The sequence below is a fragment of the Antennarius striatus genome, chromosome 2 (assembly GCF_040054535.1).
Source record: "Antennarius striatus isolate MH-2024 chromosome 2, ASM4005453v1, whole genome shotgun sequence".
NCBI lineage: Eukaryota > Metazoa > Chordata > Actinopteri > Lophiiformes > Antennariidae > Antennarius > Antennarius striatus.
Genome location: NC_090777.1, coordinates 26545739 through 26832082, shown reverse-complemented (window position 1 = coordinate 26832082; position 286344 = coordinate 26545739). Strand labels below are relative to the sequence as shown.

At 40.2% G+C, this 286344-nt stretch overlaps 19 protein-coding genes and 1 long non-coding RNA gene across 42 annotated transcripts in view; 8 read left to right on the top strand and 12 right to left on the bottom strand.

Moving 5' to 3' along the window:
* The window catches only part of LOC137613590 (tetraspanin-2-like), an 11113-nt gene extending 8304 nt beyond the window's left edge, over window positions 1-2809 (bottom strand). Inside the window, exon 1 of the mRNA XM_068342936.1 lies at window positions 2622-2809. Within this exon, the coding sequence (XP_068199037.1) occupies window positions 2622-2690 (69 nt within the window). The 5' untranslated portion in view covers window positions 2691-2809. The remainder of the gene's footprint in view (window positions 1-2621) is intronic.
* A 5661-nt stretch (window positions 2810-8470) lies between these two features.
* On the bottom strand, window positions 8471-25682 carry ngfa (nerve growth factor a (beta polypeptide)). Its single transcript, XM_068338487.1, has 3 exons — window positions 25502-25682; window positions 11073-11172; window positions 8471-9784 (listed from the first exon to the last, which is right to left on the bottom strand). Exon 3 carries the CDS (start codon window positions 9771-9773, stop codon window positions 8910-8912), a length of 864 nt encoding a protein of 287 aa, XP_068194588.1. The 5' UTR covers window positions 9774-9784; window positions 11073-11172; window positions 25502-25682; the 3' UTR covers window positions 8471-8909.
* Window positions 25683-71347: 45665 nt separating this feature from the next.
* On the top strand, window positions 71348-77464 carry LOC137588121 (potassium voltage-gated channel subfamily A member 3). 2 transcript variants are annotated; one of them, XM_068304970.1, is made up of 3 exons: window positions 71348-74564; window positions 76352-76435; window positions 76566-77464. In XM_068304970.1, the coding sequence occupies exon 1, from the start codon at window positions 71553-71555 to the stop codon at window positions 73116-73118; it is 1566 nt and encodes a 521-aa protein (XP_068161071.1). In that variant the 5' UTR covers window positions 71348-71552; the 3' UTR covers window positions 73119-74564; window positions 76352-76435; window positions 76566-77464. The 2 variants fall into 2 exon arrangements, with proteins under 2 accessions (XP_068161071.1, XP_068161062.1); XM_068304961.1 differs by having other exon boundaries at window positions 76563-77464.
* A 9288-nt stretch (window positions 77465-86752) lies between these two features.
* On the top strand, window positions 86753-88258 carry kcna2b (potassium voltage-gated channel, shaker-related subfamily, member 2b). The gene has a single exon (XM_068336006.1). The coding sequence runs from the start codon at window positions 86753-86755 to the stop codon at window positions 88256-88258; it is 1506 nt and encodes a 501-aa protein (XP_068192107.1).
* Window positions 88259-106487: 18229 nt separating this feature from the next.
* Window positions 106488-108339, top strand: kcna10a (potassium voltage-gated channel, shaker-related subfamily, member 10a). Its single transcript, XM_068334727.1, has one exon. The coding sequence runs from the start codon at window positions 106617-106619 to the stop codon at window positions 108327-108329; it is 1713 nt and encodes a 570-aa protein (XP_068190828.1). The 5' UTR covers window positions 106488-106616; the 3' UTR covers window positions 108330-108339.
* A 10421-nt stretch (window positions 108340-118760) lies between these two features.
* pnpla1 (patatin-like phospholipase domain containing 1) lies at window positions 118761-122219 on the bottom strand. The gene is made up of 9 exons (XM_068306163.1): window positions 121652-122219; window positions 121339-121571; window positions 121149-121214; window positions 120856-121068; window positions 120667-120727; window positions 120372-120566; window positions 119946-120063; window positions 119344-119466; window positions 118761-119218 (listed from the first exon to the last, which is right to left on the bottom strand). The coding sequence occupies exons 1-9, from the start codon at window positions 121863-121865 to the stop codon at window positions 119152-119154; spliced, it is 1290 nt and encodes a 429-aa protein (XP_068162264.1). The 5' UTR covers window positions 121866-122219; the 3' UTR covers window positions 118761-119151.
* A 219-nt stretch (window positions 122220-122438) lies between these two features.
* etv7 (ETS variant transcription factor 7) lies at window positions 122439-127264 on the bottom strand. Of its 4 annotated transcripts, none has more exons than XM_068306189.1 (9): window positions 127069-127264; window positions 126679-126787; window positions 125676-125840; window positions 125424-125591; window positions 124700-124828; window positions 124453-124569; window positions 123829-123971; window positions 123600-123700; window positions 122439-123472 (listed from the first exon to the last, which is right to left on the bottom strand). In XM_068306189.1, exons 1-9 carry the CDS (start codon window positions 127099-127101, stop codon window positions 123304-123306), a joined length of 1134 nt encoding a protein of 377 aa, XP_068162290.1. In that variant the 5' UTR covers window positions 127102-127264; the 3' UTR covers window positions 122439-123303. The 4 variants fall into 4 exon arrangements, with proteins under 4 accessions (XP_068162290.1, XP_068162299.1, XP_068162274.1 ...); XM_068306173.1 differs by having other exon boundaries at window positions 122489-123472; window positions 126679-126826; XM_068306181.1 differs by having other exon boundaries at window positions 122490-123472; window positions 124453-124566; window positions 126679-126826.
* A 3195-nt stretch (window positions 127265-130459) lies between these two features.
* On the top strand, window positions 130460-132971 carry LOC137612551 (uncharacterized methyltransferase YdaC-like). Of its 2 annotated transcripts, none has more exons than XM_068341133.1 (4): window positions 130460-130750; window positions 131926-132182; window positions 132433-132628; window positions 132711-132971. In XM_068341133.1, exons 2-4 carry the CDS (start codon window positions 131928-131930, stop codon window positions 132896-132898), a joined length of 639 nt encoding a protein of 212 aa, XP_068197234.1. In that variant the 5' UTR covers window positions 130460-130750; window positions 131926-131927; the 3' UTR covers window positions 132899-132971. The 2 variants fall into 2 exon arrangements, with proteins under 2 accessions (XP_068197234.1, XP_068197243.1); XM_068341142.1 differs by having other exon boundaries at window positions 130464-130750; window positions 132433-132613.
* Window positions 132972-140852: 7881 nt separating this feature from the next.
* LOC137613849 (uncharacterized methyltransferase YdaC-like) lies at window positions 140853-143860 on the top strand. Of its 3 annotated transcripts, none has more exons than XM_068343323.1 (5): window positions 140853-140878; window positions 140968-141025; window positions 142371-142627; window positions 142909-143089; window positions 143273-143860. In XM_068343323.1, the coding sequence occupies exons 3-5, from the start codon at window positions 142373-142375 to the stop codon at window positions 143467-143469; spliced, it is 633 nt and encodes a 210-aa protein (XP_068199424.1). In that variant the 5' UTR covers window positions 140853-140878; window positions 140968-141025; window positions 142371-142372; the 3' UTR covers window positions 143470-143860. The 3 variants fall into 3 exon arrangements, with proteins under 3 accessions (XP_068199424.1, XP_068199408.1, XP_068199416.1); XM_068343307.1 differs by lacking the exon at window positions 140853-140878 and adding an exon at window positions 141518-141563 and having other exon boundaries at window positions 140885-141025; XM_068343315.1 differs by lacking the exon at window positions 140853-140878 and having other exon boundaries at window positions 140885-141025.
* Window positions 143861-145423: 1563 nt separating this feature from the next.
* On the top strand, window positions 145424-199935 carry LOC137603724 (ETS homologous factor). 4 transcript variants are annotated; one of them, XM_068327459.1, is made up of 5 exons: window positions 145424-145547; window positions 197575-197608; window positions 198301-198508; window positions 198601-198719; window positions 198946-199935. In XM_068327459.1, exons 1-5 carry the CDS (start codon window positions 145432-145434, stop codon window positions 199507-199509), a joined length of 1041 nt encoding a protein of 346 aa, XP_068183560.1. In that variant the 5' UTR covers window positions 145424-145431; the 3' UTR covers window positions 199510-199935. The 4 variants fall into 4 exon arrangements, with proteins under 4 accessions (XP_068183560.1, XP_068183569.1, XP_068183577.1 ...); XM_068327468.1 differs by lacking the exon at window positions 145424-145547 and adding an exon at window positions 196659-197399; XM_068327476.1 differs by lacking the exon at window positions 145424-145547 and having other exon boundaries at window positions 196659-197608; window positions 198946-199102; window positions 199202-199935.
* Window positions 145581-182188, bottom strand: LOC137603711 (leucine-rich repeat-containing G-protein coupled receptor 6). Of its 2 annotated transcripts, none has more exons than XM_068327429.1 (18): window positions 181674-182188; window positions 168323-168394; window positions 161513-161584; window positions 159448-159519; window positions 156238-156453; window positions 156001-156072; window positions 153211-153279; window positions 152511-152582; window positions 152271-152342; window positions 151789-151857; window positions 151306-151377; window positions 150957-151022; window positions 150805-150876; window positions 150390-150461; window positions 149972-150097; window positions 149004-149158; window positions 148512-148592; window positions 145581-148380 (listed from the first exon to the last, which is right to left on the bottom strand). In XM_068327429.1, the coding sequence occupies exons 1-18, from the start codon at window positions 181892-181894 to the stop codon at window positions 147125-147127; spliced, it is 2907 nt and encodes a 968-aa protein (XP_068183530.1). In that variant the 5' UTR covers window positions 181895-182188; the 3' UTR covers window positions 145581-147124. The 2 variants fall into 2 exon arrangements, with proteins under 2 accessions (XP_068183530.1, XP_068183539.1); XM_068327438.1 differs by lacking the exon at window positions 181674-182188 and adding an exon at window positions 179533-179639.
* A 1007-nt stretch (window positions 199936-200942) lies between the features above and the next one.
* Window positions 200943-211139, bottom strand: LOC137603744 (uncharacterized). Of its 6 annotated transcripts, none has more exons than XR_011037319.1 (4): window positions 210968-211139; window positions 208733-208929; window positions 208328-208416; window positions 200943-203108 (listed from the first exon to the last, which is right to left on the bottom strand). It is a non-coding gene; the product is annotated as an uncharacterized lncRNA (long non-coding RNA). The 6 variants fall into 6 exon arrangements; XR_011037318.1 differs by lacking the exon at window positions 210968-211139 and adding an exon at window positions 210318-210483; XR_011037320.1 differs by lacking the exon at window positions 210968-211139 and adding an exon at window positions 209134-209281.
* Window positions 211140-215689: 4550 nt separating this feature from the next.
* On the top strand, window positions 215690-231078 carry tead3a (TEA domain family member 3 a). Its single transcript, XM_068324391.1, has 15 exons — window positions 215690-215806; window positions 218522-218685; window positions 222846-223087; window positions 225214-225278; window positions 225836-225898; window positions 225984-226046; window positions 227180-227191; window positions 227587-227697; window positions 227802-227845; window positions 227918-227979; window positions 228066-228199; window positions 228300-228470; window positions 228879-229019; window positions 229129-229281; window positions 229372-231078. The coding sequence occupies exons 1-15, from the start codon at window positions 215690-215692 to the stop codon at window positions 229483-229485; spliced, it is 1656 nt and encodes a 551-aa protein (XP_068180492.1). The 3' UTR covers window positions 229486-231078.
* Window positions 231079-233912: 2834 nt separating this feature from the next.
* On the top strand, window positions 233913-246448 carry LOC137605698 (plakophilin-1). 2 transcript variants are annotated; one of them, XM_068330408.1, is made up of 15 exons: window positions 233913-234224; window positions 236729-236844; window positions 238969-239160; window positions 239314-239507; window positions 239754-239895; window positions 240031-240238; window positions 240335-240503; window positions 241287-241404; window positions 242235-242402; window positions 242505-242681; window positions 242901-243054; window positions 243140-243326; window positions 243992-244076; window positions 244621-244724; window positions 244837-246448. In XM_068330408.1, the coding sequence occupies exons 1-14, from the start codon at window positions 234044-234046 to the stop codon at window positions 244693-244695; spliced, it is 2166 nt and encodes a 721-aa protein (XP_068186509.1). In that variant the 5' UTR covers window positions 233913-234043; the 3' UTR covers window positions 244696-244724; window positions 244837-246448. The 2 variants fall into 2 exon arrangements, with proteins under 2 accessions (XP_068186509.1, XP_068186501.1); XM_068330400.1 differs by having other exon boundaries at window positions 244621-246448.
* A 690-nt stretch (window positions 246449-247138) lies between these two features.
* Window positions 247139-261720, bottom strand: tnnt2a (troponin T type 2a (cardiac)). 3 transcript variants are annotated; one of them, XM_068339780.1, is made up of 15 exons: window positions 261668-261720; window positions 261042-261083; window positions 254305-254324; window positions 254055-254102; window positions 252950-253015; window positions 250992-251021; window positions 250372-250396; window positions 249796-249859; window positions 249455-249571; window positions 249282-249359; window positions 249080-249190; window positions 248875-248984; window positions 248674-248764; window positions 248555-248595; window positions 247139-247389 (listed from the first exon to the last, which is right to left on the bottom strand). In XM_068339780.1, the coding sequence occupies exons 1-15, from the start codon at window positions 261703-261705 to the stop codon at window positions 247356-247358; spliced, it is 915 nt and encodes a 304-aa protein (XP_068195881.1). In that variant the 5' UTR covers window positions 261706-261720; the 3' UTR covers window positions 247139-247355. The 3 variants fall into 3 exon arrangements, with proteins under 3 accessions (XP_068195881.1, XP_068195885.1, XP_068195896.1); XM_068339784.1 differs by lacking the exons at window positions 261042-261083; window positions 261668-261720 and adding exons at window positions 254794-254863; window positions 254976-255095 and having other exon boundaries at window positions 254055-254105; window positions 254305-254322; XM_068339795.1 differs by lacking the exons at window positions 261042-261083; window positions 261668-261720 and adding exons at window positions 254794-254863; window positions 254976-255094 and having other exon boundaries at window positions 254305-254322.
* On the bottom strand, window positions 255451-260522 carry lad1 (ladinin). Its single transcript, XM_068335848.1, has 13 exons — window positions 260449-260522; window positions 260037-260328; window positions 258732-258805; window positions 257832-257997; window positions 257475-257558; window positions 257316-257359; window positions 257201-257240; window positions 257050-257093; window positions 256859-256925; window positions 256619-256756; window positions 256433-256522; window positions 256005-256111; window positions 255451-255855 (listed from the first exon to the last, which is right to left on the bottom strand). The coding sequence occupies exons 1-12, from the start codon at window positions 260520-260522 to the stop codon at window positions 256031-256033; spliced, it is 1194 nt and encodes a 397-aa protein (XP_068191949.1). The 3' UTR covers window positions 255451-255855; window positions 256005-256030.
* Window positions 261721-264138: 2418 nt separating the features above from the next.
* On the bottom strand, window positions 264139-268150 carry tnni1a (troponin I type 1a (skeletal, slow)). 4 transcript variants are annotated; one of them, XM_068327871.1, is made up of 7 exons: window positions 268035-268150; window positions 266469-266623; window positions 266313-266354; window positions 265928-266059; window positions 265591-265680; window positions 265324-265500; window positions 264139-264650 (listed from the first exon to the last, which is right to left on the bottom strand). In XM_068327871.1, exons 2-7 carry the CDS (start codon window positions 266553-266555, stop codon window positions 264546-264548), a joined length of 633 nt encoding a protein of 210 aa, XP_068183972.1. In that variant the 5' UTR covers window positions 266556-266623; window positions 268035-268150; the 3' UTR covers window positions 264139-264545. The 4 variants fall into 4 exon arrangements, with proteins under 4 accessions (XP_068183972.1, XP_068183965.1, XP_068183982.1 ...); XM_068327864.1 differs by having other exon boundaries at window positions 266469-268085; XM_068327881.1 differs by having other exon boundaries at window positions 266313-266475; window positions 266592-268081.
* A 3067-nt stretch (window positions 268151-271217) lies between these two features.
* On the bottom strand, window positions 271218-273709 carry phlda3 (pleckstrin homology-like domain, family A, member 3). The gene is made up of 2 exons (XM_068327912.1): window positions 273036-273709; window positions 271218-272013 (listed from the first exon to the last, which is right to left on the bottom strand). Exon 1 carries the CDS (start codon window positions 273458-273460, stop codon window positions 273041-273043), a length of 420 nt encoding a protein of 139 aa, XP_068184013.1. The 5' UTR covers window positions 273461-273709; the 3' UTR covers window positions 271218-272013; window positions 273036-273040.
* Window positions 273710-275286: 1577 nt separating this feature from the next.
* LOC137603990 (cysteine and glycine-rich protein 1-like) lies at window positions 275287-280416 on the bottom strand. The gene is made up of 6 exons (XM_068327901.1): window positions 280136-280416; window positions 277955-278061; window positions 277275-277443; window positions 277057-277186; window positions 276869-276965; window positions 275287-275644 (listed from the first exon to the last, which is right to left on the bottom strand). The coding sequence occupies exons 2-6, from the start codon at window positions 278058-278060 to the stop codon at window positions 275568-275570; spliced, it is 579 nt and encodes a 192-aa protein (XP_068184002.1). The 5' UTR covers window position 278061; window positions 280136-280416; the 3' UTR covers window positions 275287-275567.
* Window positions 280417-283746: 3330 nt separating this feature from the next.
* Window positions 283747-285555, bottom strand: LOC137601899 (uncharacterized). The gene is made up of 5 exons (XM_068324379.1): window positions 285406-285555; window positions 285143-285265; window positions 284437-284577; window positions 284064-284199; window positions 283747-283964 (listed from the first exon to the last, which is right to left on the bottom strand). The coding sequence occupies exons 1-5, from the start codon at window positions 285553-285555 to the stop codon at window positions 283747-283749; spliced, it is 768 nt and encodes a 255-aa protein (XP_068180480.1).
* Between the last annotated feature and the right edge of the window lie 789 nt (window positions 285556-286344).

The window sequence follows — 286344 nt, the reverse complement described above, 5'->3', positions numbered from 1 at the left end:
CCTCACTACTTCATGTTACGGAGACGTGAAGTCAGACCAGGTTATAAACACAGCCACGCTGGAAGCACTGATAGATGGGTGTGTGTGTGTGTGTTGTCAAACGAGGGTGGTTATAAGTGAGTGTGTGACCCGCTTCATCAATCAGTGCCAGCAAGGCCTGCAGCTCCGGTCTGTTTGACATTAATCAGTGTTCCAGTCAGTTTAAGAGGAGCCTGCTTTGCTCATTGGGTGGGACTGCAAGAGAAACATTTTCTGCCCCTCCTCCACCCACTTTCATCACACTCTTGTCATCATCTCTCGCTCCACCATCAACAGATAAAGTTGTAGATCACTGTTCTTTAGCTGAACGACTATAGACAACGGTTAAAAGAGTGTAGGAACAGATCAGAACATCAAGGAGCATCACTGTAGGTGGGTTTGGGTTCTTTATGAAGAGCAATGCCTTTCCCAACAGGACACATCCACTAAATCCACCCCATCATCACGCTGATCTATTTTCTGTCTTTATCTGGGTCAAATGCACGCCAACTGTCCTGTATACTGCCACGTGAGCATGTAAACACGTGCGTGAATATCCCGCTTCAATCTCCAAATGATCTCTCCTTTCCAGAGAATAAAAGAGGAATGAAGACTCATTTTTCTGTTTTCCTCTATCAGGTTTTCACCTGTTTGACCGCAACTCGTCTGTCATCTCTCTCATCTCCATGCCTGCCTCTTCATTGTGTCCACATTCAAATCTATGGAAAATGAGATTTCAGCAACAGCCACACCCATACTGGAGGGGTGTGTTTATGTGTGTGTGTGTGTGTATGTGTGTGTGTGTGTGTGTGTGGAGGAGGAGAGAGAAAAGCTGAATGGTGGGGTTGTCAGGTTTGGAGGTCCAGCAGGGTTTGCCGCTCAGCCAGGCAAAAGCAACAGACTGAAGTTACGCTATTGTCCTACTGTCACAATGGATCCATTCACGCCGCCTGATCCACTCCACAGATGCTTGTTGGAAAATCTCTTTCTCTCAGACACACACACACACACACACACACACACACACACACACACACACACACACACACACACACACACACACACACACAAATAAAGGAAAGTCCCCTCCGAGGAGTGAGAATAGTGCCACACAGAAGCCAAAGTGCACCTTAAAACACACACACACACACACACACACACACACACACACACACACACACACACACACACACACACACACCTGACATGTGAGCTACATTTAAGTGACTCCACACATTTCCCTCAGAGCCCCTGCGGTGAGGGCGCAGTTGGAGGATGTTGGGCCTCGGGGTTTGCGCACGTTTATCAATCAGCTCTGCGCCGTTCGGTAGTGACGCCGGCGCAGGGTGCCAGCTGCTGAGTTTGTTTTCCATGCTGTCTCTCAATCTCTTTCCTTCTGTCTTTTCATTCAGTCTTCCCTTCAAAACGTACGATTCCCCAGGAAAAGGGGCGGGTTTTCCTTCTGTGGAAATTCTGATTTGAGGCCCGGTGAGCCAAAACTAAAAAACCTCTGGCAGTCACCCTTTCGGCGCCACACAGGGTGACCCACGCCGGACGATCCTAAATAAAGCCCACAGGCGGCAGGACGGATGGATTAAGTGTAAAATATCTCCGCATAGTTGCTAAAATAACACGTGGTTGTTAAAGCACCTGTGCTGTGCAGCTCTATAGAGCTGGGAAAGACTGCGCAATAATAAGAAATGAGAGACTTCGCTGCGCATTGAAATAAAATAAAAAAAAATCTCAATAAAAAAAGACACCTCACCTATTTTTCTACAGAAATCTGACTTGTTTGGAGCCAAGTTTGGATCACAGTTCCAATCACAGGTGATGACAGATGGCTTTGCGCAGGCGCAGTACGCAACCACTTAGGCGGTCATTTCGTATTAGATCACCGCCAACCAGTCGGGCACAGACGTAAGATAAAAACTCAATTTACAACGTTTAAAAAGGTCAAGAGGGAAAAGTGAGTGTAGTAACTCTTGTCCCTCATTAATGGAGGGTTTGATTCCAATTCCGAAGAGTAATACTCTTCTGATTAGGAGGTGCGCGTTTGAGCGCAGGACTTGACCGTTTGGACACTGGATGGAATTTATAACATAATATTTTCATATAGTTTGCTGACACGTCTTTTCATAGATGGAACTGTGGTTTAAAATACACGAGTAACACCTTATAAATGTATTTGTTGCTTCGACTTACAGTTTCCAGACCCCCATAAGCCACTTAAATTGTGCGTTTGGATGATGTTCTTCATTGCTGACAGCTGTTTCACACTGTCGTGGTGAGCGTCAGGTGCCGCAGATGTTTAGTGAGCTGTTAGTGCCATCAGGGGATTTAATTGTTTCATTAAATGAAAGAAAATAAATAAATAAATAAAGCAGCTTTTTATCTCCATCTTTTGAAACACGTTGCTATGCAACAGTGAAATAAATCAGTGGGATATTTTTTCAGGATGCTTAAACTAAGCATGGTTTTGCAAATTGAACCTAAAATCTCCGGACGCGCTGCAGAGTTCCAGTCAATCTGCCTCCATCCGTGTGCGCTGCTGCACTTGCTCCGCGTCACTGGCGCATCGCATCAGAAGCAAAACATCTACTCACCCAGAATATCAAGTTGAACACGAACAAAAGATACTTCACGCATTTCATTCCTCCTTCCACCTTCCCCATTTTCGGCTGGATGCGTCTGCGTTTTGCCTTCAACCGCGAAAAATTGTCTGACTGTTGTGTTGGATCCGCTCGCTGTGACAACAGGCGACCCCGGTCATAACATTAATAACACTGGGGCATCAAGAAGCAGCGTCTCTCCCTCTCTCACAGACGCGCACGCACGCACGCACACACACACACACACACACACACACACACACACACGATCCGCTTAAACTCTTTCCAGACCGCCCCTTTCAATAATACAGGGGGGGGGGGTATAGGGGGGACTGAGACTATACGACAAATGTTGGAACGCTCAAAGAATGAATTATCAACGATAGAACGCTGGAAAAACAAGCAAATAATGTGCAGTGGCTGTAAATGTCTCTAATATTTATTAAAATAAGCAGAGACCCACAAATAACCTGCAAAACGTACGTCGTACTTTCTCGCCTGCCACTATAATAGAGAATGAACCTTTTGTAGCCGATGAGAATTTTTTTTTTTTATTATTAGGGCCCAAGCACTCTCTTCAGAAACCCTGTAGAAATTTTCTGTTTATAATAATCACGATTTTGTGGGCTTTAGTATGCCTGATATACTGGCACATACTAGAAATGGTGAATTTGCATATTTCACAGTACAGGCAAAGGACGTTCCAACATGACTCCACAGTGCCCTCTAGAATATTTCAAAGAAGCCTCACATGTAACATGTCACACCTAAAAATAAGACATTTGGTAGATGTACGGATCCTAGCAAAATCTGCAATCTACAAGATCTTATCCTCCACCGTTACAGGATAGCAGAACATTTTTATATAGTGTGTCTTTTATTTTTTCAATAAACAAGTCTCATAGAAAAGTCACCTAAACAACTTGAAATGTGTTCTGCATGATTTCCTTATCTGAAGCTATTAAAAGTGATTAGTTGTTAAGCGCAATGTCACAACACATTACAACACTGCCGGCAGCTTGAATTACAACCACAAGTTTTGCACACCATAGCCTCTGTTTGCATAAAAGTAATGATATTGTATATCATTTGGGTTATATGTAGTTGAGCTGTTCATTATAACATCTTGATGTGGGCTGAAATAATCTGTCAGGTTCATCATGAGATCAAGATTTCATCACGCTAGTTAAATATTGGAACCATCCTTTATGGTGATGTAAATAATACAGAAGCTTACTATTAAGACAACTGGGTAAAACAGAAATTGCTAACTTCAAAACTTCCATATTTAAATTACCTTATTGTAGGATTTATTCAATTTCATTTTACAAGTTATGTTGCTGAGGTGTGGAGGCTCTTTGTAACTGCAACAGCACCACAATTTCTCCTGTGCAGTTAAACCAGATGCTGGAGCTGCAATATGCTGGAAACCTCTTATGGAACATTATTTCCAATATTATAACACTATTCTATTCATCCATTTAATAGTAAATGAAAGAATAGAAGTGTTAGACATCTTAGAAGAACTTGGTACTCTATGAATTAGTCAATAACAATTTAACAGTTAACTGATAAGTTAGATACTGTAGTTGTCACAGGGAGCTAAAATATGTTCTTTTCCTTCTGGCACTAAATTTATTCCCGTAGCCAAAGAGCACTATCTGAAACAAATTTATCTTCAGCTGTTGTCCTCATTCAACCTCATGGATTTCATCACATCACAAACAAATGAACAAACATTCAAACTAAAAATCACCAAATTCAACTTTTTTTTCCCACTCTAGGTTGGATATGGGTTAGTTTTTATACTCCATTTGGGGGAACCAATTTTACAACATAAAATCTCTTTTTACTCCCATCACAGTTTACAATCAACTGTTGTGAAAAGCATCAGCTAAGTGTGAATAGGACACAAACTAAACCTGCTGTTAATGAAATGGAAAGAGTGGCCCCTCTGCTGCTAGATTTCTTCAGTCAGTGTCATCAGTGACAGAGCATGAAAAGTACTAGCACAACCACGTTCAGCATAAATATTTTCCACACAGCCATGGAGAACAAGGGGGGCGTTCAAATCATTTTTTATCGCTAGCACTGGTTAGAAAATGTCCTTATAGAGGAGCAACATGGACCACAGAGCAGAACACTGGTGGGAAGGAGGAATCAGGCAGGAATGCCATAACGGAGAGTAAAGACAAGGAGAATAAATATTAGAATTAGATTTATTATTTTGACAAATAACAACCAAAATGCAGATGTTTTCAGCCGGTCACACGTCTGTCTCAAAACCCTTAAATAGGCAACGTTCCTACAGACGTATTGTGGGAATTTTTTGAACACTTAGTGAAAACAAACACAGTTTAGTTATTATTACATCCAAAGCAGAGCTAAAAGAGGAAAGGCTGATAAGACCGCTGTGTAACCCCCCCTCGCGCTTATTGGTTCTCCTGGACCTCTTTGTGACTGCCTCTGTGTAGTTCCCAACATGAGTTACAGGCCATAACCTTGATAAAACCGATAACAAATAGCTGACTAAATCATTTTACACTTCAGCGAGATGCTTAACAGATCCGTTTGTAAGGTTAAAAAGTAAACTTTTACATGCTGTTATAAACGATGATTTTTTTCCCCTCCTCTTTTAAAAGCTTGGATAGTTTCTTGTGTTGTTTGAATCTGTTACAACCACGTTTGGGTCAGGGCCTGGACCTCTTCCCCAGCTCTGAGGTCACCAGGCTGTTGGCTGTGAGGATCAGTCATGGGTCAGCATTATTCATCTATGATTCAAGCAGGTGAAATAATGTTTATGCAACTGATATAATTAAGATGTGATCATAACAGGAATTACTTTAGTTTTGATTCGTTGTTACAACAACAAACTGTCAAGAGATTTGAACGGTGAGACATCTAGCTGTTACAGCACAGCGCCATCTACTGGTCAATATCCAAACTTTTTGTTACAAGCATTTTTGGAAAAATCTAGCAAAGAAGTCAACTGAGTTGGGGTGATTCATTAGTGTACTAGGAGGTTAACTATGCACTTATAAATGCAAAGTTTCAGAGGTGGTCAAGGATGAGTTCTTGACTTTTAAAAAAGTTTTAATGGAGTTCATTCACAATTCTTGGAAAGGTTGACCATGAGGAGTGGAACAGGTGATTAGATTTGGAGATTCATCTGGCAAATTCAGATTTTCTTTTTCCTTAAACAAGAAGCTTATAGTTATATATATATACACGTTAACTGTCCATGGTCCAATCTGTCCCAGATTTCTTCTGGATTAGAGTCCTGACCCAAAAATAACTATAAATCAAAATTCAGCTATAGATATAGCTCCATCTAGTGGCATCAGGAAATGATGCTTTTGGGTTGCTAAACCGGCCGGCCTATGCACCTAGTGTACTAGTGTACACCTAGTACACTAACTCTTCTGTCCAGTCTAATCTATAGCAGATTGCACATAATGTGTAGGAGTCCTGCCTTGAAGACATTCACACCTTCATAGTGCAGCGTAGTGGCAAAAGGAAAAGTAATGCTGTATTCATACTTTGATGTACTCATATGAGCACATCGACCATTTTGACCTCTACCTGGGTCGGAGAAAACAGTTAGAGAAGCCACGAGATTTTGATGAAGCTTCAAGGTGAAAATTGTTTGTTGTCACCAGCAGTCAGTGACTAATTTAGTGCTGAGAGGCCAGAAATCTTCAGAAATTCAGCAGGAGTAACAACACATTCATCTGAAGAGGTGGACATTTGGGGTCTTTAGGGGGTACCAGGTAATTGGACTTTGAGACTCATCTGGAGGATGATCAAGGATGAAGTACATGGAGTCATCGCCACAGGATTTGTAAATTACTTGACAGATGCATTTGCTTCCAGATGCCTTCCTCAGTTACTTGTTTCTTTTTTATATACAGACTTTTACCTTGTAGAAGTTCATTTCTGTGGTAAAACAATCAACAGAAGTGCTTTGAGAAACCCCAGTGTCTCTTTGCAGCTCATGCCAATGGAAAAGGTAATCTGAGGTCACCTTTTTGAAAAACCTTTGATCAGACTCTGATGAGGTTTCCTGGCAACATGTGCGGCGCTGAAAAGACGTCTGTACTGTGTCTCTCTGAAGTGGCATCATTCGTGAAGGTGAGAGGACAGGCTGGCACCCAGTGAAGGTGATGATGAGGAGAGAAGAGCAGAATTTAACTTCAAATTAAAATAGAAATGAGGGAGAGAGGGAGAGAGAGAGAGAGAGAGAGAGAGAGAGAGAGAGAGAGAGAGAGAGAGACTGCTCTGTTTTGACATTCCTCACCTATTCATTTGGAGGTGTAGTTTTGAAGATAACCACTAGGTGGTACTATGTGTCTGTACATGCTGCAGGGGACTTCCATCAGGCCAAAAAACTTTGAAACTTAAAGCTGCTGCTCAAAGGCACACAGCTGGCAGTCCTCTGGGGAGATCACTTGGTGAAAGCCTCTGAAAAAAGTTATCTGCTATGCAGAACCTGTCAGCAACTGCCAGTAGGAATCATTGATTCGAAGCACCTAATGATTTTAGGAACATCCCTGACAAAGAATCAGAAGATATCCTTGCACAGCCTTTGGGAATATAGACCACAAAATCTGACATCAAATCAAATGATGAGGACGAATCAGTGCAGCACCAGCTTTGTAGACAAAACTTTCGGATCTGTGCATGTTTCATATATATTGTTTAAAAAATTACATAGAATAAGTGGCTATTTTTTTCTGTCTAAATCTCTGGTAAAATACTACATGTTTTACATATTCTATTTATCCTCGTAATTATAATATTTAATATTTATAGTTTTTAATTTCTTCTAGATGGCCAATCGATCATTTTATTTAATGTGTCGGATAGGTGAGATCATGGTTGATTTTCTATTCCATAACTAAAAGGCTCATTGAAGTGGATTTTTCCATGTCCCATTTCCCAATACTACAAGAATTTTCCCCTGCATACAGGTTCACACAGTTCCCCACAGCTGTGTTTACGCTGGTTTTTCCAAAGTGACAGAAATTCTCCAGTTCTACCAGGAACACTACGGCTAATCCATCTTTCTCTGTATATAAAATATGAAGCTGGACTCTCCTGCTTACATGGTGTGACCAACATTCCTTCACACTGGGATGAGCCAGGACAGCTAAAGTAAATTAAGGGATGACCACTGGTCATAGAGAGGAAGTCATGGCACTGATGGAAATTAAATGTCTGGTCTAGTTATTTTAGGCTGGACTATTATAGGAACCGCTTGTGATTGTGACCTTTTATTGCACTAGAGGAAGAACAAAAGTGAATATTAGAAGGGAAACAGAATTATGTGTAGCACAAATGAGTTTTCCTTTATTTCCTACCCGACTAATCATTTCATGAAATTGCTCCATCATTTTTTTTTCCAAACCTAGCATTTATTGATTTCTTTGGCCATTTGGGGATTGATAATACAATCGTATCTTTTCACCTGATGCTGGAGATTTCTTTGTGACTCTGCTGCCCCGTGGTTCTTAACATCCATCCAGCCATTAATTCTTCTTGGAGATGAGATGACTGTAATTGTCTAGTTGTGAACTTGGACTAGTGACTGGTTAGTGGTGGAAATGTCAAACAATGTGGGTCTATAGAGCAGCGAGATTAGAAGCAGAGCATCAAAAGGGAGGGGGAAATGGAGCTCCGTGATGTTTCTCTGCTGGTTTGTCACATGAGCTGAAACTTTTCATCCTTCATGTAGTCATTTAATTAATTACTGATATAAAATATTGATGAGAGTAGCCTTTAAGCAAAAAATGTGCACAGTAACATTATCCTAAACTGACACGAGAAACCAGGCAAGTACTGAGGTGTTTAATAAATAACAGCATCAACAACACAACAACAACAACAACAACAACAACAACAACAACAACAACAACGTCAACAACATTAAAAGCTTGGATTCATTTTATATACATACACATACTGTATATATTTTCATATTTGACTGTATAAACCATAAATATGACATGCAGTCCTCATAACTTAAAATAACCAGGACTTCTCAGACTGAGGTAGGGTCAGGGACCAAGGGGTTGGATAGATAAAGCTGTATGTTTGTAGGTGTGTGCGTGTGTGTGTGTGTGTGTTTGTGTGTGTGTGTGTTTGTATGCATGTGTGTATCATGAGGTGGAGAAGAAGATTACAGTATTGGCAATTAAGCTGCAGTGGCTGTTTGGTAGAAATGTGTGTGCATGGTTCATAGTTTAGTGGTCAGGATTTTGTCCTCCCCAGTCAGTGCCCCAATTATCTTGGCCAAGTCTTCCGGCTGAGAACGCACACACACGCGGCGTTGATGCGAATGAAGCGCCAGGCTATCCGTTCCTTGAAGATGGTCAGGGCGCTTACGAATATGTGTGTGTTGGTGCAGTAGGAGTTCCAGTGGCGACTGTCAATGCCGAGACAGCCCGAGTTGCCTGATTTGGAGCCCTGTTTGCCTCCCCGTCCTCCTGGTCTTCCCCCATTCCCAGTCCCGGAGCTTCTGTGTGTCGGGGATCGACACGTGGTCTCATAGAAGAACTGCTTCTTCACCACGTTGTTGATTGTGACGTTGGGCAGCACTGTCACCTCGTTCCCTGCTATATCTGTGGCTTGTGTCAAGTTGCCCACCCAGGTATTTATGCTGTCACATACCGAGTACTCTCCTCGGTGCATGGTGTGTGATCCCGCTCTGCGCCTTACCCTCACCCCCCTCATCCCTTCAATGTCATAGCCCTCACTTTCCAGGGCTTCGTGTGATGGGGGCACCTCGCTGAAGACCACACGAGGTGAGGAGCGGTAGCGTCTCTTGGAGAAGAGCTTTGGGTCCACTACTGGGATGGAGGGGTCTGAAGGAGGGTGTTCTGGGATGGGGCTCCTATCATGGGGATGTGAAGCTGCCCGATGGGGCCTCTTGGTCCTGTGGTGGCTGGCCCTACGTTGCTCCTGTGTGGGGTGATGTTCAGAAAGGTGGTCCCCCACCGTCTGCTGCTGTCCTGCTCTGTGATTGGCTGCTGCCTGCTGTCCTACTTTGTGTTTGGCTGCCCTGGCGCTCCAGGCCAATCCACCTCCCATGTTCAGTACAGCCTGGACGCCGATCAGGAGGAGCAGGACCAGTGATGACGACCTCATGGGCACACGTCCTGGGACAAGATTGGACAAAGTTACGCTTGGGTCTCAGCTACTGCTGTGTGTTTAGTCATGATCATGCAGGCGTACAGTGCCATCATTGTAACCTTGCGCTTCATTATTGTTTGTGCTACTGATGGCGCTGATGACATTATTTTCCACTAAAGCTCTAGTAGCCTTCTATTTTGTGATATTGTGCATTGCTGATTTAGGATTAAATGTTCAAGTCTCTGTCCTTGGGGGTTTTGGCAGTGTCTCAGTAGAATCCTCTTTACCTTGGATTATCTCAGATATACTTTTCAACAAAATCTAACTATTTAATCGGCTATATATGCAACTGACATATTTGTTGACAGCTGCATTTATAGCAGATTTGTAGATCTACTGGTTCTGAGTTTTGGTGTTATTGATATAAACACAACTGGGTGAATTCACATTTTCATCCTGAAGGTACCGTTGTTTTGATCAGGTGACCTGTGAATGGTAACTCTATGAATGGATGTCTCTCTTATTAAGTTCTGCTATTCGATATTTAATCTATATACAGTAGGTCACTATGTCAAACTAAAACAGACAAAGAAAGACATTTAGAAACCTTATGGAGGAGTTCCAAGGGCTTATGATACACTTTTCATGACAAGCAGAAAAGAATGTAACTTGTAGGATGGCTTTAGTTTGATGTTTGTGTAATTCAATTCATTTTTTTCTGCTTGTATTCATGTTATGTGACGAACTATACGCATTATGTTCATTCACAAATATAATTCTCATGGTGTTACAGAGGTTTAATGCATTTATGATTTGATTGTTCAAGCAGTAAACACCTATTGTGTCTGCAAACCTGTCTGTGTTGTTATTGAAGGTTCATTCATGTATTTGTGTCACGTTGTGTCATCTACAAAAAAAACTCTATATATTTAATATATTTTAATATATGCATTGACCAACCCTATAAATGCAGTAATAATTAGTTTCTTTAAGTAATAATGATAACATAATAATAATAATAATAATAATAATAATAATAATAATAATAATAATAATAATAATAATAATAATAATAATAATAATAATAATAATAATAATAATAATAATGATTAGTAGCAGCCCTTGTATATGTACCACATCAAGGAGGTAGTTGTAAATCTGCATGGTCCAACAGATCTAACTGAGCAGTACTTCTTATTAAAAGCTTTTGCTGGGAAAGTTTATTCCCCCACACGTATGATTATCTGAACATTGATAGTTGTGGAACTTGAATGGGTTTAATTTTGTCTGTAACTGGTGTGTGTGTTACAATACCTGTGGAATGTGTCCTGTTGAAGTGGGAGCCCTTGTGGACTAGACTCCAGTGCAGGCCAGGCCCCTCATGCCTGCCATCTGGACCCCCTGAACCACAGCTCTGGAACACACACACACACACACACACACACACACACACACACACACACACACACACACACACACACACACACACACACACACACACACACACACACACACACACACACACACACACACACCATAGACTTTAACAAGTGGATTCACAATTCAACTTGAACGAACATGCCTACCGTTATCTTCTCTGACTACAGCGTGTGAGCTGTTGCTTTACAATGTCAATGTATAAACGTGGAATGTTTCAACATTACATGTGGGATTGGACGTCATTACTGATGTCAAAAATACAAAAATACATTTTGTTGTAATAAACCAAATAGCAATCATACCATATATCACATATAAAATGAAATCATTTTAAGTCAAATATGATTTCGCATGCTTCTGCCGATGTCAATAATACAGACATTTTTTATATAGACCATATATTGGCCTATTGCATATTCTAGTTTTAGTGCAAGAGGTGCAAGAATGTAAGAAAGAGTAGATAAGATGATTTTGAGGGCTCTAAAGTCTCTCATCTCGTCCATCGACCACCACTGCTGCTCTCACAGATATACACAATTTACCATTATCTGATCTTATCTCATGCAAAATAAACACACACTCACCATGTTTAACTCTTAAGCTTAGACTTGCCATGCAATGGAATGCATGGCATTTCACACCTCATTGGATGCGACATATATATCAGCCGTAAAGCACTCCAACACGCATTACGAAAAGGGGATGTGATCAAGTGGGCACAAACAAGTGTTTTTCTTAGAAACAAATGCCGTGCATGTTCACATAGGAATGCATGCGGACTTTTTTTTTTTTTACGAGTTTGCATGCTTGAGTGTTGTGAAGTGTGGAGAAACACACGCCCTCCCAAACAAAACACGCAGAAGGCCACTGAGGTGAGCTGAAACTGGCATGTAAGTATTTTTAATTGTTCCACAATGTTCTGAAGAATAAATCTTGCTGGTATGTGCAGAAAGATTTAGTAATGTGGCAATTATTTGGCTGTAAATGTTTAAATTCACATTGCTGTAAGGGTTAAAACACTGATTTTATCCTTCATTAAAATGAAGCATCGTTTCTGTTTCATTTAATATTTTACAACACATAATAACTCTGCATGGATGATTTTCTTTTAACCCTTCCTGATGTGAACCATAATCACCAGAAGAGGTCAGTGTTGCCTGCATTGCCACCATCAACCAGAATTCAGACAACTTGAAGCAGCTGAGAAATATCAAAATATCACTGACCCTGTCCCAATTAGAAACAGCATCTCAGCTGCACTCCATAAGTTAAGCTTCTTAAGTCATTATTCAGGTATTTTCCCACAAGTTAATGAAATTTGTGTTCCTTGCAAACGGTTTTCAATACTTGTTTGTCTGCAAGGCAACACTATGGTGCGACAGTATGAATGGGTATACATCAAAAACTCTTTGTAACCCACCGCAGTTAGAAGAGTTTAATTACTAATTGCAGTATTTGAAATTCAACTCTTCATTATGTTCTTTCCTTTTGATGTGCGCATCAAAGAGTTCTTTCCATGTAATAAGTACTTTAAAATATAAAACTTGTGTATGTACATATGTGTGTATGTATTGTCAGTTTTGATCTGATCAGAACTCTCCGGTTCTCAGAGTGTTAACTCCAGAAACGGCACAAGACAATGATGTCAGATTTCAGAAAATAACAAGTTTTATTGAACAGACAGAATGAAAGAAATCATTAAATCTTCAGAGGGTTCATTCATTCATTGGCATTAGATTCAGCTACCAAGAGGAAGTCCAATCACTGGCTGTTTTTTTTAAACCTTAGTGTTTGAGGGACAGGATATTCAGTGTTAAACCCATGAGAATATAAGTAAGTTTAAGTGATCAGACTCCAATATACTAATTTAAGAGTAAAGGAGCCTCTAAAGCATATTTATAATGTATATTAAATTAATACATGATTGATTTGGCATATACTGTATCTGATCAAAACATCACAATTTTTCAACTAGGCAGATAATATGATTGATTATGTCTTAACAATGTATATGCTTCATCAGATTTGATCTGCTGAATACTTCATCCACTACCACGGGGTCAGGGTCTTTTGAGAAAGTGATCTACTAATGAGTTCTTGTGGCCTCAAATAACATAATCATATACAAGAATTAAAAACACTCTCACACAAATAGAGCCGATCCACAAGAAGTAATGATCTGATTGATCCCGGCTCACGGGCAGCAATCTATTTACATGTCCAGGGGTGAGTTTGGGAGGATCCTAATGTTAAAAATATGTGGCTTGTGTGTAATGCCAGTGGAGACAGCATAAACACTGCACCGAAGGGGGTGGAGGGGTCACAGCAGTTTAGAGGGCACCTCTGACTTACAGGATTACTTAAGCAATAGATCAGAATCTGTGGTGATCCCTTCGACTCACTCACACAAATAATGCATGAATTGCAACAAATTCAGGCACATTCACCACCGCACACATTTACACGTTAATGATGCTTTAAGAGAGGAAGGAGAGAGGCCATCCATATAATTTAGATAAAACAGGAAGTCTCTTATTGCTCTCAAGGCAACCTGACACTAACCGCCTTTGTCTTTCACTGGACAGTGAGCTGCTTTCCTCTTTAGTGTCCAGCCAAAAAAAAAATGCAAGTATACAAATACAGATGGGAAAATAAGAGAGCTAGTAAAAGAGTCCCACGTGTCGGAAAAATAACGGAATTCTAAAACTGTTTGAACCAAAACCAGAGAAATGGTTCTTGCTTCCAGAAACGCAACATACTGTTTTAATACACTGTTACAAACAAAGTGGTTAAAGCAATATCCTTTTATGTTTCATGCCTGTACAGTTAACACAAGGAGGATGTTTATGAAAACAGCCTCATGTGACTTACAGTAATAAGGAGGTTCCCTTTCCGACAATAATGGGCTGGTTTCTTTTATTCAGCTTTGCCAAATTGTGACTCAAAAAGTTATTTCAGTCTGGTTGATCGTGATTTTCAAATGGCACGAGTGTTCGAGACATCAAACGGCGCTACTTACTTAATCAGGTTGCCAAAGTTTGATAAAATGACGTGGAAAAAAAAAAAAAAGACATACGTCACACAGCTGCTAGGCGGCAACCTGGAAAAGCAATCATTAGGCATATGAGAGCAAAACACTTCAGACAGAGACTAATTACTTAGCCCAAGGCAGCAGAGACCAGCCACACATCTACTGGTTCTGATTTGTAGTGTTACTGAGCAACTCACTTTAATTTATTTTAGCAGTTGCCAAGATGCTGCATTGATCAGACGCTGGTTCCTACAAGCTGCCAAATTGTTGCATGTGGTTACAGTATGGAGTGTTGACTGTGATACATTGACAACAAGGGCAGGTGGTGCCAAAACATGAGCCGTTTCGGAGAGAATTTCCTGCCATCAGTCCCAAAGTTAGTTTACATTTACAAGAGGTTTCTTCCTATCCGTGTGATGGATCAGTCATTACATAAAAAGGCCTTGTTAAAAGATGTGCAGGAGCATCGTGTCAATGGTTCTCTCAAACAAACACACACCTCTCTCCTGGAGTGATGACAGCAGCATTGGTTTATGAGGGGGTGAGAAAGAGAGGCTGACAGCAGCAGAGATGGAGAGAAGGAGATAGAAAAGAGACAGAGAGAGGGTGATGCGGATAATAACAGACGAAAGTAAACAGTTTTTTCCGTATCTCTCACCAGTTCGGTGTAGTTCAGTTCCTCCGTCTGTCATCCGCTGGAAATAATTATTAAGAAGAATGACTACCAGGTCAGCGTGTTCTCTTTTCTGTGTTACAGCCATCCAAATAAATGATGAATTTATTCTCATGAAAGAAATTTGCTCGTTTTAATAAATGATGAGAACGCAACGTCTCATAAAGAAGCATCGGAGCATGAAATGATTCTTAGATTTAGAGTTTTATGTGAAATAAATTCAAATGAAGATCTGCAACAGATTTTGCATGTGTCTTTTTTTTTTTTTTTTTTTTGCACGAGGCCTCTTCTCGTTATAAATCGATGCTCGCAACTGCAATGCATCTACTTCTTTTTGAAGTTCCCACTTTTCATTTGCAGTTTTACTTGAAGCCTATCATCTATGGGAAGATAATCTGCTTGTCACAGTTTAGATAGGCTGCCACGTGAAACTAATATAAAAGCCAAGATGCTGCCATGAATCAAGTTTTTGTCACGTAAAGTGATGTCATGCAGCGTCTGTTAAAAGCAAAATGAAGTTACATTCTCCAAACATTCTTGAGAGGTTGTCAGTGAGCTGGCTATTCCTGGAAACACTTTAAAAAGGGCTGGTATATAGGATACACAACACAGGTTTATGTAAAATAAACCTTCAAGGAAAAGTTCTGTCATTAGCCAAAAAATCTGTTCAAACTGTTAAAAAAAAGTGCAATATCTGTAACTGTTTAATCTCAAATTACACAACACCGTCGTATTTTTGCAAGAACATCATCAATCAGGGAAATGAAATTGGATTTTACATAAAGTAAACCATTTAAAGAGCTGGTGTAAATTGTATTTTGTGTTTTGTTTTTAAAAAAAAGTCTTTTTTTTAAAAAAAAAAGATCATTTTAAAGTTAAAAAAAAGTTTTATTTTTAAAAAAATTTGTAATTTGCCATTGTGAAAATGTTTCTTAGGAAAACTGTAAATGCATCTGTAGTTTGAACATAAAAATCCGCCCTGAGCCGTGCAGAAAAAAAGGCAGAGAAATGTCAAATGGTTGGAGATTTGTAATTCAAGAAACAGATATGAAGATTAGCTTCTGCCCTGTGCTTTCCCTTCAACTTCGTGTTTAAAAGACATTTGCTGTGAGAACCAAGGCACCTGCCGCATATCAGGGATACTTCTGACAGTAAACTCAACCGCTGTGGCCTCAGGACACAGGAAGACAGAAGTCTCCCTGTGTCCTGAGGCAACAGCGGACGAACTCAAACTTGACTGCCTGCCGCACACAACCTGTTAAAGCGCTTGACTCCTCAGCGTAATGACAAATGATGTGAGGTAAGTAAAACCAACAAACATTTACTGTGTTGTACAAACAAGAAGAAAAAAATAACACGTGCACTTCAGTTTGTATTAGCCTGATGGGTTTACTGGGTGCTGTAATAAAATATACCAGGCTTTACATGCCGGTAAATGTAATCCCAACTTACAAATGCAGTTCTCTAAAAGCAAGATTTCAATAGCTTGACTTTTTCTTCAACCTAGCTGGTTGAACCTGGCACATGTTTCACTCACAATAAAAAAAATGTCCCAGTTCGGTAATAAACCGGCAAAAAAAAGACTTGTGAAATCTATCTGTGGCCTCAGGTTTTTTTTTACGAGCACCCATTTTAGACAAATTTACCTGTAATAAACCCACAAATGAACATGGGGCCATGCTGTGAGTGAGGATATCAACAGGGGTGTATTTGACATTCATTTTCTTGTTTTGATTATCATGTGTATATTTATATGCTCAAATGGCGCCAGTAGGATTTAACGTACATATATACCAACATTTTTCACAGGTGTTTCCTTTCATGAGCCGCACTTAAATAAACGTTTTCGAATCTGTTCGGAGTATCTTGAGAATATCACGGAAGGAGGGAGCCAAGGTGTGGAAACTAAAAGGAACAGACTTTGGCATTGAACCAGCTTTTATCCTGCTGTTTCGTGACTTTCCCTGGTCCTCTTTCAATCCATCTGTCTGTCTGTCATTTATTCAGGTTCTCCCTTTTCTGGTTCTGCAATCTGACCCAAAGTTAGCCTTTTTCTCTCACAGTCAAAAAGCCAGAGGTGACTAAGAGCGATAACAGATTTCAAATAAGCGCAAGTTTGTGTGTGTGTGTGTGTGTGTGTGTGTGTGTGTGTGTGTGTGTGTGTGTGTGTGTGTGTGTGTGTGTGTGTCCGTGCAGGTGCAGAGGTGGATCTTCAGTTTATTGTGTTTGGGGAGAATTACACAACCATTTTCTTACAGTATGTCCCAGTTTGACCATCTTGAACCACGAACCTTTTTGTTTCTTTCTTGGTGTGTTGTGGGCTATAAATAGTTGGCAACTGCTTCAGAAACTGCTTTCAGATACTGATTTCTCTATGGACATGTCAAAAATATGCACAATAGAATTTCACTTCCCACCACAAAGAATTAGTTCTGAGACACTGAGAACAGGTGGATGTGTATCTGCTTATAGCTAAACCTTCACTCATAACTGTTCTAAATGTTCAAGAAATGTTAATGTTTAGTCAACATACAGTAAACTCATAATGGCCTCCAAGGCTTAACGGCACCCCAAGACTGACAAAGGTCCAATTCTCATCTGTGATAATGAAACGCAGCTCCAAAAAAACCACAACTTTTGGCAGACACATATCACTCAGGCCTGAGGCAGATCATTTTATCAGCTGAAATGCACATGTCTTCAGGTCTGTTTAGGGCTCAGTGTGGTTAAACCTTCAAGTCAGGCTTTTGGCACAGAATTTGTCCCAGAGTTCTGTTAGTATTTGCAATGGCAAGCCTGAGACAAAGCAGAGACGCGACTACAATGTAACCACAGCCTCTCCCCCTTTATCACACATAGTCCCACAGTAAGCAGGAAAATGATTCATCCTAATAGAAAGATTGAATCCTTGTGGTGTTTACAAAGGAATCCCTAGTAAACAAGCTTTTTAGATGATGGTGAAATTCAGTAATTATATCTGGATAAAAGAGACGAGTAAGAAATAGAAACCATAAAGTGAAGCAATGCTGCTTCACTTACGAGAATAAACTTTCAACAGATATACAGTACAGTACTTCATTGTTAAATGTGCTTGCATGCAGGTATCTTTGATGGATTCATGTCACAAAATGTGTTATTCATGAATGCATTTAAAGATGCATAAACATTAAAATGTAAAGACAATATTGAATTTTGTCTAAAATACATAAAGGTGCAGTGAACCTCGCCACCAAGCTGCAACTTTAACTTTGCTACTGGTGCACTACATTGTTACAGAAACACAAATAATATGCTTGAAACAAATCCCAAACTGTCTACTGCACCCTGAAATTGCAAGAAAATGTCTTTGTCTTGGATCCATGAGGCAAATTTCTCACTTGACAGCTATAGAAATACATGTAATTAGATGACAGACCACCTTTTTCTTCAGGCAGCAGACAATCGCGGTTGGGTCAAAGTTCAGCAAATTCGAACTTTTGCAAACACATGTGAAAACACTTTGTGAAAACATTTTGCTTTCACTGTTTAGTCACAAGGTTCAGGAAAACAAGTCTTGGCTGCTGTCTTGGACCACAGCAGATCTCCTGGCGTGAGGCTCCTTTGGCAGTGAAGCAAAACTGAAGCCAGAGTACTTGGCTATGTCAGTGAATGGTCTTGTCTTTTTTAACCCTCCCCACAACTGGATCCATCCTCAGTCAACCCACCCTCTCCCTGATCTGGACCAGCAGACATAGGAGGCCAGTCCTCCTGGCCTTGAAGACAAGATGAATACAATGATTTACGTGTCCAGAGTCTTCGTTTTATGACCTTGACATTAAAGAATCTTCTTGTGACAAGTGGTTAAACTTCTGGCATGGTCATTGTAATAACTCCCACTTCCTAGTGAGAATTTGAGATCCCACAGTGGAAGGGGAAGCAAGAATGCCTGTCTGGACTGGGACAAAGATGTAGACTGAGGATAGAGAGGAAGAAATCAGAGGCGTCTAGGGATGAGGCGAGGCAACAAGTACTTTCACAAATAAAGGAGGATGTGATAGAAAAAAAGGCAGAGGTCAAAGGGGAGCAGAGAGGAAGACAAAGATGAGATAAGGAACAGAGGAAGAGATAAATTAAGGTTTAGGGATGGGCATATAAAGCAAAAGCACCAATTGACAATCATTCTGCACCAATGTAGAGACACACAGAAACTTTTGCGCTTCGTTTGTGCTTCATTCATTATAGAATGAATCCACATGGATAGAAAAAGGAAGAAAAATGTGAATTGAAATAGTGAATAAAGTCTATTCCATCGTTGGAAATGCTTTTACCTCCACTTCTGCTGCTTTGTATTCACCAGGTACATTATCAAAAAACTCAAAAACTTTTGAAACCTCACAACCCCAACGCGGTCATATCAATGCCAACTAACTACTTAAGAAACTGGCACATAGATGATAGACTGTTTGCTGAGGGATGCATTTATTATGTAGAGAAAGAATACGGTCCTTATAAAAGCTAGGCATTGCTTACTGAGCTGCAGATGGACCTTCTTTTTGCTGGTGCTTTGCTTTCTTGGCATGATGATTCATAGCCGTGGTGGACTTGCAATGAGATTTTTCTGGCATAGTTGGTACATAATTTATTTAAAGCAGTTCCACACCAGACTTTTTAAATGCTAGCATGCATTCTGCTTGTGGTTGGTACCTTTACAGTAGTTAATAACAGCCTTTGGGTGTCTTATCGCCATCTTCTGTGTTAATGATCTCAGTTGTTCATTCACTAAAGATCACAATGACTCCTTCGGGTTATCATTTAGAGATTGATTTGATCCATCTTACAGCCTGATATCTGTGCTTTGAATGCTTCTTTCGCAGCTTGTACCTAAGATAAAATGGAACATGCAGATTTACATGAGACACTGACTGCATACTGTTGTAGACAAAGTAGTAGAAGACAGCGAATGAGTCACCCAGGTAAATTTGGTACTGGCCTGAAAGTAAAATGTGGGCGTGAATAGACAGTTTGTGCACATTTGCTCACTTGAAGAAAGGAGTATATCAGGAGCAACACGATGACATCCTGCTGTTAAATGGCCTTCAGGAGGTACAATGGATAACTCAGAGCTTTTTTTGCAGTCATCCTAAATCCTAAAGTAGTTATGTGATTTATTCTAAGTCATCCTAGCAGCGTGGGCTAATGCATAGCAGCGTTGTTCAGTTAAGAAAAGGAGATCTCAACAACTATTTGTTGGGTTGTCATAAAAGTTTGTTTAGGTATCATAGAATGCTCTTCCTGTCTATTCTCAATGTAATGATAAAAAAACAGTCAAGGACAATCCACATTGTTTTGCTGTTATATAGACGACCTTGTCCGGACTGCGCCATATCCTCTGCAGAGTGTAAAACGTTGATGTCGTCACTTCCAGGAGTTTCACCCCTCTCACTAAATACTTGACCTGGCCATTTTCTATTCTGTGTGGTCTCCACATCGTCCTGTCATCTCCCTCTCCCTCTGCTTGAGTCTCTGAGCTTCTCTCAGCCCCCCCACCCCCACCCCCATGAGTTGATGTCAACCACCTGTCTTTGTGGGACCTCCCAGGCCCATCCTCTGTCTGTTAGCAGCATGCCATGTTCTAGCGTGTGAGCAAAGCTATGGTTGGAGAGCGGCTACTTTCCATCCATGTGTTTGTATGTCCACATGGCTGCAGCTGGGTTCCTACATGAATTAAAATTTATTGTGGACACAAATATGAATCAAGCAGAGAGAAATGTCTTCCTATGGCCACAAAAACTCCTAGTGAGTCCTCAAGTTTTAAATACTGACAGACGTCCTTGTGCAATACTTCATGCCTCCAGTTTTTACATATCCCACCTGGCTAAAGCCGCTCTGTTGTGACGAGTCAACGGCTCATCCTCACACATACTGCACATTCCCAAATCGGCATAATCCGAATAAGTGTGTAACGAGTAGCTTCTCCTTTATCCTTAGGGCTGAGGCATGTGTGAGTGTTTCATGAGTATCCAACACAAACTCACACACACACACGTATGTAAACACACATACACTTTCTCAGAGACATGGACAAACCGCATTCCTCGATTGCAGTGGGGTTATAACTGTGTCTCTGCTGTACTTTCTCTTGCTGACGTGAACTTCATCTCTCAAATTTGTAACATAGTTTTAGATTAGATTAGATAGACCTTTATTAATCCCACAGTGGGGAAATTTGCAACATATTTCTGACAAAACATTTGATGGCATTTATTTTTTATTTCATCTCTTCATTTAAGGCGTTGGGGTTACTTTGAACACTTGATAAGATCAAGATAGATGTTAACAACTCTCAGATTGTCATGTTCAGACTGGCTAATGAAAAATCAACCAACTGGGAATAAAAGGCAACAAAGTGAGAGTGAGACAGTGTCATGATGTCCACTTCAGGGCACGTTTGCTCAGAAGGTGGATTGTGGTGTAAAACTTCAAAACGCCAAACGTACCGTTAGTCGCAAAGATCACAGTGATCTCAACACTGGAATTAAGAATATAGAAAATGCAATAAGACAGATTTATCAGCTACTTTGTGTTCGGGCTGTGCATGAAAGAGTGGGCCGTAGCTAAAAGTCGTAGAGGCATTCAATGTGAAATCAAAAGGCATGTCTGTACATTGAGCTGTTTTGAGCATATACAGTGCAAACATGGAGCGTGAAACACGTAGACACAAGCAAACGTAACACATTTAAATGGAGCACCTGTCGAAATCCAATCTTCAGCAGTCAAACACGAAGACCGACTTGCATTAACAGTTCTGAGTTCAGTTATCAATGGAAGGAAAGGTCAAAATATAGGAGTGTACAGCTCTTCAATTTGTACTGCGCCAAAAATCTGAAAACCAGGGCCTCACGGGGAGAAAGGTGCTGGAACAGAAGAAATCTCCTCGTGTCTGACAATAATTTGGTCCAAAATCCAGTAAGTTACAGATGTCAAACAACATTAGCCGTGATTTGAGGTTTTTTCCCAAATATTGTGAGAAGCTGCATCTAAAGGGGACATCAGTGTTTCCATATTTTCTACTCTCTGCTTTCTGCTCCTGTTCCACACGGTTCAGTATCCTGACCTGCAGTGACCTCTTGGAACACAGACGTCACCTCGAAGCTGACCTCTGACCTCCTACTTCTCCCATTGATTTCAGAGAGAATACTTCAGTTGGTATACTCAATGCAGGATGTTCTTAGCACATTCTGAGCATTGATGTGAACCAGACTACAGCTCTGGTGAATCAAAGCGTTTTCATTGGTGCAGGTTTATATTTTCAAACGTGAATTATTATCCTCTCATTTTTCTCAAACAGACAGGCTTTATTTTAGATGTTCAAACATCCGCTATTTCCCACAGAGCCAGAGAATTTGTTTCTGTCAATCAATGATATGTTTTGTTCTTGTAACGTGACGTGTTATATCATGAGTGTTGAGGTTAGGCTAGCACTGGCATGGATATTTGGTGTACTAGCAAAACACGCAGAAACATGCAACATGTGTGTAATCTATAGAGTGACAGAAGATAAAGTAAAATTATATATTTTTTCTTCCTTTTCTTTGTTGGATTTATTTTTAAATCGCAATAAACTGTATTCTCAAATTTAATTTCCACATAATGTCATTGTTCCAACTATTTTTTTTTTTTAATCACACCACATAGTTCCAGTTGTTAATGGTCACCATATAATCAATATAATCAGAAATTTGATTTTCTAACAACAAAAAAAGCCTTTTGTTACTTTTTAATGTACTTTATACAAATTAAACAACCTTTGCGATGCACTTGACAGGAATATGCTCAGGACAGGGAAGCTTAATATTTTTTAACAAATTGATGTGTTTGTGTTTGTTTCATGACAGTGGGTGTTGGCTTTAGGCCCCCGGGGTTCAATATCAATGGTTAAAGCGCGACCAGGTGTGCTTCTGCAGCCTCTCCCCTGCCCAGGTGTCCTATACAACACCACAGTCTAGACAGCACACGCTTTTCCATCCTCTCCCTTTATGGGGAAGAACTTCTTCCTGTCATAATTTTAGTCAATACAATTTCCTAGATTTGCATACCATAGCTATCTGTCACGTCTCCACAGTGAGAAGCAGAACAGAAATAACAGTCGAATGTTTGCTTTAGACATTTGACTTAATTATGGATAACAATTTTGGAACAGATGCATTTTAAAGATGTATGTTTTTAAAATTCTGTATACAGTATATACATTTAATAGACCATTTTCTGATCCTATTTCTAAAATTCAGAAGACCCACTGATGCCAAACTGACTCATCAAATACCAATTTATTTAAACTTAATTTTATCTTAAAATTAAGCTAAAATAAGCTCAAATTTTACTTGTGGCACCAATAATATGTGTCTGACAACAACAAAACACCAATTGGAATACAATCATCAATGACAACAAAAACTAAATAAAAAGACAAACTATTTTCAACAGAAGTTTAAAAGTTGGAAAAATTGGAGAACAATTGGAGTAAGAATTTAGTTTAATATTTGGTTCATAGATTGTGCGCTACCTTCTTTCTTTCTTTCTCTCTCTCTCTCTCTCTCTCTCTCTCTCTCTCACACGCACACACACACACACACACACACACACACACACACACACACACACACACACACATATACACACACACAGGTGCTAACATAGGGAAAGCTGTAATTCAGCTTCAAAGGGAAACCTGAGAGGGTCATGAATAATCACAGACATCTTTGTCTTGGGGAGGGAGAGGGGGGTCAGCAGCAATGTCCATCCACCATCTGCACACATAAATATGCTAGTTTGTATGATTTTAACTTCACTCCTGACATGTGTCTGGATGATTTTGGTGGAAATATGATGCAAATAGTTAGACTCACAGGTAGTTGGCTGAAGGGTTTAATGCCCTTTGAATAGTTGTTCTTGCAAACTGCAGCCAAATGAACACCCCATGCCTCCAGTTCCACTACAGTGGATGCCAAAAACCCCCAACCCCTCTAAAATCTTACACGTTGTAAATGTTTTAAAGCGGCATTACTCTGCATTGAAACTAATCCACCTTGGTGAGCAGAACATTTAGCCTGTAAAATTATGTAAGCAGGTGCACATTGTCTTTGCTGACTTATGATTGATAATCAATAAATGATGAATATCACACCTACTGGTGTATATAGCATTTAGGCTTATGTAGTCTTCTCTGTTATGTGCCTATCAGCATCAGCATCAGGGACAACACAGTGATAAATGTGCTTTTGCAAGATGAAATCATATTAAATCTACCTCTACCCCTTACGTTGTTTTTTTCTTCTTCTTTCTGCATACCTGACCCATTGGATGACATAGTTCAACTTTTGAAATGCCACGTCCTTTGCATATCTTGCATTTCAATTCCAGGTGAACTTAAGAACAGTGTTCTCTAAATCATCAGAACACCAGCATCTGTTGAGATGTCAAGAAAGATATATGTAGCAGGAGCTCCGCAGCTTTCTCTTTCCACTTCCTCTGCAGACCAACAGAGGGGTGATGAAAATACAGTTTAGCTCACCTCCAGCACACATTTCACAGAAAAAAAATGAAGATGGAAGACAAGTTGGAAATGTCATTTTACAAATAGCAGAGTCACTTTCTTCTGAGAGGACATCAACGGTGAATGTTTAGTGATATTTTCTACGTTGACCAAGTTGCAGCGCCTATAGGAAACTGTTGGAACATGTGGCCCATAATGTTTGTGTACATAAATATTAGTCTGCTGTGACATTCTTCCCCTGTCAAAGCCCGAAAGGAATTCCCTGACAGGAGTGGCAGGCTGGAGGTCTGTGTTCAGCACACACCCTTGCACACACACACACGCACATGCACACACGCAAAAAAGAAAATATACTGTACATCTGAAATTATTTTATCGGTCGGTTGTGCACCCGTAGACACACCAGGCCCCACCCAGATGCAAGGACAACCTCAGCAGCATATTTCACGTTGGACATTGGAGCTCATCAGAATCTACAAGTCCTTTAAGGGTTGTGTAACATGAGAAGAGAGAAAGACAGATAGAAAAAAGGAGAGAGGGAGCGGGAAAGAGTGAGAGAGAGAGAAAGAGAGAGAAGGTAACTTGATGTTCCAGGAGTTTTCTTAACGGTGAACTTGTTCCCAATGAATTTTTGAAGAACGCCCCTTCATAATTGCTCACCTCAATTTTCTCTCTGCCTTTCTACACCTTCTTCCATTTACTCTATTCAGTCATATCAGCCTAAAAAAAAATGACTTAATTTTACTGAAAATGTTGAAAGATCTGACATGAGATGAATTGTACATTCAGTCATGTAACGTGTATTCACTGTGGACCTCCTGCATGTGTTGGTCAGATGGAAGTTTTCTCCCTCCAACAGAGGGATAACTGGAAGCTACTGAGCTCAATCTCAATTTAGTGGCTCCACTTTCACTTAATAACAGGTATGAAGAAATCTTGTAAACTCAGAGAACGGCTCTTCTTTCTTCCGTTACTCCTTTCTTTGACCTCTGTCCACACAAACTCTCCAACATTAACACCATGTTTAATTAGAGTTTTTATTAAAAAAAAAACAAGTTAGGACTCACCACTCTGTTAACGCTCCTGCCCCCTCTTCTCCCAGTGAGTGACAACTTGCAGATGAACCCTCCTATATTCCACTTCACTCTCTCCAGGTCAGTGGCAGAATTATCCCCAAAGTCCAAATCCTGCTCCTGCTTTTAAAGCTGTGAATCCAGGTCTTGGGCCATTCACTTTTGTGTGTCTCCCACCCACACTCTTTTGGAAAATGGATTGTTCTAAAAGTTTAGTGTGCTGAGTCCCAAAGCTACCCCCCCCCCTCCCTACTGTGTGTGGCTCTCTGCAGGTCCTAGTGCCTACCCCTCCATGTACGTTCTACGGAAAGAAAAGCACAGCTGCTCATAATTTACACCTAACTGCTGTTATTTACTTTTTCCTTACAATCACTCTTTGCTTCTGTTACAAGGATAATGGAAAATAACCTTAAGCATATAGGTGAGTCAACTTCCGTTCATGCTTGTCTTGACGTCATAGCGAGGGAGGCCAGGCTTTGTCCGCGTCGTCCCTCACCTGAGTCATTGCAAAGATTGGCATGAAGAACCTTGGACACTTCTGCATCATGGATGGAAGAAAGGGTGATTGTGTTGGCAAGCTCAGTTGACCATTTCAAAAATGTGGTACACTGTAAAATGTGATTTAAAAAAAAGAAAGAAAGCTCTTTTTCACTGTTAACCCTGAGGTGACCATTCAATGTAATTCATCCGCGTTACAAGAAAGACAGTTGATGGTCTGCTGCAATCAGAACCCCCCCCCCCTGCTTCTTGTCATTGCAAAAGTAGAAAAAGTGGGCAATAGAATTAAACCAAGCGACGATGATACCCCCTCATCCTGTGTGGAGATCAGCCACACCCTGCATTCAGCTGGGCCTCCAGGCTCCAGTATCACAACAGTCTCTTGCTGACATTTCTCTCTTGTTTATGCATCTTCATTTTCCTTGTCTTTGCCTCTTTCCTGCTCAGTCGTTTCTGGTTCTTTGAGTTTCTGTCTTTCACAGCTTTCTCTCTGACCTGAACCGTATCGTTGTCAGAGCCCCTGGCGCTCGGCAGACAGACATCCCACCCTTCTTCTCCGACAGGCAGAGGGATGGCGAAAAAAAGAAAAGATAAAATGGGAGAAAGGAAGGATTGTGTGACGGTGTCATCCTTTTTCTCGTCCTCCTGGGAAAAAGGAAATTCCTTTTTCCTTAGAGTTGATTGTCTTTGGTGTTAATGTGAAAAGTTAACTGGGTGCAAATGAGCCTTGGAAGAAATAACATAGATGAAAACTTGAGAGGGGTTTCTAACTCCTCAAGAATTTTGACCCCCCCAATGACGGGTTCAAACCCAAGTGGGCATTTCCCTAAAGCTGACATGGCTCTTTTTTAGGTTCTCTCTCTCTCTCTCTCTCTCTCTCTCTCTCCCTGTGTGTGTGTGCATGTGTGTGTGTGACTGTCAAAACTGCCTTGGTCCTTGTTATCACGGCGAAGACTGAAAGGGGAAACCCCTAGTCAGTGAACTATGAACCTGCACCCCACTCTGGGATTGGTTAAGGGTGAGAAATGCTGAGGGGGGATGAGCACTCCGGGGTTGGGAGGTTGTAAAAGGTCAAGAATGCATCAATATCCTCATATTTCAGGCATTTTTGACAGTTGAACTGCTGAGGAGAATCGGTGGACATGAGTTTGACCTTGTTTTAGATGATGTTTTAGATTATTTGTAATTTATTGACTGATTCAAAAAAACTGCGTTTGATCAAGTTCAAATCTAATTAATTTTATAATGAATGTGGGTTAATATTCTTTGGTGTCATAGTATGAACGCTGATTCACTAATTACGCTCTTTCAGCTCAAATGCAAATAAAAAGGAAAACTTCAAACAAACAGTAGGTGATTAGTATAAATAAGTACAAACATTTAGATGCCTGAGAATTCCATTGTCATGTCAGAAGTGTAAAGCTTGCATAGGGTATCGATTGCAAATGTACGTATATGGGTTTATTTGCCACCGGACATGTTTACGCGGGGATTCAACTGGCATGGTAGTCACTAGAATGCATGCATTCACCAGGGACCAACAGTCTCTGTTAATACACTTCAATATAATTTATTAACCTGGTCTAGTTTATGTAAAGGAAATCACTCTTAGTTTCTTGAGTAGTTCTTTAGTAGTTTAATATTAATACCAGTAGTTTCTTTCATAATAAATGAAAATGCTGAGAAAAGATGAGTGTCATCTTTATCCAGATCATATCCCTAAGTTGATGATGTTTTCATGTGCCCCACACTCCCATTCAATGTAATATGAAATAGCACATGTATGATTTAAAAAAAAAAAATCTTACATGAAGAATGTAAGCAGAATTTAGAATAGAAGCATTTTTTGATGTTTTTTTTTTTTTTTTTTTAAAAAAGAAGCTTCAAACCGCAATGTTAAAGGAAGAAAAAGGAAATGGATCCATCCCTTAATCCAAATCCAGTCCAGTTTTGTGTTATTGCTGAAAAACCAACAGACTAACCAACAGACCAATTAATGGATGCAGGTATAAACATTGGCAGAGGGAAGACATTTAACACACCCTTTTAATGAATAATGAAAATCAGAGTTTGTGGTTTCGTAGGAGTTGTGGTTTGGTAAACTACTCTGAATCATTACAACAGTGCATGTCTTTACATTTGTGTGTTTGTGTGTCGCTATGAGTCTCAAAGGTAATTTGGATGACTAACACTCCACTCCTAATGTGTGGTCCGGCTTAATGAATTTCTTAATAATTTTCTTTTTGTTTTTTTTTTAACTTGTGACACTAGGATACAGAGAATTCCTATCAAGATCAATTCAGCACAATATCTTTATCATGTGCAAGAGAGGGTCCATTCCTGGTATTTTTGATTTGCAGTTTACAATACGTGTTTCCAAGTACCAAAACAACAGATTAATCCTTAGCTACGTTTGATATACAGTATATCTCAGTTAAATCTATGGAAAGTAGTTGGACAGGTTTCTCACTGGCACAGATATGAGATGACAAGCCTGCTAAAACATACAGACAAAATCATGTTGAAGCACACATCCCCATTCATTTCAATCATACCAAGACGGACACCGTGTCTCCGTCAACCAGAGCGTTGCTTCTGTGTTTATTAAGATCCTCATTCATCTAGTTGACAAGAGATCAAATGAAAGCAACTTCACAAAGAAGTCCAGCCAAAAAGATGAGAACCTGAACCTGACTACAGCTCAAATACGTTAAATTTTAATTCAAAGGGAAAAATTACATTTTCAGTCACTGTAGAGATGGATTATTAAGCCAAACTATATTAGCAAAAAGTTAAAATAAAAAAAGCCATATTTTAGCAGATTATACAGACAAAAATCCTCTTATCGTATTAACTTTAAAATATTTCAGAAATACTTTAGTTTTTTTCTTTTTTTGTGCATTTAATTGTTAACTCTACTTTTAGTTTGTCACCAGAAATGGACTCAGGTGAAACGAACGCACCAATTTCACCTGGTAAATCATTCAGTGTAAAGTTCCTATATGTAAGCTGATGATGGTGAAGTGTGTGATAGACGCAAGATGCAATTTCTTAAGACAGAAATTGTGTATGTGTGTTTCAATTTGAATGAACCACTGCTTTTAATGCAATGCATCGGCCATCTTTAGCCCAATGGGAATGTACAGAAGCTTGTCGCACACATAATAGTCCTAGAAAGCTTCTAATGGCTTCTTTCATCAAAAAATGAACCGTACCAGAGCACTAGTAGACAATCATTAATATGGCTTATGAATGGCTGAATCAGTCAAATTAATCTATAGATGCACATTATTTGTCAATGATAAATGTCTAATCTTCTTTCCTACCATTCAAAGTAAAAATTACCTCTGACGGTAGCCGTTGTCTCTGCTTTCTCAATACTTTCTCAACACAATACAGGCTTTTGAAGATCACACACTAAGCAGCCTGCATTACGCATCTTTCCTTTGGCTGGACTCGGTCGTCTAATTGATGACAAATCTCTGCTCTAACGTTTCCCATAGCGTTTATTCTTTCCTTTTCTTAGTGGTGTGTAAAAACCTACGTCAATGGATTCATCATCCATTGAGGTTTTCTGGTCCAGTAGTCCATATATCACGTGGTAAGGTGGCTGAGTGGCTTAATTTCACCTGCACCTTTGTTGACTGTGTGTGCCTGTGGTTGTATGCATGCATGCATCTCTTCCTGCGAGGTGACTGAATGGCTGTGTCTCTGCGCATTGTTGAGTTACAGGGCTCGTCCTCCTACACCCTCATCATGGCCTTGTGCTGACGCATCCCAGAAGCCTCTTCACTCATTGACTCTTCTGTCCCCTTCCTCCCACGGCCTTGCATTGCAGAATCCGGCTATTGTCCCATCAGGCGGTGTAAACAGGCTAGCAAACAGCAAGACCCACACTCATACATACGATGCAGCGCGCACAGTATAGAACATAATAAACCATACCTGAACCTATAGAAGAAGAAAAAACAAACATGTGATGCTTGGATAACGTCAAAGACCTTTTTCACAAACAGGATTTTTTTTTTTTTTTACAGTATTTCCTGCAATTTGCTCTGCAGCCCAAATCTCCTCTCTGTGGAAATCGTGCATTTCATTAAAAGCCAAAGTCCCTGTGTGTATTTGTGTGTGCCTTTGTCTGTTACTGTAGTTCTGTGTGCTCAATAAGCAAGTGTATTAACCTTTAGCCTCTCTCACCATTGTTTATATAACATGTCCCACAACTACTGAACCCCATTCCCAGAGACTTTGGCAAAATGCTGAACCTACCCACATCTTGTGTCAATTTCACATCTGGGTTAGTGCCAAGTTAAGGGATGAGAGTGAGCCTTAAGACACTGTACTGTTGTGCATCCCACAGCTGGACTCAGTCAGTCATTTTATTTCCTTAACATTTTAATATATCTTGTTTTATGTTAGATATTTTAATATATTCCCTCATCTTTATTGCAACCCTTCTGTGGTTATTTCTCTTAAATGAGCCACTTTGTCTTTTTAATGTTCTTTTTTCGTTGGAATTAAAGAAGAGAAAGGACATTTATAAATCATTTCTTATTTCCTATAGTATTATAGGGATTTTGTTGCTATAGCTTCATGATTAACGCTGTCTCAACTCCAGAGCAATGTTTTTTAGCTGTTGGACATTTCTCAGACACAGAGGGCATTGTGTCTCGTAATGAAGCTCTGGCCTCAGGGTCCGTTGCTTCACAGCTCAAAACTCATGGATACGTCGGCTTTTATCTCTGCCTCAAAACACATTGTGAAAGTAATCACAGCAGGAGTCAGTAATGGCTTTCATAAAGTCACATAAATCTAGGAGCAAACCCAGGATGCATGGAGCTGTACATAGTAGAAAATTACTTGGCTCGCATCCTAACCAACATATCAAAATCAATTTTATGATCCATTTTCCAGGAGCAATCATACAGTCATGCCCACGCAAGCACAGAGACATTGAACCTTAATCACAAGTTCTGACAATATCTAATTTCCATCATCTTTTCCCCACAAGCTTCCCAGTTCTCTGATTATTTTCCAGAAATGTTTTCCCCCCTTTGTACAAAAATTCCACAGACATGAGCCACTGTCTAAAGCCACTACTTTTCTCCAAAAATGTGAAACTTTTGTGACTCACGTCCTACATCAGATCATGTCAGAACATGTCCACTGATACCTCCGCACAATGTCACACTGATAATTATTTCCTCTCAATTTGTTGAAGAATTTTTCCTGTTCACTTTCAGTATTATTAAGTTGACTTAGTCATGAAGGAATCATAAAGTATTAGTAGTTACCTACTCCTTTGGAATGTTGACAAATGTCTAAAATGATAAACTACAGATAATTATGTCACAATTTATCTCATTTCCACACTGATCAGTTCAGCTCAGATAACATTTTAGTAAAGGAATTTGAGGCTAAATAGCTTTCAAATTTCTCAGGAGCTGATTGAGACCAAAAGAGAAAACTTAAAAACCAATGTTTAACTAAACACTGAAGAACTGGATAGACATATTATTTCAAATGATTGTTAATGTTGCTTTAATTTAATTGACGTCTAACTGCCCAACTGATTGATATCACATTTCCCCCATAATTATATCTCATTACGTAACCAAAAACAAACGATAAAATTGTTAAATCGATCACCACCAAGTTACCACCACTAAATTGACACAATTTGGTCATTTCTTGGTTCCTCTTGAACAAAGCACAATGGCTGCTTGAATTCTTTTTCTCGTTTTGCTTTCCAGGTGGCTGCATGGCTCTTTACAATTAAATGATGCATGAAAACAGTTGAACATTCAGGAATTACTGACAATAATACGTTTTAATGTGTCTAAAAATGTAAGAATATAAACCATCCACTTCCCTGTAGATGAAACCGTAATGTGTCGCCAGCTCACCGCGGCGCCACATCAAGGGGAGGACAAACCTGGAACTTTCTTGCCGTGAAGTGACAGCACTACCCACTGCACCACCGTGCCCCCAATATATAAAATAAAATTAAACAAACTGAAGAGACCAAAATGATTCAGGTTCGTATAAAGCATGTGAAATTTCAGTGAACTCATTCCAGAGTTTTCTGAGATGTAGTAAAACGCGACTGAAGAGATAACGTTTTAAGGAGATAACAGTCCCTCTTGCTTCCCCCATTAAACTTCATTTCTCTATTAAAACCGCAACAGGTGGCAAACATCTCGAGAGCACACTGCTCTGCATGTAAATATGCAGTCATCCCTCAATAAAAGCAGCAAAGCAAACTTATTTAAAAGTAAAAGATGATGCGTCTCTGCCACAAGATGATGAGGAAAAATTTATGGTGATGAAAAGAAACAACAAAAGATTAGCTGAATTTTCATTATTGTTAAGATTTTATTAACCTGTGACTTGAGCTTGATAACTTGTCAGGAACATTTCCTGTTACAAACATGGCATGGCAACCTGAGAAAAATACATATAGTATTACACTCTGACGCAAAAGTATCATTCATCATTTCCTTAACCTCAATTTGTAAAGCTTCCTGGGCATATAATTATGCTGTCAAATATAATGACAGTAGTGTCAAAACAGGAATCGTTTTTGATCAAACACTTTTAATCTCCACGCATCTATGATATTGCTGCACCCTTTTTATCGAGATATACTGAGAGTTTAAATAGGTTAAAGGTTTATGGTATAGAGGTATAGAGGAGGGTAGACAAAATTTTTTAGAAAAGAACATGGTGGAAAAGGTAAAGAGATGGGGTGAATTAAAAGAGACAAATGAAAGAGGAATCAAGGAGGACATGGCTTTACTCCTTAAAAACACAAACACACACTTAAGAACAGGTTTACATTGGGTCACTGTGGACACATCAGACATACGTACATACATACATTCACAGATACAAACAGAGCTTTACCCTCTCTACATTTAAGAGCATGCTTAAAACTCCAATCACTTTTGCTAAAACAGATAGGACTGGCTTCGATCACCCACTAGATGTGTAGCCCCCGTGTTTTATGGGGGATTGTCCATAAAATACGGAGCCTGTCTTTCCTCCTCTTCCTTTCCTTCTCCACACTGTCATGTGCCATTAGTGAATGTTACTCATGTGGATTCTTCCCCGCTGTGTTTGCTTTTCCTTCTCCCAGGGTCTATAATCATGATTGCACCTACTGCTAAGGTCCCAGTTCAGCTAGATAGGTAGATAGGTAGATATATACTTTATTAATCCCGGAGGAAATTGTACATATCCACTGCTCAGGCATTACATACTAAATAAATACTGGATAAACACCAAGAGAAAAAGAAACACTGACACCACAGGACATACCACAAGACATACACTACCCCCCGCTCCTCCTGAGAGAGTCATTGTACCCCCTGATGGCACGGGGCGCGAAGGAGGACCTCAGACCTCTCTGTGGAGGTGCTGTGGGACAGCAGTCTGCTGCTGAAAGTGCTTCTCTGCTGGGAGAAGGTGGTATGCGGGGGGGGGGGGTGTTGTTCATAATAGCCTTAACTTTAGACATGGTCCTGCTCTCCAGAAGCGTATCCACAGAGTCCAGGCTCAGCCCGACCACTGAGCCCGCTCTGCGGATGAGTCTGTTCAGACGGTCCATATCTCTTTTCCTGCCCCCCCCCCCACCCTGACACACAATACTACACATTATTATTCTAAATAATAGCATCATGTCAGTCACTTTTTAAAAAAATTCTTTTTATTTTAGATGTTACTTTTTTTTGCAATAAGTATATTATCATACCTGTAATGACTCAATAATAATCCTCACTGTAGTTGCCAAATGTTTCCTTATGGGAATGTTTGTGATTAAAAAAAAAGTAGTTAGATATGGAATAATATAAATAGTTAAACTGCTGACAGACTAACTTGCAAGACAGGAAACAGCCTTAACAACTATCTGTTTACACTCAATGTATAAAGTAATTTTATGACAACATTATGACACCATGGAGATCCCAGGGTGTTTCCATCTCTGACTAATTTGAATCATTTTACAGGCAGGTGAAAGCTGTGTGAGAACCCTGAGGGTGATTACTCTCCTTGGCTGGAATGCCAATAAGAGACACTGAGATTGGTATTCCTGTTAGAGAGACAAAGCTCAATTACCACCCCCGCAGACCTGCAGGCATGACCCCCACATGTCTAACTAGAATTTAAAACACTCCCAGTCTGTTGCACATGCGTTGTAACCTATCCTCTCCAATATCAGCTGCCCAGCAGGTACCGGTCCGGCCTCACTTTGCTGTGACTGGTGAAGAGTAGGGAGGTCCTCTCTAGACAGAGATGGCACCATAGGACTGGAACACGAGACAAGACCCTATTCCACCTTAAAAAAAAAAAAAAAAAAGAGGTCAGCAGGTCCCTTGAGAACCAGTTGTCAATCATAATTACAACCTGGGATTTAGAGCTCACACATCAAAATCATACATCAGTGTGAGACACTGGAGGCACCTGTTGTTATTGCTGCAAGCAGAGCAAAAAAAACCCCAATCTCCCATTACACCTTTAGGACATTAATACAGAACCTTGAGGTGCAAGACAGGAGCCACATTCTGCTTTGATCAGGCTGGAAGAGAGTGAGACAAAGAGGTGTGTGTGGTAAAGGGGGGCACAGAAAGAGAAAAGACAGACACACAGAGATGCACAGTAATGTCACCGTTAGAAGTTATATTGATATTAATATTGTAAATATCAGTATATATTAAAAATGTATTGCACTAAGCATGATACTAATGCTATTACTGCTACTATTAGGGTTAATACTATATAGGCCCAACAACAATTCTTTTTAACTCTTGGAATTAAAAAGTCTCAAGAGGGAAAATAAATTACGAGGACAAATAAAACATAAAATCATACAGATGGAAAGGGAGATGAGGAGAGAAATGTCTCCTCATCTCAGTGCTTCCAGCAGCACAACTAAGGCCAATCCTGTGCCAACAAGGGACCAAGACTGAGGCGGTCATGGGGGATCATGCAACCCCTTCCAGGGAGTGTTTTAGTTGTAGTCTGATTATTTATTCCTCTCAGAGTTAGCAAACATTTGTTGAAATGCACGCTAATGAGTAAAATTATTAGGAGGGCCATCCACTGAATCAGTGCAGCATATCTATTGGACACAGCTGATTAGACAACATGAGTACTGCAGGTATAGAAAAAGACAATAAGATGCAGGAAAATGATCTCTATCAAGGAGCAATTTTGAGATACAATTAAATTGTTAATGCATTAATTCATTATATTTATTCATTTTCTTAGCCACGTATCCTCTTAGGAGGTCAGAGCCTATCCAAGCAGACTTTGGGGTATGCCCAGGACAAGTCACCAACCAATCGCATATTCATGCACTTTAGCATCACCAATTCAATTATATATGTTTTTGAAGCCAAAGAACCCAGAAAGAAACTACGCAGACACAGGGAGAACACATAAAATCCTCATAGAAAGATATCTGTGAAGATTGATGAAATGGTTCTTTTGTTTAAAGTATTTGGAAAATTCATACATGGTTGATCTTCACCGGAATCCCTTTACACAACACAGGCCCCTTGTTGGCTGTACCACAGCAAGGAAAGTAAGGAGTATGATTTATGAAAATATCAAACATGTATGAAGAGAGTGGTTGCATCATACTCAAAAAGTCAAGCCACTTTTTCAGCAATTAACCTTTCTTTTTCCCCAGCAGTTGTTGTACAGAGGTGGAGAGGAAATTCCTGTTTTTGATAGCTGATGAGAGGAGTTTGTCTCACAATGAAGACTTTACTAAAGGTTCTACCTACAGTGAGGATGTATGAACATGACTTGGAGAAAAGTACCCAATACCGAATGGGCAAAGGTAAGTTTAGTGACCTCAGAGGTAAGTGTAGTTGAGCTCATAGGCTTCTATGCAGAATAAATGTGGCTATTTATACACAGATGTTTGTTTTTTTGAGTATCACCTTTGATACAAAAATTTTGAGGTTGAACTCAACACCATATTGTTGTCGACATTGATGCAAGAAAGACACCAAATAAGGTTTGGTAAATTGAGTGATGATCCAGGGACGGGCGACATGTGGATCCAGGAAGGCTTTTGTCAGTCACACAAACATATCGAAAATAAGGAGTTTGTTTGAGTCAAAGGTTTTATGAGCTTTTAGGGCTCGTTCCTTTGTCCTGAGCTGTTCTTTGGTACGCTTCCGCAAAAAAGGATTTGTCTAAGTCTGGGAACATATTAAACGGGAAATACCATCATAACCCAAAGTGTGTCATAGAAATCAGATCACCAGTCCAGTCTAGAGGTAGCAAGGAAACAAATTGAGAGTGAATAGTAAGCATGGATGAATAATTAACACACACACACCAACACACATTTTCATACACAATTAAGAGGGACACATACCAGATCTTCCACGTCAAATCTTCAAGACCATTTTTGTCATTGTTTAGATATAACCACAGCAGAGTTTACGGGAAAGGCCCCAGAGATAGTGAATTACTGATATAAACAGTGGCATTGGTAATATTAACAGTTTCCTCTGGACACTCTGGTCAGATGGACTTGTTGCCGCTGCTGCTTTAAAGACACATACTTAAGATGTCTCTTGTAAGTTTAAAAATAAACAAAAGGACCATACCTTTATATGTGAAATATTATATTGTATATATTCAAACACACATACATATATACACACATATATATTTTTCTATTGAATAATCTACAGAAATAAAATTAACATTCTTCATCCAGTCTTTAAGGATTCATGCAAAGATAATTTTGGATTTTACGTTAGGATAATGACAACCGTTTGCTCATTCACATACATAAAAGTACACGAATGAGTTTTTTGTTTTTTTTCCCACAGGGCTTAACGTGTCAGTTGTAAGAAGTGTTTTCAAAATTAAATATTGTGGTGGGCAGGCCTTTCTTTAAGTTTTTTTTTTTTTTTGTCAAACTGTTGTCATGGTGATAATAGTATACCTTCCTTCCTAGTATGTCTATGTTAGACTGGTTTGCACTTTGCCGACAAGTTTGACATTTACGATTCTAAATGTTTTTACATTTTGTATTGAAAATTATGCTTAAAAATACTCCAAGCAAGTAAGTTAAATGTGATGGTAAAAAGACATGAACAGCATTTTTGACATGAAGAATACTGAAGAAGAAACTGGAGATAAACTGGAGGCACATGCAGGAAGCAAAAGGAATCTTCTGGCACCAAGAAAAACCTGAGGCTGGATTAAATAGGCCGTTGATTACAACTACCTGCAAGTGTGACTCGTTACCCCTCCTGATGAGAAGACGAGGAGAGAAAGGATCAGGAAAAGAAATGCCCGAAACAGGATCATAAAAATTAAATTATACAACACACTGAATATTCATGACTTTGCCAGTATGGAAAAAATAAACATTTCCATCTGCAATGTAGAAAATAGGCTTTTTTTTTTTTTACACTTGTCTGAGTGTGTCAATGTGTAATTTCAGTTAAAAGTGGATTAAAGGCTTCTCTTGCAAAACCGCTGGTGGAGCCTCTTAAGCTCCTTTTTGCTTTCTGATTTTTCACGCAATGTGGTTTACAGTACATAATCTGACAGACAGCAAGGATGGTACTGGCCTACATGGCTTAGTTACGGCCATTAAAACAAAACCCAAGACAAAAACTATGCCACATAGTAGCTTCTTTCTGCTCTTCTAAAATAGCATCTGTAAAAGCCATTGACGCTTCATGATGAAGGATGGACTGCACAGGAAGGGAGAGCAGGGAAAACTATAGACTGAGAGGCGTATGAGCAACAAGGCCTTGGGTGACAAGGTCTTCTGCAAACAGATAAAAACTCGAAACATTATATAAAGTAACAAAATGTCGAGTCAATGAAAGGAATATGAAGAAACGTCACTGACATGTCAGAGACATCTAGGTATGGTGGACAAAAATATGTACAATTTCTGCTCGCCTTGGCCTGTCCTGCTTTGTTATATGACTTTAAACCTCTCCAAGTGAAAGATAATAACCCTTGAGTTTCACTGGGGGGGGATGTAAAGTATACCAGGTGTTTTGCAAGGTCACCGTCCATTGCAGATATGAAATTCTTTTTTTTTTTTTAACAGCCTTAGATGAGTGGAAAGTACATTACCAATTGTTTTACACACAAACAAAGTTTATGACTTGGGATTTGATGGGAACCTGTCAGTCTTCACATGGCAGAAAGTACAGACTTATTCTTTCAAGGATGATGTTTATGACGCTCTGCAGCATTTTTATTCAAATGTTAAGTGATGTCATTCGTTTCGTTGCGTTCATGGTGGGCATGGATGAACAGAGACAGTGAGTCATTCTTTTGAAAGCTCACAGGTAAAAAAAAAAAAAAAAAAAGCCTGAATCTTCTGATTTGGGTGTTCCTGTGCTGCCTGCCAGACCAGCTCCGTAAACTCCCAAGTTTAACATCGGCATTGCAGCTATGTGTGGACGTGTTATCCTTGTTAGAGCACAGAGGGCAGCTAGGGGCTAAGCACACTTCTTTGGCTGGCCTTAGTGCTGAATGTCAGTTTGAAGGCAGCGGCATTGCTGATCTACTCCACCTGTGATCTGCTCTTTTGGAAACTTTGGACCCAGCTGCACAGTAAGGAACTGATGTGGAGGTTTTGGCGTTTCAGCACAATGGATTTGAACACTGTACACTGTGAACAATTTCAGTTTGGCCTGTTTACACTATGTCTGATCATCTTAACACTTCTTTGTTGGATTTCTTTGTGGTGATGTCACTACATTAACAGATCTCCTTAATTACTGTGGTGTGCACCATATAATAAATTGAAAAAGACTGTCAAGAGAATTAAAATAAGATTTAGTAATCTAGATTAATCATTAAAAAGCCAGCTGTTTTCAAGTGAGAGTTTTTTTTTTTTTTTTGTGAACATAAAAATCTTTAAATGCTATCCTTTCAGTAAAATGTTTGAATGTCCTTCATTACTGTCCAACATTCTGTTCGAAATCACGTTGAATAAGTCATTCATTTATTTTCCAAAAAATCCTTCTCTTTGTTTGCACGCTTGGCATGCTCACGCTAAGATACTCTCACTTCAGTTATGGAGGCCCAAAGTTCAGGAAACCATCCCTATGAGAGGAAATTGATGTCATCTTGTCGACTGAGAGAGCTCCACGTGTACACAAATCCAGTCGATAAGAAGCAAAGCATTCTAAATGTTAATAAAAACTGATTGGACTTGGCATCTCATTTGACATTAGGATTGCTGTCAACAGATGTTTTCTTCTAACACATCTGTCTGGTTTTCTCCGCAGCTTTTTGATGTACTTCTATTGGGCGTGAGAGGCGGGGTCACAGAGTGATGTGGATACTATAAACTGAACATTACTAAGGGTGGGAATGGGGAGGGGGTACAAACTGCAGTGGCAGTAAATAAAAAGACAAATGAAAAAATGCAAAATGATGCTTGAGAAAATTTATCTGCAATTACCCTGTTGGGACAAAAGTTTGCTCTAGAAACTACTGACCTTCTCACATGGTTGATTTTTTTTTTCATCATAAAAGTTACAAGATGCTCACTCCATCAAATCCAAACATCTGCAGAATGGAATGAATTGTGCATGTTTGTTGGTGTGTGTCTGTGTGTGTGTGTGTGTGTGTGTGTTTGTCTTGGTAGTTAGAGCTTTGCAGAAACACTGCAGTCATGTGAAACACCTCTAATCAACGCATGTCAACCAGTACTAGAAGGTTGCCTTCTCAGCCTTTTAACTAGGACAAGATGTAATCGTTTCACCCTCCATTCGACACAGCACTCCATCACTTCATTCAAGATGGAGATTGTTTCATAATCATTTCATTATGCACCCCTAAGAGATTTCATCATCCAGTGTCCATGCAGCAAAGGCAGCGCTGGTAACGTGCTACAATGAACGTTGTGCAGTAAGCATTTCCAGCCTGCATTTATGACCAGACTTAACTTTCACAGTAATTGCTGCTGTGTTTTTCCACTCACACTTTGGCCTTAGAAAACAGTTTTATTAGATGAAGACCGAGTCTTGATTCTTGATGCTTGATTCTCTTTGATTTAAGCTTTACTTTGTGGATATATTTCTTAGAGTTCATAGAAAGAGTCTGGAAGCTCAGCTAACTTTTCAAGTTTTTTTTTTTTTTTTTACTGTCTTCTCTTTAATGAAGTATTCCTCTGCTGGGCCACTTCAGATGGAGCGTACGTTTAAAGGAGGCAACTTTTAACATACACATTTAAATCTGTGCACGTCATGTACTGGGGCTCCTGGGGGTCTGCTGAACCGAGGTCTCCTGGTGTTTACTATTGTCTGAGAGGGCCTCAGAGCCATAAAGATGTCTATTTCATCTCATTCATGAACCTATAACTATTCCAGTGGGACCACACAAAACTCCTTCTCAATCAGGCTGTGAACACACTCTGTCCAAATTAACTACCCTTCCCCATCTACTAACAGTGTTTTACAGTCTTAACACTTAGCCAAACAAATCTCTACAATGAGAGAAAAGTTGCACCATAATATTGATGCTTAGTCATTAATCTCGCCTTCATAATTTGTGCATGCAGATGGAATTTTTTTGTGATGCTTCAGACGTCATAGGCCAGACTGTAACTCCACTGTTTAGTCAGCTTGAGTTCAGCCTGAGTTTGAGCTTCATCGCTGTGGACGTCCGCTGTTTGAGGCCTGCGCTCAGGAGCAAAGACGATCAAGATAAGAATGCATCATGTATGTAATACTAAACCGAAACCGCTCTGCCTTTGGAACTAAAGTCAGTTTCTTACCAACTTCCTTTGCTTTCATCTTCCCTAATCTCAACAAACATGTGGCAACAAATGTTTGTAAAATGACATCACCATAACCACACACATGTAAAACATGTCTCCGTCTGAACATATGCGTGTAGACCCATGTGCATGTGTGTGTACAGCATGTCTGCGTGTGGAAGAGAAGGATGATAGAGGAATGATCAATAGTGAGGAGAGGTTCATGTATTTATATGACATCATTGGCACAAGTTGAGTGGTGCATAAAAGAGACGTGGTAAAAACCAGAAGCCTTTCTTGACCTACTTTAGCAGATGACCCACAAAACTCAGTATCAGCACAGGAAAAATAGGAAGACTTCATGTGTGGGTCAAGCACAAACCGTCATCAACCAAAATCTGGAGTCGGCTTAAGCACAAACAAAGAAAAGAATGACGTTTCCCATTTGTGGTGTCCCATTTGTGAATTTTGATACCATATCCCAATAACTCATGAAAAAGACACATCTGGTCTCTTAATTAAGTGGATGGACACATTTTAAACATTTAAAACATAACGGCGTGGATTTAAAAACTTCATTTTTAGGGGAACAATTTTTTTAATTTTCCACAAGGAAGAAAAGAATGAATGAAGATGAGCTCATATCAACCTGACAAAACAGTGTCTGAATGACAAATGTCCTGTTTGCATTACGTCCTGCAACTTGTTGATAATCTCACATGTTCTCCGCTGCCACATCGAGGGTCTGCACAGCGTCTGCCACATGCGGAGGAGGATAGAGAATAAAGCCCTGGATTTCACACATTTATATCTTTGCTAAGAGATTTCTACTGCGGCAACATCCTCACATGTAACCAGTGGGCCAGCTCTGTTTTACATCTTGACAGAGCTGAAAGAGAGAAGAAATTAAGAGCAAGAATGGGAGTTGAGCGATGCAAAGAGAGAAATGCTATAGGAAAGAATGACATGGCACAGAAACAAGGCAGCGATTAAAACCAGCTGACAATCCCACTGATGGATTTGGCCGCATGAGAGGTGGTACCGAACCTCCGTTTGGCAGAGCGGAGTATGTAGGTTCAGGATAAAACACAGGGACTGACAGCTATTTTAAGCCAACGACTTCCAGCTACTTCTGAAACTGTGCGTAGAGCTGAAGGCAAGTGGGCAAACAAAAAAAAACCCCCAAGTGATGGGTCTTTGCTGTCAGACTGTTTTAAAAAGCACGAGACAGCACTTATGGAGTACAAAACCTACGCCGATGTAGCTCATGTTCCCCGTGAGGTTTCCTCTGTGAATCTCACTTCTTAATGCAGTTTGTAAGGGCGTGATTCAATCTCACTGTGGCACACTTTTTCTTTTTTAAACAAATCTGTAATGGAGCTCACCTCCACGGGGACCTGGTCTGAGAACTGCAGGTGCATCTTCGCTCTCCCTGATGAACACCTTAAGCTGACAGACAATCCTGAACATTACCATGTATACCTGCGCCATCATCAGATCATCCCCAAAATCTGGCCGATTTTTTTTTTTTGCGTTATTTGTATGATACAGTATGTGTAAAGGCCTCGCACATTCGCGCATTGACTCTTGTGACTTCACCTCATTGTGGATTTTTGGTAGGCAGTCACGTGATACCGTACGCGCATTCTATTGGCTGACAGAATCCGAAAGTGCGCGCAGTTCTGAGTGTCGGACTTAGGTGAGACACAAAAGTGCTTTAAACAGTCTATCAGAGTGTGGGAAAAGCTAATACAGATAGAAGGTGGTTCAATATCAGTATGGGGAAAGTCTTTAACATTTAAATTAACGTAAATAATAAGATAAATAGTTTGTTGATTGATCACGGAATTTGTGTAGTTCCTGGAACGTATTAAGCGCAAAGAACGAGGGCGCACTGTATTTCCATTTCATCATAATCCTGTTCACAAACGTCTTAACAAACACACAAAAACCTCCTTGGTGGAGGTAATAATTAGAGTTAATTGTCTACAGACATACCTAAAGAGACAATAGGGATATAAACTACACAACTAATCATAGAGTTGCTTCATAGAGAGAATGTTGAGACACAGGAAGTGTTAAAACATTCCACACACTGAGAAAAAAACGGCGCAGACTCCACTGGTGCTTGCCCTACTGTACAAGCCCCGTATTAGAGAGCAGCTAAAAGAAAACATGTTCCCCATGATTGCCTCTGTTTTTACTTGTCTTGGACAAGTTCCAGCTTCTACCTGAGATTGACACATTGCAGCATAGAGGGTAAGCCTCAGTAATGGGCCAGAGGTGGAAGGAAATTGCCGGCATTGTTGAGATCAACCTCCTCCACTGTCTTCTCCTGTCGTTGCCAACCAGCTGGTTTTTGGGTCCAACATGTTTGGACCCCCCAAAAAAATACTAAAAAAACCCCAACTTTTCCAGTCTCACCGTGTGTTTGAGGACAGCTGAAAGTGATTACCTGGGATCAGTAGTGTGTGATGGCAAAAGACACCATCGCCTGTGACATTAGTGTTATTTCCTGAGTTAAAAGTCTGATTTAACATGTTAGTTTTAAACAGCATGGTGTCCATTAACCGTTGCCCCATTTCTCACAGGGGAACAATTTTGTTGTTTGAAATGTGTGATCTACCATATATTAAGCCATATAATTTATTCCTGATCACAACTATTTCTTTTATAATACTTCAAAGCAGTGGAAGTGGAGCCATTACTTTGAAACAACTTGAAAGTGTCTCCACAGGAATTCTCTACATGTTTAAGTAGGCATGACACATTTAACCACATCCATCATGGTGGGGTGCCTGGTGAATTTCAGAAGTGGATTTGACAAACAGATTAATATATTATTGATTGTGGCTAAATCAGACTTTTGTGAAGTCGAATCTTCTGCCTTTTTCTTTTTTTGTTTTTTTTTACGAATCCCTTCATGAGTCTTCCTCACCACACTTTAAAAGATACAATGATTTTAACCCCTGGCTTTGACTGACTGAGACCAGGTGGTCTCCATCAGGGAGGGACTGTATGTGTGTGAGCTTGCTCACATATGGATATGACTCACAAGGAATAAACCTGAAAGAATAATCACATGGAAAAGCAGAAACTTTCACTATACTCACCCTGACAGACGCAGATGTGATTTGGGTGACACTGGGAGGTATATGAAGATTTTCATCTGTGAAAATGAGATCTAGGCTCTGCTTCACAGGTGTCCCTGGCCAAGGTTTTATAGCTGTATCTCTCACTCACACATGAATGGAGGCTTATTGGTGTTGACTGTGACTGACACAGCAATGGAAAATCACCACTATGGTGTTCTCAGAGGTTAAACAAAGCCTAATAAGTGCAGTCATGTCTCGATTGGGTCATGCGCTGTTGCCTTATAACCAGATGCTGGTAATTAATACACATTAGAGCGGACAGAGAATTACTGACGTTAAGAAAGAAGAAAAAGTGTATCTTTGCATTTTAAGTGGCTGAGAGGTGTTTTGTATATGTCTCCTTTATCGTGAGTTACGTAAAGTCCAGTCCAAAATGAAACCGGAGGTCTTCAGTTGCGATTTAGCTATAGTAATGGTCGTATCTGTATCAGAATTTGAGACTGTTGTAAATGTGGAATTCATGTCTGAGTTGACTCGTGATGTCATCACTGCACAGTTTATAGAGAGAAGTGGATTACAAATAGTCATAACAAGTCTTTTCGGTGGAACTGAGTTGCTTGAGAGACCACTTGACTTTGAATTATTCCTGTCACTTTGAGAAACACAGTGCGAGAAATACACTTTTAACTTTAAACTTTTACATGTAAAGTATTTTTTTTTGTTTTGTTTTTTTTTTTGTTGGAAAAGGTATAAACAGAATTCTTAGTAAGCAGCAAAAATGTTTTATACTGTCACCTGTCTAGTTTTGGGGCAGTAAAAGAATAAAAAGATGTAACAGTAACTAAAGCAAAAGAAGCTGAACTGGAGGGAAGGAAATTATTCAGGGAGCAAGAGCAAAACAAGACGAGTGAGTTCACAGGTTGAAGGCAAAATGGTGATAAAAAAGATTAGAACCGAAACACACCCGAGAGAGGTATATCCAAAGACAAACATCTATCAGAGTCAATTTTGAATTGGATGGTGTGATAAACAAAGATCACAGCTAATGTAGCCCAGAGATTCATTTCTGAGTAGCGTTTTGGCGAGAGGACGCCGCTTTCAGACCAAATGACTTCCTCCCTCTCTCAAAGCGGCTGACTGGAGTGTTCCTGCTCAGATTATGCCTGTCAACATGTCGGTGAAGAATGCGCTTATAAAACACATTTATGGCTGGGTTACATCTTGGAATACTTTTATTTATGTATTTGAAAGAAGAGCGAATCAAATAAAAAGGAAAAAAAAATTTCAAGTTATCTGCAAATATTTAGTCTGTTGTGTACTCAGGCACTATAATTCAGACATCATTAACTGGAGAAATCCCATCTTATGTATGTCATATTTAATTTAATTTGCCATTCTGGTAATATAAATGTATGTAAATGTATATTTTAGACAAATCCATCTATAGAAAACTCCTTTTTGGCCTCATCTAAACCAATCATCCCTTGTTAAGTCATTGTCAGATGCCTGCTGCAAACTGTGTGTGACTGATGACAGACTCTAATAGGTGGTAATTGTCATGTTTCAGCCTTTATTTTTAATGATGTCAGGGTTATTACAACAGGGCCATCTAAGCCTGTGGTTTTAAGTTCCATCTGTGTCTTCTTGTTCAGATGAGTGTGACCAGGAGCAGTGACATCTGCTGAATAAAATATCATCCACATATGGATGTACAGACCATTGCTTTGGTATGTTGATACACACATAGAAAAAGCCTCCTAAAAGCATGCAAAGTTCATCCATCTGATCTTTTAATAGACAATCAATCATTGTTCTTTTACGCTCTTTAACACATGGGTACTTCATGACACACACACACACACACACACACACACACACACACACACACACACACACACACACACACACACACACACACACACACACACACACACAAAACCACTTTGACACATACTAAATTAAACATTGGATCCTAGTAAACCAATCCTACCCACATGTGCGGAGCACAGCATGGGCAGCATGCTACATTGTGCTGCTGTATGACATTCTACAGGCTTGAGTTTCAATTCGGAGCCCATAATACAGGTCAGAGCAGAGAGGGGTAGTTACCGCTTTCCCAGCTAATCTAAATCACATGCATTTTTGTCACTCTTGATTTGTCTCCCGGCAACATAACGTTTTATCCAGAAAATCTATTTGACACAAAGAGCATGATAACATGAGGACAATCATGTCTTTTGATAGACCAGGTGATGTGCTGAAGTTGCACAAGAACTTGGAGTGCAGACCCCATCCCATCTGGACAAACGTGGCTGGATTTGGAGGGAGACAATGAGTGCTTGCAAAGCTAAAGTCAATATAAATATTTTCCATAATGATAAATTATTACTTTTGGCAAAGCAACCCTGAGTCTCTTGTTGCTTTGTGTGATCCGATACCTTTAACTGGATAAATAAACTGTTTACAAGGTGCGATTATGCAGTGCCATAAAATCCAAAAAAAGAAACACATATGTTTTTCCTCATTACAGATCATACTTTTATTTATACTCAGTCCAAATGGTTTAAGGCTGCTGTAATGACTGTACATGCTGTCATGTTCTTACCATGAGGATTTCAGGTGTGGTGATGTGGTACTAAAATGCTTAAGACCCAGCAGGGGTATTTTAATGCTAACGCATTTGCGTTTTTTTGCCACAATAATACTTTATTTAGCTCACCATGCACAACTACATGAAATGCTTCAATATATAATTCTAAAGTTGAGATAACGCTTCATCACAATCTAAATGGCACGGGTGCTGATGTATTTATCTGAAATAGAAATGTAGTAATTGGATGGTGGAAGTTTGAGTTAATCTGTGTTTCATATATTTTTAAAAAAAATCTTAAAAAAGTGTGTGTGCTCATGCCAATCTCTGTTCATGTGAAAGAAAGCCTACTGTACAATGAAGGAAGGTGTTAGCCACTGGTGACTGAATCCATGTGGTCCAGGTCTCAAATAATGAGATGCTGTGTGTTAAGTTAATTCACCTCATAAATGCTACCCTCTATAGGTTACCTGCTTGTTTAATGATGTGTCTTTTCATGTGCAAATCAACGTGTAAAATAGCTTTCTGTCCCAAACATCAATGCTGACAAAATTAAAAATTTATTTTAAAGTCCTTTTTAACAGGCAAAGTAAATGTCCAGCTCGACAGCTGTGTGCAGATTACAGGCACAGCCCAGACACAGGTGAGTGTTTGGCGTCTCTGAGTGTTGCAACCGACTCCAGGGACACCTTTGGGTCTGACCCTACGTGATTTACCTTTTACACAAACTCACTAACACACACACACACACACACGCACACACACACACACACACACACACACACATACATGCCCACAAACACATACACACACACATGGATCTCGTTCCTGTTTGCCTTCATAGATTTTTTATGGATGCGTGACTGATTTAGGAGTCCAGAAATCATTGTACGGCAGTTTCCCAGGATACCATTACAAGGCGAAATTCGAAAGTCACAAAAACAAAACAAAAAAACTTAAATATGGTTGTATCCGCACAGCAAGCAATGTCTTCTGATGTCTGAGTTTCTTTCATGTGTACTTAAAAATTGCTAGTTTCTCTCTATATAAAATTCTTTAGGGCTCTTTTTGATCCTCACAGAACTTACTTCAGTCCTTAAAAGGCCACTTAGGTCATAGTTTATTATTAAGTGAGCAATTTGTCAGTGGAGTGGCTTTCACCGGTGCACAAAGTGATCAGGTACACCCATGGCTTTATAAGGCAGGGAAAAACACGTGCATGTCTTGTTTGTCTTTGGAGTTAGTTGGAAGAAGAGAAAATTTTAATGGAGCCTATGACCTAAACATTTCGTGTAAATAGGAAACTTTTTCAAAGTCTTTTTGTTAGTTTTACAGCTGTCCCAGTGTTTTTATCTTGTGCAAATCAAACGCACATATGTATGTGAAATCAATATAAGAAACCAAACAGTTCACCCTCGTATGCAGTAAAGACTATGCTTTACTGAACTGTGTATTTTCTGTAATTGCATGTTTGTTTGTGTTTAATCATCTGTTTAGACGTCTAACAGGTGAAGCCAGTTATTTAGATAACTGCCTCGTGTCAATAGTCATGTCCAAAGTCACCCTTCTGCATGCATAAATCCTGAGTGTATAACAGCCTTATTCACTGAAAGGAATTCCACCTGCTTGGAAGGAAATTGGAAATGTTGTTAAACTGTAAAAATTCCTACCTTTGCTCCACAGAACTTCAGGCCCCTAGCGTCTGTGTTTATAACACGTCAAACCTGACCTTCCCTTGACTTAAGAATTTCGTTGAAAATGCTTGCAAATACTTGCAATGAGAAATTGTCGAGAGAGAGAGCTGCATTGAAAATGAATATATATTCACTCGTGACGAGCTGAGATGAGATCTTGAATAGTTCCCAGCTTAAATCGTGTGCCTCTTTGATGAGAAGCTGCTTAAAGATGTTCAGCATCAGATTTGTGTTTTTTCTTCAAAGAAAAAAAAATTAACAAAGGTGTTAAAATGGTTCGATAAACTAAAAACTGCAGGTAATGGTGTTTTGATTTGTTCAAACTCATTTCATTATTGTTATGATCTGTTACGCTTGTTTACATTCTAGATACAAATTAAAGTTTAAGAATTGAAATCTGAGAAAAAAAGTACACATACTGTATGTCTGGTTGATGCATATTACAAAGAGAGGCAAATGAGAACAGTACAAACAGGAATCACCCTTTAAATGATTAAAACTGTTCTAAAACCGCAATCATTTAGGATCAATAAGTAGTAAGTAATAGGTAGTAAGACACTGATAGTGCAAGTGTGTGTTCAGGGCCTATAAGATTAAAATGACATTTTTCAAAAAAGTGACTGGACACAAATGGAGGAATTTCATTTGTGTTCTGCTTTTACATGGTAATCTAAAAGCAAATCTTTTACATTACCATGTAAAAGATTTGCTTCATCAAAAGAAAGACAAATGTTGGATTAATCCATGTTTCAGTCACACAGCAGCAGTAAATCTCACATTCATGACAGGAGTCATAGCTGACAGTGTAATGAATCGATCCTCGTATGATGATACTCACCTCACACAAAGCTTTTGTTGGTATTCGTGGTCAGGATTGGTTCTAAACGCACATAGATTGTCACGCACCGAAAGCAATGAATAAATCTAAAGCTTGATCATGGGTGTGCATAATGATTCTACACAAATCTTTGCATCCCTGATAAAAGGGGTTTCACACATGAAAAGACCTTCAGCTCAACCCCGAGTCACCTGCTCATCTTTACCCGCGTTCTGAAACAGGATCCTCAGGAGGGAGAGACTAAAACAGAGAGGGGCAGAAAGAGGGGACCAGGAATCTGTCTGTACCCAGTACAAACATTGTACTCCCTGGCCACTGTCCTTCCACCTGCCCTATCCCCTTCTACCCCACCCGCCTCACCTAGGGTGGGGATCAGGTGTTCCCCTTTGAAATTTAGGATGGGATCAAACAGAATGCAGGCTTTCTATAGGGCAGCCCCACTTCCCAAAGGACCTTTAATGGAGCGGCAGCATGGGACCGAAGTGTGTGTGTGTGAAGAGGAGAAAGAGAGTGAGACATATTTACAGTTCTGGTGTGTGAATTGAGAATTTGTGAGTGCTAACAGGCTGTTAGAGCGGCATGGCAGCGAACCTTCTTTTTAGCTGCATTTTTGTAGCACAGACAAACTTGTAGACACACATCTGCAGTGTGTTAGTTAATAATTGATTACACAGTTTAGAGCAATTCTAGGAATGCATTCGGGAAGGAAATAGAAAAAGGAAATATGTAGCTTGGGAATATATAAATAAAATAATATTTTCAAGTCATTTTGCACAGAAAACTGGCAACATATTCGTTCCCTCTGATCGAACTGTTGCCTCCATCGCAGCCCACAAAAGCTTCTGCCTAGCCAGTTGGCAAAACAGCTCAACCCAAATCAGGAGAGCTTTGTATAGTCTTATATAAATGGAACCTGAGGGGAATACGGGTGGTATGGACAGTCGCCAAAGAGCCAAACAGAGATTGAAATACATGTCATGTCAGTTCTTGTCTTTCAGTTGCCCCCAGTAATTGTTTTCAGATTGATGTTTTGGACCTTTTTTTAAACATATTTCTGCTGTACTAATGTTTCTCCTAGTCTTGGTTGTAATTTAAGTATTGTTATGAGCTTATTTATAGTGTTGCATTACAGAGTAAACCATAGCTGTGGGAAAACGAAAGGACACAGATGGATAATATGTTGTTTGTGTTCTATGTCAATGATATTGTCCTATGTGGGAATCGGTGTGGAAAAATCTGTGTATTCAGATGGTGTATGCTAGACTACCATTTATAGGTTGGTAATCTGTTTTTGGTGTTATTATGTGTATACATGTGTGTATGACTTTTGAGGATCTTTATTTGTGTCCTCATGAGGACTCTCATCATGTTTGGGTGGGGGGTAGGGGTGCTGAGTTCAGCAGACGCTGATGGTTACTGGCTGAACAGTTGATCTAGTTTGCCGGATGAGGTGGCTCAGGCTGGATTGTCGGAGAAGAATGTTAAAATAAAAATAAGTGATTGATTACAAGCACAAGGGAAAAGAAGATAAACTCAGGCATCCATTATACTGATCAGCAAAGAGAATGACGAGAATACACTCATGTGGAAGAATCTGGCTCTTAATGGATGAGAAACTGAGGTTCTTAAGCTGCAACTGAAGAGTTTATTGTAATCTGAAATTACGTCCAGCACACACAGATGAAATAGCTGGGACTCAATTTAGGGATCGCATCATTCTCATGTCTCATAAACCAGAAAGGACGCACTGATTACCGTTAAATAAGATGGTCTGGTCTGCAGAGATTTTTATCAACACGGCTTGTCCTTGTATTTTCATGCTGCTGCATTTCTTGTGGATTAGTTGATGAGTTAAATTTGTTTTAGTTAAAGCTGCGTCGAAGAAGTTATTAGAGGGGGAAACAAGTGGTGTAGTATTAGTAATAGTGTCTAGGCTGGGTGTAGTAAAGCAGTAGTCATAATGGTAATAATCATAAAATGTGTGGAAACATTGCTGTTAGAGACAGAAATAGAAATGGATCCAGGAACCATAATTGTTTCACTGTGTGTGTGTGTGTGTGTGTGTGTGTGTGTGTGTGTGTGTGTGTGTGTGTGTGCGTGCGTGTGTGTGTGTGTGTGTGTGTGTGTGTGTGTGTGTGTGTGTGTGTGTGTGTGTGTGTGTGTGTGTGTGTGTGTGTGTGTGTGTGTGTGATATCTAACCTTCACTGCTGCTGACTTTGGCTCTGCAGCCGTGGAAAAGATGGCTGCATTCAAAGAAGACATTGAAACGGAACGGTTTCGTTGCACCACTATGATGCGTTTGGTTGTCAGATAAAGTCTTAGAATAACCCTGAGCTGAGCTCAGCTACTGACAGACAGGAGGGAGGAAACACAAGACAGATTTGCTAAAAAAGGAAATATTCATCAACAGAAATTAACTTGAAGTCAAGAAACTATGACGATTGTCATGGTTAATTGTACATTATCCAGAGTCTGACTAATAATGACTAACAACAAAGCTGATGACGAATAAGCCACAGATTTACTAATCATCAGTGAATTTATTTTAAAACATTGTGGAAGAGCAATAAATCTAGAAGAGGTCACGTCCTTTCAGTAGATTTGGGGACATTCAATATCAAGTTATCACCAAATTAATTTGGAGTTTACCTCTAGGGATCAAGACCTTTTTTCAAGACATCAGTCTTGATTTTTAAAACATACAGTCCTACTTCAATTAGTTTTCACAAGAAACATAAAACTTTTGTTTCTAGATCTCACAATAAAAAGTTAGCGTTCTCTTGTGGGGAATGGATTCCTATGTATATTGCACACTCACACACATCCATTTCATGTCTTAGAGGTGTCATAGAAAGTGTCATGGCAAGATGCCAGCAAGATAAAAGGTGTTGCCTTCTGAACTTCTCTAACTTGCCCGGGTCAAAAACATTTCGTGCGTTCTCGTTTTTTATTTTACAAAATGCAAAAATGCAAAAAAATTAAAAAAACAAAACAAATAAAAAACAAATAGATTTTCTAGCATTGAAAAATTATTGCCTGTGAACAAGGTAGAAAAATAATTCTTGTGTTAGGACTCTGAGTCAAAGCGAACTGCCTTGCTGATGCTTTATGTTCATCTGGTCAGTAGGAGCAGCTGATATATTTGTAAAAACCTGTCGGGTAAACTGTGAGGATTGAAACGACTTGCACAGACACACACTCATGAGCTTTAATGCTGCGCTGGACTGCTTCGGGATTGCAAGTCGCAGACAAGTTCTCACATTTCCCAAATGCTTACATTCCTCTTGCTAGCTCCTTCTGCCTCGGCCTCGGTGTCAGTCTCCTGAGTTTACACAGTCAGAAAAGCAGCCCGGGGATGACGAGGTGACATCTGAGGATTTACAGCTCTGATGGATACACACAGACATAAATCGGCTGGTATTTTTGTCCCTGAACAAAAGCTTGTAAAGCAGTGAAGGTAAACCTCTGTAGGACCTACACCTTGAGGGAAAAGGTGATTTTAAAGTCTTCAAAGAGTCACCAGAGAACGAATCCTGTCACATGGCCGGACTGATTTCACTAAAGTATAGATTAAGCAGTCATACTGTTGAATCCTCTGTAATATCCCACCCAGTTGGGCTGACTTGCCTGCAGACCTGTTTCAAAAAGATGACAGCTCTCAAATTCACTGTGTACACATACACAAAGTACACATGTATTACACAGTAATCCCTCTTCACCTAGTTATTACCATGTTGTTGTTTTATTTTTTTTCTGATGTGGCCTCTCATCCTGTCACATTTGACAAAATATACTGTTTGCATCACAGGGGTTAACGATTAAAGTGGAACAGGAAGTTCAAGCTCTGTCATCCGTTAAGAAATTAAAAAAAAAAAAACAGTAGAAAAAAAATAGTTTGTGTGTTTAGTAGTGTATCCGTGTGTGTGTGTGTGTATCAGACTGAAATTGATTCTCAACTGTTCATGTATTCCCTGCTACCCTGGCATGCTTACTTTTGCCAGAGGGAGTTAGAGGAAGTTATCTGCTTGGTCCCACTTGTGTTTCTTGCATGTTTTTTGTTTTAATCTCAAAAAGTTTTTCATGGATTTTAATGAAATTTTGTGTAAAAGGTGGTGGTTGGAGAAGGGATCAAGCAATTATCCTAATCCTACTCTGATGAATGATCTTCTTTGCGTGGATGGCACGTTATGGTGATGATATTTTGTGACCTAGTCAAAGTTCTTTTAATGAGACACTATTTCAGAGAGTCATCATCATTGCGAGTCCATGAGAGACGGAGTAGGGTGAGTCATGATGTCACCATACTTGATATTCGTATGCATCCTCTGAGTGAACTCAAGTTGTGTTGCTCATGTCATACCCTGTACTATAATAAAAAAGACAATCAGATTATATTATTTTCAAAAGAATAAATTGAAAGTTTACATATTGATCCCTTCTCACATCTTTGAAAGACTGAAATGTTTTATGGTCAGGTAGCTACATTTATGGGCTCTTAAATCTGTACTTTCCACTGACCTTTCGCTTCCTTTCAGATGCTAACATTATGGATTATTTTTCAATCACCTAAATGTCAGTTATTTTTAGCTGCTCTTTGGCGGTATAGTTTTACGCACAATACATAAGTATGATGACTTTTTAAAGTATGATGCACATCGCTTTAGATTGAAATACTCAAAGGCCTCAAATGAGACCCGGCTGTAGGAATAGCAGTTTGCACACACATTGATGCGTGATTAAGATAGCGTCTTTGACTGAACATCTTTTGTAGTATTTATACTGTTACTCCCTTAGATGTCTTTCACCCCCTTCTCGGGTCCATGCATATATTATAGTTTGACTTTGTGCTTGACTGTAAGGGAGAACATGTCAGTCATAACGATGATGCTGCTGATAATCGTGCTCTGTTACATTTTCAGAGCTTGGAAGGAAACAGTTGCATCGTTTGCTTCCCCCAGGTGGTCAACAATTATACTACAGAGAAAAGTACAGATAAAAATAAGGAGAAAAAATAGGAAAGGTGCCAATATCATTTGACAAAAATATTCCACTTGCTCACACTTCAAAGAATGAAATCATCAAGCCATCGCTATCTTGTCGGGTCTGGTCCCTGTGTGGTAGTTTGAGACTGAACTGCTCGCTGCTATCGGTTCGTCTATCTCCTGTGATATCCACCGCCCCTCCTCTAGGCTCGCCGGCTCTCTTAGGCCCTGCCATGGTGCACTTGTAATGGGCAGATCTGGAAACCTAAACCCTCATTACTGCTCTCATTACTCAGTGCTGCACAATGGGGACCTGTTTCTGAGCTTTCCCCTTCCCCAGATCAAACGCACACACATTTTCACAGACACACACAAATACTCAAATGCACCTCATGCCCTCGTCCGTCTCTCTCTTTATTCCTGCAGGCTCTTGCCCTCTCATGTCTGAGGCCTTGGTGATCAGGTGTCTAAAGTTCTTTGTCTGCTCTTTTGTACCGCACTATAAAGGCTGGCTTTTCTCTACATCCCAACGCTGTATCTCTTCTCTTTTAAAAAAGACTCCCTGAACTCTCCGTATATCTCCTTTCTTTGTTATTTTCTTCCCTCCTTTTTTTAAAACCATCACATTTTCGGGTCATGTTGTTATATGTTGAGTATGTGCAGCCTTTTCCATTTTTCCAATCATTTCAGTTCCCTCTCCGCACCACTAAGTGGCAGCAGTGGCTATTTTTAGCATTCACAGTGGAAAGTGAGATGAGCTGCTGGGAACAAACTCGTTTTGAGTGCCTATCTGAACCCTTGTGACCCAAGATCAAGCCTCTCAAAATCAAGCATCAAAGGTCTCTTTAGTTTGACTTTGTTTGTTTCAGTGTTGTGCTGTATTTTATCCGCAGCTTTAAAAATTTGTTGGGAGTCACAAGTAGTTTAAAGCTGCAGTAACTGCAGATGATTTACTGGAGTCTCTGATTCTATGTCGCAGGTTAAATCCTTTCAGATGGTGACACTTTTTTTTTCTCCTTTCAATTTACAATCAGTCAAATTTCTTGCAATAATAAACTTCATCTGTACAGCAAGTTGCCATTATGGATGGAGCGTGTGTTTACTGTATTTGTATATGTCTATCTTCATGGGGGTTACTAATGCACCCATGTCAAAATGGAGTGGGATCACATTTATTTTTACATCGGGCTCTGGGCAAGCCACCTATATGTTCAGCTGTTTGTCCTATCGTATCTTACTTTTCTTTTCTTAATGACATTGTTCTCTTTGGCGATAGTTGAGCAAGAATCTGGTATTATGTGAAACAAAAGGAAAACAACAGGGTTGACTAAACACTTTCCCTGGAGTGTCCTCAAAAAAGTGCAAGTGCAGTTATTAACAGTAATAAACAGGTTGCTGTGGTTGTTCAGATTAACGTGTGCGATTAGGGATCTTCTAATTTTAAGCACTATATCCTTTGGCCTCAAGGTAAGTGACTAAAGGTGGAAATCATGGTTCAGGAAATAATGGAACAGCTTCCAGACTGCTGCCATGAAGGCGAAATGCACTTTGGTCAATATGCGATGTTACCCGAGGCAATAATAAAAAGTATGAGAAAAGGTGTATAATATCATAACAAACCCATCCAGTGACTGACAGAGTGAGATGTTTGCAGAATCTGTTAATACGTCAGTTGGAGGAAGGTAAGGGATTCAGTTTTATGATGACCAGATATTTCTCCTTTTTTCTTTCAATTGGTGGATGTGTTGTAAAATAGACAAGTTCTCAATGTCAGCTTCCCAGGCTGTCAAATCTAAAGGATTTGACAGCCTCTTGTAATGCAACTTATCCTATCGAGAATCAGTTACATATACTGACTACCCACAGATACTGATGGTAAGTGTGTCAAGCTAAAAAAGTTTAAAAAATACATCAAGATAATTTTTCGTCATGAATCCTTTCTTAGATTTGGACATTTATGTGATTGGGAAACATTGCTGGAGACTCGATTGCATCACGACATCCACATCAAGCAGATCATTATTTTCCGTTTTTCCCTTCATCCAATTATTTAGTAAAAAAAACCAAAACCGTTTTTTAAGAATTGCACTTATTGATTCAAAAAATGTCTGTTTGTCGCTCAGATTTACTTCTGCATGTTCAAATGTGAGTAAAAGGTGAGCTGCAAAGACTTATTTGACTGTAGAGTCCTCAAACGGAGAGACTCCATCTATTCCCCTCAGACGTTATTCCACCTTAAGCATGATGAAAGGACAGCTTTGCAGTGCTTTACCACCTTCAACACCCACACACCAGCATGCATATGTAAAAACACTCCATTTCAATCGCAGTCTACATACAAGAATGCAAACGCATATGCAAAAAAACAACAACAACACAGACCCAACATGAGGAGAGAAGATACAGTATGTGATCCATCAGGATCCCACATAGGGTCACAAAGGTTTGTTCATAATCCTGGTGGAAAAGTGTGTAGGAATGCGTGCATTAGCTTATAGAGACTGGTGTGCTGCAGTAAACTCTATAAAAAGTAGTGGACTTATACAAGAGTTATTGCTTTGTTATGCTATTCAAATTCAGGCTACATGTCAAATCGGAAGATTTTTGAATAAAAAAAATAAATTGCAATTGAAAAATACAGAAATAATTTCAACATCTACATGAATGAAGACAATTTGAGTAATTTGTTTCTATAGAATTACTATCCATCTGCATGTTTTTCAACCTCTTCTCATGGTGGAGCAAAAAAAAGTGTGACATCTTATAAAACTTGGTGAACTTGGAATTTAAATTTACCTCCCTGATTTAAAAGTTGTCTACGTGTGTGCCTGTCTTGCACGTGTAAATAATTATGTGGCACATTTCTTTTCGTGCCACAGGCTTCTAATTATCAACTTCTCTCCATCACTGCGTCGCTTTGCTTGCATGAAACGATGATATAAAGACTAAATATATCCGTGAGCTCAATGCATTTAGGTTACTAATTGCATCCCTGTAACTAAAGTTTTGCCAGGAAGTGTTGTGTTTCAAGCTTTGAATGGCAGGAAGCTGACTTGCATGTGAAGGAAGGAGACAGAAGAGGAAATGGAAAGAACAGGATAGAGAATCTGATTAGATTAATTGAAAAGACATCAACTACTTTTTGCAGTCTTTTCCTCTTTAACACACACACACACTCACACACACACACACACACACACTCACACACACACACACACACACACACACACACACACACACACACACACACACACACACACACACACACACACATACACAAACAAACACACACATGCCTGTCGCATGAATGGCTATGTTGTGCGTCATTGTTCTTTATAGTGTTTGCACTATATAAGATCTACATTCCTATTCCAACTCTACACTCTACAACTTACAGTCTTTTATTTTTATTTATTCATTTTAATTTCCATTGTGTTCTGGCAGAGCATTAGTGTACCACAATAGTGGACAAATCTGGAGTGTGAACCAGCAGTGGAGAGGTATCAGTTCACTTCCTGAGCACTGCCGAGGTGCCCTCGAGCAAGACACCATCCCCTTTGTAAGTTGCTAACTGGATGCAACAAGATGTAACTGCCGGCCGCCGAGTCTGATATTTTGTTATAAGTTGTTTGACATGAACCACAACCCATTACTTTAATCTTTCCCGCGACTGAGGCCCATAACAGTCGCATTTGAGTCACACCGCTCCTTAGTCGCTCTCTCCACACCTATGTCAGTCTCTTTTTCTTGCTCTCTCTCCCTGTTCTAATCAGTGCCTGTGGTGAATAATTCACTCAGTGCGGTGGGACTGAAGCTCTTTGATTGGCAGCTTTATTGTCCTGTCTGCTACATTATTAACATGCCTCTACTGGGTAATGATGCCATTGTAAAGGCCATTACAGGCCAAAGGCGAGTCAGCAGTTTAATGGAATGACCCTGCGGTTGCACATCCTACATCACTTTCTTCTATCCGTCCATCTTTCTTTCCTAATTTCATTTTGGTTTGCTCCCCGAAGATTTTGACTTCCTATGGGGGACACAGGGCTGAGAAAAAGAGTTTCATTTGGTGTGTCTGAAATCTGAAATGGATGTCAAGTCTAGTTACAGGGCCCTTGCCTTTGCCAAGATTATTTTCTTGATTACAAATAGGAAAATAGAAATAAAATTTATTATATAATCAAACTTGTAGCAACAATGTACAGCTTTGCATCACATTTTTAATTTCATTTTCAAACACATTTTTTTCCCATTCTATGTTTCAACAGGTCTTTGATTCAATCTCCACCATATTGCTATCACCACCTGCACAGCAGCAGTTGACAGACAAATGTGTTGCGTAAGGGCATTCTGCTGACATGGTGAAATTTTTTACTATTTTTTTCCTCTATTTGACAGAAAAAAATATTCCAGATTCATTTCTATAATACGTTTGTGTTGATCCCCCGGGGTATCAAACTCATTTTCATCGAGGGCAACATCAGCATAACGGTTGTAATCAAAGGGCCAGATGTAACTTATAAATGTAACCAAATATAACTCAATGTAATGCAAAATAAATATAACTGCACCTTAATGTTAAATAACTCTGAATTTATTACTTTTTCTTGTAACGAACATTACAGTTACACAGAAAAAATATGTTTGCTTGTTGCTCTGTTATAACAAAAATTATTTTAATATGTCAGGTTATTAAACCCACAGAACTCCATCAATCAAGGATCAAACTCTCAAACTCAATAAAGAAAAATAACTTCAAACACGAGTTATGACATTGACTTTGTTCAAAACATTTTTGTCAGAGTTAAAATGGGCTTAATTATTGCATTGTGGGAAATGTAGTTTTGGCCAAAGCACGCTTTTGACCTGCTTATTTTTGGACAGTCTTACCTTTTATGCCCTCGCGGCCAACATAAAATGATGTGGCGGGCTACATTTAGGCCCCCGGGCCTTTTAGTTTGACACATATGCCCGAGGGGATCAATACATTGATCATCGATACATCGATCAATAAACGATTTTGATATCTACCATCTGAAGCACCTAAGTCGACAAAAATTACCTCAGAATTTTCTTTATCTAAGAAAAGAACTAAAACATAAAAATAAGAACTTGATAAAAAAAAATAAGAATGATGATAATTCATCTAAAAATGTTTTACTTGCATGAAAGAACACATCCCTAGTCCTGTGTAAATCTAATGTGCCTCACCTGAGCTTCTTTTTCCCACATGACTCTTTTCCAATGTAAGGCTGCGATCAGCCATGGAACCCTTTAGCCATGGTGTGATTATGTAAATGGCATCAGGCAACATATAACAGTGAGCATTACAACCCTGAGACCTCTTTTCTACTGAGTACATCTGAAATTACTTCCCCAAGAACAACCATCTTTCCAGCAACTCCATTTCCTCGATGCTGAAGATTGCTTCTTTCAGTATTTCGCACATGGGTCTTCCCTTAGGATAAACACTCACACACGTGAATACACAAAATTAAATGTCTTCAAACATATATGTATGCCATGATGCAGGATGGGCCGGGATGGGGAAAACAATTGATGATTCTGAGTGAATGGAAAGATGGAGGGATAATGGAGAGGTGTAATGAAGGGCAAAATGACGCTCTGTGCAATGCAGACCGAGGAAATCATAGCTGCAATATAAATGAGTCTTCACTGTGTCGGTGCCATCCTGTTCAATGGGTGTGTGGGTGACTGTGCCATTCTGTGAATTTATGTTTTTTTTGTTTTTTTTTACTGAAATTCAATTCACACTCCCTTCAATCCCCCAGATGCCCGGGGAAGTCATCTGTCAAAGTCGGTACCTGGGGAGCTCTGCGGTGAGTGGCAGTGTGTGTCTGCAGCATGTGTGTCTGCAGCATGTGTGTATGTGTGTGTTTGTGAGTCTGTGTGGGCCAGTTTTTGTTTGCTCTGATTCCTCCAGTTGCTCTAATTCTCCAGTCTCAGTGCTATTAGCCTTTTGCCCTATTCTGAAGTTAAAGCTTGAGAAAAAAGCTAGCTTTAATCTAACTTAATCAGTTCTTCTCTTCTCTTCTCTTCTCTTCTCTTCTCTTCTCTTCTCTTCTCTTCTCTTCTCTTCTCTTCTCTTCTCTTCTCTTCTCTTCTCTTCTTCTCTTCTGAATATAAATAGCACAGGGTCCCAGGACAGCTATTCTTGGTCTACAAGAGGTGATTGAAAAGCACAGATGTACTGACTTTATAATCCCTCAATGATGTCGCTCTGTGTCAGTGAATTAGTGTTACAGAAAGTTCCCAGAGGTTTTTAAAAAAAAAACTTTTTATTAAAGTTATGACGAGGTAATACGCTTATTAAAACAGTCGTCATTTCTAGACTATGAGAGAGAGATAATCATATAAATGAGAGGGGTTATGCAGTAACCCCTCTCAGTTTTGTTTAGTTTTTAATATTTATATTTACAGAATGACAGGTTGTAAATTCTCTGCTGTTTCTCTTTTTTTGTTTTATTTTACTAAACTTTCAGCACATTCCGAGACATTACACACATTTCGCAACTGTGATACACTTATGTTGCAAACACTGGCAGAAAAAAATGCAAAGACAACTCCAACACAGGTGTCATCTTTTACATACTCAAAATAAGCCTGTTTCTAATGATCTAATAAAACATATTGAGCAGATATTGTCAGTTCAGAGTCCACAGTTTGCAAATGTGCATTACAGGACACACACTTTATTAACTATACCCTGGATGCTGTGTCCTGAATTGTTTCTCTGAATTGAATACTCTGTGGTGAATGTATTTTTAGTTGCTGTGTGTACATCGTTTGGTTTTGAACACACGATAACTGTTTCTGAGGTGATGTAGTTCGAGTTTTTGCGTTTAAGGTTTAGAGAAAATGGGTGAAAGTTTCAAGAAATGTGTTGTGTTGGAAAACAGCTTCCAAAAGTTCCCCCTTTAAACAATCCAAAAGGATACAGTTTCCCCCAATATTCCCTTTTTACTGTAATTAATGCCAGACCTTCCTGTCTTTTTTATTTCCACTGCCTTACTGCAGGCAGTGGAAATAAAAAGACACTTTGGAAAGTTTGCTGGATGGATGTGTTTCTCTTTTCCTGTGCTTCAGCATAGTTTCGAGAAAATACTGGCATGTATGGCAACAAACCGTAGTTTTAATACACATTCATTTTTTGTTAAAGAAGACTTTGTTCTATCACGTTATCAAGAGCTAAATCGTATTTTATGGTCAAAATACAGCAATTTACAGCAGGTCAGAATTTTCACTAATAAACACGTGTGTGTCTGTGTTGTTTGTTCAAATTCACTGAATGAATTTTACATCATTATAATCCACTTCACTGTAGAAGGAGTGCTTTTTATTCTCCCATACATGAGTACGTGAATCAGGTACATAGAAAATATGTTCTCTGTTCAGAAGGACAGAGAGTTCTGAATGCCAAAGCTGAATAATTTATGAAGGTAACACCTTTCAGAGAGGTCCAAGATGACAGATGAAGACCGATATAAAGAAGGTTCTCCTGGTGAACCATTGAGTGGCGGTTAAATCAAGACTTTCAAAAGATTAATGGATAACATTCACGGACACCCTATATATTGCAGATATATGAACGTGTGCATGTTTAAGCATAAATTCTGCACTAATTTCTTGGCTTCAAGGGGACAGCTGACATCTTCAATGGCTTCTGAATCATTCCTGACATGCATGTTAAAGGAAAACTGCTAAAAGGCTCTCATTGATGGCTCTCATTGATGAAGACCTGCGAAGTTGCACCTTTTCATAACCATTATATACAGTATGGTATATATATACACACCATATTTATATATATATATATATATATATATATATATATATATATATATATATATATATATATATATATATATATATATAATCTTTATTATATTTATTATCATTAATTATTTGAGCCCCTTGTCAACATGTGGTGAAAACAAAAATACCAAATATATATTATCTGCTATAAGCATCTCATACTGAAATACAATAACCACAATTCCATAAATGGGATAAAAAATACTCTAAATACATCATCTTTTCACTTTATCCTAGATATATGGACCCGTCATGCTGCGGCTAAGAAGAGTTTATGAGGTTATGTAACACTTTTGTGAATTACTATTTATGTGCAGCAATAATTCAGGAAACTGGAGATTATTGAAGTAACAGCTGTGTACAGTTTTCATAGAAGGTTTCCTCAAGGAAGCAGTAAAACAGATGTGTGCGACCTCTGATCTTTTGTGGTTATACTGACTCAAACAGTGAGCAGCTGGACTAGCTGGAAAAATCATCATCTTAAATCCTGTTAAGTCATTTTTCTATTGATAACAAGAAACTTTCCACCCAGCAAGGGTCTGGCAGCAGGAGGGAATTCATGGCCCCAATGGAAATAATTCTCAATTGGATTGAAATGCAACACATGCAAAATAACAAAAGGTTAGATTCAGAGGTCCCAAAGACAAATATAGCTAGTGTGTAGCAAGAGCCACGAAAGAGCATTCAAAGAAAATAATGTTGAATGCTAGCAGATAAGGGCGTAGAGTAGATGTGAAACAGACCAATGAGCTTACTAAAAATTGTAATGATAGCGAAAAGGATGTCAATGATTTAATGCCAAATTCATGAAGCCAATTTAAACTTAACTGTGATAATATTAATCAATAAACAGGAAAAGCCTGAAGTAAAATTTCAGGTTTTCTTTACAAAAACAGGCCTGTCAACTGATTTCAATGACAACAAGTCACGGGGGACAAAAAGCTGATTGTCGTATGTCCTGTATTATGTTAATGAAAGTCAAATGTCAGTAAATAAAGCTGCTGAATCTGCAGTCGTATCGACCTGCATGACCTTGTGCTCAATAATTTGTTAATGAGTTGCTTGTCCTTCACACACATTCACATGTTCCTTTCTTGAGGACACACAGCAAGTATGTAAAGTCAGGAAATGATCAAACAGAGGACACAAAAGTAATATATACCAATGTCAAAGGAGAGGAAGAGAATGATGGGAGGAAGGGCAAAAATCTAAAAGAGGAAAGTAATTGTTGGCAAAGACAGATTGAGCAGCCATGGAGGCCAGAGGCCTCTGAGAGTCGTGTCATTTCTAATGATGACTTATTGCCTCTGCTTCGGTCAAGGAAGCCATTGAACAGGTATTGAGCCTCCTGTTGTACCACCACTCACAGTTCATGAGCCCAAACGCCTTCCCTCATCATCTATGTGTGGAACACAGCAGGAAATACCCGCCAAGGAGAGAGATGAATATCATCCTGATGGGTGGGTTACAGTGGAAAATGGTTCCGTTAAGTTCTCCAGCATTCATTTGTACCACAACTAGTGTTTATTCATATTGCGCAGTATTGAAAATCAGTCCTAAATAACCGTGCTACATAATAACGCCACTGTTATCTTGTCCAAGAATATGACGTTTTAGTCAATGTTTGTGTTTGTGGTTATAAACTAAACAATATTCTCTATGGAATTTAGTTGACATTTTATTTTGGAGGACTAGGGTCAACAGTAGGTTATTTTGTTGATAAAGATTAATTATTTTGTTCTTTGTCTCAAGAGTCTTGCATCTGGATCCAAGTCCTAGTTTGGTTGTGACACATTCCTGCTTTGTGTTTAGCTCTGGTGATCCCATGACATTATGTTTTTTGTGGTTTTTCAAGGACAAATCACAGCGGCTTAACAACTCAAACATTTACCAATAGACTTCCACACAGACCAACAATGATGTTCATTTGAATTACAAACAAACTTACTGATCACATTCCACATCACATCACTTTTAATTTTTGGTCTTGACTCAACAATTTTTAATAAAATCTGCACATTTGTCTTTGTTGGGTCTACAGCTGTATACATATTAAGTATATTCTGCTTGAAGGAATAAAATACTAAAATGGAAAAAAATAGCACTGGGACAGTGGTACAGTGGGTAGCACTGTTGCCTCACAGCAAGAATGTTCCAGGTTTGACTCCTATATGTGTGGGCATTTTATATGGGTTCTCTATAGGTTCTCAGGCTTCCTCCAAATTTCACTGAAATCTGTTCTTTTAGCAGAAATAATCATATTATTGATGAATAACAGATAATTCTAAAGGCGTATTCCTCTTAAAATTTAATACAATCGTAATCATCCGTCTGCTTATTTATGATACAAAGAAAAATTAAATATAGTGTTTGTAGTTCCTGCTGATGAACATATTGTGGGATCATGGGAGTTGTTGTCTGACATGACTTACAGCAGAAGCCTTCACAGTTGTGATGTTTTGAATTAAACTGGTGACTTTTGTTCTTTGTTATCTGTATGTGGTTTGAATAATGAAGGAAAGCATAAATTAGATACATAACTCCAGGAAATATGTTACAAAGTGTGTGTTTTTTTTCAATGTATTAAACATTTTATTATTTTTTTCCAAGCAATGTTATCTCGGTTGTGCCAGTCATGGATTGATGCTGTAGCTGAAAGAAGACATGTACTCTAATGATGAACACAGTAGGCCTCTGTGGATGCACTAGAGCATGCAAGTATTTGGTTGTGTGTTCCAGCAACCATCTGGACCAACTGGGGTCACAGTGGTTATCCCGGACAGAGCCTCAGTGCAGAGAGGAACATATCAAACGGAGGTAAACTGTAAACACAGATGGGAGCAAATCAAGCTTCAGTTTTTCAAAGTAGTTCGCACAATCAAGCACTTGGAATTAAAGTTAAAAAAAAAATTGCTCAGTTGACATTTGAAATATATTTAGTTTTCTTGATGGATAAGGTATGCATGGGGGTGAATGCAGGTGAGAGCCATGGAAAAAAAGTCAACATATGAGAGGAGAAGGGATGCAAGGGGATTCTCTCAATTTTGCTATTTCTTCCTCCCAAGTTCTTTACTGCCAGACCTGTCTCAGTGGAAAAACACACACACACACACACACACACACACACACACACACACACACACACACACACACACACACACACACACACACACACACACACACACACACACACACACACACACACACACACACACACACACACTCTCTTTCTCTCTGGTTTATGTTCTACAGACTTGTGAAGTGCAATGCAATTATCCAGCAGCTGCTCTCATGGTTGCAAGTTTAATTCAGAGTGACTCTCTAGTCTGAAAAAGATTTGGTTTTGTAAGTAGGACAGAACACAAAGACAAATATTCTAATTAACAGATCATTACCAGACTTTATAATTCATCAAAGTCCTGTGTCGTCTCCAGAGCTTGAACTATTCTCCTACAAAGATGTTTTTTTTTCTTTTCTTTTTCTGTTTCTGTCCTCATTCTGTGTCTGAATGGAACTGATGGTTGATGTGGAGAGCAGGGAAGCTTTGTCTTCCTCTACTGCAGCTGACATGCCCTGATGGGACGGTATCTATTATGCATTCACGTCGCCTGCCACTACATTGTCATACTTGTGACACTGCAGTCACGCTTAACCCATGAAAATGCAGATAACGTCCAAGCTGTAAAATCAGCTTTAAGATGGTTAAAAATATAGTTTATGTAAAAAAAAATCATGGATTGATTGTGCAAATGATGTTTTTCTCTGTGTGTGTGTGTGTGTATGTGAGTGTGTTTGTCCATATGCACGCTTCACCTGTACTTCCAGTGTTTGTTTATCTCTTTGGCGACACATTGCAAACAGAAATGATCAGACTCAAACAGTGACACAGACAGCCAGCTGAGCTCGAGCCACATTCCTCCCTCTCCGCTCACCCTTTCTTTCCCAGCACCTCCGTCTGTTGCTGGAGTTACAGCAGGATGTCTTGCAGATTGTGGTCAGCCAGGCTTTGTTCTTCACATGGCCTTGTCCTCTCCTTCTCATCCTCTTCTCTGCCTTCCACCTCTGAGCCTCTGTCATGTGCAGCTGTACCCCAGCCTTGACAGTATAGTTATGCTAATACAAGCGAATTAATTATCTCTTACCCACAGGTGAATGCCCATATGGACACCCTCTTCATTTGTGAGTATTCGGTTTACAGCACCCCTGTGTGCTTTTACTGTTTATGTGCATGTGGACAGGAAGAGGATCTTCTCTGGACGAGGATATGACACTAGCTGAGTAACAGGAAGACATTGCTAATAAAAAGTGGAGTTCTCTGGATCTAATTTGTCAGAATCAGGTGGATTTAATTAGTATTCTGGAGGGATTGAAGACAAGGTATTACAGCCATCATTGCTTCTCACAATCACAAAAAAAAAATTAACAAGGCTATGCAAATTATTTTTAATATGCAATGGGTTTTTTTCATGTCTCTCGTGGAAAAGAAAACTACTGCAGACTTAACAAAAAGACTTTGAAAGTAGCAAATTTAGATGTTCTATGTTATGCCTGCATGGCATGACTCACTTGCCATATAAATTAGACTCTTTCCTTCTACAAACGTTAATACTCCTGTCATTCCCCAAGGCCTTTCCCAAGGAATACAACCCAAAAAAAGCACTTTAACATTACTCCACTGTTAAAAATGACATGCGATCCGCTGACATTCAGTGCCAGGGAAGTTTTGACACCATCCTCTCCCTTCCTCCAGCGTTCTGACATCAATATATTCACAAATCATTATCTTTTTACCCACCAATGGTCAGCTTTTCTTTTTTCTTTATTTTCAAAAACAAATTAAATCATAGCAGGAGTTTTTTTTAATGCTAATGACTCAACGGACTTTTCACAGTCAGCCATCACTTTGCTCCAAAACATCTGATATTTTACTTCTCATGAATATTCAAAAAATAGTGTTTGAAAGCTGCACCATTAGCCTTAGCATTAGCATCAGTTTGTCCAACCTGCAAATAAACTACACTTTGTTTTTAACAATATTCAGCTTTATATGCAGTCAACAACAGGTTTTACACAAATGTTAGACATGTTTTGAACTTAAGAACAAAATAAAACTATACTTTACACACGCACGCACGCACACACACACACACACACACAACAGCTTATTCTAAGAGCAAGTAAAGAAAACAGCCATTCAAATGAATCTTCCATTACATCAGTGATGTCAGTATTATGGGTGGGTGATGGTGAAGGAACTGTAATATTTCCTATGGAAATGGCCTGAAACATGACTAATGCACATGTAGCAGACTTGTGAGGTCAGAGAGTACAACCACACAGAAATGCCGACTTTCCATCCTCAGTTTTGTTTTCGAAGTAATTAACCACCATTTTTCCAGGAAGTACCGTATGCGAACAGATGCTGCTGTACATCCTCACAGAAGATCCAAACCAACCCATTTTCTCAAGTGTAACCAGATGTCCATGACTTGAGCCAGCTGAGCTGTTCTTTCAAATTGACCCCCACACATGCCCTCTGGGTTCTGAATGCCTTTCAGTCAGCCACATTCCATTTTGTGGAATTCAAGTGCAACGTGCAAGGTAGCCTAATTTTGTAGGTTAACAAGGGAGTTGGGGTGGTGCTATATATAACGTGCAGAAAGGAAACCACATTAAAAGGCCCTTTGGCTGTTCCTGAGCTCGTTCCCTGTGGACCGACTGGCCCTTTTAATACAAATTCTATGTGGCCTCATTAATAAAACAGAGTAACACTCACCAATCATTCACAATATGCCTGTAGGTATTTTACTATTGAAAACTAATATTTTTTTTTATTTTCCATGTGAAACATACAGTGGAGCACAATGGCAAAGACAACCTTGTTGTTTGGGGCTGTAGGGGCCCTGCTCTAATTTTTTTTAATTGAGCAGATGTCAGTTCCTGTGTTCTGTCTCTTAACAAGGGATTTAATTCATTTATTTAACTGTTACTACTACATGCTTGAGAAAAAAAATGAATCGCTCCATTGATATACCAGACAAAACAAACTGCTGCCATGGTGACCCAGTCTCTCTATTAGGTCAACTGTCCCAAGATGATTTGACCCCCTCACCATGAAAATCTACTCCTACCATTTAGAATCACATCGGTGTCATTGTTACAGCAGATAATTATTCAATAAGAACAACATGTATGTATATAAAAGTGTTTTTCTTCAGAAACCTGTTCTGTAAATTTTGAAGCTCCATCACATTTGACACCTAACTGAAGCAAACACACCTTTGCCTATAGTGGGATTTTAATTCTGAGTCTGTAGCATTCTTATTTTTTATTTCCCAATGGCCACTGTCTATAAGATTCTGGTTCAACAGACTGCTTTGCTTTGATCCAAATCAAATTTTCATGTGTAGTAGAAATTAATCTGACATTTTAGAAGCAAAAGTCTGATGTCTCTGTCCCTAAGTGGTAAAGATTCAGTTATAACATTTTTTTTTTGATGGTGATCTGAATCTATATCCTAATCTAAGGGATCCCTCTGGGGTAATACCTTATCTCTAAATTAAAAATAAACCAAAAATCAATATATTTACCTCATTACAGAGGGTAATAATATTAGTGTCATACTGACTACCAGCCTCAGTACAACTGACTCTGTAATGGTATTGATTATCATGTCTCCCCAGCAGGCAAGTATGACGTTTCACACAGTAGTCAGTACCATGACAGGGAATGGTAAATTAATTAAGTAGCATTTGAGGTGTATTTCAACCACTGAACAGGACTCATCTGGGATTGTTAAGGCACTGGATTTATCAAATTTTCAAATACAAAAAGTCCCTGTCCACATAGACATTATGATACACCTGGAATATTTATTGATTTTTAACAAAATCCCGAGATGTTATTCTGCATCACATTTTATCTAAGACGACACATCCTGGCTCCCGTCTGGTTCCCAGCGTGTCAAATGATGCTAATAGATTACCTTCCTGCACATTTAATCCAGAGCCAGAAGGTGCCCTTCAGCATCTGTGTCAGGTGCCGCGAGCTTGACGCTTACTCTGATGTACAGGAACTCCATGTATGTCAGTCAAGACAGTCAGAGCCACCGTCGAACTATACAGAAAAACAAATTACACAGAAGAGTCGTAGCAGTTTGTGTGTCACACAATGCAATTTAACCTAACAGACGCGGGTTTACGTCTGGTGTGAAATGTCACTAATCTTTTCCTAAACCTTTCCTAATTGCCGCGCCTTAATAAACCAAATAGGTTTCATATTAATTACAAATTAGAAACACTTCCTGCAACGAAGGTTTTGTGTCTCCCACATGACCTCTATAAGGGACCGTTGTGTGTCTGTATGAGAATCCCGTGGGTATTAAACACAACGCTCTGTTTGATGACCCAGGATGAGAAGGTGTTACTAATTGCTTTCATTTCTCACCTCGGCAACTGAAGCCTGTCCGTTCTGCCTAATTCTGCCAAGAAGACCTCCGGCTCACTGGAGACATTAACGGTGGTGATGGAGAGATGTTTCTGGAGGGAGCAACATTATTTTACAGTGATAACAATAAGCCATTGAAAATGTAAACACAATTAGCTATGAAGTGTCAAAGCAGGATATTGAAAATGAGAAGTCCCTAATAGACCAAAAACAACAAGCAGATTGGAAAACAGTATAATAGTTATCCTTTATTACCTGGAATCTTGGATAACAAGCTAAAATTATCAGTTGGGTGTGTCTGTGTGTCCTTTATAATAAGTGATTATTTTATATGGGATTAAATAAATGGAAAATAAATTCAGTGTCTTTACCGCAGAATGTGCGCAAACATTTAAGTGTGTGTGTGCACATCAGGTTGAGTGCTGCTTCTGCTGCACGTTTCCCACGTTGATGGGCAACTTCTTAGATTAGTCCAGTCATTTGATGCTCATTTAATTTAATCTGGAGGAAGCAGATGCTCATGAGCAGCAGAAAGTCATCCCTCACAATTAGCCCAGCGTCTCCATCTGCCCTTTGGTATTGTGTCCTTATCACTTGTCAACATGTCTTCAGTGTAAAAAAACAAAAAAAAAACTCATGTAAAAATAGACTTAAAATATCATCAGTAAAGGCTTTATATGAGATAAAAGAAATTACCTGAAACTGTTCGTGGTATTTTTTTTAGTATTTGTGATGCCAGATTTCACCTTCTTGCTTCAACGGTTTGTTCTACATCACTATTAAAGACTGCTTGTCTGTCCATAGGCAATTAGAAAAGCCTTCAATAGAATAAATGGTAGAAACCACAAGCTGTTTCCCCCAAATAATTCAGTTTTTATCCTCAGTAACGACACAGAAATGGTTCTTATAGTGCACACACAGGCACCTCTGACCTCTAGGTCTTTCCACCACCTGGTTTACTTACTAGATTGTGCCTTTTCTCCTCCCACTCATGTTGATTTAAACAACTCAATAGTTTTGTCTACATTAAACTTTTGAACTATTTCTTTATGAATGAAAAAAAAAAAGCCACAACTGTTGGTAACATTGACAAGTTCTGTATTTCAGCACCTCGGACAGCAGCCACCAGGAGTGTGACTTCAGAAAAACAACATCAGATTCATCAATCTGTCAGATGCCTACCATTCCAGAGTCTGTTGCTTTTACACCGGGATAATAAACACTCATAATTGTGAAGTGGGTGATAATTACTGAAAGAGGTTGGAGTTGATTATTCCTAACTGGTCAGGTCTCAGGTTGAAGGATTTGTCCCCTTCTGAGCCTGTGTGATAACATTTAATCAGATCTGTCAATTTGTGATTTGGGTTTGTTGCCAAATCGCAAATTGACCGCGTTAACCTTTAAGCAATAACTGACTGATGTGATTGTGGTCGAGTTGTGTGTCTGTCTTTTCAAATCATGAGTACCAGGATTCTTTACATCTTGATTCTAAATATTCTGGTATTCATATCCATATTGTTTATTGGAGCAACACGTCGCGTTCTTCTCCTTCGACTCTTTTGACCTCTCTCGTCTCCTTATCATCTCTCTCTCTCTCTCTCTTTTATTTGCACCTGTTTGCGCGTATCGCCACCCCGAATTTCAGACGGTATTTCCAGTCATTCCAGGTATTGTTATCTTGTGCGTGACCGGGAAACAAATGTCACACTAGTTCCTTTGGAGGATCCGTTTAATTTTATCACGACACACGTCCCAATTCGTGTCTTGGATGAACAAAGGATGCAAGAAAAGGTGGTGCGTAATGCTGCTGCTGCTGCGTCCTTGGGACTTATTTGGAATAAGAATCGGATTCGTCTGATATATTTATGACCAACTTATATGAAAATGTACCATCAATGGGTGATGACCTTGTTTTTAAAAGTGGACTGATCGTACACGCCTGGTACTTAACCGTGCGCGTCTGCGTGCCTGTTTGGAAAAACTGGGGGAGAAGGAAGGAGCTGGACACGCCCAGACTGATGGTGTTGAATGACGCCCGTCTGTTGCTTCTTGTGTAGATCGGTGCGTTCTGCGATTGGCGGACGTCAGGAAAAAGGTACCCAGCCTTTTGCACGCCGTGGGCGGGCGGAGGGCCCGATTATAAACCATATTTTCGGCGGTGGGCAGGAACAGCAACAGAGTGAAAGTGAAGCGAACGGAGAGAGAGAGTGTGGGAGAGACAGTGGAGGAGACGGCGGCTGTGGATGACCGGGGTTCGCAGAGGGGGCGAGGCGGCAGCCCCTGCGCGCACCGTCCACCGCGCATGGACGACCATCTCAGCCTCCTCCATTCACCGCTGCCGAGTTTCAACAAAACCCGGGGCGACAATTTGGTGAATCACGGATACACAGAGACGGACGCCGACGTGATGACGGTCGTGGCGTGTGACAACATGCTGGAAGAGTCGGCGGCTCTTCCGGGCCACCACTCTCTGGACCGATATGAACCGGACCACGAATGCTGCGAAAGGGTCGTCATCAACATCTCAGGGTTGCGCTTTGAGACGCAGCTCAACACCCTGTCCCACTTCCCAGACACGCTACTGGGGGACCCTAAGAAGAGGATGAGGTACTTCGATCCGCTCAGGAACGAATACTTTTTCGATCGGAACCGACCCAGCTTTGACGCCATCCTGTATTACTACCAGTCTGGAGGACGCATCAGACGACCCGTTAATGTACCCATTGACATCTTTTCGGAGGAGATCCGGTTCTATGAACTGGGTGAGGAGGCTATGGAGAAGTTCAGGGAGGATGAGGGTTTCATCAAGGAGGAGGAGCGGCCGTTGCCAGAGAACGAATTCCAAAGACAGGTGTGGCTGCTGTTTGAGTATCCAGAGAGTTCTGGTCCTGCGCGGGGCATAGCGATAGTGTCAGTCCTGGTTATTCTCATCTCCATTGTCATCTTCTGCTTAGAGACACTGCCAGAATTCAGGGACGACAACAGGGACCCGATCACCATTGCGCCTTTGATAAATGGCACGCTCCCCTTTTTCATCAGTCCTTTCTCAGACCCGTTCTTTGTGGTGGAGACGTTGTGCATCATCTGGTTCTCTTTCGAGCTTCTGGTGCGCTTCTTCGCGTGTCCCAGTAAAGCCACGTTCTCCAAGAACATCATGAACATTATTGACATTGTGGCCATCATCCCTTACTTCATCACCTTGGGCACGGAGCTGGCGGAGAGGCAGGGAAACGGACAGGCCATGTCATTAGCCATTCTGCGCGTAATTCGGCTCGTCCGAGTTTTTCGCATCTTCAAACTCTCGCGTCATTCAAAGGGGCTTCAAATTTTAGGGCAGACTCTGAAGGCCAGTATGCGTGAACTGGGCCTGCTTATCTTCTTCCTCTTCATTGGTGTCATCCTTTTCTCCAGCGCGGTCTTCTTTGCTGAAGCAGATGACCCAGATTCGGGTTTTAACAGCATTCCGGACGCCTTTTGGTGGGCTGTTGTCACGATGACCACCGTAGGCTACGGTGACATGCACCCCGTGACAATCGGGGGAAAGATTGTGGGGTCACTGTGCGCCATCGCCGGTGTGCTCACCATTGCCCTGCCTGTACCCGTCATCGTTTCCAATTTCAACTATTTCTATCACAGAGAGACGGAGGGCGAGGAGCAGGCTCAGTACCTCCACGTGGGCAGCTGTCAGCCGCTGGCGGAAACAGACGAGCTGAGGAAGACGCGTTCATCTTCGTCACTGAGCAAGAGCGAGTATATGGTGATAGAAGAGCACACTGCTTTCAAACAGCAGCCTAACTTTCCCACCACCCCGCAAAACAACTCTCAAAATTGTGTGAATATAAACAAAAAGATTTTCACCGACGTGTAGCCAAATTTTAAGAGTCGTGGCCCCACGGAACACGGGAGGAGGCGGTGCGTCAACGCGCAGCTGGATCTGTCGTGGCGCACCAGTGCGTGGAAGCACCGGTAGATCAAATGAGAGTAAAAAAAAAAGAAAAGGAAAGAAAAGAAAAGAAAAGAAAAGAAAAGAAAAGAAAAGAAAAACATCCCAAAAAAACATACGAATCCAGAGAGAGGAGAACAAAAGAGCGAACCCTGTCTGTTCAGAGACGCTTCTTTGTGCTCCGTTCAAAGAAATCAGGATTTCTCAAGTCACCGATCTGAATCCATATTTTTGTAAGGTTCCACCTGCGCCTGGAAAGAAAGAGCTCCTTGAAGTATCAGGCCTAATATTCTTCTCCGAGTGAAGGAATTGACCTGTTGTGCTTTGTGCAATAACCGACGACGTGTCATCACAACAGGTAGTAACCGAAGCTGTAGCCAAACTGTGCGAGAGCAGCGCAAACGTCTGCTCCGAAGGACACTCACTTTCTATTGACATCCGTTTTTGAGTCGTGATTCGTCAGTCATAGCCTGTGTATGATAATCAGAATCATTTAGATATGTGTCTGTGTTTCAACAACATGTGATGTCTGAAAAACACAGTTCTGCAAATATTATTCAATTTGATCGTTTCGTGCTATGCCTTCAATGTGCGTTAACGTCTGGTCCAAATGTTTCCTGTCTTTTTAAAAATAATCCCGTATAATTCCTTGATATGAACGGTTCTGGTTGGCTATTTTCATTTATAAACGGTACTATATAAACGTAGCCACCGACTGTTACAGTTTTATTCTCGCTTCTAGACACGTGAGTGTAAGAAAACACATTGCTTTCACACACACACACACACACACACACACACACACACACACACACACACACACACACACACACACACACACACACGCACGCACGCACGCACGCACGCACGCACGCACGCACGCAGCTATCAAGATGGAGCGTGCTTCGCTTTGAATGCCTCAAATATAGCCCGCTGTGATGCAGTCACCATGGTGACGGTCGTTTCCTCGGTAACCCCGGTCATCGTTGCCATGGCATCTTTGTTTCTGCAGTAACCCTCCCAGACAGAAGGCCTGGAAGCTGAGATTGTCATCTAAAGAGCTTTACTCAAGTCTGTACTGAAAATGTTTTGTGTGTGTGCGTAAAATATTATCCCAAACATGCCAAGCGCCGTGCCCACTAACTGTCACCTTAGCACAAAATTAAATTTTGGAGTAAGAAAGCGTGCTTCCAAGTTAACACCGTGAACTGCAAATGAACCCGAAGCAACTCTGAGAGAAAATTAGCCAGGAGATGTTGAACGAAACGGAACGCGAGAGGAATTCTGAATGTACCGGGAGCTCATTGTCTGCCTGGGGTGCGCTACCGCGGATGGTCTGCAGAGGTCGCTGCTGTCCCACTGATAAAACTGGTAAGTTCTGCGCTCTGCTATGATACCGACTCTTTGTGCATCATGTATTTACCTTCAGACACGAGAAAAATGTTGTTTTTGTTGTCGTTGGTGGTGGTTTTTCTTTCATTTTCTGTCTTTTTTTGCTCTTTACAATTTTTTAAAATTAGTCTTTCCAGTAGAGTATTATTTCCAGGATAATTTTACCTTCTTTGAATGAAATTCCCACTCACAGATGCAATTTGGAACAAGTAAGTGCAATGCTTGCATTGGTATCATAGTAAATATAACGTACATAAAAGACCCAAAGCTCTTTTTTAATTAATGCATTTCTTGCAGCCTCACGGTGTGTGTGTGTGTGTGTGTGTGTGTGTGTGTGTGTGTGTATGTGCGTGTGTGCAGTGCGTGTGCAGTGGGTAGATGTTACTGCAGTACGTCCAGGTTGTCCGTAACCTTCAGCTGACTTTGTTCGTGAAATAAATAGTGGCATCAATAACACCCACCCACCCAGCTCTTCTCAGGCCTGCCCCCTGGTGGCCACCCACGCGTACTCATAGAAAAAGGGATCCGTGCGTTGTGACCGCGTAATTTATTCATTGCTATGGAAGAGAAACACATTTCAAATATCTAAAATTGTTTTTTGATTTTGTTGACTTAATTATTTATTTATTTTACTATTGCACCCAGTGAGACCTACATTCTGCAAATAAACAGTAAATGATTATTTGCAATAGTTTTCTACCTGACCTTTTCCCTCAGTGTTTTTGTCTGCTACACCTGCAGATTTATGTTCAGTGCCCCCCCTCGCTGTGATTACTGTGATACTGTTACTGAGACATAGATGCATTATGATGGCCCCATGAGGGTTTTTTTTTTAAACATCAGGATGAAGAATCTGGCGAACAGCCTTGTTCTGAATCCATTCAGCGTGGGTGGGTGGGTGGGTGTAGTTGTACATTAATTGTATGTATTCCTCTCCAGCCATGGTTGAGTGATAATTAGGGCTGTCTCATTAGCTGGTTTACCCTAAAGCTAAAATGGAAGGTCCTATTGAATGACCTCTTCATCGATTATTTCTTTTTCTATTGACCTCTGACCTTGATTTTATGTTTTGTAAGGGAAATCCCTCATATGTCTTTGGTGAAATGCCCTGCTCATTGCTCAGGACACATAAAAGCTCTTGGGAGAGAAACACTGATCTATTGATCAGTAAGCAAGATATATTATGGTGGAGATGAGAGCTACTTGGTAGCGACATAGCGACTATAGATTGGCCAGTGTGGAAGCTTTTATTGTGGGCATGAGTAGGGTGGATTTTCTTATAGATACAAACATAAGCGACACACTTCTTTTCATTCTTACTGTCTCCACCTTTTCTAATGCACTTTTTCACATTTCATCTGATTTTGCCTTGTGCTGTCATCACAGGCTGTAAACACCCTTTTTATTTGTGTACCTCTTTCTTTCAGGCCACCACAGCAATGTCATTTAGTTGATGCTCTCGTAAGGGTAAATTGTTGTAAGTAGGCCATTGAACTAACATCTATTTCCCCCAATCAAAAAGCTTAATGGGAAATAAAACCTGTGTAGTACAGGACATAGTTTTTTATTCAAATGTTGCTGGCTTCTCTCCTCTCCCTCTGAACTGACAGTGTTTACAGTTTGATTTTTGCATGAGTGGTAATGAGACAGCAGGGAGAAGAAAAGCAGTCTTGCGTTGTTAATAAGACCACTGAGCTGTGTGATGGGCCTGGCTCAAACAATTTTGCTTTTACTCATCCTCATCTTCTTCTTTATTACTCTTTCAGGGTGAAAGTGCTCCAGTTTTGTTTTGTTTTTGCACAGACCTCCTGGAACCCCTGATGAACCCATTTGAACTGCATTCCATAGAGGTAAATAGAGTAAATATGATATGATTGAACTCAGTTAACGTACACTGATAATGTCTTATAAAGGCATTCTTGTTTTAAAGCTGTATGCAGTATCCATTAACCTAATGTAATCTTTCTTTCTTTTCAGCAGTGTAATGACTCTGGTCTTCCTGTTGGACCTGATGGGCCAAAGTTCTTGAAATGGATTTATTTCTCATCTCCTACCCTTCTCTCCTGACTCGTGTCATCAGACCTTGGTTTTCTCACAAGCGGTGCCCAGCAGGTCTCCGCCAGCATGGATTACACCCCCGCCCCCCCAGTCCAAAAGGCAACAAAATGCAATTTTAAAAGAACGGGAAGAAAAGCAGATATATAAAAAATTCAGGTACTGTTTTGTAGCTACCATTTAACAGCCGCTTCTGCTCTGAAGTCAACACATCATGAGTGGAACCCACACAACATGAAAACTGAATCAGTCGGTGACAGATTGCATTTGGACCGGTTCATTGGACTCCAGCATTTCTCCGCAAAAATGGACACATTCATAAAACACAGAACAATTTTGGAAAGTATATTTCCCGTCTGGACTTTATAAGGACATACATCTTCATTCTGTATTCATATTTCCATGTAATGATATTCATTACAGACATTAACTGATAATAAATCCGCTTGGAGTCCAAAGTGGCAAAGACTGAGATCAACTATGATTTGCTGATCTAAAACTGTGATATAAATCAAAGACTGTTAGCCATATGCCTTTTTTTTTAGCTTTGTGTGCTCTGTATTTGCAAATATGTGAAACACACAACATACAATGTTTATATATGTATGTATGGATGCTGGTTACAGCAATTTCCCTTGACCTGGAGAAGAATTAAAAGGCATACAATTACACACAAACACACACATGTATACACATGCCTGAGTTTGGCTCTCTGTGCACTGATGTTCAATAACAGTGGGACGGATTCCTGTTGGGGGGGCGGAGGCTGTGTATACCAGTATTTGTTCTGTGTTATTATATGATGTCTTAAACATGACCCACATAATGAGATAATGAGTTGTAATGTCATTATTTGAGAATGGCTACATACTGCTTTCTGCATTAATGTTCATTATTAGGTCTCAGAGAATATATTGGTTTGGTTCCCAGCTTTATTTACTGTGTGTGTGTATGTGTGTGTGTGTGTGTGTGTGTGTGTGTGTGTGCGTGCGTGCGTGCGTGCGTGTGTGTGTGGTGCATCAGACACACGTCAAACAGAATATATCCTCTATGGGTAGATGTTTTTCTGGACGGTTAATCCATTTCTGTCATTCACTCCAATATGCTCTATAATGAACTTAAATTTTTATTTTATTATTACGTTTTAATAGGAAAGGTGTGACAGAGCAAATTGATCCAATTTGACTGTAGGAATCTCAATCAATTTTACTGCTTTCACATAAAAAACATATCATTAGAACTCCGATTAAAAATAGTAACATATTTAATGATTTAATCATTCATTATTGTTCCATTTTTCTAAAATGCTGGTGATGGAAATTTTTCTTATGCAGTGTCTCACATGGTGACTACTTCAGAAGTAAATAACAGTGTTAAACTAACAGGGCTGCAGAGCTACGTACAGAAACACACACTGGTGAAGCTGAAGGATGCTTTGTTGTGCTGAACTGATCCACCACAGGATGGACAAGTCAGTCCTCTGTGAAAGTGTACTGGAATTAATTCAAATATAAAGACATTCTGTCTGGCAGATTTATAAACCATAAAATTAAAATCATCCTCAACTTGTATTTCCCAATTCAAGGGAAAAAAACATCAGGTTTCCATACATTTTAGTTCTGTATGACCTGCATGGGCCTCAAAGAGAAATTAGCTGTGAACTATAAGCCCGCTGGAAACGTTCTTATCATCACTCTGTGGAGGAGGTAAATATTAACATTCTACCAGAGGTTAGCAGCCACCACATTGTCAACCTTTGTATGATCGAGTGTGCTTTATTGCTTCTGCCGAGCCCACCGGCTCGCTAATAACTCCGCCATCTCCCTCGGCTATTGTGTGTCCACAAGTATCTAACCGGCTGTCTGTGAAGGTATATTGGTAATGTAGTGGTAGTTCAAGACTAAATGTTTATCATTACAACTCGATCGTGGACAAATCCTCCCTTAAGTGTTTTGTCTTTATGGCTCTTTGCAGACCGATTTTCTTTGTCCTTTGCCAGCTTTGCTGCTAATCGCATTCTGAAAGATGCAACTGAGGATCACAAAAATAGCAAATGCGTTCCGTTAATTTGCATTAGCAAAATTGCGCCTATGATGTCATCAAAACCAGACCTACATAGCAACAAGGGAGGGTTGTTAGAGGAAAGAAAGGCCTCGTAGGACGGATTTAGCCTGCGCTGAGGTGCTCCCCCACTTACGCAGTCTGTATTAACACCAACTGTTGCAGTGTTTATGTCAACATGGCTTCCAAGATGGATGGATGGTTTAGCAGCATGTTAGTTTGTATTCCTCTGTTTCCTTTGGGTTAAGCTGGAGGGGTTGCATAAGAATATGCATGTGTGTGCGTCTATATGTGTGTGTGTTTTTCTGGCAGTGAATCTGTGTATTGTCCCACAGACAGATGAGTTGTCTACAACAAGAGGACAAGAGGAATTAAAACATTTCTCAATCATAAGCTAACAGCACAGAACAAGGCTCGCCGCATTTAGACCTGGAGAACAGAAGGTCTTCAGATGAAATGTCACAGATGGTTAAAGCTTTTCCGATTGAACCTGAAATAATCCGCCTCACCTTTCTCTCCTCACTCTGCTTTGATTATTGAACAAAACTCATCGCTGCCTTCAAGAGGACAGTTAGAGATTATCCGACCAAACCTGCCCATTACGCTCACTACAGACCCGCGCTTAGACATCTGCTCATCAATCAACGGGAAAATCTGTGCCATTAGCTGCAAAAAAACGGCCAAGGGCAAGACTGAAAGGAGAATTTCAATTGGCTGGACTTTGGGAAGTGCTTTTTCAATTCATGCTTTCTTCGCTATAATCAATGAACCCTCCAAGTCCACCAACATTTGTAGAGCTGTAGAAACAGGACCGTGTGTTTCTTTCCTTTTAGCTGTGGTTTTTTTTGCCCTCCTGTTGGCGGTTGACCTTGAGTGTTTGCTGTTACAGGATTGGTTTCTTTTAAATGACTCGGGATGGGGGGGCTCTCCTGTTGTCGCGGTCACTGGTTGTTCCTCTTCACTGCCCTCATCCCATTTCCTGGCCTTTGTTTGCAGAATGCCAATGACACAAATCCATTGCCCCTGATTTGCGCGCAGTGAAACCACTTGAGCTCATTGACAGTTATCTTTGTGAATTAACATCTCTCTGAATGTACCAGACTTTATGATCCAGCAGCCTTTCTACGGTAAAGCTAATGTATGTCCGTGTCAAGTGCAAATGGTTGCATGGAAATCTTTCCTCCAATATAGTCCAGTCTGACTAATTTTCACCCCTCAGGTGCCTGGAATTAATAAAACTCTCAGCACATCATTGGTGAAGGAGGAGTTGCATCACGCCTTCATCTCAGAGGACTCACATTTTCTTCCTTCTGCTGCAGTCATCAATCAGTTCATAATTTTTTTGCTTCACTCAGGTTGCCTCTGATGCCAGTTGCACAGCTGTTATAAATAGACTCTGAAAGTTTTAGTAGCCGACTGGAATTCAAATCAGGAACTCTCTCCCGGAGAGATGGAAGACCCTCATCCATCAAAGGATGACAGTGGACATGATGATGTCACACACACACACACACACCGGATGACGCACTTCATTGCAGTTTTCTCTGAAGCTCAAGTTCAAAAGTCGTCTCAGTCACCAAATTCCACTGTGGATGTCCCAATAGGTACTGGCCCCAGACCAAAGGGGAAAGAAGGTTAATAAGAACCATAAACTCCACAACACTTCATGTAAATCCCAAGTCAATTCACACACGTCAGTGCAAATCATCTCAAAATCATGATAAAACCTCACAAAACAATTTCTACTAGATACAGAGCACCATCTACTGATATAAAAGTGTATCACCTTGATGTTAAAACTGTAAATTATTAATCTTCTTGTGTGTCTGAATAAAAATTTAACATATAAAATTCACAAACTATAACAACCCATATGAAGATTAATGTCAATAACAGCTAGCCTCCTGATGGTGTTACAGCATCTTTAGGAAGATGGAATCACTAAATCACTCTAAGCCCCTAATAAATTATTCTTTTATTCGATTTGTGGACAAAAGTTGTGAACACAACAATAACAGATTATCATGTGTTAAAGGGATTTGATGAACATTTCCTCAGTTACTCGCCCAGCAGTGAAGCATTTATCATTCATTCGGATAAGTACCTCTGCTCAGTCTAACGTTTATTCTTTATTTAGCTGTATTATTGGTCTCTATAAACTTCTTAGGGACTTTTCAGGCTCTTTAAGGTACAAACGTTCCACTATGCTCACCAGCTAGTCATTATCTGAGTCAGTGTTCTGTTTGGTGCTGAGCTGGGAGAGAACACTGGGTTTTAAGAGTTTGTTGCTAAAAACAGCTGCACGCCGAGCTGAGAACAACATTATGAAAGAGGTGAACTGAAATCACTGAATTGCGAAGCAGACAGCTCAACAATAAGGTCTTCTTCACGATAAAGTCAGCGGGGACAACAGATTATTCTCTGTAGGTTTAACATTATCACCGTGTGCGTCGTGTTTGATATAAAATTATATCTGTCATAGGTGTTTTAAAAAGTTCTTAAAAATTAAAGACAGCAGATTAACACAGCAAAATTAAAACTCCTAAAACATCCAATACAGCTGCATTGATTTTGACAGATATCTCTACATTAGAGACTGGTTGCTGAGGAGGATGACGCTGTTGCTAATGCCTCTGTGAAAATCCTATTATTTCTGGATGCTGATTGGCTGGTCATTTCCAGCTGTCATCTATAGGCACAGAGACAGAGTGGGACTACCTATCTGGACACATGTATTATAGACAAACAGACTAAGTCAGACACACACTGTGAGATTCTGATGTTAAAAAATAAATAAATGCATTTAAAAAAAAAAAAATTAAGATACTGTTAGGAAAAAATTGCTGTCTGTTATTTTACTCTTTAGCGTCAAAACAAACAGGCAGACATTGGAGAGGTTGAGAGAATAAAATAGAGAATGAGAGAGCGAGAGAGAGAGAGAGAGCACTCTACTGGATGACTCATCACTGTCATTGTGACCTTATATCCTTTGCATTCCTATCGTTAAAACCCTGCCCTTCATTTTCATTTTCTACACACCTCTAACTGCATTTCCCGCTGACTGCATTAGTCTCCCCCATCTATTAATCTTTCTACTCTCCCATTTGCAAAGGGGAGATTTCCTTCTTGTCACCGCACATTCAGTCGATGTTTTCCTCTCTGCTGTATGAGGGAGATTTCTACAACGCTGCCAATCATCATTGTAAGGATAAATCTGCCAATAATAGACATACTCAGAAGTGCATACCGAGTCATGCTGTTTGGATATCACACTCCGAAAGGTTCCTGTCTGCGCTAAACCACAGATCCAGAGTTAGGTAATTGATCTGTCCTTGTTTTTTTGAAAGGCTGAAAATGCCAGAAAGTGAAACCACATCCAGAATCAATAGGATAGTACTCTACTCTGAAGTTAAGGCCGTAGCTCGTCGTATAAGTGGGGGTCATCGTCGTGCTTTGCTCTCGACATGTAGAAGGAGAACGTCCAAGGTCAATTTTCAAATATAGAGAGAGCCCATAGGCAGACACGCAGTGAAAGAGAGAGAGAGAGAAAAGGAGGAAAAAAAGAAAGATGGATGGTCTAAATGAAAAAGCTAAAATGATAATTATGTTCTTGGCTGGTTGTCAAGGAGGAGGATACCTATTGTGGGATGCTATTTTCAGGCCTGACATGATTAATTAGGAATAGAAGGTGGATTTCCAAGCATGTAAAGTGATTGTTTTTTTTGTTTTTTTAGGAATATAAATGTAACAAAAGACAAAACAGACAAGTTGTATGACAAATACATCAGACAAGCTCACTACAGTTAAATACCCTGAACCACATATGTGTGCATTTATGTTTCTGAATTTAGTTCCGTTTCCTAATTTTCCATAAAGTTCTTTGTCTTGTAGCTATAAAGAAGGAGTTTGTGTGAGTTTGTTCTGATCTTTTGTGTACGTACATGCGTCTAAAGCAACTTATTCCATTTTTGTATGCATGTGTGTGTGTTGTGGAGTTTGTGAGTGATCACCTGCTGCAGCACTAGCAGAGGTCACCCAGGACGGAGCTCCTCCCATGCAGTCTACTGTCGTACGTTAGATCAACACCCTCTCCTCTCCTTCACTCTTGCTCCCTCTCCTCCTCCCTCTCTCACTTCCATATTTTCTGCTGCATAGAAAAGGGTGGAGATTTTAGATTTGCAGGTTTGCTGACTCACATTCTGATACACAAATACACTGATGACTTCACAATATGTCTCAACTAAACTACCAGTGGGAGTATATGAGATCAAATTAATTTAATGCGTTTTAATGGAGTCTGTCCTCAGGATGGATTTCTGCTGGCCCACTCTCTAGTATTGCCTGCCAGGTCGCCATAGTGACCCAGTCGGCTAAAAGAGTCACAAATGACAGTGTGGATAATATAAGTACAAAAATGTATTTTGTGAAGAAAGGCTCCATACGTGGCTACAGAAGTCGTGTGGGGACACCACTTTGAAGACATTTCTTAAGTTTCTCCGCGAGGTTCTATCTGGTCTGCTAAGCTGAACACAAAACAGAATCGATGGAGTCATTAAGAGACTTGGCTCAACCTCAAGGTGAGAGGGAACCCGAGGAGCTAAAATGGTTGGTAGAGGAAAAAAAAAATTGTTTTACACTGTGTACAGAAGGTGAGTTATAAAGAGTTATAAGGAGTAATTTATTATTATATAGTTAGTTACTGTCTTATTTATACCACCTAAAACCAGGGGGAATGGGTTAAACAAAAATCTTATAATCAGGGTCACAACACTGACCTATAACATGACCTATATTCTCTGTATGCTAAATTATTCAAAGTAGAATAAAAAAGACGTCCCCTTTCATCCTATTTAAACAATCTGGTGTCAAGTCAAGTTTATATTGTCCTTTTTATGAATAATTCAACAAATTATGGTGATGCACAAGTTCAGATGAGCAAAACTGGATGATTGATGACTGCAGTGAATGTAACGGTGCTACTGGATGTCGGTGGCTGGACTCTCTACATTTACATCTACAGAAGACAGGGATTATTGAGTTTGTGGCTATCAAATACTCTGTCTAAGAAAAATGTTGACAAGCCCTCCCCGAGGCCTTTAACCAGAGTGCTAAATTGGCCATGTGGAGTGACAAACTACTGCGGTCCCTGTGGTCCCACTGTGTCATTATAATCGATATGTTTGAAGTTGAACCTGTACATGGTCACCAGAGAATAGCAGAGTGAATAAAACACATGTGGTATCCCTCAAGGTTTCGCTGGGGAATTGCGGAGTCTCTTGTTCTGCCATGTGCAATTTGCACTCTCTCCCCGGAGACAAAGCTGGGGGTTTCACCTGGCCTAGTTTTAAGCAGAGGAGTAAAGAATGAATTGAACTGCATGGCTTTCATTCAGTGCAAGTGAACGTGTGCCTCCGTATGCTTGACAATTCTTAGTATTTACTGTATAGAACGCAGGTCTTTCATCATTCGTAGCAACTTTGTGTTGCACGCTCTGACTTTTCAACAGGTGACATACAGTAGGTATACCTATTACTTTATGCTTGTGCATGCAAATGAAACAAAATACAAAGACAGACATACAAGCAGATGAGTCCATGCTTTCATAGCACTCAAGTCATAATGTATCTGAAATGATAATATAACATGACAGCAAGTTACAAAGCAGGTAATTGTTTCTTGACCCGCAGCGGTCACAGACCTTCCCGATAATTGTATCTCATATAATCAATTCACTGCCTTCATTACAGGTCAGAAGAGGATTTCCCGGGCCGGCTATTTCTTGTTTTCTCGTCTTGTCTTCTATTTTTTCCCGATCAAAGTAGATTAGTACTACATAATTTGTGTGTGTGTGTGTGGGGGGGGGGGGCATGTAATTTGTCCATCACGAACAGGAACATTTTGAAAAGAAAAATCGCCTTGCTCATCATGTGGTGCGTTTGTAGATATTTACATATTGTTTTTATTCTCTGTTTTCTCTTGAGATTCACGTTTGTTTGAAAATTGTTTCCACCCTGTGGTGGGCGATGCTTTCCCTTTAATGTGGAGCAGCGAGGAGCAGGAGTGTCGGGGAAGAGGGGTGGCGGGGGGGGGGCGCGCAAAGGGATGGGGCGAGGCGCGCATTAAGCTCTTTTAGTATGCGCTGCGATGCCCTGCTGCAGCCCACGCGTCTCAACTATAGTGAATTATGGTGAAATATGAGAGACATGGGAAGAACAGTTTGTCGTGATGAGATGGCAGAGCTTCTGGACAGATTAGTTAAATAAGCGAAGAATGGATAAATATGAAGGAATGGACTGATGACGACCTCAAGGCATCTTTTTAAGAGGAGACAAACTGGATAAAAATAAATGCGTCTGAGCACCAAAAAGAATCAGGGTGAATTACTGCATGTGCCATTATCTGAAATGATGCTGTAAGTCTGGACAGATAATGCTATGCTGCTTTTGTTTTAGTGCATGGAGTCGAATGTGGCTGCCCATGACAGGGAGAAGGCTGCAAATGGCTTAAGCATGTCTTGCACCTGCCACTCCAAACTAACTCAGTCGCGCTTGCCAAAAAAAAAAAAAAAAACCCCCAAACAAACTACAACGTTGTGATGTAATATGTGAATATGTCAGTGCATGAACTTGGCTGCTTTTGTCTCACATTTATCTAGAAAGAAAGAAAAAAAAAATCACCATCAGATGTGCGTTATAGCACGGAACAGTCTGAGAACATAAGCCTCCATTTGTTACTATCGTGAATCACTGGTGGATTCATGTGGATATTCCTCCAATCAGAGGGAAAAAAAGATGGTGGTAATTTAGATGGAGGTGCATTTGAAAAGAAAACATTTTAACAAATCAACACCCCACCCCTTCCCCCAAATTAAAAATAAATAAATTTTAACGTCATATAAAAGTGTTTAGGGCTCATACAGGTGATTTTGCTGCAGATAGAATCTGTCACAGCATGTGTGCAAACGAGAAACACCAAAATCAACCCCCCCTTTCCTGAAGTGTCCGCAGAAAGCAGGCTGGTCGGGTGCCGTCGTCGTTGACGTTGCAGGCGGCGTATAGCGGAGACGCAACGCCGGTGCCAAACCTTCACCGAATTGAATTAACGATGTATCACTTTATTCTTACCACCATAATAATACCCCCCCACCCAGCAACTAGCTGCATCGCAACGTGCGTGTGCGGGTCATCGAGGCGAGGGAGGTAACCCCTGCATCCCTGCACCCTGCACCCCCCCCCACCCCACACACACACACACACCAAGCGCACTCCCACCGCTGCGCCGCTGCAGAGTCGGATCTGTGGGAGAAATATGGCCAAGCAGAGAGGATCTGGTTCTGAGTGCTGAATTTTGACCGGATCATCTGCAGGGCCCGTTACATAGTACCACAGGTATTGTAGCCTTTAAAATAAGATTAGATGATGATGCGTTTTAATCTGAAGCGTTGTTGTTACCCAAGATTATCCGGTTTTATACATGCACGTGATTAACTACGCGCGTAATCGTTGACTTTTATTAAGTTTTCCCAATTTTTTAAGAGGGAATATTGGTGGCATCACACATGAAGAGAGATGAAATTCATCTCTGAGACTGCATGGAGCACTCAGGGTATAATCAGATTTCTCGGTTGTAATAGCGCCCTGTGAGAGCTGATACAGTATTACTGACTAGCATATTGATCCTGGGATGTATGAGAGGGAACTCATAACTTAATAGTTATAGACGCAATGGAGCCTATTCCCTGAAATGGTTTTCACATTTTTAACAGCCCAGGTCCTCCCTGTTTGCATTTCTATGAATTACTGGAAAGAAAAATAAATAACCTAACTGTTGATCATTGAGGTTACTGAATGCACGATTGGCTTAATAAACATGTTATTACTAAAGTTTTAATTTGAACTTTTGTTCTGTCCTGTTTTCTCTCCTGTTCTGTTGCTTTTCACAGACAGGTCTGCCTTCACCCGAACACCACAAGATTGAGGCGTCAGTATCTTTATCGTGGTCCAAAGTGGCCCCACCCTGTCTGAATCCTGCACTTCTCACCTTCCTCCAGCATGACGGTTGCTACCAGCGACCCTGCGGATGAAGCTGCTGCACATCCGGGCCAGCCTCATGACCAATACGACCCAGAGCCGGACCACGAATGCTGCGAGAGGGTCGTCATCAACATCTCAGGTTTGCGATTTGAGACGCAACTCAAAACCCTCTCCCAGTTTCCAGAGACGCTATTGGGGGACCCAAAGAAAAGAATGAGATACTTTGACCCTCTCCGGAACGAGTACTTTTTTGACCGGAACCGACCCAGTTTTGATGCTATCCTGTACTATTACCAATCAGGAGGGAGGCTGCGCCGGCCTGTTAATGTGACCCTTGACATTTTTTCAGAGGAGATCCGGTTTTATGAATTGGGTGAGGAGGCTATGGAAATCTTCAGGGAGGATGAAGGTTTCATAAAGGAAGAGGAGCGTCCTCTGCCAGAAAACGAGTTTCAGAGACAGGTGTGGCTGCTGTTTGAATATCCAGAGAGCTCGGGTCCTGCTCGCATCATTGCCATCATCTCTGTCATGGTGATTCTCATCTCCATTGTCAGCTTCTGCCTAGAGACACTGCCAGTTTTCCGAAATGAAGAAGAGGAAAGGTACAACTATCCATTCCAGTCCATGTCTAACGTCACCTATATCTCCGACGGTACAACGTATTTTACAGATCCTTTCTTCATTGTGGAGACCCTCTGCATCATATGGTTCTCTTTCGAGTTCCTAGTTAGGTTCTTTGCGTGTCCAAGTAAAGCTGGATTTTTTGGCAACATCATGAACATCATTGATATTGTGGCCATCATCCCCTACTTCATCACCCTGGGAACGGAGCTAGCGGAGAGGCCAGAGGACAGCCAAGCAGGTCAGCAGGCCATGTCGTTGGCGATTCTCCGTGTCATCCGGCTGGTTAGGGTGTTTCGTATCTTCAAACTGTCACGCCACTCGAAGGGGCTGCAGATCTTGGGACAGACTTTGAAGGCCAGCATGCGTGAACTGGGCCTTCTCATCTTCTTCCTGTTTATTGGCGTCATCCTCTTCTCCAGCGCCGTCTATTTCGCCGAGGCAGATGAACCGCAATCCCAGTTCAGCAGCATTCCTGAGGCCTTTTGGTGGGCAGTGGTTTCCATGACCACCGTGGGCTATGGAGACATGGTCCCAACAACCATCGGGGGAAAGATTGTGGGGTCTCTCTGCGCGATTGCTGGCGTGTTGACGATTGCGCTGCCTGTGCCTGTCATTGTGTCAAACTTCAACTACTTCTACCACAGGGAGACCGAAGGCGAGGAACAGGCACAGTATCTGAACATCCCAAGTGTGCCTAAAGCGAGCTCAGCTGATGATCTAAAGAAGAGTGGCGCACGGAGCGGCAGCGGGTCCACTCTGAGTAAGTCCGACTATGTGGAGATTCAGGAGGCAGTAAACCACAGCACTGAGGACTTTAGACCAGAGGGGATGAAAACAGGAAACTGCACCCTGGCCAACACTAACTATGTGAACATCACTAAGATGCGTACAGACGTATAATGTGAGCTAAAGTAGATGGTTAACCTCAGCTGGGGTCTACAAGGAATGTACAACTGGGAGGATGAAGCTATGACGTCCCGTACTGATCGGCTTATGGCTCCCGGTTTAGGAGTCCAGAGCAGACAAGTCAGATTGAAAAAGGTTACTAGAGAGGACTCCAAGTTCTCAAGCATCCTCTGGCTCACGTATGAGAACTGTCTTATATAGGACTTTTGCATGGAGTTAGTCCTAGGTGACAATAGCTGTGCTATTCGCTAACAGTAGTCAAAATAGTAGCCTAACCAGTAATAATCAATATTAGTAGTATAAAGGGATCAATAGTTTCTACCTTCTTGCTCAAACTGCCTTCAGGAGAAGATGCACAGCAACAATAATTTAGGTCAGGTCAATATTTACTTTTAAACGTAAGCTAACATTTTAACTTGTGATTAAAAACACGCCATACGATCAGCACCCATGAGCAGCTTCAAAAAAAAAAAAAGCTGCTCCGACTGCCAAGTTCCTGACTCCAATGAAAAATTATCACCAAAATCACAGCTGTTATGTCAAGGGAAAGTTGAACTGAGCAATGCGGAGCAAGTGATACTAGTGTGCTTTTGGCCAAATGGTCATTTGTTGATTTCTCTGTTGGAGAAGAAGCCTGAGTGCGCTCACATTCCCACCAGGACCTCGTCTGACGGGGTCTACTACACAAGCTGGTGGCGTCTGTGGAGGATAACAGACAGATGACAGTATTGTGCTGTGGTTCTAGAGCACAATAATACACCGACTTCTTTTTCCTGCCATTTATTCTTGATGAAGTTCAAGTGAATTTGTAGTTTACTTTGGCCTTGACTGTGTTCTTTACTTTGGGCCAAACTCGGGAAGCAGTTGGATTGAGTCTCTCTAAACAAAGTGGATGTCTATTTAATCTTTTCATGTGTGTTTATTTGATTGTTGCATTTTTTTGTAATGACGTGATGTTCTTCTCACCCACATTTTTATGGTGAAAATACCAAATGTAAAAAGAAAGTGAATATTTTCTTTGTTGGGTTCCAAGTGAGTGCCTATTTCTCCATCTTCGTCACCTTTAAGTGTCTCTTTAGTGAGCAGCTGGGTCAGAAAGTCCAGTTCAACACCACTGTGCAGAAAAATGTGGCTATTTTTGACTTCATAGCATTCCATGTTTCCAAAAATAGAGAAAATAAGGTTAAGGAGAAAACTAGTCTCAGATTTTAGTTGTTTTATGTCAAGATTGAAATACAGCACAGATCAAATTTCATGGCAGCAAAAAAAAAAAGTACCAATTTAAGACGTGTATTATTCAGTCTTGTTGGTTAAGAGGAGAGAAAAAATGTCATCATTTTAAACTGTTGTAAGCGTGGTTATAATATCCATAAAACCCCATTAGCATTGCAGATGAAATTGATTGCTCTTAACTGATGAAAGTGATATATCATTTTAAATTGTCATGCTTTTCTTTCATATATAATTCCCTTCTTAAGCAATACGTCAAGACTATGAAAGCTTGTCTGCCTCTGGAGCGAGCACAACGAGACAAGAAAAATATATCATTTCATTGTGTCTTATTGTTTCTCTAGTTGAGATATCAGGTGACTGGCGACTGTCCTACCTTATTTTTTGGATACAAGTTGTATTCAATTAACTCAGTATAGTATTTATTGTCAAATTTTGGCACTTGTGCAGTTTTAAGCAATCATTTCAGTGGTGCATTCTGCTCTCGTATTGCAAAAATAAGTTACATGTCCATCAGAGTTATCAAACAGATGCTATTCCACTATTGTAGTGCTGCATGTCTGCTGAAGTACTCATCATAGCATGAATTAGTAAGACTAATCCAAAAATACTGAAGCAATGTATTCCTATATCTGCAGAGGCACTGGAGTTATGTGCAATATGTTTTGTGAAATTCAAATGTCCTTTATGACTGTATATATCATTGCTTGCATATGCATCTTCTTTTCATTACTGTGTGAAAATGAAATACATTTGGATTGTAATCAATGTGAACTATTTACCCCAGAGGGGTACACTGAAAACTGAAAATTAAAATTAAGATAGCTAAATAATCTCAAGGTAAAATGTAAACTCATGTTCCTCTTACTTAAGCTTTACGGTCTTTGCAGTCTGTTGCAGTGACAACTCTGTAAGAACAAAACAACAGCTCATATCTGCTACTGGTCAAGTAGATGCACAAAGATTCAAACAGGCAGTCACTCAGAATTTTAGCTCAGCCAAGTGTATCATAATATTCCAGGGAGGGTTTCTGAGTGCCCTTATCTTGGACATACAGGTCGATCATGTGTAATGTTGTCCATGCATGTATGTTAGTGCGAGATGGAATGAAAGAGAAAACGAGTGAGAGAAATAGAAAGCTTTCAGTGAGTGTAGTTTTTGTGAGACAATGCAACAGACATCGTTTGAGACACTGCTCTTTTGGAATCTATGTTTGTGGTTCTCTGCATATTGTATTCCACTCTAGCATTCTGTTTACTGCCTTTTGTATATACAGAAAATAGATGTAATATATTAAACAAAGACAACTGAAAGTACTGTCTTGCTTCTGAGATAAGCCGCGGTATCAGCCGGGGCCAGTTTCTGGGAAATATCGGACTGATAATCAAAGTAAGATAAAAAATAGCTCACGACCCTGTTTGCTTTGTATTCTGTTGGGGTTTTTTTTCTGTTGTGTACTTGTATTTTTCTACACTGCACTTGTGTACTGCAACACCTATGTGACTTTAAGCGTCGTCTGTACTGCCACCTTTTTCTGCTCTCGAGACCAAGCACACAACTGAACCGAGACTTTGTCATGATGGATCTGTCTTTGACAAACCGACAGGAAATATCAGGATGATCTCACATAAGGAACACACATCTTTTGCTGTGTTCCACAACAAAGGATAAGAGGACACCTGACGTACACACATGCTGGACAGTATAACACCCACTGCCTGTTTAGACACACACCTATATGGACACAACTCCTGTGGCTCTGTCTCAATTCATAGCCACAGTATGAATGGACATAAACCCACTGTGGTTGGTGAATGCACATAGCCATGTAGAAAATGTATGTACAATGTAAGAGTGCTTTCAATGATGTCTTAAAATGCCTAAAGCTTCTGCCATGTATAGATTCCTGTGTAGCATGGAATCAAAGTGTATGCTCGCTCAGTTAATCCAAGAAACTAAATTTGTGTAGTAGGTGAACCGTCTCTGATGTTCGACGCGCTGCAGGGAACAAGGATGGAAATTTGTTAAGAAATGAAAATGGAAATATAATTTCTATGAGAACTTAAACTTATTTGTGTCATGAGACACTGTATAATTGAACCGTTGTTTGTTTTTTTTCACTATGTTTTTCTAAATGAATGATGTTAGTGGCTCACTTTTGAGCCTCACACAGTGCAGGCCTTGGTCAAATAGATTCTGTATGTATGTCTCAATACATATTTACTCCAAGATAACCCCTTTCCAACTCTCCTTTTTTTTCTTCCACATAATTGTCATTCTTAAATGTGCTGGTTGAGATTATGTTTGACGGTATTTCGGTCGTGAAAGAACTCGACAATCTGTGAAAAGACTTTTTTTGTTCTACCTTGTAAAGAAAAAGACTGAAGCAAGAAGCAAATTGTCCACTGGTGCACATGAAAGAAATGTGGATCTGAATGTGTGCTGGGTTCTACAAAACAGACTAATAGAGAATACAAAGAGAGATACTATCACCATTCCAGAGAATTGTAAAATATAAAACTATAATAAACGATGATGGTCTTGGCAATAACATCAATATAACTTAATGATAACCTCAAGCTACTGTGGTGTCTTCATTATGCAATGAAAAGGGTTAATTTTCATGAAAATTAAGGCAAAAATCAATATTGCCACGTGTGATTGCTGCATTTTCATGGCAACCAAAATCATCTGTTTTCATCACTTGCTGTTTTTCACAACTAAAGCTAAGAAAAAAGTGCAGGTACATAAATGTTTCTTACAAGACTGAAGTTGTTGGAAGCACCAGGGAATAGTCACTCACGTCCATTACCAAAGGTATATTTGACTATTGACCCTCCTCTCCTTGTGCCAGACTTCTCTTCCCCTCCATAAGTGAAGCTGATGCTCTCTGTGGTCTACTGCAAAGCAAAGTGGTCTATTTATAAAAAATTAAAAAAAACAGCCAGAGAGAAAGTGAAGCAGGGAGAATGAAGAAGAGGAAGAAAGCAAGATGCTCTTGACTGCTGATCCAACTGCCAAGGACAAACATTTGCTTTATTGGTACCTTTTCATGATTTTAACTTTCTCCAGGAGAATGAAATGTTTGTCTCTCCTCTCTTTGTTTGTCTCCTCTCATCGCTGCTGCTTCAGTTTCTCATTACATTCCCTCACTATTGTTTGCACCTCTTCTCTTTCATTTCCCACCTGTTTTCTCTTGTTCATCTCTCTCCATCTCCACCTCTGCAGCAGCTCTAAGTACTAAACTATTACAGAGTGATTCTCCTGTCAAGACTACTAACTGAAGTATGGTGCTCTCTCGTCTAACCCTCTCTTTTGGCTGAGTTCTGTAAAGCAAGTCAACATTCCAGGTGACCTGAGGATAATTGTAGACTAATTGTTGGCTAAGCTACATGTCAGCTAACACACATTTCTGCTCCATCTCAATTAGAAAGGTCAATGAGGTTGCTCTTTATTCTTGCCCTGACATATTTATTTGTGTTGTAAACAACGTTCATAAAATTATCTAAAGTGACCAGAAGAAAAATACCTTTTGATCCAATGACAAAAATGCACACGTTGCACGCTGTATGAAGCAATATCGACCAATGACTGCCTCACTTGCTCTGAATATTGAGCCGCTGCACTATGAGCTGATTTGTAACCTAATACCCTCCCCAGTTAATGGCCTGTCAACCTGAACTTTCTTTATTACATACAATTTTCTTTAAGGGAACACACACACACACGTGTGTGTGTGCGTGTGTGTGTGTCTTTTTATTTGTATGACTGGAAAACCCCTATATTACCCCCCTCCATCCCACATATAGCAGGTTTCCATCCTCTTAAGTGCAATACCTCGTTCTTTCTTTAGGCTGTTAAAATGTCTCAAGGTGGTGTATACTGATCGATTTGCATTCGAAAAGTAATGTTATTGTTGGCTAAATACCATGTGTTTGTTCGTGTGTGTGTGTGTGTGTGTGTGTGTGTGTGTGTGTGTCTGTGTGTGTGTAGGAGGGGAACCCCTCCACATTACCCTCCTCCATCTCACATAAAGCTGGTTTCCAACCTCTAAGTTCTCCCTTTAGGCTGTTAAACTGTATATTGATTAATTGGTATTAGAAAAGTAATATTGTCAAAATACCATACACTGTATATGTGTGTGTGTGTGTGCGTGTGTGTGTGTGTGTGTGCGTGTGCACATTCACATGTACAGCCTCTTCAAGGGGAAGAGGACGAAGTGTGAGATAAAGAAACCCGTCACTGGGGAGCTTCAGCCTGTCAATGCCTTTAATGAGCTGAATTGATTTACGCTCGTGCCCTACATGCTGCAGACTGTATGTACCCCCCCCCACACCCACACCCAACATACTTTTATTTACAGCCAGCACAGTAATTCAAGAGATTGCATTATTGTGTCTGTAAAATGGATTTACAATCTGAACGAACTGCTCACTGTGAGCTGTGATTAACAACACAAAATTCTCAAATTAAATACTTTCTCAATACTTGCAAAATATCCTGTCCTGTCCTGTCCTGAGTCCTGTCCAAAACAATATATTTATATATATAGAATTTTTGCATTAACTCTTTTCTTTAATCTCAGTACAATTTAATTTCCTTTAGACCATTAAATAAATAAGGACACCATACAGTAATGCTAATGTGATGCAAAGGAAATAGATTATCATGTATATTTTTACCCATGTTATTTCTTTAGGTTCCATATGTCTGTTGTTCTCAGAGAAACAAAATGAAGCATGTGAAGAATGAAGAAGGCACAGAGTAAAACGTTGAGATGCGTCACAAATCAACACATCACAAACAATGACCTTTTGTGAAAAGACTCCCAACAACTATGTGATAAAATACTGTCATTTGGTCAAGAAATTTGTCTTCTGCTTCTTTCAAAAATGCTGCATAGCAAGAGGAAACCAGCAGACGTACATAAATATTCTTGAGATGACCTCTGCACGCAAAACTCCTTTAGACAGTTGAAGGAGGAAATAACACTAACAACTCAGCTGAAGGAGGGGGGGGGGGGCACAGAGCCTTACTGCTTTAATTGACTGAAGAGATGAAGCCAAGCCTTTTACAAACGGTCCAATTTCATTTTATTTGTAAGATATAAACTTAGATACACTTCAGGGATCATTTGTCAGGAGTGTGTAGCCTCTATTTGATTGGACAGATGATGGGAGATTTATTTTAAGACTGACTTTGCCCAGTGACACACAGATGAGTAAATCAAATGACACAAACAAAATCATTAAAAAAAAAAAGATTCCATTCTTGTCATCCTGTCTGCCCACTAATGCTGACGACCAGGCATACAAAAGTCTTGTGTGTAAACTCAACTCAGACCCTTCACTGGTCAACACAATGAATACTTTTGATTAAAAAAAAACAAAACTTCTATAAATAACATTTGGTAAATGCAATTACCAAACTATAACCCTTTAAAAATAAAAAAAATATTTATCTTACATGAAATATAACTTAATAATCTTTAAAAGGTTAAAGAAAATCCTGTAATGTCTTGAAAATAAGGAAATAATTTGTTAAGGGTGGGGTTATGACTCACATGCAGAACACCAGAGAAGAAGTTTGTATTCATAGTTTTAATTAAAAATAAAGAAAATCGAGGACAGCAAGGAACAGACCAACAAGCAAAAATCTGGGAAACACACAAAATCTCAAAAAGTCAGCAAAAACCTGAAGATTGAAAACAATCCCTCAGTGAACTGAGGTGTGGGTCGAGTTTAAGTAGGTGGAGCCTGATTACAGAATGGGAAGCAGGTGGCTGTAGAGACACAGGTGACCGGGATGAGTGGATTGAGTGGGAGCGAACCCAGGATACAGAAGGCAGGAGGGAAAACTGGAACTGGGACCATGACGTCATCACTGAAATAAAAAACAGAAAAAAAAGAAAGATAATAATTTATTCGTTTAGCAGTATCAGCTCTACTATTGTTTTCTGAATTACAAAAAGGTACACCAGCAGTTCTGTGGGAGACAGTCGGGCTGTCCAAAACCGTTAACATCCAGGATGTGAAAACTCCCATGTGCCAAAATGGCAGAGAGAGAACGTACGCTTTACTAAGTATAATAATAGTCACCGTAGTGATGAAACAGGCAAATGATACTGACTTCCTCTCTTTACCTCTACCCAGTCATTACTCACAGACATGATATGGGGGGGCTGGAAATATCCCATCCTCATCTATAATTCATAAACTCAAAACTGCTCTACAATCCCTCTTGGTCTTCTTATTCCTGTTCTGTATTAGAAATGGTAGTAGAAGCCTAGTGGATGAGAAACACACACACACACACACACACACACACACACACACACACACACACACACACACACACACACACACACACACACACATAGAGAGAGAGAAAGAGACATACACAAATCATCACTTTGTTTTGTTCGTAATACCTTTTAGTGTATTGATCAAGTGTGCATCAGAAGTGGACGACATAATGGGGTGGTGATTGGAGAGCATTAGCAGTCTGTGCTTTGCTTTAGTAAGTGTATCTCTAACTCAACTGTTCATTTGCTCTCCCTCCATCCGTGTGGTCCCCTATGTTCGAACATCCAACATTTGAATGCAACATTTTTCTCATACATAATTAGTATTATAGCATCCTGTAATGTGTTACAAACCTGTAAGAACATGTGGAAAGTGTGTCTGGACAGCTTTGAAGCAGGGAGGAGGAGGCTGCCACCAGATTTGGATGAACTCGTGAAGAAAGATAAAGACATTAGTGCCAGATTAAAGAAAAATATACTGAACAAAGAGGCTATTCTTGACAAAAAACAAACATCATTGATAAGAAAGCACCAGTGAAAATTAATTATACGATCTTGTCATTTTCTTTAACTCTCAATAGCTGCCATTACCCTTGTTCTGTTTGGCATATTTTTGTCATCTATTGGTAAAATAGACAATTGAGCGAAAGCTGGCTGTAACAGCTTTGATGGATAGGATCAACAAAAAGTGTGCATGAGAGAGAGATGGCATCAGGTCTTAGAAACTGAAGTGAAGTCCGACCTGCTAGCTCCGCAGCGCGTTCGTTAAGATGATCAGGGCATACAGATGACTCTTGAGACGATGGTTGGAAGTTCATGGTACTTACCGAGCTCCGGGTCGTTCTCCAATACTACAGAACAATGGTGAATGCGGTACGAGAAGGACAAATTCTTATCTCAAGACAGTGGTATCTATACTGTTAAAGACAGGCATGATGTCACATGACTCTTTTACAGGAATACAATTAAATTCAAAGGGACAGTCTGAGAAACAAATACAGTGAAACAGACAAATGGTGAATGCATGATAACCTCAGGGTCCATAAACTACATCTTGAAAGGCTGGGAAACTGAGGTTATTTAGCAAGTGTTGATTGTATCCTGTGAGCAGACCTCATTTACAGTTAAACAGAAGAACCAAGTGTGTGTGTGTGTGTGGGGGGGGGTAAATCCTGTGGAAGGATTTCACCAAATGTTCTTCTAACCCTAAAGGTTAGGAGGTCTTGGAATGTTATCAGTATTTCATATGCAATAAACCAGAACAACAACCCTGGAGAACAAAACTAAGGGTGAGAAGATGACCAAAGGATTTAAATGCTATTCCCATCTAAAGACCTGAACAATGAAATTAAAATTTCCTGCAAAACCTAGACTGGGCTTCCAAGAAGAAAACTGACATTTATAAATTAGAAAGTTGGAATTATCCAGACTCGTGTGGTGTGGAATGCTAATCACGAGATGTGTGTTGTGGAGTTCATTTGGTCTATGAATAGAATTCTCTGAAAAACATTTTAGATGCTATACTGACAACAAAGTGCAGTGCCATCAGAAACCTGCAGAGGGCAGCAAACTCACTGTTCAACTACTGGGACTCCACTCGTTTCACTCAAAGTCAATCAATGGAGTCAGACCCCACAGCCTCATTCCCAGTCTTAAACTGTTGGGGTCATCTCTGTGCCAGAGATATCCACATAAACGGCACGATGGGAGAGTATTATGACAGCAAGCAATGCAGGGAATCTGATTTTGTCAGGAGGAATTTATCTCTTTGACCTCTGGAGCCCTCATGAATGGCAGCATAGGTTCTCACGTATTTAAAATACACGAAGAGCCTCCGAGGCAGCTATGTAAGTAAAATGGCTTTACAGAATTTAGGGCTAGATCTAAGAATAGGTTTACAATCATAAATCAACACTTACAAGCTCATATGTACAATGGAAAATTTGCAAGTTGCACATATCTGACACTGACACAGATCTTGTGAAAGGAATTTAACTGAGGAGCAACGGACTGATTAAACTGCAATGTAGAATGTATTTTTGTGCAAAAAGGGAGTGGACACACGCACACACTGGTCCTCTAGAGATAAACTGCTTTGCTTATTGGAAAAACGGGGATATTCAAACGACAAATTGGCAAAATTAAACTTAATCGTGCCTTCGTTACGTCATCCTCACATCTGGTCCCAGAGAGAGACCGACCGGACCCCGTCCACCGTGTCTGCTGTTTGCGCTTCTGTCATGAGTGACAAGGCGCGTCTTGTGATCGGTGGATCACGATCACTCGGTCGAGAGCGTCAAACTTTGTCCAACAACGCCGGGAAGTTTTTTTTTTGTTTTTTTTTTTTTAGGATGGTGACGCTACTGAAGGTAAGCGGCTTTTATAAGCCCGTTGCTCGAAGGGCCACGGGTTCCTGTGCCATAGTTCACTGCGCGTTTCTCCAAACCCGTTGCTGCGCGTCGTTGCGCGTTACGCGACACGAGAAGCGTCCCGTGTGTCGCCTGAACGACAGAGAAATAAATCACTGCTCGCCTTACCTCCGTGAGAAGACTTGATCTCATTGTACGTTAGAGAAAATAAAGTTAGGATTCAGAAAAATAGGGGTAGACGTTGATAAAGATTTGTCTCCAGCTGGAATTACTTCCTATAAAAATATTTATTGTAACTCAAAATCAATTAACCGCAGTTAACTGGCTTCTGCTGGACTGTATTTTTTATTGAGCTTCTTTCAGTGTTTTTGAATTACAGTGTTTCACAAGAAATACATTTACAGTTGCTCACTTGTAAAGTCAGAACACGACACTGGTCTGGTTTATGGTATGGATCCTGTATTTAATGAAAAATGAATCATGCTACTGTCATGCAGCTCTGGATAAATGTAGCTAACCTTGACTTTGTAGGGGGGACTTTTTTTTTTTTTTAACCTTCCCATAAGCTCTATACTCTTTTCAGGCATTTTCACAATACTTTTTTTTCCTCATTGTCTTTTGAGTGTAAATTTACCTTCATATCTTACAGACATCATAGTGTCAACTTGAGTTTTCTCCTGTACATGACAGAAACTCTTATTTATAAATAGTTCAGAATAATTTGACCACAGTCAGACTTTTTAAACTATTTTCTTCACCTAACTCAGTTTTACTCAGTTATATAGACATTATATCCTCTTTGTCTGAAGATTGGGCTCTGTTAATGTAAATTGTAATTCCTTTATTGTGAATTAATGTGGCAGCTCTGTAACTCTCTCTCTCTTTCTTCCTCTTACCACCCACTTTCTGTATGTGTGTGTGTGTGTGTGTGTGTGTGTGTGTGTGTGTGTGTGCGTGCGTGCGTGCATGTGCGTGTGTGTGTGTGTGTGTGTGTGTGTGTGTGTGTGTGTGTGTGACAGAGAGAGAAAGAAAGAGGGGGGGGGGAGAGCAGATGGTCATATTTTGCTTGCGTGGATTTGTTGGAGAAAAGGCTCCTAAGGGCCACAGTCATTTTCCCGTAAATTTTGACAGACATGATCCTCACTGCAGAGGAGGATAGAGGAAGAGTGTATTTCTTTTTCTGCTTTTGAAGTAGAATCAGATTAAAATATTCAACTCCTTGGCTTTGTGATCAACTAAGCTTTTCACAATGTTGATAGTTAATTATACTTGTTACTAAACACGTGACCTTACTTTAGGTGTCATGACCTTTACAGGCTGATTACGTACAATGACAAAACTGCTTGAAGGCACTTGCAGACTTGCAGAGTATACTTCTATTCCACAAATGATTTCTCATAAAAGCAGCATCTGGAAAGATTTCTGCATATATGTCAGTAATGGAGGATGTCCAAAGCAAGAAGAGTTTTCTTAACTGTAACTCCAAAACACCAGCAGCATTCAACCTTTGTCCACAGGTCACCAGAGTGACCCTTGAACAGTTAAATGTGAAGCAGCTAATGACTTTTGTTCATTAGCTGGAGATGTTAACCCTCGAACCCAAGAGGCTTCTTCAGTTATAGCCGACTGTCAAGAAGCACATAGAGTTAACTCTCCTGAGGTCATTATGGGGGTTGCTAGGAAAGTTGTTAGCTGTTACCATGAACTTGGATCAACTCTGAGGGGTGCTAATGATTTGAATCGTGCTATTGTTGGCATAATAATTTTAGGACAGCTTCAAGGCTAAACCCAGTTGGATTGTTTAGTGCTGAAAGTACTCGGTGCATAGAAAAGTAATTAACAGCCATAGGGATTACAAATCTGCTGATTTGTGTAATTGAATAGATGATAGTCAGCTTGTGTCATGATCTTTTTCTTGTCAGGATTAGGCAAACCATGTTCTTTTCAGATCCTCATCAGCAGAAGTGTTCGATTGACATTCCAAGGGGTCCAGTCAATCATTAACCATCATCCCTGTCAGATACCTGCAGACTCAAGAAATTAGTTAGTTTAGTTTGTTACATTTTTATGAACCCAAACAATTTTTCAGTCCACTATGCTGGGCGTCATTGCTATTATCAGTGGAGTGATGAAGTGCTAAAGCTGTGAAAGGTGTGTTCTGAAAAGCAGAAAGTAGCAGTACTGTGCAATCGAAGTGACACAACAGCTATACATTATTTATGATTTGCCCATCTATGAAGGGACTTTAAAGTTTTCTATCACGGAGTTCTCACTCAAGACTCTTTGTTGTGCTGTTGAATGTTCATTTAATTCAGCACGATCGCCTTCGTGATGGCATTTCATATTTTCCGTGTTCTCTTGCAGTCTGCGTTTGGACCGCTACTGGTTGACCCCTGCCTCTACAGGAAGTCTTTGCTTAATCGGATAGTGAATTTAACTATACTTGTGCTTATGCTGCTTTGTGTGTATGTGTGTTCTTGTCAAAAAGCCAAGGGAGGATTGTGGTCCCAGCTGCTGTGTGCTGAGACTTGGTCTAGAGCCTGCAGACACCAATGTCAGTATCAGAAGATTAATTCTTACGAATGCCTCTTGGAAGCTGCACATAGGCCTATAGAACCATGGATTTTTACGTTTGATATATTTCAGAAAATCTAAGATTGGCTGTGAATAATAATAAAAATGCAGTTTGTCAGAAAAATTTATTGATTGATTGATCGATTGATTGATTGAGATGTGATACCAGGTATTAGTCCACTTGTATCTTCACCAGTTTTTCCCTAACTGTGCTGCGTCCCCTGTCAAGGTGCAGCGGGTCGGATGCAGGCAGTCGAGGATGCCAACTTTTGGTCTGTAGGCAAACTGTAACGGGTCCCGGGGATGCTGCGATGTGAGCGCTGCCAGAAACCAAGGGTTCACCAGGCCTTCACAAGCAGGAGGGTTTTATGACTTACTTTTTTAAGTTTAGAGAAGTTTGTTATCATACATGACAAAAGAAAGAATTACTTCCTCGTATTTAAAAAAAAAAGAGAGATCAGATTTCAAAATTATGAAATTATTTAGATTTTGAAATGAGTAACAATAATAATTATTATTGCAGCTCTAATGTTTCCTCTCAAAACAAGAGTTTGATGCTTTTCCCATGTTAACCAAGTGATTTTAAGTTTGTGAAGAACAACTTGAAAAACATTTCAACTTCCTGTCGAGGAGTTTTTTTTAAGAATGGGACAATAGTGCCACACTGTTTGTCCAGTCTCCACATTGTCATACTTCAAAAACATAACTCAAGCTGTATTAAATTTCCCTGTGTGTGTCTGTGTCTGTTTGAGTGGGTGTGTCCCTGTCTGTGTTTATGTGCATGTATCTGTAACGGCTCGCTCGTATCTATGTTGATCTGACAGAAGAGATCCTTTGGCTTATAGCACTGAGCTGCCCAGCCTGTATTAATCTGCTTAATAGGGCGAAAACTCACATCCAAAAATACCAGCTCTAACAAACACACAGCCCTCACATGGCCAGAGATCCCACACTACATCACAAGAGCATAACAGTATTCAAGGTCAATCAAACTCTCCTGTAAACTAAAGTGAGAATGGTCTTATCATTCTTCACATACTATGAAAACATGTTGGTGACATCTGGGAGTCCACAGGACAGATACAGCATCTACTGTATACTTAATTGCAGATATTTGACTCGTGACACAATTATTCTAAATCGTAACTGTTATTCATAAGTTCAGTAGTCTGAGTTGCATTACTGAGGACAAATACACAAAAACACAAATACAAATACACAAACAAGACAGAAGAACAAAAATGAACAAAACCAAGAAAAAAGTTCTAGCCCATGTAAGAGTTAAACATATTGGAGACAACTCCTGTAATAGGAAGTAGTTTTCTACTTAACCAATACTTAATTAACTCAGATGGAAAACATAAAATGTGTTTTTTGTGTGCATAGTTGTGTATTTGCACATATCTTTCCATTTAAATGTGAAAATTGATGAGCCCTCATACCTTACTAAAATACATGTAAGTCTCACTTTACCATTTCTTTAATAACTAGTTCAATTGGTTTCATATCGAGACACTGCAAATGACAGTGATAATGGTGTTACAGTGATATATCATGTAGTTATCCAATTTTTAATCAGAACAGAATATATAATTAAGAAGCTTTTTTTTCTCAACAATGTTTATATCCTTATTGTACATTTTGGATATATTATATGTAAGCATTTACTGCTGACCGGCATGGAGGAGCGGATTGGCTTGTGGATGGACTAAATCTGCCTGAACATCTGCCCATGTTTACACACATGTGCTTAAGTCAAAGGTTAGCTTAAAATGTACAGTATCTCAGCAAAGCATGTAATACCACAATTCTGATGCACTTTTCCATATTGTCCAACACAGTTTTTTTCGTAATCAAATGTATGCAGTCTGTATTTATGTGTATTAACATGCAAGACATATGTCATGACTGTCTCCCACTGTGACACCCCATGTATTAATAGCATTGCAGGAATAATCTGAGCCCCAGGGACTTGCCTGGGCCCCATATGACAGGAGTCAAAGTCACACTGCCTGCTTTGAAACATTTTGCCCTCACTACCTCGAGAACAACTGCTCAGTTCTTTTTCCCTGCGTACTCTTTTACATATATGCATACATCACAGTTCAAATTTATGGAATTGTAATACATATGATATGACATGATGTTTGCAGTCATCTCTGTTCATTATTAAATGAATTTGCATCCCCAAGATTAAGATCAAGTTCATCTATCTGCTGTCTGGTTTATTAAAACATTGTCCAAGATTTCATGTGTGTACCCTGTGGACTTTTGTGGCACCAAAGTAGATTTGGCGACAAAGTGGATTTTGAAGAGAAAAACCACATTTATTATAACATTTGTCCATCTTTCAGAGCTGGCCAACCAGGTGTCTGACACAAACAGAAACATTTCATTGACCAATCAGAGTTTTGGTGTGGATTCTTGCTTGTCCACTGGATAAGCACATGTATAAGAATATGAGGTCAAATGTTAGCATTGATATTGCCATTTATTTACCGCCACATGTTCCAAAACTGAAAAAAAGAAACAAAAAAGAAACAATTTACAAGTTGACAGTGTTATTTCAATAGAAGTGTAGCACTTAATTTCTAAAATTATCAATTCAACTTTGTGTTAGAGAAAAATTTGACCTGTCTCATTACGATTTTATTGAAAATGTAAATCCTTCCAGAATTCACAAGACACAAGTCAAATTGAAGGCTGTCAATCCTAAGAGATTCAATCAATCTTGCAAGTGTGCAAATATTTTTTATTAGAAATAGCACAAATCATTTTCGAGGCGATGACAAGTAGTCATAGTAGTAGTCATTCACACATGCTTTAGGAATTGTGAGAGTAACAAGGAAGCTCCACTGCATGCATGTGTCTATAAATACGTTTTACGATGTGAGGACAAGGAGGAATGGTTGTCACTCTGTGGAATTCAATGTAAGATAATCTCAGACATGGAAAAAAAAACTAACTTTGGGGCCACTTAAAAGATTCCATTCCCATTTTTTTTTGTGCTCCTGTAATGGAACACATTACACCGCATATCATTAAAAATGCATGTTTTTCAAGTTGATCACTTGAGAGAAGGCTGGAGCATAGTTCAAGAATGCCGATCAGTTGAAAGTGAAGTTGGAAACAGCGTGACAGTGAAACAGTGACGGAAGAAGGGACCTGTGCCCATCTGACTCTGTCATCATTGGTTCTGTCCTGCCAGGCTGAACATGTTAATGGTTGTTAAACATCACTTATTAATGTGGATACTGTGATACTCAGATATGGATACAGCCTGTGTGTAAGCGTGGCTAGATCTGAGGATCTAATCGCGCTGTTCCAGTCTAGAGGACCTTGAGTACATCACACATCACACCACTTGATTGATTGTTCACAGTATAAAAAACACACACACACACACACACACACACACACACGCACATACACATGCACGCACGCACACACACACACACACGCACACCTTTGTATCAATTACACATTCACATTTCTTTTATGTTTTATTGAAACATAGTGGAATAGTCCTCTCAAAAATTTGATCATCGAAGTTTGTAAGTAGGTCTTCTGTAAATCCAGATAGATTAGTAGATACATGATTTGGATGAGGATTTAATTAAATTAATCAAGACTGCTGGGCTTTTCCAGAGTTGTCTTCTACTGTTATTTCCCTACTACCTTTCTGTCTTGCTTTTCTGTAGCACACACTTGCGTACTGTGGCCTTTGTCCCAGCTCTGGTTTCTACTCGAGCGTAAGGTTACCCTGTCGTCTGTGATAGATTAAGTCATTCTGGTGCCAATTGAGGAGAGAGGTAGCAGAAAGCTGCAGCACTCACAGACCTTGTGGAGGAAGCCCCTTTCCCCCGTTCTCCTTAATTTACTACATGATATTACACACACATGGTCTAAAGGTCTCCTTCTAAGGCAGGTAAGATGTGTCTTGGGTTTTTTTCTTTTTTTTTTATTCTGGCAATGAGCATATGAGCAATTTATACTGAATGTCCAGTCATATTTTCCAGAGCAGGTTTTGTCCTGCAGTTTTTGAACATCTATTCTTCAACCTAAGTCTAAATTTTACATGTCTTGAAACAAATTTTCCTTCTTCTTAATTGAAACATATATAATTTTGAATGGATCTTGCAACCAAATATACGTAAAATAAATAGTTGAGTCACTTTGATAAACTTTTGGTACTTTTTTTATCTTCTGGAAATTCTAGCCAATCATCCATCCATCCGTCCATTACTTTTATTGATTGACATTGAAGAATTGGCAGGTCTTTATGTTGCATAAAACAAAGTTAAATATTAATTCTGAGTTATTGGAAACCATTAGGAGCTAAATCGAGTAGCAATGTCATGGCTAATTTCCAGTTATTGGCAAACTGTCTTGCCAGTGTCAGCTGGTCTGCAGACAGTTTTTTTGCGTCATAAGAAGATCGTGGTTGCTCAAAAGTCCTTCTGGTCATGTAATGTGAGACAAGAGCAGAGTTTCATTTAGTTTATAAATTTAGTATGGCTTTCATAAAGTTCCTCTGCTTGCAGCTTCTTCTCATTGACATCCTGACTGTTTTTGAAGCACATTTTACCACTCACCGTTACCTGTGTTCTCTGGTTTTCTTATTATAGCTGACCAACAGCTCTCAGTCTCATTCTCTCTTATTTCCTTTTCCTTTTCTTTGGATTGTGTCCTCATACCACCTCTTCCTTCTGCCCACACCCATCTCTCCAACAACAATTTCCATGTAACTCAACCTATCTCTGAGCAGAATTGCTTGCTTTGGTTTTCGTAAGTGACTCATTTTTGGACTCTTGAATTAAACATCTGTAACCATGACGCAGCGGGCCTCGCTGTTGCCTCACAGCAAGACGGTTCTTGGTTTGATTCCATCTTGGGCCTTTCTGTGGGTTCGCTATGTTCTCGTCATGCCGCATGAGTGTAGGTAACAGTCTCTGATCTTCAAGAAAATGATTGAAGGAGTGATGGAACACGCATACACACACATTAACATTCAGACAAATGCTGTCAGGCAAGTGTTTGCATACCGCACAGAGCTGTGTTAAATGTATGGTGTTGAAATATCACACATGTTCATGCGAAATCACTGAGAAGGCAAGCAAGTTTTTAAAGACAAATAGGTGGCACACTATAATTCAAATGTGGGTCTTGGTGTCTGGGTGAGGCTAGGCCAATGCTCTCACTGTACAGACAGTTAATTATGCAGTAATGTATGCACAGCCCCTGTTACCCTGCACTTTCCTCTCATTATACAAGCACTGCACCTATTTAGCGTGTGCTTTGATTCCCTTTCCTCTAAGCAGCAAGAAAAAGAAATAGTCTGTGTGCACATGAATGCCAGTGTTAAAATAAGATATGTTTTATATGTACAGCAGTTCTGTAGCTGGATATTCTGATTTAATTTGACTGGAAAAAAATATGTGAATACCTCTCCATCCACTTTCATCCATCATTTCTGTATTTCCATCTTCCATCCATTTGTCTCTCGCTGTTGGTTTCCAGAGAGATGGATATCTAAGAAACACGTGATAAAATGAAGATTTTGTCTGAAGTCAATCCTCTGTCACCTGAGGACAACTAACACAAAATAACCATGTAATCAGACTGACTGAGAAACTCTCTTTCTCTCTCTCTCTCTCTCTCTCTCTCTCTCTGTCTCTCTCTTTCTCTCCATCTCCAGGTGTTGGCGGGAATAAAGAAAAGAGATTTTTAATTCGACCAGCCACTGTAAGTGCTGTGGAAAACCAAATGTGGCGGTTCTTCTGAGGGTTCTTCTACATCGAAATTTTTCACCTGCGTGGGCGTGTAGTTGTCTTATCCTGGGGTGCCAAAGCTTTGTCCTGGCTGAACTGCAGCCATGGATGTGGCTCTGGTAGACTTTGAGAGCCTGGATGACCTCAATGGCAGCCAGGAGAATGAGGCGGATGAGACCACAGCTCTTAGGGTGGATATGCCCTCAGAGCACAGCAACACAGGCAACAGCCACCTTCTTCAGGGTAATGAGCCATCCTCCACACATTCTCATCATGTACCCTCTGGCATGTGGGAACCCACCCCCCATCCCCAGAGACTAGGAGTACCTCAGTCACCACATATGCCAACTCCAAGCAGGCAGGGGCGCAAAAGTTGCACCAGTATGATCTCCAACTGGAAAATGCTGCTAAACTGTGAAAGCACTAAAGAAAGTGAAACAATTTTTGACCGTCTTGCTAAGGAGTGCTGCGAGGATCTATTTGTAGATAAGCGAGGGCTTGATGACGGATATCAGAAAGTCATCATCAACATCGCTGGTCTTCGTTTTGAGACACTGCTAAAAACTTTGGACCAGTTTCCTGACACACTTCTAGGAGATCCTTCAAAAAGGATGGATTATTTTGATCCAATGAGGAATGAATACTTTTTTGACCGGAACCGACCCAGTTTTGATGGAATCTTGTATTACTATCAGTCAGGGGGAAAGATCAGACGTCCTGCTAATGTTCCGTTGGATGTGTTTGCTGATGAAATTGTGTTCTATGAGCTTGGAAATGAAGCTATGGAGCAGTTCAGAGAAGATGAAGGATTCATAAAGGACACTGAGATCCCTTTACCTGATAAGGATGTGTACAAGCAGTTCTGGCTACTGTTCGAGTATCCAGAGAGCTCCAATGCAGCTCGAGGTGTGGCGCTGGTGTCTGTTTTTGTTATTGTCATATCCATCATTATTTTTTGCATGGAAACATTGCCGGAATTCAGAGATGACCTGGACCCGGTGGTGCCCACAGGAGAAGAGCCTTTCAATAGATCGGGAATGTACATGTCTGCGACTTCATTTGGTGTACAGCCCACAACTTTCACAGATCCCTTCTTCATCATTGAAACTGCCTGCATTGTATGGTTCTCCTTTGAGCTGTGTGTGAGATTTCTGGTCTGTCCGAGCAAAAGAGATTTTTTTCACAACCTCATGAACATGATAGACATTATATCCATTATTCCATATTTTGTTACTGTAGTTACTGAACTAATTACAACACCAGAGGAGAACTCAGGACAGAACATGTCGTTAGCCATTCTACGCATCATCCGTCTCGTCAGGGTGTTTCGGATATTCAAACTCTCCCGTCACTCCAAGGGACTGCAGATCCTGGGACAAACTTTGAAGGCTAGCATGCGTGAGCTTGGCTTGCTCATTTTTTTCCTTTTCATTGGAGTCATCCTTTTTTCCAGTGCAATCTATTTTGCTGAAGTAGACGATCCTAACACACAGTTTGTCAGTATACCCGATGGCTTCTGGTGGGCTGTGGTTACCATGACCACTGTTGGATACGGGGACATGTGTCCCATTACAATGGGAGGTAAAGTAGTGGGCACCTTGTGTGCCATTGCAGGTGTATTGACAATTGCTTTGCCCGTACCCGTTATTGTGTCCAATTTCAACTACTTCTATCACAGAGAAACAGAAGCAGAGGACAAGTGGCCCTTGGCAGATATTGCTGGGAAAATCAAAAATGGTGAACCAGATACTAAAACAGGTAGCAAGACCTCACTCAATAAAGCCAATGGTACCTGGCAGAGTGACAAACAGAGATAACTAGTGGAGGATATGATTTAATAGGACAGACATTTCCTAGAAGTAAAAAAAAAAAAAGTGATATAAAAAAAGAGAACAAAAATGAACTGGTGTGATTTCCCTCAAGAAATTGTGTAATGAGATCAATAATTACACATTTGTACTTCATGAACAATATGTGTGCAAATAAACACCTGGAGTTTTCTCTAATATGAAAATAAAATTCAAAAAACAGCATTAATTTATTAGATGTTATAATGATTGTGGTCAGGACAATATATAAACGTGTTTCAGTGGATGCAGGACACTGTTTTTAATCTACAGCTAGAACATAATGATTAGGCACATGCTCAAAAAAGCACAGACAGATTTAAACCACCTAAAATAAAAGACACATTATTGTACACATCACAGCTTAAAATGTTTGGGTATATCAGTGGAATTTGGTGCAGAACTACTTCTTACTCTAACTCAGTTTATGTTTTTCTGATTTACTGGTGAAGAAAATGTGAGCAGCCAGTCATGTTAGTGTATGTCTGACTACATGTTTTACATCGTGTGTTTTACATCCACATTATGGGAACCTACCTTCCTTTTTGAGGACATAACGCTGGTCCCCATAATAAAAAATCTTTTTTTTTTTTGGAGTGAATGTTTGGTTTAAGATAAATTTAAGGTGCTGCACATGAGTAAAAAGGGATATTAAAAAAACAGAAAAAATAGAAAAATCAAAGACAAAAAATAATTGTCCTGTAAGTGTTGTGGATGAGTAGCTTATATGCGATTTGTAGGATATAGCCTATCTGTAATAATTGATTTAGAAATATATCATGATTCTGAATAACTTTCAGATTCATGTGTTCTCTTTGATAAGTAGTGTGAGTAAGAATCTCCACTATTGCTAACTTTACTGTCTTTACACAATGTATTATAACAGGGTGCCTTATATTATGTAATGTGTTACATTTGCCATACATAATCTTAGATCAATATCTGTGTTTATCATCTTTTCAGTATTTTGAATGAATGTTTTGGCATTCGTCCCAGAATATGACGTAGAGAGTGGATACCAACATTTTTCATCATTAATGAAAATCTCACAAATCAGTGGCACCATGATTAAAGAAATTAAGGACAAATATAATTGCTATGCAAAGGAAACTACAAGGACAAAGGACATTATAGGCCAATGATCCATCTTATTTAAAAAGAATGATCGTAAATAATGAATCAATGTACTATTCCTGAAGTACATTTCATGAATACCTCTCCCAACATTTTAACATGTTTTTATGTAATAACAGAACAGGGTTAAGTGACTGGTATTAATCAGGATCTTAGAATAGTACCTTACAGTATCTTTGTACAGCTGCAGACTTGTGTAATTGCTGAAACTCTGGTTGAGGATATGATCCATTATTATAAATATTTGTTTGTGTTTGACAATCACCTTCATTATGATTATGACTATAGACTAATGTAATTTTTAAGTTCCTCGTCTGCACTTGTTGGCATTGGATGCAAAATGTTTCGTACACCACTGAGATCAATATACTCTTTGTATACAATTTACTGCAACGTCTGCAATACATTTTTAAAATAAATTTTAAATAATACCTCCTCGTGCTTAATGTGTATTAATATAAACATGTTATGCGTCCATGTTATCCTTTTTTTGTGAAAGAATGATATGGAAATATAGTGTCAAGGGGTTCTACAGCTTCTTCCAACCTCCAAAAACATGCAACTTAGGAGACCTGGTCATTTGGTATTTGTTTGTCTTTCATGGATGGATGGATGGATGGATGGATGAAAGGATGCATGGATGAATGGATGGATGGATGGATGGACGGATGGATGGATGGATGATATGGATGTTTTCCTTTTCAATGAAGTTCCTTCTTACTTTCAGTAATTTAAATAATTAAATATGTTCTTTTTTTAAATATGTAAAATATCAATTTATGGAAAAAATGTGTTTGACAAATTTGTCAGAAGCTTGCTTGTGGTGTATTTTGCACATTCAATATTTTAGACTCCCTCGATCAAGGAGAATTTATTTTTATTCGACAGCTCAACCGAGATGTTTTCCATCTGCTGTTGTACAGATGCAGTTCCTCCAGGATAACTTGATGATAGGAACTCTGAATTATGAATGCTTGTATAACCCAGATTATTACTAGACAGCTAAAATGAAGGTTATTCAAGGACAAAGAGTGAAAACAGAGCTGCCAATGAAAAGAGAGAAAGGAGGGATGAATGACACTCCTGGGAGAACATGAGAGCAGAATTCATACATTACCTGGTCGCCGGTAATGGACTATCAGCCACATTAGATCGGTTACAAGTGAGTCAGAAATAGCTGACAGTTCAAATATACTCCTGGAGCCCTATAAATAGGCATGTATGTGCGCGCGCACACACACACACACACACGCGCGAAAAATTTGAAGAATATGGTAAAGAAGACTCATAACAAAAAAATCAATTCTGTCCTCTCCTGAAAGTACCATAGTGAAATTTAATGTTCTCTTGTGTTCTTTCCTGAGTGTATTTGATATAAAAATCTATAATCTCAATAGGAAAAACTGTGGTGTCACCAAAACCTCCCCAAACTCAAGTTTTAACATGTGTGGCTGACCCACTGGTAATGTCACCCCCACCGGTGCTCTTTGGTTATGACTAGCCAGTCGGTTTGCTGATGTGCTATATTTAAAACAATACTGTACATGTTAAAGTGAAAGATTTTAGATTCTCAGGTACTGCAAAAAGAAAGTAATGTCTTTTTTAAAATGTTCTAAATTTGCATGTGGCAAAAAAAAACAACAACGACCCAACAACACAAAACCTGCTTTATCAAATCAGCTTCACATATTAATTGATTTACATCCAGTCATCTGTTTCAGTCATTTGAAATGTATTCTTCTGTTCAATACTATTAGTACTTTTCATTCTTTAAAAAAAAAAAAAAAAAAGATTTAACTCCAGGGGTACTGCGGGGGGCGGCGGTGGGTGGGTGGGGGGGGGGGCTGGATTTCATCCCAACTGACATTAGATGAGAGGTGGGTCACGCCCTGGACAAGTCAGAAGTTTATCATAGGACTACATAAAAGGTAGATGACCGTTTGCATTTGTGCCTATGGCGGGTTAGAGGGGTTGGGTTTCAAAGCTTGGGATAATAGCTGATTTTTTTTTTTACTAGAAACACTATTAAGCCACAGATTCAGATATGTTTAGGATATCTCCTTTTGAAATATTAAGTCAATCACTGGGGACAAAAACAGCTTTTCATACTATTCATGATGTGTCTTTCTTGTGCTGATTTTACCTTGAGTATGTGTGCGTGTGTGTGTGTGTGTGTGTGTGTGTGTGTGTGTGTGAGAGAGAGAGAGAGAGAGAGAGAGAGAGAGAGAGAGAGAGAGAGACAGAGAGAAAGAGAGAGAGAGTCTGTGTCTCCTTTTCGCGCGTCACTGTTGGGTTTTAACCATAGCCATTCAAGCCGACTGTTTCCCCGGCAAGGTTGGGTAGGTCACAAAAATTGTATTCCATTACAGCCACTAGATACCTCATCAAAATTGTAATCGGTAATTAAATCCAGGGGATTACCCCCATTAAGAGATTCCTCCAGATTACTCAGATTACTTTGTGTTGTGGTTGTATAAACATGTTATAACGTTTGTGTGTGTGTGTGTGTGTGTGTGTGTGTGTGTGTGTGTGTGTGTGTGTGTGTGTGTGTGTGTGTGTGTGTGTGTGTGTGTGTGTGTGTGTGTGTGTTGTGTGTGCGTGTGTGTGTTTGTGTGTTACATTTTCAGACCACCTTGACTGCTTCAATCTGGATTACTTATGGTTTTCTTTAATAGTCTTTCCACTTTTATCGTATGTGTAATATCTTTTGAAATGACAATCACACAAATATTTCATGTTTGGTGGGATCACATTTAAAAATAACATTTAAAAATAAAGACTTTCATGGATTTCTCAAATTTTCCCTGTCAATACAGAGCGATTTCCAATAATAGTAATAATGATATATGTAATGTAGTTATTTCTCAAAATATTTTTATTCTATAATTAACAATATAGTAATATGCAACAGGGCTGGTCTTGTTTGGGTTTTTTTTTACATGTTAAAAATGATATAAATCATATCAAAGAAAAATGTCTGTCAACTATCATGCAAATAATTCATACATATCAAAATACAGAGACCAACAAACACATACTAGGAATATGAGTGAGGAGTTGAGGGAATTCAAGGTTGTTTTTTTTGCCTAAATGCTCATGAGGTTGTTTGTGTATCTGACAGGAGGAGTGTTAACTTAATGTCTGAAGATAATAAACTGTTTAAGATGCCAAAAGTACAGTCAGACACAAACTGACACATAAACACACAAAAACCCATCTGAACTGGAAGGATTTCCATGTTCATCTGTTATGTCTACCTTTCTGATTTACTTTTTATTGACCTTTCTCACTTTTATTACACCAGTTCAAATTAACTAAATTACAGTGGGGACTTTTTCAAAAGGTGGACATGCTGTGTGTGATCTCAGGGCTTAAAATGCACAATGGAAGATCACCGTCAAGTGCTAAAAGATGCATGAGAGCGCTCAGTCATTAACGAGATGCTTTGATGGAAAGTTCCACATCGAAGTGAGAGATATGGGGAGGGAGGAAGAGGGCACAAGGTATAGGATAGAGTAGACGGTGTGTGGCGCAAGGGAAAGAGTCAACCCAGGTTATTTGTGTCCAAACTGGGGTTTTCCTCCTGAAGGGCCTATGCTGTGTCCATGGCTGTGCACGTGTTCCTGCCTGTGTGTGTGCATGTGTGTGTGTGTATGTATGTGTGTGTGTGCGTGTGTGTACTACACACACAGCCCTGCGTCATTACAATGTAATGCAGTGAAACAGAAAACATGAACTTTGGGATCACTGGATTTCCAATTTAAAGTCTATCTAACTGAAATAGAAGTATTTACAGATGATGTCATTTTTATATTCCAGACTAGACGCAATTTATGTCAAATTTAGTTCATGTTCACTGATATGTTCATTGAATTTCCATAGATTGAATGAACTATTTCACAGGTTTTGATACATCTTGGCAAAAGGAATGAGTATATCTCAAGATTTATTGAACTTTTTTCATGATTAAGGCTTTTTGTTCAATTGCATAAAACAATGCACACAAACTACGTGGTAGACGACCATTACAGGGGTCAATGGTTGAAGCATGCACTTTGAAATATCAATAAATTTAAGAGGTGATCCTGTTGAAAATCACACTGAGTGAAATAGTTTTTTCAACGCTTAAACTAACACTGATGTCAACCTGAATTCAGGCTGAGCTGCTTTATTGGAGTTAAGATAACTTAATTGTCAGTGATGTGTGTTAGTTTCTCCAGTGATACCAATTCCAACTTTAGTAGATGCAAATAAGGGCAATGTTTTATTGACAGTAGTATATTGATTTCATAGATTATTATTGTAAGATTTTTCAACATGCATAAAATAAAATAATTGGATTAGTTATTAAATGAAAAAATGAAATGGGTGCATTTTTACATAAACTTAGTGTACTGATACAAATCATATGACCTTAAATTAATGAATTGCTTTGTATCTTTAAAGGGATGGAAAAAATTGAATGAAAAAGTGATGAGAAACAAACAAATACACAAAAATCCACTCTCATTCATTAAAACAGGCAGAGTCCACTGCTCTGGTGTGAAACTTGTCAACATCTGCTTAGGTCTGCTGATTGGACGACTAGGATTAATGAAAATGATCCCATGCAGATCCAAAAGATTAGGTATGTTCCACACAAACAAACGCAGCCTGACAGTCACATTGGTATCATCTGTGTTGTAATGTTTTTAGAAGAATCAAAATTCACGAGAATCTCACATTTACAGCTCAAGATAATCAGAATGCAGTCTGCATTCTGCGTGCTCATGCTGTATGTATGGCACTATTAGTTTCCATGACTACATGAGCCAATTATTTCTTGTTAGAACAGGTATGTTTATTTCACCAAACATACATTGTTGGAGATCACAGGAATACTGACTTCAGATTATCTCAAATCCAATTTGGAGAGAAACTGAAATCCAATTTGATGCCAACATGACATCACATGACTTAAGAAACCTCTAATTATTGTCGTTATTCCACTACAGGTGCACCTTTCAGTCCTATAATGTTGGTGCACTGTTTTGTAAAAATCACAATGGATTGGTGTTGTGCTGCTGTTGTTTTGTTGCCATTGCTTAAACAAAGTATAGCAGTATGCTATATATTTTTCTTGCTAAAAGATGCATGAGAGTGCATATGTTTCGTTCTAGCTTTGGATTTCAGCCCTTCTACATTTCTCTCATTCACGTCAACAATACGACTGCTCTGTGGTGTTTTTTTGTACTTTTTGTTTGAAGGTATTTATGTCGCCTCACATTGTAAACAAGTAACCAAATTACTAAAGCTTACAGATTGCATTTTTTATTGTATTTATTTATTTATTTATTACAACTAAAAAAGTAATGGTTGGAAAAGCTTAGAGAGAAGGAGAGGGAAAGAGCAGGAGACATTTTTCCAATTTTGCCATTTTTTAAAATTTATAATCATTTAATATGGATTATAGAGTAATGCCAATGAAACTTATACATTTATTTGAAAGTCAGGTATATAACAATAATAGCTAATGTGACATGAAAAACATTCTATGGTTGTATTTCTTATCCTTAACAGCATATTTGTTTATATCTGAGTGGTTCAATGGACAGTCCTGCATGTCAAGCAGTGAAGGTCGCATTCTCTTTTCATCATCTCAAAGGTCATGATAATTTCTTTAAAGTGACCCATCGACAAAAAAAAATCAGTCTTCTCTATCTTTCTTTCCTTTGCTGTCTCACACACGAAACAACCCACACCTTTTTTTCATTGTCTAAATTAAAAATAATTAATTGTGACTCCCACAAAAAAATATTGATGTCCTATCACAGCAGTGGAATATGTTTTGTTCTCCCTGTTTGCGGTAGACTAAGGAAAAGGTCATGTACCTGAGGGGTATCCTCACCAAAATGTCATGTCCATCATTTCCTCAAATCAAATTTTTATGACCTTGGATAGAAGAGAGAAAATTATCTTTATTCTTTTTTTAATACGAATTTGCTCTTTGTTCATATTATGCTCAATGAAAGAGCCCCTACAGCATCTCAGTTGCACAGATACCACACTGTGACTTTACAAAGCCAGGTGGTTGCCAACGGACTGGTTGGATCAGTGGCTGGTTTAGGACAGCAGCAGATGTGTGTGTTATCCGTATGATCCATCCACATCCATTATATAAGAGAATCTGTTCACAGGTATTGAGCCATCTGTATGAAAAGGGCATGAAGCACAGAGATCAAATGGTATCCTCCACAACAGGGAACAGACCATGCCTGTGTCTCTGCCTCAGAAACACATGAATTTGGGGGTCAGCTAACAAACTAATCACACTACAAGTCTTATTGGACAAAGACAGATTACGTTTATTTTTTAATCGCAGATATGTTGGAGATATGTTGGTCTATTGGTAAAGAGAATTTAGCACAATCTTCACCATTTTTCACATTGAATATAAGATTATGTCACCTGCATATATTAGAATCTTTATTATAAGTAATTTTCTCAAAAGATGTTTCAAAGTTTCATATAATTTCTTCATCCAAAATGAATTGCGGTAAGTGGAAAATTGGTACAGTGTGCAAAAACCCAAATGCATGACTAGTTTTGAATAAGGTGTAATTCATTGAAAGAATTGAAATAAAAAGATATGTTATTTTGCTTGTTTGATAACAGGCTACATGAGCTTAATGGGTTCCACTCAATGTACCAATTTGTATTTCATGAAATAGCATCTGATATGTCCAAATAGCATTTAATTTCTTCCTGATAGACCTGACAGACTTCAGCACATAAGCAACCATGCCACCTTCTGGCATGTATAAATATAAAAATAAATATAAAATGGATCAAATAATGTATCAAAAATCTAGTTTGACAGATATTTGACTCCCCATCAAAATTGAGCAAACATTTATTTATTTATTTATTTATTTATTTATTTATTTATTTATTTATTATTTCAGTGGTCTGTACCTTTGTAGCAGAAACAGAACTTGTGTCTATATATCAGCGATGGGAGTTGATTCCTTAATTCATTCATTATGTTTTACCACTTATCCATTCTGAGTCTAACAAACAGCTGCAGCCATTTATTGCTGGGTCACATAGATAAATAACAATTCTTCACATAGGAAAGTTCCAGATTCCCGGGTGGATTTGACCAGAGTAATTGAGAGGCAAAAGCTCTATCTACTTTGTCACAATACTGCCTAAGGCTGGAGTTAGTCCATTATTCACAGTCCTCCATTCAACTTTTGAAGACTTCCCTCTCTGGTTTTTTCCATTAGGGGTCGCCACAGTGGACTTTTCCATCTGGTAAAGGTTTTACCTAATCTTTAACCCTCCCTATTTATCAAGGCTTGGGACAGTTACTAAATATAGACTGGCTTTTTCCCCAAAAAAATATTGAGTACTAAATGCCAAATCACTACTCAGTCTTTTTTGTCACTGTAAGTATGCAAGTCACAGGTCCTCAGATGTGTCAGATTCATGGAATTTTGTAAAGGACCACTTATGGATTTCACAAGAGGTTTATAGTGGACAACTTTGTATGGAACCTGCAGCCTTTAGAGTTTAGAGATTGAAAAGCCATTCTTCATTAAATAAGTCACCGGTTTGCAGCCATTCAGGAAAGTGCCTTCAAGGACACATTCACAATATTGAGCAAACTATTCACAGAAAATGTGAATTCAAAGCTGAAATTAGTAGTTGACACTGCAAAACGGTACTTATTTTTTTGTACTTTTTTTTTTCTTCTCAGAGCTTTTGTCTGTTTCCTTATCCAATACTGTGTTAAAGTCTAGATAGAAAATCAAAGTGAATGAGAATGACTTGTGGTTTAGAACATGTTTACTTTCTTCAAATAATTTGGCTGAGCAATGAAAGTTGAGCAGATAAAGCACAAACTAAGTTTTTTTCTCTTACTCTCCTTTAGTTTTATTTAATGCAGTTCCTGGACCAGAGAAGCAAGTTCAGTGGAGAATTTTAAATCCAGGTTGAAATTCCACTTTTATTAATTAATTCTGTTGTATCTTAGCATATCACATTTTCAAACACCATTATGTCATTCACTTTTTAATGTCCTTGTTCTGTTGTAGCTTATATCTTTTTTTGCATTAATTTTAATATTTGGCTTTATAGCTTTTGCAGTCGCATGTATTATTTTGTTCATTGTCCATGAATCTAAAATTTATTTGGACAATTATGCATTGTGAATTTGCACTTGAAATAAAATCGGTTATGACATCATTAGATTTACATCTTTACATTTAAAAAAAATTAATTTCATTTTTGAACTGAAATGTTTAATTGTGAATCATAAACCAGATGTGTTAACCAAACTTCACTTCATCTGTATGTTAGAGATTCTTGACCTGCCTGCTTGTCTGCCGTGCTTTTGGGTTGTCCACCAGTGTTCTTTGAGCCATTACACACATCAATGAAACCGGTCATGAGGAAGTGAAATCCTAGACTCAAAAGAAACAAGCAGTGAAAGAATACACTGTTGGAATGCAAAATCACAGGACAAGTTGTTTGGTGTGTGGAAATGACATTAGAAACACTCCAGTTAAGTCTCCTAGAGCTACTTGTCTGACAACAAACGTGTTAATCGGGGATGCTGCTCTCATTTTTCTGATTAGTGACCAGCGTGAGATTTCTTTTTCACGCAAAGTCAGCTGATGAATCGCTGATATACAAAGTTAGAAGTCGGTTTATTCCAATCCTTGGAAGAATATAGCTTCTATTCCCAAGAAATACTTTCCTTCAACAAAGTTTGTCTTCTTTACTCTTATGACATAGGTACAATATCCATGAAAGGTGCTCAGAGGTCGAGCTATAGAGTTCACACATAAGATTATATTCTTTCATGTCAGTGGGAATGAATTTCAGTCTCCATCTGTGATTGGTTGCACCACACTCGCATTATTCTCTTCTCCCTGTCCTTGAGACCTACACTATAATATAATAAATGAAGTCCAAATTCCAGCCAATTGTTGGTCAGACAAATGATAAGACTTCTAAAGGTTTCTAAAGGAGCAAGCACATTCTTCACAAGCCATTCTTTTCCTTTAATATAAAAGCAATTTTTCCTTCATCCGTAGTGATAATATTTCAAGCAACCCTCAGGCCCCCCAAAAACAGAGTGCAATAACTTGCAAACAAATCGTATTGTCATGAAAGTGATTTTACCAAAGTGTTCCCAATTAATGAAGTGGATGACGTAAAACACAAATTCTTTTTTGTGTTCTTTCCAGCTGAATAAATAACCAAAAGGATTATCTGATGATTAAATTTTTATTATCATCATGATTTTCACAGCATTTTTACTTATTTATGAAATTATAACCAGCAAACATCCAAAATGAAGGTCATTTGAAGAAAAACAAGACTCAAAATGTGTTGTTGCACAGATAATACTTTATATATTTTATATTTCTGTTCAGTGAACTATAACACCTGTCTTACATATACTGCCATTTTTTTGGTTTCTAAAATTTAGGATGGAATGATGAATTGTCTGCGACCTGAGACAGCGGATGACGCGGATGAATGAATGCATGAATGAATGAATGAATGAATGAATGAATGATGAATTATTTGCGAACACATTTGACATCTTCTGAACAGGCAAAGGAGGAACTTTAGGGATAGATGTTTCCTCTGTCCTTCCTGGAGCTCAGTGGTCAGTGTTGTACTGTACTTGCAATTTCACCCACTCAAAGAACAGAATAACAGCCAGTAACCTACAACAGAAAGATGAGTAACAAATAACATCACCCCAAACAGGAATTAGGTAAGATAGCAGTAACTCTGAAGGCACCAAAAAACAATTTCCAGAGGGATACTTCAACAAGTGATGTACTCATACTGATTCTGGATGTTCTTCTTGATGGTGTCAGCCATCATGTTGAAAAAGAACAATGTGAGATGTCTTATGCTATACCAAACCCAGAATCCTGTCTGAGGTGACTGCCTGAACCACGACTCTAGTCTGGAAGAAAGGGAGAAAGGACTGAGTGTAATAGTGACTGTGCAACAAATTAATTAACAATGCAACACTTCTCGTGCCGCAGTTACACATGTATTCACAATGTTCAAATACTTTGTGATAAGCAAACTCCTCATTCCTGGAGACCATAAAGGGATAAGGATGACCAGCGTCTGATCCATGTCTCCCTGATGTCTGGTGGAGATATTTTATGCCTGTGTTTCGGCTGTATCAAGATTCGTTTTTGGTCACTTGCCTAATGAGGACGTTAAATGTTTTCTAGCTCTCACCTAAAACAATTTCTCAAAGTTTTTATAAAGTTTATATCCCTCAACTACTTTTTTTTTTAACTCAACTTAAAGATTATTTCTTCCCGTTGCATTTTGCGATTATGAAGAGAAGTAGAACACATAAACATGGCACCTTCAATAGTTGCTACAGTTTTGCCTGATCATGCACTATGTGTTTAGAGTATTTCTTACCTGTTTCTTGTTTGAAGTACAGGGTAAAACACTGACATGAGAGACAGAAGCAGGTGGGATAAGGTTCTTGTACGGAGTCCAAACTTACTCAGGTAAGTTACTATATTAAACAGCAGCACTGAAAACAAATGATAAAATATGAGTGTAATTTTTCCGAAGATGAAGTGTAGTGTAGGTGAATGAGTGATCGTAAAAGCTTTTCTCTGATTGCTTTGGCAGCTCTTTATTTGTCATCTACATACATAACATGACTAACGTCTGCCAGATTCCAAGTCAAATCATTTAAAAAAAATAAAATAAATATATATATATATATATATATATATATATATATATATGTATATACACACACACACACACACAAACACACATATATATGAAGAAATCAGTAAGTGCAAAACACTCTTGGGTGTGTATGAACTTTACCATTCTTCAGCAGCTCATGGTGGAGAGGACGTTCTTCAATTGGTTTAGCATCAGTTGATTCAACTTCATTAGATCCATCTATCTTCATCTCCTCTCCATTCTCTTTCTCTGTGGAAGCCCTGGGATTTACACAAGTGTGGTGGTCATAGTTCAGCACGTCTTGGGACATTCTGTATGTCAAACATGGAATAAGATCTAAACACAGAAGGACATGTGAAAGAAAAATGAAGAGCGCAGGTCATATTGGGTTGCATCTTTAGGTAAATTTTTATTCTCTATGATACACTTGACCTACCGTTGTCCTGAAGGAACTTAAAGCCATCTTTGTAGCCGTTATCATATGCTTCAGCCAGACTCTAAAGGGAGAACAATAATTTTTAAAGCCATGTGTGACATGGATTCGGTTGCAGTTATTTCTATAAAAACATTAAATGTATAGACTAGTATGTAATTTCTGTCGTGGGCTCTCTAAATCAAAACCAACCTCTGCAGTCATGGGATAGAGGGCATTGAAGATCCTCAAGCAGTTGGCCATGTTACCCTTCAAGATGACTCCATTCACAGCCATGTCCAACATGCAGGGTTTGTCTGTAGGACAGACGTCTACATCTCCAGAGAACGGACTCACCATCAAAGTGCGATTGCAGGGTACGGGTGGAACTGGCTGCATGGTACGAAAACCCCCGTCTACATAAAACTGAAAATCAAAATCCATTCATTATGATAGAAACCAAATAGGGATGTCAATAGCTGGTGAAATGATGATCAAATACTCACTTCTCCTTTGAAGGATGGAGGCACCAAACCACAGTATCCAGGTACAAAGCAGCTACACAGCAAAGCCTAAAGACAATATGTGAATAAAGCTGAAGATAATAGATCCTGTTATTGCTAATGAAGTGTTAAAACTGTCCTTTTTTTTGGGCGATTTTTAATATTTAAGTTGTTCTTCTGTAGAAACACTCACTTGTAAAACATCATCTTTGGACTGGAAGTCAGACAGGATAAAGAGCTTCCCATCAGTTAGTCGGGTCACCGCCACAGCAAGACGCCCATTGGCCATTTTGTGGGCATCAGGGGGAAGATGTTTTCGTAAAATGAACTCCAACCAGTGGAAAACATTGATTGAGGGGTTAAGTGGTCCAAGAATAACACCTTTCAGCTGTTTGGCAAACTGTAGCATCTCATCCCGAACAGTCACTGAGAATGAGGAGACTTTATCTTAGGAACAACATTTTTTTTGCAACAATGAAAGACATGGGGGGGTGGGGGTCACTCACTGAAGCTGATTTCACAGACGACGGCTGCCGCTACCAGTGAACCAGCAGATGCTCCCAATACGAACGGTGCAGCGCTGAGTATCCAGGGTACATGGTTCAAGAAGCAGTGGGCAACCCCTAGCTGGTAGGTGGCCATGAATCCAGATCCAGAGAAGGAGATGGAAGGAGGACTTTTACGATAATGACAACTGGAACTGGAATCTCCTGCAGTCATTTTCTAACTTTGAAAAATAGAAAGTAATTATTAAATATTATTTAAGTATTAAGTATTATTAAACCGGCTGTAAAAGAGAGAGTACAGCAGGGACAACTGCTCCTGCCTTTAACCCCGGCTGAAAGGAATTATGCAGTGAAGAGTAGTCAACAGTTCAATAATCAGTATTTTTAAACCACTGCCAATTGGGCACACAGCATTATCCATGGTCTGACGTAAAACTTCACATCCTCAATGACTTCTCAGAACCTCACGTCTTTACATGACTTTGTGTTGTTCTTTCAATTCACACTGGCTTCTTTGTAATCTAAATTAATTCTCCCTAGCAAAGCAGAACTAATGAATTGATATGCACACACACACACACACACGCACACACACTCACACACACGCAGTTACATCAAAATGTTTGACATTTAACTTTATGATTCTAATGCAGTTTTCTGTAAAGAAAACTGCTGTTTACAACAAAGGGACAAAAAAGCAATCCTGACTTACCCAACCTTGATAAAATAATTTAAAAAAAAATCATCATTCTGTGCAATGATCTCATTCAGATTTTTACAAGCAAGTTACCATAATACCACAGCAACCCCTACAGGCTGTATGTTGGCTCTGACGTTGGAGATCACTTCTTCTTTCTACATTTTATGAGCTTTTTCATTGGATGATATGGAGATTTTTCTACCAGTCTAGTGTGGTTCTGGTTTTTACAGTAAGTAATTTATTTACTCTATGAAAGGATTTACACAGCGTGATCAATAAATCCCAAAATGATTCACACCAACATTATTTATTGAGCAAATTTAGGAGGTGTCGTTTATGATAAACCGAAACATTACTGTACATTTTTAACCATCTACTACCTACAGTGTTTACAGATTCTCCCTGTCCATATATCTGCTTGTTTGCTTTGACTTTCATACTGCCATTTTTTGCTGCAGTCTAATTGGCTGGTTGAATATTGATGTATTTCCTTTCGCAGTTTTCAGTCCTTTAATATTCATGTTTGTTCCAAAATCAGACTTAACATTGATTGACAGTAAAGTAAAAGGTAATATCACAGTATGAACTATGCTAAAAACACATATAAAATCATCTTTCTTTCTTTTTTTTCTCCTCATATCATGGGTGAATTCTGATGCTAACCACTAAATCAAAGAACATTTTATTTTTCAAAACAAAAAAAATCTATGCATCGACTATTAACACAAGACCACTGTTCCATGGAAAGAGGAATACATCCTTAAAATAAACTGGCATGATATGACATGTGATCCTGCCGGTCAGATTTATTCATTTATTTATTTATAATTTACTTTTTAGAAGGAATAAAAATAAATATCCACTGAATACAGTACAATCATCTGTCACAATTTTTGTTATTGCATAATAAATATTAAACATTAAATATATAATGTTTAATACATAATTTTTCCTATGGCGGAACATCTGGAGAGCTGTGATCAGGGGAAATTTCAAACTGCTTCACACCAAATTCTTGTGAAGGAATAATATCTGGAGAGTTCCTGTCCCAAGGAGTATGTTCTGGGGATTCAGTGGGGTCAGCAACCTGTTTCCTGACATCTTGAGGGAGTTTCAGAAACCTGAATAAGAAGTAGAACAAGAAGAATCAACCTTTATTAGGGGAGGCAGAGAGGAGGCAACAACAATAAGCATGTGTTTCAGCGGGGAAAGAGCAGGAGATGAATGGCGACTGAGAGGAAGACAGACCTGAAGTGGAGTTTCTGTCCCGGCTCCTTTTTAATGATATTCAGCTTGTAGTAGTGCCGCAACGCACGGGACATTTTCTCATAGGTCATGTTGTCTCGGTTCTTTAAAAACAACCAAAAACATAAATACCCAGTGGTCTGCGGGGCACCTTTGACTCTGGTCTCGTCTACAAAGTTTTCATCCACGCTTGACTTGATTTGGGTTGAACCACACAGACCTGCGTTCTCACCTTGTGGTTTCCCCAGAGACGTGCCAGTCCATTGGGGTCGACCACCTTGAACACCAGGCTGTCCCGGTCTTCCCATCGGATGTATTCTTGATAACGGTCATCACACAACAGCTGATACACATAGTCCCAAAGCAGTCTGCACTCTGGTCATGATTAAATCCACAAGAACATGCATGTCGCTAAAGTCTTCACAAACATGAACAAGGACTTTGTTATTATCATTTTCAAACATACCACCATCACATAGCTTTTTTTTCTTTTTCTCATAAGTGCCTTTGAATTTGGTCTGTTCTGTTTTTCTCTTTGTTCATCAGAAGTAAAAATATATGTAAGAACTACCCAAAAGGTTTATTTTTTACTCGCTTGTTCAGAATAAAACCTCTGCTGCACATTCAGGGAAAATCAAATACATCCAAAAAAATTGAGCGTCTAAATGTACAACTTTGGATTATTATGGTCTACCGTAAGAATCCATGCCTGAGTATCCCGCCCCCTGGTGGTTGGAAACGTCTTTATTTTTCCATTTTGAAAATGCGTTTCCAATTTTTAGAATTGTCCATCTTTCTTGGACAACTTAAGAAAATACTATATTTCAACTTTAGAAAAAACAACCTTATAGACTACCTGGGATTCTGCCGTTTGCTTTACACAGTGGGCTGCTTGGCTTCTCACGGCTGGATAGGTTGAGTGGCTCCTGTGTTTGTGGAGGACACCGTTTGGGAGGCTTTACGGTGGAAGCTGCTGGCACACCCAAGAGAGAAAACGAAGTTAAGACACAGACTGCAACAGAGAGGGACGGATAATGAGACATCATGATAAATGATGACATTTGGAGGGATCTAATTCTGATACTGCTGACTGTTGTACCCACCGGAGTGTGACAGTGGAGCAAGGCTTGTAGGAAACATCAAGGGCTGATTTGTGAGAGGTGCTGAGGGTACCGGCTGATTTATCACAGAAGTTTCAACTGCTGGCACTGCAGTTGTGACTGTAAGGGAAACTAGAGCGAAGAAATATGAGGAACTGTGAAACAAAAAGTCTAAACTGAAAGCAAAAGTGATTTTATAGCAGTTGGAACATTTCCACAAAAGAGTAACACCAAGTACAAAACCAAAGCCCTCCTTCAGCGTAAGCGCTTGTATGCAGTGTATCAAACAATGTCAGTGATTTGGACTCTGGAGCTGTATTATAATCGGTTTCCACATAACCATGGCGCACCCACAGCTCCCAGGAAAGTACATTTTTTATGGTAGGTTAAAAAAATATTGTGGGTTACAAGTAGAAAGTAAAGTAATGTACTCATGTACAGTTTTGTTGTGCCTCTACTTGAGTTTTCCAGATAGTGAAATTATTTTCGGCAAATAAAATGCTTTTTGTTTCTCAACATTTTTCCAAAGAGGTCAGCTGCTATTAACAAGGCAAATACACAGTCTGCATATTTGCCTTATTATTTTTGTTTTGCTACATCCCTACATCCTCTATATATCTCTATATTGTTTTCTGAGTTCCCTGAGCGCTACTGACACCCTGTATGTATCAGGATGAAACTAACCGTAACCGATTTAAAGTATAACTGTATCCTATACGTCGCTGACCTTTGTGATCACTGCCTGTAGGAAGCTGGAGCTCTTGATCGCTGTGAGGGGATCTCTCGTGTATCTGGTTGTGGGAACCTGGCAGGGGGGGAGATATATTTGGGGCATTGCAAACAAAACTTCTTCTTTGCTGTTTTACACACTGCAGGATTTCATAGAGAACATCTCCTGTGGAAAGCAGAGAATACGTATGAAAACACAAATGGAAAAAACTCATTAGCTGACGCTGGTTCTGAATAGAGAATAATTTACCGGAGCTGGGGCAGCGACGTCTGAAGTCTTCCTTTGTGAGCAGGCAAAGGGCTCGGCCGTTCATCTCGAAGCGTCTCTTTTCTGGGCAGCGCAGTGAGTACTCCCTCTGGGCCCATCGGAGCCAGTGGGTGACGTCTTCCTTATCCCACAGAGACGGGTTTATTCCTACAGAACACATTAGTTAGAAAGACTTTATTACAGGACATCCAAATATTTTTAAATCAATCCACTAGACTTGTCCAAAGTTCCTTAAAGACGTTTCACCTCTCATTCAGGAGGCTTCTTCAGTTCTTGTGGCATTAATCTCCCCAACTATATATTTGAATAAGCTCACTTGAAAAAGTCTCACGCTGTCACACTGTCACTAACTCCACCCACTACCTGTCAATCAAGTGCCCAACCAATCACGGCGCATCTGCCAGAAGGAATTACGTGACCCATATGGCGTAAGGCATCTGCTACGTTACGAGAAGAAAAAACTACACATGGACTTCCCAGTTAACATCATTTTAGAGTGTCATAACTGTTCTAACAATTTTCATGTTTTTGCGCAGAAAGTCCAAACAGAAGGAACGACACAGAAAACGGAAACAAAATCTGAGTGAAACATAAACTGAAATAGGAAAGGATTGTGTCACAAAAAGAGAAGCATTATTTACCCAGGGCCAATGAGTGCCAAGCACAAAAGGAAAATTGCCAAGAAAGGTGGGGTACACAAAAAGTGTGCTATACATTCAGTGGGTTAAAGCCTATAAGCATTTTACCATTTTAATTTACTATCTACCTTGCTCCATAGACAAGGTAGCTATTTATTCTTTTAATGTTAGGTATGAAGTTTGCTATTATTATTTTATTGTGGAATTTCAATGGGTTCATGCGAGCACATATATACGTGTGTGTGTATAATTGTGGGTAAAATTATTTCATTACAGTATATTCTACAGGAAAGAATATACTGTATATTATAAAGATAAAGAAACAACATAAATGGAGTTTGACTCACGCAATCGTCCAGGTAGATGCCATAAGTCCTCCAGAGAGGAGGGTCTGACCAAAGGAGCCTGACGTGGGGGGGAGTGACGCTCACTGAGAGGAACGTGGGTCTGGTTCTCCTGCGTTATGGACGTAGGAATGTTTGATCTGCATTTTTCCTGCAAAAAATTCCACCCAAACACGCACCCATAGACATGCATATCTCTTAGAGCCAGGAAAGAAAACCTATAAAATAGTTATGTTCTAAATTTGACTGAAGTGAGACATTTTTAATAGCTTTAAAAATATATATTAAAATGTCTTACTTTTAAACAGCATAATGGATTTGGCACTTTTTTTGGCACTTTTTTTTCTTTCTTTACAGATAGCACTGTGATTAAGTTTTCTCTTGAGAACTAACCTTGGTCGAAAGTGACGGGTGAATGTTCTCCATGGAAATATTCCTTATTTCATTTGGTCCAAACAAACAAGGTGAAATTCTCGCAAACGAACAATTCCTCAAAGAAATGAACACGAGTTGCAGATCAAATCACCCCCAAATCAATATGAGTAGAATAACCCTTCGAAAACACGATAAACCCGTTTTTTCATAAGAGATCCTTCCGGGAAATGAAAACGAAAGAAACTAAATCCACGCAAGTAGAAGACGGGGGGGGAGGGGGGGGACAAATCATTTGTTTGCACATTAACAGAGAAGCACGATTATAGAAACGTTGCGTTATAGATCTTTAATATCATCACAAAGGATCAATACGTGACATATAAAATACAAGAATGGAGTTTCGCAAAGTATTTCACAGCCAAGGAGACAGAGGAACGCGTGTGGAGCTCCTCCTCAGTACCGTGCGCGTTACCGTGCGCACGAACGCACGCACGCACACACACACAGGGCAAATCTGGTTATACTAGGGTCATTAGAGAAGAGGCAAGGGATAAATAGCCTTTTGCTGTAGTACATTAACAGAAGACTGTATTTTAATTGTGATATTGCGGAGAAAAAAAAAGTTAATCTACAATTTAAAAAACCTGCCAGAAAAGATTCTTGAGATTTGTCAGATAGAATTATGAGAGTTCAATAAGAACCTGTTCACCGAGGGAGCCAGCAAGTGGACACAAGAGCGTGTTGTTCAAAAATAGCCTCTCTGCCACTACTGCATCAGTTGTAACCTTTAAAATACTTATATTTCTGATTACTTTATTTCACAGCGTTACTGTTATACTGCAAAAACATTACTGTCGCTGTTTGATGATTGACTTGTGCAATTTGTATTTCTTCAATTGGTAATACTACATGTTGTCCACACGGAGGCGGTAGATCCCATCGATAGAAATCTTTTCCTTTAGGCTTTTCCCTTCAGGGGTCGCCACAGCGAATCAGTTGCCTCCATCTAACCCTGTCTTCTGCATCCTCTTCTCTCACACCAACTACCTTCATGTCCTCTTTCACTACATCCATAAACCTCCTCTTTGGTCTTCCTCTAGACCTCCTGCGTGGCAGTTCAGAACTCAGCATCCTTCTACCAATATATTCACTATCTCTCCTCTGGACATGTCCAAACCATCTCAGTCTGGCCTCTCTGACTTTATCTCCAAAACCTCTAACATGTGCTGTCCCTCTGATGTACTCATTCCTGATCCTATCCATCCTGGTCACTCCCAGAGAGAACCTAAGCATCTTCATCTCTGCTACCTCCAGCTCTGTCTCCTGTCTTTTCCTCAGTGACACTGTCTCTAGACCAAAAACATCGCTGGTCTCACCACAGTTTTGTACACCTTTCCTTTCATTTTAGCTGAAAGTCTTCTATCACACATCACACCTGACACTTTCCTCCACCCGTTCCATCCTGCCTGGACACGCTTCTTCACCTCTTTTCCACACTCTCCATTGCTCTGGACTGATGACCCTAAGTACTTAAAATCCTCCACCTTCTTGATCTCTTCTCCCTGTAACCTCACTCTTCCACTTGGGTCCCTCTCATCACACACATGTACTCTGTCTAACTGCGGCTAACCGTCATTCCTCTCCTTTCCAGGACAGACCTCCACCTCTCTGGCTTCTCCTCACTACAGATCACAATGTCTGTAGTGAGAGCAGGGAATGATAGAAATCTGTTGTGCAAATTGATTCATTCAAAAACGACAGACGGGATGCAGTGATTAAAAGGTGGATGGCTGTAGTAACGGAATACTAGAGGCTGTTTTAAATCAATCATTTTATTTCACGTATGTTATTGAATACTTTGACACCTTCTTGTTTGGTATGGTAGTGCTGTGTCACCGTTCTTGGAGTTGGCAGAATATAAGAGGAGTGATGTTTGTGACTAATGAATGTGCTTTGTCAGTTAAATGACAGCTTGTAAAAACTTGTTCAGTTCGAACCAAGCTTGACTCATGATGATGACAAACACATTTATTGAGAATGCTGGACTGGGCAAAGACAAAAAGAGGAGTTACATGCAGAGACACTTTTAAAGTTTCAGAGGCAACAGTCTTGTTGTGTCTTGTTCTCTCTTCTTTTGGTCTCAGAATTTGATTTTATCCCATTGAGAAAAATGTATTAAAATAGGTCGAATTTGTGTAAGTAAGCACAATGGTTTTGTAAGTGGGGCTGTCTTTAGATTTTTCTGAGTAAGGCTCACAGATATTTTTGGTGGGCACAACACAACAATCTATTTTTGTCATTTTTATTATTATTCCATGATGAGCTGGTGTCTCGTCCGGGGTGTACCCCACCTCTCACCTGTAGTCAGAAACAAACGTATCAGGAACAAAACTCATTTGTGAGAAGACTATATGAGATTTTTCCAGTAAATCACAACAGGAAGACTATCACCCCAGGGTAAAATTGTGCTTTTATGTCATTGAGCTATTTGCCATGCTTCCAAAAACCAGTTTGTGTTTACATTAATTGACAGAACATAACATATAGATACAGTTCTTTCGTCTCTCTGTCATGTCGACACTTGTATATTTCTCCAAGCTGTCAATCCCTGATAAAATTAGATGATCATTTAAATTTCATGTTAAGTTCATGTAAATCAAACAAGTTGTTATTTCTTTAAATGCCGCCCAACATTATTTTAAAAATTACACACAGTTATACAAAGGGTTGTCTTGACCCACCAGTTTTGTTGTTTCAACTTAATAATCTTACGAGTTCTCTTCACAGACATATTTGTGCGCTCCACACTATAGATGACTGATTGGATATATGCAATTTCCTCCGGGATTAATAAAGTATCTATCTATCTATATCTATCTATCTATTAGATTCTCGTTCATCCAGTTCATCCTACTTTTTAAGGTTGAACTGAGGCAAGAAGATTTTTCAATTCTACTTCACTGGTGAGGAAGTATATAAATTATTATTATTATTATTATTATTATTATTATTATTATTATTATTATTATTATTATTATTATTATTATTATTATTATTATTATTATTATTATTATTATTATTATTATTATTATTATTATTAGACATGATCCTGTGTTTTTTAAGAGAATATTTCATCATAACATGTAATTATATGACGACAACTTTGGTTGGGGTTAGTTTTCAGAAGCAGAACTGTGACAGCTCATGGAGCAGATATATTTCTGTTTTATTTACAAAGTTTGGATCGTTAGATCATTTCATGATTACACTTACGCAAGAACATTTTGCAATCAGTGCGTTTCAGTTTGATGACCGGGTTCAGTGAATTTATTCATGTACTGATATTGTCACACCTCTTGGCAAATTCCTACCCCCTTTCACTTCAGTCAGTTCATTTCCTACACCTGCCTTGCCTTCACTCACCTGCAGCCACTCCCTAATCCGCTGCTACCCCTCATAGATCCTGCTCAGTCCCCTGTCCTCTGTCAGATTGTTGTGTTCGCCCTGACTCTCCAGCCTGTGTATCCTGCCTGACATTTGACCCTGCTTTGACTCTTCCTGCTCCTCAGGCCCTGCCTTTTTTTCTAGCCCCTTGGAGGATCTGTGTGCTTGGATTCATCACTCTGGTTGCCTGACCCTGCCTGATTCCTGCATTCTGCCTGTTCGTCAGATTCGTCTGCCTGTTGGATTGATTAACTCGGTACCAGAACCCTGCCTGCCATATCAAAACTTTTGACCCGCCTGCTTGTCTGTTGTGCTTTTGGGTTCTCCACCAGTCTTGTTGGAGCTGTGACAGATATGTAAAATTTCTTGTGGTTTACTCTATAAAGTACTCAAGCATTTTAAATTTTCTGTATATTTGAGGTGCTTTATTTCTGTTGTGACTGTTTCTTCTATATATTTGGTTGGATGTTGTGGCTTTCCAGTCTGGTTAATTTTTCTGATAAGACATGCCACCTTATTTGGTACAGATTAGTTACTGTGTATATATATTTTTATATTTCTCTGGCATTTAGCTATTATTATTCTATTGTAAATATGCAGCAACATTTTTCACAATATATTTTTTTGTGTATGTTTTGTCTGCCTCTTGTTTAGGTGGAGCTCGTGTCTTCACCCTCAGATTTGTTCATCTATTACTCCATATATGTGGATGTGGTGCCATTCTTTTCTTGCATTGTCCTCTGCAACACCTGGACCTAGTTTATTTTCCAATTCTAATGTGAAATCAGTTGTAGCCGTGAGCGCAAATGTGCCTGTAACAAATATTGTTTTGTTCGACCTAATTTTGCAGAAGCTCCATGTTTTCGGGTAGATCTGGGGGGCAGTGGCTCAGTTGGTAGAGCGGGTCGTCCAATGGTGGCAGGATTGGCGGTTCAATTCACTGCCGAGGCGCCCTTGAGCAGGGCGCCAACCCTTTTATAAGTTGCTCATTAGGGTGCACCACTAAGGAGCTGCTTGCCCCCCCATACACACACACAGCATGCCTATACAGGCCCCGTGTGTCTGTGTGTTACAGGCCTGTACACACTATATATACTGTACATGACACTTTATTAATCCCCATAATTTCCCTATGGAGATTAATAAAGTAGATACATTTATATTTACACAGATTAGGCACTGAGTTGACAGATTTGTTACTGGTACAGCTCAAGCTTTTGTGAGGGCAAGGAATTCATCAATTTCTGATCAGATTTTGTTTGGTTGTTTTGATCATCAGAGGGATACGTATATGAAGGGGATGAAATAAGGTCTGACCATGTGGAAGCAGGCTATAAATCTATTTTTTTTAAAAAGTAGAAAATATTGAATGAAAATGATTTAATGGTACCTGCATTGAAATACTTTTATCTTTTCTGTCATCTACTTCAGTGATGTTGGCTAAAGAAATCGGGAAACATCTAAGCTGTCCCAGACAATCAGTGACAGGATGGATGGTCAGTATTTGGCTCAGAGCTCATAATCGGAACCTTGAGGCAAGTGCTGTGCAGCTGGTAGGGGTCCAACCTGATGATACAGTGCTGGAGGTGGGTCATGGCCCAGGACTGGGTCTGCAATCTGCAGCCAAACTGCTCACAGGTCCTACAGGCCACATCATAGGGGTGGATTACTCCGAGTATATGCACCAGGTGAAGTATGAAAAATAGCCGAATTAAGTATTTGAGCAAGGTCTTTTTGAGCCTTTTGAAGATAAAGAAGGATGCACCTACCCTGTTTGGTTACCTTTGCTTCAGTTAATTTGTACAGGGAGACTTGCAGGTCTTTACCTAAAACCCTCCTTGAGGTCTTCACTCAAAGAGGGCTGAGAATGAGGGTGGGAGCTTCAGTAAAGAGCTGCAAGTGCTGCTTTCAGTTACTGTTGATTTTCATTCCCCCAAGATGACAAGAAAGCAACTGAAGAATCTTGTGGTCAGTGGAAAACTGACCCTGCATCTTTGTGATGTAGCAGCAATGCCTCTGGCTGACCACACAGTGGATAAGGTGTTCCACTGTAACTCCTACTACTACTGGCTAGACCTGAAGAAGGCAGCCACAGAAATTCATCGAGTAATGAAACCGGGTAGGACAAGACCAGGTGACAGAAAGTTAATGTTCATGTAATATTCTTGTTTTGTATCAGCAACAATGTTCTTTTTCTTTGTCTCAAACACATCCAGGAGGCCTTATGGTGACAACGCTCTACGGGTTTCATGTGGCAAAAGTTGCATCAAAGGTTTTGCCGGGGGACAATTGGCGTCCAGAAAAATACATGGCAGCTTTGAGTGACTCCAGCTTCACTAACATCAGAATGGAAGACAAGAAGCATGGAGACAAGCCTTTTCAGGCCATCTACGCCAATGCATGAAATTGAAGTCAATCAGGAGGCGAGGGATTGTGTTATCTCTCTAATTATAGAAAACAAACCAAAATAAAGTGAAATGTATTACACATTATCAGTTATGTTTGACTTTTTTTGCATGCTGTTACTGCCATTGGTCCATATATAACATTGTAACATATAACTTATGAATTGTAGTTGAAAAATAGCCAGTGATGCATGATGTACAGTGAGAATTTCCTCTCAATATAAAAATCAATGCTGGGAAAATTTAGCAGTTGCACTTAATCCCTTATCCAAATATTAGCTCTCATATAGATTTGGTTGTAATTAATATTTTACCAAGATTATCTATTTCACTCAATGCCAATAGAGAAACCTAAATTTGATCTTTTGAGGGTGTCGTTTGTGCTTGAATTAATTCTGTGAAAGGGTTTTGGAAGCTGCAGCCATTGTTCTGCATTATCCCATTCTTGTTCACAATAAATGCAGGGTGAACTCTTGTTCTAAGTTGATAACAACCAAGCCACCTCAGCACCTTCAGAATGACATAGAGATTTTGTACAAGTGCCTTAGTAAAATGGCCGAAAAAAACAATAAGACTCTCTTTCCCTGGTAGATATAGATTTAGTACACTGGGATCTGTGTTCTCTCTGGGCGCTCTGGCTTCCTCCCATATCCCTAAAGCATACAAAATCTGTATAATTTAGATAGGTCCCGCTGATATCCCCACCTATATATTTGAATAAGCTCATTTGAAAACCTCACGCTGTCACGCTTCCGGTGAGTATCCGGAAGTTCGGGCCGCTAGTCGAGTTAGCTCCGGTCTTCACATTTGTCCACGTCTCTCACTTACGGAGTCGTTTTTGCATCGTCAAACATAGCAATTCATATTCTTTGTGTGACGGACCTTGCGTTGTCGTGTGGGGAACCCCAATGCTTTATTCACAGGGACCGCACTGTAGACCATTTCAGGTACACATCTGTGAAACCTAATAAGATATAATCACAAAACAAAAACAACATTTTCAGGAAGCTAGAGGCACAAAAATGTGTAGGTCAGGATAAAATGTTGAATTCAGGGGTGTCGCAGGATGTTGCAGTCTCTGACTCCCTTGTTTTACTTGGAATGGCTTGTCTTAGGTTTCATTGTACAATAATGCCATGGTGAAGCAGTGTTTGCTGTCAGTTACTAGATTAAAGGTTGTGTCTTTGATGTCTAACTCCTCACTCAGGTAAAAAGAGGAGTAATGAACACGTGCAGTCACAACCACCTCTCTGCTTGATTGATTGAGAACTAAATCCACAGTAAAGAATTAACTTCTCTAAAATCTATGGCCAGACGTCGCTTCAGGAGACGAGTCAAACCCAGAAACTCCAGTAAGTCTGCAACTTCCAGCTTCTTGATGGACTGGATTCTGTTGATGTATGGAGGAACTCTTGTAATCTGACATCTCAATCCTTATTCAGACATTTTCTTTTAAATTTGTTGTGTACTTGTTTTTAGCCTAGAACCTAAAAATATGAGTGACAGGGTTTTAGAGCTGCAGGAGGCCAGCAGGTGTCTGCATTAACTCTTTAATCTCTTTAAAGATGATCAAGAGCAGACCTCATCACTGATTAAGTGCTACAACAAACGTGAGGAGAAGACGAGTGGATATGCTGCAAGAAGGAGGTATTGCCCCCGTGCAAATGTGCAGCCCTCTGTCCCACAAAGACAAGAGAGAGGCTCGTCTTCTTACAGGGTGGTCTGCAGGAAGCGTCCGAGCACTGCTGGTCTGGACACATCAGCTTCTAAGATTAAGCACCAACAATATGCTGCTAAACAGAAGAACTGCTCTCCTGCAAATTTGCAGCCTTTTGTCCCTCAAAGGCCAGAGGGATCCTCGTCTTCTGGCCCGGTGGTCTGCAGGAAGCGTCCCAGCCCAGCCGGTCTGGATACATCAGCTTCTAAGATTAAGCGCCAGCAATATTCTACTGAGCAAAAAGGCTGTCCTCCTGCAAATATGCAGCACTCCGTCCCACGAAGACCAGAAGGGCCCCCTTCTTCTTCCACAGTGGCGTCTAGGAAGCGTCGGAGCCCTGCTGGTCTGGACACATCAGCTTCTAAGATTAAGCGCCAGTACACTGCTGAACAAAAGGACTTCCCCCCAGCAATCGTGCAGCATGCCATCCCTCGAAGGTCAGAGAGACCTGCGTCTAAGGTGGTCTCCAGGAAGCGTCGGCGCCCTGCTGGTCTGGACACATCAGCCTCTAAGCGCCAGCAATATGCTGCTAAAAAAAAGCACTACCGTCCTGCAAGTGTGCAGCACTCCATCCCTCGAAGGCCAGAGGGACCCCCTTCTTCTTGCACGGCGGTCTCCAGGAAGCGTCCCAGCCCTGCTGATCTGGATCCATCAACATCTAGGTTTAAGCGTCAGCACCTGAGCGATGGTGATGGTATGGGTCAGTTTGATGGTCTGTCTCTGAGGAGGCCTGATAGACCCATCAGTCAACAGCACCCAGTGTGGTTTGACAGACTAAGGACTGGACCAAGATACTTTGAATATTTTAACAAGACTCCTGGTCCTGGCTCTGGACTAACGGGTTTCCAGCAGCATCGCCCTCCAAACCAGATAGGTCCCATAGGGTTTGAAGATTCTGGTCCAATTCACTACAACAAGCCGATTGCGATGGCCCCAGCCATCTATGAAAAACCCATACCCCCTCAGCAGAATTTTCACATGGCCCATCAGCCTTTCCGAGAGCCCATGAACCCTGAGGTCTCTGCCGTACCAATGACATTCCCGGATCAGCCAACACTGCAGCAGACACCAAACTCGCAGCCAGCACCTCCCTTCAGCCAACAGGGTCCCACCCATTCCTATCACCCTGCTGTCCCCGCTGTTGGCATGCAGCAACCAGTGAGTGACAAGTTGTTGAGAGTTGTTATGTTTAGTTTATACCACAGCTGCTCCATTAAAAACTACAAAGTTCTTTTCCTTAAGGATGTCATGTCTTTCATACAATGGGGTGGCAGTGGCTCAGTCCACTAAGTCTTGGGCTGGCAACCAGAGGGTGGCCAGTTCAAGGCCCGTGTGGTCCAAAAACATTTGGAGTGTGAGCTGACAGTGGGAGGTGCCAGCTCACCTGTGCGCCACAAACTGCTCATTGGCGGCACACCAGGTCTGAGATGCTCGCCACTGTACATCTCACTGTATATAATGCTTACAGGCCCCTTGAGTGTGTGTTTTTGTGTGTGTGTGTGTGTGTGTGTGTGTGTGTGTGTGTGTTTGGGTGTGTTTTTTTCAGGGGCCTGTACACACATATACATATATACATGTCAAAAATATATAGGAAAACATGAGTGGAAAAATAATTTTCCAAAGAGTTATCGATAAAGTTCTTCTTTTGTCTTCGTCTTCTTGTGTATGAGCCTGTATCTTTGTTGTTGCTAGGATATCCTCTTGTTGTTTTCAGGGAAACATGATGACCCTCAACCAGCCTGCCCTGCCTCAGAACCTGGTGCCTTCCAGTCAGAGTAAGAATCGTATCTTCTTCCTCACTCACCCTAGGACCAGGACTGCAGCCTGTGGCTGCCTGATGTTCAGAGCTGCTGATCAGCTGAGGTTAATGATTCTGACTGGTTTTTTATGCTCTTGTAGATCCACAGGTGGATGTTAACAACCTGCTCTCTAAACTGATTGCCAGTGGTGTCATTAAACCTTCACAGCCAATCGTGGCGTTGACCTCCGGGACTGGTCAGTGATGTTTGTGATCTTTGTAATTCACTCGTTAGAGCTTTTAATCATTAAAATGGGTTCTAATACTTGTGTTTACTCCCCAAAAACCTCGACTGTGCCTCCAACAGCTTCAGTGGCAGTTAATGAGGAGGAGGTGAGGGTGGAGGTAAAGGATGACATCCCAGACCTCACCAGCTTCCCCATGGATTACATGAAAAAGTGAGCTTGAGGCCAAATTTCAATCTAAAAATGCCTTAGCTCCCATTTGAAGGGTTGATGTTCTGACAAGTTCTGTCCCCTATTTTTTTGTGTGTCCTCTCAGGCACTATGAAAGCGACGTGACCAAGCTGTACTCGGGGAAGCAGTGCTCCCAGTGCAGCAAGAGGTTCACCACCTCTGAGAACTACTCCGACCACCTGGACTGGCACTTCAGAGAGGCCCATGCCAAGAAGAAGCGCATACACCGTCGCTGGTACTACAGCCTCAAGGTGAGAACACACACATGCCGTATGCTCCTCTTGCTAACCTGGCTTGAAAAGCTTCAATAGGAAGCAATGGTCACAGTTAGTAAATACAGTGTGTGTGTTTGTCAGGATTGGGTTGAGTGTGACATTGCCGATCTGGAAGATGAAGCAAAGAGTAAAATCTTTGAGGAGGAGAAGGGGCAGAAGAACAAGGCTGCTGCTAAAAAGAAGTTCCAAAGTGTTAAAGCCACCAAGAATCAAGTGGCAGAGGTGAGACGTCAGACTTATGTTCATCAGCAATTACTCTAAGGCTCCAAGTGCCAATGAAATACTGTCAAATGAACAAAAATGTCTTTTTTCTCCTGCAGTTGTGTGAAATCTGCCAGGAAGCATTTGAAACATACTGGGCAGAGGAGGAAGAAGACTGGTTCCTGAAGGACGCCGTCAGGGTTGGCAACAAGGTAAACTCAGCATACCAGCACCAGAATGTTCTCAAATATTTCGTTCATTCCCCAAAACTTGGAGTGAATTTAAACTGTTTTTTTTACCCCAACAGAACTTCCATCCTATCTGCTATGAAGATGATAAGAATGTAAGAATTGAAATAATTGGTCAAAAAATGTAAATGGTCTTTACAATTTCCAGCATGTGACCCTCTGCTGTCTGTCTCCTCAGTCAGCATGCATGTCACCCAACAAGGCTGATCACCCACTGAGCGCCCTCCTGAAGGAGGGAACAGAAGAAGAATGTACTTCCTGTTCTGTCGCTGCTGCAACAGTCAAACAGGAAGTAGAGCCTCAGACTATGGAGTGGAAAAAAGAGAAAAAGGATATTTTATCTGATGATGTGCATTCACATCAGAAAGTGTAACAGAAATGTTTATTTGAAAAAAAAAAGTTTTGTTCCATTTGGGTAAAATATGTAAATGATGTAATTTGTAAATTAGAGTATTTTTGGTATCTCTGGTGTGAAAGTGAGTCCAACGACAGTTTTGCTGCCTGCTTGTTACGGTATGTAAATAGCTGAATTGATTATTAGTGATTGCTAGTTACAGTTGATGAGATAAAGGCCTCTCTAGTTAAGATAACGGAGAACTCAAAAGAATGAGTTGCTAGAAGGGTTCAGAGAAGAGTCCTTGGAAGAAGTGAAGCAGACGCGGAAAGATATGGAAGAGAATGACCGGCACACTGTTGCCTTGGAACAGAGAGTGGACGTATGCGCATGCATGCACAGGCTGTAGCCAGGAAAGGGGAACAGGCCACCAGGTGCAATGCTGATCATGACACAGTGGAGCAACAGGTGATTTCCTAACTCAAAGATCTGGAGATAACCTTAGATCTGGAGCACGTCCAAAGCTGTTATTCACTGCCATCTGGGGGTAGGAGACCACCTACAGTGTTGATAACATTTTACAACCATAAGCACAAGATTACTCTTCTGAAACAAGGTTTCAAACCAAAAAGTAAATCAACGAGAATCTCACTAAAAAGAATGCTGCTATTGCCAAAAAGGCTCATCAACTGAAGAAGAATGGGTGGATTGACAACATCTGGATGAACAATTGCAGGATCTTCATCAAAACAAAGGAGCTTTCTCCGGAGCAGATGAAAACGATCAGGAGTGGTCTGAAGAAATGAAGGACCTTAAACAGAGAAATGCTGAGCACGATAGTTTGGAGTGGATACATTTGTGGATTATGCCCTGACTGACCTAAATGCAATTACTGATCCTGACAATTTCTACAATAACAGGATGGACAATGGTTGTTACTGCATCAAAGATCAGTACAACAGAATCAGTTCAATAGTATGAGCCTCTACACCAATTTTGACCACATTAACGATTATAACAGTTGAAAAACCATTCAACATCATCAGTGTCAGAAACATGGATTAATGAAAACAAAAACATAAATTGCTGCTTGGAGAGATGACATTAAGTTTGACTTTAAAGAGCATGTCGATATCTGTTGGCAATATAATGTGTAACTACTGAAGTGTCTGTGACAAACTGGTTGATTCCTGGATTCACTGTCTGCTGGGGGAGGTTAAAATGATGATTATATTCTTATTGAGAACACTGGTAAGGTCTACTTCTTGTTTTGACTATGATGTAAAAAAAACACTTTGCTGTAGCTTGAAAGAACATAAACATGGTAATGTTCTAGGTTATATCTGGAATGAAGGCTAATGTGTGGAATTGTAGACAATTGATGTAATGATGTTATAACTACACTAAAAAGGGAATCAATCAATCAACTTTTATTTATATAGCGCTTAATCACATCTGAAGACATTTCAAAGCACTTTACAGATTTACAGCCAACAATGCCCTCCAGAGCAAGCAAAAGCAACGGTGACGGGGAAAAACTCCCCAATTTAGGAAGAAACTCCAGGCAGGACCCAGGCTCTGGAGGGTGGTCATCTGCCTTGACCTGTTGGTTGGGAAAAAGAAATACATTGGGGAAAGAGATAGGTCAAGTAAAAGAGACAGAGAGAGAGAGAGAGAGAGAGAGTGGCAGATAAGCCAGTTTGAGTTTAAAGTCCATAGTGCACTGTCGCTGAATTGGGGGCGGGTTTTCCAGGCCTTTCGATAGCCTGGCTTCTACCCGTCAGCCCCTTTTTTTTCAGATGTTGTTGTTGATGTCACAAATGTAATGAAGGTGTAAAGTCTGTTGTAAAATCATGTCAGAAAAAAATAAACAAACTAATCTAAAAAAATAGGTGTTGGTTTGTTTCTGGCTATATTAAAGGTAAGCATCATTTGATTGGATAACTGAAGACTCACCCGTTTTCTAGGAAGCATTTCTTTATAAGACTACTCTTTTTCTTTTTTATAGTCTTGACCTAATCTTCAAGAAGTGAAGAAAAAAAATAGCCTATCTTCATTTAAGATGTATATTTAATCCTCATTGGAAAAAACTTCTCAACTTTTCATGCACAAATTATGATACCCTGAATCAGGTCTTTTACAAGTGTTTTTATCTGATCTTTTATCTGATGATGTGTAATCATCAGAAAGTGTAACAGAAATGTTTTTGAAACTGAAAATGTTTTTGTTCCCTTTGGGTAAAATGTAAATTATGTAATTTGTAAATTAAAGTATTTTTAATATATCTGGTGTGACAGTGATTGAGTCTAACGATGGGTTAGCTGCTTGTTATGGTCTGTAAATAGCTTAATTTATTATTAATGATTGCTAGTTACAGGTGTTGGGTTGTTTCCGGCTGCATTAAAGATAAGCCTCATTTGACCGGATGAGACTCACCTGCTTTCCACAAAGTATTTCTTCAGAGGACCAGTCTTTTTTTTTTTTCATATGTCTTGGATTGATCTTCACAAAAGGTAAATAAAAATAAAAAATTTCTCTTCATTTAAGCAAAAAAGATCAATAAGCTTTAAATGTATATTTTGTCTTCATTGGATTAAAACAAGCCGGTATGTCACAAGGGGCAAAGTAACAAATAAACATATTGTCCACAAAGGGGAATAGTCAAAAAAATAAATAAATAAAAAATAAAAACTGAAAAGATCAGGACTTCCACTCAAACTGGGATAACCAATCAACATAAATTCCACTCAAGATGCTTGAGATCAGAGGATACGCAAAACCAACTGAGGGTCAAAAAGCAAGAGGAATTTTTTGAGACAGAAAGTGATAACAAGCTGGACTAAAAAGCCTCAGGCTAATCAACCTGATGAGGCTCATGTCTGAACAAAGATGCAGAGTGGAGGCTCTGCCCACAGGCTCAGCCCTACCTCCTGCTAAACTCCACCAGCTCAAGACAAAAAGAGTCATAACACCCACATGAGCTAATAAATGTAGGAACCAATGTTTCTGAATCACGTTTCTGCATTAACTGACAATAACTCTAATCTCCAAACGTTTTGCTGTTTGATGCTAACTGCAGGTCGACAGACTGGAAAGTGCATAGCACACTGCCTCTGAGATATCTCTTAATATACAAGGTAAGGTGTTTATTTAGACAAGGCATATTCATTAGTTACTGTAGTTACTTTCATGAATATAGTTAGTGTATGTCTAACATGATTGTCGGTAATGAAATGACCACTGATTGATTGATTGTAACAGTTACTAACAGGCAAAGATCGTAGGGAAAAAATCCATTTTCTGTTCTCCCATGATTTCATTCTCATCTCTTTGCTGCCCAGATGGTCTATTGGAATTGTTTGAACTCAATAACCCTATCAGGGGTGGATGATCCTTTTTTTTTTTTTTCCATTTCTGTGATGCCTACAGTGACAGCCTGTTTAGAACAGAGTGTACTGTCCTACCTGAAGTTGCACAACGTGTAGTGTAGTTCACTCCTGGTGTGTGGCCTCCCAGTGGAGTTTACTGTAAACTGGCAGGAATAAAAATAAAAAAGATGAGCTTTAAGCTTGAAAATGGTGAACTACGTTAATGTTGTGCTTCATCTAATGTCCTATGCTATTCAATAGTGAGAAATTTACATGTCCAGGGAGGTGGAACTTGGCTTTGAATTTGGTAAGTAAAAAAATTAATGCAATGGGCTTGAGATAAAACAGAATATTTCATCCTCGGGTGATTTTTTGATTTCAACAAGTTTTATTTTATTCTTCTTTGTTACAGTTTGTAACACCTGCTCATAATATTAGCTTGCTTTATTAGAGTTCCAATCACAACAATCACAACTAAATTCAAAATTTTACCCTGATCTATTTTCAGGGTGGGTCAGGTTAAGTTGTGGCATGTTGCAGTCTCTGAATTCAAAATTTTATTCTGATTTACTTTCATAGGTCGGGGTAAATCAAAGCATAGGTAGATCAAAAACTAGCTTTGATCTATGGTCTTACTCACGCTGGCCTTCTCCCTCATCTATCTACATCCGGTTCCTGAGTGTAAAAAAGTTTAAATTTGACCTTGACCTTGTTTTCCCAAGGTCAAGGTTATCATCTAAAAAAAAATACCTAGTAATGTACTTTTTGTTTCATCTTTCTATCTGCAACGGCTGCGAACATATTTGGTGGACTAACTAATGAATGAACACACTAACACTGACAATTACAATACTTCACTGGTTTGAAGCGGGACGTAAAAATGGATTAGAGATGCAGAGTGATCTGATTGTTCAGTGATCGTGGGTAAAACCTCAGGGCTCCAGTGGAAAAAGTCAAGCTCTGATATTATTTTATTTTTTTAAACATGTGAAAACAAATGTAGTACTAGTCATGATTTTGGAGCAGATTGGATAGAAGCCGGCTGTAAATCCATGATATTATTTTGAGCCACTTGCATCAACATACTCTATGATTTTTTTGTCATTTCCTTTAGTGATGTTGGCTGAAGCAATTGGCAAACATCTGAGGTGTCCTAGAAAATCAGTGACAGGATGGATGGTCATTTTGTGGCTCAAAGCTCACAATCGGAACCTTGAGGCAAGTGCTGTGCAGCTGGCAGGGGTCCAACCTAATGATACAGTGCTGGAGTTGGGTCATGGTCCAGGACTGGGTCTGCAGTCTGCAGCCAAACTGCTCACAGGTCCCAAAGGCCACATCATAGGGGTAGATTACTCCGAGTACATGCACAAGGTGAAGTATGAAAAATAGTTGAATCAAATATTTGAGTCAAATGAATAAATGAATGTATTTATCACATTAATGGTTTTGAAATGTGTTGTGCCATCCTCAAAGAATAAAACAAGAGACACTATCAAGCCTTTCTGGCCTGCCAATGAACTGTAAACCTTTCTATAAGGATAACTAATGTTAAACTGAAATACCAAATTTCAGACAAGCAGGCCAGCTGATATGGATTAGAATTTTAAATATAAGCTGCTTTCAGTTAAACTGCTCATTTTCGTCTTTTGCAGAGGGTAAAAAGACAACTGAAGAATCTTGTGGTCAGTGGAAAACTGACCCTACATCATTGTGATGTAGCGGCAATGCCTCTGGAAGACAACACTGTCAATAAAGTGTTCCACAGTAACTGCTACTACTACTGGCCAGATCTGAGGAAGGGAGCCAAAGAGATTCACCGCGTCATGAAACCAGGTAGGACATGGTGGTTAGTCAGCTGTAATTTACTCAAACCGCTGTTCCTCCACTGGCACCACAGGGGCTAGTCAAATTCAGACAGTCTCAGATTAGTTTGTTCTAACAACATATTAGTTCATCGATTGTTTTGTTGCTAGTCTGCAATAATGCCCTTTTTCTTTTTCTCTCAAATGCTCTCAGGTGGCCTTATGGTGACGGTGCTTTATCTGTATGAGGTGGAGAACATTGCAGCAAAATGGTTTGTGTCAGGGGACAATTGGCGCCCTGAAAACTACATGTCAGCTTTGAGTGACTCCGGCTTCACTGACATCAGAATTGAAGACACAACGCATGGATACAAGCCTTTTCAGGCCATTTACGCCATTGCTAATAAGTAAGATTGGAATGAATCTGAAATAAAGGCATTTTGTGTTTTGATTCTAAATCCAGAAAACAAATTAAAATTAAAAAAATAAGAAATGCACTTTCTATGTACACATCCAATTTCATTGGTTTTCAAATGGAAAAACAGATGTCATTCTTGTACAACAGGTTTATGAATCAAGATATAAGACTGATTCAATTTTGCATTAACATCAATATGGTGTTAACAATGTCAGAAATGATTAAAATTTGCAATAAAAATCAATGTTAAAAATTGTTAAGAATGAGAGTAAATAAACTTTACAATAATAATCAGTATGTTAAAAAGTGTTTAAAAATGAGAATGATTAAACTTTGCATTTATAATAAGTATGTTAAAAATGTTAAGAATGTGATAAATAAAGCTTATCAGCAAAATATATTTTAAGAGCTGGTGTTATTTTCATAATGATCAGGGTTAATCCTTTTTCATTAAGCATAGCTGACTGTAATTGAAGAGATCAATTGAGGCGGCACAGTGGCACAGTGGGTTCAAGTCTCGCTCTGTGCAGAGTTTGTATGTTCTCCCCGGGTTCTCCGACTTCCTCCCACCTCCAGAAACATGCACCAGGTGAATTGATCAGACCAAATTGCTTGTAGGAATGAGTGTGACTCTGCAGTACACTGGTGTCATGCTTGGAGTGTCCTCCGCCTTTCTCCCATACGTCCAACAGCCACTGCGACCCACCATAAGCAGAACAAGCAGTAGACGATGAGTGAATGCTGATGATATTGCTATTACATGCTGTTAGTCCTGCTCTTGCTAAAGGATTATTTGCAATTTTTTGCTCTAATGCTTAAACAAATGTTCATAAAAGGACGTTACATTAATGGTGTGGACATTGTCCACCACCAAAAGCCACCAAACATATGAATGTGAGCATCAGAACTAGACCACAGAGAAATGGAACATGCCAGCCTGGTGTGATGTATCATGTTTTGTTCTACTTGGATAGCCAGGTGTGATGCCTACCTGAAGAAGACGTGGCACCATGATGAATTTTTTGAAGAAGGCAAGCCCTCATGGGAAGTGTCACGCTTCAGACAATTTTCTAATGGGAAACCTGCCATCCATGTGGATGCTATTTTGACACCACCTACCTGGGCATTGTTGCAGACCATGCACTCCTTTTCATGAAAACAGTTATGCTGAAACAGGCAGTAGCCTCTTGGATGGGCCGTGAGATGTTGAGCTGGCCTCGATCTCAATCCAATCAAGCATCTATGTGATTTGCTGGACAAACAAAACTGATCTATGGGGGGCCTACCATGTAACCTCCAGGACATATAGCATCTGCTGCTATGTATTGAATTATCAATGAAAAAAGGTGGAATTGTTCACCCATTGAATCTTTGGGCGTGTCTTCAAGAGTGTTGTGCTGGGCCACAAACATCTTTGAAACATGCAATCTAATGATATACAGTGGTACCTCTACTTATGAATGTCTCTACATACGAAATTTTCTACTTACGAATCGCCTAAACAGGAAAATATTGCATCTAGTTACAAAAGAAATTTCGAGTTACGAAAGGTAAAAATTCAGTATGGGCTGCTACTCGCAGCTCCCACAGGTTCCTGAACGCAACATTGAAATAGCTGCTCTGCCATTGGCTACTACCTAGCATCCTGGCATCCCATTGGCTAAGAGGGACCTCTGTGTGTAGCTAGATAGGTGTCTATCTAGCAGCGTCCTCGTCATTCGGCTCTAGACCCATGACGTGTTCTGGTAGTTTTACATAAATATATTAACCTTTTGAGTATTCACTATTGACCCCAAGAAAGTGACGGAGAAAAGAGGAAAAGAAAAGACGGAGAAAAGAGTTTTTTTGTCCGTACAAACAAAACAAGAGATAATAGAAAAGCATGAAAAAGGGGTGGGTTTGGTTGATCTCGCCAAAGAATATGGCCATAATGCATCTACAAAAGGAAGTTTAAGATGGGTGGTGGGAGAAGTTCAAAAGGAGGACTGGAATTCACTCCGTTGTTCGGCATGGTGGGTCAGGAGCGCATGAACCAAAGAGGGCAAAACACAATGAGGACAGCAGTTAAAAGGTAAATGACAGTTATTTTTATTCTTTACTCTATTCTTTGTTTTTTACATTATGCACAACTCTCATTTATTGTGTTATAATGTAATTGTAACATGTATTTATTACATGTTTTGATGCATTTTTATACTTTATAAAACATTTATGTCTGACTTTTAGGGTTGCTTGGAACGGATTAGGGCATTTGCATGGAAAACGCGTCTCTACTTACGAAATTTTCGACTTACTTAATTTCTTCCAGAACCAATTTCGTAAGTAGAGGTACCACTGTATATTCTATGGAAGTTCTGTGGCTTTGCTGCTATAGGCCTAGTCTGCTGGGGGAGACATAGACACATAGAGCTCCTCTCCCTCTTTTTGTCTACATTTTCATGTCTCATTAGTTAATTTCACTGGCTTGAAGTCTTCCCAAGTCTTAATGCTTTATTATCCCTCAATTATAGTGGACCGACCTTCATGATTGACACTCACATATGTCATCATTATTATCATCCCTACCATCACTGTTATTGCTACTGTTATTATCTTTTTTTTATTTTAAAAAAATGTTGTTATTATCATCAACAGTTTTGTCAGTTTTAATTTTCAGTTTCATTTAGCATCCGCTATTTGTAAATTTCTACTATTAATTCAGAAACACATGCATATTTTTTATGTAAAAAATTTCTGCCATAGCAGTTTTTATTTTTTTAGCATGAATTGATAAGACATAAGATCTTGACTTCTTGCGGAAGTGTCTCACTTTATCAGAAAAAGAAGGATTTTTAATGTAAATATAATGTGTGAAGATATTTTTATTCAAACATATGTTTACCAGTTGCATTCAAAGTATGTACATCCTAAATAGCATTTTTTTTTACAAACTAATGGTTATTTCTTAATATATAAAATTATATATTTGCTGTCTATCATATAAAAATGAGACAAACATCATAAGGCTGTAGAGAGTCCATACCATGCTAGTTCAGAGGTAGTTACATTGTATGTACATTGCTAGCCTACTGTAATGATTGTAGAGAGAGAGCTACATCCCATCCAGTCTGTATAACTGCTGTCCTGTTGGACATATTTGAGACAAGTTCATGTAAACTGTGTGAAACTGAATGTGCAATCTGTTTCCTGTTGAATTTTGCTGACATATAACGAATTACATTTATAACAACTATTACACGGTTACAAATAGATATATCAGTAATAACAATTAAGTGACTGAAAAGTGTTAGCTTACTCTTTGAACTGTTCTGTAACCTCTTATTGCTTGTTTTATCATATTTCAGTATAACCATTTACACATATAATTGTATTGATTGTACCTAAATTCCCCTCAGCAAAACAATCGATTTGTCTGATGCTTAGATTCTCCACGCATTCAACAACTTTTACTTACAAGTCCATGACTGAAACAGTCCACTAGGTGGTGTTATTTCTTTTGATAGAATTCTTGACTGTCTACTGTCTCTGTACAGATTAATTCTTGAGGTGCTTGAGGATTGATATCTTCAAGCTGTTCTTGCGGTTGTGGTTCCATGATGAACTGTTCGTGTCCAGTGTCCCAGCTTTTCAGACAGCTAGCATGAATTCTCATGGATGAGAGGTCAGAGATGGATTCGTAGTAGAGCAATACAGAGAGTGAATATTATGAATTGAATCTTGATCAAAACTCTTCATACACTCATTGTCATTCAGACTCCCTCTTTCTGTCACCCTGTCTCTATCTCTGGCTGTGGCAGTTGGTATCTGGCAAGTTATGAGAGGAACCGAGGAAGCAGAGGAGCAGTGGGAGAACTTCACTGGATCCAGTTGGTGTTGGAGAGGGGGCACCCCATTGTAGAGGGCTTCAGACTCAGTAATTGACACTTGTGTCAATGAGTCAGAGCAGGAGCTCTTCTCTGTCTCCACAGAAACTAGCGAGTCCAGTGTATTGTCCCGGCGTAGCTGTGGGTGCGCTTTGGGGTGAGGCCAAAAGAAAAACTGGGAGAGATCTCGTGTGAAAAGGAGGAAGAGGAGGGGATTGAGGCAGGCAGGCAGAGGTTGTAGGAGCAGGAGAACTGATTTAAGCACTTCTTCCCCAAGAGAGAGAAGATCTAGGAGGGAGCAGAGGGACAGGAAAGCTACTGGTACATAGAGGAGGCCATTGGTGAATATTAGCCAGGCAACATGTTTGATCATAGCACAGTCCCACAGGCCCTCACACTCTCCCCTAAGTAGCTCCCAGTAAAGGCGAATGTATGAACCAGTGACTATAAGCAAGCAAAGGGTGTTCATCATGATGAGTGCCAGGGGAAACCCCAGGGAGGATGGCAGTTGAGAGGATGGGGAAGGCAATGGTGAAGGAAGGCAGAAAGGCGAGGATCCATACTGTCCAACACCCACCAGTGGGAGAGATGCAAGGGTAAGGGAAAGAGTAAGGCAGAAGAGTGCGCATGTTCGTACACCCCCAAGGGATGGTGACTTCCCGTAGGCACGGGCACATGTCACGCTGACACCACACTGCACAGCTGCAAGAGTTAGGAGCAACACACTTGCTTCGGATGCAAATACCCAGAACCATCCCGTTGCCTGACAACCAGGGCCCCCTTCCCAACGGGCACCATGGTGACCAAAATCTCCCATGGTCAGAGCATCCACAAGGGCCAGGGTGCCTGTGCAAACACCTGTCATTAGGTTTGACGCGCCCATGCAGGCCACAGTGAAGCGGAGTGGTGACAGGTAGCCAGGTGAGCCAATTAGGGACAGGAGCAGGAAGGAGTTCCCCAGAAGAGACACCAAAGAGATCGACCACAGGCCTATACGAACGAGCCAGCTGCCCAGAAGAGAGTCACAAGGACGGAAAGGACCTGCAAACATATGAGTCATCAGCTGTAGATTACATTGAAATCGTCAATTCATGCCTCAAGCTCCTAGTGCTGCAGTGTAGACCTAAGTCATTAGATAACATCTCCATATTTCAAGGTAGAACTTCATTTACCTGGGATAGGTGTGCACTGGACACTGGTTTGTAGTTTTGATTCTTCTATTTCTAATTGGAATTCCTCAAGGTCAGGATCATCTGGAATCAAACATTGTCGGGGTGAAACATTGTCAGAGGCCCACAGTATTGCAATGAGTGGAAAAAGTGATGTGGTAGAAAGTAGACATTTCCAAAAACTGTTTCTCTAGCAATTAATGTCAGTGAAGTATTTGTGAATTGTATGTAATGCTTTATAAACGTTTTTTACTTTAATGATATTCCATGAAATGTTTTGTTTGTTTTCATCTATAAAGATATAATTTTAATTGTTTTCACTTGTTAATGTGTACGTAAGCTGCCAGGTGGCTGCGGTTACAATAATGCTTTAATATATTTCAAGTTGTGTGTAATTTTGCAGTTAGCGTATTCTGTACTCTTGTGTTATCTATTATAAGATCTCTCATGTCAGGTGTATATCATGTGTTTTATACTAATTGTATGCTTTCTTACAGTGTGTATCAGCATGAATAGGGTACATGGCTACAGTCTTCTTGTGAAGGTCATCGTCAGCGTTGCTCTGCTCTATGTCCCGTTGGCTGATTGGCTTGTAGCTATCGCAGGAGTCGTACATACAGCATTGGTAGGCATAAGGCATCTCTATTACCCTGGAACAAACAGATGCAACAGTGATGACAGTAGGCCAGGAATGTGCCAGAACCACAACAGTTATAAACAATCCTTCTGACTTGATGCTCATTAACTCTGCGAAGATGAATATATTTTTACCTGTGTCCATGCGTGTATTTGTTTGAAAATGGGATTTTAGCAAAAACTTCCAGCCTACTTGGTGGAAGGATGGGGCATAAATAAGAAAAGAGCCAATTAATGGCAATTAATACAAAGGAACAAATGCATTTTCAAAAATGCCTTCTTAGATTGTTTTTGTGTTGCTGTTATTGGTTTTGTTTTTTGTTAAAAAAAAAAATCCCCCAATTAAAAAAAAAACTAACTAAAACACAACTGACTGACATGATGTTGATGACATAATGATAATTATGTTGTTTTGAAGCAAAAATTCAGCTGCACTTTGTTTTGTTTACTAATCGCAAGGACCAATAATTTCTATGGAAAATGTTTTCATATCTTTTAACATTCTGACATACTAACCAAATTTACATTTTGAATGATTGTGCACAACACTCTTATGAAATTCTTTTCTGACATGACATTCGACAGTCATGTTGCCAGTGCAACCATCTGCTATCTTTTTGAAAGTCATCTCCTTATTTACCCTACATTTTCAGACCCTCAACTGGAATCAAAAATGCTTCCTCCTTATTATGTTCAATGTGCGGGCACGCGTGCATGTGTGTGTGTGTGTGTGTGTGTGTGTGTGTGTGTGTGTGTGTGTGTGTGTGTGTGTGTGTCTGTGCGTGTGTGTGTGCGTGCGTGCGTGTGTGTGTGTGTGTTTGCATTACCTCATGTGTGGGAAGTTATCTGGACTGAAAGCCTCATATAGTTCAGTATTTCCCCTCAACTTGAGATGGGTGAGACTCTGTAAGCCTGTGACCGGTACAGAGCTGAGGTGGTTCTCAGTCAGATCTCTAATAATAACACAAAGAGAGACAGAACCAAGTTTACGTAATGTGTTTCCTTTCAGATATTGTTAAAGGTCATTGCTGGTAAGTAAAAAGCCTTGCCTCTATATTGTCAGACCCTGTTTCCTAAAATATCCTCTAAAAAACATTTCCTGTAAGACGTAGTGATTTCTTTTGTATTAGCATAACTTGACTTGACATTGGACACTCAGAAATGTTTCACGAACAATAAATGCGGGTCCGTGTTCTCTATAGAATCAGCAACAGACACATGTGTTAGTCATCTATGATTACTTACAGTTTTATCAAAGAGTGAAGCGAGACAAAAGCATCCGGGTGGATCCACTTGATCATGTTCCAGCTGAGATCGCTGACATAATATGGAGAATGAGAGGAAGATGAAATGAATGGAAAAAGCATTGCAATTGCAAACTAAACGTTGTCTTGACAACCACTAGATGTCAGCATTAGGTAATGAGACTCTAGACGGATAGTGCTTGAGCAACACTAGGAAACTTTTTTCCTTGATGACCTCTTCAGCAGAAAAAATGTCACAGTGGGACACCTCAAAATACGACATGTGACTTTCTCTCTGGAAATTGTTTCAGTGTTTCTTAAAATTATGTAGTATAATCATTTTTCTGATCCCGCCCTGTTAAAATTGTACATTATTTGTTGGAGACAATTAACAGTGGGAAGGATGGTAGACTTACAGTACTCGAAGAGAGGCAAGCTGCTGGAAGGTGCTCAACTCTATCTTCTTGATTTTGTTATACTGCAGCCCTCTGTTGAGAAAGATGCATACGTATAAATAAGTGCAATATAGAGGTCACGCGTATGTGCAGTTGGGGTTTGAATTACTCACATCTCTTGCAATGCAGAGCAGTGCAAAAAGCTGGGAAGATTCTCTATCTGGTTGTAAGACAACTCCCTGCAACAATACACAAAGGACACACATAAAGCATTTGGAAACACAGTCACCAGCTGCGGATTTATAATGTGGGAAATAATGGGGGGTGACAGGATTATTTGGGAAACGGTCGGTTCTGTGAGTTAGACGATATAGCAGGACAATAACCTGGGAGGGATGATTGAATTTCATAGCGCAGTGATTGTGCAAATGATTGCTTCTGGGCACAACTATCCACAGTTTGGTTTTGTGTGTCAGTTTTTTGTACCTCTCACTTCTCCTATGTATGTGTGCATGTACTCACAGCACCCTGAGACGGGGCAGCTGCTCACAAAGATCCAGAGGGAGAGCTGAGAGGCCGGCTCGAGTCAGTGTCCTATAGAGAAAAACAGAATCCTCTGATCATTGTTGAAGTGCAAGCAAGCGAAAAGGATCCGCCAGACCGTTGAGTCTAACTTGGTCAGACAGGGAGCTGTTGTAGGTCCGCCAAATCTGTCACAGACTGGCATAACTTACTTACCCCTCCCTATCCTTTTTGTGGCATGTCCCCCTTCTCTGCTAGAAATCCTACAACACAAATAATCACCCTTTTTGTTTCTCCTTGTTTACTGTGTGTCTCCCTCTCTCTGCTTTGCCTTATCTCTCTACACTCTATCATCGCCTTATGTCCTTGACCCCTGGAATTGTACGTGGCGGGGTAACGTAGCGGTGCCCCCTCCCCCCCTATAAGGGAAAGTGATGTTATACATGTGTATGTGAGGGTGATGGGTGAGTAAAGGACACTCACAAAATTTCCAGGCTGCTGGTTCCTTTCAGATCGGGGAACTCTTGAATCTGGCTCGCTCCATTAAGGGAACTGCAGTCAATCAGGAAGAGAAGTGTCAGAAAAGTCATTCTCCTTCTTTATTCTCTCTCTCTCTCACTCACACATACGTACGAACACTCATGCGAGTGCGCACAGGCCGTGTCTAACAGCTCATTTCAGTCATCAAACTTTTCCTCCAACATCAACACAGGCTGTTTTGGCTGTCTCACTAGACATCATAAGTCACACCATTCAACATGTTCTTGCAACCCTCTCTCTCTCTCCCTCTCTCTCTCCCTCTCTCTCTCTCTCTCTCTCTCTGACCACAGCACAGCAATACCCGAACACAACATCATTCAGTTGGCCATTACACACGTCCACTCAACTTTCACTGCTGGGGGACGGAGGATGATTTAAACAGTGTCTGGACTAACTCATTGGAATTCCACTGGCTGTGTACTTACAGTGTGTGCAACTTGGGTAAGAACTGGAAAGCGGATCTTCCCACAAACTGGATGGGGTTCTCATAAAAATGACTGTCAGAAAAAAAAAAAAAGAAAAACAAGAGGAAACTTGGTTGGACGTACTCTGATTATTTTTTTTTTGGCAATGAATTGCGTTGTACACAATGTTGACATGAAGCAGTAATTCTGTGTTTATATATTGCAGTATGTTCACATTGTGACGTAAGGCATTAAGCTCACATGGTTTGGAGGTGAGGGTTTCCCATGAAGGCCCTTTCAGGAATGGCTTTGATATTGTTGTTATGGAAGCCCCTGCAAATATAAAAACATACTGTTGGTCAGAAAGGCTATCAATATGTTTCTGATTTTGTGTGTGTTCTTGGAGGGAGACTTGGAGGAAAGTGCATTTGTGAACAAGAGTCAAGTCATGTGTCCTCATATTGCACCTGCCATAGCACAGCTGAGAAAGATTTTTGGATAAATGAGATGTAAACATGCACACATATGCTGTATCTGTGACACATGCACATCTGCTGAAGCTTAAGGAAGGCATGGATTGTGTTTGTATGTGAGAGTGTGTGTGTGTGTGTGTGTGTGTGTGTGTGTGTGTGTGTGTGTGTGTGTGTGTGTGTGTGTGTGTGTGTGTGTGTGTGTGTGTGTGTGTGTGTGTGGGTGCGTGTGTGCGAGTGAATGCGTGGGTGTGTAGGCAGCACCTGCTTAGGGTGAGAGAGATTGTATCCGAGTGCCACATTAAAATCACTTAATGGGATTACTTAGGATATCACAACCATGATAGCCATGTCAGGCAGGTGTGTGTGTGTGTGTGTGTGTGTGTGTGTGTGTGTGTGTGTGTGTGTGTGTGTGTGTGTGTGTGTGTGTGTGTGTGTGTGTGTGTGTGTGTGTTTGCGTGCGTGCGTGTGTGTGTGTGTGTGTGTCTCACAGTTCCTGAAGTTTGCTCAGTGTCCTGATGGCCACAGGAAACTCCTGCAGATCATTGTAGTTTAAATCCCTGAGAGAGAAACAGGAATAAAGTCTGAATGAAATGTACTGAAACATTTAGGTTCAATGGAAGGTGGAGGTTTTAATTTCCCTTCAATGTAAATCAAATGTAAATTAATCCATAAAATGAGAACAAACACATAGCATATTATTTCACTGATTATTCTCCATCTTCCAGGCCAAACCAATTAATCTGTCAACATCTAATAACCTGTAATGTAATTCAAGCATGAGTTACGTTACAATTAAGTTAGCAATGTTTCTGAGAAAATATATCTACTTGGTTTTAATCAAACTTTCCAGTTGATATTGAATTTGATTTAATCAATAACAAAGTACAAATCTGCAGTAAAGGAGATTCAAATAAAGTTTTTAAAAAAACATCTTTAAAGACAAATTACCTTGTAATGTAATTTAAAGAAACTTTTCTCCTTAATTTTTTTTCTTATTCTTCTTATAGAAGAATAAGAATACAGTATTTTCTTTATTTTAAAAGCAATGCGACTTCATTGCACAACTTTTCAATTTAGGAATCTTATACAACAAGTTTTTCCTGTTCCATTTTTCAAAAATGCTGAAATTAAGGATAATTCGAGCATCTCAGGACAAAGCCGCTTATCTTCATTATGCTGTTTTAAGAGGGGAGCATGGTGGGTGAGTTTATAACATTGTTGCCTCACAGCACGACGTTTCTGGGTTTGAGTCCACCTGAAATTCTGGGATGGTTTCTGCACACCGCTTACTTTTGTAGTTATAAATCCTCAGGCAGCTCAATCAAGAGGTTAAAATAATCATTTAAAGTAAGTCTTTCTTACATAACCAGGTTTTCATTGCTCTTAATAAACATTTTTGTCTGCTTTTATGGCCTATTATGGTCTTTTAGTGCCAGACTTTTTTTTGCTACTTTTAAGAATTCTAGCCAAGCAAAATTGGCTTACCCCAATGGAAGATTGTTTCTGCTCAATACAAGTCAATGTGATTAGATTTATGAATGTTTGGCTTCTTACTAGGGTTGTTTTTCAGTGTGATCCTTGACCTTTGCTTCTCTCACCTGATTATTTTGGTCTGTCTCTGATTATTGTGTACCAAAAAGAAATGTCAGAACAACTATGTGTACATGGTAAATGTAATATAATGGCGATGTTGGTGCACTAATACCATTCATTTGCATTTAAAAAACTTGTGCTATCTTTGAAAATCCTTAGCCATCCATGTCAAAGGATATTTAAAATTAACAAATCACGTCAACTTGATCTATTTTTATCGTCTAAGACAAAATAACTGGTTTTGTTGAAGTACATATAGATATAGAGTACATGTACGTTTTCTCCCAAGCAGCAGTGCATATTTTGAAATATTCATCTTCCTAAGTTGACTCTGCCCTGTTTGCATATGCTGTTATGTTTTCCAGCAGTTCCCTGGACGACTCCTCATCATAATGATTTTATAATACACACTAGAGGTTAGGGAGGGTGGTGGTGATGCACATGGTCTCTCATATTTCTCATAATCGAGGCCACTGTGAGAGATTAACCCCACATACCAGTGCAATCCCCACGTCAATGACACCTGTCATCTTATCCAGCTGAATCATCTGTCTCTCCTTGCCGCTGATGGCCCAAACACTTTATCACACACTATTCTAGTCCAGGAATCTCGATTTCTTTTCTTTTTTTTTTTCTTCTCATTCTCTAGTTTTCCTTCATCCTCTAAAACCATGGTTCCCCTGTATTACAGCCCGTTCCCTCACAATTCCCAGCATGGGATAAGTGCTTTTAAGTTGAGTGTTAATGTGGCCGCTCATTTGTGATTGCGCAGGTATTCGGTTTTCTGCATACACAAGCATGTGACCACACACACGCTAATAAAACGAAACGCAGATTTTTTTTTTTTTATATACCTCAACAGGTTGTTAACCAACACACCCGAAACAGTGTTTTTCATCAGACCACCATGAATTTACAGGAGACACAGTTGCGCTGTCTCCGTTTCCCTCACTTACTTTCCCCCACCTCTTTCATTAGACTCTCAGTTTCCTGCGGTTTCCATATTGGTGTGTGGTTACGATCTAATTATTGGCACTACGGCATATAGGCTCAAACAACTCTCCCGGAGCTACACTGAGCCATATTTGACCTCAGTGCTGCTTAGCAAAATACTTGTATAAAACACACAGAGATTGGCTCACGTTACAAAGAGGTGATCAAAGACGAAAAATTTCTCATCTTCACATTTCTGTTGTTCATGTGTTGATTGTGGCTTTAAGAAATACTCAAGCACCTGCTACTAGGATATCGATCATTACGACCGTGTGGTTTAGCACCACTCCTCATTATTCTTTGGCACACTCTGTACATTCGTCAATTGCAGTTGTTCCAAGTAATACGAACGCTTTTTCAGGCACAGAAAGAAAAAAATTCTAAACACGTAAGATGAAGGGCTTGGGTCATTTTAATATTTTCAGGTTTTATTCCAGCTCTAAGAGTTCTGACGTAATGTGAATATTAAAAATTGCTGATATGTCATCGATCAATGTTTAGGAAAACCGAAGAAATGCTCATTTGGACTCATTAAATCAAATTGCTTTAGGGTGTGTGTGTGTGTGTGTGTGTGTGTGTGTGTGTGTGTGTGTGTGTGTGTGTGTGTGTGTGTGTGTGTGTGTGTGTGTGTGTGTGTGTGTGTGTGTGTGTGTGTGTGTGTGTGTGTGTGTGTGTGTGTGTGTGTTACTCACAGTGTCTCCAAACTGTGTAGACCTTCAAAACATCTTGCACCCATGCTCCGGATCTGGTTGTTATGGAGATGCCTGGAAAAGAGCCACAAATATTTTTCAACAAATCACAAATTACCTCTCCAAAAATGCTTCCACACTGAAATCATCGCCGCCCTGTTCTGAGTCAACGGAACAAATCATTTCTTTGGTAAGTTGAGGAACCCAAATTCGGGAAATGTTTAAGTGAACAACACTTACAGAACGACAAGGGCGGACAAATTGCTGAACGCGTAATCTGGGATGTGAGTGATCTGGTTGAGGGCCAGGGTCATGGCCTGCAGCGAGGGAAGGGAGTCCAGGGCCGTCACCGGGATCTCTGTCAGGGAGTTGTCATCCAACCAAAGGTGTCTTAGGGAGCCGACCCCCCGAAACGCCCCAGCGGGAACCTCAGACAGCAGGTTAGCATCAAGGCGCCTGCAGGGTGTGATAACCACCAAATCAAGGTATAGCATACAGTATTTGCTTATGTAAGTTTGTATCCATGTTTGTGCGTGCATTAGAGCTGGTGTGTTGCACCATTTAAAACTATTTTGCTTTAAGGAGAGTTATTATGACAATTACACATCCCTAATTGTCCTGCTTTCATCTTTTTATGGTGTTTCTGAAGAGTCTCATCATTTATGATTTATTCCCATGCTTACTTAGCCACGTCAAGACTCACCAGCACAGGCATGTATGAAATGTAAGATGAGGGGAAACATGTAGAACAAACGTGTAGAAACAGTTTGCAGAAAGTCTGTTTTATTCCACCTAACTTTTATTTGTGTGTTGTAAAGCCAACTTTCCTCACCTTCTGGGAAAAAAAGGAGAAAAGTGAGGGAGGGAAAATTTTAAAGAAGCATCTTCAGCTGTGCTGCCTCACTTCGCTCCGAACGAGTCCTGCTGTTGCCGTCAGTCACTGTTGTTTCTCTCAGACAACACCTCACTTACCAGATGCACACACTCACGCACAAATGTGCTTTCATCTCTTCAACCATACGGGCCCTAAAAAAAAAAAAACTTTGTCCCCTCTCTCCGCCCACAAGCAGTGAGTGCGGACTGTGACACGCACACACATACACTCCACGTAAATGCACACATCCATAGTGATGAATGATCCCCTCAGGGCAGAGTTGACAGGCTGAGACCACTTCCTCCTTGCTATTCTTCTTTCCTTTGGCCCTTCACACTCATTCATTAATCTCCTTCTCCTCCCTCCGACCCCTCTCACACTTCTCATTGATGCACTCCTGGACGGACGCTGCGGACCCCCTTCGCTTCTCGCTGCTTAATTCTTGTTCGTCTTTCAAAACATCCTCCCTTATCAATCTTCCGCTGCAGGACTTTGATTTTCATACCGCGACTCCAGCTCTGCCTCCTCAAGCCCTCAGAGGCTTCGCCAAACAAACAGCATCATCAAAGTGAAATCTGAACTTGAACTTTGACCTCTGGGCTCTTTTCCCCCAGGGAAATCTTCCATCAGGAGAGGCAATTGTATACACGAGAGAACACCCTATAGCACGCTTGTAAATACACGAGAATGAGTGAATGTGCATGCAAACTGCAAGCATCTTCAAACTACAATTTTCATCTTGTTGCCTTCCGGACCATAACTTTTGTATTTTATTTTTTATTTTTTTTTAAGTGTTATATATTGTTCTTGTACATCCTGTATCCTGCAACCAGGAAGAAATCTCGGGATGAAAGCTACGGAAGATCTTTCAACCTTTTGGTTAGTTCTCCAGGGCAGAATGATAATTACTCCTTTGGGTGGACTGACGATCCAGACAGGACCAGGAATGTTCCAAGAAGCCAATAAAGCAGCAACTACTTCCTGTTTATCACATCAAAGTTTGATATATATATATATATATATATATATATATATATATATATATATATATGTGTATATATCTCCAGATGTCCGACATTACATACAGAACAGAACTTCAAGAGGGACGTTCATCTACCAGGGGATCAAATAAAAACAGAGTTTCACTTATTATGCTGCTCAACCTGTGGATTGAGACCCAAAACAACTCTCTGTCTGTGATGGCACCAAACAATGGAGTGATGCGTGTTGTAATTGTAAAATGGTGAGACAAATTTCTTGACTCGGTTTCAGTTCTCCGCTAACAAAAGGATCTTTTTTTTTTCTTTTTTTTTGTTCAAGATTAGGATGCTGTTTATTTGACATGAAAGCCTGCTTTATACATTTCTATTAATTTAAAGCCCATGTGCTGTCTCCCTTTTACCTGATGTGTTTTATGTTGGTGAGAGGCGCCAACAAGCTTCACTCTCCAAAGCTTTTCCAGTAATCTCTCTCTGCTGAGCTTATCATTAGTGTAATGACAAGGCGCGTCTCTCTCTCTGGCTGTGTGTGTGTGTGTGTGTGTGTGTGTGTGTGCGTGGGCGCGTGCGTGCGTGCGTGTGTGTGTGTGCATGCTTTTTTGTGTGTGCATGTGTGTGTGTTTTCATTACTCAAGACCATATCGATGTGAGGAAATTGAAAGACCACACACACCATCTTGTGTACATACACATACACACATAGATTGATGACATAGACAGAGACATCATCATCATCATCACAAAATTGTGAGGTTAGGCATGCACTCAAGACACACATACACACACACGTGTGCGAGTGTTTGTGTGTGCCGGCTCGGTGACTGTGTTGAAGGAGAGCAGGCCTGTTTTATACCAGACAGGGAAACGCTGTAGGTGGTAAAAGGGTTAAACGCCACACACCCCTCCTTCCTAATTTGAGTGTGTGTTGAATTAAATGGCTTTATGGATATTTGCACAGAATTATTAATTTGGAAAACGGCGAAGTGGAGGACGTGTGCGGTACAGCTGGGACGGACGGGTAGTTGCGAGGAATTAAAAATCAGGCACTTTCCATGCACGCACACACACACACACACACACACACACACACATATGCTGACCCCACAGATGAAACAATTATGCCACCAAATGCTCTCATTAGTCAGGGGGATATCGGTGTGGGTGGTGGGAGAGGTATGGAGGAGAGGAGCGGAGGAGGAAGAGAACGGGAATTGATGGAAAATGGGGTTGTTTCACAGCTCATTGGAGATGCTCTCTCTGGCCTGCAGTGTCTGCTGTTTCCCTCATGGCTTCCAGATGCTATCATGAACTTCACTGACACAGTCAGGCTGTGACTCCCATCAGGCAGCTCTGAACGCAGAACTATTGGGGTATGGTCTGTAATATATCAGTGGTACTCTACACCTGCATTGCGGTTAGAGCTGAGATGTGTGGGTGGGCGGCCAGGGGGATGTTTTATTCACTGCTGCATGAGATAGAGTAGCATGATTACTGCGTGTCTGTGCGTGTGTGTGTGTGCACATTTGTGTGTGTTCGCATGTGTGTGTGTGTGTGTGAGAGAGACAGAAAGAGACTCACAAAGACAATAGGTTGGGTAGGTCCCACGGAGCATCATCCGGAAGCCGCTCCAGTTGGTTATTTTGCAGCATCCTGAAATATACAGAATATTCAATTGCAGGATTAATATGTCTAAATGTGTTGGAGATTATGTGCCGTGCGTGAGGGCACATCAAGCAGAACAAATAATTCCATCCTGAGGGAAATCTGACACAAGGAGGAAAGGGCCAGTGAAAGCTTGAGGAGAAGCAGAAAATGAAGGGTAGATGAAAAGAGAAAGAGAAGCTCCTTGGGTGGGCTGCTGATGTCATTCACAAAAGAATGGAGCAAAAAAAAAAAAGCAAGGAGGAAGTGGAGAACAAACAATAGACTCTTTTGCTCTAACTGTTTTTCTTTTCCTCTTTGCCTTTCAGTTTTTATCAAGACTGGTTGTCTGATATTAGTGCAGCGGCTCCGTGATGCCTTTATCGTGGCATCACGGTGCCACAGAATTCCAACGTTGCGAGATCTTGTATCAAGCCATTCATCTTTTTTTTCTTTGTCAATTTTAAAAATGTGAAGCCAATTTTTTAATCTCTGTTTTACAATGGTGGCATTAGACATCTCAAATGTAGCTCTATTTATTTACATAACTCGCTGCGTCACATGTTTTCACAGTCCGGTGTATTTCACAATAGTCTCCTGTGTAATGTGCAGTGATTGCTTCAATGTCGAAGAAATGATGCTCAGGTTTAGAGACAATCAGGGGAGAATTTTTTCCACTGGGATGATGATGCCATGATAAATACATCTAATTGAGTCTTTTCCTGTTTCAAAGAAATTCCCTACAGGGAAGACTGGCTGTATTCCGCTCTGAGTTCATAACCTCTTGTATGTGTGTATGTGTGGGTGTGTGTGTGTGTGTGTGTGTGTGTGTGTGTGTGTGTGTGTGTGTGTGTGTGTGTGTGTGTGTGTGTGTGTGTGTGTGTGTGTGTGTGTTTCATATCAGCAGGATCCTTGCTGTAACCCTACGAAAGGTCAGCAGTCCATTTGTGTTTGACATGGCCTGACTTTAACGAATACACCGACGAGGGAATCCAACAGTTCAGCCGCTCCGATGTGAGACAGACTTGTCAGACGTTCACCAGAGTGTTAACAGCGCAAAGCGTGAATGCTTCCAGACTTGTATGGATTTCACTATATGTTTGTGCTTCTACAGTAATGGCATAACGGCTCAGGATGTATGACTGGTTCACTCATCCCGTCTAAGTGAATTTCACAACATCAAGGTAAAATTAAATTAACTTCTATATCTGATAATCTCCCAGATTCAGTGAAAATACTAATCACAATGATCTGAGTTTATTTAGTGTGGCAGGGCTTTACAAACTTTAATCCAGAATCCACAGATTGAGTTACCCGCCAAAGCTGATGAAAACCTCCATAATACCCTCCTCTATGCGCCAACTGGAAATATTGTCACGACTCATTAGACCCCGCACTCACCAGTCAACAAGTAGCAAAAGGTTTTAATGTTACTGTGTGCTTTTTGTGATTTAATACTTCATGGCAGCGCTAACAGTTGGTGGTCATGGATCATAATACTGTGAGCACACTTTGGAAAATGGGTGCTGAGAGAATAGCTTTGAATTAGAATTTCGGAGTGATTTTTTTTTTTTCTTTTCTTTTTGGGTCACTTGCTATAATCTCAGTGGGTGGTGTGACTGGGAGGTCCTAGCATTACACCTGTGTGTGTGTGTGTGTGTGTGTGTGTGTGTGTGTGTGTGTGTGTGTGTGTGTGTGTGTGTGTGTGTGTGTGTGTGTGTGTGTGTGTGTGTGTGTGTGTGTGTGTGTGTGTGTGTGTGTGTGTGTGTGTGTGTGTGTGTGTGTGGGAATAGAACTGAAACAGGGAATGAAGGAACTGCATGCCGGCGAGGTTTCTTCCAGCCCATAAAGTTTAACTACAGTTTGTGATGCACAGCTTGTGTGTTTTATTCAACATGGGAGCAAAACTCAATTCTCCAGAATACTGGAGTGAAACAACGTGTCTGGGATGAGTGAACCACCAGAGTGTTATAAACTGGGAGAAGAGGAGGAAGTTACTTACAGAACTTTGAGGTTGTGGAGACCCTGGAAGGCGTAGCCTGAGATATACCTCAGCTGATTTCCTGAGATGCGTCTAGGACACAAACATAGATAGTAAAATATATACATATAAATATATAATCTAAAATATATATAAATGAAATGATAGATAGATAGATAGATAGATAGATAGATAGATAGATAGATAGATAGATAGATAGATAGATAGATAGATAGATAGATAGATAGATAGATAGATAGATAGATAGATAGATAGATAGATAGATAGATAGATAGATAGATAGATAGAACATATAGATGAATGAAGTACATTAAATATATTATATGGCTATGCAAATGAGTATCAACACACACATAAAAAATGACTCTAGTATGAATTTCTCATAAAGTTTTGCCTTTATTTCACTTTTTTTGGATTAGAATGGATCAAACTTGAAATACAAGCTCCTTTTTCAAGGTTGTTTTTGGAACAACATGCACATAAATATCCTATTCTATTCCCTGCAGAGAAGTCACGATTGGCCTAATGTGCACCCTGAAACCTTAACCAATCCGGGGAGCTCCGGTGACTGACTCAAGGCACAATTGAATGGGGAGTGAGACTGGGTCAACAAGTGCAGGGGCGAAGCTTGAATGCATGCAAGTGTGTTTATATGTGTGTATATATAGCAAAGGTGTATACTCTGTATGTGCACATTCGCTCATGTGTGCAGGGTGAGCGTGCATGTGCAATTTTCCATGTCCTTGAGTCAAATTGGGCCCATTCTGAGAGGCCTTGAGGACAGCGAGGGAGATAAACCACACACATTCACACAAGCAATCCAATCAGTTTGTTTATCAAACACACCACCTAATGGTCATTTGTGAGTGTGTGTATAAGATGTCCAAATAAATAACATTCAGTCCAACAGAGTAAGTCTCAAGGTCACAAGCTGGAAGCACACTTTAAACACAGATTTGGTCTTCACAGCTCAAGACCACCCACTTTTATTAAACACACACACACACACACACACACATACACACGTTAGAAGTTACTCATCGGCATCCTCCCCACTATGTTTCTTTATAGGTGACATTTGCCTGGAATGTGGGCCTTATGTTAAAGAACCTGCTTCTGGATGGGTTAGTTTTTAAAAAAAAAAATCCTTCAAAGTATCTATCCAGATTTTAATGAGTAAGGCCTCCTAAGGCACCTTTGACACATGATAGTCATGTCAACGTATTACTGTATTACTGTGTAACGGTGATTTCTCCGGGTTCTCCGGCTTCCTCCCACCTCCAGAAACATGCATTTCAGGTGAACAGGCTGGTCTCCAATTGCCCATAGGGGTGAGTGGGTGTGTGCACATGTGTCTGTCCTTCGTGCGGCTACGTGGTGCACTGGCGTTGTGCCCGGAGTGTACCCTGCCTCACCCTCCCAAGTCCCATTGGATAGGCTCCAGCAACCCCATGACCCAGGACAGCAGAAGAAGTGGGTCCTGACGATGTATGAATGAATGAATGAATGAATGAATGAATGAATGAATGAATGAATGAATGAATGAATGAATGAATGAATGAATGTATGAATGAATGAATGAATGAATGGGTACTGGCAAACCAGGAATCATTTATGGCTGTCAAATGTCACATTCAGCCTAGATTAGAAACTATAGAGCTACAACTGATTAGACACACACATGAACTGATACAAACACTATTTATACACACATTATACTTGCAAATTTCTTTTTATTTAAAAGTAATCTTGTAATCTGAAATTGCAAATCTGGACAATTTCACCAGAACATGGACACACTTTAATATCAGTGGCCTTTAAGATTTATGTGATTTATAATACTGATGATTTACATCCCACAATATTAGAAATGTTTATTACTTTAGATTTATCATGATGATATCCAGTACAGTTTGGACACACATTCCCACTTTGAGTCCAAACTGTCATTTGGTACTGTACTAACACATGCAGGAGAGAGATACAATCATTCCACTCATACATGATGCTTTTAAATAAAATCAGATGCTTAAATCCATGTTATAAAAGAAATTAAAGACCTAAATCATTCAAAAATGAAGTGTCTTGTGCAGATTCTCATTCAGCGAGGTCACAGTAATCACCAGAGGTTGTATGAGAAAAAACTATACAGGTGTGAGGATGATTTACCTCTCATCAATGATGTTTCTTTAATTAGAGGTGGAACATCACCTTTTTTTTAATTAGTTTCACCTAAGCGGCTTTTTGGATGAGCAACCTAAATTTCAGCAACCTGCACGCTGTCCATTTGTTGTCCTTTAGAGATCAATTGGTTTGCAACTTCGGTATCATTTCAGTTTATACTATTGTAAAAGCTGGTCGCGGGAGATCATTCCAATATCTGCTGCGTCCAAGGTAACCGTTTCAAAAGGCCTTGCTGAGGTTCTGACACCAGTAAAATAGATCTAAGCTTATTCCAGCAAAGACCTCTAAGTGCCGTCTTTTGGTCCTTGTTCAAACTCAATAATTAGTTACAGACGCATTGGATGGAGAAAAAAAGATAGAGGTAGCACCAAAGGAAAATAAATGTCTTCTCACTGGGGGATGAGGAGGGCCAGTAATTTAGAGTTTTAGAAAACAAACATTGTAGTTAAGGCCATAGTATGATGTGCATGTCATACTGCCAACCAGCCTTTCTCTATTAGCTCTCCAAATTTGAGCCAAAACAGCATTAGAGTGGAATCATTCCTTTTTTTTTTTACCACCTTCATTTGTCAAATGGATAATTATGTCAAAAAGTGAAGATGGATATTGAAAAATGTTCAGACGTCCTTGATAAACATCAACAGAACACCAGCAGTTGCCATTGAACAACTGTTTCCATGATATCAATGTGTGTATTTATGTGTGTACTTGTGTGTAAATGATCTTAAGAATGAGTGAATGTTCCACACTTAGCTGCCTAGTCGTTCCACATCAATCTCATTCTAATGAAAGGCGCCTTGCTCTTGTCAAACTGTGGTTCCAACTGTTTTTTCTTTTAATTTGATTTGGGGATAGTTAGATTTTTTCTTGGCCCCTTGACTGTGAAGATAAAAAAAAAAAAATCGACCTCAGCATAATTCGGTGGTATTGAAGTGATTCATGGATAGATTATGGGGACCAGTGGAGTTCAGATTCATAGGAGTGAAGTGGGACATATGGTACCAAAGGTGAGACCACCCTGATCTGAACAGGGAAGAACTTCACTGAAGTGGACCATCTGATTATAAAATAGATAAAATGATAGATTCAAAACCTGGACAGCTTTATATGTTGAGATGTGATTGGACATCATAATGGCAGTGGGATAGCTTCTGAAGACGAGCAGGTCTTGTTGGTGAGAGGGTGGTTTATGCGGTGGTGTGTCTGTAAGTGTACGTGCATGGATGACCTTTTCCACCTGTGGTCCATCAATAGAAATTTTATCCCTCCTTCTGTTGGGAGGTCCAGCCTGAGGGTAAACCACTTAACCTGGTGTTAACCTTTGAAATTATTGGAGTAAAATATAGACATGGAAAACACTGTGTGTGTGGGTGTGGGTGTGTGTGTGTGTTCATGCGTGCGTGCGTGTGTGTGTGTGTGTGTGTCTTTATGGGAGAGTAATACAAGCAGACAAAAACCAATGTTGGCAACAGTAAGAGGAAAAGTTGAACTGTTGTGTCAGATAGTTCCAGTTATGGGCTGCACTTGGAGCAGGCAGACAATCTGGCAACCTCTTAACCTTCACCCAGTGTATTAATTCTGATCGACAGACAATCTTATCAGCAAATGAAAGACAAGTAGGGCAGAGCTGGCCTCCGCTCAAGTTCTCCCCTCCTGCAGTTGGTTTTGATTCATATTGTGTTCTGAAAAACAGATGAAAGGCCTCTCACAGCACAGAGGACGCTCATTCAGAGTAATCAACACTTCATTCTAAAGCTCATAACAGGGGTTGGCACCAAATTCATCACTTTCACTTGTTTGTAATAATGTGCATCAGAAGAGGCAAAGCGAACATTGACAGAGGGTTTTCAATAAAACCTCTGAGTTTCTTTACCTGTCAGGCCATGTTGAATGAGCTTGGGTTCTGCTCTCTAATTGGCAGGTGAGTGACGTTACCGATAATGATAATTTGAGACATTCAACCAGAGGAAAGGCAGTGGGGAAACTATTGCCTTCTAAAGTGGTTTTCAGGCATTACTGGTGAGAGTTTTGTTGAAAACCATTTACTGTACTGGCTCCAAGTTGCAATTAGACAACAGGTTGGAATAGATGGTGCATATTTGATATTAGAGCACGACATTTAATGAGAGAGGATGCCTTTGATATGTCAGGTAGATGAGTAACCAGTCTGTTCCAAAAATGTGGGCATTGCTGCCCTCTCATTAATCTATAGACGTACAATCTACCTGCCAGTTGCAGATCTTTATGGGCCGTCTGAATGACAGTTGTGTGCAGGATTGCGTGTTTGACTAAAGAGGTGATTTACTGATCAAAGCGCTAAATAAAGGAATAATGAGAGGGATCCAACATCAATAGAACGGGATTTAGAAATAAAGAATTGGAAGCAAAGAAAGAGCTAGAGGGAGAGGTAATACCACTGAAATCTTTTTAGCGATATTAATGCCACAGTGAATCAAAGGGAGGGTTGCTTCCTGCATAATTAATTAATTCCATCACCTCATTCCAAGTTCAAAGAGGTTTTTTTTTTACTCTTGCATGTAGAAATAACTGAAGAGATAAGAGGTCGCGTGATTCAGTCTTCATTTACGGGCCATGCTTCAGATGGATACTCTGTATGTGGCTTCATAAGTTTTTATTCCCTCTCCTCCCCTTTGTTGAAAACAGGATGAAAGCTAGACTTCTTGCCATAAGATTCGTTTTGGCATGCAGGAATGCAGAGACAGCCAAAAAAACTGGGGGTGGGGGGGTGGGGGGTAGAAAACTATCGGAGGCACTAATAAACTTGCAACAGCCTGCAGATAAATGGTGATGGGGTCTGTAGACTTGCAAAAAGGGGGAGATAGAGTGAGTGAGGGAGGGAGGCAGGGAGATAGAGTCCAACATCAAACAATTTATCACTGCTAGTTACAACCTGCCCGGGCCTCGCCTCTCCCCGCGCTATCAACAAGTGCTGTAGACCCACATCAAAAGCTCTCACTCTTAACCCAACCATGTTTGTGTAAAGGGCTTTGGCTTGTTTTTTTTCTAAGTGCTATAACTTGTAGTAATTATAACATGTTTACCATAACCTGCAATGTTTCATCTCCCTAAACCTTCTAGACAGGTGCGGGTGTCAGAAATGTCCTCATCCGTACTTTGGAACATCATCGTCGTCCCAGAATGTTTCCACAAATGGTCAGCGGGCTTTAAAAGTTGGCTTTAGGATAGGAACATCTCCATAAAATGTCACAGCAGGAGAGTCATACAAAAGATGAAAGATCAACAGGGCTGCTACACAGTGGAGGGATTGCATCTGGACAAAGAGGGCAGGTAGAGGCTGCATCCAAAACCCCTTAACCTTTCAAGTACAATGCAGGCGAAATGCGAGCACTGATGTTCAGCATCACGCGGCGCTTTGTGGTTCTTATTATTACAATATTTCCACACTACTTTTTACAGCAACAAACGCTCAGAACTATGACTTTGATTAACAACAGTAAATCAAAAGTATTCAATCAAATTCCAACACATCAAGGTGTCAGAAAACTCCATTGTTCAGCTCTGCTCCAGTCTTCAAATTCCAATTTGACTGTGAATCAAATGTGAGCCAGCTGAGCGCTGTTCCCGTTAACTCTTTGCTCTCATTGTTCCTCATGCCTGACAGGTTGCAGCTGCAAGTTTTAGCATAAAAAAAACAGCGAACTATACAACCCCCCCCCCCCCAATGCAGACACACAGAGACTGCAGGCTTCACAAGTAAATCAATCTGTTTAACACTGACAGACGTGCATAAGCCCCCCCGCGACCTAATACATACTTATGCACACAGTCGAACCCTTGGGGCATATCTGTGGGCAGCCTTTGTCAAACTGAGACTTAGCCGATTTCTGCTGAGTGGTCAAATCAGATATCAGCCAAGTCGACCAAAAAAACCCCAAACTTTTAGTGATTTTGTTGTAGGCTGGGCGCTTCCATCAGCAACACAATGAGGCTTTCTACCTTCTAATTTGTGACGTATCAACATAAGAAGTGCCTGTAGCTTATCCCTGAGCACGCCTGGCACACATGCTTAGGCCTGCTCTTATCTTTGTTCCTTTGCTATTCAAGTTTAGTTTGTCGAGCGCTACTTTTGGCATTCAACTAATCTGTTTTGATGGCCTCTAATAATAGTTTGCCATAGTTAATTTTTTAAAACAAGAAAAAACTTGTGTCTTTGCTCTCCTGATTTTCCTTAAATACTACCCCAAAGTTCTCCTATAGTGTGTGTTTGTCTTGGCAAACGTTTGTGTCTATGTGTGTACTGGTCCTGCTGAGCTGTCCAGCTGAAACAAAGTCAAGGGGAGCAGTGGTTTGGATGCTGAGCTCAGAACGTACTCTCTAAACGCTTTAAGGACCATATATTCCCTCTCCTAGTGAATATCAGGTTCCCTTCACCTCCCTCTTTTTGTGCAGCTTTCCAAGGATCTACTAGCCTATTGCTGCAGGCACTTTCTTGGTAGGAGAGATCAGAGGCAGGCCAGGATCATCAATCCCTATCACTGATGTCCCACGGGTCAGTGACTCAGGGAATTACGATTTCTTGTCATGTTTGAGTTGTGATGATAGAAGTTTATTGATTAAATGTGAGTTGAATGATTTTGTCCTCACAGTTCTGATAACAGGTGCAGGCGATGGAAGGCTCTCGGCTGGATCCCACTGATGTTGTTCATGCTCAGATCCCTAGGGAGAGGAAAAAAAAAAAAAAAGGGGGTCGGGGGGATAGAGCTTCAGTTTCAAAGTATCACTCAATGTAATCCTAAGCACTTTTATTGGAGAATATGTAGTACATGCAGAATTACAAATGTTTACAACATATTTTTTCATGTGGCAATCAATTATCCCCTGTGAGGAGAAGTGCACGAAAGGAGGTGAGAGGGTTAGGTAGAGAGGTTGGAGGACAGGAGGGAGGAGGGAGAAAATTTTCCCCAATGAATCATTGTTGGGCAGCTGTAATTTCCTCCTCGTCCCAGTGACTCTTTCTCTTTTCCAGATGTCTCTCTCGTCCTTCTCTGAGATCTGACCCCTCAGCCTCCCTCCATATCTATCTCTCTCCCCCCCACCATCTCTCGTCTTCTGTTTTTTTTTCCTTCCTCAGGTTTCTCCAGAGACCGCCTCCTTTCCCTTCCTTTTGTTCGTTGCTGTAACATACGCACACTCCATTTCGCCGCGTCTCTGACACGTTGTGATGTGAACAGGGTTGCGCTGGGGGGCTGCGTGTTGACGCAGCTGCCTTGTGGTCAAAGAGGGAGAGGTGCAGGATGCTTGTATGCATACAAACACATGCACACCCATTCAACACACACACACACACACACACACACATGCACAAGTAACCTATTTTTTAAACAATCGGGATATCATACGGACCAATCACGTGTCAGTCTGTGGTTGAAAAACACACAAAAGTCCTGTGGCCCCAGTCATGTAAGGTCGTCTCTTTGATAAACACCATGAAAGCAAAGAGGTGTTACATCACCCCGTCTTTGCTTTCACAGCCCTTGGGGTCTCACATGCGTCTTCAGGAGCGAGATTTGTATTTGTGTGTGCGTCTTTTGTGTGTGTCTGTGTGTTCGTATGACACTAACCATTGCTCATAAAGCCGGACCACCGGGCTAGAGAGTGTAAACTGTGCTTTCAGAAGCCCTTTGCAGTCGGGAGTTTTGACACACTTGTGTTTGTTTGTCAGGGTCAGCCAAGCTGATGGGGGGGCACTTGATGAATTCATCCATAGCACCGATCTACATTCAGCTTCAGATGTGGCGAAAAAAAAAAAAAAAACACTGCATGGCATTACGCTGCGTTATTGATACCCTGTCACATGGAGCAGCTATGACAAGAAAAAAAACCAAAACGTTGTCACATGACGGACAACCATTGTCACAGTAGGTGCAGCAGGTGTGTTCTCACCCCATGATGAGTTTTCTGTCTTTTAATCATGAGGCATTGTAGCTAAAATAATAAAATAGTCTTGTTACGGCCTCTTTATTCGACTGCAGAGACAGGATTCAAGTGATACTGAGGGTGGGTACCTGGAATTAATTTTTATCTGCAACAGGAAATCCATTTTTATCACAGTTACCGGAAGAAACACTCTTGTAAGCTCGATTCACGGGCAGCTTCCTGCGATGTTTCAATGCATGTTACGAAAACCCAGTCCGACAGGTATGCGATAACTAGCCATTTAAAGTAGAAATCAGGCTAAAGGAGACAAAAGGAGATGTCAACGCATTTAAAAAAAAAGTGTGTGTTCTCAATAATAACTATAATATGGCAGCGTCGTTATAAAGTGCATCCATTTACAGTATTATCCGCACTAAAAGGCACACCTAAAGTTCTCAAAAAACCAACAATGCACCTTATAATCCAGTGCGCCTTATATATAGATAAAGGTTTAAAATAGGCCATTCGTTGAAGGTGCGCCTTATAGTCCAGAAAATACTGTCATCTTAAGCAGACTTTGTTTCATGTCGAACATATTACTATACCTGTGAACAGATTTCACCTGAGTTTGCTAACAGCTCAGTTACTGCACATAATAATCCTCAAATGAAATACAACGTAATTACTTAATAATTATTTTGTCGATTCAAGCAATTTAACAGATATGGACTCTTAGAAATATGCCATGCCTTTAAGGTCGTACTTAAAAGATGAGTACGGGTGATGTCATGGGATTTTGTGCTTGGGCTCCAGGCAGTAATTTCTTAATGAATACAAGTGCAATGCTGTTTGATCAAAATCAGAGGTAAATATATGTGATAACAAAGTTGCCATGGAGACCACACAGCCCGCGGTAACAGTAAACCGGCAGACACAATCAAGACTAGGTGACATCACCTTTAAAAAGTGGCCTTGTGAGCAGTACACACCTTCATCTTAATCCTCGTCTCTGCACTTGTATTCTTCAGAGGAAAACATGTATCGGAACATTCCGTGGTGATCATTAAATCATAGCAGTGCACACACACACACACACACACACACACACACCTCCCAGCTTCTGGGGAAGCGCCCACGCATGGCGACAACTCTCCATTATCTGGTCCTGATTAAAGAAACCATAAACAATCGTTGTGTGAAGTCCATAACAGCGCCCTCGCTCAGACAGAATAAACATACAGGAACGGAGAGAGACAATATTTAAAAATAAAGACACACGGCGGTGAGTCATCGTAAAGATTGAACGCAGCTCAGCTCGCCTGTGCTCTCCAACGAGCATATTGGGAAGCCGGAGAGAGAGAAAGGACATTTCTGCTTCGCAGGCCAAGGCCTCCACTGACAACTTGACGTATCGTTGGAAGGCACTGCAATATGGCTTGTTTTTAAAATCAAATAACAGCTGTGGCTTTTTTAAACCATGATAATTATGATTGATGACTACCACATGTGCATTGTGTCGGCTGGCGCTGTGACGTTCAGATATTTTCAGAGCAAATAATTGGCCACAAAAGGAGTGAGAAAGGGAGTGCGTACAAATTTTGCAGACTCTGCAGCGTTTTGTAATTAGCATCAGGGTTCTGTGTCCCCATTTTATGGGCATCTTTGTCTGTGTATGTTCACCAGAGTTGGAGACGGAGTCCAAGTATGTGTGGCAGTGTGTGAAGTTCAATACTTTTTTTTTTATTATTAGGTGACTGCGGTGTGTGTGTGTGGTAAGACGTCTGTCACTCATTTTCACACCCCCATTGTTTTCCAGCGAGCCAGCAGACATGATGGGAGCAGTCCCTGCTATACAGCTGTGTCTGGGCTATGGAAACTAATTACTGTGTGTCTCTGTGTGTGAGGGACAGAGTGAAAGTTTGTGCGGTTACTTGTCTTGGTTTTTTTTTTTTTTCATGTGAATATTCAACAGGGAACCATCCTGCACTATCTTGGCCATCACGGCGCCAAGAAAGCAGCCTAATATTAGCGAGCAAGACAACACATCTCTCAACCGCCAGAGGCACACAGGCCGTCGTCTCCCTCAGATCTCCGTCTGCTGCTGAATGACGAACTAAAGACTCCAAAGCGGTATTAGGAGAACAGGACGCAGACATGGAGACCCATGCTCATTCCTCAACAGACACAGTTGCAAATGTGCCTCTAACTTCCCTTTACCCTCTCTGCTCTGTGCCTTCAGAAATGACGCACAAAAGCCCCCGGTGCTCTCTTCTGCCTCCCTGGAGAGGAATTAGATTTACAAGTGACTGCATGCAATTTTTGTGTGTGTGTGTGTGTGTGTGTGTGTGTGTGTGTGTGTGTGTGTGTGTGTGTGTGTGTGTGTGTGTGTGTGTGTGTTTAAGTAGAGTAACATGTGTGAGAATATGTCCAATATTGCAGCAATCGTAAGACTTGAAATAAAAAACGGAGATTATACCATTCCTTTTACAAGCACTGTTCCAAGTATTGCAAAGGCACAATGTGCTCTGATAGATCATTTAATCTCCTCTCTGCAGAGTGTGTGTGTGTGTGTGTATGCTTGTGTGCATATGAATGCGAGAGGAAGGAAGGTCTGGCACAGGAAGAAAGGAGAAGCGCTGGATATTTGACTGCTGTAGGCTATGATTGACAGACTAACCATGGCAAGGAGGTTGTCTTCAGGGGAGAACGGAAGCATGAAGGAGCGGAGGTAGATTTCCATTCATCAGCTTTGGCCCTTCCTCTCCCTCGCTCTTTATGCCACTCAATCCCTCACGGAATATGGAAATGCAGGATTACACAGTCCAGTAGTTACAGTGATGTGATTTATCATATTTCCTCTTTTTTTGCCGTCAGCAGGACTACTGAGGTATGTTATCGGTCCTGTGATCAAAGACGATGTCTGTGTGGGTGTCAATGTGCCCCTAGCTCTGTTGTATCCATTGTCAAACTTGAAGCACTTCTGACAAGAGCTGCTGATTTAGCGCAGCAAAACAACTAGCCACATCATATGGGAATGTTTATGTTCAGACACACACACACACACACACACACACACACACAGTTATGTGTCTATATTTTACTCCAATAAATTCAGAGGTCATCATCCATATCCACAGGCACACTCCGGGACACGGGTGGCTTTGTGGGTTGGGTGATGGACCACCCCCGGTGAGTGAATGTAGAGCAGGATCAGCAGTCAGGTGTACTTTTCTATCATCATCAATGATAAAATGTGTCAGTCGGACAAAGCTGTGCACGGGCAGGCAGAGGAGAGAAGACTGGATACATTTTACCTGGGAGAATTCCATTGTTCCATCATATTAAAAAAAAAAAAAAAAAAAAGTTGTGTGGAAATGTTTCTGGCGCGTTGCTCGAGCATAAAATTGCGTGCAGGTATGGAATATAACAAAGCAGGTATTAGTGTGTAAGCAAACAGGCTTACATTGTTGCCCGTACAGCGGTGGTTTTCCCTCTCTCTTTGTCTCCCCCTCCCCGTCTCTCTCTCTCTCTCTCATTCCCATTCAACACACACACACACACAAACACACACACTCGCACACACACACACAACAACAACAAAAATCACTTCCCCAGAACTCTACCCTGAGGTCTTCCCTCTCTCTTCCTCCTCTGCTCTCTGTCATGCTCTTTCTTCTTGCCTTCCTGTCTTCTCTGTCTCCCTCACTCATGTGGAGACTCCTACCAAACAAACAGGTAATAATGGCGGTAAGCTTCCACCTTTGAAAGCAGCTTACCTGTGAGGAACATTAGAGTAATAGATCTTAAGTGGAAATCAACCACTAGAGCTTTGCCTAGAGGGCAAAAAAAAACTGCATTAGTGGAGCCAGAGACACACCTTTCTTTTACTGTAAGTATGACAGTAATGTCTTCAGTCAGATTTAGTCAGTCTGATCCTCTCCGCTTAGTTCTTTGAAACACATAATGCCACGATGAAAGAGGATCCTTTATTCAGCACAATGCAACTGGGAGTCAATGCCCAGGCACCGCCTTAAAGAGTGTCTAAATGGTTGCTTTAGTGTGCGTGTGTGTGTGTGTGTGTGTGTGTGTGTGTGTGTGTGTGTGTGTGTGTGTGTGTGTGTGTGTGTGTGTGTGTGTGTGTGTGTGTGTGTGTGTCTTTCCTTACATTCACCAACCGAATAGAACATTTCCACCACAGCTTTACAACGTGGAAAACACAATAAAATAAAGAAGAACAAGACACAATGCAGTCAACGACTGCAACATCCCGCGACACCCCTGAATTCAAAATTTTTACCCTGACCTACTTGCGTAGGTCAAAGATCGAAGCTGGTGCTCTGACTTACCGTCATTGATCAAAGCACTAGCTTTGATCTATGGTCTTACTCACGATGGCCTTAAGGTCATCATGTCATTTTCATCCCCTTTGCTGCCCGAGTGCCTCAATTAATGATGCTGTAATGACTGAGACTAACAAGAAGGAATATGAATATGACCTGTTTGTGTGTGTGTGTCTGTGTGTGTGTGTGTGTGTGTGTGTGTGGTTGTGGATGACACTCAGAGACAAGAGCCCAATGCTTGTGTTCTCGCTGTGTTCAAAGGTTTAGCTGTGTTTGTTAGCTTTCTTCTCTTTCTGAATCTGAACAGACTTGACTTGCTTTGGCATTCCGTTTATCTCATAGAAATGCACACACACACACACACGCACACATGCATTCTCACAGGCATGCACACACACACAATGAGTCAGGAAGGAGGGTACAATGCTGTCCTCCCCTCCTAGTTCCTCTCTCCCAGACTTCCTGGGAGGGGTACACTGCTCTTTGTGTCCAAAGTCACTCTCTCTTTATCTTTCCCTTTCTTATTCTCTCCTTCCTTCATTTACGGGACACAAAGAGCAAGGGAGAGGGCGAGGGCGAGTCTTTCACCTGGACATGGATGGCCACGGGGAGGACTCCGCAACAAAGGAGCAGAGAAATGGAGAGGGAGGGAGAGAAAAAGGGGAGATAACGAGACAGACAAGGGAGATGTGTCTGCGTATTTGCGTTCCCATGTTTTGGGCTCTTTTCCGCTCGCTGCGGTTTTGGGGCGAATGACATTCGGATGTCTGGGTTAAGAGCGAGGCTGTTTAGTCTGAAGCCATGTCATGGGAAACATATTCGTGCCCTCTGGGACTTATTCATACCCTGGTACACCGTGCACACACACACACACACACACACTCACATGCACATACACACTCTATGTCCGCTCCCTGTCCTCCCACACACACACCCTGTCATGAGATGGAGGGGAGTGGGGTGAAAGGTCAAGCACTTCAGTAATGGAACAGGAAGTGTTGGAACAGTCGGCACTACACAACATGCAACTGCCTCAAACATGTGGACAGGACTGACAGGCAGCTGTTGTGGGTAGGATATAGCTTTGGAAGGCAGGAAGGCCTTCAGAGTCCAGACAAAAAGTCCACTGATGTGTTGTTCCGGCATTCATATATGTTACAGGAAATGTGCCGTAGAGATTGCTCTTTTTTGTTTCTCTCTAAATCCATGTGGGTTCATAAAGGTGCATGCCATGTGAAGTAAAGTTTTCAGGAACACAGGGCAATAACATCTGCTGCAATAATGGTTCAGACATGAAGCTTACAAATTCCAGCACTTTTCTGCACATCCTAAAAAGGTATCACTTACAGAGAGGTGTTCTTTCCTGCATAATAGTTCCTGGAAGATTCAGTGGATACAACAGTGGCAGCTATACTATGACTTCATTTGGTTGAATGGCAGAAACAGGAGGTCACAGGATAGAAAACTGATTAAATCCACTTCTGGCTCACCCCCTTTTTTTTTTTTTTTTTTAAACTGCTGCACTCACGGATCTATGATCCGCTCATCTGCTCCATATATGTAGCGGCGCTCATGGATAACATCTAGACCTGAACTTAGATCAGCGCTTGATGAAATCTTACCCCGTCTTGATGAGGACATTCTGCTGCTGTTGTTTTAAAGGGATTTAGTTTGGCCTCTTGCCATGCATGTAAAAAATCCAGATTTCCTCTTTAACTCCTTCTCAAACATGTAATAGAGATGTGAGTAAGTCTGGCTGCAGTTGCGGAGGCTCTGCAATGGCAGGATTCCCTCAGGTCTCCCTTTAACAGCAGATGGAAAACACACCTGTGAAGTCTGGTCCAGCAAGAATTACACTGTTGTTTTATGTCATTATGATGACCTGGCTGCTGTTTCTGCATACAGTTAGCATAACCCACAAAAATTAGGAGTCCTTTCATTCATCTCTCAACCCCTCTGTTGTTTTACATCTCCTTACTTCCTGGACTCTCCTGTGCTACACCCCCAACTTGTTGTGCTTTGTGAGTCGGTGATTTCTTCTTTGATCCCGTCACCAAGCTCCCATTTCAGTTGTCCTTCCTTTCAACTTAACCTTGATAGCATTGCTGTATCAGCAGGTTCTTGTTCTTATTACGCCTTAATGCTGCACATGTGGACTGGATCGAGCATCGAAAGGGCATTGAGTATCTGTAGCGGTTACTAGTCATCACCTGCACACTACCAATCCATCATAAAGCACTTAGGTCAATCCTGGCCAACTGTCACACAGATCCAGTAGGCACACAGAGACGAGTGCTCTTGTATAAATGTCCTTCACATCTGAAGTCAATTTTATTGAGCTCCATTAAAAGAAACAAGCAAACTTTGTCGACTAAAGAGAAGCAACAGCAAGAAAGGATTTGGTTTGGAGCAAACTTGCACCAAACCAAACACACACAAACCAACTTCTCCGTGTGTTGGAAAATCTAACAATTAAAAATAAAACTATTTCTCTTCAGAAAGTGAAATGTTGGTGGAAATTAATTAAAAAATGTAAATGCTATGTAAACATAAGCACATTGACACGAATGACAGCTTGCAAAGTGGCAGTCAGTGAATGCATACATGTACGGGGCCCTTCACATATGCATGTGCATGCACTGGAACCAGTTTGGGACATGTGTTGTGCCCAGGTCCAGGATTAGACAATGCCTTCTCTGTAGTGGAAAAGAGAGGGCTCGTGCACTTGCACAGATTAATGCACACACACTCACACACACAAACATTTCCATGGATTCCCAGCCTTGGAAAGGGACTGAATAGGAATCTGGGCCATGCAGGCATTCTGAATCCTCTCAATCAGAAGAAGCCATTCACCGCTCAACCACACGTCACAGGGAGCACATTCCTCGCCCCCGTGTCATACTTGCGTCACGCTGCAATCACACGAAACATACAGACCTATATTATCAGTCAGTGGGCATGGGGCTGACCCAAAAATACCAGCTCATGTGCATGTACCTCCCAAACACACCCTCACTTCACTTGCCCGATCTCCTCCTCCTCCTCCATCCTAGCTCCCTTCAAGATCTTGTGTCATGATTGCTTTCTACTTTTTTCTAAAGGACAGGATATGGAACGGTGGAGCACACTATGGCCTGTGTGTCTTCTCTGCCCCTCCTGCGGGAATTATCATTGTTCCATTGTTGTCCTCTACCTGCCTACCTGCCGTCTGTCCCTGAGCGACATTTAAAAGCCTCCCAGGTTGCTCTCAGGAAACCACAAACCAGTGAATGTTCCAACTGCTTGTCTTTTCCCTCCAACACCCTTCTGGCATAAATATCACTTTTGTAGTAGCAAGCCCAAGATTTCTTTTTTTTTTTTTTTTTGCAGGTGCTCACCATGGCGCCTCCAGGGAATCTGGAAGAGAGCTTAGGAATTAAACCATTGGCACTTCATGGGGAAGGAAGGAAGTGAAAAAGGAAGAGCCGATAGAACAAAGAAAGGAATGGAGAAAGGAAATTGTATATGCAGTGAAATTGTCTGATAAATTGTATTTGCTTAAGAACACATTAACCATCATGACACATGTCACTGTCTGCGTAATGAAGTGCATAACTGTCTTCTTCTGCTCCGATCACAGAGATAGTGTGTTGGTTTGTAGCCAGCACACAAAAACACAAACCATGAAAACCTTTACCGCACTCGAGTACACACCCTTCAGTTACCTGGTTCTGCTGCCCAGAGCCATTTATGTACAGACAGACAGACAGACAGACAGACAGACAGACAGACAGTATAGATAGATAGATAGATAGATAGATAGATAGATAGATAGATAGATAGATAGATAGATAGATAGATAGATAGATAGATAGATAGATAGATAGATAGATAGATAGATAGATAGATAGATAGATCGATCGATCGATCGATCGATCGATAGATAGATAGATAGATAGATAGATAGATAGATAGATAGATAGATAGATAGATAGATAGATAGATAGATAGATAGATAGATAGATAGATAGATAGATAGATAGATAGATAGATAGATAGATAGATAGATATGGATTTATGAATAGATTCATGGCCAGGGGGCAAGAAGAAACAGGTGATGAAAGGAGAGTAGGTATAATAGACGTCTGGAGCCAGAACACTGATGCTGGATCTGATAGCTGCTTTATGTAGACACCCTCCATTGACAACACACACAGACACACACGCACATAGTACTTTCCTCAAACTGTCCCCTCTCTCTCTCTCTCTCTCTCTCTCTCTCTCTCTCTCTCTCTCTCTCTCTCTCTCTCTCTCTCTCTCTCTCTCTCTCTCTCTCTCTCTCTCTCTCTCTAGACATGATGTTTACAGTGTGACCCCCGGTTGCTCATGCTATCAGTCATTCCATCAGCATAATGACTAAATGACACGCACACGACTGTTGCAGTCATGGTCACCGTACAGGGACAGGATGTTGTTTTTTGTTTGTGTGTGTGTGTGTGTGTGTGTGTGTGTGTGTGTGTGTGTGTGTGTGTGTGTGTGTGTGTGTGTGTGTGTGTGTGTGTGTGTGTGTGTGTGTGTGTGTGTGTATATGTAGATGCTTAACATAAATAAAGTCTTCTGAATCTAACAACACACATTTGTCCATCAATTTCAATTTCTGCATTTCCACTCGTTTTCACCTCCTTCTTTCATCCTCCGTCTCTCTATTTTTGTACACTCTTGCTTCACCTCCACTGGCTACAAAAATCCCTCAACAGTCTGGGTGGTCTTCATCACAGACAGACACACACGCATGCACACACACATACGCGTACACACTACCGACGTACACACAAACACAGTACTACTCTGGCTGTGGTTTCCTGACCTCAGCCAAAACACTGTTAGAAGTACACCACACTCACCGCTACCACAAAGCATCACCTAATCGCTGCTCAGCTCCAGCCCCGGACCCAGAAACAATGTATGCACACTCTCTTTTCCTCTCTCTCTTACACACACACACACACACATACACACATGCACACATTGAATACCACTAAAGGAAGATGGAATATGTGTAAATATGACCACCTGACATCCTTGGAATACGGCCCGCATACATGTATCTCATCAGCCGGTTCTTCAGCAAATCCATTACTGGAAAAATGATCACGCTTAACTTGAACAAAAGCCGCTTTGGACGGCTGACAAATTCATTGGCCGTCAGCTAACAGAGGAACAGCTTATTGTGACACAGTAAAGCCATCTCTTATGACAAGTTACCTGACCTCTCCACACATTAAAACAGCACCGACCCCCATGTACTGTACAGCCTGAACTCAAATTCAATTAATACACATGCACACACAGACACACACCCTTGGGCACCGTCTTTCCTCTCCAAGCTGATATCAAAGAGTGGGTTTTTCAAAGCATCTCACATGACAGCTCATTTCATGTGTTGCCCACGGAAATGATTATTGCCATAAATCTCTACCCACTCTGCTCTGAGTACGCTTGGAGCATCTTCTGAGAAAGCTGAATTCCTCAGCAGAGTCAGTCTGTATTACTTTAGTGTTGTAATACAATTGTTCTTTATTGATTGGTATCCCCCCCTCCCCCCACCGTTCCCACCTATCCACAGCCAGGTTGTCCAGATGTGCAAATAAAAACAAGAAAATAGAGTGAATCATGCGTATAGCCTGGATCGCCTTCTCAGTCGCCGCAGCTCATACAGTTGTGCTCACTTTGAAGCGCTCTCCGATGACACGGGTGAATGATGTCATATACTTTCACAATGTTGTGTGCATGTGGTTTGTAAAGTGGACTGTTCCCAAGCAAATCCCTGTGACCTCGGCAGTGTACTGGGAGGATAATCCAACTTCCACGGCGCAGCGGGGCGTGCTGGACTGTTTGCCAGATCCTGGTGAGGATTGGATCGACTCTCCGCTGTTATAACCTTTTGATGAAATGAGAAACCCTAGCCTGCTGCGCTGCTCCCCTGGGCTAGCGAGCAAGTGTATGAATGTGGGCAGGGGTTTCGGAAGGAGAGGTTGTTTTGTTTGTGTTTGATGCGAAAAGAGAAATCTGCAATTCTTTATCTTTCTATCTTAATTTGTTGTGGCATCTCTCATGCAGTTACACATCCCTTTCTTCCCTCCGCTTCAGTGCTGCGCTGTGTGTGTGTGTGTGTGTGTGGGCGTGTGCGGTTGGTCTCTGAGTTTATTTATCTTATTCTAAATCAGCCCTCAAACTCACTAATTGGTCCAATTCCACTGTTAGGTAATGAGAGGAAATGAACAATTACTCTTATGTTTGCAGGGAATGATGTATGTTTGTTTGAGAGCTGTGGTGGAGCAGTCAAGAGCAGTGTAGAATTTTGCAGAAGGAGTCTGCGTGTGACATGTCCCACTCTTGTGCTAACCACCTGATGTTCACGTCTAAGATGATTCCTGGAGGGAGTTGGAGACCATATATTATCATCTCCATAAACCCTATGTGAGTTTGAACTTACAGAAGAACTGAGTAAAGTTTGGCTGTTGGAGACTTCCACGATAGCCAGGTAGAGTCGGGTATCATCATCATAACCAAGAACTTTTTTTTATATATTTTTTTTAAGTGTCTCTTTTCAAGTTGTTTGCATCACTAACTTTCATACTTCCCTAACTCCCTCCAAATTCCATCCCAACTCTCTTGTAACACTTGCAGAGCCCCCAGTGAGCAACTACTCTATCACACCATTTCCTGGATTTTTACTTCTATCACTTCGATATCAGTTATCACAGACGGTCTCTAATCTGCCCGCAGAGGATTGTGCGAGTGAGACAATGTCGTATTAAAAGTTTAAAATCTTGGTAATGAAGTGGCTGGAGTCTTGTAACTCCTCATGATAAAACATCAGAATGTTAATGTTCATGTTTTTAAGCCGCAATGATGGAATGTTTCACTCATCCTTTAAGCCTTTCAAACTCAAACACACAAATTACATTTAAGAAATATGTAAACTTTTTCTGTGGTGTTTGCAAACTTTCAAAGAAAAAGGAAATAAATAATTCTGAAGGGTTTTTTTTGTTTGTTTGTTAAGGGTTTTCTTTTTATAAATCACATGCTGACAATTTCTACTTGTTTAACCACTGAGTTGTGCTATCAGAAAACAGCAAGATACAGATTGGTGCCATAAAACTGGTCATTAAATTTCACACATGTGGACATCTGTGTTCAAACATTTACTATTTCAAACACATGCAAACACATGTGTGTGTATACACGCACGCACGCACACGCACGCACACACACACACAGAGACACACAAACACACACAATCACGCTGGGACTCCAGTTGGCGCTCAGAAATCTGATACTGCAAGAAGTGGTCCAGTAATTTTGCCATCGTCGTCAAGGCGCGCACACACGTTCCCATTGAGCCCACTCTGTTTTTATACACATGCGTGTTCTGCTGCCGTTTCTTGGTGACACATCCAACCGACTGCCCTCTGCTCTATTTTTAAAAGGAGGAATCTCAGCTCCAACTCAGGCAACCAGGAAATAAATAGTAGGGGAATAGTTGCTTTAAATGAGGCATTAATAAACAATTAAACAGTTGGATTTAAAATTGTTTGACACGTTTTCATTTAAAAAAAAAAAATCATTAAGGCTTTATGAATGAAAGGTTTGGAGGAGAACGAGATGCACAGTCAAGGATAGAGTCAGAGGCCTGGAGGTGAAAAGGTGAATAAACGTGACAAAATAACACACCCAGGAAATGTGTTACTCACAGGTAAGTGGTGAGAGGGCTGAGGCTGGTTGGCACGGACGATAGTCCCAACTCTGAGCAGTCCACCATGACAAACATGCCGTCTTCTTCACACTGGCATGGAGATGGGCACTGCGGTGCTGCCGGCCCCTGTCTGTCCTGAACTCGTCCGTACCCCCACACTCTGGAGGCAGACCCCCGAGTTCCTCCAGCTATGCAGATAACCAGAAGCAAAGGCAGCATATCTGACAGTCCACCTGTCTGCAGCTACACCTTCAACACCAGGAATTATCTGTCCTGTCACTTTTGTCCTCACTGATGTTTTAAGAGGCAGCCTTGATCAAGTGAGGAGGATCCAATGATTTTCTTGCTTTTCTAATTAGTCCTGAAGCCCCCCCCCCTCCCTTGACAACTTTTTTTCTCCTGTGCAGGTTGTCCACACTAAAAATCTGTCCCTGTCACACGTTCTGTCTCTTGATCTGTCCAACCCTACTGTAACTTCTTTCCCCTCTCTTCTGTCTTCCCTCTCAATCTGCCCTCCCTTTTCTCACCGTCTTTCTCCCCCAAACACAGTCACTCTTTCTCCCTCTCCCTCTCCTTCTCTCTCTCTCTCTCTCCCTGTATATATTTCTTGCTCTCTCTGTCTCTCTCTCTCTCCTTACCTATTGTAGAAGGAGAGCATGTGAATGAGCCACCCTCATTGGCCCACAATTTAGGGATGGGCTAGAGCATCTCCGGAAAGTAGGAGGGGCCCACAATTCTCAAACTTTTCCCTCTCTTTCTCCCCCCCACCCCCCCAACCCCCTTTCTACTTTGCCTGGAAGCTCAATTTGAAGAAGAAGAGTAGGTGTCTAGTTTGAGGAAGAGGAAGAGGAGGGGGGGTGGCAGCAGGGTACTGTGGTGTCAGGCTAGATTTCCCATTGCAGGGCATTATGGATGTAACTGGAAAGGGGAAAAGGCAAGCCCTGGAGGATAGGACTGAAGACAACAGAGGGTGTTTGGCTGTGGGAGAGGGATGCCGGGGGTCAGTGTGTGTGACTGGGAGTGACTGTTTGGAGGAAATTGGAATTCTGACACTTCAGCACCCCTCAATCCTCAGAAAGAGCAAATCCAGTGTCTCGTAAGTCACACCTTCTCAAGTTTCTGCTGCTGGAATGTTGCGATCACACGCACGCAGAAACGCACACTGGCTTACGCACACGCACATGCCCACATGGACACCCCTAGAAAATAAGAGATTATGATTGACTGGCGCAACAGAGCTCAATGTCCATTTCACATATGCACACTCCGGTCTACAGAGAGGAGAGTGTGGATTTGTGAAGAAGTGTCAGCTGCCTCAGGTTACGGTATTTCATCATATATCGGCGCTCACTCGCCGGTTTTCCATAGAATCCTGAAAATAATCTCATCCAACCTTCCTGTCTTTTATTACAACACATAATTCTTGCATGCAAAGACTTCGTATTGAAGAAAATAAATTGCTGTCACAGCGTGCTGTTTAAATGAAGGCTGAGAAAAATGCCATAAATTTTGACTTTCCGCTTCATATGTTACACCGCTAAGCTTTACATGCGGGGTACCTGTAAGTACAGGATGTTCCAGAGCTACACGCTGATGCTAATGGAAAATTAGCTTACACTTACAGAGGACCGTCCTAATCCGTCCACCCAGTCAGTGCACAACACACACCAGCGGTTTTCAGTGACCCACACTTCCATATGGTGGTAGCAGAGGCTGACATGCAAATAGCCACCTGCTCATCAGCAATGATAACCATTCAGAGGATCACTGACACACCAAAGGAACAGCGCGGGGTTCAGTATCTCGCTCAAGGACACTTTGGCTTGCAGGAGGCCTTTGATTGAGTAACCAACGTTCCAATAAGTTGACGCCTGCTCAACCACTTGGACTCAGAAAATCTATTCAAGCCTCATTGGATTCCCTCAAAAATGTATAGCAATGGAAAAGCAAATGCCACATTTCCTTGTTCTTGGAAAGCTGAGGGCTTGGAGAGCTTTCATTTCACAGCGATAGTTTGTTACCCCAACAAGCAAGAAAAAAGACGCAACATTTAAATTTATGACGTACCAATTCCCTGAACAGACCGGGAAAAATGTTGCGTGTCAACTAGAGCTTGAATAAGTCCAAGGCCTGTTATTTGAAATCTAAAACTATACGGTTAGAAATGACTTTGCTGTCGGTTTGAGTTTGTCTACCCCTCCGGTAGATCTGTCTGTCTCTCTGTTGCTCTCGTTCCCTGTCTTTCTTTCGCCGCTATTCTCTGTCGGCTGAATAGTTTCTCATTAATTAATTAACATTCCTATGCCACTGTGTTTTCTGAGGGGCCTTTGTTATGGCCCCACAAAAAGTCTTTCAGAGCTGTTCTTCACATAGTCTCTCTTTCTCATGCTCTTGCTCCCTCTGTTCTCTCTTCTTACCTCTTTGTCAAGAAATGTTCTCTCTGTCTATTGTCAGGTTAAAAATGTCATGCAAATTGTTTTCCAGGGATCTTTTATGGCCCTTTTCTTGCATGTGTGTTCACTACCCCAGATGACATAAATGCAGACTTCTTGATTGATTATACAGTAGACCCATGCACAGTGCACGCACTCATTCCCACAGGCACAAATGAACAGACACAAAAACATCCACCTGCAAACTCCACCTCTCCCATCCCTACACACAGAACCCTATCATCTGTTTAAATTTTTTTTTTTTTTCTGGCCCAAGGGTCTTTAAAAATTGTAAAATCCTGCGTGTCTGATCTTTCTGCCTGGTTATGCTCTCTGTCTTTCTCTCTCTACGTATCTCACCTTCCTTCCCTCTTTTCTTCACATTTATCATCTTGTTGAAATTACACTGACATTTCTGATGTGTGTATATATATATATATATATATATATATATATATATATATATATATATATATATATATATATATATATATATATATATATATATATAATTTTTTTTTTTTTTTTTTTTTTACATCATTAAAATTAGTCTGTGAAGTTAATTGTAACACAGAAGTACAATAACTAAGGGAGGGGTAACTTCACCAGGAAGTTAACCACCAAGCTGCTACTAATCCTTCAGCATTAATTAATATCTTATTAATCTAAGACAATCCTACATTTGGAATGTCTTCATGTAACATAATGATATATAAATAACATACAGAAGGTACTGTATGAAAAAAACCAAAGATATTTTTTCAAAGTCCATACTTCCTGCTTTTCATTGGCTTAGGTTGATAGTTTATGGTTGTATATGTCAAGCAAGCACCTGTCCCTCAGCGTACCACATATGCCAGAGGGGCAAAAAACCAAAAATAAAAAGAACTGCTCTCCCATATTTGGTATCTTAAATTTTATTAAAATTACCCAATATTTTTTTTAGATACAAGAGTCAAATTAATTTCTCCCTGATGCACCGGAAAGCTTTTGTCCAGCCCTGGGTCAGTCGAGCTGCTCACACTTGTTTGCATGTGTGCAGACATTTCTACATGCCACTGAAAAACTATGCACACACTCATATTCTCCCTCTCTCTCTCTCGTTCCTTCATTCTCACCCTCTCTCGCACACGCTATCAAACAGTTTGCATCAGATCAAAGCCGGGGCTCCCTCTCCTCTCCTCCCCCATACCCCACCTCTCTACTGGGCTGTAAACACTATCCAAGCAATGGCAGCCTTGAAGACACAAAGACAAGTAGCTACCTGACACCTGACACTAACTTGAGAGCACTCACCGTGGTTTACCCAACACACACACACACACACACACACACACACACACACACACACACACACACACACACGCATGCATACACACACACGTACACATGCATGCACACACACATATACACACAGGCTACCTGAGCTCCTTCCAGTAAGACTATTCAGGGAGAGAACAGACAAAGTCGGCGCACAATCAATCCCTCCACCTCCCCAACACACATATTCCATCTCACCTCACCCACATGCCCTGCCCCAAACTCTAACCCTGACAAAAAACCTCTACCCAACCATATCCAAGACCTATTAGTGTCAGTAGAAGTGTGTATGTGTGTGTATACGCATGTATATGTGTGTGTGTGTGTGTGTGTGTGTGTGTGTGTGTGTGTGTGTGTGTGTGTGTGTGTGTTTGTGTGTGTGTGTGTGTGTGTGTGTGTGTGTGTGTTTGTACACAATTGCAGAATAAATGCTTGCAAATGTGTTGTTGTCATATTTGTGCATGTCTGGGCTATGCAGAGGCAATTAAAGGCTAACTCGGTTATTCTCAGCGGAAGCAAGTGAGACGCCGTGGGTCGCCACTGGCGGCAACCTAGGTGTGTACTCTGGCTTTTCATGTGAAACCACCTGAAAGCCAACAAAAGGTCCCTCTCCTTTCCTCCATCCCTCCCCCTTCCCCTTGGTACAAAGGAGAGAAACGAATGGAAGAATGAGAAGGAGAAGAGGGGGGATGAGGTAAGGGGATGGGGATGCAAGGGTGGGGCAGGATGGAAGGAGGGGGGTAGGGTTAGGCTAGAGAACGGGACGAGAGTGGGCACAAGAAAGTTATAAGACATGTAGTCTGTAACACATCTAGAATGTTTTATTGAAATAATAGCTATATTCTGAAGCTTTACGTTAAATTCACAAAGTAATTCATACGGTACAAATCAGGGGTTTAATATTTGTACATGCAGCGTTATGTCTTGTAAAATTTTAACTTAATTTGTTGAACTAACAGGTGTGACATTTTAAGAGCATCCAGTAGCAGGTAGCAGGTGACTCAAAGAACAAAAATCAAACACTAAACATAACATATAAACCACCTTTTGCTTTTAAGATATTTGAAGTAAATTATTTTCAAACACTACTGTGGGTGGTGCAGGGAAAAAGTAAGAGGATCTTCCTGTGGGGACCATGATTGTTTTAATTGTGTCCTGTAGTTGCAGAGAGATTTTAGTCTGAGCCGATCAATGACTGAAGTGGGAACCAAACGACAGACACTGATATTCATATAATGTAAGCATCTCAAAAACAAACATTATGCCTTATAGTTCAATTTGTCTATAGCTGCTTGTCTTTTGCAGGGTTGTTGCTGCTGACTCTGGGGAAGGGATGACTCGTATCCCAGATTGGCCACCTGCTAATTACTAACAACCATTCACGCTTACATTTACACCTATAGCAGTTTTAGTTTCACCAACTTGCATTACATTTTTTTATCCATGGAATCAATCCATACTAAAAGTTCCCAAGTCTTCAGGATTTGAAAGTCTCTTCCTGTGTTGTTTGTGTTGTTTGTTGTAGGTTATAGTAGTTTGATATATAGTATGAATGAATTTCTCCATGAAAAACACAAAAAATAGAAAATGATACATTGCTTCACTAAATATTTACTCTTCTTGATGGAATAGCCAACAGTAAACACAGATTGAAGGAGACATGAGTAGAGCAACTCAAATGGCGTGCAAAGTGAAGTCTTATCAGTTATAGAAAACAAGATATGTTATTTCTCTTGTCAACAAGGACTTTGCATGCATAGTTTTCATTCAGTGTGTTTTAGTTAGTGATGTATTTCTTTTATGACCCTGACAACGAACAACACACAGTATATCTGTGTGCTGAAATACAGAATAAATAGTTGTAAATCAATTTAATTTTAAGAAATATAACATCTAAACATGTTTGCAGATTAAGGTGTTAATTATAAGCACACACGTCTTTTGAGATGTGAGAATAGCCAAAGTTAGCAGGTCCAAATCAACTCAAAGAGACAGAAGCTGCATTGTTTGATGCTATTCTGAGCAATGACACTGGCAGAACAGCCAGTGGGTGTTTGTTTCGATTGTGAGTGTATGTGTGTGTGTGTGCGTGTGTGTGTGTGTGTGTGTGTGTGTGTGTGTGTGTGTGTGTGTGTGTGTGTGTGTGTGTGTGTGTGTGTTTGTCTGTGTAAATGATACACCTGTAAACACTATCTATAAAAAGTAGATTGACTTACAAATAAAGTAACCACGTGTTCACTGTGTGTGTGTGTGTGTGTGTGTGTGCGTGTGTGTGTGTGCGTGTGTGTGTGTGTGTATGTGTGTGTGTGTGTGTGTGTGTGTGTGTGTGTGTGTGTGTGTGTGTGTGTGCGTGCGTGTGTGTGTGCCCGTGTGTATTTGTGTGAATGATAAATGCTTGTTCCAGTTTTGCATGATAGTATCAGCCATATCAGTGCGTGTGTATGTGTGTGTTTGGGGGGGGGGGATAATGTGGAATGTTAACAGTGAAGTATTGGTCTGTCTCTATAGAGTTCCATCCATGCAGAACCAAGATAGGACTAGCAGGAGACACAATACGAAGAGCGGAGCCTCATTATTGCAGGTTTCACACAAACCCCATAGGCATCCATTCATTTGAAACGTGCATAACAGCAGTTGAAAGATTGCATCTATAAAAGCAAAAATTAGGTACCTGGGAACTATGAAACTGCTCATCAGAGAAGGCATGATTACAATAATTGCTTTAAATATCACCATTATGTCATGTGAGCTGCACTTTATGCCCGCTGGACTATTTTGAATTAGCTGATGAAATGGCGCCATCCTCAGCCAAAAGACACAATAACATTACTGTTGCAGATGAGGAACTGAGCAACCAGTTGATGGCGACACCCTCTATTGTCAAAGCCTAGAATGACTAACTAAGGTTAGAGCACATTTTTGAAATTGGTTTTGTTTGACAGGTAGTATGAGACAATGACAGATCAAATCATTTTTCTACCTTGTCAGAATGTCTGTCATCATTTTTTGTGAGGCTAGAAGAAGGTGTATTGTTTTAGATAATAGTACGTACCATGATGACAATGACCGACCAGATCCAATTTAAAAGTCCTGTTGATGTGGAAATGCCAAAGCGGCTTAGTGTAGCAGTTTGCAGGAGTTTTCATCTTCTGTCTTCGTTCTCCAGCTTCCTCTCACCAAGAAAAACATGCAACACTCTAAAGTGGCCGCAGGTGTGAATATGAGTATAAATTCGGTGTTTGTCTTTCCATGTGGTCTTGCAATAAACTGGCAATTTAACCAGGTTGTACATGGCCTCGGCTCGTAGTCAGCTCGGATAGGCTCGTGTCTTGGATCCAGATGAGCAGCTGAAGAGGAGACGATTCCTAATTGTCTCGTCTTAAAGAAAACGAATGAATGAATAAATAAATTGATTTCATTTTCAGCATGAGTGGGGTCTTCTCCTCAGAAGTTGTTTCAGCCCATTGATCTGCTGGACAGCCCCTCTGTAGTTCCATTTTACTGGATTACAAAAGATGTGAAAATTCCAGCAGATGAGATTCTAAAGCATACGTACTATAGATACTATAATCAGTACTGTTGTAATTATTCAGTAACTAATTAAAGAATCCTCTTCGGAATGAGTGTCATTATTCTAATCAGTAATTACAAATTCAAAGTTAATCAATACTAGGAAAAGAAGACATGATCATTTTCAGAGTTGTGCTTACGATTCCATTGCTGTACTTGCAGCACAAAGAATCAAACCACACGAATTCACAGTCCTACCTTCTCATTCATACTGTTTAGCATTCTGTGGCCTTAGTGGATTTCAGCAAAGCAGAAGTGATAAATATCTGACAATGACGTCCTCTTCTGTAGAAAGAGGAAGCCTTTCCCGTGCCATAATATCTCTTTTCCTCCCATTGCTCAACATGAAGTACAGTACATGTATGCTAAAAATTTTTTATCATAACTAAAGGTGCAGAAATAACGCAAAGAAAAAACTGGCTGGATGTAGTTTCCACAGACTTAACGTTAATCAGATAAAACCATGAGATGCATTGTTACACGTCCCCTTTGAAAAGACTTCTTCCCTTGACTTTGGCTGTTTGCCAGGACTGAATTATTTTTTTAAATGTTTATTTCTTTTCAAATCCTCCTATAGCAGAGATTTGTTTAAACAGTTGAATTGACGGTCTTGATATTTTCACTAAAATCTGAGTATATTTTGATGAGATTTCTTACTATCTGTTTGCTACTTTGGTTCAGAGAGAAATATCTATATTTCATATTATGACAGATAAATCCTGCTGACACTGGTGTCCACCTTGCAACTTCTTTGGTGCCACTTCAGGTTTATTGTTCTCAGAGATACGTTTCAGCAACTATTGAAATCAAAATCATTGCATTTATTTGTCTCCATTATATCATGGGGATCTGTTTCAATCACTTTAGTGATACTGTACCTTGATTTTTATTCTCAAACATTTACCAAGTCAAACATTTATTTTGTTAAATGTATTTTGGACAAAGTAAATATTACAATGAGCAGATTATCATACTGGCACTGTTACCTCAAAGCAAGAAAGGCCCCCTGGGGCCCCCTTTCTATGCAGAGTTTGTATGTTCTCCCCGTGTCTGTGTGGGTTCTCTCCGGGTTGTCCAACTTCCTCCCGCCTGCAAAAATATGCAACACAGGTATACTGCCCTCTCTAACCTGATTGTAGGTGTGAATGTGTGAGTGAGTATGTGTTTGTCTCCCTGTGTGGCCCTCCAATGAACTGGTGACCTGTCCAGGGAGTACTTCACCTCATGCCCAATGTCAGCTGGGATAGACTCCAGTGTAGCCCATGACCCAGATTCAGATAAGCTGCTGAATAAACTACTGACTTAATGAACTTCATGATCACACATAACCTGTTCAGTGCTCATTTCAATATCACCAAATTCAAGTATGAAACAATTTTTCTCCTTACCAGTTTCTACATAACACCATGTGTTACTATGTGTGTGAGTTTCTCAATAACAGCAGGCAGTGTACGCTGTGGCAGATGTTCCTCAGGTGTAGCACACAACACAAAACACCTTGGTGACTGCCTTTCTCTTACTGACACCTTTTCCTCCTGACATTAAGCTCAAACCAAACCCCACTGCCACACTGATCTATTGTTTAACAGCAGCTCTTGGATAAGACCTTCACTTTGTAAGTCATCCCATATCACCACTGTTTTAACGTCTGATTTTAAAATTGATTTTAAATTGTTACAGCTCTCTTCTGAACCACTTCAGGGTTTTATTCCCACCTACACTAGTGAACTGCTGTTCCTTTATTAGCCAGGGCACAGCCTCAGATCCTCAGACAAGGCTCTGCTGGCTCATCCACTGTCTCAGCTGAAGACTAATGCTGACTGGGCATCCACACTCAAGGGACCTTTCAACTTACTTCCCACAATGCATACATTTTTTCAGCATATAATATTTCTATATTATACTGCGTAATTTTCTAGACTTTCTGGTTGTGTGAAGTGTACTTTCCCTGTTTATTTGGCTCTATCTATTAAACACTGTTTACATTTGTAAAGCACATTGTAACATTGTTTTTGAAAATTTTAAAGAATAAAAACTATTATTAAATCCCGCTTCAAAGAGGTGATGTATTGTAATTGTCAGTGTTCGTTGGTTTGTTCGTTGGTTCGTTGGTTGGCTCGTCCGTCTGTGTCCACAAAATATCTTCACAACTGTTGCAGATAGAAAAATGAAACAAAAAGCACATGAAAATTACATGATGACCTTGACCTTGAGAAAACTAGGTCAAGGTCAAACTTCAACTTTTTTACACTCAGGAACCGGATAAGATAGAAAGACGAGGGAGAAAGCCAGCGTAAGGAAGACCATAGATCAAAGCTAGTGCTTTGATCAAAGATAGCAGGTCAGAGCAGTAGCTTTGATCTTTGACCTATGCAAGTAGGTCAGGGCAAAATTTTGAATTCAGGATTGTCGCGGGATGTTGCAGTCTGTGACTACATTGCGTGTAATTATTATTATTATTATTATTATTATTATTATTATTATTATTATTATTATTATTATTATTATTATTATTATTATTATTATCGTTGTTGTTATTAGATTAGACATTATTGTACAATACAATATAATACAATAAAATACAATAAGATAGACTACAACATTAGAAGATGATGATTGTTCAAGGTTAAATTTGAAGTAGGTGGACTTGATGTTCCGCCTCTCATCCAAGAGCTTTCTTCACTCTAACTGAATGGGGGGTGGGGGGTAAACTCCTGTGACGTAGTAGACATTAGATCTCAAGATGTTTCTGATCAACTTTTAAAGATTGATTGCATGAATGAGAAGCTACGCAAGCACAAAGTGATGAAGCACTATCATCTTATGGAAAATCCACAGACATGTAAAGCAAGACAACAGACTGATGTTACATGTGGGTTTATGTCTGATGAGGTGACAAGGTCAGATGTGGGACGCTGGTAAGAAAGAGAGCTATTGTTTTCCTGTAGCCTCTCTTTGTGTCAGCAGCTGTGAGCTGGAGGTGTGGGCCTATGGCAGGAGAACACACTGTGATCCGGCATGTGAGGACTTTCTTCATCATAATAGGAAACGGAGTAGCCAATGGAAGACTCAAAGTCATTTTGCTGTATTCTTTGAAGAATTTTCAAGGTGAAAAATCACATTTAGAAGTTTTATTTTGTCATCTCAGTTCAGATAAATGTGTCACTCTCTCACTCTGGAACTCTTTGTCTGTTGCTTATCTCCCTGTGAAAACAGATGATTTATGTACAGTCTCCACTCTCCAGTTTATGTGTTATTCCGATAAGGCCAGTGGGTCTGTGTGCATGTCTGCGTAGTTTATGAGTGTTTATTGAGACCACAGATTGTAGGATTGCCTACTGGAGGACACAAACACTCTTCCGTGGGAATTCAAAGTCCCATCAGTTCCCAATCCTGTTCCTTATCGACAGCATTCCCATATGGCTGATGTATATAATCCTCCCGAACCAGAACCGCTAGAACACTGTATTACTAGAAATCTATTAAAACAATCAAGGTTGTTTAAAAAGATTTTAAAAATATATTGAAAATCTGAAAGTAGCAAGGCTGTACAAAATGATAAAGAAAATGTGTCACAAATAAATGTACTACCACAGTAATTATACAAAAATATAAAACTATTTTGACACATTGTTGTAGTGAGTAAAATAAGAGAAAGTAACAGAGGGACTGGAAAAAAAAAACATAATTGTGTGACGGTGACAAAGAGGTGTTCAAACTCAGCCTCAAGTTTTGCATATTTGTTGATGTCTCTGGTACCGACAATGTATGCCAAGACCGAGGCATGTTCAACCGCCTGCTCACCTGCCCGATTGTTCACCTGACTTCACCATGGGTGTGAACATCAACCAGAGTTTAAAAAAAATAAAAAAAACCAACAACAAAAATAGTCCGATCAAAATGCGTACACTCACCGGATCAACCAAGTTTCATGTAAAAAAGAATGTGGGTTTTATGACAAAATGTTAAATGTGATGAGTTAAAATGCTATAAGGCAGCTGAATCCTTAACGTGTTAATCAATTATTCCAGCACGCAAAATAAATACATGCTTGTGTTTGTTCATGACAAGATCACAGCTTATCACTTATCACCTAAACACACAAACACACACACACACACACACACACACACACACACATACACACACCTTTTTGTCTAGCCGTTAGGGGAATTCCCAGAAGCTTGCATGTGTACAGGTGATTTGCGTATGTTCATTAATCTAGGGAGTTTGGCCATAACTGCTAACCCACCACACCTGGACATACACGCAGACACACAATATACAAACACACACACACACACACGGGTGTGCACGCACACTGCGCCCGTCAGACGTCAGTAGCCGATGCGCCAACAAGTCAAGTGCAAGGCTTTCTAAAATGCTTGAAGGGCCACAAACACAATCGCAAGTGTTGTTTTGTGTTTGTGTGTGTGCATGTGTGCGTTTTCAAAATGCCCGTCCATTGTGTCAAACCGAAGATCAAATTTTTGTCACTTTCTGACACACATTACACCTGCCATTTTATATATTTAAACCCTAATTATACTTTAGAGCAAAATGACTGCAGTCACTCCTACTGAGAACACAGAGAGTCAAATGTTGTTCATTAATTTACATTTATTACAGAAATGAAGTCATGTACAGCCTGCGGGAGTTATTATGTGACAGAGGCAGTGTTTTTGTCAATGAAACAAAGTGCATGAGTGCATTGTCAAAGTGCATTATTATTGTTTGACTCGTGTGGTGTAACATTCCTTGATATCAGCTTCAGACTCCACATCTCGCCCTTGAAATTCCCTCTATTGCATCAAGTTTATTTTTAGATGCAAACTGTTATTTTTAGAGCAGACCGACTCGCCCAGCTTTGATTGACCTAAGAGATGATCGATTACATTTTTGTGTCTGTTCCGAATCAGATGAATGGTAGTAAATGCTGATACGTCAGCAGTTTTGAATTTCACCTTCGTGCCTTTCTTACTGGTGGGGGCCAGAGTTTTATCACCTACTCCAGGTGCAAGCTGTTTAATAGAAGTCCAAACCGTCACACGTTAGACTGAACATTGAGGGTTTTTCCAAACATGTCAATCATGTCTTTTTTTTTTCTAAGGCTCTTGAAACATGTTTGGCAGCATCTACCTACAACATCTATTTATAACATCTGTTGTTCCTTAAATAGCCTTAAATACTATTATTACTACTTTACCACTGTGCTGCAAACCCTGCAGCTCACACCTCTGGAGATAGATTCTTGAGTGCGTGGGCAGCTGCTAATTGATAACTGCACATTGTCATGCATAAGCTTGTTGGTTTTTTTAATAGATTTCCTATTATTATATTTTATTGGAAAAACCATTAAAGGAATGCAGTTCTGTTTCAAAGAGAGAAATAGAGCAAGAGAGAGAAGGAGCATTAAATCTATTTGTGTCAGTATTGCCTACATATCACATATTAATCTGATCTGAATGTGTCCACCATCAGAATTTTCTTATATTTTTACCAATAAAATATTATATGTATATGTATGTATATATGTAAAATATTATATATATATATATATATATATATATATATAGAGAGAGAGAGAGAGAGAGAGTGAGAAAAAATACTGAAAGACAAGAAAAGACAATACATTTGAAATAAGAGCTGTTTTGACAAGTACAGTAATATAAAACTTAATTTTTCTTTAGTCTGGATCAAACACGTACTATACGCATGCGCTTGTGTTTAAGAATTTACAGATACAACAGCCTGTCTGCATCCACTTCTGTTCTTGCTGTGGTGTTTGTGTCCAGACGGTGATAGTTCATAAAAGATAATAATTATGCATATTGTGGTCACTAGATATTTATTTCAACACTGATGGGAACTATATTTCTGAGAATTGCAGTCTCAGCAAACTTAAGGTGTGTATGTGTTTGTTTTCAGACATGCTTATGACATGCAGCGTACTAAAAGAATGTGTGACATCATACCCAAGTACAGGAAACGTCTGATATTTCTGGGAAGCTTTTCCACCTTACAGAACAGGTTTACCTGACTGCTCCAGACAAAGCTTTTGAAAATAAAAAACACAGTTCACTATCAAATAAAAGCAAACAGCTTGATTTGTCAATCAAACATGAATCAAAACATTTGTTGTGTTAAATAATGTAAATTTTTGTTGACACATGGGCAACATGCACAGGACGAACAAGATGCTGTGTGTGCAGCATTCACGTTTTATGGGCATGGCTGTGCGTGTGTGTGTGTGTGTGTGTGTGTGTGTGTGTGTGTGTGTGTGTGTGTGTGTGTGTGTGTGAGAGAGAGAGAGAGAGAGAGAGAGAGAGAGAGAGAGAGAGAGAGAGAGAGAGTGCTGCAGGTGTTCAGCCTATCTCACTGAATGAAATCACTGGTGCTATTTACACAGCTGCTAGATGGTTTCATTCATTTTACAAAGTTTTAAACATTAAGCGTCAATGAACAAATACATGTAAACATGTGTACACATTTTATAGGTGTGTTTATGTCCAGAAATTTAAAAAAAATTAACCAGCATCTAAGTGCACAAATACCATATAAATGTGTTTATGTCCCCCCATGTGTTTCTAACCTCCATCCTACAGTGCTGGATGTAAGGGTTGAACATTTAAATTAGAAATATTACATTTATTACCAGCCCTGCTGGAAGAAATATACTGTACAAATCGTGTAGTCTGTGAACACATCAAAATCCTGCAGGAAGAGCTGGGTAATATCACCAGGGAGGTTGGATGGATAGATGGATGGATGCATGGATGGATGGATGGATGGTGTGCCAAACTTTGGCCACCTGTTTCCTAACAATGATTTAAAAAAAATCTGCGGTAATATTTCAGTTTGATGAATTTCTACAATAAACACTGACGGGTTGTAAAGTGTGCCGTTCCTGAGAGCACACTTTAAGTTTTTATCTTGTTAAGATAATAACCCAGGAATAAAATGCAGATTATAAAACCTTCCTCCCGTTCCAGACATATCATATATCATTGTTCTAAGGAGGTCACGGGCTACTGGCTCATCGGATTTTGTTGTGACACTGCTTGTGAGGTCATAAATAAGTGTGTTGCATTAATTTTAACATGTGTTTCTTTTGCGTCATTGTTAGACTCTGTGTGTTCTCATAGCTAGAATTTTTGGGGAAAATTCCCCGGCTGCACACACCCTGTGAAAAAGATGCGTCTTGCACAGCCAGTAGTGCACTGGAATCCACAACTGAAATAAAGACAATTTTACCCTCATCAAAACGGAACATGCTCACTGGATATACAACATAAGGTCTATTAAAAGTGACGTATGAATGTCATTGTGTGGTTTGATGAAATACTTGTGGCTTTCTTGCTTCCTCTCAGCAGATTATGAGGAACAGTGTTGCAGGCTGGGAAAGCTAAGCCAAACTATGCTGTATTCATCAATTATAAGTACAAGACAAATGTCTTATAAATGGTTTATTATGGCCTACAGCATATATAATACTGTAATATATTTTTAGGCATTGCTAGTTTGGTTTTCCAAATCTTAATTTTTTCTATTTATAACTATCTGTTGATAACTGTATTGTAATGTAGCTGTATGCATGAGAAGTTGTAATTGCTGAAATAATTATAAATAATCTTTCAGTATTTCATCATGTCTGTCTTTTAATAATATGATGTTTATTACAAACTATCAGTCTTATTTTCTGCTTATAATTAATCAGGGGTGAACTTGAGGTCAAAAGTCAATGGTACAAATGTTGCGTTATTTTGTGTGACACATAAAATCACTTCTTGTTGAGTTGTTGAGGTTTTGCAGGAGTTACACACTGATTACAGACCATAAAAAACAGAAGAAAACACTGGTGATTATGGAAAGTGCATGAGTTGTTCACTATGAATTCCACCTGAGCATCAATCTTTTCTCAAAACATACTGGTGATTCCTAGACTCTATTAACTCTGCATTTTTATTTTTTATTTTTGCATTGCTTTGTATTTCACTCAGCAAGAATATAAGGCTTAACACCAAAGTCAGGATAATATTTCACAAAGTATTTCTGCTTTGGCTCATGACATGTTGGGAGATCACAGATGCATCACAAACTTTGATTCATTGATAGAAAAATTCACATTTAAATACACTAAAATTAAAAAAACCCAAAACAAAACAATTGCAGTACATCAAATATACTAATAATCTGACAGGAAGGTCAGCCTTTATTTCGTAAGTCCCTCCCATTCTAACATGCTTGGCCAAAGGGGCTGGACAAAGGTGTGCAAATATATAAGAGGCCAAGTCCAGGTTTAGCATCATTTAGATGAACATTCAGACGCTCCACCCTCTTGTGCCTGAGGACATCACTCCACTACACCTGAGGGCGTCCATCACTGACTCAGAAAGGCACAGGTATGCTGCTCATTGTGTTCATTCATTCACTTTCTCTCTTAGTCGGTGCGCCTACATTTTCACACACCTATCAGTCATGTACTGTAGTTAGAGAAGTACATGTGCTTTCCTGTTTCACTTCTTTTTTCATTGTTCGGAGTGATCACTCTTTACAGATTGTGATCTCTCTTTACAGATTGTCCTTTGACATGTTGGCAGAAATGGAAATGGTAAGCTGGATGCTATTTTATTTGAAAACATTTCCTCTATAAAGTAAAGATAATTATATTTAAACAGCTGGATGTTTCAGTAACAGTGTGCTCTAAAAGTATTAACTATCAGTGATGTGTTTGCTGAGGGTGAGTTACTTATGAGAGTAACTGATTAGCCCACATCACCGTTAGCTGAGTGTTGGTGGTGATGGCATGAAATTTGCCAGTCAAACTAAAACACACGTGGTCACCATTGCAGGACAAATATACAACAATGCACAAGTGTGATCAAGTTAAATATCATAAATCATTGCTGCATCACATGAATGGCATCAGTGTGTGTTGCATTACAAATGATGCTGCGCTGCATAAGAAACATATGGATCCTGTTACAAAATATGTCACTGTTATAGAAAATACATGATTCAGAGAATTCAAAGTTCATTTTAATGTGATGACTGAGGTCAACCCAGAGCAAGAATGTTGACTGTATGATGCACTGGATTGCTCAACAAAACATCAGTGTGTTCTCATTAAAACAGCAGGTGTTCAGTGAGATGATAACAGCACTTCAGGCTACGACTGACGTGCAATAGTGCCACCAGTCATGCAAAGTGTTTTTCTCTCTGTCTGCCACGCATCGCATGGCTCAGGTTGAAAACAACAGTGAGTATACTCTCTGAATGTCGCTGACCCACTCTGTCTGGCAGATGGCTTACATCACTGAGATCAGACTGGGTGGAGATCGGGGGACCTGGACCACAGCTGCTCCCTCTTCCTGCCCTGAGGTGGACTTGGAGGTCATAGAGGAGTACCTGCAGGAGCACTCGCTGGAGGTCCAGTCGACACACGCCCCCTTGTTGCCTCCCACCACTGCGGGACAACAAACGCATGCACATCAGGGCACCAAGATCACAGGTTAGATGATGATAGAAAAATGAGAATGTGCTGACATAAGTCCGAGTATATTTGCAGAACTTTTACAGGTGTTTTTTTTTCTGCATCTTTAGTGAATAGCTGGTTGGGTCAGTATCCATATGAGTGGCACTGTGGCTCTCACACCCCCAATGAGGAATACGGAGATCGAGACATGTCTTCTACGTGGGCTAGTTCCCATGACAACCAATGGGTGAGGTTAAGGATCGTAGACGCTTAGACTAATTTCTTCTTTCCCAGCTGAATGGAGTTAAATGTGTTTTTTGAGGAAGAGTTCAAGCTGACAAAAATCCTTTCTTTGATTTGCCTCGTTGAAATGAATTAAAGTTAATCAATAAGTCAGCATGACTGGCTCTAATTGTGATCTAATTATTGCATTTGTGAATTATTAATTTGTCTGTTGTATTTATCATCTTCAGGACTGCGTCACATACTCCTACGAGGAACCTGTGTACATTGACTCAGACTCCCAGTCTAGTGGCTCCCAGTACCTGGAATACCAGGACTCCCCATCACCTTTGTCCGACAGAGGAACCGGGACGGACAGAGATTCCCGGCCTCTTGCCCCACTTTCAGGTCCGCACACAAACGCTCACACATGCCTTATCCTTGCCTGCATACACACACCAATTAGTCATCATCATCTAATATTCAGACTGACTTCCTCCTTTGCAGGAAAAAGGAAGGAGCGCTTGTTCCAGTTCCTGTTTGAGATGCTCCAGACACCATCAATGCGGAGCTGCATCTGGTGGGTCCAGTCCTCAGCCGGCACCTTTCAGTTCTCATCCCAAAATAAGGAGCACTTGGCACAGCTTTGGGGCCGGAGGAAGGGCAACCGCAAGACCATGACCTATCAGAAGATGGCACGTGCGCTGAGGAACTACTCCCGCACTGGTGAGATTCAGAAGGTGAAGAGGAAGCTCACGTATCGGTTCAATGAGAAGACCCTGCGAGGCTTGAGAGGAGACTCGACCAATGCGTAGGAAGCTTGAAAAGAGTGTGCATAACTATAAAAATAGAATAAGCACGATGGTTATTAGAGAAAATCCATGTGTTGGCACTAGTGTTTCCTGATGCTAATTCTATAATGTGCATTAAAAAAAATAATACTGAGTATTTGAAAAGAAGATGAAACACAATCAGATTGTTCTGTAGATACAGGACCATCATGGAGATGGTATACGGAGCAAAAAGGAAATGTTGCTTGTCATTCCGGAAAGCTGATTGGATGAGCAATGTGCAAAAAAAAACCACAAAAAAAACTCAGCTGACATTAAAAAAAAAAGTAAATCTAAAAGGTTATCACAAAATATCTACTTTATAAGTGGAACTTAAAATCATTCTTAAAATGGAAGTTGTGCTTTTCTTTTTTTGTGATTGCATATTGCATATATTCAGCAGATATGAGATCTTTGTTGTTCTTCACATCATTTGTTTAATTATGACTTGTTTGTGCAGAAATGTTTGGGTTTTTTTAAGATGAAAAAATAAATCTAAAAAAAATGTTAAAAAAAACTCCTGGATTTAAATGATTTACTTGTTTTATCCATCCATCTACGTATATATATATATATATATATATATATATATATATATATATATATATATATATATATATATATATATATATATACACAGTATATACTGTATGTGTGTGTGTATTTTTTTTATAATGGGGATATTTTCTTATTTTTCAAATATTATTTCTACACTTTCTAAATTAAAAGATTAATGGCTAAAGGCTTGTCTTGTAGTCTTTTCCTTCAAAGCTTCCGTCAGAGTGACGAAAACATTTTCTCTTACTGATGAAATACAGATGGTTTGTAAATGGAGTGCATGTCTGCGTATAAAAGGATCTGTGACACACTCTTCTGGTCATTTGAAGCAATGAGCTGAAGGAACAATCACACCACCCGAACAGCAAACACATGACTATGTTGGACTCTGCTGTGGAATTTCTTCTACCTGTCTGCAGCCTTTGAGCAAACCTGCTCTTCTTGACTCTTAGCTTCTCTGTCTCCCCTTGGCTTCACGTTTTGATGAAGGCTGAATGGAGCTGGGTGGTTTACACCATCTTAGAAAGGGCTGATTCCTGTGACCTGTTGCCTTGGTAGGTTGGGCCTCAATGCAGGTTTGTTGGTACAAAATTCAGATTTTTATTTGTAGAAATAATCATTTTCACATTCTTTATGTTTCAACCCTCACTCTCAGATATGAAGCCCTGGCCACACAAAGGAGTTTGTAGACAGCTGTGTGTGTGTGTGTGTGTGTGTGTGTGTGTGTGTGTGTGTGTGTGTGTGTGTGTGTGTGTGTGTGTGTGTGTGTGTGTGTGTGTGTGTGTGTGTGTGTGTGTGTGTGTGTGTGTGTGTGTGTGTGTGTGTGTGAGTGACTGGACCCTTTCCTGTTTCCCGGGGTTCGCTCCTTTATTTTTTGCTTGGCTCAACCCCCCACAAATGTATCATTTACAGATACTTACCAGCAGTTTCACTAAAATCTGACAGTAGCCAATCCTTTTTTTCCCCAGGTATTCTTCAGTCACAAGCCAACTCATCGGTCAACCTGGTGATCTATGCTTATCGCATCCCTGAAATCCAACAGGATTATGCCAAAATACGGGGGGGGGGGTGTCATCAGGAAGATAAATATAAATTATCCTCATGGAGACAAACAAGTTCGTTGGTGGAGAACAGACAGCTAACCTAACCTAACCTGTGTGGATCAGGAGGAAATAAGTCCATATGTTAGAGGCCTCTGTCAGGAGGTTTTCAGTCAAACACAAAATATAGTTTGAAAGTTTCCAGTAATCATTTGAGGTTTTATTACACCTTAAGGCTTTTTAAAAAAAATTGTAATTATACCACAGAAAAATGGTTTAGCTTTTCTTTAATGGGTAGGATGACTGAAATATGAACACTAAGTCTTAACTTACCAGATTATGTAACATTTAATATAAATGTCATTGAAACATTACATCTATAACGTGAACGTTGCCAGGCTCTGGTTTGTATCAGGCCAGCATGACTTCAGGGCTCAGAGGGTTGAGTGAAACCAGATCATGGGATCAAGACAAATATTAAAATTGCAAAGAAAAAATCAGTAAACACAGCATTAGATCAGTGTGTGTCTCACAGTGTCAATGGGTGTTACCGGTCTCATCAATATTCTCTCTTAGAGTTATGATGAAGGCTCTCCACATGTTCTATCTCTGTGTATATGAAATGCCATCTGCAGTCTACAATCATGTTGATAGATCTTGAGATGTGAAGGAGCAGGTCCTCAAACCACCGGGTTGGAGAATTAACCTTGAGCTTGTAAATCATGTCAGAATCATTGAAAATCAGGCAGATTATCGATGTGTGATTTAAAATTTTGAGTATTCCATAAGAGGAGATTGTCTGGGACTGTGCCTCCCTACATTTATTGGTTGGAGCAGGAGAGCAAAGGGGAGTGAATGATCAGGACAGACGCTCATGCTGATAAAAATGAGTTTGCACATAAATTATGTAAATTTGGAGGGAGCAGGGAGTGGTTGGGTGCAAAATCAGTGATAAGGTAAACACAGGAGTTTAGCTCTTTGGAGTTAAGAGAAGTATGAAGTTCATTGAAAGAGACTGTGTTTAAGAAGCTGGTGGAGGTGTTTTCATCAATTGTGAATTTCTGTGGTCAGTCTGTGAGGAATCTTAGGATCCATGATGACCTACAGACGTCTACACGTGCATACTGGTTCCTCTGAGTGCTCAAAAGGCAAACTGTTTGCCTGGTTCAGATGAGTTGATAGTTTTGATAAACGACAGGGATGTGGTCACTCAATCATGACAAGAAAATGAAGTGAAAAACGTAAAGACGGCCAGAAAGTGTCTGAAAATCGGCCTAGTTGTAGTTTCCCTTCCTCTTTGGAAGTTCTCACATGCCCCCAGTAGAGGGCGCTCTAACGCCACAATCGTCCAGGCCGCTGCCGTCCAGGGAGCATGGCTGCATCAGAAATTACGAGTGACAGTCAAAATTAAATTCACTGATTTCTGCACAACAGATTCGAGGCAAGTATAACTTTATTGTTCTCTACACTTTTAAGTCACTCTAACAGTTTCGCTCAATGCATCTATTCGGTTCTGCAGTATGCATCTACTGTATTTACTTTTCACTGAAACTTAAGAATAAACATGATACTTTACCTTGAGAGTGTGTCAGACTTTCACGAGTGTTCAGTGAGCTCCTCAAGGAAGGCAATAGACTGTATAGTTATCACCTGAGCGGGGTACAATCCCACCCACCAAACTATACAACCTACTACCTCACCCTGACAGAGTCCAAATCAAACACACCACATACGGTCGTCCTGCTAGAGAACATGAAGCCTAATTCACCTGTTCTAGTAAGAAAAAAACCCCCAAGAAAACAAAGAGGTGCCCATCTGGAGATGACTGTTGGCGAGTGGCTGACTCAGCTGTCTCCTTGGGAAAGACAGTAGATTGTATAGTTATCTCAAAAAGAGGTTACACAACCCCACAACTATTCAATCTACTACCTCAGCCCCAAGGACAGCATCCATGTTGCTCCAGTCAAAGATCCAAACGCAACACTCCTGCAACGGCAAAAAGGAAAAGGAAAAGTGCGTTAAGTAACCTTCAATATAAAGTACACCTAACTCTGAGGAAATGTAGAAGTGTATCTTTGTTTTACATGTCAGACTTGCGTGTAAAAAGTTAGTCCTTAGAATTGAATTTTTACTATTAGCTCTGATTCTTTGGTTTTATTCCTGGGGAAAAAGTTGTGAGGGATTTTGAAGACAGGCCTGTTGTCAATGATCGCTTTTTTATTTTATTTTTTTTTAAGAAACCCCATCTGTTAAAGGAAATCAAAGAAAACAAAAGAAGCTTTAAGCAGACATCGGTCAGTGTTAGCATGAAGGTGTAAAAGCCCCTAAAAACAAGCGAATGGCTTGCGGCGGTTCTGGTTTGTGAGTGAAAGACGGGGGAAAAAAAACGAAACTGCTTGTCTCTGCCCGGAACTTGTTTTGATATTTGCCAAAAACTGAGCTCATTCCACCGGGCAATCCCTTACGAAGGCTGGCTGCTGCTTCTCAGGCGAAGGTAGGCGCACACATGCCTGCAAACATGGCTTCCTCCAGCTGCCGCCTGATTGAAAACAAGGCTGGTTTTTCTGCCCCCAAAAAACGCAATGAGGAAACACACAAAATGGCGCTGGCGTATCGGCCATGTTAGGTGCTTTTTAAAAAAAAAAAAAAAAATTAGCGGTGTATCTTTCGGAGATTGCTTTCTGGGCGTGTTTGTATCACAATTGAGAGAGAACGTTCATTCGTTCAAGAGTAATGGAGAATCAATCGCGCCGCGCACTGAGAGGAAGCCAACAGATCCAGAAGACAGACTTTATTGACGACACACACAAAGGCAATTATAACGTAGATCCACCCCTGAATTTATTTGGAATTTAAATTTAAATTTAATGAGATATTTATATTTCAAGCAGATAATTATTTTTTTTTTCGTTTCGAAAACTTTTTTTTATTCCTTGAATAAAATCTCAGTCAGCTCAATTTTTAACTTTTCTGCGACAAAGAGTGAGATGGGATGGGAGGTTAACATGGGAATGGCTGAAGGGTTAAGGAGCGCCAGACGACACACCAGACCTGACAGACAGAGTCGGGGTTAGGAGGTGCAGCGCTTGCATGAATTAGCAAACAGCCACAACTCCTGAGACTCGGTTCCAGACCGGCCTGTAGTTAGCATGCAGTAGACGCCGCTAGTCTGATCACAGAAGGCCGGAGAGGACAGAAGGGAAGTGAAGGGGTGGGTTGGCGTGACGCCCAGATCTGCTACCAGTGCCAGGGCAAGATCTACCAAACCCCGTTTGGTCGCCGAGAAACGTCCCCCCCTGGCTGGAGCTGTATTTGTAGGACAAGGGGAAAACAGAGTAATCGCCATATAAGAGAACGCACTCAGGGAAATTCATCAAATTAACGAAAATTTAACAGGACGTCTGAGCGTGGCCTCAAATAGAAAAACAATTCCACTGAACTCGTGTTGAATTCTGTGTTAGACAACGAAAAAAAACACACAAAAAAAACGGTGTTTCCCCTTTGCCTCACAACTCCTGATTGTTTTGGAAACACTGAAGCCAAACTAAGTCGGTCATGAGAGCTTTTGTCATGTGAGGCACTGTTGTCTGTGGTCACGGACTTTGTCTAAGGCACATAAAAAAGGGGGCACACTTTGCCCTGCTGGGTGAAATTATTGTCTGTCAACAGATCAAAAAAAAAAAAAAAGGTGAACAGACAGCTGACAGAATGTCGAAGAGAGGTCAACGAAATGTGACCAGAGCTGGTATTTGTCAGCCTGTGTGTGTGTGTGTGTGTGTGTGTGTGTGTGTGTGTGTGTGTGTGTGTGTGTGTGTGTGTGTGTGTGTGTGTTACAGTAGATTTGACTAAATGGTAATAAATTCATTACAGTATTTTTTCTTTCACGAGCCAAAGACCTTGTCCTCACTTGCCCCTCTGATAACACTGCTCCACTGTGACGACAGGATGTTTTTCCTGTTTTAGCAAGTCGGTCTGTCTTTGGCTAACAATTAAATGGATTTATTTCGTTTTCCACAAACTTGAGCCTGGTTGTCGCTGCAGAAATTTTATCTTTTTCTATAACACTCAAATATATCCACAAGAGCATCGTCTATAAATGATCGTGTATCCTGTGTGTTACATCCAAAGCTTCAAATAAAACCCTTTTGTAATATGGCTGCAACTACGACATAGAACTTTAAAAAGAAAAAAATATAATCAGAACATAATCAAAAGGGGCCTAACCAAAATTGCCAGTGTTTATTATCACAATTTTACATCCGATATTAATCTGACGTGCTATCAAACAGGAAACAAAGAACAACAACCCCACAGACACTGTATAAGCTTTAACGGAAACAAGATAACAGGAGTTACAGTAGAAAGAGATTTTTCACATTTATTCCCCACCAAATACAAATTATTAAAATCACAGAAATTAAAAAGCAATTTCAAAAACAGACACCGCATACTCATTGGCTAACAAAATTTCTTCAGATCTGAAGTATATATTTGCAGGAAGAAGAGGCAGGGAAATACCTATTGGATTTCCTCGTCCCTTCTTCGTCCACGAGACGGGCTCAACGTCTGGCAGACACAATGGACGGGACACCAGACGATTGGTATAGGTTCTTGTGTTCTCTCTCTCTCTCTCTCTCTTTCTCTCTCTCTCTCTCCGAGCTTTGTGCCAAGAATGGCAGTGTTTATGTGCTAGGCAGAATTTCAATGAGGAAGTAAGAGGAGGTGGTGATGGTGGGCAGAGGAGGAGGACGAGGAGGAGGGGGAGGAGGAGGAGGAGCGGCAGGGGTTGGCAGAGGAAGCATGCCACACAATAAACGACAGGACGAAGAATTCCCACAGTCAAAAAAGATGAAGGGAATGTGTTTTCTTAAACTTGTTTTAAACTTGTGTTCAGGTATCTGTCAGATAAACGATAGGAGGCTGATCCTCAATGCAGATTCTCTCATTCCTGCTCTTTCCTCTGCGCCCCTCCCTCAACGGAACGACTGATTATTACATTACAGGAATGACGGGCAGGATTATCCAGCCTTCTTTGGTGCCCACCTGGAACGGTGCCCGCTCTGAGGGGTCTGTATATCCCAATTAACCAAATGTAAACACGAGGCTCATGCTCACAACAGACGTGCGCTACCTTACGAAATGTGCTCACGCACAACCTGACAGACCCAACACGGCGCAGTTGTCTGGCTCGCGTACGTGAACGAAGCTCGTCTCAAAACGCTTCTGGTCTTTTGCAATCATCTCCAGTGATTTTTTTTTTTTAAGATAGAGAGCAGTACACATGAATCTTTAACTCGGCATTAGTGCTGAGTAAACATGTAGGGCAAGGTGTTTGATGAAAAGATAGTATGACCCAAATAAGACAGGAGTATAAAGGACTATTGTGTTGACTATCACAATGTCCACCAACTATTTCAACCACAGACACACCCACAGAAGTGGAGCGAAGTGGAACAATTTGTATTTGTAAATGTAAAAAGTACCACATTTATTCCACTTTTGTAAATACGCAATTTTTAGATTAAAATATTCAGTTTGGCCCAACTTTATTGATGCTTTTTTTTAAAAATATGTATTTGTTTCTGATATTTCTGAATGATGGAATTGAACATCATTGTTTTTTCTTCTTCTCATTTATTCTTCCTAATCTCTTTCTCCCCCCCCCCACTTGTCTATGCTTTGGTTGATGTCCTGATGTGTGGTTACCATGGTTTCAAATGTTTCTGATAGCTCGGATGCCTGGTCTGGCATGTTTCTACACGCCCACATGTTAGAGCATTTGATAATGCCAGACCGAGCAGGCCGTATGCAAACACGCGCATGCATACACAAACACACTTTGAAATGATGCCCTTTCAAAGAGGGTTGCACATGCAAATTCAGAAGGAGCGCGTGTGTCGTATGTCAGGACACAACCAGCTGCAGCTTCCTGCATGAGAAGAGAAACTTCCTGTTGCTTCGCTGCAAAAAACTGTGGCCGGTCAGTCAAGATATCAACCAATCAGCTATGTTGAGGTTGAATACAGGAAGTAAGCCTGACTCACAAACATTATGAAGCAACATGATAAGTTCATCTGAGGATAAAGAGAGGGGCGGAGAAATAGCTCTCCCACTCCTCCCTCTCTCTTTCTCTGTAACCCTTGTACTCTCTTTTTCTCGAGCTTCTTCATTTTGTTTTCATCACGGTCATATGTCAGCAGAGAAACAAAGGTCATTTCGGTTCTTTTTCTCCCAAATAATGCACTACCTCACGCCACAGCTAAGGACTCGAAATGACAGAGGGTGGTGCAGAGGAATTAGGAGTGGTATACCCACAAATTGTGAGGGGCATGTTAAAAGGGTCTGCCCCATATTGAAACACGTGGCACGAAGGCGCCATTTTAACCAACTAGTATTCAGATCAAGATAAAATACTGACGAAAATAGGATTTAGATGTAGATAAAACTTACAGATAATATACGTGATTCGAACGTAGAAAGTTCCTCCACTAAAAGTAGTTGAAAAGATCGAATCAGTCGTTGATTGGTATCCTTATCCTGTTTTATCTAATCAGAGGCGCTAATCACGAGTATTTCGCTTTTATTTGACGACAGGGTCCCTGAATAAAATATCCGATGTAACAGAATAATGGTTTCTTGTAGGTTATGTTCCAATCCTCCCGTTTCTTTTCTTTCTAAGAAAGCCGATAAATAACTGTGCTGATTAAATTTAAAAATTAACACTGAACAACACGAAAACACACTACATTTTGGCGCAAAAAAACAGCGTCCATCTGTCGGAAAACTGTTTCCTATCTCAGTTTTGTCTTGAGTGCAAAGTATCATAAACGGCAACCTGTGACGCAGTGTCAAGACAAACATTACTGTTGCCAGCGTGTAAAATAAACCCTTGCTCCTCTATATCACAGATAGACAAACTTAACACATGCAACATTTATACCTAAATGATAGTTTGAAGCAAACGCGACGTGTCTGCGTAGACACAGTGGCAAAAAACGGCATATGAAGGACACAACGCAAAAACATTGTCCTCATATTAGCGATCATAAACGCCTTGGGCGATTTTAAAAAAAAAAACCTGCCAAGAGTCTTGTGGGTTCAGGTCATCAATACTGGTCAGCGGCTCAACGTGTACCGACCTGAACACAACAGGCGCTCTTGTCCAGTCAACCCATAGAGGGCAGGAAGAAAGTAAGAAGGCCTACCCTTCCTCCTGTCGGTGTGGTACGAGACACCTGTTCAGCACAGAAAGCCACTGAAAGACAGGTCACCACCCAGTCACAGCCAGCCTGTCCTGGAGCAGAAACAGAGGGGATGATGGGGGAAAAAAATTGTTAATGGAGGAGGAAGAAGAAAAAAGATGGTCAGCAGGGAGTCACTGAGTCACTCTGAGCTGAATAAAAGTTTCTGATGTCCACTGAACGAAAATGGCGGTGAGCGGATTGCGGAGTGGCAACCGACGACGACAGACACGTTTACAAGGAGGAAGACCACGATAAAAAGGACGGAGTGAGAGGGTGAGAAGGGACCCGAAGAAGAAAGGTTCCGAGAGCAGTTAAGAAAGATGGCAAGAGGTGTTGCACGATTAAAAAAAATAAAAATAAAAATACCTGGAGCTTGTACGTGAGCGGCGGGCTGGGCCGGAGGACTGGAGGAGAAGAGGGCCGTGATGGCGGGAAGAAGGAAAAAGAGAGGAGTAGAGCACACCCTCCGAGAGCTACACCCCCTTCCCACAATCTCCTCCTACTGGCGTGAGTGCGTCTGTCCGTACACAGGGTGACAGAGGGACGTCTGCTCAAACACAGCCCTGTTACACACACAAACACAACACACAAGCCAAGGTATCAAACACACCGTGTACAAAAAAAAAAAAAAAAAAAAAAAAAAGCAGAAAAAACGTCCCTACCGGACTCCTAATAGAGTCACGCTACTTCCTGCTGCATGTGTGCCGAAACAGAGACAAACAGACAACGCAGACAGATGCGGGACACTTCAAAACACAAACACACACATAATCAATTTCGCCAGCGCTTTGGATGGCCTTCTGCTCTTGCCCTGCGCTGTGTTTGCCTCAGTCCGCCTGCCCATTTTGGCACCGCTGCCAAGAGGGAAGGGGAGAAAAAGGGGAGAGGATGAGGAGGAGGAGGAGGAGGAGGAGGAGAGGGGGTGGGTTGTAGAGACACGGAAAGAGGAAGGGAGGGTCATGCTGTAGCAAGAGAGGAGGATTAGAAAGAGGAGGAGTCCGAGAAAAAGAGTTAAGAGAGTAAGATACAGAAAGATGAAGAAAAAAAAAGAAAGCCAAGGAGGGGGGGGGGGGTAAAACTGTCGTGAGGAGATGCGGTGACACAAAACTGTGAGACAACAGCTGGGAGCACTCTGGTGTTAATCATCCTAACGTCCTAAAGACACTTCTCTTGTGCTACACTTCTTTGCAATCCCGCAGCGACAGACAGATGGCAGAGGGAGACGGGCAGATCCAGAAAATTCTGCCATATTGTTCCAACTCACCATATTTGCACAATCGATAGATCAAAAAACTGTTAAATAAATAAATAAATAAAAAATAGAGTTTCAAATTGGCTCGAGATTTGAATTCTTAAACTGGTCCAAAACTGTAGACAAGTTCTCTTGATTCAGAGACGACTCCCGGTAGGTCAGTGTCTTTTTTTGTTTGTTTGACATCTCTATTCTCCTTCGCGTCTCCCTTTATCCTTCTGTTAATTTGTCCTCTCCCTCCATCAGGGGGATGATATCTGCCCTCTATAAGTGGGAGGAGGATTGAGGGAGTTTCAGCTAAGTGAATCAATGAGCAAGGAGGGTGGATATGTCAAGAGAATGTACTTTTTTCCCCACTGCTGTTGGCGTCTGTCCCAGGTTCTCCCCTTTGCATTCTCGCATCGACGGGACATTTGAACACCGATGCGGATCTTGGATCAGCGCGAGCCGTCAGCCTCTAAATGACCTCGATCATTAGGAGAGAAAATATAAATCCATCTGTTCGTACATGGCCGACGTTCTCTGTAGCAAGCTTGCATACCAATCACCAGCGCCTGAGCGGGTATCCCAAGCAGAGCCAACCAATAGGAGCTCACATCTGCGCTGATGTCATTTTAAAAAATGCTGTTTGATTCTAGAAAAGAAAATTATTTTTTCCCCTCCCATTAGATAAAAACATGCATTTCACCCAAAACTTACGTCAAGTGTCTTTGGTAGATGAAACAGTTAATTCCTCTTACTTGGTTCTAGTTGCTGAGTGTTCAAACTGACCAAACGCACATTCACACACACACACACACACACACACGTCTGGAGGGTCTTCCCACTCCTCAAACACTCACTGTGGACACAAAACGGTCCGGCGTCTCTGCTGTAACTCCACGCGGAGTATTTTGTCAAGTATAGGACAATGGGCAGACACACATTCATACTGTACACACACACACACACACACACACACACACACACACACACACACACACACACACACACACACACACACACACAAACACACACACACACACACGTGGTGCATACAATCCGGTTCTTCCATGGAAGCTCAGATTCAGCCAGCAGGTTGGACAGCCCTTCGACCTGACGTCACGTCTCCTTTGTTGTTTATGCATTTATTTCTCTCCTCAGCTGAACTCTCTGAACCCAAAGTCCTCACCCCCCTCCCCTCCCCTCCCCTCCCCACCCCACCCCATCCTGTCCTCCAGCCCTGCACTTACCCCCTGCCAATAAAGGCGGGCAAATACAGTATGGCTTTAACAAGACATAATACGGCAAAGAGACGCAGAGAAGGGAGAGACAGGGAGAAGGAGAGAAAAGCTTAAAATGTCTCTCACTGTTTCTTTTCTTCCTTTTCTTCTTCGATCACTCCGAGCGTCTCTTCCTGCTCAGCTTGTAAAACTTTCAGCTGCATGGCGGACCAGCCTCCTTTGGCAGGCGTCCAATGCTTGACTCTCCTGTCCCCCTCGCAAAAGAAAAAAAGGAGGGGAGAGCAAATATAGTCACAGCTAGACCATACTGTACAGAGGCAACTGTTATCTGAATGCACTACTGTAAGCATTTTTATCTTATACGACACACACACTCCCAGGAGGGGAGAACTCTTTGACACATTCCTCCGACGCTAACAACCAACAGTAAGGCATTATAAAGTAGACTTCATGCCAAAAAGAGGCTAATCATTGCTGTGGGCACGATGCAGTTTCAAAAGGCTAGTGCCACGATTGTGATGTTAGACTGCCTCAAACAGCTGAATGAGATAACTGTGTGTTTCTGTGATCACACCCAGTTCACACAAGGACACTCGCTTTGGTATTTTTCCTGGCGTCGGTAACACAAGCAGCTCAGTTGTTTGTATGTGCAGACAAATTTGCACAGGAACTTTTTACAAAGCAAATATTTACATTATTTTAAATCATACAGCAAAGTGGCCCTTCTTTTTCACTACATAGAGACATGTATGTGCACACAAACACACACACATACACACACACACACACACACACACACACAAGCACACACACGCAGAATGAGACTGAAGATGTATTGCTAGTTAGATTGATTTAGTGTACTAGGATTTATGATTGTGCTGCTGCAGTAGTTTATTAGAAACACAACAGTCCAGAGCAATGGAGAGTCTGGAAAAGAGGTGAAGAAGCGTGTCCAGGCAAGATGGAACGGGTGGAGGAAAGTGTCAGGTGTGATGTGTGATAGAAGAGTTTCAGCTAAAATGAAAGGAAAGGTGTACAAAACTGTGGTGAGACCAGCGATGTTGTTTGGTCTAGAGACAGTGTCACTGAGGAAAAGACAGGAGACAGAGCTGGAGGTAGCAGAGATGAAGATGCTGAGGTTCTCTCTGGGAGTGACCAGGATGGATAGGATCAGGAATGAGTACATCAGAGGGACAGCACATGTTAGAGGTTTTGGAGATAAAGTCAGAGAGGCCAGACTGAGATGGTTTGGACATGTCCAGAGGAGAGATAGTGAATATAATGGTAGAAGGATGCTGAGTTTTGAACTACCAGGCAGGAGGCCTAGAGGAAGACCAAAGAGGAGGTTTATGTATGTAATGAGGGAGGACATGGCGGTAGCTGGTGTGAGAGAAGAAGATGCAGAAGACAGGGTTAGATGGAGGCAACTGATTCGCTGTGGCGACCCCTGAAGGGAAAAGCCCAAAGGAAAAGAAGAAGATAGTGTGAAATGTATTAATGAGTCTCTCTTAAACAACCTAATTCCTATATTATTATCCATTTGTTATCATATTATAACATGTTCTGTCATCACAGTCACATGTCATTTAGTGATATGTTCACAGTGTAATTACGTGATTAAAAAATAAAACCAGAGCTTTTCAGATACAATACAATTTTTTTGGGGGGGGGGGGGTTTCATTTTGTAAATGTTGTAGGCTTATTTGCGATGACAGTTACTTGTTATTTCAATAGCAACTTAAAATTAAAAAAAGCGTCTTGTCCCTCATTTCTATAGCTGATCAGTGATTTGTGTTTTTGGTTCAGCTGTTATTTTATTCCACTGCCTGTTTCCTCCATTTCTCCTCATTTGTGGGGCACTCTGTAACATTTGTTTTTATGAAGTTTTATTATTATAATTATTATAATTATTATAGTTATTATTATTATTATTATTATTATTATTATAACAATAAAATTACTGTTATTATTGAAGTATCCATTTTAATTGACAATTTGGACCCATGCTTATAGTAGTTTGCTAAAAGCTACCACATGCCTATATGTGGAAAAATGTATCAGCTGTTTGCTCGTGCGCAAAAGTAAACTACACTGTTCACCTGGGATGCTTCTTTGGGTGATGGATGGGATCCAAACACTCCTCCATGGCCTTCAGTGAACCAGGGCACCAGTTATTTCTAAACTAGATCAATGAAAAGCATGTGTTCAGGCTGCTCGACAGGTGGATCAAAGTCGTTCATGTTTCTCCGCAGTTTGTAAAAAAGTTTGAAAAACTCCTGTCCAAGTGTGCCCATTGTGGTACCTTAATGGGGTACCAACAGGGAGTGATTTAGGGGGGTGTGGGCCTATATATTTGAACCTTAGTAAAGCCAACTTGTGTTTTAAAAACTGAGATCACGCGACTAATAATCAAATTAAAGGCCTCAGTGAAAAGTTTAACAAGCTCACAAATATTTATCCATAAAACACTTCATATACAGTATTAAAGGCCACTGCTGTCACTGGCACTGATTAATCTACCACCAGGGGCAGGATTTGAACCAGAAAATTGACAGGCGCCATCTGGTGGCCAATATGAGCAAGTGTCTTCTATAAATCCAAAACACGTTTGAAGAACAATTTATGATTTTTAACAAGCTTTTTGCTATTATTGTTGTTGGTAGTGTTGACTATAAACTAAACTAAACTAAACTAAACTGAAAATATAAGAAAAGAAATGAAATAAAATATTATTATTAGCAGGAAAGTAGTATTTTTATTTTTGTTGCTGTTATTTTTTGTTGTTATCTGTTATCTGATGATCATTTCTTTGTCAAGTTATAAACAAATCTTGAACTAATTTCTTGGATTGATACACTTAGGCCCAAATAACAATTCATAACATGTTGGTGGTAATCCTCGTCACACAGTATTATATTAGTGAATGGATTAATTACAGTTGAGTTAATTATGAGAATTTTGCTTCTAGCTTTGCATACAGTAACTTGAATGATAAAATAACACAAATACCAAGGGTAAAGTCATCTTGCAGTTGGTGCGTATGTTTTCCACGCCTTCTAGATCTCTTTCCAAAATGTTATCTCCTCAACTGTCTCTAGATTCCACTACTCTTTCCCATAACTTCATTGTATGGCTCATCACCTTTATTCCTCTGTAGTTGCACGTCTCCATTATTCTTAAAAATGGGCACCAGCACACTTCTCCTCCATTCCTCGGACATCTCCTCACTATCTAAGATCCTGTTGAACAACCCAGTCAGAAACTCTACTGCCACCTCTCCTAGACACTTGCAAACCTCTACAGGTATATCATCAGGACCGACTGCCTTTCCACTCTTCATCCTCTTCAGTGCCCTCCTCACTTCATCCGGACTAATCTTTGCTACTTCCTGGTCCACAGCAGTCACCTCTTCTAGTCTTTGTTCTCTCTCATTTTTCACGTTCATCAACTCTTCAAAGTACTCTTTCCATCTTCCCATCACACTACTGGCACCTGTCAATAAACTTCCATCCCTATCCTTAATCACCCTTACCTGCTGCACGTCCTTCCCATCTCTGTCTCTCTGTCTTGCCAACCTGTATAGATCAGTCTCTCCCTCCTTACTGTCCAACCTAGCATACAAGTCATCATAAGCCCCTTGTTTGGCCTTTGCTACCTCTACCTTCACCTTACGCTGCATCTCCCTGTACTCCTGTCTACTCTCCTCAGTCCTCTCAGTGTTCCACTGAGAGGAGTGAGGTCTAACCTCTTGCTCAGTATACACTCCTGTACCTCCTCATTCCACCACCAAGTCTCCTTATCTACTTTTCTCCCAGATGACACACCAAGTACTCTCCTACTTGTCTCCCTGATCACATTAGCTCACATTACTTGTCCAGTCATCTGGAAGCACCTCCTGACCACCCAGAGCCTGTCTTAACTCCTTCCTAAAAGTCATGCAACACTCTTCCTTTTTCAGCTTCCACCATTTCGTCTTCTGCTCTGCCTTTGCCCTCTTCATCTTCCTCACCACCAGAGTCATCCTACACACCACCATCCTATGCTCTTTGGCTACACTCTCACCTACCACTACTTTGCAGTCACTGATCTCCTTCAGATTACAACGTCTACACAAGATGTAGTCTACCTGTGTGCTCTTACCACCACTCTTACAAGTCACCCTATGTTCCTGCCTCTTCTGGAAGAAAGTATTCACTACAGCCATTTCCTTTATGCAAGGTCAACTACCATCTGTCCTTCTGCATTCATCTCCTGGATACCAAAACTGCCCGTCACCTCCTCCTCACCTGTTTCCTGCACCAACATGTCCATTGAAGTCTGCTCCAATGACAACTCTCTCACTTCTCGGTATGGTCTGCATTACTTCATCAAAGTCCAACCATAATTTCTCCTTCTCCTCCAGCTCACATCCTACCTGTGGAGCATACCCACTAACAATGTTGAACATCACACCTTCGATTTCTAGCTTCAGACTCATCACTCTATCTGACACTCCTTTTACCTCCAGGACATTCCTAACAAACTCCTCCTTCAAGATAACTCCTACTCCATTTCTCTTCCTATCTACACCATGATAAAAAAAACTTGAACCCTGCTCCTAAACTTCTAGCCTTGCTACCTTTCCACCTGGTCTCCTGGACACACAGTATGTCTACCTGCCTTCTCTACATCATGTCAACCAACTGTCTACCTTTTCCTGTCCTACTTACAACATTCAACGTCCCTACTCTCAGTCCTATACTCTTGGTGTTCCTCTTCTCTCTCTTTCTTCGATCATACTTTCCTCCTCTCTTTCTTCGACGAATAGTAGTCCAATTTCCAATGGTACCATGTAGGTCAACAGCACCAATGGCGGTCGTTGTTAACCCGGGCCTCAACCGCTCCGGCATGAAAGTCATAGGTTTGATTCGCATGTTTGATTTGGCAAAAGTTTTACACCGGATGCCCTTCCTGACGCAACCCTCTGTATTTATCCGGGCTTGGGACCGGCACAATAAGACACTGGCTTGATCTAGTGATTCGATGTTAAAATAATAGAATTCATGAATAATTTATGACTGTGACATTATAATTAATCATGTTGAGGATTATTTGACTTGATTTTGATTTGAAGTTTGATTCTTTCATGAAACTGGAGATTAAATTAGGTGTCAAATTTGACATGTCTTCACAAGTCAGATATATCCTGAACAAAAACACTGTGTAAAATATTTATTTTCTTGAATATCTATTAAACTATTGAACATGAAGAAAGACAAAAGCCTGTAAATAGATTAGCTGTAGCTAATATTTAGCAATTCCATTGTAACTGAGTTTTAAAAACAAAAAGTATGCTGAATAATTCATCAAACAAAAATGAAATTATGAAACACTTATATGCCCAACAAATGTATGTTTCCCATAGTGAAGAGAACTAATATAAAGTTTTTTAAATATAATGAAGTGGAATCAATTATTTGTCCATGTTAAGTGAATAGTGAACATTTGTAACTTTCAAAAAAAGTGCCAAAGCAAGTTGGCACAGTGGTTAGCGCATTTATTTCACAGCAGGGAGGTCATGGGTTCAAATCAGCCTGGCACTTGTGGACTTTAAGAGTCTCTCCAGGTTCTCAGGCTTATTCTTCACCACCAGTGATAAACAATAGCTTCAACGGTTGTCCAGGCATACCGCTAGACGAGCCACTTTTCAGTTATGTGGCAGAAATCCTCTGCTGATTCAGATACCACGCACAGAAAGAGCCTGACATCAAATTATAACGATGGAAATGAAAATGTGCTTCAACAGCAAAAGACACCATTTCAGCACATGGTGGTTGTGTGTAGAAGGAAACTGGTCTATCTACAACAGTAAAAAAAAAAGTTTTATTTTTATTTTTTGCTCACTTCTTTGGAGCGAGCAAAAAAATCTTTCTTTCAGAAGGAAGAATCTATGTTTTTTAGAAGGTTGTCATTTTAGTAGCTTTTAAACGAAACAGACAACTTGCTCCCGGCTGAGGACACAGACATCAGCGAAGAAAGGAAATAACTTTGTGTCAGCAGGTTAGGATGTAGACATGTTTGTGCATGTAAGAAAAAGAAACCAGGTAAATCCAAGGTTGGGCAATCTTTCATCTACTGTACATTTCACCCTGGGGCACATCACCCATCTCCCCCACAACACATGGCTTTGACGTGGTTGCTCATTTTAATCAGAGGCAGCTTTCATAAACTTACTGATAACAGAGCAGTAATTACAACAACAAAAAAAGTTTAGCTTTTGCATTTTGCTCTGCTCCCTTTTCATCAATCAGTACCACATCAGCTGTCATAGTATTTATCAAAATAGCCCATGGCCACAGTTTTACTGCCTTCCAACATCTGCCACAGTAGGATATCAAGATGGAAACTTTAATCCCTGTTTCCTCTATTGTTCCCAACAGTCCTGATCACCGTTCAGTTAATCGGACTGTTAGGTAATACTACACAGGGAGCAAATGGTGCAAATCAGTCTTAAAATTATGTGACAATGTTGACAGTTCTGGATAAAACCTTATTGGCCAGTACTGGATGGGCTAAATAGGTATAAACATGTGGAATCCTACAGAATCCCAGAAAAAGAGGTTTTCGATCCCTTTGCCAGTCTAATATCATTTAGAATTAAAGTTCCCTTCAAAACAGAACCGCTGTTACACATCGGCTGCAAACACCAGGCCTTTTCCTGTCTCACTCACCTTGTCAGTTCAGCCGATGATGCAAATCATTAACGAGGGCTGAGGAAGGCCTTTATGGATCCCTAAGCAGCTTTGCTCTCCCTGAGTGTACCAGCACACCACCTGGATTTGTATAGTACCACAATGTCATATTATGGGTGACATCATACACAAGAATGGACGTTATCACATAATGAAATAGACTTATGGAGAAAAACCAGTCAACATCCAACAGCATTGTTACAGTAATTAACAATTTTTCAAATAAATCTAAAACTATACAGTAACCCCTCGTTACTCGCGGTTAATGCGTTCCAGAAACCACCCGCAAAAATTAAATTCCACAATATATCGACAAACTATTTATTTTATTATCTACGGTAATTTAAACATTTATGAACCCTCCCCATACTTTTATTAAACCACCTTCCATCTGTAAAAAGCACTTTTGTGTCTCACGGAAGTGCGAGGGTTTCCGAGACTCAGGAAACGCAGCGCACTTCCGGATGCCGTAAACCAATAGAATGCGCGTATGGTATCATGTGACTACCTATTTTAAAATCCGTTATAAGGTGAAGCCGCTGGAGTTGAGGTGCCAGTGCGAGAAATTACTGTACATAGATGACAATAGCAAATTTTAAGTCCTATATTACCCTGCTAAATACTACTAATTAGGGTTACGCAAGATTTTGATTGCATGACCTTATAGAGGCATCTTGAATATCAATTATGATAATTTTTGTCAAGACTTTATATCTACCGTAAGCAGAACACACACAACCCGTGTATACACTCACGCACACACTACAACAACCATGCCCTAAAATAAACGACTAACCTTTCCGTGGTCATCTCTCTCAGTGGCGGACGTGAACGTCGTGGGAGGAGTTTCAGTGGGAACTACAAAACTTTTGCGTGCGCTCGTGCCTCGGACGCCACGCCTCTGAGCGTATTCCTCCGCGCGTTGAATTCATACCAAACTCATTCTTAGCATTCCGCCTTTTTTCTGTCAAACACGCGTGGATTTTTTTTTTTTGTTTTTTTGTTTGGGCTAAGGAAATATTCGCGATTCGGTGAGGAAAATCTCCACGGGAATCCAGCCTTTGAGGAGAAGAGTGTGTGTCCGTGCCGGTGGGGTAGGAAAACCATTGTGAGGTGAGTGCGCTCTCTGATACTTCTTTGTTATGTGCAGCAACTTTTCTGCTGCTGCAGCTGCTTCGCTTCGTGTGCGCTGGAAGTTTTGGGATATTTGACATATTTCGCATTTTCCCTCCACCGCTTTGCTGATTCAGAGCTTTGAATGTTCCGCGGGGAGCTATACATTAATGTAGTGACTCCTCTCGGACTATGGCTGCCAAGACTTTTCAGGCTTTTCTCAGACTTAGTGTGAAGTTTTTTTGAGGTATTATTAGCCCTCAAGCTAGCAAGTTAGCATGGCAGCTCGATCCTGTTTCCAGTAGCTAGCACTTTACCCAGAATATACGAGAAATATTGTAACCTCAACTTGTTTTAAACTATTTTTAACAAACTCTATCCTAAGTTACACATACGTTTCTTTTTGTTTTTCAAACTTTTGTATCTCAGTCGTGTTTTGCCAGCTCACAGTTGGCTAGCTTCCAACCGTTAAACGTGATTTTATTTTCCCTGTGACATGGCGTGCTAGCAGATGAAATTCATATCTGTTGAAAGTATCGCCAACATGTGAGACAGGTCTTTCTGGTTTAACAGAAGTTACCAGAGAAATGGCACCTTTTGTTAGTCCTCAGCGCAACTTTACTGTATGACTTACCATTCTGGTATCAGATGGGGATCGTTTTTCTTTTTTTTTTTATATGTAGCATTGGTTTGTGGGAGGGATTCAAACCTGATTGATTTGCTGACTTGAATAAACAAATATTTATTTATTTATGATCAGTTTTTAACATTCACAAGTAGTCATGCAAATCGCTGTAGTAACTTTTAGTTTTGTTAATCGTAGTGTAACTGCTGTTCCTTTTTGGAACTAAAAGCAGGCCGTGATGTCTTGTCTGTGTTTGCTGAGCTCATAGCTTTATTTAGCTTGCTGCTCTGAAGGCGCCTCATTGCTCTCAGCACCTGACCTTTCGGCCATAGGGAGCTACAGTATATAGAAACCTGCATATGCCTCCAATCCATAATGTCTGCTGCTCTGCCCACAATGATGCAGTGTGTTCAAACCTTGTTTTTTCAATGATGGTTATTGGTGGAAGTGAAGTGAGGTGATCATTATGTGTATCTGATAGTCCTTCTGTAGGATGATTTGAAAGGGAATTGGCAAAATATTAGACGTATCTACATTTCAAAACCACTGCCAACTGCAACCTCAGTAATATAAGAAGAGATAAGTTAATAACCGTCTGTCAATCAAAGCCGAACACAACCTGAGCCAAGGAAATGATATTTTCATCCATTTCTGTTTGTACCATGGTCGGTTCGTATGTCAGCAGGATTATGCAGAAACAGCCAAACATATTTCTGTTATGTTATCTGTTATACATATTTCTGTCCCCCCCCCCCCCCCTCAAGATGGAAAGATAGTGCATTTAACAACATTTTCAGTGCTCATTTAGGAGGTTGGTGTTTATGCATTTTGGTAGAGATCAGAAGAAAATTCCAGATCTGCCAGATTTAACCAGTCTTTTTTCTTTTTTTTTCATAGAGGGTTGTTTGCCTTTTTTGTGGTTACAAGATGTTAGGCCTTGACGAAGATAGCTACTCTTATGAATGCTACAGTTAAGTATGTAAAGCGTCTTAGATAGAGATTACATAAAACTTATGGGATAAGGGCATATTTGATTCAGCACATTCATTTTTTTTTTTACTTATAAAGCCATTAACAGGCGTTTTTACATACACAATCCTACATAAAGTCACCCCCACTTCATTTTTTTTTACATCTGACCATTCACAATTTAGCAATAAATAACCACAATTAGGACAGAGCAATACAAAATGTGTGTTGATACTTGAACCTTAATCAACAAATTATTATTTTATATACTTTTGTTCACTGTCCACATGTATAAGCTCTTCTCATTGTTTGAGTCAGCTCCTACCCCGCTTTTTGGATTAAGAAAGAATTGATGTTACTTTAGGGACTCCTTGTCATTTGTGATACAAGACAGGGTTGTACAAAATCAGGGAGGAACTTTTTTGTCGACATGCAGGAGCTATGTAGAGTTTTGCGTAGACTGCATTTTTTCTTTAAAGTAAATTGGCATCCCATATCCTTAGGTAGAGTTTTCTTACAGCGGTCTCAGGTTCATTTCCACCAGTGGGTCGAAAGAGGAGGAATTCCACCAGATTATCTGGTATTCTTTTCAAATTGAAGTACAACTTTATGCCACATGGGATTTGCTGTGCCCTGGACCACCCCCGTCCTCATCATCATCCATAAAGGAAGTTCTTTTTTCACCTGTGTCCCTTTGTTGGTTTTTGTCGTTAGAATTACCACAATAACTGCTGAACCGATTTTCACAGTAGATTATCTAGAGTATGGATCAGAAGAGAGTCATATATTTTTCACCATAATTTTGCAGAAGCAATTAATTAAATTTGTGGTGTCCTTGGTGGAGGTGTGGTGTGTGTGTTACACTGATGGCTATTCGTTTCATTTCAGACTGCTTTATTTAAGGGCTATATCAGTCTGGATAGATGAAAGCATCACCAGCATTTATATACTGTAATAATGATAATATAACAAAATTGTACGTACTGTATAGTGCAATGTCATACGAGAAATAACCTCTAAGTGCAAAAAAATTGAAAGTCGTGAAAGTAAGGGTAAGTAAAATGCTAAACTGAAAAGAAGTTTAAAGGTTTTTCTAGAGAATATTCTCTAGAGTTTGTTTCCAGATACACACAATGTGCTTTATACAGTTTGGTTGTAATTGACCTCAAACCAAACAAGGTTAGACTGATCCATTCAGCATTATGTTCCTAACTGCCAACCTCTCACTTTGTAAAACTTACAAGACCACTGTATCTCCCCTCTTGCTCTTTCCTGACCATCTCACATGGCCTGTGTGATTTTTATGGCAGCAGCACAGTCTTGTCTACAGTGATTGAAACTGCGAAAGCTCTTGGCAGTGTGTGTTCAATAAGCCCACCGCAGCAGGAAAAGTTCTGGGACCACACTCATCCTGTGTGGTTTTTCTTTGGCAGCGATCATGTTAGCTACACTCTGGAAAACATTATACACCAGGCAGCACTCGTGTTGCATGTGTTATCCTGTGTTTTTTAAGCAACCTGTAAAGAATCCTTATCACAAAAAAAAGAATGTAATTTGTTGAGACAAACCTCTAATAAGTTCATATGGCTCAGCTGCACTTTTTATATTCTCTAGAAGGATTACATAAACTTAGCAGCTAGAACAACTAGTGTTGTTTCAGGCTGATAATGTTTTGCCATTTTTCTTGTCAGTTCCTAAACCATGAATGCATGGGCTATTAATACACCCTGTACCCATGGAAGCTGTAAACAACTTCAGATGAACCTGACTCTTGCAGGGTCCAAGACATCTGTTACAGCTCTTGCCAACCACAGAGATCCTGTTCCTAAATATCCATGACCCTGAGTGTGTGATGTAAAGCAACATGCAGTCCCACTGGATTTTCTTTTGACCTGTCTGTCACTTGGCCCCATTCATTAACTCCTAGATCTATTTTTGCATTTTGGCCATTAGGTTGGTTGGTTGTTTCATTTAAAAAAAACAAAACCTGGTAACTTTCAAACTTGCCACCAGAGGTTGCTTCAGCCCAGCAAAGCCTGCCAACCTTCTAACCCTGCCACCATGGCATGATTTAGTTTCCATCATATGTTGTTCATGTTGTTTCTGTATTCAAGGTCATGTTGGCATCAGGACCTCACTGCTGCATACAAACATATAGATAGATAGATATTTAAATAATCCCGGAGGAAATTATGAAGAAGATGCTTCAAAAAATTTTATCTGTGTGTGTGTATATGTATATGAATATATATATATATATATATATATATATATATATATATAGTGTATGTATGTATATACTATATATATGTATACATATGTATACATATATGTAAATATATATGGATATATATATAATTTTTTATTAATTTATTTTTTTAAACTATCTTCTTGTTATGAGTTTCAGATTGAAAACAATAAAAGTAATTTTATTGTCCAACCACTAAAAATGCAAGATTTCCACATGTATCACAATGTAAACCTGTCTATTGATTTATTCATTACTACATATAATAACTAACCAAATGAATTCTTAATTGTGACAAACATGTCCTCTGTTTTCCAGGTGTGTTGTGGCAGGAGCCGTCATCATTGCGTCGGAGTGGAGTTGCCGTGGCAGCCCTGACGGGGTGCAGGAAGAGGTTGAAGATGGCGAAGGACTGGCAGACGGGGCAGATCGTGCATTGGATGGTGACCCCGAGGGAGTCTGGAGTCCTGACATTGAGCAGAGCTTTCAGGAAGCTCTGGCCATCTACCCTCCCTGTGGCAGGAGGAAGATCATCCTGTCAGACGAGGGGAAGATGTATGGTGAGGAACTCTAAATGTCTTAAAATGGTTACTGCCATCACTCATTGTATGCGGAATACGAGTTCTCAAATGTTGTTGGTCAAATTCTCAATGTTATAAGTTCAAAACAGTACAGCAACATAATCAACAAAATGAAAAGCTATGGATAATCGGTGATTTGAGTTCAAGAAAAGGTCAGATGTCATCTGATTGGTTGTCCTGAAAGTCAATCAGGTGATGGGATGGCTGATAGGCTTATTAATGTCATGCAACCTACCCCATCACTAGCTAGCTTGTCGCTGGCCTTAGCGCTGCTGTTTGCACTGATGTCTGTTTCTTTAATGTTATGTAATCTATCAGAATTATGGTATTGATCACCCCTGCTGTAAATGGATTATTAAAAATGAAGTTGTTTTTTTTCCTCCACATTTAAATAATTTGTTTAGATGGAAGTTTGAATTAGTGGCTGTAAGAATTAGCTTATGATCATTGGTCAAGGCTTTATGGTTAATATTGAATTGCCTTTTGTGGTGTTTTTGTATATTGGTGAGATCTATTCAGAATGCTTTTAGTGAGAATTCTTGGACAGTAGTGCTGCTATCAGTTTAACTAAATTTCCCAGTAGTGTTGTTCCTGTCTGTTTTCTAGGATAAATGAACTCTGTCCCCGATTTTGTAGTGCACTGAAGCTCACATAGGCTGCATGTCTCCCACGTATCCCAAGTTCAAGCACAGTGGAATTTTCTGCTTCAGTATGAATTAAAAATGCCAAGGATGAGTAAAACCCTCTCTCCATGACTAATCATTGAGGGCATTGGCGTTGATGCAGGAAACCAGTGACAAAGTACCAGTACTGGCAGTGTAAAGAAAACTGTCAAAATTCTGAATCTCAAAATTCTAAATCATCTCATAAAAATGAAAAGATTTATTTCTAATTCAGTGCCAGTACAAGTTTGTTAGACATTTATATTTTCTAACCATACTTGTTCTGTACATGCAAACTTGATATATTTCTGGTATAAAGCCTCATTTAGTAGAGTAACTGGTAGGGGACAACAATTTTTTTAGTAACTCGTCCAAAGCTGCCTGCAAAACTTTATGGAGGCAGTATTTTGCAAGACCTTAACCCTAACCCCACCTTATTTTAGGCCTTGGCATGAAGCCAAATACCTTTTTTGGATTCATGCCCTGTGTGTGTGCGTGCGTGCGTGTGTGTGTGCGTGCGTGTGCGTGCGTGTGTGTACGTGTGTGTGTGTGTGTGCGAGCAGAGAAAGGGAAATTAAAATTATTTAAAAGAATATATGATAGATTAGAAATCACACAAAAAAAATAAAAAAAATAAACAGGATCTGACCGTTTTGAAATCATTTGGTGTTCTGTGATGTAGTGATGAAAGTACATGCATCCTGTTTCAGTAATTGAAACCGACTGCGTGGCCTAAATCAGCCCCTCCTGTTGAATTTAGGGATTTCTGGGAATTTCATGTGACTCAGCCTGATGTGATGCAGGCTTCTACATCATCACTTCTCAGAAAGACAGTTAATGATGTTTATGACTATGTCTGTATATATGATTCATTTATTACACCTATGGAATCAGGCTTTCATGTCTTGGGCCACTGTTTTTTTGGGGGGTTTTTTGCCTCTGTTTTTGACATCTGCAGCAAAGTCACTGGTGAGTTGCTGACTGGTTTCCATTAGAAATGAGGAGACCATGCAGTGTGGTTTGGAGGCAGAAAAGTGGGCTTTGCTGACCATGCAGTTTCTAATGACTGTATTTTGTAAAATAAACACATGAAAACTTCTCTCTTCTTTTCCTCCATTACCACCACCCCTGTCTACTTTGGGGCTCTGCCATATAATGAGGTCAAATTTAGCACATACAGTCTTTAATGAAAGCATGAGACAGCGTAAGATATTTAAAGGGTGCCAGTCAGTGGTATTATGCATAGTGGTATTATGTATATTATGTATTGTTGCAGTTGGCATGGAGTCTTTATCATTATGATTGCATTTTAAATACACTTGGGATAGAGAAAGTATCTGCATTCTCATAAATCGTTTAATTTACACCAAAACTGTCTTAGCGAACTCATTATCTTAAAGAAAAACCAAATGATTTGACTTGATGTCATTTACTCCATTTCAGGTCGAAATGAGCTGATCGCACGTTATATCAAGCTCCGGACGGGAAAGACGCGCACACGAAAGCAGGTACAACGTCGAGACTGGTATTTTTAAAGCCCAGCTTATCTGCCTCCTGACAGACATTTGAAAATAAAAATGTGAACAGTTAGAATCCCATTGCTTTGCTTATGATCGGATTTGTTTTCAAGTATTGATGATAATCTGTAATGTTTATTGATCAAGTACATCTGGCTACAGCTGCAACATGAAGGGTCGGCGTGAAGTCAACTGGACGACTTGAACTATGTGGGCTTGGTGGATCATCCAAGAACCTTAAACAACATTTTTGTCATTTATAAGACTTAGCCGAGGGTTATTTTTTGCACATTATCAAAATTTGTTTTTTCCCTATATTTTTAACTATTATTGCAACAAAGTTCAATGTTAATTTTAGTTATTTCTGAGTAATGGGTGCTAGAATATCAATATTATGAATACACATATTCTAAATATTTCCTTAAGTTGGCTTCTGTTGAGTCTAAAATGGTTTGATTGGTGATATTTATTTATCCTGTCAACTTTTAAATGTGTATATGTGTGCTTTTGTGTTGTTTTTTTTAATGGGGGGAACCCTGGCTTCGTAGGTGTCTAGTCACATTCAGGTTCTGGCACGTAAGAGGGTACGAGAATACCAGAGCAGCATCAAGGTGGGTGCCCCCTGAACGAACCGTCCTCTCCCTCCGTAGTCACTTCCCGTCTTCTTTTCCTTTCCTTCATCCTGTCTTTCGTCAGGTCTCTAGTCACCTGCAAGTCTTGGCCAAAAGAAAGTCGCGTGAGATTCAGTCTAAGCTCAAGGTACACATGCTCACTGACTTCATCACCCCAGCTGCTTTACTCCGCATGAAGCTCAAACCCCATTGAACTTGGACTCACAAAGGATGTCTTACTCAGGTCATAGGAGATTTTTGTTTGGGTTCTTTTGAACAAAAAAAAAAGCTTTTTTGCACCCCCTTCCAATGTTAAGAAAGGCAATTACCACCCGATCAGTGTGGAACCTGCAAAAACTCAGTTATTACATGACAAAGCATGGCATTTCAATACAGTGGTTTGTGATAGCAGGTTTCCTGTAAGGCATTGATGGAGAAGAATTAATCCAGTGTACATTTGATATGTGATTTTAAAAAATACAATGTTCATAGGATGCAGAGAAAGTGTTTATTAATGTGTGAGTGTAGAGTGGAAGGCTCAGCGTTTACAATGGGTTTTTTTACTCGTACAATTGAACGTCGCGGCTTTGCTTTCTGTCCGAATGAGATCTTTGAGTGCTCAGTTTAAAAGTGAATCTTTTTGAATTTATTTTTGTACAATATGTGGCACAGAGCTTTTTTATTTTCGATAATGCACGGCAGTGACTGATCTGTTTGACTTGTTCAGCTGTCTTGGGGTTTGGGACAGATGATTGCATAAGGTTCAGTTTTGGTTGAGCTAAGCATGTGCATGGCTGTAGCAATGTCCATTAATGCTTGAATACATGCATATATACCTACTTACGGACATTCAGGGAGTGTATAATTTACAGTGTGACATATTGTTTTTCCTCTTTTAAATCACCTTTTTCCTTGTTCCTCTTTTATATCTTTTATGCTTAAAAAAATGTCTTTGTGGTTTGAACATGTGTTGTTAAGTTTCTTTGATATTGTTCTGCTCAAACTTTGCAGCTCCCTCACACGCATTTTAGGAGTGTGAATTGGTTGTATCCTGGCTGGTGTTTTTTTCCACTTTAGGCTTCAAGACAGCACAGATCGTTGAGATACAACTTGTTCTTTCTATGTAAAGTTGTTTTTTTTTTCTTCAACTGACTGACAAGTTCAGGCGTTAGTCGTTGTTTTGAGCAATGCCTTTTTCCTCGTTGCATATTAGTGAATCTATCACCTGCTTTTAATTTAAATGTACTGAAGTTTATTAATTATGTGTCTTCTTTGCCATAGGCCATGAACTTGGTAAGTTATAGTTATCTAACTCCAGTTTTCTGCTTCAGGCTCTGTGCTCTGTGGTTGGCATTATATTACTTGGTACTTGCTATAGTCCATAATGCCGTTCTCCTGTCAGACTCTAAATTTCTGCTCATAATTCATTGTTTTAGTGGCTTTAGTTAAAATACTGGCGATGGCTTCAGTCAGCTCCCCTAGACCGCTGCCGGGTGCACCTCCTGCTTTGGCATTCCCTCCTGTATTTGCTTTGCTCTCAGCCCTGGCTTCCCTCTTAGTGACTGCATCATGCTGAAGAATTGTGTAATATATCGACTGGCTTGCTATCTAAACTGACCGAAGCCAAAAATGTCACTTCTAGTCTTCAAGATGGTGCATGATGGTTTGTTTTCTACTTTTTCATCCAGGACCAGGTATCCAAAGACAAGGCACTACAGACAGTGGCCAACCTCTCATCAGCTCAGATTGTTTCTGCTAGTGTCATGAAACCCCAGACGCCTTTTCCTCCAGCAGTCAGAGTGAGACACAAACACAATCCTCTGTTCTTATTCTACCCCCCCACCCACCCACCCCCGGGGTAAAGCCTCAGTAATGCTATATGCTGTTTCCCCTTTCTTTCAAGTTTTGGCCCAGCCCTATTCCAGGACAGCCTGGACATTCTCAGGAGTAAGTATCACTGGCAGTTTGATAATCTTACACTTCAGCTGGTACAGGTGCTTATTTTGGGTTGTTTTCCAGCATCAAGCCCTTTGCACAGCCTCCATACACTACACTCCCAGCCCCTGTTCCCACACCTGTCGGTAAGCCCCAGCACAGCCTCGCCGATTCAAGAAACTAGCATTGCTTATTATATTTATCTTGTTTTTCATGGTTTAAATGTGCTCAGGTTATGACCCCCTCCCTCCAACACGTCCTGCAGCTGTAACGGCTCCTGTATGGCAAGACAGAACCATCGCCTCTGCAAAACTACGCCTACTGGAGTACTCTGCTTTTATGGAGAATCAGAGAGACCGAGAGACGGTGCAGACATCCAGACGTTTATACAAGCTAACGTTATAATCCTCTGGACAACACTAGTTCTTTCCTCTCTTTCTTATCACTTTTCTTTCCTCCCCTCCAGTATAAACATGTTTTTGTACACATTGGCCCATCAAACCCGGGCTACAATGACCCTGTGTTGGAGTCCATAGACGTGAGGCAGATTTATGACAAATTCTCTGAGAAGAAAGGAGGCTTGAAGGAGCTGTATGAGAAGGGGCCACACAATGCTTTCTTCCTTGTCAAGTTCTGGGTCAGTACATGAAGTCAGTTATCCCTCTGATGAATTTTGTTTGATACTGAAGAATTCTGACATGCTGTAGGAAAGGAACCAGGAAATTTGAATGGCTGAGTACCTGTAGTTCTTCTTTGTGGGCACCTTTTAGCAGGTGTTCACCTGTTGATCAGTAGAATAGTGTGTATCCTAATATGTGTGTGTATTCATGTCCCTGTGCTTGATCAAGACAAACTAGTCTGGGACCCATTTATTTAAAATTAGACTTGTGTTACTATTATAGGTCAAGAAATGTATCTTCACTCTAAAAACGTTTAAAAAAAATCTTGGATGTAAACCAACAGAAAATTAGTATATTTTGCAGAAGGTGTCACCCAGGAAAACCCGAACCCACACCGACTCACAGTCCTCCTGTGTGTGTTTCAGGCGGACCTCAGTGCTGACATTGAGGAGGGTTCTGGTGTGTTCTATGGAGTAAGTAGCCAGTACAGTGGAACGGAAAACATCACCATCAGCGTATCGACGAAGGTCTGCTCCTTTGGCAAACAGGTTGTGGAGAAAGTTGAGGTAAGAATCTGAATCTCTTTTTTTTTTATTACACATTAAGAGATTCATGCTAGACTATATTGTGAGTTGTTTTAATTGTGAATATCATGTGTGGACCCTCGTATTTTAGACTGAATATGCACATATGGAAGGAGGAAAGTATGCATTCCGCATCCATCGTTCACCCATGTGTGAATATATGATTAACTTCATCCATAAACTCAAGCACCTGCCAGAGAAATACATGATGAACAGCGTATTGGAGAACTTCACCATCCTACAGGTATGAACATCTGTGTTTCTGGAGTGGTGCGTGCTGAAATATTTTACGATTAAATCTTAACCTGTGTTTTGTTTTGTTTTTTCACCTTAGGTGGTGTCCAACAGAGAAACTCAGGAGACTCTGCTGTGCATCGCCTTTGTGTTTGAAGTATCCACTAGCGAGCACGGAGCACAATACCACGTTTATCGACTTGTAAACGACTAGCGGCATGCGTGCATGCGGCGACGCCACAGACGTTTTGATACATGCATTATAAACTCTATTTCCAGCTAAAATACAGAATACCCTACACTGCTACTCTGAACACAACACTTATTTTAACAGACCAACAGTCACACTTTAGTCACACCTGCACAGAAAATTTTTAAAATCACACATTTGGATGAAGATTCCAAAAATGTGAACGTGTGTTACTCCTGGTATAGTTATTGTTGACATCACAATATCAGACACGAACTATCATGATGCATTATAGATATTCTATGAAATATATCAATTTTAATTAATTAAGAAATTAAGAAACTGGTATGTTTCAATAAAATGCATCATAGGAATTAATTTTCAGAAAATTTCACAGCATATGCAGTACTTTCAAATTATAGGTGTGACTAATGTGAGACGAGTTTGAATATAGGCAGGCGAAACATAATCAGTGTTAAATTAACACAAACACCATGACTATTTCTTTTTAGTTTGTGCGATCTGTTAGGTAGGAACTGAATGACCCTGTAACGATGTCTTCTTTATCACTGCTTAGCGTGGAATCATTTTTCATCATTTTCATCTGTCTTCAAAACTCAAATGTTCACAACAACAAACCAGCGTGCCTCTTCTTGGAATGTTATGCACTACATTAAAGATGTGTAACCGAGAAACCTTGTTGAAGTGTAAAGAGCTCCGTTGTTTTAGGGGCTCTTTCTGTTTGAAGGTCTCATGTGGGTACAGGATGTGGATGGGAAAAATCTTCCGATCAAATCTCGAGGTTTTTTTTTTGGGTTTTTTTGCTCACTTGTCTTTAAAAACATGCAAGTTCACAACCACTTTCTGACTCGGCTTCATCAGTTTAAATGAAACTATTATTTTAACACAATCCTGCTTTCACTGCGTGGGCTCGATGCAGTATGTCTACCTCCACGTGAGTTGAGATTAGAATGTGCTTTGGTTCCTAAAGCCTTAACGTGACGAGCACTGATGTATAGGATGTGTACACTACACGACACTTGTAATGGTACAGTTTATAAACCAAAACAAGCTATAAATAGACTCATTTTTTTGTAAAGATGTTTTTGTATTTTACCAGCACAGCTAAAAGTGTTACTCTAAGCATCATATATGATGGGTATTTTGGTTGTATCGTTAAATGTATGCAAATCGATTTATGGTACAGACCACGCAGTGGTCACAATCAGTGCACTGGGGTAGAGTTTTGCCTGATAACACTAGTGAAATATCCAACTTAAACTTGCTTTTTGTCTTTTTTTTTGTCATGTTTGTGGTTTCTAAACTCCATTTTTAAGAAAAGTATATTTATATTATTTTACTCTATCACACCCTCTCATAGCAGGATTATCTTTAAACATGTGGAAGGGGACAGCAGTTTTTCGTATTGTTCAAAAACCCAACACGTTTAGATTTTAAATGTCTATATTCACTGTGTGGCCAGCTAAATTGTTATTCTTTTCATTTCCTGTCTGTTCTATGGTTGGCTGTGCATCATCTTTTAGTCAAGTGTGCTCAGTGAAAGAAAGTTGTGCCTTTTTATGCTGTATAAATAAAAACCACATGGTCTTTGCAGAATCATGAACATTCTTCATAATAGTAACTTCTCAGCCAGGTGTGAGAGGCTAGCTTTTAAACAGCTAGTCCATTAACACTCCATATCAAATCCCCACTGGAACAACAACTGAATCCCCACATTGACAATAATTACTGAGAAAGAAAGGAGATGCTATTTAAGTCCCAGATTGCTTTTTTTTTTTTTTAAAGAATGCAGCTGTTCTATTGTGGTTTTAAAGAACATGAAAATTCCTCAGTACAATAGAAATGTATGACAAAAATAAAAGATTTAAGTGCTTCACAGAAACACAAAAAAATATACGACAAATACAATTCAAATTTAACCAAAGTTCACAATTTAACAAATAAAAATGTCATAACTGGTATGAGGAGCACGTAGCAGTCAAAACTACACAAACTTTCATGCCATTCTCATTTTACCCGCTAGGTGGTGCTATCCGCTCAGCTATACAGACACTGAGGCTCTGCCACGTCAGGATTTAGTGTAGTTCCTGCCCCTGTCACAAACACTCCTAATCAGATTTATATGAACATTCACAACAAGGTGTATACCTGGACTACAGTCAAAAGTCAAGCATCAAGTAAACTACAGTTCTCAGTTGTGAAGAAAGCAATGAATGGATCAAATAAAGGGGTCAAACACAAGTACACAATTGTGATACTTCAAATAATTTCTATTTTTACTTTGAGGGAAAATCATTAGATGGCAGTTACAGGCTTGAGGACATTCAGGATCGGTATTTTCACTGCTAAAGAACCACACTGCACTGGTTCTTTGGGGCAAAGGTTGATATTTATCGACAACTAAACTTGGGGTATCATGTCAGTCCAAATAAATGATCTGTAGAAAATTTGATATTCAGTGACACCTTTTCGAAATCACCTAAAGGTTCAAACCGTTTCAAAAATAATGTGAAAAGTTGAGCTTCTCACATAAATACATCTACTGAGGTGTAACGACACTCACATTCTACCCATTCCAGGACAACAGTGACTATGCTGACTATGTGTTCTTGGGATTTTAAAGTTATTCCAGCTCAGAGAAGTTTTCTCTTAACACAATTGAGCCCTTGTTGACGCTTGCTAAGCGTGTTGCTTTTGACACTTGCCTTCAACTGCAAAAAAAAAAAAAAAGTATGACTTTAGAGAAGCATCTGGATGGGCATCAACACTGAACATTGTTTCTAACCTGTGTAACTGTCAGTCTCTCACACTCATTGGTTCTGCGTTGGCAGGCATTGGCAGAACTGACTGCTTAAAGGGCTCAACTTGCCAATTCAATGCTGCCAAAACTGCAAATGGCAAATGATGACAAACGCAGACAAAGGCCTCATGCTGGGTGTGTCATCAGCCACAAACACCTGCCAAGCTCTGCAGAAGTACAAGAATACATACCGTCCCAGCTGCACATGGCTGCTTCTCAGTTTCAATTAGTTATTGAGTCATGGAGAAAACATGATAGATTTGAGTTCACATGGTAATCATTGGAAAATATGTGTCTGGCTTACTTCCACGTACAATTTCTTATCAAATCAAACAACGCTGCCTTGTTCTTGAACCTTTTGTGTTCTCGAAGAGAAGTCTGAGTCCAGTTCCTTTTATATTTGATAAAAATTCTGATATGCTGCTTCCAATAAAGTATTTGCAGCCACATCGTCGTTAACACACATCACACACCCATTGTGGGTTGAGTTCCTCAGTCATGTTGAGGCCCAGGACAGGGCAGAGAGTCAGACATTGTGATGTGGTTCTGCAGAACGCATCCCCTCAGACGCACCTCCTGCCCTCCTCTCCGCTCTCATCCTTCCTTCAGATTGCTCCTTTGAATTTCTGTTGCCTTCAGACCAGTGTGGGCCAAAACTTTTGGAGTGTTAACTGGCAGTGGGAGGTGCCAGTACACCTCCTGAGCACTGCCGAGGTGCCCTTGAGCGAGAGACTGTCCTCTTAGAAGTTGCTCACTGGGGCACCACACGAAGGAGCTGCCCACCGCTTTACCTCCCCATCATTTGTATGCGTAGTCACCTTGTGTGTGTGTACAGTACTTTCCGCACTATAAGGCGCTCCTTCAATGAATGGCCTATTTTTTTTAAAAATTCACACTTAAGGCGCACAGGATTATTGTAAAACACATCTGAGAATCCATCTTCAATGAATGGTCTATTTTAAAACTTTTTTCATATATAAGGCACATTGGATTATAAGAAATTGAAAAAAAATTAGGCTTTCAGATGCGCCTTCTAGTGTGAAAAATACTGTATATGCAGGCCTGTATCCACATATATATGCATGTGACAACAACAGATGCACTAGAGTGGACAAATAATTTTCCCAATGGGGGATTAGTAAAATGTATTTATTCTACCACAGAAAAGGAAAACCTGACAAGCAACTGAACTGCCTGGACATGACCCAAGATGTGCATTATTTATTTATTATTTATTTAGTAAATATTTATAAATATTTATTTATTTAGATTTATTAAAGTCATTACGTATACATTACTATAAGTGCATCATAAATTAACGCTTGAGTATGAATTGTGCATGTAGGCTTCCAACAGGACTGAACGCACTCAGCTCGCTGGTCGACATTCCAGGTGAACTGAACACCAAACTCCAGACTGACTGTGACGCGTTTTTCTTTCGCTGTTTCCCAACAGAGAAAGTTTAACTGTTGTCGCACCACAACCTTAAAACCTAAACCGTATTCAGCCCGTCTCCGTCGGCCCCTCCCTCCCCTCCACACCTGCATGTGAACGCACCACCGGTTCCACCTTCCGCGGGGCGCGGTCACGGAGGGTGGAGCTCATCCACCGCCGCTGCTTGTGGGAACGTCCACATTCCTGGTGCGCCGCGCTTCTACTTTTGCTTCGCCGAGACGTGTCACACTGTTCTGGATCTGCGTTGGAGACGGGTTCGATCGGTTCCGTTTATCAGAGAAGGAAGGGCTCAGATCTGGGGGGAAGATGATGGTCCTGGAGCCGCTCCGATCCGCGCTGACCAAGCAGAGCGTGGATGACACGTCGCTGGCGGTGCCGTCGGACGACAAGCTGCGCACCGGACAGCAGCGCGTCTTGGATCAGGTGCACACCATCAAGAGGAGCAAGTCCAAACAGGGGAAGAACGACACGCTACCTTCACCAACAAGTATGAAAAGCTGCTCTGTGCAACCCCATAATATTAAGAATAATGTTTAAAAACAACTTATATTTGGTGCTTGAGATGTTTTGCGCGCAACTTTAGATACGCGCAACCATAAAGCTCCAATTTCTCAGCTGACAGGAGGTGAAAACAGGTATTTTTGCCTGCATAACTGCTGTTATGACGTTTGAAGGGGGGGGGGCACTAGTGGGTGGGGAATTATAAGTGCAGTATTTTGCTCTACAACCTTCAGGTGTCAGTAACAGGTACTGGACGCGTTCACCGATGATATGATCGGTAGAACCGAACCAGGGAATCTGTGGGAAGCTGATTCAAGGCTGCGGTTGATAAAGATTTTTTCTTCTTCTATTTATTCCAAGAATGTAACTGGTGCTCTTCTTTCCACATGTCAGATAACACACACACACTCATACACACAATTTTAGACAATTACAGTATTTTACGCACTATAAGGCGCACCAAAAACTTTAATTTTCTCAAAAAACCGACAGTGCGCCTTATAATCAAGTGGGCCTTATTTGTGAAAAAAGTTTTGAAATAGGTCATTCATTGAAGGTGCACCTTTTAATCAGATGCACCTTATAATCTAGTGCACCTTTTTATATGAGGAAGGTTTAAAATAGGCCATTCATTGAAGGCGCGCCTTATATTGCGGAAAATACTGTACAGTACTGTACATCCATTCTTCCGTAAGAGCTCTTTGTGCTTGACGTTAATTCTGCAAGAGCCGTTATAAAGGTCCAACAGAATTGCGAAATACTATTGCCGGGTCATCCTGATGACTCAACATTGTTCTAAAGTTCTAAATTACGTTGGTTATGAATTATTTTATTGAGATTTTAAGTGCTTCACTCGATTAAATGTGTGTTCTGCAAGAGCAGCCCGTCTCCTGCCTGTTTTATAATAATAATTGATATGTTCTGTGGGACAGACAGAAAACTTTACTGTAAAGGATGTACTTGAATAAATGTTCATTAGCACCACTCAGCATAATGAAGAGCTTCAAAGCTAACTGTTTACAATGAAAGTCTAAAATTGTTCATCATTTTAAGACTTCTTGTCATTCTGTCATATGTTTTGAACAAATACCAAAGAGGAATTAAGGAAGTAACCAAACTCAGCTTGTAAAAGATGATTGTTTTGCAATGGGATAATGTCTACAAGATATAATGGTAGGCAAACATAAAATATAAGAAATCCAACAACAAGGCTAGACTTGGTCACAACCCGGAGGCCCTTAATACTACTAAACATTAATAAAACTAAACGCACGGTAATCACTTAAGTGTCACCTGAGTGTCATCTAGCCATATGGATTTCAAAAACTCCTTAGTTTTTCCTGACTGCATACTCAATTCACAAAGTTTAATGAAAATCCTTTTTTTTTCCTGGCTTTTTTGCATCAGAGATGTAAATGCTATTTTTTAAAAATGCCTAACTCGGGTGAATACACCCTTTAAGATCATTTTAATCATTGAGATGATCCTTTTTATCACTTCGGGATACTTCTTTTCTAGCGTCCATTCATGTTAGCGCTTTTGCGTCTGCTATAGTTTTGACAACTGTAATCCCATAATGGAGAAGTCGCGGCATTAAATTGGCACACTGTGGCGGTATAGCTAACAATCCTGTGACTCATCCAACAAAACAAAGTATTAAAACGCATTTGGCCAAGTATATAGGCTCAGGTCTCCTGTGGCTGATGTCACCTCTTGTCTGCTGACTAAACAATTATTGTGCCAGGCAATTACATAGCACACAAATGATGTGATATGTGAACTTATTTTTAATCATTAAAGCAAATGTTTATTCAAATTAGTTTAAAAAAACTTTATAAAAAAAAATCATAAATGAATGTTAACCCTCATTCTCATTTCTAATAAAATCAGATTCCTGTGACGCCGGCAGAAGAAGACAAACGGTATTAACTTGTGTAAAATATATTAAATTAAAAACACAGACAAATTATCATGGAGGTTTGTTGGCGTCTTTGTGACGCCTCGGCCCAGCATTCAGAAATTCCAGTCTTGTTTTGGGTCACAACAAAAGAGAGGATCTGCTCAGATGGGTCGGAGTCGGATTTGGGTTGGCCTCTGTTTTTGTCTTCACCTCGCTGGTTTCTGTTGTCTTCCCTCCGCCTCCATACATTAATCGATTTGTCTCCTGTTGTCTCTCTAAAGAGAGAGGTGTTTCATTGATTCTGGGGATGAGATGTAATGGCATGTCCGGAAAAATAAACTAAATTTAAAAAAGAAGAAACCTACAGTAGATTGCATTCAAAACGTCTGTTTCATGTTCTTTAGAGGTCGTATCTCCCATGGCATCATGACCCTGAAAGCATTTATCTTCTTGCTTTTTATATCTTTTTGGCTTTATCGACATCCATGGTTTAAAAATAAAAAAGGACTCATGCTGATATATGCTTAGTGTCTGTTTTGCATTTTTCCTTCTGTTTATTTTAGTTGTCTTCTGTCTCTTCTTTTAAATAGAGAGCTCTCAGACTTGGACAACGCATGAATTTGGATCGTTCCGGTTTAATCCTCCCAGCACTAATGGTACCTTCCAGCGCATGAACTCCTCTCCATCAAGAGCTTACAGCAAATCGGTAACCGTCTCTCTCATGTCGATTTTAGCTTTCATTCACATACTATACTATACTGTATGTCATACATATGATAAACATACTATATGTCCATTTATTTTAATTATGTTCTTTATTAATCAAATGAAACAAGCTTGTTGTGCATGAAACAACTCATTATGGTCTGGTAAATGAAACTGAACTACAGACCAACAATTAATACTATCAAACGCAAAAATAAAAAGGAAGTATGAGTCAGTATCTTCACACAAAAGCTGGATTGTTCATCTGATATTTGTTCTAATCTAATCTTATTTTGCCTCCTATGGTGAAGAGTCTGAATCTCCTCATTCAGAATTGGGTCAGTGAGGTTTTCAGTGAGGGAAGGGGCTACTCTGTCCGGTATGGGCCGGCCTGACCGTACCGACTGACGATGAGATGAGGCATGTCGTGGGAGCGTGTTGATGCGTTCACGCTGATAACAGCTCCCCATTATTTCAACATGAAATACATCGCATGGTGTTTTTGTTTCTTATTCCATTGTCGTTCAGGCTTGAACTGAACTCTGTAAGTTAAATTAATACTTAGCTGTAGTTAGATGCAACAGGAGCATAAATAGCAACCTAAAACTATTAAATAATAGTAAGAATATTAGAATGTTACATTTGTATTAGAATATTACATTTTAAAAAATGATAAAATAGAAAAGAAATGTAATACATTTTCGTGCTTCCTTCTTGACATATAAATAATCGTGAATTTCTCACAGATGCTAGATGATAAATTAAATCAGAACTAAGTAATTATTTGTGTTTACATGTGGACAGAATAGCCTTGTCCATCCATCTGTTCTGACTCAAGGAAGTCCTTGTTATCTCAGTGAGACTAAACACATGCAGCATGATTTATTTTCTCCCTCATCATGCTTTTGCTGCCGAGTAACGAGGGTTGACACGGTTTCTGCTACCCGAGCAACCAGTCCAGTTTGCAAAAGGGGAGAAGAGAGGGAGGGAATTATTACATGAATCCCTTCTTCAAAAAAGGATATTAAACAACTGCAGCATTCTTCCTTTGTCACTTTTCAAACAAGCCAATAAGATTTGTGAGAATGACTAATCCTTAAAGTATGAGCGAGACATGCTCTGTCACCACGCTCACGTGATGACACGTTATTTCTTGGTATATTTGCGGCAAAGCCTGAAGTTGTTGGTCTTGTACACAAACGCAAAGTCGATGAATTACATCTAAATAATACTTAATTGTATGATATTAAGTTTTGTGGCATCAGGATTGGGAGGTCAGGTTTAACGGGTGCTCCGTCTGACTTGTTCACACAACGCTCCTCTGTCAGAATCTGCTCAGCTGCAGCAGGAGTTACACAACACAACGGCTTGATTTAGTTTCCCGCAGCCCAGATTGTGTTACTGTTGTGTGATTCTGTGCTGCAGCCTGTTTCCTTTCAGGTTTTGCATTGAATGGAATTCCTCTCTTTATGTAGAGGAGACTTCTTTGTAAAGACGAACAACACTTCTTCTTGTTGTCCTTGAATCAGATTTGGTCGTTTTGGTTGTTCAGATTCTTAAGTACAAATGATCCCTCTCTAAAATCTGAATGGTGCTGATCTCTGAATGGCAGGCATCCATCTGTTGATACACTTTTGTATTTGAAAGTCATTTGCATCACCAGGAAGAGCGACGTGTTGTGTATTTAATTCAGGTGCACCTGACATTTGTTCCCAACGGCAAACACAGCTGAGGATCTGTGTTGTTGTCATACCTAGTCTTATCTAACTGTTAACGCATGCATATAATCAAACACATGAACCTTCAACATTACTGTTTTCATAACTCGGATACGTGTCTGAAAACCAAAGTGACTTGAATTTGATTTTTTTTTTAATTTCCGTTAACACAAACCTGAATTTTTTTTTCTTTTAAAAAAAATTTTGGGTTATATCATCCCAAAATGATCAGCCTTAAGGTGATGCAATGATTAATGATATACTGTTATGTTAGTCTTTTGCTATTTTCAGTTGAACTGGTTTTCATTATTGGACACATTATAATTATTATGACACATACATACTGTAATAATACTCTATTTTATTTATACTTAAACTTCCTGCGCTGTATGTTCTTTAATTTTTAGTTAAATACCCAGAAGAGTCGCACTTTATCAGCTAAAACCATGAAAGGAAGACATTTCAGCACCTCTGCTATGTGGGACCAGCAAATCAATGCTTCCAACTGGCCCAGCAGTCCCAATGGGCTGAAACCCAGTCTGAGTGACCCTACCTTGGCTCCTGTTCCAGTTCCTGTTCCTGCTCCTGCTGCCGTGATGGTAATCACTTATTTTCTTTCAAAATTGCAGTGCCACATAAATACCTCAAGAATTTCCTGCTTCTTGTGTCAAACAAATCTTGAAATCATTATTCCACAGCGCCATCCTGTATAAGTATCATAACTTTTTATTTATTTATTTATTTTTTGTTAGCGAGGCAGAGGGCAGACCTTCCAAAGCCACCAGACCAGCCAGACACGGGTGAATAGACAAAGCATTCATTCTATGACCAATGGATCTCAGATGACCAACAGCCATACACGCATCGTCCAGCAGCCCTGTGCCCAGTCTCAAACCGAGGGCAAGATGGGAACCTTCAAAGCCTCCAAGACCGAGCACCAATCAGCGTGAGTTTGCTTCCTTCTCAGCCTCATTTTCATGCAACACAAAGAAACTGAGGCAATAATCAGGTCAATGCGTTCTCTAGTTAGTTTTCTCCCACAGTTATTTTTTCAGATTGGATGTTGCAATCAGGGATTGTCGGGAATGATTTTATTTGAAATGCTTCCTGCTCTCAATAAAATCTGTATCGCTTACTGAACTCATCGGATCAGGCTCACGCAGCGTGTCTTTCCATCCTCTTTCCTGTGCAGCGTGAACAGTTCAGTGACCATGCCCGATCTGACTCTAAAGGAGGCTGTGGAGTACCTTTCTCACTCTGAGGAGTCCTACCAGCAGTGTGGAGCCCTCTTCATCCAACACGCCACTTTTAAAGAGGAGCGCACCAAGCAGGAGGTCTGAGCATGCACTTTACATTCATACTGATATACTTTAAATGCTTCCTAGTAACACGTTCATATGCATCCCACGAACGTGCATGCATGCACTGTTTATAGTTTTTTAGTTAACTTTGCCATGTTATTGTGACAGGTCTTGGAACTTGGAGGTATCCCACTTCTGGTGCCCCTGCTGCGGAGCTCCAACCCCGGGGTGAGCCAGGCTGCTGCTGGGGCTCTGAGGAACCTCGTGTTCAAACATCAGGAGAACAAGCTGGAGGTTCAGCAATGTGACGGTATAGTTAAAGCCCTGCAGCTCCTAAAGGAGACGGACTCTACTGAGACCCAGAAACAAATCACCGGTAGGATCCTTTCTGTACAAGATCCTTGAATAATGGGTTAGTGTACATCTTGTCCTTAACCGTAATCCTTCTAACATTTCTTCCTGTCATACGAAGGCCTGCTGTGGAACTTGTCCTCTGCCGATGAGCTGAAGCCAGAACTTATAGGTGCAGCGCTGCCCGCCCTGACGGAAAACGTGGTGGTGCCCTTCACATGCTGGTCAGACAGCACTGCCTACAACAACATACATGAGGATGTCTTCTACAATGCTACGGGATGCCTGCGGTGAGAGCATTTCAAGTAAAATCTCTGCACCTGTGCATTTAAATGATCAATGTTCATGTTTTGAAGGTAGAGATCAGACTAATGGTATCGGTAAATACTGATAAATCTGTAAATACTGATAGTTTTATGATGTGATTGGTTGATTCATCAATTATAAGTCAATACACTGACAATTGTGAAAGGAATAGGATCCAGTTTCTTTGGCCTGTCTGTGTTTAGGCACTGAATTTATTTGACCTGTGGACCTGTAGGACCTGTAGTTTGAAACAACATTTGAAGATGTCACAGAGCTCACATAGAACACATGATAGACATTTTAAAGTATTTTCTGATATTTACTTATAATTCATCAGTTAAACCTAAAAATGACCAGCAGATTAATCGACAATAGAAATATTAATTTCCTCCAGCTGGAGTAAAAAAAAATGACACTGAACTAAATGCGTCGGTAACTATTAATACGGTTATTTCTGCATTTCTGTTATTCCATCACATCCGCCCTCTCTTAAGGTGTGTTCTGTGTGTTTTATGCACCCACGGGTGAATCACTTCTGTTAGTTGTCAGTCATTTAAGGTTAAGGTTGTAAAAGTACTTATCTAAAGCAAATTCTACCTCAGTGCACCTGATCCCTTATCACTACAATCTAGTTTGCGCCAAGGGGGTGTGATGACAGTTACATTTATATGTCTTTACATTTAACTGTGTGACTGAATATGTCATGAGAGACGTAAATGTGTCAGTTTCACCGCGTAAATTTAAATGAATGACTGAAATGTGTGCAGGAACCTGAGCTGTGCCAATCAGAAGGAGAGGCAGGCCATGAGGGACTGCCGCGGACTCATCGACTCCCTCATGAGTTACACACAGTCCTGCGTTGCTGAGGAAACTCCTGACGACAAGGTAATCCCAAATTATTTTTATTTATGAAAGATTAGAAATGATCATATCCCTGCAACACACCCACCATTTCTGTAATTATAGTCTGCAGTATTACCATGCATGCACACACGGGATGCATTCCACATGTATGCACCACGTGCAGATGTGATCTGTCGACATAAAAAAATTCAGGTTACGCAGCTCGCTGATGACATTTCAGTCGTCCTTACACACTCAAGCTGAAGGAACAACGTAAATGTATGAGCAGTCAAAAATAGCTTTAAGTGGTTTTATGGCTGGAACGCCCCCCCATTTAGTAGCCAGGCATGTGTTTCAGCACATGACACGTGAATATCATAAGTATACAGTACGTATGCACAACCTGCATAGGCAAGTACACTCTGTGGTTGGAAACACTGTATGTGTATAGTTAGAGAGAAGCTGTGTTGAGTGTTTGTCTTCAAGTCTGTGCCTGTACAAAAGCTTTTAAAGAGGTCGTGGGTGATTGTTGTTTTTAGTTTGTCTGCATGAAGGATGGAGAGAGTGGATAATAGTTATAGAAGACTAGAGTTTCTTCACAATATTTATCCACGTATGTAGAGTTTTCTGTTTTTCTTTTCATTCATTTCTTTCTGGGTCACGCCTGATTGAACAAACCTAACAAAACACATAGGAACTCACCCGGACATCATGCAGCAACTTGAAGAGAAAGACACTGACTTTCACTGACGGTTGTGTTTGTGGGCTTGACAGTTGCATTGATAAGTTGGTTTATTCCGAAACTAAATCTGAACGTTTTCATTTCATGTTCTGTTATAACTGTTTTATAAAATCCTCTCTTTTCCCTTCAGTCTGTAGAGAACTGTGTATGCATCCTCCATAATTTGACCTACCAACTGGAGACCGAGTCCCCTGAATGCTTTAGCAAGTTTCAGCCGAAAACGGAGAGTCAAGTCGGGGGTAGAAAAAGCCCAACAATCGGATGCTTCAGTCCTAAAAGCGGCAAGGCTCACAAAGAGGTGTGCAACTAACAACCCCAACACCTCCACCCCTGTACATTAAATATGTCACAACAGATTCTTAATCCTTCTCATCTCTTTTTATCACCCCCTTTCTCTCAGTTTTCATTTGACATGAGTCGGGGAATGTTAGATGACAGTTCCCCATCAGGTGTGAACTGGTTGTCTCACCCCAAAACTATGCAGACCTATTTGTCGCTGCTGAGCTCATCCCAGAAAGATTCCACCTTGGAAGCGTCCTGTGGTGCTCTGCAGAACCTCACCGCCAGCAAGGGACTGGTGAGCGCTAAGGACTTTAATTATCATCATTTCTGTGCGATAATGAATGAAATGAGAGAAAACTCTGAGCCTGTTTCACAAGTTTCATGAGAAGGGTGTGGATTTACGACCAAGAATGTAAAATTTATTTGAGAATTAAAGTGGAAAAACAACAAGGGAAGAAATAGGCATTTACGAGTCAATCATTTTGTATTTTTTGATGTTTCTTTCCCCCTGCAGGGGGCAGCTGCTATGAGCCAAATCCTGGTTCAAAAGTTGGGAGCTCTATCACACTTGTACCCTCTTTTAAAATCTCCTAACAAAAACCTGCAGAAGACCGCCATGTCCCTGCTGAGCAATATGTCTCGTACCAGCAGTCTGCAGACGTCCATGGGTAAGGAGAAGTGTTTATTCACAGTCTACATTAAAACTGTTGAACGGTGTGTGAACGATCAGTGTGTCCCCTGTGTTAACCTTAGCGAAGCAGCTGCTCCCTGAGCTCGTCAGCGGCCTCACCTCCGGCGCCCTGGACAACGGAATCTCTGACGAGACTTTAGCAACAACGTGCAACACCGTGCGTTCTCTGATGCTGGCAGACCCTGACACGGCCAAGAAGGTGATAGATGATCAACTGGTGTCGACGCTGGCGCACCTCAGTGAGAACGGGTGGGTCTTATTTTAGGCCTCCCAGTGCAGAGAATTCAGCTGCATTAGTGGGATTCACTCTGGTGAAACATCTTGTACCTAAAATGACGTGTTTCCATTATATAAGTAACCCTGCAGATTATTTTTAGATTTACAGATCTAAAAAAAAAAATTAACCACTAAAAAAAAAAAAAAAAAACAGTTCTCAATTGATAAGGAACATGTCATTTCAAAAATTCTCTTCCTCTTGCTCTGGATGAAGGAGTGTTCTTTGGGTTTTTCACACTAGTAGAAAACTTTTATCTCACTAGTGTGAACAAAACAAAATTCTTTTGATTTTTGCAACAGATGTGGGTGAATACCCGCAAACTATCACCTATTTTGTGTGCAAATCTGAAAAATGTGTTTTTTAGGTGAATCATCCCTTCCTTCTCACTTTAAAAACATACACAAAAATACAAGTAATTTTTCAGTTTTTCTGGTAATCCTCGTAATTGTGAATGCATTCCAAATGTTATTTAAGTGTAGAAAGTATTAGAGGCCTGACGTCTCTTTTAAGATCTGTCTTATCTCATCATCCCGTCTTTTTCTGTGTTATGTAACTTATGCTGCATTTTAGTAATCCGTGCCTTGCTTAACATTTTTATTGTTACAGATGTAAATCGTTTCTCTTTCTCTGGCTCTAGGTCTTTACCCAAAGGCAGTAAAGCAGCTTCTGTGCTTCTCTACAGTTTATGGAATGAGAAGAGTTTGCAAGGTGCTGTGAAAAAGGTAAGCGAGGAGCTGAACTGAAATTCAACAACGATGACCGCAGAGCACAGACACAACACAAATCGCCTGTAGGTCACTGGTTAAGCACATGTTTGAAAAGTCTTGTTGGTGCAATGGGTGGACCTTATTGAAATAGGTTTTTATTGCTCCCTTGGCTTGAACAGTCAACCCCCCCCCCTGCCCCACCCAAAACTTTAGTGAACATAGAAACAGTCACACTGGAATCCTAGCGGACTGGTTTTTAGTTCTCAAGGCTCTGAGAAGAAACACATGGAGAGTAGATGAAGAAGAGGTAGACGTGAACAGGCTGCAGGATTGACAGAATATTTGAACAATTTTCTTGAATGGATTCATAAGTGTGCAATAAAACATAGTGATGCATGTGCATGCCATAAAAAAATAGTAAATAAGTAATAAATAACATGATAGAAAACCTGCAGATACTAACACACACACACACCTGCATGTGTATTCATATTTACACACCCTCTTCTCCTACCCATGTGTCACTTTTTAAATGATTTCTTTTCTTTTTAATCCACAGCTTGGGATCGACAAATCGTTTTTTGTCAATGAACACACCACAGCAGCACACAGGTCGGTGCAAGTCATCGACTGAACTTCACAAAAGTCACCAGAGCCTGAGAGGTGAAATCTAATGTTCCACTGCTGAGGAGTCAGCTTTTTTTTTGTAGATTTTTTTTTTTTTTGTCTCACTCCCTTCTTCTCTGGTTGCATGCGCTCATGGGTGTTCTTCCAGATGGGAACCAGCATGTTCAGACACTGCTCGGACCGCACCCTTGCATCGAAGGGAATAAAATTACTTTATTCACAGAACAACCTTGTTGAAAGAGCTAACTGATGAGGGGTCTGTCTTATGTTGCACGTACTACAAAGAAAAGAGAGCTCATAATTCTAGTTATTTCTTTTTTTGTGTAAATAAAGGGGTGAATGTGTTTTGTGGGAGCTTGAGGACGTGTGCACACTAACTCGCACTAACTTACAGCCTGAGAGCTGCTGTACATGTGGACATTTTTACAACAATGTGTTATCTACTGTACTATGAAAGTTACTGGCAATGCTGTCAAAAGTGTTTGACTGCAGTGAGTAAAAGATAAGATTTTGTGTTTTGTGGCCTTGAGGACGGAGCAGCCAAGAATGTAATAAATAATAAAAAAGTATTAGAAAATGTAAAAAAAAAATGATGAGGTATTTCTGTATTGTTGCTACTGGATGAAATCTTCTGCATCTTAAAAGTTCGCTTTTTTAAAAAAAAAAAAAGTCAAACTTGTTTACTGACGCTGGTAATTATTTTACGTGTACTCTTTTCAAAGTTTCCATGCTTGTGTAAAGAAATGCTACATATCTGTCGTTGAAAGCAGCTTCTTGGCATTTTTTTTGTTGTTCCTTTTTTCAGATTTTGTAGAGAATAAAATAAATGGTTTTCAACGTGAGATACAGTTCTAGGAATAGTTTTGCATGTTATTGTCCGCTGTTGTTCTTGCTGAGATTTGATGGACTAGTTCATGAGCCTCTGATGTCTGCACATGGAGTATGAAGTTGGAGTCGGTTACGTTTGAAATTCACAAAGACAGGAAACTGCCTGGTTGTAAAAACAGTCCTGTAGATCTAAATGATTAACCTTTTATATCCTGTTTGTTCAAACTCTAGGTCCTCTAAAGGACGTGTTGTCGTACTACAACATTTATGGGATCTGTAAAATCACGCAGTGTCATTTACATTTATTGAACTGTACATACAAGATGTTTTACTTTAGGTAGTAGATATGTGTGTATGTATGTGTGTTTGGACAGTCAGCTGTTTGTTTCATTCCCAGCATTAACTCTATAGTGCAGGCTTTACCATAAAATTATGTGTTTTTTCTTGCACGGGCTGAGGAACAGGAAATGGCTCTCATAACTCTAAATGAAACTGAAAGAGCACATCGAGGAGATAATTACGGGGCTGTGCCCTCGAACATAAGTCTAAAGATTTTATAAGTGGGAGGCAAGTCATATCTTTGTGTACCGATAATAGTCGAATATAGAATTTTTATCTTTGACCGATTTAGTTTTCAGGTGACAAAATTATATATTAAAAAAGAAAAGTCTTGTTTACTGAAAATAAGCTTTAAATCCTTGTTTGTTTGTTTTTAAGCTCAACATTATAAATCATTACATCATTCTTGTGAACAGATGAGACTATTGGATTTTATGGGTAATCCCCAGAGCTCCATCAAAACAATTTGGAAACAAGTCACACAGTGTGTTCCCTGGAGAAACGGCAATGTCAGTATTGTTTGAACATGTATGGATCATAATAAGGAACTTCCTCTGTCATCCCATGTGTACTTTGAATAAATAAGAACTTTAAGACAACATGTTTTTTTTTTCCTTGCTGGAAGAACTACTTAGTATGTACTGTATTTGATCATAACACAGCATGAAGCATTCCTCATTCTATTACTTAATTACTTAAGCACCTCTTTTCATTCCAGCAAGATTATTTTTTTTTATTTCTGTCACAGCTGGCTTGTTCTCAGCAGGTTTCTTTTTTTATTGAATTTCTCAAAAAGCTTTATCAATGATTGGATCCTTTGTGAAATTCTTTGAGGAATTACTTTCAGTCATTCAATTTCAGCACCACAATATCACTGTCAACGTTCTTCTGTGCTCTGTTTAAATCCATCACTATTTTCGTGGTATGCTAATTTTTAACTACTGTAGGGAAAACATCCGTGACTTACTGTTTTTCGGTTTCTCATCAGCATGCGTGTTCAAATCATCGACCTTTCACTCCAGTTGATCAAAGAGAAGTTAAAAGCATTTGAAGAAAACACTCATTTTTCATCCTTAATGGAATAGGAGTGAGAATTTTCCCACCCCAGTTGTCTATAAGTGAATGTTATTCATTCTCTAACACTTTTGCATGTATATGCGTGTACTTGTACGAGTGTGTTACTTCGCTGGGTGTCTGGGCTCGGGCCCAGTGAGCATCGTGTCAGAGCCTGTCTCAAGACAGACGTCTCTTTCTGTCTCAGGATTTCAGCACCCGTGGCTGGAAATCTTCAAAGGAAAGAAGCCATGAAAAGGTTTTTATTTACACCCTTGAACACACAGGATTGACTTTAGAGGAAATGAAAACAAAGGCATCAATCAGAGACAAATCTATAGTATATACGAGAAGCAGGTGATTGTTCTTAGAGAAACAGGTGAGACTGGGGTGTGGCAGGAAAGCCAGTTGGTTTGAAGTGGTGCCTGTGGGACGAGGAGGATGTGTCTATTTCCTCAGGCCTCTCTTGGTTCTCTTGGACCTGTTGTAAAAAAAAAAAAAGTCATATTAGGGAAAATATTAACGCAAAAAGATGGAGTACATTAAGAGCTTCTACCCTCCATCATCCACTCCAGATTTAACAAGACTAGATGGATAGAACAACCTGTCACATACGTACATGTGTACGTTCACATTCCAGTCTTTCAGTGCATCTGTGACATATGTGACAGCTGATGTCCCGCCACACCTAGACATCCATATGTAGCACACACAGCCAGCTCTCACAGTTAGAGAGGTAGTTAACTTCAGAGGCTTTAGGGTGAAGACGAACTGTTCAAGTCTCTGTGAACGTTTTCCAGAATGCTGCTATATGATGTTTGGGCCACATCTAAATTCCTAGAACTTCAATCGTAAAACCCGGGACCCAGTAACTGTTGATCAATGCTGACAGGCTTCTGGGTAAAATTTCACAAACTGGTTTTATGCATAAGAGCAAACATGTAAAACCAGCTGTTGTTTCAGAAGTTGAACCTCTAGTGTAAATAAGAGCGTGCAGATCTCAGTGTCATGTAGAGTCATCACAGGTCACGCTTCTCGTGTTCGCGTGACCAATGTCAGTATTGTTTGACAGTGTATGGATCATAATAAGGAACTTTCCATGTGTACTTAGAATAAATAAGAATGTTAAGACAATATTATTAGTGACATTTCATAGAATTCACATACCGTGTTTGATCATAACACAGCATGAAGCATGCTGGGAGATTCTTGATTCAATTTTTTGGGGTTTTTTTGTCAGTTTCCAGAAAAATATCAGCACCAGGTTTCATTCCAATAAGATTATTTTGGTGTTTGCATACATTCCATACTAAGACTTAAGCAGGAACCATGTAGAATTTTTACAAAAGCTGATGAGACCGAAGGCTGAAAATTCTTTACTTTTTTTTTAAGCGATGATATAGATTTGTCTCTTTTTTATTTCTGCTACAGCTGGCTTGTTTTCAGCAAGTTTGTTGTTTATTGGATTTTTAAATTTTTTTTAACTTTATTAATATTTGGATACTTCAATGACCTTTGTGAAATTCTTTGAGGAATCATTTTCAGTTGTTCAATTTAATTCCAGTAAAACTGTAATGAATATTTTATATACTATTACTGGTTCTACTACGGGCACAGCTTTTTAAGACTCAGATTTTGTTCCTCACGTTTTCTGATGGTCACTGACGCGATTCCTCAGCACATTGATCTGGAAAAGAAAGAACCTTTAATGTGCTTGATTACGTAAATTAATTTTACAATACGTGTTTCAGATTGTCGCACAGACCTCATATTTCTGTCTGGTGAACTGATACTGCAGTTCAAACTTCTCTGCCTCCAGCTGGTGCATCCACTCCCACAGATCCTTAGCTTTATCCCTGTGAGACACAGATGCAATAAAAAAGACAACTACTTTAATCATATTATATCATATATAATAATAATAATTAATCCTTTTGATCCAATGACCAATCATCTCTCAACCTACTTGAGTCCTTCCTGACTCAAGTTCTCGATGTCCAGAGATTTGCGTCTTTCGTTCAGGATCTTCTTCTTCTTCTCCCTCTCAGTCTGCCTCTTACCACTGCGTTTCTCTGTCTGAGAACGCGAAAAACAGAAAGCAACTGCGTACATCCTTTATATATTCACCAAAGGAACACCCCCCCCCCACTATGAAACCTTCACTTGCTCACCAGCTTCTGCATGTAGCCTCCAAAATGGAGGCTGGTGAGGGTTTTCTTTTTCTTAGCGTCATCCTCTGCTCTCCTCTTGGCCTCCTCCTCCTCCTTACGAGTCCTTTCATCCTTCAGGAGCACAAAAGCAGCAAAAGAGGAGGTTCAGGAGTGAAACAGTACATCTGATTAGGAACTATACATTCTTTAAACTTGACACTACCTCAAGACGCTTCTGTCGCTCTTTCTCTCTCTCACTGCGGATTCTGTGCTGCTCTGCACGCTCGGAACGCCGTTTCTCCTGAACAGGAGATCATCACATCTTAAAGGCTCTTAAACTGGATTTTTAATGTTGTGTTTTGGGATATATTCATTAGAATGGCTATATGGCCTTACAATCCTTTCTGTCAGATGAATCAGCTCCTCTTCTTCCTTCTTCCTGCTCTCAAAGTGAACCTCAATCAGAGTCTGAAGCTCCATCAGATCCTTCTCCATCCGTTTACGATGTATATCCTGCAGAAGCAGACATTTTAACGTTACATCTGAGTTATATACGCACAATATTCTGGCTCAGCTACCTACAAAACCTTCCCTTAACTGCAAAAATATTCATGTCAAAGGAGAACATGATCATTTACAGTAGACAGAACAGAACTATTTATGACACAAATGGCCCCTTATAGCTTCAGGCATAGTAATGACATGTTATTATTCCCCATTCTCATTCTGTCACTCACGTCAAAATCCACTTTCTCTCCATCTGGGATTTTAGGAGGGATGAGGTTGGGCATGATAAACGGCCTGGGGTTAAAAAAAAAAAAAGAACAAGAAAAAAAGGGCAGAATGGGGAGGATCTATAGATATAAAATGAATAACAGGTTCAACGCACCAATCACATGTACAGTATGTTCAATGTCTATGCCTGGGCATGTTGTGAATGTTAAAGCAGCTGCTTTTTCCCTGTCTTCTATTGCTGTCATCTTTGTGTCAGAATAGATTTTAATAAATCCTACTAAACTCTGTCACAGAATGAGATTCAATCAGGTCAAAAGAATGAGGCTCATTGTCAGAACTAGTCTTGTAGCTTTTATTAATGTCTGTATTATAACACTTCAATGATTCTTTACCTTATTTCATCTTCGACTTTTTTTTTACGCATGAGAGCGTACTGGTCTTCTCAATTTAGGGAAACCAATGAGTGCATCTCCCAAAAATATCAATTTGAATAGGATAAACTCTGTATGTGCAGGTAGAGTTGCAAGAAATGCATAAAATTCCCCAAAATAATTCTGTAGAACATCAAAGTTACTCACTTGAATTTTGGTTTGGTCTCCTCCTCTGTTCAAAAAGAAATCAAATTGAAAGAGAAGACAACAATGAGCTGAATTAGACCACACACATTTACTAAAGTCACACCTAGACCCTCAGTCATCCTACCAGAAAACACTCAGTAACTTACGACAATGAATATTTCTACAATGTATTTTTTGTGCCATGCTTTTCCTAAAGTTTGCAGAGGAATAATAGAAAGCAGGCTGACCGCAAATATTACAAATTGGTTAAATGATTTAAAACCTAGAAATTTGTTAGCACTTATTCGCTGAGCATCTGTCAGATTAGACGTGTTTGAAAAAGCCAACAGATATGAAAATCTGCCCCCCCACCCCCACCCCCCTACGGCTTTCTGGCATGTGATCACTGTACACAACTCATCCTCTGCACTCTACAATGAGAACGTCTACTTGTTTGTGTGGAATCCAACACACACCCATATGTTGCACAACGACAAATAGCAGAACTGAAAGGAAAACACAGTTTATCTCAAAGTTCATCTGAACCTAATCCTGACATGACTCGGGTTCAGTTGAGTATATCTAAAGGTAAACAAGGAACGCCATGGCAACACTGATGAAGATCAGATAAAGAGTGTAACCTTCTCCTTCCCCTGCTTCCTCGTCTTCATCTGAAACAAAAATAAAAAGAGGTTATTAGAGATTTGTGGTTTAGATTGGCAAAAGAAGACTAAAATCCATTTACTGAAGTACATGCGCGTGTGTGTGTGTGTGTGTGTGTGCATGCGTGTGTGTGTGTGTGTGTGTGTGTGTGTAGTTTTGTGAGAGAGATTTTGATTTGATTTTGATTTTTTTTACATCACGTTTTATTCATCAAAGTCAAATTACAAAATAATCACGTTGAAACGAATTCAAAAAGAGATTCACGTAAAGAGGATTTTCAAACGTTCTCTGTGTTTTCTGAACAAAGACACATCTAACCTTTCAACTTTTATCAAAACATGAACATTAGGACAACATTAGGTAAAAAAAAACAACAATTATCCGTTCTCCACAATCATCTCTTCTACAATCATCTCTTTTACTTTTTTCCTTATTTTTTTTATTTTTTAATCTATAAAACTCTCGGTCTGTAAAAACTGGTTTGCCACTTCTTGTTTTACTTTTCATATAAAAGCTGACTCTATTCCAAAAAACATGTTTAGGTCAGAAAAGCATTTTTCTAATTTTGCCCTCGAACCTTTTTGTGTCTTGCGGGAATTTTTTTTTTTTATGTTGTTCTCAGAGCTACTTGTTTTAGGAGGTGTCTCAGGTGTTTCTTTAGCAATTTTATTCGCTTTATTCATTTTTGTGTTAGTCTTTTTCCTTTTCAGAGCTATCTTTAATATATATATATATATATATATATATATATATATATATATATATATATATATATAGAGAGAGAGAGAGAGAGAGAGAGAGAGAGAGAGAGAGAGGAGACGTATCATAAATAGCACTCTGGAGGAGTGGTTAACAGTGTGTTTTTAATAAGCAGTCTCATTCCAGAGACACTTTGGTATTCATGACCTCTGAATGACTCTCCACAGATACTTTTAAAAGCCATTAAACAGCCATACATAAACAGAATAAACTTATGAGGGTAATTGATGGGGTCGACAGAGGTGGTGAGAGTGTCTTTAGGTTGGAGTGTCTTTCGGTGGATCCTTGAGCGGGAAACCGAACCCCGGTCGACACCCCCCCCCCCCCCCCCCCGGGTGCCACAAAGGCTCCCACTGCTCATACAAGCACCAGCAAAGTTAACACGTAGAAAATGATAATATGAATATGTGAGACCACTGTTGTGTTACGTTCACCATCATCATTGACCGTCCATCCGTCATTAGGGCTGATCGTTCATTGGACGGCTGGCAGTAGATTGCCCATGGCATTTGAAATGTAAATGAAAGTGGTGGTAGATAAAAAGCATCACCAAAATCATTAGGATTCGTTCCCTGAGTAGCACAAATATCCGCACGACTGCAAGATTCCAGTCATTCGTCTCGTAGTTGAAATATTTCATTCTATAGTGAAGTGACAGACCAACCAGAGTGACAAGAAAAGCCATTCTGGACACTTTTGCTGTGACACATGATGTGGTGTTTTGTCTACATCTATAAAGAAACAGCTCTTACAGACTCTGTTGGTTTGATTTTTTAATGTATTTCTTCTTTTTTTAATAGAACTACATCTTTTGCATGAGATATATTATGAATATGGATTTTATTGATATACCTGTTTATGGGTTGGAGTGGGGGGGAGATTATTTACTGATTTGAAGACATTTATACAAATTAAATATCCCTTCTTTGTTATGTGTCACCAACAGGGAAAAAAAAACTGAATTACTGATAAAGTAGAGCTAATACCTAATTCAGACTAATAACCATGAGCACAAAGGGCTGAAGGTGTGAACGTCTGGAGATTACTGTCACTCAGTGTCTGAATCCAGGGTGACTAATAGACAAGGAGGAGAAGAAAAACGTGTGTGTTCCCGTCTGCGGACACTCATACGGTAGAATGAAGTGATCACAGCTGGGTTTTATGTTCAAACCCTCACCTTTTTCTTCAGTGATGTTCTCTTCTTCAGCAGGTTTGTCTTCTTCTTCTTCTTCTTGAATGGCCTCTGGCGGAGAAGGAAAGTTTTCAGCAGTCGCTTATATCCTGACACTTCTAAAGTACCATATAGTGCCTCACATCCCCATCCCAACAACAACCGCTCTCACAGTTCAATAACCTGTTTTAATCAGTCACAGGAATAAGATGATGGGACAGCTGTTAATCCTGAGACTCGTGAACCACACCTTCCATAGAGATAACAAATGGTCAGCTCAGAATGAGCTACGCTCCTGTGGTATTTAAAGCCGCCAGCATTAAGTGGTGTCAGTGTGTGTGTGTGTGTGTGTGTGTGTGTGTGTGTGTGTGTGTGTGTGTGTGTGTGTCTGTGTCTGTGTTTGTGTTTCTGACTGTGTGTCTGAGTGGTGTGATGACTCTTCACTTTCTCAACTGACTTTTAATCTAATCAAAAACTAAATGACAAGGTGTTGATTTAGAACCGGTGCCAAGGTTCATGAGAGGTTCACTTGAAACAGGAAGGTCCTGATTCACAGTATACTGTATATGGTGTGTGTGTGTGTGTGTGTGTGTGTGTGTGTGTGTGTGTGTGTGTGTGTGTGTGTGTGTGTGTGTGTGTGTGTGTGTGTGCTCATGAAAATATTTAATATACAGTATATCTATGTCATATAAAGAAATACTGAAATATAAATAGAAATGCATACTTAAATTCATTAATACAAGGACCCTGTTGAAAATTTTCCTTATTTTCCACACAATTACGTGTGTTCATTGTTAATGTCTTATACTTTTGTTTATGACTGTATATCTGGCATTAGTTGGAAGTGGAACTGATTTCTCTCAGGATTATTGGGTCTGAATCTCTGCATGAATTTTATAGAAAATGAAATATAGAAAAACATGACTAAACAAATAGCGGTGCAGATACATGTTATCTATTATTTTATTGCAAAATCCGTTCAAGTTGTATTTACAGATGAATTTACTGTCTCTAGTTGTACTTGTCTCCTTAATACTTTTATGTATCTTGAGATTTTTTTTTTATTCATAGGAATATTTCATTCTTTACAATCCAGAAACGTAAGCAGTACCTTCATCTGCCTCCTGCTCTTCTACAGCCTCTTCTACCGTTTCCTCCCCTGCTGAGAAATATCACAAAGGTGTCAGGACAGCCAGCTGAGCAAAGCAAAATTTGTCATGAATGTTTCTGACATAACACTTCATGAGGTGTTGCTCTCTCTTTTCACTACTGCTATATTGTCCAAACACGATTAAACCACTGGTCAGGAAAACAAATTGCTTGACTTTAGAAACACAAGGGCTAAAGCAGGATTCTCGTACCTTCGGCAGCTTCTTCTTCTGAATCATAGCCCCAAAAAAATAAAATAAAAAAAAAGAGAGCAGACACATGACATAACCAGTAAAGCAAACCATGTATTATAATGCAGTATAAGTGTTTGACACATAAACGGCTACAATTCCTGATGGTTTAACTAGAAGTAGAGAGATAAGATGAAATAACTACCATATATATGTTATATAACCTTTCTATAATTTGGATTAATTTGATTTCTTACCTTCCACCTCCCTGTCAAAATAAAACACAGCGACATTATTACTCTGATTCAAAATTAATAGCAATCTGTCATTTTACAGTAACAAAGCTGTCTTCACGATTAATTAAGGGAAATGGTTATAATGTGCAATTTTATCATGTTAGGAATGTACACTCTAGTCAAGCAGAAACATTAAAAATGTGTAATATATAAATACAGAGCATTATCTTTGTGTGATACAGTAAGTTTAGAATTAAATAAAACATCAACCTACTCCTCATACTCCTCGACCACCTCATCGTTTTCAGACATCACCGGGAACGTTGGGATTTGCAGCAGTAAGTCTGGATTATATAAATTATATAAATTTATATCATTTAACAATGATTTTATTCACAACTTCATCATGTTTGAAATTGTACACATGCTTATTTTGTTATAATTAGTCGAATTTACCTGAGGTTGGATGATGGGTTGATGGAGAGACTCAAAGTGGAGCAGAGGCGCTGCTTGCAGGAACAGGAGGTGGGATTGAGGCAGGCTATGTGTTGGGAAGAGGCTTCAGGCCCCCCCGTTGTATTATTAATAACTTTTTAGATAGCACGTACTCTCCATTATCAGCATTCCCTAAAAACGGCTGCTGCGCAGTTGCAGAGCCACAAAGGTCAAGATAAAGCAGTTCCTATCAAACGATTCCCACACACACACACACACAAACACACACACACATAGACACACTCAGACTGAGTTGTGATAAAATGCAGGCATGCGACTCTTATCTACATCCTCCCTCTGCTGAGTTAAGTGGCGTTGGAAAGCATGCATTCATTTAAGACCCAGAAAACCTTTGGGATGTGTGTAACAGTATTAGAAATCATTTTATGACACACCTTTTTGGTAATAAAACATTTTATTTCTCAGACAGGCAGCATCTTGCCCACATTGAAACAAAGCAGGATATATATTTGCTTCATGAAATGAAAATACACAATTACACCTGCAGAATTACCAATACTTTAATTCAGTAAAACAGCTGTCATTAGCCTGAAAACCCTCCCATATTTAAAGTGCCTCAAAATTACTGAAAAGTTCTGAATATTTCACTGCCCTCTCTTTTTCACCTGCATATCGATCAAACTGTGATTCAATGTCTTCCTAGAAACAGTGCAGGGGGGGAAAAAAAAGTGTTTTGCAGGAAATATCCTTCTTTTCCTGAAACGTAACTCACTTTTTACTGACTTTCTTACGTTGCCTCCTCCCTCCTGCATTTTAACAGTAAAGAAAAAAAAAAAGAATTGCTTGAAGGAAGAATCAGTCGGTCGTAGAATCGGTTAATCTAGAAGTTGTGAAAATAAACGTACAGAAAAGCAAGAAAAGAATAATGAAAAAAAACATACTTTCAATACATTTTTAAATGTAAAGTTATTTTAAAGTTCTTCACTACCACAGAGTAAATATTTCTGCTTGTCGCTGCATGATTTCTACCTGTAAGGCAGAAAAATGAGTGTCCTTCACTTGTGGATTTTGTCAGAGTCGATTCCACTGCTCTCAAACATGCTCTTCATTGTGTTGATATCCACATTTTTCAAGTCCTGTATATATTGAGAGAGGAAAAATGGTCACAATTATTTATACAAGGCCTTAAATCTCACATGCAAAAGACAGAAAGGACAAACTTGTGCATCTTCTGATGTGTTAATTTCTCACAGAAATGATTAAAACACTTCAGTCTCTGACCACAGGTAGCACCACTTCCACATAATTAACTTTAAAAATAACCATAAATGCAAAACTAATAGCAAACAGCAGGAAGATCCATTCAGTGTGTATTGCTGCCCTCTAGCGGCCAGCTGCTCTGCTCGTTTGACTTCTCCCATGACAGTTTTAAACAGTCGGTTCACCAGTAGCCTTACAGCGGGACATTGTGAGGATCCAGTTTGGTTGGTCTTGTTGAGCCAGCGGTTGATCCGGTCTGACATTCCTGTTGTGAAGCGCTTAAATTCCTGACATCAGACACGTGATAATTAGAATATACAGAATCGTAATGACAGCACGTCCAGAGCAGAATACAACAAAGATGATTGAAGTCATGGGTGTACCGGTCTGGGTACTCCAGGGCTGGTCGGGCACGCTGCTTGCTGCTCCTTCTCAAACAGGCCTCTCTTCCTGGAAACCTCATCCATCAGGAACAGGGTCCTCTGGGCCACGTCTGGAGATCGCATCATCTCACTCGACTTCTACTCACAAACAGGAAGTTGAATCAAGGAAAACAAGAGCATAACAACAACAACGGGATAGTGGCTTGTTCTGTATTGAAGGGAGGGGTTTGTTTTGTTGACCTGTGCGGCCTGAGCCAGTCTCTCCATCTTCTCCTGGATGGACTTGGATGAGATCCTGTGCCTAGAACTGGACAGAATATGTAGAAAATGAAATGCTCATACACATAGGTCCAACTGCACGATGTTTGATTAGTAATTATTAAAATTTTGATAGGAGTTTCATGGAAAAGCTATAGACTATAAAAACTCACTTTCTCTGGAAAGATGATGCTTTGTCTTCTTCTTCATGTTGCTCCTTGACCAAAATCAAAGATAATTAACGTTATACAGTTTTAATTGTCAATGTATGACACAATTAACAGACAATTTGTTTCATTTGGAACAGGAAATAAATGATCTTACTGTGGATTCAAACTTCTTGGAGGCCATCCTCACACTTGCACTACAACAAAGGGCATAAATCAGCAATCAAACTGAGATGGAAAGAAACTCAAAGCAAATGAGGATGCGTCCTTACCTTCTCTGCAGAGGAGCAATCTGTTCCTCTTTCTTTCTCATCATCTGTGGAAAAATATAAATATGTTAGCTGGCCTTACTGTCATTTAAACATCATTATCAAATATGTTAGAATGCATCAAGGAGAACGTGCAAGCGTGTGTATGTTGTTTGTGTTTACCCTGAAAGATATAGTCCTGGAGCTGTGTCTGACGAACGCAGGCTTGGCAGTCGGTTCAAAGTTGCCGTTGGACGACACGTTGTTCTGAAGTAAAAAATTAAAAACGTCAAATGAACAATTACATATGAAGGTGTTAAAGTGTTCCAGATCAGTATATATATGTTCACTTGTTGTTTTTTCAAGAGGAAGTGCAATATCTACTTTTGAACACTAGAGGTCAGTGCTGCTTCATATTATTGATGAACAACTTATTCCACTTAGAAGGCGTGTTTAAAGGAAACCTCCATGCAGAAAACCAGGTATGAAGCACAGATACACTCATGTTGTACTTTATGTCATCGGTGTGTATTCGAATACCACTTGTGTGAGCCCGTTCTGAATGGTGCTCTGCGCTCCTCTTGGAGGGGGATTCTGGCAAGGTGTGGGCCAATGTTCTCGAGGTGAGACAGAGGTTGTCGGAGAGGAAGAGCTTGTGGGAGTCCTGCACCCACTGGTAGTTTGGTCGAGTGAGATGGAGAGTGAACTGTAGCATCAGAGACACAAGTTAACTGAAAGGTCAGCTGAAGATGTCCATGAGAAAGAAACCAGCGTTCTAGGGCCCCAACTCAGAGTAAACTGGTGAATCTGAAGGTCTTCACAGGACTTTATTCACCAGCCTCCTTTTCAAATATTGTTTTCTTCACCCTGTGTCTGTTTTTCTCTACATAACCGACTGGCAACATTATAAGTCTGACAAATACATAGATCCGTGAATGTGCAAAGGAAGTAGACAAATCTACAAATTCATATTAAGATTTACTGGTGTTAATGCAAATTTCCCAGGTTGGGATTAATAAAGTATAAATCTATCGCCAATAGAGATTGCTGTAGAGTATGTTGACAATTGCATGGGAGATGCAGGTGAATGCATTTGTATGCATTTGTATGCATTTGTATGCATTTGCAAGTTTCAGGATGAAGTTACAGATTATTTTGTACATTTGCTAATGGATAGCTTACACCTGTATTGATGTACAGTAACACAACTCTCCACAGTCATTTGCAAATAGTTTGCTCTGACGTTGGCCAGTTATGTACATATAGTTTATCGCTTACATAACCAAAGCGATTATACTGTCTTCTTTTATGATACTCTAATTTTCCTGTCTGCAATCATCTTAATCTCGTTTGAAACAAAAGTCAGATCTGTATTTAATCCTTCCTGGGACTGATCCTTAACAACAAAACGAAGAAAATCCAAAACTTGTGTTCATCAACCTGACAAACTTGCGAGTCGTGTTAGATCCTGGCTTCGGTTCAGGGTTTCTGCCTGTCGATTCTCTATTTCCGTGCTGTCAAAGAAACAAACAGGAGAATCAACCAACATGAACGAATGCTGTTGTTCATTAGCATCTGAGACACACCTTATATTACATAATCAATACAGTTATGGCCTTATTTTCAGATACACTGAAATAAAAGCTGCAAGCAGGTGTAATAAAAGATCAAATTCAAATTATGAACTTAAGTGGGACCTTTCAAAGTTTATAGATAATTTGCCTGGCGATCAGTCCAACGATAAGACAACAAATTATTCTTACTATACATTACTCATTTACCTTTTTATTTCCACTATCACCCATCATAGTTTTGTTATAAAATTAAAGTTGGTTATATATAGCATCGTTCACATGTTCGCGCTCTTCATGTGTGTGACATTAATAACCAAAATATCATTACGTGAGTCTTTCCATATTACATAACTCTTATCTATCCCATAATATCTTTCCATGAGAGTGAAGAAAAGCTTGAGAGTTGTTGGTGTAGATTGGAGAAAATGATTAACTCACCCTCTGCGTGGGGTAACAGTTGGCTGCTGAGCTATGACAGAGTGAAGCTTTAATAGTTTGATGTTTATCTAGAGTTTTACTGCTGCTCTTGTCAAAGTTTGGGCGGTTCGTATATCTGATAATTAAATAGGACAAGGTGATATATCCATCAGCATATCCCTCTGATCGTCCCTCTGTCTGTCCACTCATTTATGTTTCTGTAAAAATTATTCGACTAAGTTGTGTCCCTTACATACAGTATTTACATATAAGATTATTTTAAGATGTTTAAAGACAAAGATTTGTCATAAACTGATGAAGTCATTCCGTAATATTCTCATTCCTCTAATGACATTATTGACTCCTTAGCTCTTCCTTACGCATCAGTAACAAGTCAAATCTTTCATGATCTCATGGTATTTAACAGAACTCATTGAATCCATTAATTGTAAAGTTGGTTCAGATATTTATGGTTTGGTTAGTTTTGGCTATCCTGGTACTTTACATGAAATAAAATCACTGAGTAGAATCTTAATTTATTTCAAAGCTCCTCATTTCACCTGCAAATCTGCAGACGTTACCACGTTACACATTGTGTGGTACCTTCAGCACGAGGACGTTAGCATTCAAATGAAAGCATCCTCACAGATGTGCTTGAATGGTTGTGTTCTCTACTCAGATGATAACTGCATTAAGTGTAAGAGTCAAATTCTTATTTCACGCTGATGCAGAGCAACAAATGATTCCATCTTACTTGTGTGTCTGTGTCGTCTCTGCTGGTATTGCAGCTGCTGTTGCTGTTGTCTGGACTGTAAGGGGCTGTTTTTTGGGGCGGTTGTGGTTTGGATGTCAACACCAGATCCTGGTCCTCGTTTAAATCCCCTAATATCTCCACCCTGGCTCCTTCTCCTCCACCTCCTCTGCTTAACTCCGCTTCTTCTTCCTCTAACTTCTTCTGTCGTCTCAGCGTCTCCAAGTGCCTCATCCTCCGCTTTTCGTCACGCAAGCGCAGCATCTCCACAAAGTCCACCTGTATCTGCTCCAGACTGAAAATAAATAAAAATGTGTCACGTATATAAAAGAACAGGCGTGATGGATCGTTTAAGGAATGGGGAAAATTAAATGTCAGTCCTGCATCCGATCGGGTTTCTCTACAGTTCCTCTGCCTCTTTGAAACATGCTTTTGCTCCAGGTACTCAGCGAGTGATGTTCTAGATAGCTTTTCATTCTTTCCATGCATGGTATCAGGTTATTCCATGGGTTTGAAAAGTAAACAGATAGCATGTTCCCATGGGGCACGAGTGTAAGAATCATCTCCTTCGGCTCCTGAAATCTACCGAATAAAAAAGGTCTACCATTAGAGAGGACGGGTTTTTATATACTAAAATTCCCAGGGCCCTCTTACATATAGGAAACAAAGAGAAAAAAGACAGACAGACAGAATGAAACTGAAATAGAAGAAGGAAGAGCTTTGAGTGTAGCTGGAGGTGTTCAAAGAGGCAGAACACATACACACCTACACACAACAAAGCACAGATAGTCAATAAATCAAACGTTGACAAGTCTACAGAACATCCATCATGTGCTTAAACTAAATGGTGAGAATAACCTGGTGAGCTCCTGGGACGTCTCGCTCGTGGAGTCTGTTTCGAAGGCGTTGGGACTGATGGGTCCGTCTCTTGGCACGCGGCTGAGGTCAACATCAGGGTCGAGGTCAGCAGTGCTGCTGGAGCCCCGCACCCTTCGCCTCTTTTCCCTTTCCACCTCCTCCTCGTCTTCCCTTGACCACTGGCTTGCCAAGCTGAGGACGGGATGATTCGCAAAGTACGATTCAGATGAGACGAAAATGAAAAGATTAAAGAAGAGTCATGAACATCAAACTTTGATGACGTGCACATGAACTTGTTTTGGATGCTGGGAGGAGAGATCACGCTTATAACGGTTGTACCGAACCTGCTTTACTCGTTCATCCACTGTTCATGAGTAGAGGCACAGTGGGTTTGCTTGTCTAAGCAACTTTGAATCAACTTTGCACATTTAATAATAAGAATGTCAGGTGTAAAAAAAAACCACAACATGAGCATTTGATCGTTAATTGTCGTTAAATGATTGTTTAATCTGGATATATATTTATTCAAGGGAGGGACATTAATCTTTAAAAGAACAGTCCGTAACTGGATCGCACATATTTCAAATATCAGAGCAGATCTTTAAAATTAATGAACCCAAACGAAGCATGAAAACTTTTTTGGCTGATGTCTCCAAATGTGACCCCATTGGAATCTGAAACAATGAAGCCAGGGATCGTGTTTAATTCTCATTTACTGTCAGAAAGGAGCAGCAGATGGTTCAGTCAACCACAGGAAGTCAGCGACATGATCTCACCTGGACAGAGCGGACCAGTTCTTCCGGCTGATGGACATGTCGGACGAATGAAGGTAGAGTTCCCAGAGCGCGCTTCTTTCTTACAGGACGGCAGGTAGTCAGATTACTGTCGGTGCGGCGCAAAGCAGTCCACCTTTAGCCCGGTGCGCTTCATGCAGGAGTCACGTGACCGGGTAGGTAAACTAGAGAGAGAGAGAGAGAGAGAGAGAGAGAGAGAGAGAGAGAGAGAGAGAGAAAAGGGGGGGAGCAAAATGACAATGACCATGACGCGCTGCTATAAAATAAGATAAGTTTCTCTCTTTTTTTATTGTCTATTCATCTGTGTAGCATTTCTAACTGACTTTCACCCTTTTATTCAGAAATTATTCAGCACTTTTAGTAAACAAAAATAATTTAATTATAAAGTATGAATGGAATGTCCAGAATCAACAATTTCCTCCTCATTCATTCACAGATATTCCAACTGGTTCTACTAACACCAGCATGGAGGGAGACTTTTTGGTTTTGGCTTCAAAAGATCAGGAGCACCAGTGGTACCAGTAAATACTAAGTTGTCATCTCAGTTTCCGCAGTAGTACACCTATATATCCTCATGATCGATTTCCACTATTTATAGCACAGTGACCCTCCTCACTGTATTTGGAATTATGCTGTTTTTGTTGTTGGTTAAAGTTAATAAAGAAAAATAGTATTTTACTTCTGGCTGTTACCTGCAGGATGAAGATGAGATATGTAAGATTTGACAACTAACACGGTTAGCACAGATCTGGAATAATACCTGGATCCAGATCAACACTGATGTGTTGGTGAATCTGATGGGGACGTGATCATGTAATTATGATGTATTTCAGAGGTTAACAATAAACTTTAGATGAAAAAAAATGATGACCTGGATCACTACAGTATGAAATGATCTATTCACAGATCATAAAATTCACATAACTCTTCATGCATGACTGTCAGAGCGAGTTCTGATGTCTCATTGCACTGTGGCTCTCCTTACAGCGTGATTAATGCTGTTGGTTTTGTGTGTGTGAGGACACACCTTTCACTGGAGCTCATTGTGTCAGACTCTGACCCCGGTTGAGGCTCAGTCAAACACACACACACACACACACACACACACACACACACACACACACACACACACACACACACACACACACACACACACACACACACACACACACACACAAACCCTGCACCTTCCGTATACCACACCTTTCCCTGTTATATTTTGCACAGACCAGAAGGCCACAGGAAACAAAGTGACCTACTATTACAGCTGGATTAGAGATATAGTTTGGCATTTGTTCTCTTTCCAGATCGTTTCTCATATTTAGTGAAGACTTTTATCATTTGTAATTTGCATTCATCTGATTAGGTGACACTGAGTAAAACACCATTACAGAAGAACTTCTCAGGCATGGTTTTATGAGCATGTAAAACAGGCAGTTGATGATGAGGGATCTTTACAGCAGCTGGCAAATGTGAGCGTATCAGCAGAAATGTGTTTCAGTGTGGGAGGAACATTTCGTAGAACCTGAGTTTCTAAACCTGCTAATGCAGAACAAGAAGCAGAAATTGATCCGCTAACTATTGATGGTGTTCAGTGAAAAGTCAGTGGATCAACAAAGTGATTACAAATCAGTCAGACAACCAAATGAATGAGTGAGTGTTTAATATAGCGGACTCATCCATCCATTTTCATGAAGATGAGACGACCATATGTTTCTTGTCTTCATCTGCTTTTCCGCCTTGTGGCTCGCGGGTGTTGCTGGAACCTACCCCAGCCGACTACAGGCAAGATGCGGGGTACACCTCAGATGTGTCGCCAGCGTATCACAGGGCTCCACGCTCACAACTATGGTCAGTTTAGTGTGATCAGTTCATTTAAATAGCATGTTTTTGAAGGTGAGAGGAAACACAGAGAGAATCCAGCACCAATGGACTCCTGACACTGGTGGTGGTGGTGGTGGTGGCTGATGACTCTTCTCAGAAAAAAAGAAAGAAAGAAAGAAAGAAAGAAACAGCACGGTGATAGGTCAAAAATAAAGACCAGCTGATGAGAACAGCTGATATCATGATTGACAGGCCCAGAGAATGACAACGGGAAAGAAAGAATGAGCATCTGTGAGAGGCGCGAATGACAGGGATAAACTTCTGTGTGCCAAAAGATAATCCTACCATCTCAACTTTCGACACAGCTTCATTTAATCCAGCGTGGGATTTGGATACCTGTACAGAAACTCTGGGCAATAAATTCAACAGTTGTTTCAATATTTTTGCCAGAATGGACTGGGGATTCTAAGAAGACTTTAAATATATATATATATATATATATATATATATATATATATATATATATATATATATATATATATTTATTTATTTATTTATTTTTTAAACTAATTTATTTACAGCCAGTCTTCATTAAGAACAACTTTGAATGTTGTACATCATAAAAGAGGCATGTTTTGGGTGTTTTATTTTCATATAAATGTCACTGATGGGGTACAAATCACTTGTTAACACCACAGGATGTGCTAACAGGATGTCGCCAAGCAAAAATAAGATGCCGTTTGACCAGGTCATATTATTCTAAACTGTAATACGATGTTGCGTGTTGGCAAATTTAGTTTCCACTCCTGTAGAAATACAAGATCTATTTTTGACATTGCAGTACAAATATTATCCAAAATTTTCCTGGTTCAGGTTAAACTGAATAATATATCACAAATGAAAAAGACATCAGTTCTGAATGAAGAGGGCATTTCACACCTCCATGGCAGGAGCATACAGGAGCATACACATTACTCCTACATTTAGATGTAGGAGTAGTGTCACGAAAGTGACACCGCCCCAGAATGCTCTAGTTTTACTGGGCAGGACCCTTAGCCGCATCAAACATCTTCTTCCTTCCCTCCATCCCGGACATGGCTTCCACGTTCTTCCTCCAGTCACTGTCCTCAACTGGCCTCTTCTGCACAGGGAGAGGAAATGGTTAGAAGGTGTGAGTGAGAAGGTTAGAAGGTGTGAGCGATGGTTCATTCATTCATTCTGGCGTGAGAGAAGGAGAACAGTCTTTGTTTGGTTTTTAAGAACCACCCATTCACTAAATCTTTATATGTTGGTGGATCTAAACTTTTTGGATCCACGATGTCACCTGGGAATTCACTCTGAGAATATGTGTGTAAAAAATACTGATGGAACTGGTTCACACATGTCAGTGACGGGTCGTGTCAGAAAACGCACACAGATACAACACAGGAGCTGCTAACCTGCACACATACACACACACACACACACACACACACACACACACACACACACGCGCGCACGCACACACTCATGGACTGACTGGAGAGCAGTATCGGCCACAACAACTTCTCTTCTGTGTACAATAGGACTATTGTCTTGTGTACTTTACCTCCTATGATAAACACATGGTCGCCACCCTGCACCAGCCTACTCCTCAGAATCTCAAACACACCCATAATCCCACAATTAGGTGCATTTTTTATATTCAGTGAAGCTTGACATCATTTTCATGCACCTGAAACTTCACGGTGGTGATCCTTGTGCCCTCAGGAAGATGTACATCTCTGACAGGTATGATTGTGTTCTCAATCTTTTTTTTTTTCATAGGTACACACCTTCTCAGTGTCCTCTTTCTTGACAGACTTCAGGTTGGCCCGGAGATCCATGGAGACTTTGTGCTTGGAGCCCAGCAGAGAGCGAAGGATGGCGTCAGCAGACACACGAACACGTCGAAGATTAGGCCTCTTGAATTTCCCCCTGAGGTCCAACACCTTGATGTTCAGGTCTTTAATCTACCAGTGATAAAGAATTGAACAGTAATTACTGCTCGGCTTGGATTTTCTATTTGAAACAGTTCTGCTCGTAGACCAAGTAAGTCATACCTCACGTGTGTTGAGCATGACTTTAGCTTCAATGTCATATCGCTCTTCATCCACCACATCTACTTTGACATGGAGCTCTCTGCAGAGATCCTGTGCATTCAGTACACAAATAAACAAAGTTTAGCATACTGAAATCCTTGAATTTGATAGAATTGACTGAATGTGGCACACTTCAAAAAAAGTTTCCATATTAAATAGCCTGGATCAACAACTGCCACTACAAGAAGGGAGATGGAGCTCACTTAGGATATTCTAGGATTTAGATTACTATGAATGAAACTGGTGTAGGGAGTGAAGAAGGACTAGGCAGAATTCAAAGACTTTTTAGTCTTGTTACCTGTAGCTGCTGAAGGTTCATACCACTGGTTCTCAGTGGAGGAGCCCTTTCTGCCAGATACCTCTGTTTCTCCTCCTCTTTTACCAGGGCCTCCTGCTCCAACTCCTCCTTGGCCTTTGCCACCATCAGACTCTGCAAGAGTGCAAATTGATATAAAATATGATCATGAATGAATGTTCTGTTGCTTTTCTAGTAAATACTCATACAAATCAGATTTACATATTTTTTTAATGTAATCAAAACCTCAAAAGCTTTTTGAATAGACACCAGACTAGAGTTCCTCTCTGGGATACAAAACAGCACAGTCAACACGAATATGATCTCTGCTGCCTCCTTCTGGTCAAACCTTCTCATTACATTAATAAATAAATCAAGCACCTCTTACCTTTAACATCAGCTTCCTTGAAGCTGATATCTTTGGTTTCCTCTAGAAAATAATTCAGAACATTGCCAAAGTAGTTAAAATATTCGTACTTGAAATGTCTGAAATCATGTACATTGGAATTGTGAAATGTGTTTTGCATTAATATACTAATTTTACCTCTGGCCTGTAAGAGAAGCGAAAAGAATGAAAAATAGGAAACACTAAAGAACAATTGCAAAGTTTTGAAATGTTTTTCTTGTTCATGTCTGTGTATGTAAATAGTTTAATAGAGACACTTACAAATGTTCAGGCATCCTGCTGAAGGGATCTGACTGGAGAAACACAAAAAACATAGATATAAACAGTGTATACAGAGAGAACACCTGTCAAAGATCCTTCTACACTTGGCATTAACAAGTATTTTGGGTGATCCAGTCACAACCGGATATCTTTAAGGACCGGTATAAATTCACAAACGCCTCATACAGATATAAGATTTGATTGTTCTGAACCCATTTGTGTAGCTTTGGTGTCAGATGCAATTCTTTATATTATCAACGACCTTAACAAACTGTTTCAACCTATTTTACCAACCTTCTATACAACCATCAATCCAACCATCCATCCATGCATTTAGCAGGTCAGAGGACTGATGACTCTAAATTTTGCAGTAGGCATTAAAAGCAATGGGTAGAAAGTAATTAACAGTAGATAAATGAGTAAATAGTTGCCTATAAATAAGGTATATAGTTGAATCAGAGAGATGAAAAGTAGTACATTAATGGGTGGACGAGTTTGACATAATAGGAAAAAAGTGTTGAAAAAGATACTGAATGTATTTTCTGGTGTCTTTAAAAGTAATTCTCTCTTTAAAGTGACTGAACTCACTGCTCTCGTGTCTGTCATTGCATTAGTCCACCCCCCACCCCCCCAGCTCCTCCGCTGTTAGTCAAATTGACAACTGATTTTTAACTCTTAAGCATCTTTTGTCTCACCTTATCTCACCGTTTCTTTCTTCCTGTCCATCACCTGCTTCACTATTCAGTTTGACAATGGCGTCATGTAAAACCACCACGATGAACGTACATAATGCTCTGGTGGATTAGGAAAATTCCAGACTGATAGCCATCTCTCCGTTCTCTCATCCTCATCTCTCTTCTCTGGATTATCTCAGGGACAGGAATTTAGAGTGGGCTGTCTCCCCAAATAGACCAGAGGACATCTGAGGGCAGCTGTGGAGGATGATTGTGCTCTGGGTCGCCCAGTCTGGATCAGGGATTTGCCACCAGTAACTCATGGATGCATAAGAGCCTCTGTAGTGCAGCCAACTTGGCAATTTATAACAGTCCAAAACGCTTTGGAAAGTTCTCGTCGGGACTAGACTTGCACACTGAGTGGATTTTATTAGTATTTCTATTGATCATCTTGTGTGTGGTTTGGTGCATCCATTGTTCCAAGTATAAAATCAGGATGCTGACAAAGTAAAATGTGCCGCGTTGTCAACATTTCTGTTTCCATTAATACATTTCTAATGATTATTATCCCAAAAACCATAAAATCAGTAACTCCCATCGCTCAGTCAGGAGGTATATCTTTTCCATTATAGGAATCCTCTGAAAGTTAATTTTCAGATTAGTCTCAAAATTTTATGCGATCCAGTTTGTGTTCCGTACTGACAGAATGAAGTTTTCATAACGACACAAATGAAAAGTTTAACAGATCACAATAAAGAAAGAGCCTTACCGATGTCGGAGCAGAAGATGAGACAATCGCTGACAGGGTGGACAAATCGGAGATGATGCCCGCGATTTGGTATCCCTCTATTTAACTGCACCCCCACCCCACCCATTGTCTCTCTCTCTCTCTCTGTATCTCTCTCTTTTGTTAGTGGAGGCTATTATTAGTCAACCGCATCTCTCCTTGTGCCAAATCATCCCTCCGTCCATTTGTCTCTCACAGATTCATGATAAACCAGGTGCCAGCAGTTATAGCATCGAGATTTGGCCTCGGACATGAGAGAATGAAGTCAGATGGCAAATGATAGCCGGGGTATCTTCTGATCAGGAGTGTCTGAGAATGGATATGAAACTAAATAGAACTGGGATGTACTGGAAGTGAAACAGTAATGTATAATATGTGTAATATGTGCAATGTTATATTAGTGTCTGGATCCAAATGCAGGCATAAGAAGAAACATAAGAGATAGCAGCTCGATGGTTTTATTAACAGAAACTCCAAAACTTTAGCTGTTTTTGTAGCTGTTGAAATAACTGGAAGTCTATAAAGAGGAAAAAACTCAAATCTGAAATAACCAAAACCCAGAGACAAGGCCCACTCCAGAAACAGGGAGCTGACACACACAGCAAACGGATAAAACACAAAGGAAACACACGGGACAGCGTTTAAACACGTGAAAAGTTGACAACAGCACAGAGAGTAACGAGACAGTAAGAACCAGGCAGCAGAAAGAAAACAAGACTGGGGGGAGGCAACTGGAAAATAATCAGTCACACAGCAGGCAGGTAAGGAGCAATAGGAGCGGAGCTCACATGAAACAACAACTGGATTAAACACAGATGAAAATAATGCATTAGACAATAAATTTACAAAATAAGACAGGAAAAACAGGATTGCAAACCCCAGAGCCATAACAGTAAACCTTCAAAGCAAAATACCGGAAAAACAACTAAGACCAGATCTGTGGCATTCGATCCGCAAATGGGAGATTTAAAAGGCACCTCGATACAATTAGTGGTTAACTGAATGAAGAATATAGTCTGAATATATCCAAACTAGGAAGACTGCGTCCAGCCTGATTAGAAGATGAATTTAGCTGAGAAGATTGGCAATTTTAACCTGGTGTTCGAGAAATGAATGAATCGTATTGACGTAGACGGTCAACATCGAGTCAAAATTCCCAGTCCTATCGTCTAGTACTCTGACCTATGAGCAAACCTGAAAATACTTTACAAGTACGGCTAAGCTGAACGGTATTACCATCAATCTCAGCTGTTTGCTTTGTGTGTAGTGCTAATCAACAAATGTTAACAGTCTAGCGGGCTAAAATTAGACGAATAACATCGCAAACATGACACAATTAATTAATGTTATGAAAGCATATTTATGTGCTGACGTTGGCATTCCATCAAAAACCATTGCTTGTTTCTAAATATAGCACTTGAAATAATCTTTTGATTAACCTGCTGTACTGTAAGTCCTGTTCGTTCTGTTATCACTGACACCATAATGATCAGGACCACCAGGTCTCTATGATACCATTTCACAGGCTTGGTTTTTACAAAGCGTTGATGTGTTGTAATTGTCAGTGTTTGTGTGTTCGTCCGTCTGTCCACCAAATATCTTCACAACCTTTACAAATAGGAAGATGAAAGCACATTACGCGGGCAGAAAAGGGAATAAAATGAGGGGATAAAAATGAGATGGTGACCTTGACCTTTACAAAGTAGGTCAAGGTCAATTTTTTTTTTCCCTTTTTAGGTACACATTTCTGAAACCTGATGAGATTAAATCACAAAACAAAAAGCAACATTTTCAGGAAGCCAGAGGCACAAAAATGTGATGACGAGCTTCACCTTTGGAAAACTAGGTCAATGTCATACTCCATAGTACAATATAGAATTCATTGCTGCGACAATTATGAAAGTAGGTCAGGGTAAAATTTTGAATTCAGGGGTGTCGCAGGATGTTGCAGTCTCTGACTGCCTTCCACTCAGGCTCACTGGGGGATGTCTTCTAGACGTCAGTAATCACATATTTCTATTGCGATCCAAAGACTTTTTTGTTCATTGGGTTACAAATATAAGTCAAAAATGTATGGCACTCAAACACACACCCAAAAACACACGGGGTGTGCTAATCAAAATGTAAATTGAGGTATGCAAGATGTGACGACTTGCCAAAAATGTTGACGTCCGAACCACAAAGAGGCCACTCTCTGTCTCTCTCACTCTTACACACACACATACACACACACACACACACACACACGCGCACACACACACACTCATACACACGCTAAGACCTAACAGTAAACAGTTCTCTTCAATCAAAAGGGGAAGCGGACCTCTAGTGGTTACACACTCACACAGCAGACGGGGGCTCCTTTGGGTGATCCTGTGTCTTTGCCAAGCGTGTATGGACTCACATGCTTTCTTACAAACACTGATAAACTAATCCGATGACTGCCCTGTTTGTCATAACATGGGTGTCAAACAAGCAAACGCTGCTCTGACTAACAGTCACTCAACTCCAGATAAGCCCCTGTGCTCGGACTTGGTTTGTGAAATAGAGCTTCGCACTATGTCTGTTTATCTGCTGAGAAAACCAGACACTGGAGAGAGTTTATGGTGTTTAGACAGGGCATTCCACTGAGGAGTGTGAGCACACACTCTGAAGGGACTGGATCAACTGCACAGGACCACCACCTCTTTAAGTGTCCTTTACATACATGAGCGTGTGTACCTGTCCTCCACACGCTGAAGATATGATCTATTCCTGGGTGGCTCCACCCCATGCGGCGCTCCTGATCCCTTGCTGACTCATACAGTATGGGTAGCTTTGGGGTTTTCCAACGTAACAAGAGAAGTCACTACACAATCAGGCCTTTATACTCTTGACTTGCCCTGAACACCACAGCCACACACACACACACACATATAAAATCAAGAGGTTTGAATGAACAATATATGCTAGCCCTCACTAACGAGAATCTGCTGAGGCCTTGCTGAATTTCACGGCGAGTGTGAACATAAGCTAGGTGTGTGGGCGGATGTTTGTGAGCACATGCCTCAGGCTTGCTGCTTCTCATTAGTCGTCCACTCAGCTCTGAGCAAAAAAAAAAAAAAAAGGTCAGACTCCAGCACAGCAGGAGAGCAAAGCTTACGTGTATGTGTGTGTGTGTGTGTCTGGGGTGTGTTCTCTAGAGGCAAGGTTCACCACAACTGGAAACAGATGAGCTGAGCTATTAATGGTATGAACACAAATGTTGCAGCTGTTTTGCTCTGAGAGATTTTATACGGAGAGATACAGAATATATATATATATATATATATATTTGAACTCAAATGAAATACATCAACACTTCGGGATTAATGACAAAAATTTATTGAATTTATTTCAACTTTAATACTGTACACGCTTTTGAGCAAATTACATAGAGTGCAATGTGCAATGAATATGAGCTAAATAGTTATTCTTCATGTTCGGCGTTAGAAAAAAAAAAAACATTAAAAAAAAACCCCACAGAGCCATTCTGTCTCGAAAACAAGCCAAGAAAGGAAGTTTTTTTTTTCCACCAAAAAGTAAGACTGAAGAAACAGAGAGGTTCGTGTTTCAGCAGTGTTAGAAAATCACGTCCAAAGTAGAAGATGTTTCTGAAACATCGAGGCACAAGGGCTGAAAAAGTGATGACATCTTTTTACGTTTTACAAAGGTCTCCAAGGTGACCCGAGGTCACAACGGGAAAAACTCTTTCGTCAACGATTGCGGGAGATTCCTGGCTTCGGATGAAAAAGTACTGTAGCTCATTTAGGAAGACATGGAAGTGTGTCTGTCACTCTTGATCTATGTCCTTTTCATCCATATTCGCGGATAGCCGCTCAGGTCGTCCCATCATGCTTTGCACCACAGAATCAAGCCAGTGGGATCCGGTGTCCTTTGCCCTTCTCCACTTTGATTAGTTCCATCTCAAGAAGCAGAAAGGCTGGAAAAAGAAGAGCAGATTAATTTTTTTTTTTAATATTCAAATGTCAGTGTGGAAACTGATGCCGATACACCAAATGAGATCCTAGTAGGTTTCACTGTTACCACGGCTGCCGGGTTAATTTGGGAACTTGACTACTGCGGCGCTCTTAAGGAAGCATCGCAGCGGATTCCTTGACTGTGAGCTCATAGTTCAGACTTACACACAGATCACGAACCTTTCATTTGAGATTTCAGTCACCAGTTTCAGTCAGCAACACTGACGTCATGCGATGGCACTAAGTGTCCTAAATGTGGAAAAACTGGAAAGATGTTTGGCTGTGGTTGCCACAAATGGACTACTGTCTGAATGCCAGTTAAATAAATCGGGGGGGAGGCCGTATGTTTGTGTGTGTATGTGTGTGTGTGTGTGTGAATGCTTTTAAAAATACTTTGCTGTCTAGCGAGGGAGAGGCAGGCAGATGTTATTTTGGACTGTCACATCGAGTGGAGATTATAACCTTGAGTGAGAGCGAGTTTACGTTCTCTCAAAACTGTTGCGTGAATGCCCACAAGAAGAGAAACTCTCACCACTTTCACTCCACATTAGAAAAACTAAATACGATGGTTGTGTTTTAATAACAATCTTTAACATATGCTTGTTACGTCTCACCTACATCCCTGGGGGGTGGGGGTTGGGGGGGGTCTGGATGCTTTCATTCCATCTAATCAGTGCAACAACTTGTTACTATTAACACCCCTTCACCCGCAAGAGGAGGGCATCCCAGAGGTCAGTAGGGGCACGATTTGGAGACTTTTTGTGGGGTATTTGATGACAAATTATTGACTGGTAGGGGAACGGATATATGACACTGATTTACATTATTACATTTTAGGTAGATTTTGATGAAATAAACCAGAGTCATTCCACCAAAGGGAGGGTTTTCCTTAATCCAACAAATTCCGATTGAAGCCTAAACAAATAAATAAACAGAGGAGCCCTTTAAATTCTCATCTACATTTTGATGAGTCCCATCCGTTTACCGGATTCAGAGGTCCTCTTCCTCCCCGGTGCTGCCCAGGTGTGCCGAGAACAGGTGCCTGTTCCGTCCGGTGCGCACCGCCTGCAGGTTCTTGTAGCGCACCAGCGCCAACGCGATCTCAGCGTTCCACGCCGTTCCTTCCTGAGGACACCGAAAGTCAATCTCCTTCCCAGTGGCCATGACCACGGTGAAATACACCAGCCCACGCTTGTACTCCACGCAGTCCACCGTGGCCATGCGCTCGAAGCGCAGCTCCTTGGCTTTGGAACTCCAAGCCGCGCTGGGAGCATCACCTCCGCTTTTGCAGTTGTGCAGACGCAGTCCCTCCTCGGTGAGGACGCAGCGCTTCTTCTTCCACAGCTGGAGGAGTCCGCTGCTGCGCTTCTCCACCAACCCGTCCCTCATCACTTTGACAGGGAGAGACATTGTTCCACGATGAGGCGAGGAGCCGAAAAACCTCGAAGGAGTGTTCAGCTGCGGTGCGTCTCCGACTGGATCCAAATACGCATCTTCTCCTGTGATTCGGTGTCAAACGTCCCTCTGGAAAACGTGTCGATTTTTAAATTGTGACATCAGATTTACGCGATGTAAACACACAGCCTGTGCCTGCGCGCTGACCTCACGTTGTGTATGATGGCAGGCTTTGTCCGCTTGGATATGTTTGAACATGCCCGGCTCCTCTGAGGACCTTCTGCCTCCTCGTCTTAGCACCCCGCCTCCTCTCGGTGACGACAGGAGGAGATCCGGGCTGCTGGATTCCATGTCTGTGCGTGGGTGTGTGGCGTGTGTGCGTGCGTGTGTGTGTGTGTGTGTGTGTCTGTGTGTGTGCGTGTGTGTGTGTGTGTGTGTGTGTGCGTGCGCGCACGGAGACAGTTGGATTTTATAGTACCCATGTAATTGTGTACAACAGAAATACAGGTAAATACCTGATATAAGTTTCTAAGGTAAAAGAAAATTGCAAGAGTAAACCAGTCAAGGTATACAGTATTTACTTACAGAGTTTTATGAGCTTTTTTTTTCTTCTGTTGTCTTGCACAGAGCTGGAATGTGAGTGGGAGGAAGAGGGTAGATAAAGAAGTCAAACTTTGTAATTAACGTGTGAGAGAGAAATGGAGTTCAAGAAGGAAATGGACTGTATTTGTTGAGCAGATGAGAAATGGGAAAAAAGTGGTGGATCAATTCCTGATCTGATTTATTCCATATTTTATATAAACACGATGCTATCATGACTTTACGTACTGATTAGGTAAAGCATGTTTAAAATCAATAAAGGTGCAATCAAACGTAATGATTGAAGTAAAAATCTAAATATAATTTAGAAAGAAGATAGTTTCAAATACCAAGTTTGGGTCTAATGCTCTGTAGTGGATGAAAGATAATTAAGGTTATTATCCTGACAATAACTTCGCTCTTACTCGTGACAGAGTAAGGGTTGCAGGACGAATGAATGCAGAATTCCTCCACCTTTACATGATTTGGTTATGATGTGTCACCGCTGGGTTATGAGAAGAATGGGTGCAATGAGCGTGGGACATTTCAATGAAACCTTAAAGGAATTGCTTCCACTAAAATTAAAATTTTGGATGTGATTCTATACTGGCGTCAGTTATTCTGTCTGTCTGTTTGACAGGATTACACGTTAACAATCTGATCATTTTGATGATGCTCAGTAGAAAGGATGGGCGTGTAGTAAAGAATAAATCATTGCATTTTGGAATAGATCCAGACAAAACATTCTTACCATGAACTAATGCTTGTTTATGTTCATGACTGTCAAATGTATTTAGACTCCTATTATATAATAACTTCTGAGGAGGGGTTTTAATGGTCAATGACGCCGATTGTGAGGGTCAAACCCTCACGGGACTGTAGTGTTTAGAGTCAGTGACATAATGAGGGAAGTGTGCTGCCTTTTAGAGATCTACAGCGTCTGTGTTTTCTTTCTGGTTGCCTAGTTTCAAAGACATCAACAGTTGCGATGTATGTACTGTAGTTCATAAGCAGATGCATTTTTTGTTCCATCTGTACGGCTCCCAACGACGTCTCATTTTCACCGAGGGCCACATCAGCACAACGGCTGTCCTCAAAGGGCCAGATGTAACTTATAAATGTAACTAAATGTAACATAAATGTAACTACTCCTTAATGTTAAATAAGTAATTTAACTCTCACCCTCCTCCGCCACCACACACACACACACTCACACACACACACACACAAACACATACACACAAACACACCAGATAAGAAAATCACATTTTGCTTTTATTTTTTTATTATACAACAAGCTTCTCTTTATTTAGGAGATTTTTGGTCAAAAGCATTACAAATAAACATGTAGAAATAAACATTTCACTGTGTTAATAGTGGGTTATGTCTCAACACTGTGTCAGCAATGGTAAGCAGTCGCTTTTGGTCTACATAAAGTTATTTTTCCAGTTGTAAGGCGAAATTAAGTTTACTGCAGCAGTTTGCATGAAAATAGTGGCACAGCATTATTGTAATCTGTCAGCAGAAGGTTTTCGAAAAGTGTTTACTGCGTATATTGCAGAGTTCCAGCTCCACCTCCGTACCCATATCCTTTGGGGCCAAAGTTTTTGCCATAACATCCTGGTGAGAAAAAAAATCTTGTCAAACATGTATACCATATTGTCATATATTGTTACTAATAGGGAGTCAGATCTGGGGACTTCTCACAGAGTAAATTATTATTTTCCCACAACAGAAAAAAATTACTAATATTCGGCGTGTAATGGGAGGTAATAATATTTTTTGGGAAAACATCCTCAAGTGATGTACGTCGAGTGGAATGAAACTTTGTGTAAGGGTGGATCTTTAATGCAGATATGGGCACAGACACGCAAAAGGATTTTAAATTTCATTTAATGAGTGAATAATGAAGTTAAAAGGACACATTAGATATGGATTGTAGATCCATGATAGGTGGTATTACTTAAATAGGCTCTCATTTTGCAAAAAAAATATTAAAGCTTAAACTGAAACTTGCTGTTGTGCCTCCTGTTTGCTTCATTATATGAATCAGACTGTTGTATGATTCAGAATCAGACTGTTTTAATAAAAAGCAATGTTAGTGCCAAGACTAATCTGAAATTCTCACCTAATCCTGAAGAAAACAGAAAAAGAAAGTTCAAAAGTCAATTTTAAGGCGCCCTCTGCTGTAATCTCACATTCATTACAACACAGTCCATCACTGATGGTCACATAGAGAAAGAAAGCATGGCAACCTCATCTTTCATGGTAAGACTGGGCTTCAGGATGTGTTGCCCTCGTCACTCTGTAGATGCAGTTTGATGCGTTACTAAAGTCATCTATTTTCATAAAAAACATAGTCTGATTGAATCAATCTGGTTATTCCTGTCTGGCTTCATCACTCTAAACCTGCATTGATCACATGTCTGACAAAAAGATTTTCCATATGGTTGCTACACAATGAAGCTGCTGTTGGATGGATGTTCCTCTTTGTTGCCCTTTAATTGTCTAAGTAACTTAAAGCCGTAAATGTCTCAAACATAAATTATATCTCTAGAATATAAACATGATTGCATGTTCTGTATATGTTCTGAAGTTTTATGGCACTCGAAATAATAAGTCTACAGTTTCACATGCACATGTTAGATGTGTTTATTTCAGGGAGCATGTATGACGCCAACATTTGCATTCCTTGCTCTTTTGTTTATTGTGTTCGTTGGTGACAGCAGTCCGGTACGACCAGATGAAATGTTTGTATAGAAGAATGCCTCAGAGTTTTTTTGTGTTATATAGTGATATGAATTCAGATGGTATGTTTTCCAGGCGTAGACAGTGACGTTTTACCTTTGCAGTAGATTTCTCCATCCTTATCGGTAAGTGTTGTCGACTCAAGGGCCTTTCCGCATGAGGCACAGGTGAAACATTTACCCTTATGCCATGACTGTACATAAGCAGAAGAACAATTTTTTTATTTATTTTTTGTTGTAATATTACACTTGTGTGTGTGTGTGTGTGTGTGTGTTTGTTCTTACACTCCCAGCTCCAATCACTTTCTCAGCCATGTAGACGTTCCTGCCACAGCGTGGGCACTTATCAGACCCCCCAAACTTACGAGCAAAGTTGGATGTGTTCTGGTTGGTGGTGGGACGGTGAGGAGCAGGTCTGTCAGGGGAAAATACAGAAAAACCTTAAAAAGTTTAAAAAAATATATGGTTAAAGGGCATCAGAAATGTGTTTGTTGGTAACTCACTCTTCACTGGTGATACCCAGACCCTCTCCCCGGTCCATGTTCAGGATCCCCGCTCCCTGACCAAAGCCGTAGCCTTTTGGGCCATATTTCTTCCCGTAGCAGGATTTGCAGTAAATTTCATCCTTATGAACTGAAACTGTTGTGCTATCCAAACGCTTTTTGCACACCTCTGCACAAACAGACATGTTAACAGGCACACACACACACACACACACACACATACACACACAGATACATAAATTATTGTCACGCATATGTTTATAAATCAATCGCAAAGATGATTGATTTCAATACCGAACCGTCAGGAATGCATGAACCAACATGAAAGATGAGGGTAAAATAACAATAATTTATTTAGGTTTATTTTAGTACATCTTTTAAATAAAAGCAGGCAGAGACTTTAGACGTAGCCCCATCTGTCTGTCTGTCTGTCTTTCTGTCATTCAAAAATAAGAACAACCACCCATCTGAGTTCATTTAGAAACATTTTTAAGATTATGAAAAATGCAGAAAGTTCCTGCATTTTAATTTATTCTTGTAACTTCTTCCTTGTTAACTTATGAGATACGAGGTAAATCCTAATGGTGAATACAGTTACAAGTGTCAAGGTGCATGAGCTCAGTCGTGTTCACGCTGATAACGTCAGCGTGAACACGACCCGATGGCGGGTCACTACTCACTGCAGTGAAAGCAGGATATGTGGAAGTACTGCTGGTCACAGAGAACCTCCTCCGCAAAGTAAACCGGCTTCTGGCAACGGCCACATTGTCTGAGTGCTGATGACATCCTTTAGAATGTCACACACACACACACACACACACACACAGACACAGACACACACAAACACACACATAGAAGGAGAGAATCTTAGGTCAGGAAATTGTAACGAGTAACAAAAGTGAAAAAAAAAAAAATTTCCTCCAATTTAAAACTGAAGTACACCAACAAATGGACTAAAAAACAAAAAACCTGAATGCATTCTTTCACGCAACCATCAGGGAAAGACATTTACAAGAGCTTGTAAAACTATTTAAAAAAAACATCCCTGTGCAGTCACCGGTAATTATAGCTTTTTCAAACCAACTCCAAAAGCAGCAATTTAACTTCTCCCAGCGCTCTATGGTTTCTGTGGGAGGCCCAACCAGTCAGCTTCAGGAAAATACAAGACAAACTGACGTGAAACATATTCTGTCTATGAAGTCTGTATGATCTCGACGATCGGATCACATGGTGTGATCATTTAGATGAAGTTGAGCTGAGGAAAGAAGATACCCAGCATGGGTATGTTAAACTTTTTTTAATGTAGTATATCGAGACAAAAATCAAACGTAAAACGGCCAAAATAGGCTCCGGGTCAGGGCTTTAGTAAAGGCCATAACATTGGTGAAATGTGAACGACCTTGGCACCCAGCCTGTTTACACCCGGCCTGCTTCCTGGCACCACCCTACTCGTCTGATATTAAGCGCCCACATCCACATTCCTGACCTGGAATCCCTCCCACCTCCCAGTGCGTGACTCACACCATCCACTCTGCTCCTGTCTGCATGGCTTCTGTACGCCCTGATGACTTTCAGGTTCGTTCTGTTTGGCAGCAAATATATTAAACAGGCTCACATCTATCTGTGTCAGTTCTTTTTGAGTGATCAGAGACTGAAGATGAGTTCTCAGAGCAGAGTAGGGAATGTTAGACCTTTTTCTATTGCCCTTGGTGATACTTAATATTTTTAAAAGACGACAAGACAGGCTATTCAGGATATGATCCCATGACTCACAAAGACAAACCTGAGCTGTATTGTAAACTTAAACAATCTGTTTAACCGGCAGCCACCACAAAACAACTGCTGATGACATCGTAACAAAGATGAAGATGCGCTCGGTGAATGATGTTAAATAGTTCTGAGTGAAATAATGGATGGGAGGTTGGGCTCTTCCCAGGCCACACAGTGAAATCCTGACAGTACTTGAAATCCAGATCTGTGGAGGAAAAGTTTTGCTGAGCCAGAATGAAACTGGAAAATTGTTGTTACATAATTTTTTAGTGTTACATAAATCTTTTATATAATGAAACCTGAGCTCATTTATTCGATTGCTGTGTGTGTTGTCCATTACAGACCACATAAAGGTTCTGTCACCCATGTAAGCTAATTAATATAAAGCCAGTGACTAGCTGAGATATGATTTCAGGGTCCTAAATGTCAAAAATAAAATCTTTTTCACATTTTATTGAGGAAAAAGACAATCAGTGAGGACCAGAAAGGCCTCTGGCACATGTGAAAACGCCTCTATAGCCCCAGGACGTAAGAGCAATAACAGCTGAGGAAAAGGATGAACATTTAAGGAAGTTGAAGTTTGACATTAATATTTATTTGACTTTGTTTTAAAATTTAAATTAAAAAAAAAGGTCTGCACAGAATTGTGTCCACCTGATGGGGTTGACAGCTGTCAGTGTGACGACGGAGGAGAAACCAGAGTGAGGTTCTAAAGAGCATTCACACTAGGTGCAGTAATGGTGAACATGACTGGACACGAATGCTGTTGATGAAAGTGATTTTGCAGATTTAGACATGTCGGGCTCTGCAGTGAGCTGTGAACGTTCAAACATTGTGAGTGATTGTGAGGTCAGAGGTGTACAAATCAACGAGTGCGTTTGTAGACTGGGTTTTACTCTGACAGACGAGGTTCATTTCAGCTACATGAGTGTTTCAGCTACTGTTTAACTCTGATGCAGGATAGCTGTTCAAACAAAGGAGTGTCTGCTCTCCTGCCTGAAAACCAGAAGAGGAAGTGGAAAAAGTAGGAAATTAGCTGCACAGACACAGGAAGCAGGAAGCAAAAGCAGTCATATAATAACGTTACATACCTGCAGATGGTAGGTTCAGTCAGTCAGTGCTGAGGAACAGGTTAAACTCTGACTTCCTGATTCAGGCAGGCGTTCATTGCCGGACTAGGGTGTGTTGAGGAAACAGGCACTGACGAGTCAGGCTGAGGAGTTGTAGTGATAAAAGAAAAATAGCTATCTTCACAACTAACCTGTTTGTTAGACCTTATCCCCTTTTGGTGGTGATACAAATAGTCCCAGAGAGTCAGAATGTGTCTGCCTGCTCCTCCTCTGCTCCAGATGTTTCTGAAAGGAGGAGCTTCCTTTTGTTAATGCCTGTAGAGGAAATGGGGAGTTTCTGAACTGACTGACTGACTGACTGACTGACGATGTGTGTGTAAGAAGAGTGGGGGGCAGTTCATACCAACCACGCCATAATACATTAAAAAGAAAGAAGGATCACTTGTTTGAAAAATATACTACCACAATTTCATAAAACACTTTATGTGCACAGAAAAGTGAAAGCAGAACATTAAAATAGCACACAGGGTCTCATTGATAGAAGAACTAAATGCCAAAACAAACTTGATATATGATTGAAAATCTTTTGGGACTTTACTCAACTTCATTTTAAGGACTCCTGATGAGGAAATGGACTTCATGATTATAGATGTGATTGTATAAATTAGAAAACTGTCGTTGACTTTACTTCAAGACTTGCAGGTGATGAAGATGCACCAGGTGAGGTCGTGGCAGAGGGCAGAGTGTGTGTCAGCTCCCTTCCAGGTCTCTTTACATTTTCTTTACATTTTTTATTCTCTGCTTTATGATTGTGTGATTCTACTGGATGCAATATTGTTATGTTTCAGGTGTTGAGGATTCAAAATATAGACACAGAACAGAGGATGCAGTTCAAAAGTTTGATTAACTTTAAGAAGGCAAACAGGTTTGATAAAAACTAAAGAAGCAGAACTGAATACCATAAACTAAAGGAAGGGGACCAAATGGTCAAAATATATCACAAGGAGAAAGAGGAAATGTACAGAAATGAACAAGGCGAGGATATTAACTTTCAAAATAAAAGAGGAAATAAGCACAAACCACAACAGAAGGTATTTTAACTTTCTCCAGCCTTTAATGACGTTATGGGGGACTTTTTTTTTTAAAAAACATTTTGTTCCACTTTTTTTTTTTTAGTCATTACCATTTCCAACTGTTATGCAAAGAAAAGACTTACCATTTTGGAGTGGATTTGGAATGATACTCAGGATTGGATTACTGCAAATGAATTAAAAGCATCTGTTCAGCAGACCTATGCACCGTACTGAGAGACCTTCTAATTTCTGCTGTGTATCTTAAATGCTACGAAATTTTCACAATATTCATTTGTATTTCCAGAGTTTAACTGTCACACCTGCATGGAGTTGACTTGCAAAGATGCAAAGATCATTGACTTGCTGCTATCACAGAAGCTAGGTAGTTAAAGCAGGTAGTTAATTATTTTAGGGAATGTTGGCCGGTAACTTTGTTAGGTGTTAATAGTAATGCATAACATCTGACAATAAAGTCGGAATTCTGAAGTCAAGGTCAAAATTTTGAGAATAAAACAGAACCAAAGTCATGGTTCTGTTTTATAACTTTAAAAACAATCTTTATGAGTTCAAGTTAGAATTCTAAAAGTAATTTCCGTGTGACAGTTGGACGCAGGACAGAAGTTAGATGAGATCTGGACCAGGGCAGTTTCAGTCAGCTTTAGTAGGTCAGAACAAACACTGGTCAGCAGTTAAATGTTAGCTGCATTCAAAAATATTTCAACTAAAGCATCGATAACATGTGACAAGACACTGAGGATTGTAAAAGGGCACAACATCATTTAAGTAAATACCAGAATTTATTTTGCAGAGACTTCTAACTAAATATTTCTAGTCTTTTCCATAAAAATATTTTAATACGATCAGAATCTACTTATAAGTAATGGATTTTTAGATGCTTTTTTGTGTTTTTGCTGCTAATATGAATGACATGGATTCAAAAGGAGACAAACAGAGTGAGTTTGATGCAAATGATGCACAGCTTTAAAAATATACCTGGACCCTCAGTGGAAAATGTTTTCCCTTGTGTTCCATGAGTTCAAAAAAATAATAGATCCACCCATGTGACTCATCTGCATAATGTATGGTATATATTATGCAGATGAGTGGGAAATGGAGTTTAACTTCTGCTGCCACCATATAGGTCAATTTAAGTACTACAGTATACAAGCCAGTACAGACACTAGATTCACAAACATTTTAATGCTTCTCTTACATTCTGACTAACTTGGTCATGAAGTCTGGAAGGAGAAACTACATTAACATTTTTGAATTGTGTCAAATTTATTCCTGCCATATTTATCACCAAACATAAACCGACCTTTATTTCAATTGTCTTTGTGAGAAGGCACAGAGCTCTAGACACCAAACACTGCTTCAAACGTCTCAGTGACAATATTAATAATAACTTTAGATGTTAAGACAGACCTTAAGTCAGGTGGAATGACATAAACTTTTTTTCTCCATGTGTTTTTTAATAATCGTATATTAGTTAACAATTAACAATTTAATTCAAAACGACCTGTACCTATATTTATTTTATCTTATTGTGTGTTGTTTTTATGTTGTCCCTCTGTCGGGGGTAAATGATGTGGAACCAATGTTTTCTGGTTAGATTTCTGTCTGGAAGCATTAACTGACGCCAACGCTGAACTCTGATGATAACTACAGGTCGAGTTAACTGAGAAAACTTAATGGAAATAAAAGAGAATAATTAAACATAAAGTGACATGTGGGACTTTTGACCAGGAAGTGCATCAGTACATCATTCATGTAAGTGTGGTGAAATAACTCAGTGGATTAGAGCTTGACTACACCCCCGGAAATAAAAGTCATTTTGCAGAAGTAAAGATTTAAAAGTTAAAATAAGGCACTACAGTATTTTTTTTCTCGCTTATGGTTTTTTTTTTAATGTCCTGTTATTGTTTCTGGTCAGTCTTAAGAGAAACACTCTACTTAAGGAGTTTGCTTCATTATGACAAAGTTCTTATTTCCCTTTACTTGTGTGAGCTGTTAAAAAAGTAAACAGTAATAGGAATCAGTTTAAATTCATGTATTACCACTAAAACAGAAATCTTTTTTTTTTTTTTTTTTTTTGCAGGAATCGTTAGATAATTATAATATTTGAGGTTTTCTGGAAGCCAAACTAGGAAAATGTGACTTCAAGTGTTAAGTCACAAGTCTCAAATATCTTTCCAAATGGTTTATAATTTTTTTGGAAACTGGACAATCACACAGAAACATCAAGTCATTTCAATGGACTCTAATGAATGACAGCTGTTCAAGGAGGGGAGGTGAATGCGGCTTTCCATGCATTCACTTGTCAAGCTCAGTAAGAGTACGTAGAAATACACCTGCTGAGTTCAATCTGATAAATCATGACTACAACGCTAACATTGATCTGTTTTCATCTCCAAAAATCTAATGGATTATAGTTTGGGCTAAATAATATCAAACATTTCTTAATAATCTAAATATATTTATTATACAAATTACAACAGTAATTGACTTCATACATTAGTAAGTTTCACACATTCGATATTCATACAATTCAAGCGCAAATCACACACAGCCAAAACCACTGTAACTGGTTGATATGCATGCACATAAATCCTCATGAAATCTCTGGTATGTCCTGTAATGCCTCGGCAGCCTCAGCCTCTCAAAACACGTTAAAGCTGTGGGGAATTTGGCCTCTACAATTTCCACCGTCATCTCAGTAGCCGGCATCTCCCATCCTATCCAGAACTTGACCAGGTTCTTTAGCTCAGCAGGAGATGCTGTGTTAAACAAAAGCAGCCAATCAGACTAGCATATGACTACAGTGTCACACACACACACACACACACACACACACACACACACACACACATACATACCATTCTCAATAAATTCTTTAAAGTAGCGAGAAATCCGGCGTACGTCTTTAATATCATCATCATCTTCTTCTTCTATTCTGAAATCCTCAAAGATAATCGTTACCGTTGTCGGCCATATGATGCAATCCAAGATCATCTGAAATCAAATGTAACTCCAGCTGAATTTAAGGTCAGGTCTGAAGTATTTATTTGTGATAAAAATCTCAATGCCAGAGGAGCGAAGCTGATTGTAATCCAATCCCAGCTTGTGGACTTTGATTTACCAGTAAATAATGTAATCGGTTCATCACAGCATATGTTGTTTTTTTTTAATTCTGTACCTTCTGTACTTTGGTCTTATTTCACACTTTGTGTTTTTTTTTCCTTCTCATACCTGAGGTGTGATTTGTGCTTCTGATTCCCTGGGGAACAGGATTGGGATAACATCTCTTCTCTCAGTGAGAAGTGGCCATAGTCCTGTCTCTTGTAAGCCTTTTCCAAACTGAATTATTTGTTGCCTTGTTTGCTCGATAACCTATAATAGAGGAGACAAGACATGATGGACATATAGTAGTATTCTCACTGGTGCGTAAAAGTGGGTATTAATTTTGTTAAGGAAGATTTCAGTATATTATATGACCTCATCAGCATTTACATAATATATTTTTATGTATAATACTTCTCAATGTCACATAAAAGCTCACTGACAATTCGAGCCATAGCTGAGGATGTCATTAGGATTGTAAAACAAAGAGCAAGTCATGTTTCCGGCTTTTACTTTTATGGGCTCACACTGGTGATCTCATGTTCAACTTTGCAACTGACTAACATTTGATCTTCATATCATTGGACGCTTAAAAAAAATGAACAGTAGAGAGATAAACACTAGATGGCACTAAAGTTTTGATTAAATCACTGGTGGTAAGGCGAGTGTTTCAAGGACCATCAAGTAGCTCATATTGAAAATTTCATCACAATATTTCCATTCAGTTATTTAGGCACAGTTCTAACTCCTGTGCAAAATTAATACATTTTTTTCAAATAATAAGGTATATAATAATTGTGACAAACTTAAGAAGAATATGTAGAAATGACTTTACAGCATGCACGAGAAGCTTTTTAGCCAGCCATTTCCTGTTGGTTGCATTTGGTGCTGGCAGGTTCCAGGACAGGCAGAGCTGATGGATGAAGTCAAAATCTTTCACTTCTGAATCTTCTTCTAGCTGGAATGAAGAAAGTAAAGGTAACGTGTTTGATTGAGGCAGGATTCATAGAAGTATATTTGCTTTTTTTATGATTCAAAGCTCAATGCATTAAGGGAAAGACAGAAGCTGTTTTATAGAAAATGATTTTTCATGTTTACCACTTTAATGATTTCACGAATGTCGAGGTCAGGGCAGTCCTGGATTGTCACAGGAGTAGACTCCAACGTACCTTCAAAAAGAATATGAATAATGGCCGGGCTAAGCCCTGGGAAACTTGGGCCCTTGTGCAAAAAAGAATGACCGATCATGCGACCCGCAATAGTGAACATATTTTTTTCAAGCAGCTCCTCTGAGGCTGAAGGGATGAGATGATCAGGCTCTCCCTCAAAGATTTTTACGATGGCCACACCTCCTGCAGCAGTGAGAGATGAAGAAAGTAAATCAGAGAATGATCACAAAATTTTAGTCATTTCATTTCATTCCATGTTTGTTTTTCTTTCTCAGGATAAATGAACCTTTCTCTCTCTCTTAGAATAATGTAAATTATTCTAAACGCTCTGCTATGTGACGTACGGTGAGTTTTTGATCAGATCTTTAGTTTTAAGTTTGTTGACCCACTCCGGTCTTGATTGAAGATAAAATTGGGAGGCTACACTCATGGTATCCATGGAGATGGGTTCAAACACAGCCCTGCAGCCTGTATTTTTCTTTCAGATGCTGCCATCAAGACAAAATGAAAGGAGTGTTCTGGCAGGCAAATAGAGAGAAGCTTAACATTCTTTCTTTGCACATTCTGTGGCAGCCAGTCATTTTATTAATTACATTTAACTGAAGCCTTTTGTATACAGCATCATCTGGTTGCTGCAGTAAAGAGGATATAATCACTTTTTAAAAATTGCAGTCTTTTAATAGCGGCCAATGCATTCATATTTTACAATCATTTGACATTATTTCTCGTGATCTTAGAGAGGGCAACTCTTTGTAAACAATATAAAAGAAGTCAAATCTTATTATAATGATCAATAATTAAAGTTATTTAAATAGTGATTATGATTAATTTTGATTAGTATCTGTTCAGGAACCAATATCAGCAGATA

What these genes read in the sequence shown, in the direction of transcription:
- kcna2b (XM_068336006.1), top strand. Translation starts at nt 86,753, where the DNA reads ATGACGGTTGCTACCAGCGACCCTGCGGATGAAGCTGCTGCACATCCG.
- LOC137603724 (XM_068327452.1), top strand. Translation starts at nt 197,402, where the DNA reads ATGCTGCTCATTGTGTTCATTCATTCACTTTCTCTCTTAGTCGGTGCG. An exon ending in TGTTGGCAGAAATGGAAATG is followed by an intron (nt 197,609 to 198,300) that starts GTAAGCTGGATG and finishes TCTGTCTGGCAG; the next exon opens with ATGGCTTACATCACTGAGAT. An exon ending in GTTCCCATGACAACCAATGG is followed by an intron (nt 198,720 to 198,945) that starts GTGAGGTTAAGG and finishes TATCATCTTCAG; the next exon opens with GACTGCGTCACATACTCCTA.
- LOC137588121 (XM_068304970.1), top strand. Translation starts at nt 71,553, where the DNA reads ATGGACGACCATCTCAGCCTCCTCCATTCACCGCTGCCGAGTTTCAAC.
- LOC137603711 (XM_068327429.1), bottom strand. Translation starts at nt 181,894, where the DNA reads ATGCTGCCTTTGCTTCTGGTTATCTGCATAGCTGGAGGAACTCGGGGG. An exon ending in TTACCCAAGTTGCACACACT is followed by an intron (nt 151,858 to 152,270) that starts GTAAGTACACAG and finishes GATTGACTGCAG; the next exon opens with TTCCCTTAATGGAGCGAGCC. An exon ending in GATAACTTCCCACACATGAG is followed by an intron (nt 149,159 to 149,971) that starts GTAATGCAAACA and finishes TGTTTGTTCCAG; the next exon opens with GGTAATAGAGATGCCTTATG.
- tnnt2a (XM_068339780.1), bottom strand. Translation starts at nt 261,705, where the DNA reads ATGTCCATCAGCCGGAAGAACTGGTCCGCTCTGTCCAG. An exon ending in AGAGCAGGAGGCAGATGAAG is followed by an intron (nt 253,016 to 254,054) that starts GTACTGCTTACG and finishes CTTCTCCGCCAG; the next exon opens with AGGCCATTCAAGAAGAAGAA. An exon ending in TCACCAGACAGAAATATGAG is followed by an intron (nt 248,596 to 248,673) that starts GTCTGTGCGACA and finishes TTTCTTTTCCAG; the next exon opens with ATCAATGTGCTGAGGAATCG.
- etv7 (XM_068306173.1), bottom strand. Translation starts at nt 127,101, where the DNA reads ATGGAGAACATTCACCCGTCACTTTCGACCAAG. An exon ending in ACCCGTCACTTTCGACCAAG is followed by an intron (nt 126,827 to 127,068) that starts GTTAGTTCTCAA and finishes AATTTTTTGCAG; the next exon opens with GAAAAATGCAGATCAAACAT. An exon ending in GGACAGAAACTCCACTTCAG is followed by an intron (nt 123,473 to 123,599) that starts GTCTGTCTTCCT and finishes CTTCTTATTCAG; the next exon opens with GTTTCTGAAACTCCCTCAAG.
- ngfa (XM_068338487.1), bottom strand. Translation starts at nt 9,773, where the DNA reads ATGAGGTCGTCATCACTGGTCCTGCTCCTCCTGATCGGCGTCCAGGCT.
- kcna10a (XM_068334727.1), top strand. Translation starts at nt 106,617, where the DNA reads ATGGATGTGGCTCTGGTAGACTTTGAGAGCCTGGATGACCTCAATGGC.
- tnni1a (XM_068327871.1), bottom strand. Translation starts at nt 266,555, where the DNA reads ATGAACAAGAAAAACATTTCAAAACTTTGCAATTGTTCTTTAGTGTTT. An exon ending in TGAACCTTCAGCAGCTACAG is followed by an intron (nt 265,681 to 265,927) that starts GTAACAAGACTA and finishes CTGAATGCACAG; the next exon opens with GATCTCTGCAGAGAGCTCCA. An exon ending in TCATGCTCAACACACGTGAG is followed by an intron (nt 265,501 to 265,590) that starts GTATGACTTACT and finishes TATCACTGGTAG; the next exon opens with ATTAAAGACCTGAACATCAA.
- LOC137613849 (XM_068343307.1), top strand. Translation starts at nt 141,530, where the DNA reads ATGTCCAGGGAGGTGGAACTTGGCTTTGAATTTG. An exon ending in GGAACTTGGCTTTGAATTTG is followed by an intron (nt 141,564 to 142,370) that starts GTAAGTAAAAAA and finishes CATTTCCTTTAG; the next exon opens with TGATGTTGGCTGAAGCAATT. An exon ending in ACTCCGAGTACATGCACAAG is followed by an intron (nt 142,628 to 142,908) that starts GTGAAGTATGAA and finishes CGTCTTTTGCAG; the next exon opens with AGGGTAAAAAGACAACTGAA.
- LOC137605698 (XM_068330408.1), top strand. Translation starts at nt 234,044, where the DNA reads ATGATGGTCCTGGAGCCGCTCCGATCCGCGCTGACCAAGCAGAGCGTG. An exon ending in CACGCTACCTTCACCAACAA is followed by an intron (nt 234,225 to 236,728) that starts GTATGAAAAGCT and finishes TCTTTTAAATAG; the next exon opens with AGAGCTCTCAGACTTGGACA. An exon ending in CAGTCTGCAGACGTCCATGG is followed by an intron (nt 243,055 to 243,139) that starts GTAAGGAGAAGT and finishes TGTTAACCTTAG; the next exon opens with CGAAGCAGCTGCTCCCTGAG.
- lad1 (XM_068335848.1), bottom strand. Translation starts at nt 260,522, where the DNA reads ATGCATGGAAAGAATGAAAAGCTATCTAGAACATCACTCGCTGAGTAC. An exon ending in ATTGCTCCTCTGCAGAGAAG is followed by an intron (nt 257,241 to 257,315) that starts GTAAGGACGCAT and finishes CCTTTGTTGTAG; the next exon opens with TGCAAGTGTGAGGATGGCCT. An exon ending in GCATCATCTTTCCAGAGAAA is followed by an intron (nt 256,926 to 257,049) that starts GTGAGTTTTTAT and finishes TATTCTGTCCAG; the next exon opens with TTCTAGGCACAGGATCTCAT.
- phlda3 (XM_068327912.1), bottom strand. Translation starts at nt 273,460, where the DNA reads ATGTCTCTCCCTGTCAAAGTGATGAGGGACGGGTTGGTGGAGAAGCGC.
- tead3a (XM_068324391.1), top strand. Translation starts at nt 215,690, where the DNA reads ATGGCGGTCGTTGTTAACCCGGGCCTCAACCGCTCCGGCATGAAAGTC. An exon ending in ATCAGAGAGACCGAGAGACG is followed by an intron (nt 228,200 to 228,299) that starts GTGCAGACATCC and finishes CCTCCCCTCCAG; the next exon opens with TATAAACATGTTTTTGTACA. An exon ending in TCTTCCTTGTCAAGTTCTGG is followed by an intron (nt 228,471 to 228,878) that starts GTCAGTACATGA and finishes TGTGTGTTTCAG; the next exon opens with GCGGACCTCAGTGCTGACAT.
- LOC137601899 (XM_068324379.1), bottom strand. Translation starts at nt 285,555, where the DNA reads ATGATCGGTCATTCTTTTTTGCACAAGGGCCCAAGTTTCCCAGGGCTT. An exon ending in TTCGTGAAATCATTAAAGTG is followed by an intron (nt 285,266 to 285,405) that starts GTAAACATGAAA and finishes TCTTCATTCCAG; the next exon opens with CTAGAAGAAGATTCAGAAGT. An exon ending in AAAAGCTTCTCGTGCATGCT is followed by an intron (nt 284,578 to 285,142) that starts GTAAAGTCATTT and finishes CCTCTATTATAG; the next exon opens with GTTATCGAGCAAACAAGGCA.
- pnpla1 (XM_068306163.1), bottom strand. Translation starts at nt 121,865, where the DNA reads ATGACTGCAGGAGATTCCAGTTCCAGTTGTCATTATCGTAAAAGTCCT. An exon ending in CTCCATCCTTCAAAGGAGAA is followed by an intron (nt 121,069 to 121,148) that starts GTGAGTATTTGA and finishes TTTGATTTTCAG; the next exon opens with TTTTATGTAGACGGGGGTTT. An exon ending in TCTATCCCATGACTGCAGAG is followed by an intron (nt 120,728 to 120,855) that starts GTTGGTTTTGAT and finishes TTCTCCCTTTAG; the next exon opens with AGTCTGGCTGAAGCATATGA.
- LOC137612551 (XM_068341133.1), top strand. Translation starts at nt 131,928, where the DNA reads ATGTTGGCTAAAGAAATCGGGAAACATCTAAGCTGTCCCAGACAATCA. An exon ending in ACTCCGAGTATATGCACCAG is followed by an intron (nt 132,183 to 132,432) that starts GTGAAGTATGAA and finishes CATTCCCCCAAG; the next exon opens with ATGACAAGAAAGCAACTGAA. An exon ending in ACCGGGTAGGACAAGACCAG is followed by an intron (nt 132,629 to 132,710) that starts GTGACAGAAAGT and finishes AAACACATCCAG; the next exon opens with GAGGCCTTATGGTGACAACG.
- LOC137603990 (XM_068327901.1), bottom strand. Translation starts at nt 278,060, where the DNA reads ATGTCATCAGCACTCAGACAATGTGGCCGTTGCCAGAAGCCGGTTTAC. An exon ending in CATATCCTGCTTTCACTGCA is followed by an intron (nt 277,444 to 277,954) that starts GTGAGTAGTGAC and finishes CTGTTTGTGCAG; the next exon opens with AGGTGTGCAAAAAGCGTTTG. An exon ending in AAGTGATTGGAGCTGGGAGT is followed by an intron (nt 276,966 to 277,056) that starts GTAAGAACAAAC and finishes GCTTATGTACAG; the next exon opens with TCATGGCATAAGGGTAAATG.